The sequence below is a fragment of the Anopheles moucheti genome, chromosome 2 (assembly GCF_943734755.1).
Source record: "Anopheles moucheti chromosome 2, idAnoMoucSN_F20_07, whole genome shotgun sequence".
In the NCBI taxonomy this organism is placed as follows: domain Eukaryota; kingdom Metazoa; phylum Arthropoda; class Insecta; order Diptera; family Culicidae; genus Anopheles; species Anopheles moucheti.
In genome coordinates, this window is record NC_069140.1 from 14,473,317 (window position 1) to 14,761,674 (window position 288,358).

The following is a 288,358-nucleotide window of genomic DNA, read 5'->3' on the forward strand; positions in this document are numbered from 1 at the left end:
ATGAAATTATTGTTAAATGGAAATCATTGCTAATTGAAAACATGCTATTTGACTTCTCACTAACGGAACTGATACCGAGTTTGATAGGAATTGACTTCAACTTCATCGTCGTTTAGAGTTTATCAATTGTCAGGAATTGTATTGGGACCTGGTCATTTTTTTAAGTTTATCAATTGTTAGGAATTTTATATTGCACGAGGAAGTTGAAAAGAATTTCACGTGTTGTTGATACGTAGCTTTTTAGTTGAGTGGGTGTTTTTTTAATACCACCTCGATAATACGATTCGTTTTGTTAGCGAGTGCATCATGTGAAAAGTATCAAGTCTTCTTTTTTAACAGTACGAGTTCTTCTACAGGGACAGTATATTTGCGGTACTTTTGCCGATAGCTGTTAACTAGCCGATGGCTGTTATTAACGAGTTTAATAATACTCGAGAGTAGCAGTTACTAGAAACTGAGCATTTTGTCAGTCAATGGCCTCCTTAATACGCATGACTGCAATATTGAATAGCCTATTCCAAGGGGCGCAATTTTGCTGACGCTGCAGATGCTAATAGGAAACATAAACTTTAAACCGACATAAAACCGGATTTGTTTCCCATAAGACTGTGATTAGATTCGATTGCTATTTTTTCGACATGTTTCCATTTATTTGCTTAAAGCTCAAGTACACTTATGTTCATTAGAAAGTGCAACGTTTCATTAATTTATTTTATAAAAATAGTAAAAATCGAAAAAATGTTATGTAAACATGTGTTTACCGGGATAGCCTATTATCACCTTTAGTACTATTTCACTCGTTGGCTCAAAGTAGCTAAGAAGCAGGGATCTAATCGGATACGATATACGGAACGTCTCAGAGCATCCACTCGGTTTCCCAACGGCTTACGAAACTTCGTTACACCATTTACACCTGAATGAAGTCGAATTAGATATGCACTTCAAAGTAGCTAACTTGCCGCGTTCCCGTCATGATGATGGTGCATTTCTTGTCCGTCACGTGGTTTGCAGCGGCACATTAAACCCGACTTTTAAAGCAGGGCCTGAATGTGTTGTATGTGGAGGATAAATGTACTTTTCGGTTCTGGCTAAATATTGGATGCGATTAACAACATTAACGTTCGATTATATTTAGCTTAGTATTTAGTCACTTAAAAACAGAAGTGAATTAACCAACTGTTAGATGTAATTTATTTAAAACATACCAATTATTCAACCACATGTTAGCGTGATTTTATGGTCCTGTTGACTAATATTTTTCTTTTTATTTCTTTGCAGGAACAATAGATGGTAAGTTATAAAACTTCAAATAAGAACTTCAGCAGAATGTTAATATTTCATGTAATCTCGGTAGACATTTCCTTTCGGAACATATGATACAGCACAATAATCGATTTTGCAATAATCGATTTCGTATTTTAGCAATCTTCTCCGTTCACAACTTCAAAGTCTACGTCGTTTGGCAACAATAAGATACCGCCGCAAAGATATGGAGAAAGTCGTTAAATTAAACGATGATCATTTGAAGGGTATATGCTTCAGGGTTCGCCTCCAGGGGATAGAAATCAATCAAGAGTGAAATAGACTGATCGCGGCAACTATAAGCATTCTTTGTTTATTTATTCGTTTTGATGCCATATAAACAACGTTGCCAAAGCATAAAGGCATATCTTGCGATATCTAAACTTTCTGCTAAACCAACCGACAGTCAGTTTGCCTTTCTTTCATCATCCATTTATTTGGCCCGGCGAATCTATCATCTCAACGGTAGCCTAATTTTACGGAAGCCTTTTACTGCTGCCCCGAACCGAACGAAGACCTCCTGCGTTGAGTTGGTTGGTTCGATTGGAATCCTTTTTTGATGGTGGTTGCTTTCATTAATTTTGCGCGGCCAAAGCTCACCGCTCCGATTCGTAACCCTTCTCACGGGCATGAGAAAGCTTTTGGTGGTGCACGCCGTGTTCACAAAGAGCCGCTCGATAAATTGCTTTGAACGAAGCGATTATGCGTCTCGGGGAGATTTTAACGCGTTGACGCTTCCGTCTTATTTTGCCCTGCGTTACGTGATATCCTCTCGTAGTGGAACTCGGTGTGGATTTTGTGCGAACATATACACGTACGAGGTGTAGGGCATCTGGTACTTTGCATCTTTTCGGTCGGATATATACATACGGTTGAAATTATCGCAGATCTCCGGCATCCGGAGGACCGTCGTTCGTGCAAATGCTCCGTACAGATAAAAGTGCGACCCTGTAATGGGAACGGAAATCAAATTTTAAGCTTGCCTGAGAAGGCAAGTTACCATGAAGCAACTGGTATCCCGCTCACGTACCAATCATAACCATCATGCGCTCGAACCTTCCGCGTGTATGGAGGAATGAAGTAAGGAGAGTTTCTTGCCACTACAAGTGTCATTTCTAATGTGCATACAGTTATCCTGTTGAACACCTCCGTGTTGCTAAATAAAATAGCAATACTTTTCAAACTTAAAGTGAATTATTTTTACTATTTTACCCATTTAAAATGCGCCATCTTAATCAATGAAAAGCACCGTCTTTGCAGAGACACTGCACTTCATATTTAAAGTAGTTGTTTGGTATATGATTGAATGTATGCTTCATGAGTAATTTAATTTTTTTTGTCGTTTAAGATGCGTTAGATGGTTGCACAAAAAGAGAACATAAACTACTCACAGTATTGAAGTGTTAGCTTCAAGAACCAGGGCGTATCCTGCACGAGTAATGTTGGCACGCTCTGACAAAAAAGTGAAAAAACAGCTGTGATTAACTAGAATGTAGATTACTCTATGTGTGTGTAATCTCTCAGATGGATGCAATTAAAAGTGAGTTAATCCAAAGTTACCGCAGCGAATGCATTCCATTCCCTGTTGTGTATCGGCATCTTTATGCTGCACCTCCCCATGCAGGGCAATGATTTATGCCTCCCCCTAACGCTTAACGCCACAAAGTTCCAGAGTTTACATTTGGTTTTTGCTCCCATTGCGATTACCGCGTGCTCCATCGCCAAGTGCGCCTAGTATGCGCACAGTGCGTGCCATGCTAATAACCGTCATAATGCGCAGATCCATGTTGTTTTAGCGCCTGGGTGTATGGTTGTGATTTTGGACTAGGATTATAATTACCCAGCAGCAAGTCCGTCACCTGTTATTAGTCCGCTGTTGGAAGTTGAACCGTTTTTTAAGGCAAGAAAAAAAGGTTTATCGATGCGGGAGTTTGGTTTGTTTTGTTAGTATTTGCCAAAGAGTTGTTTATGTTTGTTTAATACAAGCACCGCATCGTATTAATTGCGTACCGCAATGGAACGTTCGACCGCATGTTCAATTTATTTTCAGCAATTTTTGATTGTGGTTATAAAATATTTAATCATTGTGTATTTGTCAGCATAACTCTCCTTTTCGTCCTGTCCAATCCGCTTTTTTGATGGATTTTTATTCGGTTTTAATTGCTAAGACTTCCTCGTTGAATGTTGAATGACAACAAGGGGCGCTTTTTGTTTTTGCGTTATCTTTAGTCCGATAGCATCACAAAGTTTGGTTTCATTGAATTTTATCTGATCACCTTCTTCTGATCATCCGATGGGGTGTAAATTTGCGAAACGCATAAAAATCTCCGCTGGTGGTGTTATACGAGTAAAGTTGGCAATTGTTGTGGTTATGATTTCGCATGCCGTCGCGGGTCCAGCAGCAGCTTTCCCTTCACTGGCTATTGCCATTACACCTCGAAATCGAAGGACATTGCTATTCCGCAGCCGAATCAGTTCGAATTGTGTAACACCAAAAACGGCAAACGCGAGAGAAAACGTTCGATAACAAAGACGGATATGTGGGTCGATTGTTCCTCCTATTGGCCGCGGGTGATTATTGAAATTGTACAAAATTGTAACTTTTGTAGGTTAAACGTTTAAGATCTGCATGCGACGCACAGTATTTGTGGCTGCGCGTAATGCATAGTAGCTTCAGCACCGTCAACATGGCATGCAAATCGGAAAGCAATTTTCTCCAGAGACGAAGGAACATTATTTCCACATCTTCTTCGGTGCGGCAAGGGATCGTCGGATGTCGGATGATACACCAAAACACCGCTGGAGTATGATGCAATGCAGGCAGAGTTGAGGGAAAATTAAACGGATTCACACAAAACTGTTGGAAGGCGCTACTCCTTGCTGGTCGTGGAGTTTTATAAGGAATGTATATTTTTCTCTTCGATAATGTTTATCGTCCACGCGACCGATAATTATACCGAATTGCAGTAATTGGCGCAGGTGTGGGGAATATATTTGTATCCGTTTCATCTCCACAGTTTGTCGTAACAATGGGGTGATAATGATTTCATGTATTATGCGTGGAAATTTGGCCTGCAGATTGCTGTTTTTATTATGCATATCTCTTGTTGAACTCATCCGACAGAGGCGTGTTTGTTACATTTGTGGGCAAATATTAATCGCCAAGTCCTTCTCCGATGTGGTGCGATGGGATGGTGAACTCTGGTGCACCATAAAGATTTCTAGTGTGCCTTTGGGGTATGTTGCCCGTTCGTTAATAGCGGGGTTGTCCAACGTCCAGTTTCCGCTCCAACATCATCAGCTTGTCTCGCATATTTGCACGTAGTAGTAGACCCGGATGTTTAATTTTGACAGTAGTAATTCGGTGTATTAAAAATTAATAAACGAATTTTTACAGTGAGCTTATTAAAATGAAAACAATCAAGCGCCAACCTTTGCTAATTTTGCTTTTGTGTCAATGATAATCTTTCATTGAGGATGGTTTGATCGACGGTGCGATTATTGTGCCGTCGGCTATTTGCTCGCTGAACAAACTTTCTTTTATGTCATGTGCTAAAGCACTTTTTTTTGTTTTACTCTTACGCCTTTTTTTGCTTTAGCACCACAGCCAAATATTATTGAATGGCCTGAATAATGAGCGCCACCGTTGTATTTTGGACGTATTATTTATATGCTTGTCACTTTGATGTAGATTACAACCGCCCCATCAACGTATTACACAAACATGGACGATTGGCTCAATGTATGGACGGATTGTTTTTGTGTCAGCAAAATAAATTACATAATTTCACTTGATGATCTTTGCGGCGTTTAAAAAAAAGCGTAAGTGTGTCTAGTTTGTCATCCCATTCGTGGCTTTTTTTTCGCGTGCTTTTTGCCAATTAGTTCGAGACATTGCAATGTAGGCGTCTCTCCCCGTAGTGTTGAGTTTCCTTCCTCAAACAGTGCCGGCAGTTTACGGCACTCTCCGTTGTCCGTTGTCGTGTAAAGTGTTTTAGAGCGAACGGTTTGCTAGCTAAGTAAGCCATTTGCTGTCATTGCGCGACACTTTTACAGCGGTGCCGGGTGGTAGTAGTCGCTAATCTGCGCCGCTATTTGTTTGCGCGACAGCTTTTAGTGTGCCATTTGCGGTTCTTCGGTCTCATTAATGCATCGATTTGTGCGGTGCAGGTGCAGGTGGATCATCGTCTATTGTGTGAGTGAGTGTTTTGTGTTGTACTGCAAGGAAGAGGAGTTGAAATTAAATCGTTCACCGTCACATTTATTCATCCATTCCGTTTGATTGGTGGTTGGTGTTTTGCAATGCACTGTACACTCATAAGGACAAGCAGCCGTCCCAACAAACCAAATACTATCGTAAGCGATTCACCATATTTTTTGTTCTACGCTTATTTTTCGCAGCGATCGTACGATGCGTTGTGTGTGTTGTGGTGCATTTTTGTCAATATTACCGAACAACAATCGATCGCAGCGCAGCAGTGGGGGTCAGGTGAAGCACGCTGTTCGATGCATTTGTCTCGATGCGAGAGGGCATTCGGGGTGGGAAATGCATTTCAGCATTGCAGCGTGTGCCGCCACCGCTGTCATGTGACGAGGAAGACATGACACTTGCTTTATGTGCACCTTTGCTTTGTGTTTTTGGCCACGGTTCGATGCGCTTGGTGGTTGTTGTGGGTTTTTTTTCCGATGCACGTACATTTTTCGTCAATTGATTACACAACATGGCGCGTGGATTGTGTTTTCCGAATAGTAAGGCGAAACGATACCAAGCTGGTTTGATAAGAATTTGCGCTTGTGTGAGCAAATATTTGTAGGATTTTGGACAGCGAAAGTGATAAAATATGCTAAAATCAGTCCATGAATGATTCTTTTTATTTACAATTTCTTAGACATGATATTTCAGATGCATGATTTAAATGCTTTATCGATAACAGTAGTAACATTATAAGCTTCATATGAATATCCAATAAAACATTCAACGATCACGATCATCATTTAAACACATCCTCCGAGGCCCCTCCAATTTTTTTTGGAATTATTTGTTTTTGGAAATATTTTAACCGATATCCTGCATAAAAATTTGTGGAATCTGAGCTGAGGAAGGTCATTACTACGAACCAGTGCTTGTCGGTAATTCTTCAGAGGTTGTTAAGGTTAGCTTTCAGTAATACAAACCCCAAAGAAAGGTTACCTTTTTATATCCTTTAAAGTGTATTCGAACTTATTGAACACCCATGTAATTACTGTTGATTTTGGGTTTCTTTTGTAGTATCTTTGATCGTCTTTGATCATCTTTGAACCTCGACAGTTTTGCACGAATTCAGCTTGGAACAACAGATCAGATGGGGGAGAGTTGCACCAAGCTAATAGAATAAAGATGAAGCTGCATCCCAAGCTACGTTCTTATTATGCATTCAATCCAATTATTATTAATCGTCAAATTGCTCTTTACATCGAAGCTAGTTAATAGAAAAGATGTAAAACAAAGGTTACCGAAATCACGAAATCGAAAAGGTTTGATGTTATGTGGCATAATGTTATAATCATCTTACGATGAATGAAGGCCAAGGTTGTTGTGGAAAAGAATAAACGATATAACTTGGCTGTTTGTGAAGTGTTCAAACAGTTTGTTTCTTTTTTGTCATACATTCTATTTAAGTGAAGATTTCGGTTCTTGTTATGATCCACACACAGCAAAAAAAAAGAGATTCAAACACCTAAATGTACAATTGCATAAGCTTGCCCACTGCCCGGATGCTTAACGTCTATTTTGTATTTGAACGCAAGAACACGGTGCTGTACGGTGTGGGAGCAGCCAAAAGATTACGACCATTTGTGTACGACATAATTGTCAGCATAAAATTGGCAATTCAAGGTGCTATTAGGCAGAGTGTGTCTTAGATAACACTCCTCCGTAGCGATTCGTCTGAAGCTAATCCAACCCGGGCGCGATGTGGCCGGGCACATCGTTTGTCAATTCCGGGCGGTTTTGTCGAATGCTGCGGCATGGATGCATAAAACTTTACTCCTATGTTGCGCCGGTACTGGGGCACCGCGCTCGGGCGCACATTATTAGCACATCGTCCCGTCCGGAGGGTCCAATCCATCGGCAGTGGCGAGCAAATTGTCGAGTATAAATAATTCGTCGCAATTATGAATCCATTTTTTTGTTGTTGCTGTTGTGTGTGCTGTCTTGTGTAAAGAAAGGAGGCAGCGTTCGGTTTCCTTTGGGGCCGGATCGGCTCATTGCCATTCTCGGGTGTACGTGTGTTTTGCCAGTGGTGCTATGTAACGTTTGTTGTTGTGCACTGCTGGGATTGAATATTTCTTTACGCCGCCGACCGACAAGACTGTAGTGGGCAAGGTGCGTGGTTCGATCTAATACTGTAGTGTTGTGTTACTTGCACAGGGCATCCCTGTTGCCCCTCCTCGCAAGGAGCGCGTTGCATTCCAGCACTGGCAGGATAATGTGTGGACCGTTAGCATAATGATCGCAACATAAAATCACGTTCGCAAACGCGCTCGATGTGTGCATGAGGCCATGGTTGCCGCCACCGCCAGTACTCGCTGTAGACTTTGTCTCTGGCCGAGTTTGCCTTTTTGTTGCGAACTCTCGATCTTATGCTGGCTAATTTGTCATGTTTGTGTCTCGCGAGACGGCAACGGAAGACGTGCACTCTATCAATCTGGGATCAATCCGGGCGAAACAGCATGTGGAGGATGAAGTGGTTAAATAAGCTCATTGCAGGAATTACTCAACACAAATGAGAGCAGCATAGTGGCATTTAGTCGTGGGCTTGATTGAGTTTGTGCAATAAGAATACGAGTTGCGAAAAACGGTTGTTCGTCCAGATTTTTTGTTGTAACTTTGTGTGACATACACATATTTTTTAAAGCTTTTGTAAAAAAAAATTGTTCACCTGTGAAAGATTTATTAAATACTTTAATTTAGTTAATAAATTAATTATTTAATAAAAATAAATGAGTGAAGCAGTTGAAATTCGTCAACAACTGTTCAGCATCTTTGCCTCGCTGCATCGATCGTGTCGCCCGATATGGCGAAACAGGGTACACAACAATTACTGTTCGCTCGTACCCAGCCATAAGGTCGTCGCTTCATTACTGGTATTTTGCAGGAATATAGTAGAGATGCAGTGTGTTGATGGGCTGTTGGATTTTAAACCACACGATCACGATAATACCCACGAGCGCTCCTGGTGACGTAGTGTAATTATTACATTTTTTTTTCTTCCACATTCTTTACAAGTGGAGTCATTGGGTGTACTCTCTGGATGTATCGTTTTTTTTTTGCTTTGCTACTGTATTAGGATTTCGATCAAGGAAATATAATAATACACCTCTGGAAAGCCATGTTTTAAATTGTGAAATCGTTATTCTAGGCTAAACTTTAGGATGTCTCCGAAAATCTTATTAGACGTTAATACTTCGAATAACCATATAACCGAATAACCGAATAACCCACGTCACATCCCTTTTAATTCTCGTTAGCTTCGATACATATGTCCATATACATAATTGATATGATAGCTAAGTAAATGATGAATATAAACAAGAAATAAATTATAAATGATTAAATAAGTGCACCTACCGTTCACTTAATATGATTGGTAATATCGATTTAACTCTTACTATTCGACTACTAATCGACTACCGGTCGACTACCCAGGCACACGAGAAGCTTATTGCGACAGGGATGGACCAAGTATTGTTGTCACTGAAGAAAGGAAGAAAATGATGACAAAAAGTCATGTAACGAGTATGTATGCATGTTGGCAGCTAGGGGCGTATTATAACAGTAATCTCGTATGAGCTCAAGCGGTAGCAAAACGTCGGTGATGTCATCCTCTTCGAGTGTGAATGCAATTCATTAATTCTCAGTAGAATGCAAAAAAGAAATGTGTAATTCACGACGTTTGTATCAAGAATGGTGCTGAATGACGGCGAAAGTTGTGGAAGTGTACCGTTTTTTCCCCCTTAAAGGCAAGTAATAAATTTATCAACTTTAGTATGAACTCACTCCCAAACCCTCCCCTGTTTAGTTGCGCTAGGAACTCTCCAAGAGTGGAGCTTTCGTGAGTGGATGCTTTATCGCCGGCTCGTTGTAGCCACACAGGGTGTCTCAGGGTGGTTGCAACCCTACCGGGAGAGCACAAATGAAAGTATATTTGCGAATGCTCATCGCTCTTGTTTTGCTGAGCCATCCATGAATGCGCTCCAATTTACGCTCTCTCTCTCTCTTCTCTCGTTCTCATTCGTCGTCTTTCAACGGGGCGGGGGTTGCGTTTCATATTTGGAGCTTCTTCAGCAGAAGCTTTCCCTTTAGGGGGTTGATACGCTCATCACTCGATGTTAACAAAGCCTACTCCGTTGCGTCTCTTTAAACTATCGCGTTTGTGGAGCTTTCAAGTTTCTCCCCCAGAATACGCTCTCGCTCGGCACTCACACTCACCCTCTCCGGCTGAGGAACTTTGCCGTGCGTTGAACTGAGGCGTCTCCATCATTAGTGTTGTGGCCACCAGCTGACGTTGAATACAGCGAGAGAGTAGCGTTGTGTGCCGCCCAGCTGTCAGCTTCGTCACTCGATCGATCGTGCACGTTCGATCGGTTGTCGATCGATGGGATGCGGCGCATCTTGGCAAACACTGGTCGTACGTACACCCCTTCTCTCGGTGCGCAGGTTTCTGGCGCTGTTCAGTGACGACGACGACGCGGCTCGTGAAACTTTCCGTGGTTAGTTGTCGCTCTGCAGCATTGATAAGCGTACGCGCGGTGTAGTTTGCTCGTGGTTGGTCATGTTGGTAGCTCACGTACGGTCACGTTTGTGCTTATCCTGTTTCGGTGTCGGTTACGTTACGCGACATATCATCAACCTGTTGTTAATTCTGTTTCAATACGATTCGGTTCCACCAAGGCCGTGTGGGTGTTTTAATTGAAAAGATTGCGTGAATTGACATTAATTATACTGCCGCAGGGGGGGTGGTAGTGGTGTATAACAGTTTCGCCTGCTGATCGTTAAAAGTGCAGCGTAATACATTTTATTCAATAGTCTCCTTTGCGGAGCATGCTTCCCCATATAAGTGTTCGTCAACCAAATGGTTATGGCGTGACTCAGTAATTTAAATTACTAACGCATTCCAATGTGTAAATCCCCATTGGGTGTGAACGTCGTTGAATTTGATGAAGTAATTTAGTAACGGTGACTGTGTTTCGCGGACGTTATTATTACGAAGAGTTTACCTATTTGTGATAAGTGTTTTAAGGATGCGTCCTGTGCATAATGTGGAGCGCTTCCACACATCGAGTTTACACGTTTTCGGTTACGCATCAGCGCAGATGCATTTCTCGTTAAGTGCAAAATGGATTCAACTTACTTAAGTCGCACCAACAATCGAACACAGTGTCCTGGTGCGTGTTGCACGTACGGACTTTGCGTGATAAAATTTGATTGAAAAACACACAAAGATTACACTTGCACACACCGGCACAGCCATTCACCCTGCAGTGATGCGTTTTCGCTTCGTACGGTGTGGCGCTCGTTATCATACCGGGAGAGCTGTTTTTCCCTAGGATTGCGTTGGGCATGTCTCTAACCAGTGTATGCACACAGTGTGTTGGGGGTTGGTAAAAAATGTGTACAATATATTGCCCACAAACACACAAAGGAGGGGGTTTTGCGGGGGTACTGCCAGCCGGGCAGTAGAAATCGTTTCGGAATTGAAGTGCAAAACGTGAACATACCGTACTGCGTGTGTGTGTGTGTGTTTGTTGAGTGAAAATTACTGCCGTACACAGAGAATCGGGCCAGTTGGAGGAGTAACTGATGAAGAAGCTTCCACACGTGTCGAAGAAGTTGCTAATGTTGCAGCAATTGCAACGAGTTGCTCTCTTTCGGAGCACATTGTTGATATCTAAACTGGTGTGTGGCTGTGTGTGTGTGAGTGTGTCAGTGTGTGTGTGCGGTGTTAATTGATGTTTTTGGGATCATCTGCTCTGTGCCCCTGTGCCAATGGAGTCAAGCGATGGATTTTCTCCACCATTCCATAAATGTGAAAAATACACGTGTGTGTTTCCTCGACACAAACCATTCAGGGAACGTTGGAGCTTTCTGTTGTCTGCAGTATCAGAGAAAAAAAAACGATAAACGTTTTAACGTACCACTTCATAAGTTTCGTCGTTGTGGTTGTGGGTTTAAGTGTTGGGTTAATTAGATTTTTTCTTCCGTATCAGCTTGCGGGGCCGGTGGGGGATATTCGTCAATGACATCTGTGAACAGCGATAAGAGTGAAATATTGATGCACAGTGAAACCAATCTTTTGCATGGTTTTGCCAAAACATATCAGAAGTTATTGCACTGCCTGTTGATGACCGTGATGGCTGGGGTGGAATTTTCTTATCGAGGGGTGAAATGATGGATTCGTTCGTTAGGGGCATTCGATTCGAGCAGAACTGTACGTAGCCAGAAAAATGATAACGGAGCATGCAATATATTTCGTTTCCACTTGCTGGTTTTTGCTATGCAAATGTTTACCTTTCGCACTGTTTAAAGCGATAGGTTTATTAGGCGTATTGTGTGCACTTTGGTTGGGACTCACGTACCCAGGAACTTTTGGTAGAAATCAATCTAAAAAGTAAATAAATTGATAATATGCTCTACCTTGCAATCATGTTCTTGAATCTTATTTATTATTTTGTTGCTTAATGTATCTTTCAAAAAGCCAAGCTTCGGTACACTTTCGCGGCAACCCGTGGTAACCCACACGAATTACCATTTTCGGGAAGGGTCTCTGCTCTGTTCTGACACGCTAAACCGTTTCTCCGGGCACTGCAAACACCGTTGGTGATGACAGGTTGCTGTATGATCGCTGAGTGCGATCTTTGAATCGAGTCTCGAAAAATACGAGCTCCAGTATAAATCACAAAGGTGGCAGAAGAAATTAACATTAGATGTTCTACGTGAGCGCATACATTTGATAAAATTACGTGGAAGGTTTGCCAAGTTTTGCACAATATGGTGGAATAATGTTTGACAAACTGGAAGACAGAGCAGTTTGAGTTGAAAACTTTTGTAGTAATAATGGGTGAACTGGATGACGTAATGATGTTTGTGTGACGCTCTTGTAGACGAAGAGTAGTATTGCATTCTTGGTAAATAAAAATAATTTGTATAATTTAGAATTTTCTTTGGGCTTCTTCAACTTCAACACCGTATGGAATTATTATTCTGTTTTTTTTTTTTTGTAAAAAGAATAATAACATTTTATTAACAAAATGTTCAGCAAATAATTCTTTCAAGGACTTTTGCTGCAGAAGAAGTTGAAACTTAATATGTGTGTATAAAATTTATACAAAATTTACAATTCGCAAACACCAAAAAGGCACACCACACCAAATGGTCCAATTTTGCTGGCCGAGTGGGCCGGAAATAAAAGTGACTCTCCGCTGATTCGGGAGTGGCGCATTTTTGATTAAAATTTATTCCAAAGTGTGGCTGGCTCGGTAAATCTCTCGAAGCCACATGGAAGAGGCAACCACCACTCGCATAAGTTAAATTACAATTAGTACTCGCTAGTAGACCCCCGGAAGAAAACGTTAAAAACGCATGGTTTTGTTCGAGGCCGCGCCAGCAAAGCAAATCGCAAACGGGGTGGAACTAGGAACTATCTTTTCGGGCCGGGGGGTTTTTTCGAGAGAATGGAATAAGGAAGACACACCGGTCGGTGTGGGTTGTTTTTTTTCTCTCTGCTTGAGTAGTTCTAGCACTGGTCGGTTTCACCTCTTACTGTTGGTGGTGTTTACGGTTGGTTGCCCATGGATCGCAGAATCACTTTATTAGTAAGTTCGTTTTGTACGTCTTATGATTTCATGTGAAGTGGTTGTCGCACAACAATTCATTGCGTATGTTAGGCAATGTGTTGTGAAGTCAAAAAAAAAAACAAACGCCGTCAACTGTGCACCGTGTCGCCTGTGTCACTAGTGAAACAATAATTCGCAGTGTCAATTAAATTTACCAACTCGCTCGCGCTCGTTCGTGATGATGACAGCGGGGCTTATTGTTCTTTTGCAATCGGTTTTGTCCGAAACGCACGCTACCATCAACACAGCTGTGCGTCACTCTCATTGTCATATTTGTAAGCTTTGTGTCAAAATCGACGTGCCTGGAGGCGGCTGGAAAATTATAAAATGCGACGCAAAAAACTAACCAAACCGGCACGTGCTAGTTAGTGCACGGTCTCCTGTTTCACTAACAATGCCACTAGTCGGTACACACGGGTGTTGGGTATGTGCCACCTTTAACTGTCCAAAGGTGAACTTTTAATATAAATTATTTAGAAGTAGTTAGTAGAAGAGTGTTTCAACAATAAAAAGCAGTCCCAAAAATCCCGATTGTTTCAACAGTTTTCACGTGTTGGACATTCGCTTTGGTGTGTTGCCAAATTACCATTTGACGTTGGCACACAGCGCCCAGTGGTAGATCCTGCCCAGTTACTGGTGGAATGTATTATAAACTAAGCAATAAAACATAAGTTCGATGGCACAGTTTTGAGCCTTTACGCGTCACTACATATGTGTCCTGCTCAATAAATATGAGCCACAATTTTTTTGGGACGATTGTGAAGATGGCGCATTTATTGTCCTATGGTCATTCATCGGATCATTGAGGTCAATGCTTGTGTGTTTTTTTTCTTCTTTTCGTTTGTACCGGTGTGAGACTGGCCCGCGGAGGTTGTGTTTTTGAAACTGTTTTTCAAGAAGGTGCTGCAAATGTCGATCCGGTATATTGCTATCCGTTGCCTTTAGGAGATGAGCAGCAACCCAAAGAAAACAGCAACGAAGAGATGTTCCCAAGGTGTGACTGAATTGTATGGTGTACTGTGCGCTATTAATTGAATTTTTTACAATCTCAACACTTTCGAAAAAATTTACGAAACACACGGGGGGCCTTCCACGGCCACTGTGTGGCGAGGTTTGTTGGTGCCAGCAAGGGTGGAGAGAGAGAGATACAATTCAATTGGGCACTGGATGCAGAGCAGTGGTTTCAGTTAGTCAACGACGAGAAAATGATGTTTAACGATTCTTGCCCCTGAATGGTGTTTCTCATCATCGACTAAGCCGCTCAAGCGAAACACAAATACCCCGGCATTGCTCACGAACTGAACTCGCGATCAAATGCCAAGGTCAGATAGGAGGCCACAGGAGTCTGGAATTGTTCCTGAGAAGCGATTCCATCAGGAGCAGGTTTTGGGCACGTTTGAGAGAGTGTTGCTAATTACAGCGATCGTTGACGATCGTTCTTTCGCATCGTTAGGATGCGCTCAGTAACCGCCCAAGGTTATTCAATTCTAGCAGTTTGATGTCGTTACTGTGATTGGTACATGCGATTAAAGCAGCTTGACATTGTCCAAATTGAAGGTGACGGCAGCAAATAGTTTAATAGGAGTTTATGGTTGATGAATTGTGTGTTTTAATGGTTGTGGACCTGTCTTTTGACTGTTTGCTATGTTTGTGAGGCCATTTGTGGATCGTTAAAGCCGAAGCGTCGCGATCGTGGGATGACAATGGCAAGAGGCGGCAAGTGGTATCAATGTTTTTAAGGAGGTGCTTTGAAACCGATCCGTTGATTTCATTTCATGGCGAGTTCGCATCGAATTTTCAAACCCACCCCGGGCGTTTATTATTGGGCGCTCAATTATGAAAGCTAGCAGTTATTACATTTATTTTTCTCCCGGCTACCCTTAACTTAACTTAATCCAATAAAAGTTCCATCGTGCCGTTTTTTTTTTGGTTAGTGGAGGACACACCAAAAACAAAAAAAAAAAACAGTGCGGCAAATTGGACGATAAACGTTTGTGTAGAAAGTTGTGGAAAGTTGGCAAACACTTTGCGACGTCTTGCTAAAGGAGGATGGTTATAGGCAAACCCGGTTTTGATGGTGAGATAAAGATGGGGGGTGACTCTTTTTTTTGGGTGAATTGACTGAATGTCGCCCCAAAAAAAGTAAAGTACTGTAGGACGGTATATCTTTGAAGTGAAAGGTAGTCGAATATTCTGAATCACTTGCAAATATTTGTCTGCCTCAGTGATGAGCTAATAAAATTCTATTGTTTTCGTTCGTTTTAACTAGACGCTACTTCGGATAAATTAGGTTTTTATCATCGCTGACGTGTATTAAGTAGATCAATGTGAATTCCTTCCAATTAGCTCCACCAAAAAGCTCCAACACTGTGCGCCCACATAGCTTCCCTAGCGTAGGTACAACACTTTCAAAAATCTGTCCTAACTATCCTTTCACGCCAACACCAATCGCAGGCCCGGCTAATTGCAGGAAGGAAGACAGTCAGGTACTGTAACACGCGTGCGTCTAATGACCAAGAAATAATTAGCCCGGTTGCGTGAGCAATGATGCCTGAAGGAGGCCACCGTTCGCCCGAAGGGTTTGGTACTTCGCCCAAAAGCTCCTTCCTTCGTGTTTATTTTTCATTTAACTCACCCGTTTTCGTGTCCACCATGTGATAGCACACGAGAAGTAGCGCAACGATATGTTTGTGTGTCGTTTCGTTTTGAGGTGACTGAAGATTGAAATTTTATGTCTGATATAAACAATTCAGGTTAAGCAATACCGGGGTTTGGTCGTTCTTGACGAACCAAAAAAAAAAAAGAAGCAATTCAGGTTAATCACAATTTCGATTTACAGCAGTCTAGCATGGATGCAATCAACCTGTTCTGCTTTCTAGACGGTTCAGTAATGTCACCGGCACACAACACACAGGTTCACGGGTGGTGCTGCTATATGACCCAGAAGGAATGAAAGTAAAATTTAGTCCAAGGCTTTCTGTAATGTCAACAATATCCTGACAGTGTCACGAATATTATCATTGGAATTAGAGATGTGCGGTTGAAACCTTCGCGAGAGTGAATGAATATAAATCAGCACGAAGAGTTTTTATGACTGCTTCCACCAATCTTTTGCGTTAATACTCACTCTCACTCTCTGTGCGGACTAGAAACTCACTCAGGAGTGAGTCAAACTGTTTTATCATCCTTTAGATTAAAATCACTCTGTAAGAGTGAGTAAAAGAGTATTATCACTCTTTTGAGATTGTAAACACTGGTGATGAGTGAGCAAACGTGTTTTGTCACTCACTGCGGATTTTACTGCCTGCCAGAGGATTTCGGGTTAGTAAGAGTGAGTGAGTGAGTTTCTCTTGTTGGATTGTATATATTGAGTAAAACAGGAAGATCGTAAAAGAGAGTGGCAGTGTGTTATAATTCGTTTTCGATTGAAATCGATGATTTGGAGTGAGACAAAATGATTTATCACTCCTTTTGGATTCAAATAATTCTGTAGGTGTGATTATATGGAGAAAATTTATTATGAACAATTATTCACACGTACAGAATTATTTCAATCCAAAACGAGTAATAAAACACTTACTACTAAGTGAGTTTCCAGTCGGCACAGAGAGTGAGGGTGAGTATAAACGCAAAAGAGTGGCAAAAACATTAATGAAGTGTAATACTTTTTAATGAATCTCAAAAGAGTGAGTATAGGTTTCAAATCTTTAAACCCACTCTTTGACTCTGATTCAAATCATTGAAAAGAGTGATTATTCTCATCTCTAATTGGAATGATTGGAGAACATCTAGAGTAGTAGTATGTGGGTGAGCCTTGATTCCATCCCGTGAGTCTACAAAAAGGCGTCATGGAAAAGCTTTGATGATGTGAACATTTATTTTAGATTGATCTTGGCTAGATTTTTTTTTTTGGCGTTTGTTGCGTAACGTCCGGCGTAACGTCCTTTTGAGTGCATTACCATGGCAAGGTGACACGCCCGGTGATAATCGCTCGGAAACGGAAGCTTTCTTTGGAGGTCCGCATAAAAAACCTAATATATTGACCCGTACACCGTTTGATCTCCAGCGTTTGCGCTTAGTTTTGGATAGGAAAGGTGTTTTTCTTTCCATCGTTTATGGTAACTTGCAATCGATTACTCACAATGGGTGTTTTTTTCTCCTGCGAGCAAAATTGTGTCCACAACGGACTCTAGCCAACTAGCGACCAAAAAAAAAAACAGGGTGAACAAACGTGGGCGATGGCCACATCACACAATTGAAGAAATTAAGCCGAATAATCAAATCGGTTACGATCGATTCTTCATTCACCCGGGGGGTGAGGGGGGCGCACGTAGACTTCCGACAGACTGGTAGAGAGACCATTAAATGTTAATGGCTGTCGTCGAGTCGCGCCCTGTTGGAATTTCCTTCGTTTTTTGGGGTCTAACAGTGGTCACTCACTGTATTCTCTCCCGCCCCCCATCGCGCATTAAAAACACTTTTTTGACTGCTTTGCTGGTGCTTGTGCGGCACCACCGGTCGTCGGTCGATAAATCGTGTATCGTTCAGCGCAAACGTGCGTGTCGCCAAGCACACGGTTAGCTTTCTTTCGGGCCAAACCGCATGATATATTCCGTACCGGGGGGTTGGGAAAAAAAAGTACGCCGCTCGTAGAGGGTGTATAGAAAGTAGTAGGTCATTCGCATACCGACCCTCTCGAAGCCGTTTTGGGGCGGACGGTGTGACCTCCTATCCGTAAGCGCCCGGCGTGTATGCAAATGATTGACCGATAGCTTCTTGCGTGGCGTCGACTGACGACAGGTTGCTGCACGAAGTAGGCAAAGTGTACCATGCCGTCTGCCGTCGTCTGTTTTTCCTTTCTTTCGAGCCGAATAGCAAGCTAGTAGAGTCGGGGTTCGATCGAGATGACCCCAAATTTTGACCGATTTTTTTTTTGTAATGGTTTTTATGAAGTGTTTCAGTGGCAAAGTTAAGATCTACAGGCTGGCTGTTGGTGTTATAAAACTACTCAAGAAATATTTCAATGACATGACAAGGTATTGCAGAGCAGCGGTTAGAGAAAAAGACGTGCTGAAATGTAAGAAGTGTTAGATTAAGTAAGTGTTACGCTGCGTATTTTTAATTCTTATGGGGTTTATGATTTAAATGCTTAGAACGCAAAGACATTGGGAAATCATGGAAGACTGGAAATAATTTATTTACACCACAATGGGTTCGTGTTTTTTCGGATTGTTTTCGAGGACATTGACCTTTTCTATGGTATTACGTGTATGTTGTATGTAGTAAACCTTAAAATCCATTAGTTTATTGATATACAATTGATGAATTTGAATTATTTCGATGGTTTTCTAACAAGCAAATGTGACGTAAAATGTTATAACTTGGAACAAATTTTGTCTATAGATCATTCTAGAAGTCTTTGGTTCTGTAATTCCGTGATTAAAACTGACATCTTTCACGCATCTCCACGAATCGGGAGAAGGTTTCCTTTTTGCTTTTGCTTCGGGTGTAGCGAAAATAGACCACCCAACCGATACGCAGTCATACTTTAGCACCAACCAAAAGAAGTGGTTTGGGAAGGTGGTTTTTTTTGTCATTGTTGACCAGATAGCAAATGATATGTGTAATTATCCATAATTAGTCTTTTCCGGTCTACCCTCTCCGGATCGGACCGAAGAGGGATAGGACAAGTTCGAAACGGGGACACATTTGTCAGATATGGTTTGCGTTAGTTTTTTCTTCTTCTTCGTCTAGCTTTTCGTTATTATCCGCAATTTGTTAGCTCGGAACAGTGAGTTTTTGGGAAGATAAAACCTCACCGCACACGGTATCATTAGGTATTGAAGGGGGGGTTAGAGAATGAAAAAAATAACAAATAGGGTGTCATTAGGCCGCGAAAGTTTTGGATCATAATTGAAAATTGAATGCAAACGATGGGAGGGAAACGATTTGTAGTCCTTATAAATAGCTCTTTTTTAGTTGGTTTCGTATTTTGTTTCACGTACATTTATGTCACTGGTATCTACCAATTGGGGGTATTTTTTTTTGTTTTGTTTGTTCGCAACTATTATGATCTGTTGGAGAGAAGACAAAAATTCGTTTGGCTCTTGTAAGCGTAGGCATTCGTAGTAAAGAAAGGCACAAGAAGTGCAGTGGTGCCATGTCTGAAGGCCGATTTTGTGGAGCTTCATTGAAAGAAAGGCAACCTCCGGTGAAGTGGCCATACCGTATCGTTTCCATGCCAGCTCAAGGTTATGTGGTTGAGGATAATGTTTCGCTGTGTTGGATTAAATTAAACAAAACACACCAAGTCGGTGGGCAACATACTTGCCGTGACACTGCGAGGAGAACAGATCAATGGCCACCATGTACCCTGAAAAGAGAATGGTTTACGAATACGATCTGCGAAGAATTGTTTTTTATTGGAATCTATGTGGGTAATGAGTAAGAAGCGGTCACTATTTCTGCAGTTGGCATTATTTATTACCGTCAATACTGAACTACGGTACACGTTTGTTTGGCACTGTCGGACATTCGGGCTCCTGCAGAATTAAGCGAAGTTTCCAATTGATTAAATTATATTAAAAATTCTAGCAAGTTCTTTAAACTTAACAATTTTTAACGTCAAAAATCCAAAATACACTTAAGGTAGATTAATTTCACCATATTATTATTATCAAATGTAATGAAAAGATCGTTTCGGTTACGGAATGCTCGATTTAAAGATCAACCAATTCGGTTTATGCAACAGCTCGGTACTCGGTTGATTGCACTTTGCTTCGTGTTCAATGGTTATTGTAATCGAAATTAATCATCTGGTATTGCAGAAAATTGGATTTGTTGATTGCATTCTGATTGGGTTTGCCTTTGTGTGGTGAACGTTGTCTCTGGGGCTAATCGAGGCGTGAGGCGTGCGATGAGCTTTTGTGTTACCACCTCTCGCAGTACAAACTTGCCATTTGCTGGATGGATCGGATACTGAAACTAATGACAGTTTGGCAAATGAAAGGTACGAGGGACTGTAAAGTCCGATAGGGACAAATAGAATATTAGGTAACGATCAAGAGTTACTTTTTCTTTCTTGATCACTTCCCACTGCTGCCGTTCTGTTGCAGCGCATGACCTAGAGCACCTAATCTTCAACACCTTTTGGTTCTTTTGTCGCTAGAAGCAAACTCGCCCCCTCTAAGGCTCTCGACAATGTCCTGGAATGTCTTGGAAGAAACCATTCTGCTGTGACATAAGTTTGAAGCTCCGGGGTTCGAAGGGTATGCTTCTGTGTGAGGTCATCCAGGCACAAAAATGATCCATTCGGATTATGTAAAGATTATCAGCTTTGGCTCGCGACACATGACGACGGGAAATGCGACGAGCCATAGGTTACCGCCGACGACGGTGTGCTAACGTCTCTGGAGGATTTGCCAATTCGTGGTCCAACGAATGCTCCGGTGTACCCGGCACATTAGTACATTACGGACACATACCCGGTATGGGTATTTTCGGGATACCCTAATTGGATAACGTCCAGCTCTGTTTAGGGGAGGGGGTGGACTCCCCGGTGTGTTTTTCATGGCAGATAAATAGAACTCTAACCTGCTCGAAGCTATCAATTGACAATTAACCGTATGCTAGAAAGATTACAGTAAAAGTAGAGTCGTCTGGGTGGAATCGGGTCACTGCACTAATTGACAAAATTGAAAATCGATTCGTGAGTCGGTTGCCGTAGATCGAACTAAATGGTTTGAACTGTCAAGCTGCAAACCGTCAAAGGCAGAGGTTCCTTGGGACATTAATTTATTTTGATTGTTGCGAGCGGATTGCAGAGATTCGTAGCTATCTATCTGAAACTGGAAGCAGTATGAGTACTTGAAGGAGAGCTATAGCGGGGAAGATGTCATTGGACTTGGGTGGAAGCATTTATGCTGGTCGAGATACAGGTCGTCGCGACCGGGAATTGATTTGTTCCCTTCATCTGGAGCATGATGCGGGCGTCGGCGCTGTTAGTGATCTTGTGCGATTCGTTCAAATCGCGCGCGAGTTAAAATGCCATCAGCTTTTTTTTTTTTTAATGGGTCATTAATGAAATGAACAGTATGACGCGCTTCGTCTACAGTGAAACTCCGCACTGTGTACTGTGTGGAAAGGAAAGATCCCACCGAAGCGTCTCACGCATTGAATTATCGAACCGGCAAAATCCACCAGACACGAGAGATTCGATCGGGTTTTGTGAAGATGGGTGTGGTGGTACTGCAAAACGCACCGAGGACACCAACAAAGCAAACTAAAAGACGTCAGTAAAGACGGTGCGATGGTGGTGGCGCGGGGGCCCGCAGATGATGATGACCACATCTAATTGTGACTGACTTGCTCTAGTTAAACCGTTTTACATTATCGCAAGATCGGATCGCGCTTCCCATCGCGGTGTGTTGGTGTGTTGTTGTTCGGTTGTTTGTTTATACGAGGGGCTGACGGACGGAACAAGCCACAAAACCCACACTCGCAAACGGGAAAACGGGAACGGCGGAACATCTTCCTCTTGCGCAGCTCGTGAAAACAAAACGACGCTTTATTGCGTTTCGGATCGTAGCCGAAACGCCCGGTGTGTTGCGGAAAGGCATGGGTTTTTGGAAATGCAGTATAAAAATATTTCCCAATAATCGAATGCGTGTGCTTCGCGAGAGAGAGAGACGCGTGTGGATAGCTTTAATGTACATTTTCATGCTTTACTCAATTGGTTTTGCACCGCTGGGCACTGAGGTTTGTGTGGCCATTGTGAGCCATTTTGGAAAATACTTTACCGAGACGTAGGAATGGAAAGTGAAAATTGTGTTTGGAAAATTGTGGAATTGTGTTGTTGTGATTAAACCGGCGGAGAAGGAAAACATGTGTTAGAACTTGAGTAGATAAGATGTTGTTTTTGTTTTGCTGATGTGTTTAATCGCCATTAAGATAAGCGACGTTCGTGAGCGATAAAGGGGGATACGAACGAAGGAGATATTCGTTCGCACGTTAGTTCAGCAAAGTAATCGAAAACAGTTTCTTTATTGCGCGTTGGGAGGCATTAACAAACGAATACCTTATGCTTAAGCTTCTTTTCCGACAATCCGAAGCAGGATAGAGTTGAATCACGAAGAAAGGAAAATAGCCACCGTCGCTATTGAAAATTGGTTCGGAATAACCAATAAATTATCAAATCGTGAGAATAGTATTACCGCGGCTTTCCTGCTGTTGTTGGTTGCACCGGAGCGACATGATTTTGAGTCCAGCCGGGGAGAGTGTAAATTGGCGTTGGTGTAATCGTTTATCACCCAAAGTGCAAACACACAAAGTAGGGCTTGTGTAAAGACTACATTTCCCATTGTTGCCGCGACTGCCACGAAATTATCTTGCCCCAGCTGCTTCTTGTCGATAGTTTTTTGGTGTGTTGGCGGCGATGCTGAATGATTTGGAGCAAAATTGCTGATGGTAAAGTCGAAAATTCGAACCTCAAGCGCAGAGGGTGCTAAGTAGTTCAAATACAGTGTTTGTTAGGCAGAGGTAGGCCGAGGCGTGAAATTGTTTATACGCGAGCGGCAAATGGGGAAGATCTGGTTGAGATCATGCAGAACACCAACAATTGCGCTTAGGTTAGTTTTGTTGGTTGGATTAGGCTGCAAAACTGATATGGAACTTGCAGGATGGAAACTAATCCGAGTTGTGCAGCGAGAGTGCTCGTGTGTGCACAATTGCAATGTTGGACTACTAGATTCATTGGTAGGCAACCAACTCGTTTTTTTGTCCTAAATGGATGGATTCCAAAGCAGGAAGGAGAAGATCGAACTGTGCGAGTCTCGCCTAGAAAAAGTGAAAGTGCATCGAACTTCTCCGTATGCATATCGATACACATCGATCAAAAGTGAAACATACAAATGATACGCAAAACAGAAGTAACAGCCGATAGCTCAAGACTCACAGTAGCCTGCCAAGGCAGACCTGAGATGAGGCCAATCCATTTTGTGGTTATGCAGTGTATGCAGATCAATCAGGCAGTGATCTTGCCCGATCTTGCCTGCAGGAGATGTGATCTGCTCTGCAAGTGTTTTGTGGCGAAAGTTCTGTGTCGCTTTGTTCTGTGGAATTTTTTTCTGTCTGTGATCGTTCATTTACTACAGCAAAGATGTATATATTCATTACAAAAAAAAATCCCCGTTGCAATAGACGGTAATTACCAGCTTTTAGGTTTGCACGGGTGCAAAACAGATCTGCTATCTGTTTGAAGAAGTCTTTGCCGTCTAGGTGGGGATGTTGTGTGCACTGCAGGAGTTCTCCTCCTGTGGACCACATGACGGCAGTGTGCTCACGTTGTGCCTTAGGGTGTGCAGCCGCACTCCATTCACTTAATATTTATTATGAGCTTAAATCACTTTCAACGTCTCTATCGTTTTTTTTTTCTTCTCCTACGGTAGTTGGTGTTCGTTAGCCTCCAGCCTTCGAGTTTTTCTTGTTCAGCTTCACACAAGTTCATTTTTCTGACTCATGATCCAATGGTTTTCCGATCTTATGGTATGATGTTCTGTAATGCGCAATTCCGTTGAAGTTCGACTACAATTGTCATCGATCGCGAAGAGGAATGAATCGATTCAACATGAGCTTTACATGAAGGATTATTATTTTTTTTTGGAAAGTCACTCATTCTTCACTTGGACCTCTACTCTACGACAAATGCTGCAGGTGTCGAGAAAAAGCACATGTCCATGTCCATTGGGTAAAAGCGCTATTAGGCCCGAGTATGATGTAGATTAACACCGTGGCAGCTACTGTCTTCGCTCGACCAGTGCAATCGTGCGCAAACATGATCGTATCAGGACAAAGGCAAAAAAGCTCTCACAGTACCTAAGGGGTGTCATTGGGGTGCAAGTGCATGATCGCTGCATATCGTTGAAAGTGGAATAAAATCGTTGTTCAGCACCACAAAAGCCACCCGTTGTAAGGTTCCATCCATCACAATGAGCAACGTTTTTTTTGTTTGCGCGTGTGGAGAACGGGAAAACTAATTTTCCACAGTTTCACCAAGTCACTTGGGGCCCTCGGTGACCCTCGGTGTAGAGTATGACTTGTGTGGTCAGAGCATAGTATTGCGGTTTTGCCACCGTAAAATAGCACCCTGCTACAAATAAAAAAAACACACCACCCCCCCCTTTAGTGACCCGTGAAAATGATCGACAACCTTACAACGATCGGGTGCGGTCTAGGAGGTGTACGCTTTCGCCTAAGTTCACCTAGAAAGTGGTAACGTTTCCATGTGTCTTTGTGTTTATGCTCAGCATTTGCTGCGGGGGGAAAACATGGAAGTCAAGTGTCGGATCGGGAAATTGATTACCTTTTTGTGTTGATTGTTTATTTCTTTTTCTGCACGATTGAAAGTGAAAGTGTGATGAAAATGGTCGCGCGAAATGCGTTCTGAGTTGCAGCTAAACTGCGCACAAACCGATGCGAAGATCGGAGATCGGTAAACGTGCTGGAGCGATTTTGAAAATAGTACGTATGATAAAAAAATCGTAGTTGCGATGTTTATGAGGGTTTTAGTTGGACGATTGCTGCTAAATTTAAAATCCGTTTTTGATGAAATTAAAGCGGCGAAGCGGTGCTCTACTTATTCCAGTAGTTTGTTGTTTGAAGCATCGATAGACAGCTCCAACAGATGGTCAGTGCTGTAAGAATATTAAACGGAACAGCCAACTCTGTTCAAATATTGATTATCTTCAACTGTTGCCATGTTCGCTTTCGCGATATACTTTCGCGAACGTAAAATATTTACTAAAATAGTTTAAAGTGTACTGTTTTGTGCGTATTTTGAACCATTCTGGGGCGCTCCGTTTTCAAAACGGTACCTCCACGATCTATATCGCTTGCTTGAAAGGGCACTCCGTTATAAGTGGTGCGATGGTGCTAGCCGGTAGAATCGGGAAAATAGATCGATATTGGGGCATCGGGTTATGTTTTGGCTGTTGCTTAGTACAGTATTTTCCATTTGGAAATTTCCGAAGACACGCGTAGATTCTCATGCCTTTGTTTTGCTTTAATCTGTTTGCCACGCACGCGTATAATTATGTTTTCCCTGTCGTTGATACCTCATTGATCTGCTTTCTTAATGATTTTGATTGAGCGCCACTCTCACTCTCCGAGATGATGGGATTGCGGCTGAGTTTTGTGTTTGCAATCACGGCTTGCCAATCGACAGATCGCCCGAAAGATTGACCGCTCGCTGTTGGTGTGAACCGTTCCATTGAGCGGTCATCGCTCCGGCCGAGATGCGATGTTTATGCGTTTTTGACGTCAAGGAGTGTGTTGTTGAAGTTGTGAAATCATGCGCCACGTGCCGGCGTGTGGCTGTATCTTCATTTCGCTCTCATTTGTGTCAAACGTGTAAACCGGGAAAACTGAAATTGAGTAAACATTGGTACACAATATTATTATGGGTGACCGCCGTGGAATCACTGATGATCATTTGATCGAAGATCTCGTGACGTTTGACAGAGGTTACATTAATATCTACAGTTTTGATCAATACTACAATAAAGTTCAAGAGACATGTTTAATTAAGGTATCATATTTGCTATAAAGTTTTGCGTAAATAAATACAGGCAATCTCCGAGATACGCTATTATAGCGGACCGCTATAACTCGGGAAAAATCCGCGTAAGTCACATCCTGATGCAAATTCGTTTATACTTCAAAGTCGCAGAGTCGACTTTCTTCTCTGCACTTAATTTGTTCAACGAATAAGGCTTTGTTTAGAAAGACTACATTAAAATAAGTTAAAAACAAAAGTTTTATAAGACAAAAAAGATCATTTCTACCAAATTTTCAAATTTCTGCTTAGGTATTGTGCTATAAACTTGCTCAGTTGTCAAATTTTCGTGTATCTCGGGGACTGTCTGTTTTCTGATCAGAATTTCTTTTCGCTTTATAGCATCTTGAGCATCTCTATGCACACTAAAAAGTTTGAATTATGATCGGAAATCGATCTAGCGATCATACTTAATAACCCATGTTTTCTAGCCATGTTTTGGGTTGAGTTCTTTTTCGGGGTGGCGATGCCGCCGTGGTAAATCTGACACCGACAGAATGTGCGTGGAATTATTGGGGAGACCTGCCAGTATTCATTAGTCATAAATTATACTGTACCAGCCAAGTTGTTCGTGTCGAATGGCGTGGCTTTGACCACCCCAAAACATCTGGCACGCAACATGCGACAGAGTATCGTGTTCGATTTGGAATTTCGGAATAGTTTTGTGTATGTGTGTGTTATTGTGGGTGCGTGTGTTCATTTGCCGAAGGTGTAATTATAACTGTCAAATAAAATTAGTAACAGAGGTTGGATACTTCAAAGCGGTTTCAGTAATTATTTCCTGAATTACGATGGTTTATGTTGTTAGTTGTAAAGTTGTTTGAAGCGTGTGTAAATTAGAGGACTTTTTGTAAATACTTTAGGACAATTGCGTGATGAAGGACACTTCGATATCCACCACTGTGTGCTACTGCATGAACTCGTAAAGTGTTCTATTTTTTAAAATCTTTTTTATGCTCGTTTTATTGTGCAACAGAAGAAAATGATCGATAGTTGAAGAATCTAAGCAGAGTGATCCGGTAACTGCTTGCCTTACGATGAATCGTACCGTGTAGCTGATAGTTTAATGTCTGTGATAAGGAAAACGTTTGAGATTTCAGCTGTGCAAACAGACCTTCCTGCTTCTGTGATGGTTTTATAGTGATATATCGGTGTGCTTGTGCTTGTGACAACGGATAACAGGAGAGATTCCTCAACGTCCTTGCCTCGTGGACGACTGCTCAACGTATGGTACGTCCGTAAAGGAAAAGGCAGTGAGAACCCCGGTGCGGATTGGTTAGTTGTGACGTGTTTGATTGGTCATCGATAAGATAAAAGGAATCGTGGCACCGCCCCCCGGGACTGCCAGAGCTATGATATCAGTGAAACGTCCGAGTGTTTCAAGCCACCCAAGTGCCCATCATCACCATCACCATCATCAACCGCATCACCACCAGCACCACAAACAGCACCATCAGCTGCACAGTCTCCAGAACGGTGCATCCAGTGCCAGTTCGGTTACCTCGGCACCCTTGGTAACCACGACTTCGGCCAACAACAACCGTATCATTCGAAGCCGAAACCAACTATCCACTGGTGGCGAGCAGCACCAAGAGGGCAAACATTTGCACCCTGGCCATTGGAATCCTCACAGCGGAGGCTTCGTGTCCAATGGCGGCCCAGGGGTAGGATCGTTCGGTGGTGTTGGTGGTGTTGGTGGTGGACAGGTGAATCGACCCACCGGATCCGCCTCGTGGACCGGAACGGGCAGTGGTTGTTCGATCATAACGAACGGCGGAAGTCTCTACTATAGCAATAGCAACGGGGGCTACGGTGTAAGCACAGCTAGCGTAAATCCCAAGATACGAGACATTTACGAGTTCGACAGCTTGTTCTTGCTGCCAGCCTGTGCCTTAACGTCGGACAAGGCGTCCAATCTTCGTAAGGATCTGGCCGCGTACGATTTCGACATTAAAATCCTGGAGGACAGTCCACGAGGATCTCATAACGTTTGGCAATGTAAGTGTAGGAGTGTGTGTGTTTGGAGGAAATTTTCATTTTTCTTAGTTTGTTTTCATGACTTTCGAACCTTTTATTCAAAACGGGCGATTTCTCGAATGTTGTGAAACATGGATTTTACTAAACAATCGACTTACTTTACAACCATGATGCTGGGCCATAGAATGTTTGTAGTGGTCGTATAAACAATGTTTAGATGGCCGGTGGCCGACCTTCTTCAGACAAAAATATTTTGAAAACAAAAATAAACATTTTTTTTCATGTGCTTCATGCTTACTGTTGTTTAATCTTACGAAAATCTTTACGACTTTCCTGGCGGCTGATCTTACAAAAAAATGTACAAAAATAGGTCTCCAGATGAAATATAGTAACCGCTAAGCGATTTCGATCATATCTCTTCTGCCAATCGAACCATTATCGTATATGAAGTTGGTTTGATATATTTTAAATGCTTGATGATAAATGATTTAATTTTAAATGCACAGAAAAATCTGCATGCATTTAAATTATGCAAAACATTCCGGAAGAAAGCTGGCAAATTGTTCGCCTCGCAAGCATCTGACTAGCGATGGATTCATTAGGAACGGATTGTGTATCAACTTAAGTTTGATTATGTTTATCAATTGCTACCACTACAATTACCTGCTCCAAGCGCACCCAGTGTTGTCTATTACAATTTGTGATATTCATTTTATGGCTCCATTTGTGTGCTGCCTGCTCCATGTACAGTATAAGATGTGCTCGGAATTCGTTTCCGGATGTTTAAGATGACTGGTTCACTGTTCACTTCAATCGAAATGGAACACGAGCAGAGCATCGATAAAAAGCAGATGCTCCACTACCTTTAAAGTCGCGCATCACATCTGATCGATTTCTTAACGGGGGGGAAAATGTATAGCTGACGTCTGCGGCGTTCGGTATCAGGTGTCCGGTAAGGTGCGTTGTCCGGGGGGAGCGGGTTGGGCAAAGTTTCTTTTTTCTGCCGTGCATCATTGGGCGCACATGTCTCTTTCGCAGTGCTGCAAGTTAAATGTTTGTTTCCGGTTAGGATTTGACGATATCGGAGCGACTGGGTTGGACAACTCCCCCCAGGTCCCGGTCTCGCTGTTGGCAGAAGGTGCATTTTTGTTTGGCAACTCCTCCTATCTGCTTGTGCCGCGAGGCGTTTATGGAGCGTTCAATTGACTGGTTTTGTCGCTTTTAAAATTACAACGAGTTCTGTCATTTGGACGTGCGCGTAGCAATGATGTCGATGTCTTCTTCGTCTGGACATCAGCCCGCATCACTTTCACGCCTTTCGGGCATCGTTAATGTTGGCTTTCGCTGTTTTGCCATTTTCGTGCCTGATGGGGTAGAGAAAATCGCCCGTGAAAATGCCGCGTGATGAGTGAATCGTCGTATGCGCGTATGTATTGTGTTTGCTTCTTCGACATCGTGTTGCGCACAATTAAGATGGGCTCACAGTCTTGTTTTTTTCTTCGATAAATGATCGCAAATTTGAACATTTCAATAACTTTAAATTTCAAGGGCATGCTGCAAATTGCCAAAAAATGATCTAATGTAATTTAATCACTTAGGTACTTTCAAGGCCCTTAGGTTTTGAGGTATGAGTTGATGTATTGATGATGTATTAATTATTGTTTCTTTCTCTATTTCCAGGTAAGTTTTGATCGGAAGGTGATTCAGAAGACAAAAGAAAAAAAAATACTCGGTGAAGGTAATTTAAAAATTAAAAATAAATAAATTATTCTGTGAGCAATAATAATGCAATCAGAAAAAAGGTAAAAAGAGTTACGTATAGACTATCAGATTAAAAAAAATATATTATTGAATATGTGAAAAAAAACATATAAAACACAACTTACGCTTTCTGCCGCTGATAAACTTTGCAAAATCGACGAAATTGGGCATAAAAAATATGGCCTAATCTCTTCTTAGCGCAGAAAGACTTAACCGTGACGTATTAACGTGATAAATTGCATTGATCGTGTTTTTTAAACGTCCGTTTGGTTCATTAGATTTGGTGTATGATTGATTGAAATTCCCCATCGATACCATAAAACGAGCGGTGGTCCATCACGCCGGGAAATGGGAAAGATATAGCATTTTTTTGTTGTTGTTGCATTTTTTGCGCGCTTCACATGATCTCTCTGATTTGGACCATTTTTCATGTGTTTTGCCAACAACAACAAAAAAATAGGCCTCACCTCTTGTCGAAAATGGCTTGAAGCGTAAATGATGTTTTAATTATGACAAACGACCTATTTTTGAAAGACGCCGTTGCAAAGAATGTTGCTCTAATTTTGACTCCGCTTCAGTATGTGGAGGAAGAAATGTGTACGTTGAACTCTTCTCTCCTCTACGCACCGTTTGCGATATTGGGTTTGTTTACCGTGGTTGTAATTATTGCATATTGCATATATCGGTGTCACAGTTCTTTCCCATAATAGTCAAGTACGTTACGTGAACCAAAGCCGTTACAAAAGTATGCTTGGAGCTGATATGTACAAGTATTTCTATTTATATTTACGATATATTATCAGGTTGATAGAAAAAAAAATGTAATGGAAAATGTTATTAGAATCCAATACCGAGAATAAAATGTTCTCATATTGAAAGCATTAATTGTTTCTTGGAATTAAAAAAGAAGCAATTTTTTGTCTCGCTGCTAAGCAACGTAAAACCAATCAATAACATAAATGAAAACAAAACCAACATCACAAACAGACAAACAAACAAGACGGATAGTTTTGATACGTTGTGATGAACATGATCGTTCGATCGTGGAAAAGAGGTTACTGTCTACACAACGGTGCACATTTATGGTAAGATCTGCGCAGGTTTTCCTGAAGGGGCGAGATACTCACAGCCATGTATCCCATGAGCTTTCCAAATGATATATTTATGCTGGTTTTCCGGTACATTCCGGCATGATAGAAAACTAGGTGGCAGTGGAGAGAGAGAGAGAGAGAACGAGAGATAGGGAGTGTAAAAGAAAGAGAAAGAATAGGCGGCTGGCGCATACAGCATAAGAACAACAATTAACGTCATTTAAAAGACGATTGTTAAAGGGTTGTTACATTGTTTTTTGTTTGCCTCTCCACTATTTGCTTGGTTGCGCCACAGACGAAGGGTTTTATGACGGTGTCTTGAGGTATCGTTTATCGTGGAAAGGAAAATGAAAACAGTGTTTGATTTTTTTTCCCTAGATTCGACGTTGTTTTTTTATGATCGGTTGGACATTTGTGAGAATGTTTGACTGTCGAACGTTGATCTGGATTAATAGCATTACAATAAATGTTGCTACTCGAACATTAAATTGGTATTCTTGCTGTGGTATGGGCGGCCTCGGTTTGAATGCATCGATTATCTTATTTATGTAGCTACAAAGCTGTTGCACACTGAGCATCGGCGTAATTGTAATCGGCATGGGAAAATCGTACGAGCATATTACGAGCGTCGGTCTAATGGCGCTAAACGCGAAACAAAATGAAAGACTTTGCGATCATGTACCGGCAGAGCGATCTGGGAATTTTGCATCCCGCTAGATGAGAGCACCACAAAGCAAAAAGCGCTTAGTTTCGCACTCGTTCTCGGTGGTGTGTATATAAATAATGAAGATAAACTCCAATGCTGGGGTATTTCATTAAATCGGTCCATATATTGCGGGTTGGAAGGTTTAAAGCTTTTTCCGTTTCTCTTAGGCACTGGGCTTTTTTTACCATTCGCCCATGGTAATTCGGCGAAGGTATTTCGACCGATAATAAAAAATCCTCCAAATCATGGGAATATCACATGAGCACCAGCGTTTCGTGTTTGTTGCTTTTCAACCAAAACAAATACCCGTACTGCGTAACCGTTACGGAAAGGCTGTGTGTGTTCTTTTCCTCACAGCCGTTTGCCTTTACGTGCGAACGTTTGAATTTGGGGAATAAAAATTGAACCGTTTGTTAACGCTCGAAAGCGGTGCCGACGATGCCCATCTTTTGCCTTTTGTTTTTGCGCAGCTTATTTCCCTAAATGTTTGATGGGGTTAGTGTTTGATTGTGCTAAGGTTAGAAACGCAGAACACAAGCTGCAGCCTAGCGCGGGACCCATCGGGTAATGGGAAATCAATTCAAGATGGACAGGAACAGCAGGAACAGAAAGGCAACGAATTGGTGATACTCCATTCCATACACCCCATTTAGCTCGCCCGTTTCTGGTGGTTTTGCTCTAACCCAAAACACCCCTCTTTTCTAGACGCGATTCCTCATCGAGGGTTAGTTTCCACTGCTGTGCTTCTACAACGAGAGCCCCGCACAATCGGTTGAAGGAAAAAACCTTGCCCTGATTTCGTCTTGAACAGCATAACTGTTTTTACTTTCAAGGTGTTTTTTTTTCTATGTAGTGTTGTGAAGTTTAAAAGGGTAGAAAATCAATGCTTTTTTGGATTTGAAGAAGATAGGACCCGAACTACGGTAAACTGAATCAGACGGGAGTTTCTTGTTTGAAATAAATAAAAAAGAGGATATGCAAACTTTTTATGACCATGGTAACAATGTGATCCTCCCTTGTTCTAGGCAGAACTTTCATGCTGATCATCACTCGAAAAAAAAACTGATTGCAAATTTTAAAATGACTTTAAAGGCTTCAATGCTTAAAGGATTAATCAAACTTTTATTTTCTTTGCATTTTTGTAATAACGCGAGGTTCAAATTCTTGAATATCTCTTGTTGTTTATTTAAAATTCTTGAGATAATGATTAATTGAAAAATGAGATATTTCTGCAAAAAAACATATTCTATTGCAGCTTAAACATTACAGATAATAATGTGCTGGAAACAAAATCTGTGCAGTATTGAAAAGTGGATGAATGTAAAATTATTCTTTTCAATGCACACACTTTGTGGATCACACTGGAATAAGTATTAGGCTCGCAATACAAATCAAGAAGAAATGAACATCATCTCATCTTAAAGTATCTCCGCAGAGCGATCCCTGATCGCCCAAAGAAGCAACTCGGTGGTAGATAATAAAGTTGGCAATACAATACAGAAAAAAAGGCAGTAAACCCCTTCATGACCTAAAATAGGAAAACCTATTTTAACGGGAACTAAGCGCGTGGTTTCGGTAGTGCTACATCCGTAATGGAATATTGAGGTACACCCGATGGGTACCCGATGGAAAAGGTGCGTTCGGAAACGTTCCGCGCTGGTGTGGGAAGCCAGTTGAAGCCCTGTGCAATCTCGCAAAGAAGGTTTTTGAGAAAAATAGCTACAAAAAAAAGCCCTACAGTCGATCTTACTCTACGCGATCAGTTGCACACGATCATATTCATTCCCTCAACCGAATGCGGATTAAAAGTGCGAGGACACTCCTTTTTCTGAGTGCAACACAGTAAGTGTAATGTTTTGCGAAATTCCGCACACTTTTCTGTATTTGTCAAAAATATCAAAAAATAGGCGTACGATCAGTTATCAGTTATGTTTGATTTTGCCTCGAGTGGCTTCCTAACAAGCTCTCCCATGCCGGAGTTTCCACATGCTATTTCCACTGTTCGTCAAATTTGTGGTTTTTGCTTTCCACGCCCCCAAGTGTGTTTGCCCCTTCTGGCCATGGCAGAGATGGAAAAGATTGGATTAGCTGCGAAAGGGGGACTAGTGGCTGAACATCGTTAGTACCTTAACTTGTGCACCCGGTCTAGATGATACGCGATGAAGAGTACGTGTAGGAGTAACTGAACCGTCCTGAAAGCAGCTCCCATCTATTCTTGGGCACGTTTCCGCGTCTGCAAATTACGTCGCACCACCACGTCGCCTGCCGAAGACGGGTGTGTGTAATTGTGCGCAGACTGAGTGACTTTCCGGGCCAACTAACGGTAGTTCCGGTGAGGTCAGAATGAAAGTGAAGTTTTTTGTACGACGACGCGCGTGCTTGGAGGCGGTAGGGCAGAGATGAGAAATGGCTGTGGCCCACGTGGAACTTTTGATGAGTCAAATGCAGCACATACGTACAGTGATTCATCTGGGATGTTTGATGTGAATTGGAGCAGATAATTTGCTTGCTTAGGAGGACTTCCTTACTTATCAATCGTGCTGAATGACATCATGGAATGTACCAATGTAGTTATTGCCATTTTTGATGAAGGAACTATTGAACTTCATGTCATTTGATTACATGTGGCTTTGAGTGGTTTGTGTCATTTCTTGTTGAGTAAAATAAAGTTGTGTCTTTCGTTTCGATAAACTTCCTTATTCTTATTGTGTGGACAGTGTGTTTGTTTGAGCTACTCTTATTTAAATTTTTTATAAAAACAACTCTTTATTTCTTGAGTTCCTGAAGAATTTCATCAGATGTTTAGCATTTAAAGCGTGAGCCTTGTGTTTATAAGGATGCAGAGTCAGCAGAGTTCATTCTGCTACCCATATCCATTTGGTGTCACGTGATGGGGTAATGTTGTTGATTTACTCCTCTGCAGCGCGCAATTGGGGGTGGAGCTCAGACGTCGCCGTCTGGACTGGTGGAATCGTTGACGGTGGTCTAACGCAAACATGGCAGACAGAGGAACGTAACTGTCGCTGCAGCCTCAGACGCTGTTCGGAAGCAACGGTTTTCTCATTGTTGTCTGACTCAACCTTCTTCTGGCCTTCGGGTTTGTTCATCTCTCATCGAGGAAGTGCAATGGATGGACAAGGTTAAACAGATTCCCGATTAACGACTTCCTGCATTTACAAGCGATGTTGATACAAATCTCTTGACCAGTCTCAATTCGAGTCTCTTCGATGTTCATGAGTGTCTAAATAAAATAACAATTATAAATCGTGTGTGGAAAAATCTTCCCGAATTCCGCTGATCGACCTTCCCACGTGGGAACGGGTGGACCAAATGCAAATGTGTGATTAAATTTACTTAAACGGCACACAGATTGACACTTTCCCACCAGAGGGCGCTGGTTAGTTACTGACATTATTTGCGATTCTCCACTGCCTTCTCACTAAACGGTTGTTTGTCACTTTCTTTACGGCCGCCGGGGCGCTGTTTGTTTGAGTTTCTGATTGATGGTAAACCATCAGTTCCGGGGGTTTTGAACGAACATGGTTCCGTTGCGTTCCGAGTTACACGCGAGGTTTTCGGGCGCATCGTAGGAGAAAGTGTGTGCTGGAGAGATTGCGACCCCAAACGGAAGGAAGGATATGTCAACGGGAGATATATGTCTTACCGCGGTAAGACTGCTAACTATCGTCGTGAGCAATGCAACGTGCACTGACGTTTCCCGTCGAAAGACGATCTCGCATAAATCACACACTGGGGGAACTGGCGGAACTGTGGTACTACAGCTTAATTAATTATCCACTTATTCAAACAGCGGCTTTTAGAGGGTTGGACACTTAGGTTTGGTGTCGTTTGGAGTACTTTGAGGGAACGCCAACTATTGACTAACGCGCATTCGAGCAGTTACATGACGAAATTCCTCTTCTTCCACCACAGCAAACAAGTTGCAGTGCGCGAGTGATATGCAAACACACTAAATATTGTTTATCACCAGTACTTTCCTTCGCGATTACGCTGTTACTTGCGTGCGTGCGTGTGCTCGGGAAAGCGCAATCACCAGCAGAAAAATGATGCGCGAAAATGAGGCAAATCCCGCGTGCTGCCGTTTTTTCAGTCCGCAAGGTCCGCGAGGAAAATCTTCCTCGTCGCTGCTTCATTAAAAGTTCATTTCGATAAATTTGCAACGCTTTTACGTTTTTCACTCCTTCACTTTCATATCAACCCCTGGCCGCCGACGCTGTGGCGCCGCATCACGATCGCCGTCCGCGTAACTGCGTCCCTTTTTGGCGTTACCATACAATTCGTGATAGTAAGGAATAAAATTGAAAAGCAAAGCATAAAAATAAAATGATGTTACGTTGTGGAGATGATGCGCTGGATGCCGTTCGTCCGCTGGCTGTTGCATGGGATGAGTCTGAAATCGGCAAAACCCTCCGCTGGTGGGTTGATTGTGCCTCTTCACTGACGTACGTCTGGGGGCCATCGCATGCATAACTCATCGCGTGCAGATGTCATCACGGATGTGCGCTTTTGTGCCCTCTTCCAGGTGGTGGGCTGTGGCTGCTGGCCTGTTGCAAAAAGGGAGTCATAATTAACCCTTCTCTGCCTGCTTCGTATCCTTCCGATAATTTCCAGCTATTCACGGGTTTCTGAGAGGTGTGTAGGCGGTCAGTGGTGCAAATTTTCTCCTACACGTCCCCCGTTTATCTTACACATCCCCAAGAGGAAGTAATGGGTGTGGAAGAGCTTTCTTTTGTGTTCAAAAAATATATATACTGTAGTGTCCCGTTGGCACACGTTAGTAATGCTCCCCATGCTCCCCAAAACAAAACCTACGCAGATGATGCTTGTGCAAACGCCTCCAACGTCAGAAAAAGTGTGACTCAAAAGCGAAATACGAGAAGATCCTCAATGACGCAAAGCTTTTGGCTGTGGTACGATTCGTTTTGTTTGAAAAAATCATCTTCAAGTTCATCAACGAATTTGAAGGGATGGTGTAACGAAACAGCGACAAATGATTTAAATATATTATTGTGTGAGATGTTCGAAAAAGGCAATGGTACGATTGACTCGTCGTAAACCGTTTATAGCGCCTACCGACAGCGACGTATGAAATCGAGCATTAGCAATTATGAAGCGCTGTATATACTCTATTAAAGCGTTGCGCTTAAACGGTATTGCCTTTTAGGCCCGTGTTCGGGGGGGAAAAAATTCGTAGCGCTTTCCATTTCGAATGACGTGACCTGCAGCGGAAGGTTTATCTAAATACCATCACCAACGTCCGGTGCTGTCTGTTTGGGTGGCTTCCTACGTTACGGTGGGCTTCTGGTTTCTCATGCTTTTAACGCTTATGGATGCTCCGAACGGCGGCTAGGTCTAGACGGCCACCAGGAAATCCACCCCGAAGGCAGGCGCCTGAAAACGATGGAACTATCTACCATTTTGCATCGGCACGTTCTGATGCGGACGCGGGTGCCGGGCGCATAAGATTAGTTTCTCCCGCCTGATGGACATCGGAACAAGTGTTGAAATTACAGGGATTTCAACACCATCGCCGTACCATTGCTGCTTGCCGAGAGTTCCCAGTGAATGAATGTGAGTTTAAAAGTAATACCGGTGTTAAATAATATGGAGCCAAACGATTATTTTACGTCTGCCTGGAGGCTGTGCTTCCGTTCATCTGCTCCTTAGCAGAAGTGTAGTGCATGTGCAGAAATGTATCGTGGATTAAATTAAGTTTCATGTATCAGATTGGAAAGATTGCTGGAATAATAGGGAACTCAGGTTCTTTGCCACTACCGAAGGGCCTATTTTGATTGAACAGTACGATAGAGATATCCATGGATTTAACAGGGAGTAAGACATATTTAATTCATATTTAATAGCTTAAATAATATTGTAATAATTACTTATTACAGTGTATTTCAATGTTCTTCGTGTTGATTGAAATTATTATACGCAACCATCATCCCACTCAGATAAGCTGCATTTATGCAACCATTTGAGTTTAACTTGGACAACACTCGCTGGTTTGAGTGTAAATTAAAACTTTATCTCAAAGTTAACCGTACGCTAGGGAGAACCGTTCCGCCTTCCATGTCGATCATCAGTGACAAGAAGCGTTAAAGCAGCTGCTCAAAATAACACCTCTAACTTGGCTGTAGTTGGTTTATTATCATGCAGGAAAATCCGGTTCTTCAGCACCGTGCCTGTGTGAAATGGGGTAAGAGACTTTTAATGGTTTCAGTATGCCAATGGGTATGCAATTTTCCAATCACACGATTGATCTCGAAAAGCGGGATCATAATTAATTAAGCATCGATTCCTTAATTATTGCCCTCCCGCCTAGAAAGAGAGAGTGAGGTGTCTTTTGAGGCCAAACAGAAAAGGTTCACCCGGCAGGTGTACTCTGTGGTGAGCAAGAAGGATACGCGAACCTGCTTATTACGGTTGGGAATAGGTTTAGCAAAGGGTGGTATGGTTAAAACCCCGAGACAAAATTGAAACTTTTCTCCCCGGTGTGAAGAAAGTGGGTGGTGACAGACAGACAGGGTCTCTAATCACGTCGGGAGACACACAGGTGTCGAAAGCCAAAGGCATAACCTTTTCGATAGCATTTTTGTGTAACTCTCGTTATGAAACGTATTTAGAAATTGAGAAAAATTAAAAAAAGGTACAGAGGGTTGAAGGAAGTTAGGCCTTCTAAAGCCTTTTCCTAATGAAATGGCAACCAATCTCATGATCATCATCGGCTTACCGGGCATGGTTAATAGAAAGTTGCGGTTACGATTTACCGAGGGCAGGTCCTGTGTTATGATGCATATTCCTCCGACCTATTCTGCGGGTGAGGACATGTAGCAAAACACCAAACGGGACTGAAACTGTTAAATTCCCAGCCTCAATTCGGAGAGGTATGTTATTTTGAGCTGATTGTTTCCCCGCGCTGGAATTGCTTTGGTCAGTTTCTTTAGCATATACACGGAGCATAAATGGAACCGATTTCTCCCGAGCGTTATGAAACATGATATAGTGTAGTGTTGGATGCTTGGTTGCTTGCAGTTGAGTTTGGTAGGGTTAATATGGAAATAATTCAAAACTGAGAATTGAATAAAAAAAAGAGACTTCCGCCAAGTGCATGGTGAAACCTATTAATTTTAAGGGTTAATTGTTGTTGTCCACGAGGAAAAACGACACAGGATATATTGCACCCGGATGACTCCCGGTGGCTTGACGAGGAGCCGGTACGTTTTGTATTTTGGTGAAGGAAAGTGAAACTTTTTTGTGAAAACGGTACACGGCGGCCTTGCAATGTTTGCGAATGACCACCGCAAGCAGAAAAGGTGCCGTGACGTACAAGAAGGGTCACACGAGGCCTGCGGTTTATGTGCCTGCGGGAGTTTTATGTTACTTCGTCAGTACAATAAATTGCATCTTTTCTCTGTATTCCCCCGTGTGACCATGGTGGCTGATGATTATCAACATATGCTTTCGAGTGTACATTTTCAAACACTGGGCAGTGGAACGATGACAAATGAACTACCCTTTTTCGACGTCGGTATGTTGTATTTTGATGTAACATCATCGTTTCATAGATAATATTCATCGTATCTTCTCATTCTCACTGGTGCATTCCCGTAAGCCTTTCGCTTGTGACCAACGATTGGCTAATAGTTTTTCCCCACGATCGAGCGCGCAGGTGTCGAGAGGTCGAAAGATAAAGGTTCACGCGTTACTTGCATCGAGTTGTCCAAAGAAGATTTATTCGAAACGGAGTGTAAATTGAAAGAAATTGGCTACCAGCCCCGCAGCTGCAGGAATGAAGCAATTGATTATGTAATATCTTTATGATTTGATTATACGATCATTACCGATTGTAAAGCGTCATATCCGCCTTCAAGCGAAAGTCTGTCTCCCGGTAGGAAAGGACGACATGATCGTGGTTTGCAGAAGGGTTTACCTTTACAGTCGTTGCGGACGATCGTCGCTGATTCGAGATACGGAACGTAGTGAACGATCGTTTCGGTGGTTGTTTCAGCGCATGCAATGAAGCTGCTTACGGTTTATGGATGGGTCACTGTGTGAAAGTGAAAGCAACTAAGAACTGAGAATAGTGGGAGTCAGTAAGAGATCCTAAGTTATGTTGATCTATGCAAGTGAGGATATGGTACTTACGTTTTGGACTTATTTAATCTTAATATAAAAGATAATAATTGATTCATTAAATACATTTAGTCGAAGATTTTCTCAAAAAACTCTGTCCTCAAAGATGGCACTTTCATCAACAGCCCTTTTTCACATGGGCACCCTTGACAATCCCTTGACAAAGATCGTGATCCTTGGTGGGCTTTGGAAAAGCGAATTAAAAACCAACATCGATAACAGCCAACCATCCGACATGAAGTGTACCCCCTGACTCTGTTTTGAGTGCCCTATAACGGTAAGGTTCAAGTGGTTGATAGATACTGCCCGGTTTGGGACCATCGCTGCCACGGGTCAAAACCTCGACCAGCGCCGTACCATCTCACGTCCATTGGGGCTGCGTGAGTTTTGGTTTGCGTCCCCGGGGCAAGACGCTACAGAGACAACATGCTGCAGCCATGTCTCGTGTTAATCGGTTAAGGTGGGCTGGAATTCCTCTCGGCCATTCGTTGGCGTTTCGATGCCGTGGAACTTGTCATTAGCTTGTCACGTCACGAAAATGGAACCCATCAGCCCATTGTGGCAACGATACGATTTCGATCATCTCTGACACACGACCGACCGCTGGTGGATTGTGGTGTACATTTTTTGCGGTAGGTGGCACCCGATGACTTTTGGGAAGTTCGTAACGATCAGGAAGAAGAGGTTTTTCTTTCTGCGAGGAGATGGGCGGGAGTGTGGCAAATTGTACTCTGTAGTGGCACTGCCGGCAAAGATTGATGATGACTTCATCGTTTGAGATCGTTAGCAAGCGCTTTGATGCAAGTCGAAGTCACCGATGGAAGGAAGTTCCGTCGTAGAATCTCTATCGACCTCTGCGACTAACGAAAAGCGTTGTTTCTTAACCATCGACTTGTTATACTGGCTCTTTTGGGTTGGATTTGGAAACGATTTGGCTTGTAGTGTTTTCTTTAAGCAAATCAACACAATGTATAGGTCAAGATGTGGGCTTGAGGCTAGTCTTTTCGAATGAAACGAAGAAGTTAATTCATTTTTAGTTGCTATTTTCTCCGGCTTTCCTATCAGCGGATGGAATGGATGGGGAAAATGAGGAAGATACTGCTGATGGATCAAAGCCATCAACAACTGATCAGCTTAGCAAGCGATTTGTAGCTGCCATCTCTTTGTGGACTGTGAGGCGCATAGCCTACCTTTAGGCGTTTATTGTACGCTGTACAGCAGGGGTAGTAATTCAGTCAACACACATCAACGCCGACTATGTTTTTAATTATTACGTTATTGGTGAACTGTGAATTATCTTCTGGAGAGCTGTAAAGTAAATGAAATCGTGAAAAGATTATTTTAATTGTTGGATGTTTTCGAAATTGTACTATTCAATTATAGTGAATGTTTAATCAGCTTTATTTTCTGCCCGAATTTATTCGATTTTGTGCATGGATAAGGTTTGAGTGTGTGTATTTTATGATCTTCTTGACGAAAAAAGCTATCTCTTGCCGTAGGAAGTATACCCTTGACTCTAGAACTCTCATTGAAGTAGCAATCTAATAGTGCACTATGAAAGCCTCAAGCCATTCCAGCAAACCATATCTAATTTTGTACTCTGGATGCATATTTGCTGTTGTTGATTGGTTAATTTTTGTGTAATTCCTGGACTAGCACCAAGCTGAAGAGAGATTTAATGTACCGCGAAGAAATTAATGAAGACAAAATGCTATAAATAATGTATTTCGGTCTAGTTCGTTCATTGATCAAAGGTTAGACTAGGGGTAGTGGGAAAAATCAATGATCATTCCAAAGTTGATGTATCCATAGCTCAGATACGCTTTTTAAAATGTTTAATTTTCCCTTCGGAAGTTTCGAAATCTATTCCTCATCCCAACTGCATTTCATTCACAATTCGGTGTGCTGTTGAATGATTTTATGCTCGGGGCAATCGGGTATGTTGTGTTATGTGCAACGCACTGTAATGTTCTACTCGCTCTCCTCTCGCTCTCTGCTGGCCAGCGATGCAAAGATTCTCTCGTGCTCACTGTTGTGTTGCGTGCATTTAAAAGCAGCGGGCGGCTTGTGTCATCTTGCGCCGTTCGCGAGAGCCTCTAAAACTAAAACGGGCTTACGGCGGTCGTAAAGTCATCGTGTGGTGCGATAGTAGTTGTGTGCGGTGAAATAATGGCTTAAGTCGCGACCGCGGCGCGAAATCAGTCACCGTGGTCGTCGTGGTGATCGTACCAGCCTGCCGCGACTCTGGACTGGCCGTCGTGGTACGGTCGCTGCCATTCGCCATCTTCCAGCGCTCCCGGTACGACGGGCACGTAGTGCGTTTCACATTCGCGGTCGCTCCTTTGTGGTGCTACAAGAAGTACGAAGGTTGGCCGCGATAGATCGCGCGCGCGCCCGTGTTTCTTTTTCATTGAAGGGAAAGATCGTGGTTCCGTGTAAGAACAGGCACGCTGAAAGATTGCTGCTGCGATGTGTTCGGTTTAACGTGTGGGTTGGGTTCGTGGAGCTGGGGCAAGGTTGGGCCGATTTGGGCCCATTAGTGTGTGTGTGCGTGCGAAAGAGCGGGTGAGGGAGGGTTCGTGTTATGTTTACTTTTGTGATATTGTTGTGTTGCTTCGTCAGCACAGCTAAATGAGTGAATGTGGAGAACAAAAAAATGAAGAAATAGAATCGATTGCTCAAAATAATCGTGACGCAGTGCTGCGGGACACGGCGGGACATGGGGTATGATTTTTCTAAGTGAGTTCGTGTTTGACAAGTTTACAATTGTCGAGAATTGTGCAGCTGAGTGTGAGTGTGTCCCTTGCATACTGATGATCGGCCCGATGACGATGTGACTGTTGCTGGCAGCTTGTTGTTTTTTTTTGTTATGTTATGTTGGTCGATGAGTTAATAAAGGCGACGTGCACTCAGCTAGCCCCCCAGCACAATGCATGCGTTCGTGGCGAATTCCATTCACGCGATAAGATAGAGGAAATGGGTTCTTGGCCCGCTGGTTGCCAGATTGTGTTTAAAAGTTTCTGTTTGTGTTGGTGTGCGTACGTGTGGACTTTTTGGGGTGGAGAGAATACAGATGAGTGATTTGCCGGTTCCCAAACCTTCCCTTCTCGAAGACCTCAGAGGAAAACATTCAATTTCATCAATTTCAAGTAGCAAACCTTGGCAGAATAGTACGGAAAATATCTTTTAAAGAAGTTCTTGTCCTCCTCTAAAGTAATGTTTCCGCCAAACCACTCCTGTGACACTCTATCGGAATCATTTATCAAATCAAATAGATTGTAAGCTTATATCAATACCAAACAGCAGATCCTCACTCGCACATACTCACTACTAGACGACAGTTTTGCACGACGGTAACACAAAATTTATGTGCGCCATTAAAAAACCCTTGAAAATTATTTTCCCATAAACTGTTTTACCTGTGGTGGTGCGCTGAGCTGATTTCTATCGATCTCGCTCTCCAATATTTCCCCCCCCCCCCCCCTTCCCCGCCACCAGCACCAACATCGTCTTGTAAAAATCTTCTCTCTATTGGTTCGTTAGCGGGCTAACCTTGTTAGCTCCATTCATGGTTTTGCCAATGCCCTACAGCGAGCATAGTTTTGTTCAAACCGCGCCACGGTATCGGATCGTGGCGCGACCTCAATGTAAACCTGTCCCCCGAGAGAGAGATATGGTTGAACGATCAACCAGCGGGGCTAAGAATCGGACGAACGATTATCGATTGCGAACTAATAATTTCGTCCGCCGGAGTCGATCGTTCACAGCGGCGATCGATACGGTTTTGGGTGGAAATGGTTAGTATTTCCATTGGGATTGTATACGTCAAGTAACTTCGAACTCTGTAAATGTGTCTGCGTGGATTAAGGGTTCCAATGATAAAAGGGCAAAGGTATCTTTATCTTGCTATAAGGCCAGGGTCGAGCAAATATGTGAGTAACAGCTAATGTTTACTTGTTTAACGTTAAAATTTTTCTCCCTTTGGTAAACCTTCTGATTCATCCCCCACGCAACCTCAATTGCAGCAACTTTACCAGCACCGAAAGAAGACAATGCCTTAACATGTAACAAAAAGGTACCGAAGACAAAGTGAAAAGGAAGTTGAGGGAACACTTTCGGCACACTTTCCACTCGACTTGATGTGTCATGTTGGTTTTGGGGGGGCGGGCGTTACTAGTGGGTGTGTTTTTTTCGCTTGATCTTTTGCGTGAATAACATTACATCGGAGTTGTCGCATCCGAGGTTTACAGTGTACCGGTAGGTGTCAATTGCATCACGTTCACGCACCATCGCGCCCTGATCATGCGCAAGTTGTGATCTGTGAAGCATCGGACAAGTGGTTCGACTAAGTGACGGAACAAGAAATGGAAATGCTAAGTCAGCTGGATCGCTTCATCGCTCCGCGGTTCTTTGCGCTGGTACGACCTTGGCGGAGGTGATCACATTCTTGAGGACGTTAAACGTTTATGACGAAGCAAGTTTGCGTACGGGTACGCGCGCTCGCGCGCGTGTGTGGGCAGTGGTTTGGGTGTGATGCAAATGAAGCTCGCCTCCAGTTGTGGCATGAACGTTGCGTGATAATGGAAGTGTTGGAACCTGTTCGACGGGGAAGACTTTTGCCACCAGGTCCTGAAGCGTCCTGTTTCGAATTTGCCATCCGAATTCCTAACGAGATGTCCAAACTTTCTACGATCGGCAAATGTTCTTTGTGAACCGATGCATTCTTGTCCATATAAAAATGCATCTGCTTGTAGGGATCACCACGAACGTTAGTCGGATAATCGGTTCGATCGTAAACCCCGCAGCGAGTGTTTGTCCTACCGTATACGGAGCAAAGCCCCTTGTGTGTCACGGGTATCCCTTCCTGTTGGTTGCTATTGGTGTTGGTAGAACCACTTGTTTCCGAATACGCTAATTGCAACATTTAATGCAGCACACGTAGTATTTCACCCACGTGCGAACACGTCGAATGCTAAACGAACGCTCAAAGCTGTGTGTTGCACCTTAGTTCGTGTGAGAGTCGCTTATTGTAAGCAGTTGCACCAACTGCTACGCGACTCTTCTTTAGTTACATTCGCACGTCATAAGCGTCTCTTATTTGTTTGCTGGTTGCATTTCGTCCAACGAATGGTGGGTACGAGAACGGGAATTGAACAGTGCTTTCGAATTATATTAACCCGTCGTTCAGTCGTTGGCAGAAATTGCTGGCACCATTACAATCATCATTAAAATCTAACCCTTACCCAACGGAAAACCCCATACTGCGCTTCCAGACAAGTAGCAGCTCACTAGTGAGCATGACCTATGCTCGCCGATGCTCGCCGATTACGTCAGTTTCTTCAGTGAACTCCACGCTAATCATGGGAGCATTAAAATAAAACCACAAAAAAGTGTTGCAATTCTACAGCTCCATCACGCAAACACACACTCGCTCTCGCTTTCGCTGGCGATCTTTTATGTTGTCTGCTCCAGATGATCGCCAAAGTGAAGGCGAAACAGCATGAGAGTTGTCTGCATCGGTCATTATGTGGTGTCTTTGTTGATGAAACTCCAGCATCCAGCTATCAGGTGGTAGCGGAGGTATGACTATTATTTGACATCCGCTTCATTTGTGGCGTGTAGGTTGAGTTGAAACATATTTAGCAATAATGTACATTCAACTCCAAGAAGTACACTATAACATATATCTCAGTGATGCAGTAAGGTTATGGGTCATTGCGAACCAAAGAGAGATCTCAGTTACATTCCTACCCCTCCTGAATCTCGATTTCTCTATATATGGAGTGGACGGATGTGCAAATGATTGAACAAATATGCAATGATCCATACCAAATCGGGTGGTGGATCAACATTCGCAAAGGTGATCTAATGTTTGTGTATTTTGTTTGATAGTAAGAACTCATCCTGTTTGTTCGCTTCATTGCTGACGGTGGTTCACGGAAGATGTGTGTCGTGTAATCCAGTGCAGTGTGAAAGGTGAATCAGTCTGAAACAAACAGGGCTGAGTAGAAGCTCTCCGCTTCACTGCTTCACGTAGACAAGGGCAGTAGTGAGTGCTTTGCGCCTTATCAAATTACGGTGTAGATTATTTACTGACGCACTTGATTTACTTTGAGCGAAATCAATTCAGTTGAGAAAGATCAGATACTGATCAGTTTTAACTTCAGTCAATAGTTTTTAATTTCCTAATCCTCAAAACTTATCAGTTTTTTTTTTTCAATTTTGAAAACTTTTGTCGTGTAAGAAGGAATACTTTGATATGAATAGAAATGACATTGCCAAACGCAAGCTATCACAATCCACTTAAACCTTTGAATGGTCATAAACAACTCTCAATGTCAACGTCTCGAAATGATCATGACTCAATGGGTGTTAGTGTCGACCGGTGAGTAGAGAAGAACAGGTTGTTTAACATACGATGGGCATCCAACTGCTCCTCCCGATATGCAACGGACGGAAAGAACTGTGAATGTGTTCGTTTGTAGCTAAAGTCTCGCGAATTGAACAAGTAGCTATCTCCTATCTGTTAACATCACGTTTTGATAACTTGAGAAATGTCTGTCTCAGTATGTCGCTGTTCAGTGGTTGCTAGATTACTATACAGCTGTTGTGTGGCGTGGTATGAGATGTATTCTTTGAAGAGCTGAGTGTTATGAGATCATTTTGCCATTTTTTTTTGTTTGGTGTCCGGTTTAGTTAGCAACTTCGGTGGAATTCACACGAACTCACACGAAAGGGTACGGAAATCATTGTGGTACTCTGTAGGAAAAGTGGTAATACTTGAATGCGTGCGCCTGACCGTGCCAGTGATGGTTTTGATCGATGATGACAGTTTCAATGAATCAATGCCCTCAAGCGCCAGCATGCTGACGGATGAAAGTGATCGTATCCCGAGCACGACGCTCGCAGTCCTTCGCGGCATATTAGTGAAATCGTTGTCTCGCGAGAATCTCAGCCTGACCGATCAGCAACAGCTGCTGGGAGAGCGGAAGGCACGCCATGTTCAATTTAGTTTCGGTAAGAATGTTTGAAGCCAGGAAAAAGAGCAGTGTTAATGTGGAAATGCTTAATATTACCAAAATCGCGGCCAAAATATATAAGGAATGTATATATTTTTATTTGATGTATGCATTATGTATTGAAAATACGGCACTGCCGTCATACTATAAATTAAATAAAATAAAATAAATGCATTATGTATCGCACCGTTTGATTAGATTTATCCTCTTCTTAACAACTTCCTAAAAACACGCGATTGATAATGTTCGATTAATGTAATCACAGCCATCGCCCTAAAAGATCATTGTTTTGACTGTTCTTTCTTTCCTTCTTTTTCTTTTATGTCATGCTCAGCTGGAAACAGAGATGCAACCGTACAAAAACAATCAAGGCCGGCTTCAGCCAATAGAGGTAAGTGGCCAAATATGGTCAACATCAAAACATTAAACCGTCAACAGTGGTTTGCCTGGTAAATGATGTCTAGACGTGGGGCCAGAAGCAGAAAATCTATTTCAATACACTTCGGAATGAAGTTACTCGGGAAGCTGGGAAGCTGTTGAAGCTCTTCTGCATATTAAGGCTTTCCGTGCATCCAATTATCAATAACATGTTCGATGCGATGCGAATCATGTTCTATCATGGGGGCCCTTTTGTCCTGCTAATGATAGTGTTTCCTGTTCTTTATATTTTCATTTCTCTCCAACAACATCTCACTTGATCCGCGTAATGAACCGGATTGTTCAGACCGTCTGCATGAACAATCTGTTGCGCACACCCTTCACTGGTTTGCTTGCGTCGGTGATGATAGTGTCGATAACGGTAGAAACCCAGAAGGTATACTATGAGCCGAACTCGATCGCCGCGTACGTTAGTAGCAGCGTAGTCCCGGGGTGTAAATGATTACCATGTACTTGGTATGCCTGGGGCACCCGGGAGACCACGGTGCTACAACGGCAATGCGATTTTGTTGATGTTGTGGCGTGTGCTTGACCACGTGTGCATAATAATAGCATGGTCGGTTTTTTTTTTGCCGTCGATCAGCGGTGCATCCGTTGCTCAATCAGCAGTCCTCCTTCCTTCTGATTTAATTGTAATCGCACGTACATATCAACTAAATCCCTTGTGCTGTAGATGTCTTTAACTAACACTACGAACCATAGATTAAGTAAAGTTTTTTTTTAAAGAGTGCATATAAAAAATTAACTTCAAGTTATAAGGTTGTGATCAAATATGCATGACAAATGTGAAAGCCAAGGGCATTAGAAAGACTAAAATAAACCAAATAGTTTTACGAAGTGATTAGTAAAATGTTAACATTTTTGCTTAGGTAAAAAAATAGTACTCCAATTTTTAATCTGTCATAACCCTCTTCCAAATATCGCCCTGTGTCACAATGCCCGCTGCTCAACTAACACCTAACTCTTTCCATTCTACTATCCATCGCTGCTCTGTAGAATTACAAAAAGAACGCGAGGAACGAATAAAACAGATGAAGGAACGACAGAACGAGGAACGCCAAAAGAAGCTCGAGGAGCTGAAGGCACAAGCGTTAGCGGCACAAAAGTTCCGTGAGCAAAAGGAGGAAGAACGGCGCCGCCGGATGGATGACCTGCGGAGGCGGGAAAGCGACCGAAGGTCACAGGTCGAGGAGCGTCGCCGCGCCATAATCGAGGCCGATAACGAGCGGCGGGAGTACATTCTGCGCAAGAATCAGGAACGCGAACAGCGCATGGAGACGAAACGGCGAAATGATCGAGGTTCGATCCAGTTCGCCTTTGGATCGTCGACGCCACGCATGATCGATACCAGTGACAGTGGCATGTGCAGCTCGTTCTGGGCTCATAGGAGGTATGGCAACTTCGTGATACACTTGGCTAGAGGGTTTTGACGATCATTTTCTAACTGCTGTTCTTACCATTTTAGAGCCACATCCATTACGAACGTAGCGTATACAGGGGCGGCATTAACGAGGCGTAGTTCCGAGCGTGAACTAACCGACAGTGCGTCGAAGAAACGAGCTACCTCCGCCAGTGGTCTCGACCGATCGACCGACGGTACGTATTCTGGATTTGAGATGCCGCACGCATCTGAATGCCGATTTTTTTTTTGGCATATCCCAGCGGAATCTGAAGTCGTAGATGTTCCGCAGTTAGCGTACAACATACCATATACAACGTTGACACCCATTGCAACAGTGAACATTCTCATTAAGCATTACCATCATTCCGAGCGGATGTGGTTAGAGTCCTCATTTACTCGTCATATAAACACCTGAACCGTGAAGAAGAGTTATCGTGTAGAGCTCGTTCTAGAACATTATTATGTTGTTTAGTATGTTAAGCTTTTATAGAAAGATGTTTAGAAAAACGGAAGGCGAACTGTTTTTGGAAACAAATTGACACTATTTGTTACAGTTATTCTTTTCTATAGCATCATCAGTTTCAGCCGTATAGTTTCATCAAATAGGTCTTGATGTCGAGCTACGTTAGCAGATGTTATCCTTGATAGTGTTTCACTGTTTGTTCGAACGCACGCAAAGAGTTTTTCGTCCTCTCTGTGCCCAAAATCGGTAGTCGGTCATCCGTATGAAGTATATCTTATTACGAGCTTTGCCTTATGGTTTTTAGTTTAAACTGCTGCTGGTCGTGGTTTGCTTAAAAGGGCTTTTTATTTAGAAGGGATTTCTGCATTTCATTACTGCAACGTAAGGATACAATTGTTTACGTGAATATTTTTTCGATTCCTAACTAATTGCCCTAGCTAGTTTATGGATCATTCTCCTCTTCGCATTAAACTGTTTGGGTTTTTTCCTTTTCTTTTGTGGACGGTTCTATCTTTTGCTTGATAGCGTTCAATATTGATTAGTTTTCCGGTACATGATACATGATTGTTTATTTGTACTACCATGATCAGATACATATACTTCACGTTTGATTTATTTCTGTTCATCTCTACTTATTACTCATGTTACGCTACGAACTTTTGCTATTCGCCGCTATCTTTCTTTGTTCACAGTGTTAATCTATCTTTCAATTCTGTTCTCTTTCGTACATGTTGTTTACACTATTCACGTCAATGCCATACTTGAACCAAATGGATTTATTTCTTCAAAATTACAACATACCTTCGTGTTTGATGACGTTTATGAAAATGAACTCACAACTCTGTAACTCAAACGGATACTCTGGATGCCTGTACCTTTTTCGTGAATGAATACTCAATTTGTTTTTGTCTTGCTCCGGTTACACGATTGTGATACGAATCTTAAACGTTTCTCATGTACTCACTACTACTACTTGTCGACTACTTCTAAATATTGGTTCCTGCTGGTTGCATCACTAAACATTCCTGTGCCATGTTGAACAATAAAATAACACACCCCCGACGACCCATGTTTGTTCGTGCCCACCAACAGACCAACGGCGAATGTCCAGCTCGATGTACGAGGTGTTCAACTGGACGAGTACCAGCGAGTGTCCGAGAAAGCTAACGTTTTCGCTGGCTGGTTCCGGCATCAACATCGACGATCCTCCAACGGCCGCCGAATATCAGCCGGCAGCTCCGCGTAATTATGCTAGCGGAAAGGGTAAAGCCATCCTTTCGGGTGTTTTTCAAGCCAACCGAAAAACATTACGCCTTCTTTATTCCCTTCGCCTTCTTTTGCATCCTTGTTTAAAAAGTTTCGTTCTGGTGTGCACATTTTGTTTGATTTCATTTTAATCAGTTTCCGCTTCGTTCCTCTTTGTGTACATTGCTCTGGTTTCAACTCCTACTCATTTGTTCTCTTTTGTTTCTTTCGTTGACTATGGAAATGTAACTTTCTGCACTGTTGTATAAATTCGCAATGACTACTGACTCTTTCGATCTCTTCCCACCTTGTTATTTTAGTTACACCATCTGTACGTTTATTTATTTATTTTTTCGTCCAAATTGAAGGTGCTTTATTCTTTCCCTTTTCGCTATTATGTTGAACCAAGTCTTATATTGTGGTTTTATTCGCGTTGTTGTGGTTCCTTGTTGCCGTTGAATGTTAATGTCTTTTTAGCATATTGGCGCCTGGCTTTAGTTCTTCGGTGAAGTGAATGTATTCTAGTGTTTAGTTAGTTTTATTACGATGTCGTTTTGTTGAACGACGTTTTGCTCTCAGACCTTGTTTGGGTGTGGCTGATGTTGACGACTAAATCATCGAATCGTTCCTTTAATTTGAGTTTAATTTAATTTGAAGAGCGTTTATTCCTTTTTTTATGATGTGTTTTCCGCGCCTTTATGCACACTCTTCACCATTTCAATCTTGCACACTTATTTTTCATTTTGCCTCATGTTCCAGCATGTTTGTAAAGAATGATAAATCTACATGTTGTTATGGATATTTTTAACATAATTAATGTTGTTTTGTTCGTTTACATTGAACTACTTTACTTCCTCTAATGATTGATTGTTTGTGTGGGTCGTATGCCCTGTTTAAAGCATGGTGTGTTTAGCATACATGTCTTCAAAAAAAATCCACTGCTATGCTGAATTATTTGATTCAATACTTTGTGCTGTGTTTAACAATTTAAAATTATAGTCGACTAAAACTCTTTGTGTATAAAACACTGTTAATAACAAAATTTCTTTCGTGACTAACGGAAAAATATCGTACAACATTTGTTGCCGTATAACTAAATTCATTTTTGTCTCTTTCTGTCTTTTTCTTTTTCTTTCCATATTTATTTCTGTGTTATTTCTTCATTTCCTCGATTACCGTCTGTCACTCAATCTGTGTCTGACATTTCGACTATCTCTTCTATTTCTCCTCACATCACGTCCAAATTCAACGTTTTGGATAACACACCTATTACCGGGTGGGTGGTTAACGATAAACATTTACATCCTGGACGTTCTTGTCATGTGTAACTCACATTTTCCTTTCCTTTCTTTTCTTTTCTATGTCCTTGTTTTACTAATTTTCTTTTCACGGGTTTTCATGCGGCCACACACTGATTGTTGTCCATCGAAACGATTTCTTCTGGGTGACATTTTTGGTTCCAACATGGTCTCCATCATCCCGATCTCGATCCTCGATCCCACAATGCTCTTTTCTTTCTTCTGTCTCTTTTCCCATCTTTCTATCACTTTCTCTCTGTTTCTCCTGCAGACGATACAGCAGAAATGAACTATCAGCGCACTGTCAATCGTCGAAAGACTGACTTAATGCCTACCATTCCTAGTCCTCGTGATAGCTCTAGATCGTCTCTCGGTACACACACTCCCAGAACACCAGGTAGTATTTTATTGCTTTGGCGTACGCGTCTACTATTTTCTTTAGCAAATTGTTTAGTTGGTTTTGCGTTCAACTTTCGTTTTTCGTACGTTTCGTTTTGATCTGTTGTCTGTTACGTTTGTTTTTGTCTATGCCTGAAACGCTCCATTTCGTATGCAATTTGTTTGATGCAAAATGCTCTTCCGTTTATATTTTACATATGAATTGGCTCATTCTCATTGATATTTGTATATTGGCATTATTATTATGTTTAAATTTAAAAACACATTTTCGCATGAGGACTCACACAATCTCTGCTGCCCTTTTCGATCCTACCCTGCGGATTGTCAAAATGTCGTTTTGCTCTGCACTATTGCGTACGGATAAATATCATCATCGTTGTACCACTACATGCCTACATGCCGCTTATGTTTTGCTTTTGCTTTACTATTTTACTCTTCATGAACTTGTTTGCTTCTGTGCGACGTACTGATCGATTGCCATAGAGGAAATTCATATCGAATGCGTTTTGTTTTGTTCGAATCGTCAATCAACCTGGTTTATAGTGTGCATGCTTGTGATATTTTGCATGTATGAATGGGTTACGCAGTGAATTTATTAAGCTATATAGTAGAACAGTCAAGTATTTGTGGTCCAACTTAAATATATTCCTACCAGTTGCTTAGATATTTCATCTCCATGATCATTCGCGCTCATTGTTCGTTGCATCTCGTGATACGATAGCGCCACCGGCGCAAGACGGACAACATGTTACTGTGAAATGAACGAAATCATTAGAACAAATCATTTACCTTCGTGTAAATCAATGATTTACTTTATTGATTGGAGTTTTCTATGCTTTTCTTTTTTATTCCTTTTATTTGCCTCAAAACAATATATATATAATTCAATTCATCATTATACATTGCTCGTCTTCTGCATGATGATGGCTATCACACAATACACGAAACACAATTACACCGATTATTAACATTCAAACTCATAACCCCACATGGACAACTTCACACACATGCCCGATTACTTGTTACACGTTGCTACGGTACCAATATTGCTACGGATATTGGGATGTTGCCAAATGTCGTACCCTCTGCCTCATCTTCGTCATACATCTTGGACATATTAAACTGCACAACCCAAAAAAAGGCCGAGCATTTTCGATGACGCGTTTGGATCAGTTGGCGCGACCAAGACGGCGCAATGGTGAGCACATCAGCGCGATTCTGGAGCGCGAACGCCGTCAAGCCCTGGAGTTGGAGAACCTGACCCGTCTGTCGCTCTCCTCATCCCGGTCATCTCCAACCGGCAGTGGTGGCAACAGTAAGCGAATGTCGCGCAGCATGTCCCAGCTGGCCGGCAGCGGGGCTAAGTACCGCAACCAATCGCAGGACTCTAATTCTGGCCGTAGTCCCGGTTTTGGCGGTGGACGCAAATCATCTTTCCACTCGTCGTCGATGAACAGTGGCAGCACTTCGCCCATGCGTCGCAACGATACCTCCAAGAGTATGTCCCAGCTGAACACGGTTGGCAGCACACCTCGTATTACCAAAACCGAACGTCTACGGCAGCAGTATCACCATCAGCAACAGCAGCAGCTTCAGAATCAGCTTCTGGTGACGAACGGTGGGTCTCTAGCGTCCTCTGTCTCGGTAGCTTCGAACGAATCGTTGCGATTTGTGAGGTCGCAGATGCGTGTGTGGGATTGGGATCGCATTCTAATTGGGTCACTGCAGCTCTGTCCATTAGAGGATCTTCCAAACATTCTTCTATTAATATACGCGAAGGCATCACCAACGACATTGATGGGTGTTTAGGTTGGCACAGTAATGCACTAACCACAGTTCTCCAGCAAGGAAGCAAACTTCTGTTGCTTATCATTTCGTACGATTAACCCTGCTGCACCTGCTAATAGTTGGTGGTTGTAACTGATCATGTTTCCTTCTTTGTAATGGGAATATTTGAATGATTTCAATGTCCTTTCTGTACGCGTTTGGGGGATTTATTTTTCTTGATGGGCAAGAAGTTCAGATAGTCTTTCGATAAGCGCTGATGGGCTTCTGACTATGGTGTGTTGACAAAACAGTAACTTCACCCACACACATATTCACCTATATACCACGTAACATTATAATGCTAGTAATCAACCTACTAATTTCAAATACTAATAATACTCCAAATACTCCAATTCAAAGTACTAAACTTGTTACATATGCTCTTAAGTAAGTCTGATACCACTAAACTAAACGATTCCAACCAAACAACCATACTATATACTTCATGACACTCACATCTGCTTGGTAGTGTAATGAAAGCTCATCTCACGCCATCTCATTATTATTCTATCATGCCTGGTAGGTGTTTGTGCGTCATAAATATTAACTTGTTTTTCGCATACAATGTGAAATGGCTGTTCTATCGTTAATGCTACAACTGTACATATTACATACATCAACCGCTGCTGGAATGTGCAGTAGAAATACATACGTTTACAGTTATGGTTTTGTGTTACAACATTACAATTACTCGCTAATACAACACTATATGGCTAGACGCATACTGTATACACATCATTACCGTCATCTGATTATTCGATGTTCTCTTCTTTTTCTTTTCATCCCGTCCTATTTAAACTAAAACCCGAAATATCCTTTTTCGATTCGTTTGTTGTCGATAAATACCGTCCATTCCTTGACCCAAATCTGGCGGTTCCTGAACGTGACACATTTACCAAACGCTCTAATAAACAAACGCACAACGCAACAATGTCGCTAATGGTGTCAACGTGTGTCGTTACGTGTGGTTACGCTTAAATCTCAATTGTCCTTGCTTCCGGCCGTTGTATTTGTTCGTGTGCGATGGATTTCTGTGCTTGTTCGCGGCGATCCTCCGGTCCGGATCGATACGCAAACCACTACTCCGATGCGGAATCACTTTCTATGGACGAAATGATAATGATGAACTCTGCGGCTTGGCTGGTGCGGATGGTTTTGGTGTGACTGACGGCGTTGCGCAAACACAGGTCTCCGTTCCGGTGAAATGACTCCTACCAGTCTGAACACTTCGCGGCCCGGCAGTGCAATGTCCAGCTCGACGACCGCGTCCGGTATCGTGTATCGACGAACCCTGCCAGCACAACGTAAACCACGACCGGCTAGTATCGCCGTTACGGGCGTAACTGCCTCTGGTTTGAAGGAAGGTTTGTGTGTTTTTCTGTTACATTTTTAGTATACACATTTTGTCGACGTTAGTGCGCTCGCACCTTAACACGTTCCCATGCGCCAAGCGTCGTAGGATATTTTTTTTTACGGCAAACTCGTCCGGATCCTTACTCGTCCCGTAGGGTAAATTTTACTTTAAATGTAAAAATGTATAAACTTAAATGTCACTAGTTGTGTTTATTGCTACAAACCAGCAAACCGTGTAAAATATCATTAACTGCTGGAATATTGCTTAATTAACTAAACAAACTTATATGATTTTAATAATTTTGCTACGCGTCGTCACACGTTTTACATTTCATGTCTACGTAGTTACGAGAGTGGTACCATTTCTTCGAAACCCCATAAAATATCACCATTAATTGTGTACTATTGCTAATTCACCAATATCTATCCCATCCACACTTCAACTGTTACACACCAAATGGTATCTAAAAATGGGAAGTCAGTTTATTGACAATAATTTGTTTTGAAGTATGTTTTATACAGTTTTTCGGACCCACAACCATGTTAAAGTATATAAAAGTGCTAATTATGAAGACGACTTGTAGACATGAGCTTTTAAAAACTTTTGTTATTTGCTTATGCAGTTTAAACATTATTAACAAATTAACAAAAGAACCTGGAATAATGGACATGGTTTCTACCGAGATTCATATCTCGCAAAATGCATTTCCAATGCGGTAGGAAAATGCTTTTTAACACACATTGCCCATCAATGAAGCTAATTTGAAGTGTTTGTGATTAACCGTTGCAGATAAACCTCCACTCCCAAAGACAGGATCCGGTGCTTCGACCGGAAGCGGCGTAACAAGCGCGAGCAGCAAACATCGATTGTCGAGTGCTGGATCTGGTAGCATTCACACGACCCCTGCAAAATCATCTTCTGGCATGGATACGCCAACGAAAAAACCGCTAACGCTACACTCGGCGGAAAAACGGTCCACGGGTGTCAGGGGCTCCACACCGAAAGCTTCTTCTACGCCCTTACAATCCCCGGGCCCGGAAAAGGCATCCCGCAGCTTGCAAGATTCGCTGAAGAAAGCGGCTGACGTCGTCAGTAAGAAGGTTCCAGCTACCAATGAAAAAACCACGGCGAAGGCCCCGGTTCCAAAGGACGATGCAGTTGTGGTGGAAGCAAAGCAGGAAGCGCCAATTGTTGCCCCCATGCAGGAAGAACAAAGTGTCGAGCCTGAAAAGGTTGCTCCACAAGCTGAAAATACACCACAAACATCACTGATAGAGGTGGAACAATCATTCGGACAAGAAGAACAACCTCAGCAACAGCAGGAGGAAGTAGTGGTACCGGTGCAACAAGAGTCCCCGACACTCGTACAGACAGAGAGCGTTGACCAGCCGCAGCAAGCAGATGCTTTCCCCGTCGAGATAGAACCAGCGCCAGTAGTGGAGCAGTCAGAAAAGGAACAACCAGAAATCAGTGTTCTAAAACCGGAAACCACAATGATGCCGGTGGAAGAAACGACCGAAATCATCAATGGCAGTTTGACTATTGATGCGTCCGGAAACGCTGCTGACGCAATGACTGCTTCTATGATCGCAAAACGTATCACTACCGAGGAAGAAGCAAAGGCTGCCCTTGCTGAGCGTCGCCGTTTGGCACGTGAAGAAGCCGAACGATTGGCGGAACTGGAACGCAAACGTATCGAGGCCGAAGAACAGGCCGAGCGTCAGCGTATCCTGGAAGAGGAGGAACGCTTGCGCAAGCTGGAGGAGGAAACGATCCGGCTAGCGGAAGAGCAACGCCGCATGGAGGAGGAGCGGCTCCAGCAGGCTATCGAGGAAGCGCGCCGACGAGATGAGGAGGAACGCAAACGGCGCGAAGACGAAGCTCGACAAAAGGTTGAGCGCGAGGAAGCCGAACGAAAGGCGCGCGAGGAAGCCGAACGGCAGCGCGTCGAGATGGCTGAGCGGTTGAAAAAGGAGGAAAAGGAACGGGAGGAACGCCGAAAGCGCGTTGAAGCAATCATGTCCCGCACCAGAGCGAAGGGAGCGGCTAACAGTACGCCGACAAAGGTATTTGCCGGGAAGGAGAGGAAATGCTAAAACGGTTTGCAAAATTAATATTAAAATGTTAATTTTTTGTATCTTTTAGAATAACGAAGACGACAAGGAAAATGCCATGTCCAAGAGCCAGATTGTACTTTCGTCCACACCGGCTGCCCTCCCTACCGGTACTGCCATGTCCGCATCTACCATATCGATGACCGATTCGTTCATTGCTTCCGAACTTCGACAAGAGCAGCAACAACAGGCCCAGCAGCACCAGTCGCTCGAACAGGCAATGGAGACGCTGTCTCTGAGCAACAACAATAACAACAATGGCAACAGCAGTAATAGCAGTAGTAGCAGTGAAACATTAGCCCATAGTAGCGCCATTAACAGCATCAACAACAATAACAACAGTAGCAATGGCGATAACGTTCAGTTTGAAAAGTCCGTAACGGAGAAGGAGAACTTGCTGCTCACCAGCAGTACCGGTGCTACCGTGGTGGCGAACAACAATCTCAACAACGGTAGTACCAGCAATGGTACCGTCGTCGAATCGACCACTAACGCGGAAGGTACGAATAATGGTACGAAGGGTGAATCGATCGTACTAACGACGAACGGCAAAACGGAACAACAGTCGTCGGCGATGATGGCGAGCAGCAATGGCAGTAATGCCACAGCCAACAGCACCTCGGATCTAATCATCGAGGATGCGCTGATGGGCCAAACTAACGGACACAAGAACGGCACCATGGACAATGTGTTGTAAGTATATGGTTTTTCGTCTATCGAAGCTAGAACAAACGGAGCGTAAGGAGAGTGTCGTCGTCGTCTGTTGTTTAAAAATAGGGTCGCATCAATGGGGTACTGTATGTGAAGCTTTGCTTTAGACCTATTGTTTAATGGTTATATTTTCTGGAGAAGAAGGTGAAGCAAATTTAAAATGCTTCTTTTCTCGGAGATTTTCAAATTTACGCCCAACAATTGGAAGATGCATTTGTGCGGTGCTTAAGGGAAACGGTTCGGTTCGGTTGTGCCGTGTTGTGTGGAGGAATGGTTGATGCGTGAATACATATTCACTTAGCTGTCCGCTTGTTAAGCAATGATTTATGGTTGATAGCGACCTTTACAGTTTGTGCACTTTTTAACTGTCTGTAACTTCTCCTCTTTTAGATTTCCTCGCGTTTCCGACATCTGATTGTAAGGTTGCGGAAATCCTCCCCCGTACAGTTGCTGAGATGATTATAGCCACAGATCCTTCCCCTTAACTAGCCTATCGTCTACTACATCTTTATGTGTCCTCCCAGAATGGGTTGTTACCTTTTACTGCATACTGTTTTCCAACCATCTGGAATGTAAAGATAAAATTACTTCCAATGAATGGAATCGAACGATGAGAAGGAGGTACTAACGTGAACTAGTTCAGCATTGATTGTTTCCAGTGTTAGATGCAAGCTTCCTGTTTACCGTTTTAAATGATTGATTAGCAAATGTGTTGACTTGCCTTTTTACTCTGTTTTGATCGTTCATCGTTAATTCTTGCCGGTGCCGGAACGAGAAAAACCATACATAAAATTTGAATGAAGGTCCTAAGATCGAACCAGTCGTTGCAACACTAAACATACACATCCAAATTGAAAACCAAAAACGTTTACATATTTAAAAGAAAATAGTTACTTTAACTAGTTGTTTGATGGTTCTCGTTAGGATTGATTTGTTTTGGTTATAACTGCATGTAATGTATGTTTTATGTTAATTTAAATAATTTTCCAACTTCATTACCTGTTGACGATAATAGCGTTAACCTGGGTTTTATTTGCACCTTTGTTTATGCTGCAATTTGCCACGTGTTTTCGTTGATAATAACATACTCCTCAGATATTAACCGATCCCGCGCGTACCGTAACGACACAACGTCACCCCATTAATTACACCGATTTTGTTTATTTTCTCACCAAATTTCTGACCCTGCCTCTCCCCTGCCTGTCCAGTGCTGTGAATGATTTAATGAAGGTGGATAATGTTCCGATGGAATTGAACGATTTCATCAGCCCGAAAAATGGTGATCATCACCTGAACGGTGATGAAAGCTATCCTTCCATAGTCGACCGGAACGCTACCGAAGGTGACAAGCAGCATTCTTCGATCGATTCTTCTGGCACTGCGTCAACTGTGACGACAGAAAGTACCATCGTTACAGCGGGTGGTGCGAGCACCACTGCAGATCCGTTGATTGATTTCGCTAGCTTTTCCATCAGTGACGATCCGGATCAATCAATTATCCGCGAAGGAAGCGTCAGCGATGCCAACTTCAATCCGCTCACCCCGTTTGATACTGCCGACAGCGTGAATGTGACGGTAGTGCAGCATAATGCTACCCTTGATGTGCATAATGCGTCCAACAACAATAGTATTAACCCGTTCTTCTCGAGCAATGAGCCCGTCACCTATCCCGTGCATGATGGAATCGATCGTGAGCGTAGCGACAACCACGCGACGGAAGCCGTACTATTTGATCTAGCCCTTGATAACAATACCAGCACTACCACTAGCAGTTCCTTTTTTAACAACAATAACAATACACCATCCAACAACACTCCGTGGCTAGTCTCAGCGACATCCGACGGTCAAGACAATCGAGGTAAATAGGCAGATCGGGCGGGCTGCAGCCACCATATACACAGGGCAGAGAGCCTATGTTTTCTCTCTTCCACATCGATTACTGCACTGGTCTTTTGATTTGTGTTGATTTGTACTCTCTTTGCCGCTTTGCACTGTATGGCCGGATGTTCTATGCCAGTGGCCATTACATTATTCACCTGTGTGTGTTTTTTTTTCTGTATGTTTTGTCAGTCGCACATTCGCACCAGTGTGTTTCTTTGTGGAGTATTAATTTTTGATTGGCCTACTGTTGATCTTTTTCGATTTCGTAGCTTGAAATGTGTATTTCTTTGTCGCTGTTGTTGTTTTTAGTACATTTTGGCTTGCTTTGTTTGTAGTTTTGTTTTAATAGGATAACAGTTTAATTGCATTCTAACGTAGAGTATATCCAAATTGCCTCAACTTTGTGCAAATACTTTTGATTTTGTCCCTTATGTTCATACACACGATACGATTCTCTCTAATTGGCTCAAAATAACACCTCGTCCTCCGGAACATTCGTCCTAGGTCGTGGCAGTCGTGGCTCTTCACGTTTACGTTATCTGTGTTAGTCACACATTTTGGATATTATTTGTGGTTGGATTGCCCTCAAGACGCAACCCCCGATGATAGCTCCCGAACCTCCCCGTCTGGTTGTATCATCGATTAATTAAGCAGATCTGGTCAGTAGATACAGTGTACTATTTTAGAACGTATCTAACGAATCCCATTCGTTATGAAGGGTTTATGAACATGCCTTCGAGCACACACATGTTTGATAACGCATTTAGAAATAATGTGTGCCTAATGATATCATGTATTCATGTGTTCTAAACCTGTATCGTGTGATATATGCGATCGGAAGATTGTACCTAACGTCGTCGAGATATGGTTGATGAGCCTAATGGATGTCGTTTTTTCGTAAAGCATTTGCTATTTGTATTTCTCCTTTCCTTTTTTTTCTTCGTCGATTGCACGCGTTTAATTAGCTCTTACAAATATTCTTCGTGTGTTTAGTGCAAAGGTGTAAAGAACAAAATATTAATGTGTGTTTTTCTTTATTCTTCTTTCCTCTTACCTCCGCTGATGAAACTCCAAACTTACAGACTTGTCGCTCTTGTGAACGAGTAAGGTGTAAGGCAAAAAGGGCGCACTGGTGTGGTACAGCTAATCAATTCCGATGGGCTTTAAATGACTGTAAATCCGTGGCACCAGCACTAAGGTCAGCAGTCGTACGTGACAATTCTACACGGTATGAGTGCGGCACGAGTGATCGTCCAGCTAACGCGCAGTGGCAGCAGCTATGAGGAAGGGAATGCGCGTCGCTCTCGGTCCAATGTGCAAATATTGTTCCGTTATTGCGCTGCAATGATAATGTGTTTTTACCGATAGTCAAACATAGCTAATATACGAGAAAGCAGAAGGAAAGCAAACGCGCCCCCCCTTAGCTTACTAAGAGGAACGAGCAACACTGGCGTGTGTACGAGCCGGCACTGATGGATATGGTTCGCCACTAGGTTTCTGTTACTCGCTGTAGGATAGGTAACGAAAACAAAAAATCAAAACGCAAACGTTAATGGTAGGAAGGAACAATGCTAAATTAGGTAGTAGCGAGTGTAATGCGTGTGCACATACAACACTGCAAAGAGGGTGGAACCGATGGGACAGACAGAATCGAAACTGGATGAAATCAAAACAGATATATCCTCTAGCGAACCTTTTGTCAAAGGGAAGACCATGAATGGATCAGGATAATTCCAGTCAGTAAAAGGGACGCATTGGAAATCGAAGGAAAAACAAAAACATAAAAAAACCCTTACACATACGGAAGCACTCCTCCTACTCCCGTGCACTACAAAAAAAAAAAACATCCAGTGGAATGTTTTTTTTTTGTTTTTGGTAAGCGTTCCAGCAACCATACTACAGAGAGAGAATAGTTTAGATGAGTAAGAACAAAGAAATAGCTTGCAATTTGTTCGTTGATGGACCTCTGATCCTTTAAACGTAAAGGTGTGTGGTGCAATTTGTTTATGTTTCCTTTCGTGCATAACTTATTCGTAACATTGTAAATCACCTGATTTTGTAATTCCGTTGTGAAACTCTCCGTTTTTCGCTCCACCCCCATTTACATGTATGTAGCGCTTTGTGGCACGTTTGAATATGATGGAGTACATGTTTCTCGTACTAGCATCGCGATGAGCGGAAGCCTTCAGTAAAAAGGCATGCTCATCGGTAGCCTTTGTTTTAAAACGTTCAACAACTTACATGTTTCCGGGTTTGTGTACCATTTCTGTTGAAATGTTTCAGTGTAGTCCAAACAATTGTATTATAATTTATTGTGCATCGCGCAGATTAGCGAATGTTAGAGACCGTGTTTAGCTACCTTTTGTGTTTTTGGTGTTCAAGCGCACTCGCGGCAACGGTTCTGTAATTGTATGTAACCACGTGGATTAGTAGACCCCGCTGTTTTTTTTTGTTTTTTGCTAAGTTAACCGTGATCATAAGCCTTCAATAATCATTTTTATCAAACAAGTGCTACAGTGTAATAGCTCAATCGAATGTGAATCGATTGGAGCGTTGGTGTTCGTATCGGCAATAGCGATAGCTAGCACGCCGTTACGGGTGGTGATTGTGCAGTGTTTAGACAGTAAATTTCAAACCCAAATGTGTAAAGGAACTTAATAAAAAATCGAAATCAACAAATTGATTGATACAATTAAAGTGCATAACATTCTCGAAGAATTAAAACACACCCAAGAGACAAGAGGACATCAAATGTGCTTTCACTGCGGACTGGGAGTAAAGTAATCGTAACTATCGAGCTAATAAAATCACAAGCGTTACGCGCGCAAACGTTTGGCAATCTTGCTATCACGGTGCGCCAGCATGAGACTTATCTGCGTGCGAACGTATTTCCCCGAAGAGCAGTGTGGTTTTGGAAAAAACGAGGAAGGAAGGAAGTAGGAAGAAATGTAGGGTGCGTTCTAAACAACTATCTAAACCGTTTGATTAATTATTGATTAACAGCTGATTAAATCTATCAAATCACACCCATACCGGGGGACGGAAGAACTTCTTTTTCCGATCCCTTCTTACTGCAAAGATCAAAAAGCCCACATCCCTGTTGTGTCGTGATGTTTGTCGGGGAAGAAACAGCAAAACCCTTCTAAAGGTGGTGCAATACCAGGACATTGTAGTAATGGCGGTAGTTATACTATTACACCCCGCTTTGTTCTTGCTTGCATAGAACTATTGTACGTATAAACACGTAACAAGGCACGGATGCTGATTGAGGACATGGACATGGAAGGTACAGGAAGGGCAAGTGCTAACGCATGAATGCAGCTGTGGCAGTAAATGGCGGAAATGTAAGCGAACCGGAGATAATCCTAGTATTCTAATCTGTTAAATTATGATGTATAAAAACCAAACAAATTGTGAATGGGTGAGTGTCCTTTGTAAACACACACACAACATAACACAACGCATACAAACACACACACACTGCTACATTCACAAGCTTACTAAAGCAAGGGAAAAGTGAAATGGAGGAATTACCAATCCCAAATTAACGTTACTACACACAACGTACGTACATTAGCATTGGACACCATTGGTTTACACTCAAAAATACACAACCACACGCATACAGTCTAGTTTAAAACTAATCCTACGAATAAATGTGTTAACTTATATACCACAAGGATTTACTACTCTTTGCCTTGAAACTTGGCCAATCGGAGTGGTGCCGTAGAAGAGCAGTGGTTTGGTTTTGTTTCTTTCTTTTAACAGCGGTAAGAAAAAAGTCAGTAACAATTGTGTGCAGCGGGCGTGGTACAGTGAAAGTTATAGCACGGAATAGTCAAAGTGTGAAAAATGTTAAATAGGATGTAACACTGCTGCTGCGCCCGACTTATAATACCGATGATGATTGTGGGGCGTACAGCAGCAGCAAGAGCACGTAGGGCAGAGAACCGCGAACACCGGTTCACGAATGAGTAAAGTTAAATTATTCACCTGTATGTTTTCCAATGATAATGTTCTTTTCCTGCCCCTCTTCTTTACCTTATTCTTTTTGCAATAAAACCAGAAGAATAGTAACAGTTTTTGTTTGTTTTCCTTTTGTTGTGTGTGTTTTTTTAGTTTCCCTTTTAGTGAGTTTTAGGTCCGTGCCGCCAACATTTGTTACATTCACACAATGCTGGAGTTGTACAATCACAGGGGAACAGTTACCATAGTGAAGTGAGTGAATTAAGCCAATGGCAACAGCAATACTGCAAGAGAAAGCTTCTGTTTTACGCGTGGAAAACCCCATATTCCGAACTAGAAATCTCAGCAACACGCGAAAAATACTGTTGTTGAAGGATTGTCCATTACTGTTCAAACATTTCCTGGAGTGTTGAACCTGCTTAATGTGAAACCCGTTATCTCAAAATCAATAATCGATCAAAACCAAACTATTCGAGCTATCTCTAGCGGCATACTACTCAACAGAGATTATTCTTATTATATGGCATCTGGCGCAAGGGGATGTGAATATAGCGATTGGGTGGAGAGAAAGGGAGAAAGAGGGAGGGCGAAGGGGTAGGAAATTGAAGTTAAGAAAACGGAAGTTATTTCCGATGCTGTGAAAAACCCACAATGAACAATGAGGGACGTTGCGGGACGAGAAAATCAAAGCGGTAAGAAACACTAGGAACCATATAATTGCTTGTAATAAATGCTTTACATCAACCTGAAAGTATATCGAGAAATATATAAAAATCCTATTTAACATACAGCAGTACTGGTGGTTAGTTTATGTTGTTCCATCATGCAAAAGGGTAACCCCCTTCTCCCCTTGTCGAAGGTAACCAACCTATCAAGACGTAACGGGTGACGATCAGCGATCATATTACGATCAAACGCAAAACAATGACCGATAATTTAAGTCTACCTTAGGTTGGTTACAAACAATTCAATTTAATTAAATTTTCTTCGCTTATAAACTGGCCTCGTTTCACCGTAAACGATAGTGGATTAATTCTTCCGACACAAGGGTTAACGAATCCGACAGACATCACTCCTACAGCGTTCGCCCCCGGAAGGTATGCAATCATCCACGTTATTTACATCCGATCCGCTGATCCGCTCTACGAAATTCCTTCCATGCAAGAACGAATCGTTTTCAGATTTCTGCTACTAAGAGAGCATCCAAACCAGGAGGTAACATCAATTCCCCCCCAGCGAGCGCACAGCTGAGCGTGATAGCAAAGCTTCTCATACATTCGATATCACAATCGCATACCATCAAACTCCCGTGAGAACGATCACAGGCGCGAGTGAGATAGATGAAATAGAACGGATCCTTCATCTCGCGCTCGCAAACTTTTCGCTGACAAAAATAAAATTCCATGCAAGCGATCCGTTTTCAAATTTGCGCTACTAAGAGAGCATCCAAACCAGGAGGTAACATTCATTCCCCCCCAGCGAGCGCACAGCTGAGCGTAATAGCAAAGCTTCTCATACATTCGATATCACAATCGCATACTATCAAGCTCCCGTGAGAACGATCGCTAGCGCGAGTGAGATAGACGAAATAGAACGGATCCTTCATCTCGCGCTCACAAACTTTTCGCTGACAAAAATGAAAGTCCATGCAAGCGATCCGTTTTCAATTTTGCGCTACTAAGAGAGCATCCAAACCAGAAGGTAACATTCATTCCCCCCCAGCGTGCGCACAGCTGATCCGCTCTCGCGTGTTATCATTGAGCGTGATAGAAGTTCTTCTCATACATTGGCTATCACGATCGCATACTTTCAAACTCCCCTGAGAACGATCGCTAGTGCGAGTGAGTCAGATGAAATCTTTCTCTCTCAAACTCCCCGTCGACGGATAAGAAATTCCATACAAACAAGCCGCTCCCTCCAGCGTGCACACAGCTGTTCCGCCCTCGCATGCCGCATGCACAAACGCTCCAGGCTTTGTTTTGGTAAATAGAGTTTTCATTTTCGGATATTTCTCAGGTAAACAAGTGAGTAAATTTCTTAATGTTCTGATTTATTAGACAATAACTTATCCTTTTACAAATTACATTTAACAAAACATATATATTTATGTATACTGTCAATAATTTACGATTTTTCCCTCTTGCGTGGTAAATGATCTCGGAAACAAATACAAACAGCAAACAAAAAAAAAGCAATAATGCATCAATGCTCGGCACAAAGAGTAAAAAAAAACACGAGCACAAAAAAAAGGGTTTTTTTTGTCTTCTAAGTTTTAGTGGCACATGCGATAAAGCACGATTTTAATCATTCGCCGAAACGGTTTTGTCGCAAAACATACGGTTACGTGTATTTTTTTTTCGTTCCCAACGGAAGTCACCCCTGTCCGCAGGTATGGTGGAGAGTAGGAAGGTTTCCTCGGTTCGGTTCGGGTCGGTTATTGCAATGCACTTTAGAGCGTCTCCTACTCTGCTGCATTCTTCTCTACCATTAATGTGCAGCACCAAAACGAACGATGCGCATCTTTCGGTCTTACCGAAATTAGCTGCTTGATCAGTGACCAGACAAAGCAGAATGCGATTCTGGTTTTGCTTTACCAAATGACAACCTGCGGGAGAGGGAGGTTTTACCGATAACAGTGTATACTTATTTGCCCTAATGGATTGCAGGCCACCCGTCTAGCCGGGATGGTTACGGGGCCGGGGCCTGTCATTCATCCCCGGAAGGCTTAAGGCTAATTGGCTATCCTGTGGCGTGGGATCAACTTGTCAACTCACTACGGAATGTATAAACAGTGGGTATGTGTGTGTGTTTGTGAAATATCCGTATTCTTTGTATGAGCGCTCTACACGCGCTACTCCTGGCGGTTTGGAATGCAAACGATTGACTATGATTTGATTTGAAAAATACCTATACCCGGAGAGGTAAAAATATACCCCCGGAGTGTGCACGGTTGGGTAAATACGCTACACACCGTGTGCTCCAGGAAAACTCGCTATATCTCTACATACAGATGAGTGAAAGTCTCTCATTGCTAAGGCGCTATCGTGTTTTTCGATTTTAAAAAGGTACATTGGTTCAAAATTGTGTCCTTTTTCTAGGGTTCCTACTATAACAAAATGCACTTTCTGGATCCGGAATGTTGCAGCTGGATTCCGATCGTTGTATGCTGAATAATTTCGTTTCGCCCATGATCCTGTCTGTCACTTTAGCACTTCCCTCTTCTGTGTCGCTCCTATGCACCCGGATTGTTAGTGTTGGCGGTTTACATATGCTACCCCTCTTCTTAATGAGTTCTTAGAAAGCTAGGAAACACGCGTGTGGAGCCCGTGGAAGGGAAGGATTCGATCCCCTCAGCACAGCGCTTACATATGTCTGGTGTTGCCGAAGTTGATGCCGCTCTGGGTAGCGCCCTTGTTCGAACCGTACTGCAGCGAGATGACGGTCTGACCGGCCCGCAACTGTTCGTCGCTGAACTGGCGCTCGTTTTTGTCCGCCTCCTTCGGACCGATCGACGGTTTGCCGTATTTGCCCGCCTTGCGGCCGAGCGACTGGATGCAGATGACGACCGAGTTGAGATTCTGGCGCTCCCACAGATCCACACTCTGGAAGGTTTCCTGTGGCGGTACGCCGAACTTTTTGGCCGCTTCCAGAAACGCGGAGATGTTCTCCATGCACTTGAACGCCATCTTGCTGCTGTTGACCTTCTTCACCGTGCCGGTTTCGATCGCGTTCGCCAGCGTGCACAGCACGGTACCGTCCTTCAGCACCTCGAAGAAGTTGTCCATGTCGCCGGACGTGTTGATCGGTTCGCCGGTTACCTCCTTGATCCATTCCAAACATTCGGCGGCCAGTTCCTCGCTGTACTTGGAGTTGATCTGTAACGGAAGTAAAAGCGGAAGTTAGTGTGTTGTTTCTTCGTTTGAACAAAAACCCCCATCTAGCGGAACCGAACCCGGACGCTCACACCCGTGATGACATCGCTCGAAGGTGCGTCCCGCACTGCACCATGAACCTCACACCTCAATGGCAGGTGGGCATATAAAACATCCATTCGCTGAGCGCAACGCATCGGTTCAAGGTACTTGTGCTCGTGACGATCGGATGGATCGACGCATTGTGACCAAGGCTGGGTGCACTGGGCGCTGCACCACGAAAGGCAATAAGGGCCTCTTTTTGCCCGCAAATCATAATCACAGAGCCTCCGGTGCTACAAATGTAAAACAGTGATTGACAAAGGGCACACGTTACTTGTTTGCCCATTATGAGCACCACACTGTATTGAATCATGTTAATTGAGAGACCATTTTGAAGGTCCGATGTCATTTTCGATCACGTGTGGTATCTATTAGGGTTTTAATTTGTTTAACAAAACTTTAACTTTAGCAATACGGCCTGGCCGTCTATGAATAAATAAAATAAAAAAAAAAAACTTTAACTTTAGCACGCAAAATCCTCAAAGCTTCCGTGTGCCATTCTCCAAAAGCAAAAAAAGAATACAAAACACTCAACTCTCGATAGTGAGATGCAATTTAAAATCGTAGATGATAGAGAGATGATAACACATTCAAATGGGCCTTTGTGATACCAATTACAAATGCAAAAATAAAAGATGTTATCTTGTACAGCTTGAAAGCGAAAGCAATCAACAAATGCATGACATTTACATGACAATTAGGTTAACTTCCACAGCCAGGGGGACGATGCGTCACACCCGACATACGATCACGCGCGATAATTCGGTTCGACGATCGGTTGCACACGCTTGCATGAAAGCACCAAACCACCCCGAATGCAGTTCGTTTGATTCTTTGATTTCCCTTCCCATGCTGGGTGGTGCGGGATCGACAGATTTGCGACCCGGGTGCTAATTAATTCCCGCAATTAGCAGTGCACAATAATCATGTCCCACTGTGCCGTTTGATTGCCCGATCGACGAGAGGGTTGTTTGATTTCGTTTTTCAAAATTTCCATAAACCATACGCTCGTCCAAGTGTGCCATGGAAAAGCAGTTTATCACTCTTCGCACCGAAAAGACGGTGGGGCAAGGTTTAGCATTTCCCGGTTCCCGGCAGAACAACACGTTACCCTCCCGCGAGGTGATCAATCGTGAGCGTCTCCAGTGGCCGGAGGAACCGCCGGGGGTACATGGTTGTTTCGCCTTTTATGTCGTGCGAGCTTTTTATGCATTGGTTCAGCTTTCCTCTCGACGATCGCAACTAAAACAATATAAACGAACTGTGTCCCGTGTACGTACCCATTTTTGGTCAACGTTTAGACGGATTTGAGCCGGGGACACCACCACCCGCTCAGCAACCTTTCCTCACACCGAAAAAGGTGACAAGCTTAACGAGATTGGAATGTCTTGAGAGACACGAGGCGCGTTCGAGTAGTGGTACTTTCATTGCTATTTTTTTTTGTTCGCCCAGAGTGCGACGTGTCGCTGCGGAGACTTGCAGGAATTGATCAAAACCGCGATCATCGCTGTATGTAAATTGTAGTGCTAATAAAGTGTCCGATGCGCACACGCACACCGAGACTGCTGTTGTGTTTGTTTGACGTAAGCGTTTGCGAGAGACGTGCGATGAATATCATCATTGAAGTGATCGATTTTGTCTATGCATCGCGATCAGGGGGGGCGCTACATTGGATGAGGTCTTTAATCAAACGTTCTATTATGTACAAAGCAATCGCATCGCCAATCGCCAGGAGAAAGCTTGAAACAGACAAAACCACGGGCAAAACCAAAGCCGTACAACACCCCAGCCCGGTAACCTTCGTATTTCAATGCTCCACCGATCCGGCGGCAGGCGCAACATTGACAACAGCGCGCCGTTTAAAGATTCTTCCATATTTGGATTTAAAAAAGTGCGACCAATGGCGCTGCCGAGAGATACAGAACCACTTCCAACAACTTGTTTCCACCGAGGTCTCGCCGGTTGTCCCTGGAGTTGCGTGTGCTTGTGTGTGTGTGTGTGTGCTACGATTGCTCAGACCTCCCGAAGGTGTGTGTGTGTACGTGTGGACGACTGTGTTGCACCGTGTGCCTGGCTGGGGCGAAAACCTGTTCCACATCATCGTAATAATACCGGCAAAGAAGATAAAACCGAAAGTACACACACACACACCCCACAAGCATACGAAACGAACCGGAATCTTCCAGAAATTGGAAGTCTTGCTGGTGGCGGATTAAACACTGCCCTCACCGTCTGGATCTTGTCAAGCGCGGCAACCTTTTCTCCGTGACTCATACCGCGATCTCGGTATGACAGAACGATCGATACGTTCGTCTAGGAGTTGTGGCATTGTGTCGCTTTCCTTGCCCTGTCTAAATATGGCCATGTGAGAATCGCACGATCGGTCTATACTAAGCACGAGGGATCGCCGCCCGCTTGTGATCGAACGCCGCAATCCTATGCCGGCTAATCGAACGCATCGAAGCCAAGGCTTCCGCGGAGCCAAAAATGGCATTTTTGACAGATCGGTGAAGGACGCACCGGACCTGCGAAGGAGGTGGGGGTTGAGAACATAGCAACCGAGGGTTATACAAATATTTCGCCAATGACTTCATTTGGCCGCATCTTCTGGTTGCTATGCCTACGCGTGTCTCTCATTGTACAAACACACAGGATGATCTCCACGCACTCTGGAGCATTCAATCATCAACGTGAGTGAGTAATAACTCACAAATTCTCAAGTGACGGACGGGCCTTACCCCAAATTGTGACACACTGGTGCCGCTTGATACGTCACCGTTTGGTGGAAGTGTGACTAAACACATTTGGCAATCGGATAAGCAAACGATTATCGTTTACTCATCGACTACTTCTGCGTCGGCTGGTGCGCAATCTTGCGATCGAGAACTTTGGACATACGCGCGTGCGTTTTGGGTATGTGACCTGCTTTCCGATAAAGATGTCTACGAGGCATTCACTCCTCAGCTAATCTTTGTTTGGGGTTTTCACCGCTAAACATTATGAGCTGCTACTAATGGCCGCGATAATCACTAGCAGCTGTGATGGTGCATCCAATAAGAATGTATCCCTAGCTCGGGTGTCAATCATTGGAGCGCTGAAAAACCGCTTGCGTTAATGAGTAACGCGTTCGCTAGTATCGGACGGGCCAAAAAAAAAAAAGCACAGATGGTGCGCTTATTGCTCCGAAAATGGACTGGTAGGCCTCATAGGCGGGTTGTCGACGTTTTTATGCTCCTTCCGCCACGGGAACAGTGTTGAAAACTTTGCATTCAAATATGGAAGCACCTCTCGCACAAATATGCCACAGCACGGCTCTCTTGCCGCCCCTCCTCTTCAATACATATGCTTGTATGTTTGCTGCCAGTTTCAGTTTGACCGAGTTTTTGAGAACCACGATCCAGGTCAGCCCAATCCAGGCACACAAGCAGCACACGGGACACAACCTTTTGGGTTGTGTGGCTTTCAGTTTTCGGTGTACCACAGTATGGCGCGCCTCGTCTAGTCAGCAATTCCGATGGGGGGAACCTGGATCGCCCCGATCGTCAGAGAGTTCTCGGAGTTGGAAGGTTATTGTACCCGGCCGGGTGTTCGGTGGTTTTGCAAATTCGAGTGCATCATCATATATGGACATTATGTTTTGCTGCCATACAATGCCACCAACCACCCCGTGGGGGGGACATTAAGCATACGCACACACGCAGTGGCCACAGGTGCACAGGTGTTACAGACCCGGTTCTAATGCAAATAGCTCGGTGCGCTGGTGTAAAAAGATACACCCAAACCCGATACGGTAGTCAATGCACAAACCAGTAAAACCACACCAAAGCATCAGTAGAAAAGTTGCCACAAATTGTAGGCAACTCTCTCAACACAACGGCTGAAAAAAACGCCGCAAAAGATCATCTTTCAATGGACCCTCCTCAAAAGGTTGATGCTCATCATGGATCGTGTATGATTGCGAGTTAATTAAAAAAGGAAATCTTTCCTTGTGATCTTGTGATCTTGCGAGCTGCATGTGCATCTGAATTTGATAAACAGGATTGTCCACAGATGCATATGGCCATTTCTCTTAATGGCTAGAAAGTTTGCACATTTACAGGTTTTGTTTTATTATTATAACTCGAATACCTCAAGCGCGCCCAAGACAATTCCGAAGCATTATCAGCCACGGGACTCTCTGGGGGACTTAAATGATCACTTCCATAAATCGTTACGAGCCTTACGTAATTGATGTGCTATCGCCCGAATCACCCATCTTATTCTACTCGACGGGACCATAAAATCGTACCTTATTTGCAGGTGTAATTGTTGAAACAAATTGACAGACTGTACGTACGCGTAATCTGTGTCGGTTCTCGGACCTGTACATTATCTGTGAAGTATCGGCCTAAACTTCCAACCCCGCTGGATGCGTGATAAGAGAAGTTTATTGATTGCTGTTTATTACCGCTCCATTACACCGCTTTATAGGTGCGATCATGTGATGATCGTTCGTTCGAGAGTGCATCGTTCAAGTGCTATAATCATCACACTCCCCCTTACGCTTCTTTGCAGGGCTGATTTGCACACGCCGATGGAAACAAATGACAATCGTTTTCAATTCTCTTCGATTGTCATCACAATCGCAATTGAACGGCGCTCGATGGACCACTTGCTGTCGTGCTGATGAAGAGATGGAAGTACAGGGACCGTTGCAGATGCATATCGCTCCACGCACCAAAAACGGGAGGCCGCGCGTATGGTTCGAAGAATCTCGATCAAATGATTTATTTTCGCATTCGGGTACAAAAAAGAAGAGCACTGCACATTACACAGCATGCAGATTGCTATCGAGCGTATTGTTGGAGAAGCTTGAAAGTCATTTTTTGTTCCTGACCGGAAACGTTCAATCTTCGGCCGTCAGTATATCTTGCCGATTCCTGCTGCAAGTGTGATAATGGGGAAAATCTTCCAAAAAAGATCTTCTACTAGTCACACAACGAAACGACCCACTTTTGGTCACATAACCGGTTCCAGCGGGGTCTAAGTTTGCTTACAGTTTTAAAATATTATTCCACCTCCCTTGGAGTGATCCTCTCAGGAGTAGAAAATCACGACTTTTCCGTGCACATTTCTGAATCGATTTGTACACGTCATTGACCGGGTGGTACCGCGCGCGACCGGGTAATGATAATGATGATCGACGGAAAAGGTTGCCCAAAAGCGAGGGGAAAGCAGAACAAAGACAACCCTCGGGCACGGTAAGATCACCATCGTCACCGAGCGCGAGATCTTGTCGTGGAAAAAAAAGGCAACCGTGCACGGGAAGAGTTCCTTCAATAAGGGATAGCCGGCACACGCTGTGCTGTGTTACTGCTTCAACGCCGAAAAATCACCTCAAAATGGGTCAGATAACTTGTTTTACTTTCAAATTCGGTGCGTTCCTGGACCTTCTCCAACTTATTCGCGTATATTTGCGATGTCGATGTTGTCGGGGTGCGGAGTGAATGATCGAAATTAAACATCGTTCATTGAACGGGATTCTCTCCGGTGGCGAAATGGTTAAATCATGTCTGTTAATGTTAAATGCCTTTTACACCGCATTGTACCGTTTCGATGTGCTTCACTATCTCTCATCGGTTGATGATAATCTTTGGGACTCGCACTACGGTCTGAAGACGATATCAAACGCTTATCATTTGACAGGAGGGCATAGTTTCTAGTTTGGAGATACCATTATCAGATGGTTCGGAGCTGTAACAAGGGTTGCTTTATGGTTTTTTTTTACCCCAAATTTAACACATTTCCAAGACATCAGCTCGCTTCAAGAACCGTAACCACGCGCGCGAGATCTCAACACCTATCTGTGTGTGCTGTCTGTCAGAGGCAACTGACAACAATTATCAAACCACCAATTCCGGCGTGCTCCCCAAACAACGATTGATGATTGAAGTAGGCTTAGAATGAAGAGAACTTCAACTGGAAACTGGAAACTGGAATCTTACGGGCCGCAAAATTTTACCTTCAACAGACAGCCACGCTCCAAAGTCTCCAAAGTATCTTCGGGGCGTTGCGAATCGACTTCATCCCGCGAGACCGTCGTAGTGCCGTAGAGCGCAAGACTGCCAAATCATGGCATTTGATTTGATTTGGGCGATTTTTTCCCTTGCGACCTTTGCGTTCGTGTACGTCCGAAACACCGAACGAAACGTTCGCTTCAATTAATCTTAAGATTTTTCAACGGACACAGGGTCAACCGTAGCTTAGGATCAAGGCAGCAACAAAATAGCCGATCTACCATCGGAGTTGGTGCCCGAAGAATGTCTGAAGATCTCTATTGGTGAGCCGATCACCTCGTACTGCTCGATAAACAATAATCGGGCACCGTGGTTAGCATACATCTTTTCTTCAGGCATCCAAGGAGTCTATGGAGAGATGATTCACTGGAGAGTGATCGGTTGTTCTGTCTTTTTTGCAACCTGCACACTGTAAAATATCGAATCGGAGTGATGCTTTTTATCATTGAAGCAAAAGGGACTTTAAATCGTGATGCAACTGTTTACTCGCAGTAAACATGTTTGCACCCTTATCACTTAAGGGGGTAGTGTCACCATTCAGTGTGACAAGTTGTAGTTGTGCGGTGGATCAACACCACTCACAGCACTATGAATAAGTGTAAAATAATGTGTTTAAAAACGATTTACTCCAATATCGTGTCTGTGAGAAGATGACATGGCTTTACACTGCGCTAGTGTCCGTGACGTGCTTTGCGGTATTGTGTGAGCACGTCAAGCCATGTTCGCCCATTGGAAGTGCGGCACCAGCGAACTGATAGGGGACGGATGACTTCATCGCTCGAAATATTGTACACAGGCCCACCACTGGACATGATTGAACCTTCGATCGTTTGACGAGTATTGCAGGGCACGTATTCCGTGGCACAACTGCAACAACAAACTCACTAACCGTCCACAACGGTTTAATAGAGGGGAGATGTCACCAGCTTATCTGTACGGCGGGGGGGGAAGGTTGCAACTGGGAGCACTTGGAACCCTTCGACGCCTTCATAAAACGCTTCTCGTTCTCGGCGGGCTCGAAAGCTTATCTACTACGCACGGTGTGTTTTGTTCCCGGCCGTTCTTCGATGGTTCATTTAGCGGGCTAATGAAATCCATAACGCACCGCGCACACCGGTGACCCTCCGCCGCGTATATGTTGACAAAAGCGCCAATCCAAGCAACCCGGGAAACCTTGCAACGGATTTACACAATTTACCACCGTCCGTGTACACACCCTTTCGCTGGGCGTACTGTGTGAGTGAGCACACGAGTTAACGACAATCCTAACACTAATCGTGCGCTAATGGAGAGTGTCTCACACGGTTGTTCCAATTGGACGCCATGATGCCATCGAACGGCACGTTGCCCATTAGGGCGAAAAAAAAAACAAAATTCCATTTGATTGATTGACCCACATCCACACCGCATGACTTAATGCATGCAGTGATCTCATAAAACACAAACAAAACAAAGATGAGGATCACGGTTTTGATCGGTAGAGTTTACCTAAACTAAACCTTCCAACCTGCTTATCTGCAAATTTTAATGTTAACCGGTGCAACAAATACAATGGACTAGAATTAGCTACCGCAGTGCGCAAACACGAAATCTTTCAATAAAAAATGGGACAACCGTGTCAGTAACCCGTGCCGGTACACTAGGGACCTCGCGATCGCGGAGTCGCGGAAGGAAGTCTCTGTTTAACGAACTCCGTTGATTGATGCGACATCGAAATGGGTGCGTTCCACCAGCAGATGTGTACGTCCCCGTGTCCGAGGTGGCAAATACTGCTGTGTATTTTTTTTTGTTGATCACTCACACACACACAGGCAGGAAATACGTCATCATGACCTGACAATTGCAGGCAGGCGGTGCAAGCGTTATCTCACGGCGTCGGTGGAAAGAAGTACATGGACGGCGAACGTGAGTAAGTGTGGGGCCAGGTTCCAGTCGAAGTGAACACCTTGAACGCTACACCACGACGTTGTTTACGTGCTGTTTGGGTCAATCGATAGATAGCCGCTATCAGCACCACACACCGAATTCCATTAGACGGATGGACAGTATTGGAGCAAGAACCGTCAAATGTGAAGGGGGACAACCTGCGCCCCTTAGAGAAGGCGAGGACGTAAGGATAGCGGGGAAGGGATTTTGATACTTCCTCCAGACAGGAAAAAGTGATCGGATTAAGGTATTAATGGTGGATCCATATAGGAGAGAGACTAAGGGAACGACTATTGACTATTGGATTTCATAGTGCCACATCGGTACGGGGCCAGGCCAGTAAGTAACCGCGTCTGTTGATGCTCGATGTTTCCCGGCAAAAAAAGGGTAAGCTTATCTCCAAACCGTGCACAATTTATAGGAAAGAAGGAAAGCAGCACACAGACGAATGATCTCAAATACAAATGAAATGCCACAGCAGCACCCTTTCCCTGTGTGGCAGTGTGGTAATCTTCACGGCGAATAGAAAGCAATTAATCATATCCTATCCAACGGTACTCAAAACGTACCTGTTTGATTTTTTTTGGCTTTTCACGCGCGAATTCGTCCACAGTTTCGCACAAGAGCGTCGATCGGTGTTTCTTTGGGATGCCGAATGTTTGCCGTTTTACATTTGTGGCAATTCAACAGTTCCGCTGTGGTCTTGTTGTGGGGTAAAGGGTGCGCAGTAATTAGATACTGTGCTAATGGGCTGTTGGGGGATGGAAAAGGGAACTGCTCTGATGATGGACTGCCTTACCTAGGTAGGCTAGCTACCCGTCGTAACTGGAGATTTTGGAGCGATAGGACGCAAATTGAAGAGAAGGGGCAGTTGCATCTCTACAGACCTCAAAGGTTGGATAGCCAATTTATGTATAAATGACCTGCTTTCTTAAGCCGTGATAGCTATCTCAGATAGGATATGCGATAAAACTCAATAACACGTCGAACTCAACTTTGGATTGTGATTTTCATCTCCAACAATAAATTACTTCGATGCATCCAGACAGATGGTTGAAAGGAATGCATCCACGTGTACGCATTGTTCTGTACTATACGTTGAAAAGTGGCCTCAGATGTAAGGGTGTGATAATGGCTGATAACAACGACAGCTCACCTTGCTTATGAAAACAATAAATAAGGCTTTATCCAACAATCTCGCATACCGAAGGTCTCGGTAACGGGACCGACAACAGATCCCACTTTAAAATGATCGTGCACGTGCTAAAGAACACTTTCAACGATAAAAATATCACCATCAACCCTCGAACCGAGAAACTGGAATGGAGGGAAGCGTTTGTCTAAAATACAAAAACCTGGCTACGCCAAGATTGTAGGTGGAGGTTTAGATTCCAGATCAGTTCTTCAGCGCTTAACGGCACCGACGCGTCACGCATGGATTCATTGTTTTCGTGCTAGCAGAGCACTGCCGTGCAGGCCGGCTTAATCTGGCATCGAAATTTAATGCATCCACAAGACGATGACTTGACTGTTGATGTAGAACGTTTCCGGTGCTGTTTGGAGGTGCGGTGCCGAAACGCACAGCCAGAAAGTGGGAAGACACACTATCTCTGAGTGCAATGGTTTGAGAGCCGCATTTTGATAGGCTGCACTTATGACTGTTACACTCTTTCATTATTGAATTACTTTATCAAACTCGTAGGTTCGTGTCGCTCTGTCGTGACGCTTTTACGATCAAGTTCACCACAGAAACCTTCTCCTCGTTCTTTTTAATCGCGTGCCGCGATTTCGTTTGGCAGCTGAATGGGCTTTTCGGGAATGTGCTTGAGAGAGCATGGTGTGTGTGTTTTGTACCGTGAAAAACAAACAAACTTCCCCTAGGGAGAGTGTATTAAGGCGGTGTGCTAGCTAGCTAAGCGTACACTTTACAAAAATGTTTTCTTTTCTATTTTTGCACCCTCCCCTATGTTAGTAACCTTCCGTAACTTCCTTTCGCAACAATGAAGGGCGATCTTTGACCACGATGCGTAACACCACTGCTGCGTTAGAGTCGTGCTGGCGGTCATCTTCACGGCAAGCCACAGTTAGGTGCTTATGTCAGGGCTACGTAAAGCCCATCCGTGGCTATTCAAACCAAGCCAAGGTTTCGCTATTTACAGCAAGAAGTAATACGGTCAGGTTCTCGTTCGCTGGAAGTCATCAGAAATTCTATCTGGAAACACCATTACTTTCTTCCATCCAGTTCCGCCCGCCCAACCGACCGACGTCCGACGTATGAATGGTGCCTGTCCTTGAACGCGACACTTGAGATATTATCCCACGCTCCTCAGAATAATCATAACGCAGGAAGGGGAGGTATGACGTTTTTCTTCACCCTATTGCCTCATCAAATTTTAATCGCCATCAGCTACATTGCACGAGTGGTGGTGGTAGCAGTTCCCGAATGTGGCATGTGCCAAAAGTTGGTGGGATGGTGGGAAGTACACGCGCTTAAAGAGTCTTTTCGATCTTCACAACGAAAAATGGTGAGATGAGATTATGCAAACCGCAGTAGGCGATCGAGAATCATTTACCTACCGTTGGCGACCGTACATTTGGGTTTTGAATTCAAACTTCAACGACTGACGTTTCGTGCGACTATGGCGACCATGGCAACTAACGTTCGGAAGGCTGACGCTTTGGGGTTCGAGGAGCTCGTTTTCAAATATCAACCCAGAAGACATTAGGCTGAGTTTAGTTTGTTTGAAACTGTTGTATTATATCATCCTTTTGAGGTAACATTTACATGTAGCACATGTCCGGCAGCGGCACAGACACACGCACACCTGGCAACATGGAGTAGATGTCTGCTCTGGTGGGGAGGTTTTTAAGGAATCTTCTTTGTTCGTGATTTTTACTACTCATGCTATTTTTTATACTGCCTTTTCGAATGATACCGTGAGCGGGACACCAGGAAGAAGGACGCCAAACATCCGTGTTTACAGACGCTTGGATGAATGGTTCGTAATATGAGGCAGCTCGAATATATCTGCCACGGAAACGGACGTGACGGGGAAGAACCGCTCAGGCAACACGCAAAGTATGATCAAGTGATGAGGATGACATCATTCTGCCAGTTATTGGATGTTTTTTTTTTTGCCTCCTCCTTCTGGTAAATATGATGCCTTCTTTTTGCATTCAGCTGTAACGACGGGTCGGGTCTTGTGGCCGGTAAAGGCGCGCCCAAAGCGATAATATGAATCCGCGACACACCTCACACAGTTTGTAGCGCTTGTTCCGATTTATTTCCGCCACTAAAATAGGGATCCCATGGTTAACCTTTTCTCGAGTCCTTATCCTTGACTCGGTAGCGATATGTGCATGGGGTGTCGTCGTCGAGCATAATGTGAAGGCCACACAAAAAAAAAAGCGAACCAGTCGGAAGTAACGGAAATACGATGGTATGTCCGACTGCCGGTTAAAGGAAACGACACATTCATTCGCGCCAGGCAAGGGAATTGAAATAAAGTCAAGTTGAAGTTAAGGGAGCTTCCCTTTAGCCATTCCATCCCGACACAGATGGAGCCGGATGGTAAGGAGAAGATGATTTTTTATTTTATTTCTGGCGGGGAAACAGATAATTTTGTGAGAGTATGTGTATAGCTGCGGGCTAAATTTGCAGCAGATGCTTTTGGCTAATTGAGAATTAATTGCATTTGCAACGCGAAATGCGGGCAAACGCTGGGCAAAGCTGCTAATCAGCATAATGGAAAACACATTAGTTGGAGTCCAGACCCCCCAAAACAAAAAAAAAACGAAAGCAACGGTTTTCGTTGAAATAGAAATTAAGCGACTGTGTTGTAGTGAACTACACAAACAAAGAGTTTTCGGTCAATCTGTATGTATCAGATGATCTTCACTAAGGGACGTATATTATGGTGGCATGATTGTGTACACACATTCAGAAGGAGCATAAACGGGTTTATGGTTAAACGTGTTGTGTTGCTGGAAATTTTGAAGGTGGTTTATAATACATCCATACAAGAGGACAACCTGGTCATGATAGTAATCGAAATTGTTTCCCACTTTTATGGCGAAGGCGTGGTACGAACTCGGCGTCTTCTGGAGAGGTTTTGATTGATTGCTTCGCATGAGCACGCATTTTTCAAAACCTTCACAGTGCGTGACATCTGCTTGGAACGTACCGATTTTTACTTTGCGCAAATATCTTCACCAATGGGACACTAAACGGAAATTAGCATTGCTTTATGTTGTCTCAATCATTTCCAAACTCTGCAAACGAACAGAATGCATATAATTTTGTGTTCTCGTTCCCGTGCCAGTTAGAAACCCCCTCTTTAAGCTCATTCGACCAGGCCCGTGTGTAAAAGCCTGCTGAAAGCGGATTTAATTCTTCCATGCCGAAACAACTTGCCATCACACCGCACCGGGATCACAAGCAGCCAAAGTGCACGCAGCCACAGACATGTCGCGTTCGGTCGTGGTACAACAAACCGGGTCAAGTAAGGCAGCTAAAAGCATAACCAACAGAAGAAAAGAAACACCCAGCAGAGGCTCCTCGAGGCGAACGGGTTGGCTGAAGCGGTTGGTGATCCAACGCGGCGCGGGAAGGATGGAGTACCCAGGATGGAAGGGTTCACAAAAGGAAGCATTCCATTCCCGTATCCCGATGTCTATCCCACTCTTTTGCTGGACCGCTCGACACAATAAACCGCGGACAGAATGGGACGGTATTATCGCGTGAAATCTCAATCGGTCCGTTTTTTTTTTGGCTTGATTCGAGTGGGACGAAGGTTCTCTGCCGCTGCGGAGAAATGCAGATTGACCAAAACGGAATTCCTGCAAACGTTTGTCTTGGCATGGGAGAAAGCATTGAGATGCAACGGCTCCCACGCGCAACACGAGCGTCCCAAAGCGGAGGGTTCGGTGCGACGCATAGTCACGGGAGATCCCGTGGGGACGAACCACCCAATTGACGACCACACTGTTACTTACCTTTCGCTGAGCTTCGGCGGCGAATCCGGATTTCGGTGCACGATGCGTCGACATGGTTCCGATGGAATTGCACTATCTGCACACACGACGAGGTAGGCTTTTTATTAATCCGAACCGGGTTGTTTGCCGTTTAGCAAAGGCTGTGGAACGTCGTCGGAAACCGGCAGGGAACGGGGCACACGCGGAATAATTTGGACAGCTGGAATAGCAGCGGGGTCGATGACAAAAGCGCAAACACCACGAGCGATACGTCCGGACGCGAACACGGCACTTGAAGAATTGAAACGCGCAACACGCACTCTACCACACGGAGACCTGTATATGCGGAGACCTATATTGGCCTAACCCTCATGGTGCTAAGATCGCTGAAAGTACTCTTATTTTTAATTTAATTTCGGGTTTTTCCTATCACTTTTCGAAAATTTACGCAATGTTTTGTGCTGTAATTTGGCATTGTTTTGAACATTAACATTTAAAAACATTATCTTTACCATTGGCACCTGTTCGCAAGGGTTCATTATCAAAGGCAAAACACAAACATTGACCAACCCTCGTCGATCTTCTATTTGAAACTGGCCGGTTTACAGCACGTACTTCAATGTTCAAGTTAGGATTGGATGCGAGATGAAACTCTACGCATTGCGTCGTGTTTTTTTTTACAAATTCCTGAAATATTTACGTGTAGTAATTTTAAAATTGTTCTGAGTTGTTTTTATCTTTCTTAACATTCCTAGTTCGTTCTCTTGTATGTTCACCATTTACCATGAATCAAAAGTATCGTAAAAATTTACGGCACGTCCTGTTATGTTTTAACATAATGAGTACTCCAAATTAAGCACTTAAGCACTTAACCTTAAGCACTTTAACATTCTTATGTCAGATTATACCCCCTGTTGCTTACTACATATAATGTATAATGTATAATGTACTTACGATATAATGAGTAATATATAGATATAATCCAATATTTATCCAATATGTGAATTCCGTAAACTAGCATTTTAAAAATCAACCGACACACGTAGTTTCAATAGTTATTAATAACATACGTATCATCGTAGTTTAACGTTTATTTCGCGTTCGATTGCACCATAACAACATGATCACGCTTTTGCTCCGTACCTGTATTGTTCAATATTTATGTTGTAATTACTCGTTCAGTTATCTGTTGGGCACGCCGAATTCTGTTACATCGAGTTAGTGTGCATGTTTGCCGTGGTTGTTCGTACGATGTTGGGTGTGGATCACATAAAAGCTGCTAACATTTATAATATCATCCTCGATCATGATCGTCGATCAGTGAACAGTGGAGTGCAAGTGGGATAGTGCTGCGTTACATACAATGGACGTGCAGATAAAGTACATTGGTGCATATGAGTGTTACTTTCGGTGGCATAACATCTAGAACTTTTCTGTATTTGGATCCTCTTCGGCAAGGAGAATCTAACGATCTGGTTGAATGGTTATTAAAAAAGAAAAGCAAACAATACCTGAACAGCTATCGAACCAAACGTGCCATTACGCATTCATTTAATTTGGATTTAAATAAATTAATGTGTCTCGTATTTTCGCTATTAGCAGCACTTTTCTCTGATGGTGGTAACTTTTGAGTACCGTGAACGACACCACTATAACGGAACATCATTGGAACGGGCGGTGGTTCTGAGATGGAAAATAACTGTATTATCGAAAGGATTGGCTTCGTTAAATTACTATCTATTCATACTTTGCGCTTGTGGTATCCTTCTCGCGCAGTACTTTAGTGATTATGATTAACCGTGCCGGGAGCTGGTGACATATGCGTGGGTTTTGTGTGTCTAAACCAGCTCCAATCTCTTCATCTCTTTGATTAATTCCTTGCCCATCTGCGCCGGGCTTCTCGTAACGATCACACCAGCTTTCTCCAGAGCGTTGATCTTATCCTGAGCACCTCCCTTTCCTCCGGAGATAATGGCACCAGCGTGGCCCATACGACGGCCTGGTGGAGCCGAAAGACCAGCAATGAACGATACTACAGGTTTCGCTTTGATGCCCTACGAAAGAAGGAATATCACATGTTAGTCAAACGGGGTATAGAACCAACCTCTAAGACTAAGAAACGAACCTGGTTGAACTGCATAAGGTAATCGGCAGCCTTTTCTTCGGCTACACCACCGATTTCACCGATCAAGATGATACCCTTGGTGTCGGGATCCTTCAGGAAGACCTCCAGGCAGTCAATGAAATCGGTTCCGTTGAACGGATCACCGCCGATACCGACGCATAGCGTCTGACCAAGGCCGACCTCGGTTGTCTGATGAACGGCTTCGTAGGTCAGGGTACCAGAACGGGACACGACACCGATCTTGCCGCGTTTGTGAATATGTCCCGGCATAATACCGATTTTGCACTGCAAATATTCGAGAGATAACAATCGAACATTTCATTCATTTATACGTAATCACGAGACAGCATCATCTGCTGCCGCCTTGGTTAGTGCCAACGCTTCACACATTGTTCTATTTTTATCCACGACAGTTTGCTTAATTTGTTCACCGGTTCCATATGGCATTGAAACTCGGTACAAACCGCAACATATGCTACTAGCGATGTAATACCGTGTGTTTATGTGTGCGAGAGCGAGAGTAACTGCCGTGATCCTTTGCGAGAACCCTCAAGTTTATCAGTGGATTTTGTTTACATGCTCCAATGTAGGTCTCGCGTCCAGCATCAGCAGCTTGTTACATTTCTTATCGCTCCTCCGGCAAGAGGTCATTTCTTCGTTGTGTATTGAACTTTGTCTCATTGAAGATAATGCATCCAAGGGACGGCAATCGGTAATCACTCACAAAAACAACGCCACACGCATCCCGATCGGGCGCGAACTCATTTGCTACACAATGCCTACTCGATATACTTACTTGCTCGGGGGCAATAATTCCGGGGCAGTTGGGGCCGACAAGGCGCGACTTATCCTGTGCCAGCAGGGCGTGCTTCACCTTCACCATGTCGTGCTGCGGCACACCCTCAGTAATGCAGACAATCAATGGCATTTCCGCTTCGATTGCCTCCATGATGGCCTTTGCGGCACCGGGCGGTGGCACGTAGATCACGGTAGCTTCCGCTCCCGTGGCTTTCTTGGCTTCAGCCACTGTGTTAAACACTGGCCGGTCCAGATGCGTGCGACCTCCCTTGCCGGGGGACACTCCGCCGACCAGTTTCGTGCCATACTCGATGGCTTGCTGCGAGTGGAAGGTACCCTGCTTGCCGGTGAAACCCTGACAGATCACTTTCGAGTTTGAGTTGAGCTTCAGGTTCTTTCGGGTAGCTTCGTAGCTCGCGAAACGGACGCTGGTGGTGAAGCCATCTACAATAGAAAAACGAAAAAGCAAAATGTGAATGTCCAGCTTACTGATTGGCAATACGTCATTGCAGGTTAACTAGCCCTATGCAAACAGCGGTACCACACAGCTCAGCTGCTGCTGCGGGGGTAAAGTACAAGCGCGAGTCATAAACAAACCGCCTTTCGATGACAAGATTTAATCACGCAAAACGAGTTGGTCAACTTTGATAATAGATGCAGCACGACTAGATTACGAATCACACACGCAGCGCAATGCCAGCGGTGTGACCGCAGGACCTTTCCATTATTTGGGATTATGTAATTTTGCCAACTGTTTTCCCGATTAGACCGCTCCGAATGGTTTTGCTCTGTACCGGTACTGTTCCAACACTTACCTTTTACCCGCGAGAAAAGCCTTGCACTTGCGGCAGCCATCGTTCGTAGCAGAAAATGCGGAATTTAGCTGTAAAATCCGAGGCCGTAAGGTGCAAAGTCGCGTTTTAATCGGAACCGTCGGAATTATTCGATCACCAATTGGTCGACTCAACTTGACAGCTCGCGAGCAAATCTGTCAGTGCTGCCAGTTGCTAGAAGTGTTGCCAATAACGAGTTGCTTTCGTTGGAAATAAAGTTTTGCGTTGAAAAAATATTTTCGGATACAAATTAAACTTCCTTTTGTAATTTTACAGGATTTTATTGAATGGACTAAATTTTAACAAATAATTCACTTCTCTCCGCTTTCTGCAATAAAAAGAAAATAGAAAGGTTAGCACATTGTATTCACGTGGGATTTGCACGAGTTAATTCACCTTTCTCGGGAAGTTGCTGACTGATCATGGCAAGGGCCTCAAACGTTCTTGGTTCCCAAATAGCTAAATCCGCTAATACTTTTCGGTTTAGCAAGATATCGTTTTGGTACAGACCGTGCTGGAAGTCGGCAAATTGCATACCATGCTGTTCGCAGCCCGCATTAACTCGCTGTGCCCATAGTTCTCGCATGTCCTGCTTTTTGAGCTCACGCCCTTTGGTGGCGTACGCCAGAGCTCTGTTTACATTACGAATTGCAATGGAATAGCAGTTGCGGCGACGTCCAATAAAGTGCTACGATTGATAAAACGAAAGAAACCATGAGTGGGATCAGTTCTCTGCGAGAGGTGCTTTCCAAGCGGTTGGTTTACTCACTGCAGCTAGTTTGAAAATTCTACGCTTTCGCCAAAACTCATCCGGCCCTCGAGAACGCACCAAGTTAACGACAGAGGTAAAAACCATGTTAAAATTACCAAAACTTGGCTAATTTGCCCGGTGATGCTGCAGCGACCCAAAACAAAACAAACATGTGCAATTTTACGTAATGTCAGGTGCTTGTCAAAGCGCTCATAAAAAAATTGTTGTCTATTGTAGGTTCGTATCTTTTCCGCAAGAGAGCGCTAGTGGTATCAAAACAAACACCACAGAAAACCGGAAAAATCTAATCGTAAATTGAGGTGGTGTTGCACAAAGAATCACACAGGAAGGAGCGGTATAACGTAGTGAAAACTTCATTTAAGCTCAATATGCACACACATTAGGTAGAACGTGCGAGGTTTAACTATTAACGAAACAAAAGAACCATTTCGTAAGGCTGGAAAGAGCTGTAGAACGCAAAAGCGATGGCTACGGTGCTATGTTACGAAGGGAGGCTGAGTCTTTACTGCTTTCTCGGTGGAATGGCCAGTTTGCTGGTTTTCTACGGTGCGGCAGCATTCTTGCACGAAGAAAGCATTTGGACCAAAGTTGCCCTTTCGGTGGGTTATTACATTTCGCTAAACATTATCATTAGGATAAGGTACAATCCGCGTGACTATCAGGTGAGTAAGCTGCAAGCGACAAGCGGTCTTATCGATGTGTTTTAGATAAACCTTTAGCTGCAATGTTGCTGTATGTAATGCACCCATGAATAATTGTAAGAACATAAACTTATTTTTCACAGATTGCCGTCAGAGCTGCTTTCCTCGGGACGGTTTTATCGGCTGGCGTTGTTGTTTTCCTCTACACCCAGGATCAGTACAAATCGTTTGGGATTTATGCTACCCTTATGGCACTATTTCACTACACAGAATATCTGGGCATAGCCATATGTAATCCCAAAACGCTGTCTCCAGACTCGTTTATTTTGAACCATTCGGTTCACTACGCACTGGCAGCCGCGGCAAGTTGGGTTGAATATTTCGTTGAGACCCACTATTTCCCTGGTAAGTTGTGTGAGCATAACGTGGGTGTCTGGTGAGCTCATTCCTCCCACTTATGGTGTGTTTTTGATTTCAGAAATAAAAACATACAAACTGGTGTGGGTCGCAGGAGTATTGCTATGTCTGGCGGGAGAATCACTCCGGAAGGTGGCAATGATAACGGCCAGCAAAAACTTTAGCCACATCGTAAGAGCGCCCGTAGAAGATGCTTTCAAATGTGTGCAATGATAAATAATGATTGATTTTCGCTTTAGGTTCAATTCGAACGGCACAATGAACATGAACTGGTGACACATGGCGTTTACGGATGGATGAGACATCCGTCCTACGTGGGATGGTTTTACTGGTCGATAGGAACGCAGGTAGATAAATAGTATAAAAGGAAAATCGTTCGATCCTTTACAAAACGTTCCTTGCATTTCACCCAACAGATAACGCTAGCAAACCCAGTGTGCTTCGTAATTTACGCGATCGCTAGCTGGAAGTTCTTCCACGATCGGATACTGATGGAGGAAATTACTCTGCTTAACTTTTTCGGCGAAGAGTACATCGAGTATCAGGAGCGAGTTTCCTCCGGTTTGCCATTCATTCGAGGGTTTCGCGTGGAACCATGATATTTCGAGCACGATCCCGCTCGCGAGGATCAAACCAGTTTCCACACGGACATACGCAATGAGACTGACGAGCGCGAAGGATCCGGAACGGTCCGGCGATGCGCCGAGGACAATAACGAAAGAATGGTGATGGAAATTGCAAAACTTGATGTGGAGCGTAGACGTAGTATCGGTGGCGGTAGCTCGGACCATAGTCGCAACCGGAGGTACTCGGGAACGTATGATAATTGTGATGATCAGGACGCATCATCGTTGGTGTAGAACCGGCACGGTTCATTCTCCTTTCCGTGGAGTTTATATTGCTGCATCTTTTTTTCTTTTTGATACAGAAAACCGTACATATTTTAGCTACTTAGTTAGAGTACAGATATTCACTAGACGAAAGCACATACGACAGTCGAAGGAACGACAAAAAGTCTCCCTTAGAAAAACAAAAATCCTCAGGCAGTCAGTGAACTCTACAGCACACTAATCAACACAGAAGATAGTACTAACGAAACGGTGTATATTTATATTTTCTACTGTAAAACATAGCTTAAGTGTGGTTGCACTAATTTATGTGTATACCAATGCGTCTGTTTTCCGTTTTCCTACCAAAAGCTAACCATTCACAAAACTTGGTGCCACAAAACTTGGTTGGAGCAAAGTGGAAATGAATACAAAACTGTTCGTAACAAAAAGGCACGTGCGTTCCCCTCTCTTAGTTCCTTTCGATGCGCACCTTCGCCGATTCCTTCACGTTAAAGTTCGGTACGCGATCCTTCTTGCCAAGGATCTTTGTCGTTGGTTCGATGTAGGTCACGTTGCTAATGATGCTCAGCACACGTCGCTCGATGATGCCCAGGAACAGTTTGGCATTGTTCAGTGTAACCCGCCGTTCGTTGTTGAGCAGATTCAAGATAGGAGCTTCGTCGCACATGAGCAGTCTGTAAAAGTGATCGGAAGGACAATCAGACACGTTGCTGAGTGGTAAGTATGTACGACCGTCGTTCTTACTTGTATATTCTTTCAGCCATCCGCAAGAGCTCGTCCAGCTTAACGTCCAACTTGAGCTTTACTTCCTGAGCCGTATCCGCCGCCTCACGGCACTGCTGTTCGGCCAAGCGTAGTGCGTCGATGTTGTCATCTTGCGAGTGTTCCTTCGACTCGTTGATTGCTATCTGTTCCGCTGTGGAAATGCATAACGGTAAGCACACGTGTTAATTAAGCCAGCAAACCGGTACAGCCCCACCCATGACATCTTACCGATGTTGTCCTGCAACATTTGAACACTTTCGGTAAGCGTTTCCACCTCGTGGCTCAGCTCGTTGACGTAGTTGAAGAGGGCGAAGTTTTCCTCCTCCTTCTTGATGAACTTTGCCACCAGCCGGTCGATGTCGTCCTCGCCCGAGAAGTTCATGATGCGCGTCATGATCTGTTCGTACTCTTGGTACTGCTTCTCAAGATTTTCCAGCATCTTCTTACGCTTCTGCGCCTCCCGCTCTTCCAGCTCCGCATTCGCCCGCCGTTGTCCCTTGATGCCGAGGAACTCCTGCAGCTTGGCGTCATGATCGAGCTTGCGTTGCAACTCGCGCATCTCCTGAATGTGGGCCAGTTTGTCGCTCTGGCCTTTATCCTTCAGGATCTGCAGCTTGGTACACAGTTCCTCGCGCGTGTCGTACGCAGAAGTGGCCTGCTCGATCAGATCGATCATGTAGCGCTTGCCTTCGTTCAGCTTACTGACCAGCTTCTCCCACATGATGTTGAAAGTGGCCCGTTCCGTCAGCATGTGGTCGATGGTTTGGCGCAATTGCGCATTCTCAGCCATCACCGCACCGGCACGCTTGTTGACCACGTCCAGCCGGTTCTCCAGCTTCTTGACGGACTGCTGCGCCTTGGCAATGGTTTCGTTGTACAGATTGTCCGTCACTTCATTGTTCCGTATCTCGGCAATCTCACGGTGGATCTTCTTGATGTGGCCCTCCAACTCCCACAGGCTGTCCTTTTTCGCCTTTAAAGCCTGCTGGGCCTTGTCCTGCTGATCGTAGGCGAGCTCCAGTACCGCTTCCAGCTCCTGTTCGCGCTTGGAATGCGTTCCATTCTCCTCGCAGTTGAGCTGTAGCTGCAGCTGCTGCTTTTCCTTCTCGAGCACGCGAATGTTTTGCTCAAACTTGCGCAATGCTTTCGATTTCGTGTCCAGAAACGAGGCACGCTCGTTTTGTAGCGTTCGGAGCAGCTTTTGCAGGCGCGATATCTCCGCCTCGGCCAGCTGATCCATCTCGTACTGCTCGGCAGCCCCTATCTCCGACGCCATCTTCGGTTGGCTGGACATTGTGAATTTCAGCAGTGTCCGGGGTGAAGAACGATCGGTCGGAGGGTGGGTGGTCTACGGGTTTTTTTTTGTCTCTGCACACTGCAACTTCCCCTGAAAGTAAGCACAAGATGCAACCCCTAATGAGGAAAACAAACAGTTGCGTACATGCCGGAACCACCGTTGGAAAACTGGAGGATACGGAGGTGTAACTGGTGAAACAACGGTGCAAAACTGGTGCAAACAATTAGCATAAGTAAATCTTTTGACTGAAGATGAGCATGCACCACACACACACACACGAGCAAGAGGAAGGAAGCGCAATCGTTGCGGTTGCGGTTGCTTGTTTGCGGGAAAGTTAGCCGTAAAGCGTGATCGGTGCATACAGCTGCAAGCGGAAGTAAAATACACCGACAGATTCCGAAAGTGGCAGAGAAGAAAAAATACTCCCCCTCCCTTCTTTGATCGCATCCGTCCCACCCACCCACTTGTTTGCGGGTGTGAAACAATGGTGCGAATATTGTTTGCGATCTTCAATTCTATAACAACAAAAAAACACTTTCTATCTCTGGCCACGCACGCACACAAACAAAAAAAAAAGTTGGGGAAAAACGAGGACAGCAGACACCGAAAAAAAAATGCGCTTGAAGCGTGAAGACAAATGGGACACTTTAAAGAAAAGCGAGATTGAATGGAAATTCTATTTATGTGCGTCAGCTGCACACGACATAATAATTGATTTCTATTTCACATTTACCTTTTGTTTCAGAATTGTTTCACTTTCATCGGAATGGGAATGGAGGCTGGGAAAACCGGAACTAGACTGACGCTTCTTTTTTTTTTTCAAACGGCACAAAAAATCAAACCAGCCCAAGAATGGCGGACGTTGGAAAACAACTGACACCGTGCATTGCCGACTTTCTGTCGGAATTAGAAGGAAGTTAGCGAGTAGGGAGCGAAATACCATCGAGCTGGTTCGTTTGATCGATTGCGCATTTGCCCGTTGCCATGGATATCTCGATGTGCGGAATCCGATACTGTCAGGGCGATTCCGACCTTTTTATTGGTCATAGTTGGCTTCATTCATCCCATTCGCGTTGCATTAATGTCGCATCATTCATCCAATTGATGAATGTTCGTCTAAGTAACTGCGCACAAGATGAATAAGTGAGAGGCTTTCGATCGGCACACGATTTAATGATTTCCTTTAAAAATTCCAAACCGATAGCCTTTTTTGTGTCAATAAAATGGGGATGGGTAAGACAAAGAAAAAGTGGGACCTAATAATGTGGAGCTCATTCCTGAAAGACGCGGCATTCACTTCCGGAAGAATGGTGGAAAGTCATAAAGCAAGTGCCGGCCAACACCCTGTTGGAACTCGACATCAGCTGACCTTTTTTAGTGAGAAAAGTGGTCACCATACTCGGTGTTAATGTGTCTCAGTTCCGGTGTGTTGAGTTTTGTAATGAGGCTTTCGGATTTGGTTCTGTATATAGTTCCCTTTGTATGATTTCAGCAATTAGTTGCGTAACATTTCCTTTATTACTCAAAGGTAGCATTATTTGTTTTGGTAAAAATTGCTTAATACAAATCATAACTCGCAACGTTTTTAGTCAAAAAAAAAAACACCCAAAATTAGACCAATTTAACCACTAAATAGGTACAGTTTTGAGACTTCTTGGCAGGTGAGACGCGAACATCCGTACACATTAGCCCGCACCGTTGGCCCTTTTTTGGAGGGCCTTCGTCAAAGCACCGACCACCGGACCGCCACAGTGTGTCACGCTGACGCAATCCCTGTCACAATGCCTGTGTTCGGGCGCCTCCGAAAACACACACATGGCAATCCAAACGGGGGGAGGACCGCCTTATTATAGCATCATCTGTGTTCCAAGTTTACCCCATTGCTCGAGGCCATACGTGGCTGCATTTTTACGGTGCATTTTCACTCGAGTGCATCCAAAGCAACGGGGAGGGTTAGTGGGGCTGGTGGGTTGCGAAAATTGTATGTTTTGTGAAGTTGCAACCGTCCGCAACGATGAAGAACACAATTATTTACAACTGGCTACGCTCGCATCAAGCACCACGATCTTCTTGCCGCCACACCGGTAGAGGTCGTTGCGTTGTGTGATGTTAAAAAGGAGCACGGCCCCGTACGGTTCGGGAGTCTCGTCCGATTGGAGGATAACGCGACCGGGCGCGTTGTGGGGTGGGTTTTGTTACGCCTGTTCTACAGTGACGACCATGCGGACAGAATATGGGAAACAAGTCGCCGGGCATTGTTAGTTTGTGCGCTATGAATTATGCTCGGTTTGTGCCCTGTTGTATGCTTATGACAATTTACATAAGTCGCCATGAGTGCGTAAACGCTTCAAATTTATATCACAACTAATGTGTGGTGAATCGTTTATATCACAACTAAGAAATACGCACAAGATCTGTTGCAAAGGTTAGCAATCACTTCCTCGTGATTAATCCTTGCTGTGGTCCGAAACCTTCTAATCGCCGAAACCGAATTAATCGCTCGAAGTAACGATATTGACCCTCAGACAGATGTTCCTAAGCCCATGTGCCAAACCGATAAACTCCGAATGAACATTTTACGCTTCATTTGACGTTGACGAGCAACCACACTGTGGGTGATCTTCCTTTCGAAGGTTCGAACAGCGCGGAAACAGTGCATTCCAACGTGTGAGACCTTTGCGGTGTGTTCCGAGCTTAAGCTAAGGTTATCGGCTGTAACAGTAACCGGCCCCGGTATTGACGGGTATCGAATTAATTACGTTCGTTAAAGTTTAACAAACGGAACCCAGCAGTAGCAGCCCCAATCACGGCAATAGAGTGATTTAGACACGACTGGAGAAGATTTTCCCGTGCGCTCGCGCTCGCCCGTAACCACCCCCGTTTATGCAGATGAATGATCGTGCTGATCGTCGCTCGTTTAAAACGTACCTTTTTTGTTGTTTTGTTGATGCTTTCAAACAAGAAAGACTTCCGACTGGCTGGTAGCCCAACAATCTCACCGAGAGAAAGTGATAAGCTGAGAATGGGCTGGTAGGCTTTCCTGGTGGCCATAAAACTGGGGTGGAAAATGTGTGCAGCTCGTGATGGGAAATTTTACTTTACGATCTTGCTGCTGCGCACATCCACCACATTCACCAGTGTTCCGTGTTTATGCGTCTGCGGATGGAAGTGACGCGGTTTTTCTCAGGCACCCTCAGGAAGGGCTCGCAAAGGAGACGCGCCACCCGACCCGAGGTGGCGGAAGTGAAAAGCGTTAATATCTGTCGATTTTGGTATCGCGGTCGCGTTCGGCGGGATGGCGAAACAATTGAACACAACGAACTTTGCTTAATTACCTACTTTTCGTGTCAAAAAATGCGTCCCCTCCCCCCGCGGGTTAAACACACGATCGTACACACCGTGCGCACATTAACAATCGTTGGGAAAGCCGTTGTGTGCCAATTGCCGCCCAGAAGCGCTATCTGCGCCAATGCCATCCATCCACTCATTGTCTACGGTGGGATTTCACAGGTCAAAAGTGCATCTTGGGCAAGTGCACTTCCATCCGGGGCAGCTCACGCATTAGTTTTGGGGTCAGTTTTCTGGAGTGGACCCACAAATGCCATAGAGGCACACAAGTTCATGAACGAGCCCGGGGGCTTCGGACAATAACCTTTTTAGCAGCAGACAGCAGCTCTCAGAGATTTCCAGCGTGATAGACATTTATTATTATTTATGGGTTTTGTTGGGTTTTTTTTGGGGGGGTTAAAATGTGTATCAAGTGCTGTCCCATATAATAAACTTTATTCCCCCGCCAAAGCTTGAGCCATTTTCCCGACGCTATGGGAACACTTTCAGTGACAGCCTTATTTTTTTTTTGTAGTGTAAAGAGCACAAGGGAAGTACAGGGAATTTCCCGCAGGGGAAAACCACGGAACAGGGTGTCACGCCACGCACAGTGGCGCACAGTGCGCATTGCTCAATTCCAACCAGCGGGAGGAAATTGGGCGGCTTCTTGTATGACCCAGTAAATCACATGCTCAAACGCCGGCACATGGTAATAATGCTAATAATAGCCACATGAATGCCGTCACACGGTGGCTTTTCTTTGCCACTCGAAAAAAGCAACGGCATTTGTTGGTAATGGTTGTGACGAGCGTTGGCTGGGGATGCCGTTAAGTTTACCGCGTGTCGGTACTAAATGGTTGTGTCTCAGTAACCATCATTATGGTGGTTATTACTATTTCGGTTCGATGCGTTCAAAAGTGGGCATGTGCGACGTACAGAAATTTCTGCGTCACCCAAAATATGGGCGACGCTCTTTCGTTTGCATGTTTGATACGGAATCGATAGAACGAACTCCTTTGGGGGAAATATTAGGAATGAACAAACAAAACAGTAATTTTAAACTTCTATAGATAAGTAATGTACTTCATCATAAAATAAAATTATTTGTTACGTTTTATGTAGCACGATGTTGTAGCAAACTCTCCACATTTCTGGTGGAGCTGGACAGCTCGAACACATTTCGTTTGATTTGATTATTTAACAATTTTCTCCGTTTTTTGTTACATACGTTTCGCTTGACCACCTATTCCCCCATCCCTGACCTTTGACCCCGGCCCTGTACCGATTCCGCATCTATGCCCTGTCCTAGGGTCACTCGATCAACTATTCCCCCAACCCTGACCTATTCCTGTTCTAGGATCACTCGATCACCTATTCCTCCAACCCTGACCTTTGACGCCGGCCATGTACCGATTCCGCACATACTCCCTGTCCTAGGGTCACTCGACCACCTATTCCCCCATCCCTGAGCTTTGACCCCGACCCTGTACCGATTCCGCACCTACTCCCTGGCCTAGGGTCACTTGACCACCTATTCCCCCATACCTGACCTTTGACCCCGGCCCTGTACCGATTCCGCATCTACTCCCTGTCCTAGGGTCACTTGACAATATGTGATCACCCCATCCCTGACCTTAAATTAGTATTACTAAATTAGTATCAGTATATACTAAAGTAGTATATTAGTAACCCTAGTATTAGTATATACTAAATTAGTATATACTAAATTAGTAAGTATTAGTATATACTAAATTAGTATTCCCCGTATCAGATACCCCATACTAATTTACAGATCTATCCCTCTCAGGCTTAATATACATGGTAAAATTGTGTACTACAGTATTGGTATAGTATGGTATAGGTATACTATACGCTACTATAGGGTTACGCAAACTATACTACTACGCTTGGTTCAAGTTAAATAACTATTAGTTCTTCAGGAATCCTTGAATCAGTGTTACAGTCAACGCATCGAAGCATACTAATCTGCTGTACTAGCCATATACTATCTTAGTAAGACGTTTACCAAAAACTTGCTATTTAATGTATGCTATTTTAGTATACCCGGAATATGCTTTTTAAGTATACGCTTCATTTACTATTTACGATATGCTATTTAAGTATACCTGTTTGGTATACCTAAGTACTGTTTAAAAATATAGTATAAGTAGTATATAAGTATACCCGGAAGATGCTGGTTTAGTATACGCTATACTATTCTAGTAGTCAGGAGTATACTAATTTAGTACGCGGTATACTAGAAATATACTAATTTGGTATGCGGTATGTTGACGAAATCGGATAGGGGTATAATCTGACGCAAGATTCCCAAGAACTGCTTAGGTGTAATTTGGAGTACTCATGTTAAAATGATATGTGTCATATGAGCATCACAGTCTAGGTGGGAGCTGAACGCAAACAGGACGTGTCGTATATTTTTACGATACTTTTCATTCGTGATCAACTGACCAAGGTTCGGGACTAATCAACTACAATGACCAAATATCTGTAACATGACATTAGATGTGCAGATCAGACAAATGGCTATCTCACACTAAGAGACGAAGCCGCTAAGGCTCAATGTCTGTAAAATAACAACAATAGCTCTATGTGGCTTGGAATATGCTTTGCTGAATAGTTTCTTTATTTGAGACAAGGTTACATCTAAGCTAAGGCATCTCGGGCGATGTGAAATTTGACAAATTATTAAACTAAATGAAATAAAATTAACAACGTCCACCCAATTGGGAAGAAAACCTCGTTTTAAACATCATCGAGTCTACGTACACAACGGAATTCTGTTGCATAGGCCTTGTAATCGGGCCGATTAGCTAGTTATCATCAAAAATGGGGTTTGTACTATGCACGTTCCTGTTTACCTTGACTTTCATCCAAGTAGCACATGTCGGAGGGCACCCCAGAAACGTAGCAATTCAACTACGCACGCATCAAAGCATGCCCCATGCTGGAAAACGATGCTCGCTGCGAGGCGCACGTGAACGCATTGCGCGGGGAGCTTTACCGAAAGCTCACATGTTTGGTAGATTTGTTTGCATTTCTTTTTCTCTCCGTGTGAGACCCCATTTTCTATTCGTGTACTATTTTGGCTGCCTTTGGACGCCACGCCGATGGGGTGCAGCAAAAGGAGGTGGAGTACCTTGGGGTGGACGTGGACGCCATATAAACATACGAACAGGAAGACGTATTGCAAGCAAATTGTTTCATGGCCAATGAATTTGAAAGGCACAATGGGGAAATGATGGCGAAGCACAGCCGTTGTGCAGTTAAAGTTTCCACAACGCTCCCGCCCAGTTGTTCGTTTGCAGCTTTCGTTGCATTAATCGCAGTCGCACAAAATCCATATGCCACCGACCGTTCAGCGTGGAATCGATCGAACGTGGGAGGGCTATGATTTGCCTCGACAGTGACCATTAGTTGAGATTTGAGGAAAAGAATCGCGCTTCGCAGGGCTGTGGCTGCATTTGTTTGCATTTCCTACGGCCGTACGGCTTCAATTACTAGCGGGCAACCTTGCATGATGCATTGGAGAGCGAATGAATAAAACATATTACCACAAATGCAAGACATTTCACCGGGAGGCACAATGTTGCATCGGGAAAGCATTGGAAGCTGGTGTTCGCATTTGCATAGCACACTGCTTCGCATTCGATTTCCGATCCACCCCACGGGCGGATGCGTGGAAAAAGTGCATATTGAAGTGCGACAGCCTCCTCCATTGCATCATTTTCCTGTGGCACCGCGGCAAACACGAAACGGAAATTTGCTCACCCCCGTTCGGCATGTTGGTAATGTTTGGCTGGCGTGGCGTTGCTGCCCACCGTGCACCATCATGTGTGTTTATCTCTTGCGCTTCCGTCGATTCAAACGGCAATCGAGCGTGATGCAATCTGTCAAATGGGATGCCACCGAATGGAATTGGGCCTCCGATGCAGCGATGCATCTAATTATGGTTTACGATGCACCGCACATTCACCTTGTTCCTTGTTTGGCTTGCGGCAAACACACGATATCTACACGCCACGCTTTCTAAGGCACTCGAAAAGATTGGCCTTTCGGATGAAACATTTTAGCTATATTTGTACCTTGGTGTACTGGGCCCGGGGCCACCAACTGCGGTGAATGGGAATGGGCCAATTTTCCCACCATGTGTTGCTTCTGTGAAAATCTCCTAACGATGCTGCCGCCACCTCTTATCGCGCGGTATCGTCAACATCCAACATCAACCTTTCCCAGTGGTGGCCCAGTGTCGTATCGTTAATAGTATTATTAACAAACTGCATGCTCCTTCTCGCACTTGCACAGGGCGAAAGCGTAAAAGGCGTGAAAGTCTTTTGCCAATCAATAAACAAATTATTCGTACGGTTTCGGGCCCAAACCTCCCTCCTCCAAAAAAAAAAACAAAAACAAAAAACGACCACCGGGCGCGAGTGCAGACGCGAAAGTGGCATCATCACGCGTTTCATAATGATTTGATGGAAGCTAATTGGCGTTCAAGCCGATGGTACGAAACACAACCACATCTGTCGGTCGGTCTTGTTTCGGGAAGGAAGCAAACGAAGCAAGCCATGAAGCGCTTTCGTGTGAAGCTGCGAAACACTCGAGCTGAACGGTAGCGGAAGCGACAAACCTCCCTCGAATGGGCTCAAGCGCAAAACCCGAGATGTGTGTGCGCGAATGTGGCGGCGGTTTTAAAAGATGGTGGCCAAAATGTGGGGGCTTTTTTTAGGGGAAAGAAAAACACACGGCCAAAAAGCCAAAAAAAAGGCTAATTGGAAGATTGGCACTATCAAGCCAAGCTCTGTGGTGTGGTTGGCTCGTGTCTATTTCCTGGTAATTAGGGGAAGGCGAGCATTAAAAGCACCAAAACAGCTGCCTTATCCCCCAACGCACTTAAGTGGTTTTGAGATAAGAATTATCGTTGTGGATACATTCTTGCATGGAGAACAGAACCAAAGACACAAGACGATCTTGAAGATCGTTCCAAAACGAATCTCATTAGTATTTTGGAAATGGAATGCATTTCCTCGCGCTGTAACAATGGCTTGATCTTGAGCTAGTTCTGCGGCAATTTGTGACCGTATTTAATCGATTTACTATCCAAAAGCACGCACCGATTTGTCTTCCACATAGCGTAAGAACGCTATCGTCTTCACGGATCAGATCGAATTTATTCGAATTATTTCGCCCATCGTCCAAGGGCGTGGGCCACGTGGTTGAACATTTCGTTCACTGCAGTCATTAAGTTTGGTTTGCTGCTTAACCTTGCGCGTCATATTTTAGCTTTTAAGATAGATTTGCTGGTTTCGCAGTGGAGTTTTAGCTTTTGGAGGTGAAATTTCAATCCCGCTGCCCACACATATAGCACGTATGCAAACCGAACCGAGAACTAAACCCCCGTTTTGGTCTAGGCGTGCCATTGACGGTCAGAGCGGTCAATCCCGAGGTTACGGTTGATGGAGTTGTTTGTTATTATTTCCCTTGATTTGGTTGGTGCTTGCGTTGCAACCGTTGGCATTGTGTCCGCTGTTAATGTAGATGGACGATGGTGATGATGATGATGCTGTTGTTGGATTGTCTGGGGTGTGGAGCCACCATCCCAACCCGACCCCACGATGATGCACATTTTTCAATTCCAACGCGATGACCTCTGCTGATCAAAACCACCGGACCACCCGACTGCCCAGCACCAACGGAAGCTGGACGAACGAAGAAAGGCGCTGCTTGTTGTGGTGTAAAACACTAATTTATGATTCGTTTGTGGGCGCTTTTCTGCGCAATGGAAGAGGAATTTGCGTACCGTGGCGTCTGTTGGATTATGGGGGGAAGCAGGGAAACCTGTGCCAGGGGCCAATTGCATGCAAATGAATGATGTTGTGCCTAATGCTAATTTGGCAACAGTTGCATAATGTGCCTCCCCCCGCCCCCCGCAAGATCGCAAGAGCTTTGACTTAAGATGCGTTTGTTTGGAGATGAACCACGCTGGGAGGGTTTTTCTATCGCGCGACCGAATCTCTCGATGCCTTTTGTTGCAGGCTGTGTGTCTGTGTGTGTGAATTGTGCCACCGTGACCATTACACAAACGCACCATCTCGTTGATTAAATTAATCGTAAATAATCGATTGGCAAAACCGCGACCAGAAGGCGTGCAATATCGTATCTGCTGATAAAGCACCCGAAAAGTGTTTGCTTCCTGCTTGTGTAATCGTTTGCGTTTTTGTGCTGTTGCCCTGTTCGATGCGATGCGTAATGGACGGCGGTGTTTACAGCTGTGATTATTAAGAGCAAAATGAAAAAAAAAACAGGTTGAGTGAGTATCACAAAAAACGCCATCAAAAGCTTACAGTCAACGTATATGTTGTATGATTTCGTATGGATTGTGTTTGGAAAACGGAGCTTAAATATTACGTTTAGCACGAATCCAGACGGTGAGTATTCCGGCAATTTGGGACGAACAATTAGAAACGTATTAAGAGGGCATCCACGCAACAGAACGCACAAGTCTCCCTAACAAAGATGCTCCCAAAGTTAAGTTCAACAAATGCCAGGCTCTAATGACCAGGAAATTGTGTGAAATCAAGAGTTCTCTCTAACGCTGTGGTTAAAATGTTAAAGTTAAATGTTGTCATGTTGTCAGCTTTCTTTACGTCTAAGTTCTTAAAGAGCCATGTCGTAATGCAGTGGTCGGTACACTTCTTTTTGAAGAGCAATATCATAAAAATGATGAATTTTAAGGAGCCAACATACCAACGAAAAAGGGAGCGTTATTCTGATGGAAAACAAACTGCTGATGGTTGATGGTGAGGAATCAGATTTAGATTCCAAAAGCTTTTCTAAGATGTCCATACGTGATTCCTGTCGATTTACAATATGAAAAAAATATTTAGAGAATGTTGCTACTAAACCAGTTTTTCGAGTAGTAAATTATAGAGGAGGACCTTCTGATTACTATACCGTCTTGTTCCCATCTATTCATGCTCCTTTTATTCTGCATTCTATTAAAGACTTTAGTGAGACTATTGGTTTCTGTTCCTTCAGTTATTTGTGCTTTATTTTCCGCTTTTTTATGAAAATTATTAATTCATTCACAAAACGTATGTAAAATTATTGATAATCATCCCTTGCTGCATCTTGCCACCAGATGGGTGAGAAAAGTGGGTGTGACTACCTTTTTGGGACGCACTGTAGTATGGCACAAGCATCTAGTAACCGAAACCACAGTAGGCAAGGGATGCACAAAGATGTCATGTTTTTAAGGAAATTTCAAATATTTGTAAAATTAGATAATTTTAAAATTATCATGAGAGCCAGCAATAACGTTTTAATGCAGCTTCCATTTGTGGTAAAAATTCTGAAAGTTTGGAGCAGTTTTCAGAGAGGCAGACTTTTAGACGAAGAGCCAGAATGGATGTAACCACTGGCCTAAACCATATCGACTGCTAATACCAATTATGAAATTAGAATACAACCTCACCGACAAATTCGTCTAAAAGCGTCAAAAAACATGTTGAAATGGGCAATAAATTATACCACAAAGAAGCACTTTTTGCAATCACGTCCACTTCGGCTTCGTAAGGCCGGGGGAACGATGTAACATTTTTGGGAAATTAGAATTGAAAATGTCATTTCCCCGTAACGTTTGTTTGCAGCTGGGAAAAGTGAAACATTTCAATTCCGCACAAATAAAACAGGGAAAACAATCAACTAATGCTTGTTTTTCTTTTTCGTTCTTCTGCGTACGTCGCGTGTGGCGGTGTCAACCCTAAACAATGCGTACGAATACAACACTCGGCTAAAGTTCGCGAGCGTTTGTGTGTGTGTGTACGTGTGGAAAGAATTGTGAAATGCAGATTTCACCTGTTGCTGAACGCCATACGCAAATGGGAAACAAAGCTCCACTGCGTAACTATCCGCGTGCACATCACAATGGTTGTAGATTCACCGATTAGTCGCTGGTATCTAACGGTGGTGGCCTGGTTGGATGATGATCACATGGTTGCATGGTGCTTTGGGATGGTATAAGATCGCCACGGTCGTTTGGCCCTGAATTTGGGCAAAGGGAGCACATTTACGCAAGCGACGAGAATTGGCATGTAATGGTGACAGAGGGCCACACCGAGCGCTAGAAGAAACAAACAATTATGATCGGGAGATTGATGAAGGTCTACGATCGCCGTAATGTGATCTTCCCCCCGGCGGGTTTCGAAGATAGTTGACCTACCCACAACGGAAATGCCACCAGACGGGACGTGCGTGATCCGTGAAAACCAAATGCTCACGCAAACCGTCCATCGCACCGTGGCGGGCTGTGAAAATCGTTCAATTCCGATGTCACGTCAATGGACCACAGTTTCCACGTCAAGGTGAAACAAAAAACCGCCACAGCATAAGCGTGGTTCAATCAGCAGAATGGTTTTTATTTCTTCTTCGGCAGCGTGGTTTCAGCGGTTTTTTTTTCTCATGATACAGGTGGGGGACCTGTATTTGTGGTGGATTTTGCTGCCATTTCCGTCCTTCTCATTCCGACCGGCGCTAAAGAACAATCCAGCATCATGCCGCTCGTTCGCAAAACGGGTTTTTGTTTTCGACGATCATTATGGGCACGTTCGTACGTACGGCGCCGGTAGGAGTAGCCATTTTTCAGCATCTGTTCCTGAAGGCTTCTGGTCATCGCAGAAGTATGCTTGGTCACGTAGAACCGATTCTATGAAGTTGTATGGTGATCGCTGTTTCGGGGCTGACCGCATTCACAGTGGAACACCGTGAAGTTGACGCGTGTGATGAAATTTTTGAAGCAAAACATCCACGGTTTCGGAGCGTTTTTGGTAGGGCTTAGAACTCGAAGTTATTCACCCGTGAAACGAGATTATATAGCCATTGGCATGCAATGGAGGGAAGCAACAACGACCTAAAAGAAAAATCAATATGATGGGATTTTTGAAGGTTTTGAATCGATAAAAATACAACGAGTTGGTATTTTGGGCAGGGTAATAATAAAAACTCCACCAAGTAGCAATTCAACAAAACGTTACCATAACACAATCGCGACCATAGTATAAACGGGCGGCGATACCTTGGTGCGTCGTCATAGCAACGAACGACGTGACTTCCAGCCAAAACATTAAGCTCATTCTTCCGTTCCAGTTTTGTGTGATACTCGTGTGTTCCGGGTCGGGACACGGTAAATATTGTGGCGTCCGTAGGATGTTGGCGTAGTACTAAGCTATTTCGCTAATTGGATCTCGCCAAATGCGTAAACCGGGCGAGCCCGTTCGCTCGCATGAAAACAAAGAACCTCTTTGGGTTAGTTTCCCGTTCCCGGGTGGTGTTTGTCGGACGTCAGCCATCAAAGGGGATGTTTTCAGGTGGTGAAATTCCCCTCAGGCAGTTACGTGTGACCGATCGAATGCAAAACGATCGAAAATGGTATGGTTCAGCAGCAGAAATGAATTGGCCTCGTCTCGTCTCGTGTAAAGTGGCGTTAAGCGACGAACCCGCTTTGAAAACCTTTCAAATCCACACTCGCCGAAAGATTGACATAATTTATGGAAGTCGTATCATTAGCATGGCTGTGTTAAGGTGTGTTTGATAGAACGTCCGAGAGTAACATCGAGAGAGTGCAGAATGTATGCTGAAATGCGGAACTATCCACCAACCCCTAGCTCGTTTCGTGACCGGCATCATTTCATCCGCGGTAGTGAGCTACGGTAGATTCTCACCGGAGCGAACACCCCTAGCTCGCAGGCTCTCAAACTCACGCGTTGCTGAAAAGCCGAAAACAAATGGTGAAAACCCACGTTACGCTCGATAGTCTCTCACACGTAACCTTCTGTGCCAGGGGTTGGCAAACGATTTAATCCGACCCGCGACAACGGGCATTTTTTAAATCTTGGCATAACGACATAGTCTAGGTATGGGCCTCTTATTTCTGGATTTCTTTAACTGTATTTACCCGTTACTGGGTACGGAAGATTAGTCCGGATGGGATTTTGTACCGATACTGTCTTGTGGAACCGAATCGCCTACCAAATAGACCACCGGGCACCTCCACCGCCAGGGAATAATTTATTTGATTTGATGTAATGCTGACAAAGTTGACGAAAATTGACGCTTCGACATGTGAACATCCAATTTAGTAATATATTTCTTGATATTAAAGATATTACCGGTCCTTCGATTCGAAATTTACGAAATCCATATACCGAGGTGCCTTTACATTATTGGAAAATTGCCGTATTACATTGGAAAATGTATTACCATATTATTAATATAACTGCATAACATCACCGTATTCGGGTTTTTTTTTTATATGTTTGAGCTTGTTTGGAGTATCTGGCTCACGGTTTCAATGCTTTTCGTTTATTGTCTGGCCTCGTTCGTGCACGGTTTGCCGACCCCTGACTTTTCGCTCAATCCGCTCATAAACTCACCTGGCGACCGCAAAGATTCGGGTGGGAGCACCAACCCCATTGCGTATTCGAGGGGACCTTTGCGTATTGTTGTCTATTTTCTCCACTCTCAGTATCAGAGTAGGCTTTGCAGGGAGCACGTCCGAAGAGCCTAACGTCGAGACGAGTTTGTTGTTGTTGTTGTGGTTGCTGTTGTTACTGCGCGTGGTTAGTCAGTCGGGGTGTAGTTTTTTTCTTCGCAACCCCTTTGCGGCATCCCGTACTGGTGCTCGTTTGCGCAGCGTCTCAGTGCGTGTTTTGTGTGGCGTTGTGTATCGCGCGCGTTGCCAAGGAGCGTGTTTGACTGTGAACCGCAAAAATAGTGCTGGTCCAAGTAGTGTGGTGGACCTTCGATACCGTCGCAGAAAACAGAACATTTAGAGGTGATTGTTGAAAATTTTATGATGCTTAAGCAAATAAAAAAAAAATATGCAGAGGGTGTTTTTTCTGTTGTAACAAAACATGCATTGTCTCAAGTAACGCTCATAATTTCCTGGTCATCGATTCCTTCCACATCATGCCAAACCACGCCATCACCACGCAAGTGTTTCCCCGCCATCCGTGTTTGTCGATCATTCCGATGTGCTTTTAGCTCGTTTGTGTGCATGTGTGTGTATGTGTGAGTGTGTGTGTGTACAGTACGCGCCAATAAGTATTCGTTTGTGATCGAGTTTCATTCGGTTTGCGCGACCCACTTCTTTGTGTGATAAACCGCAGGAAAAATCGCTCAAAACGTGTTCGGTTCGGTTCGATTTCAGGAGGCTGCGGTGAGGTGTTGTTTGGGCGAAGATCGAACCACAACGTCGTACCGCCCTCCATCCTCCATTCTTCCCCGTTACTGCTACTACCAATCAGCCGAAAAATGCGTTTGTCTTCTTCGATTTTTAAGCTTTTTTAAGCACAGCTTTTCGCTTTCTTTCTTTCGTTCGCCTCTCATTGGTTCGCGTGTTTTGTTTGTTCGGTGGTGTTGTTCGCACACGCAACTTTACTTCACCTTAGTGGCCTGCCAGGCCTGGAAAAGACCTGGCCCAAGTGGAAGGGCTAGCCAGTTTCTCAACCGTTCGGCGGCAAAGGGCCAATTAAATAGATTAGCAACAAATAACAGCAACGGCAGGAACATGGCAAAAGCACACACGAAAAAAAAGGAAGTGACCAACCTCCGAAACACGATGCCCTCCTTCTGCTCACTCGTACTTTGAGTTCCTTACTCGAAGCATAAAGCACCGCGTCGTTTAGTGGATGTTTTTTTGTTTTGCTGGAAAATACAGTGAACCCGAAAATCGATTGTAAAACGAGGTGCAAGCGTGTCTGTGTGTATGTATGTGTGCGTGGAAAAAAGAGGAAAATTCACTTACCGTGTGCAACAGAAGAACTGTGCAAAACGCAACAGAAGCATAGTAAGCAAAAGCGGTACGCAATAGGCCCGTAAAATGGCCAAAAAAGCAAAGCAAAATAAAGAAGAAAAATGGTCCGTGGAGAAATTAAATACCAGCAGCAACAACACGCGCACAGCGAAGGAATGAAATGCACATCCTTCGTGTACCGTACTGTCGTTTATTGGAGCACGTGAGTTTACAATGCAGTGTGTGGCGGCAGTCGTGGAGCAACCTTGCCCCGCAATGTGGGGGGGCCCCGTCGGAGCGCAACCATGCTGAAGGTGTTCGATAGGAACCCTGTGCTCGAAGAGGAAAAACATTTGATCGATAAATTCATGGCGGCCAAACGGTGTTGGGGGTGGTCTGGGGGGATTCACAAACAAACAAACAGAACCCACCGTGTGCAAACATGCAAACGCCACATTACTACCATCCGTGTCCATCACGATGAGGGAATTTCCTGCAATAAGGCGGAGGTGTCATGTTCCGCAAGCGTGGCGGGTGGCGTGTCTTGGCGCCCTTTAATGAAATGGTCAGCCCACGAAAAAGCTGCAAACGGTGTGTACACAATTAAGGGATGAATTACGATGAAGTCACCCGGTGACGCCGTTTGGCGGTGTTGTTTGGCGCTGAGTGATGCAAATCCGACGGATCTTTGATCAGTTTCGACGGGCGGTGATGTGAAACGGTGGAGTAAGTCCATCGGAATGGCAAGTGCATCTTAGCCGGTAGTTGATGTTTGATGAGCACGTTTCCACACGGGAGCTTCTTGTTTTTGGTAAATAAATCCCCATCGACGCGATGGGCTGCAGCTGGCAAGAACGTGATTGAATTGTTTGTCTGGCCGTGGCTTTGCATGTGTCTCGTCTTGTTGTGTGAATGCACACAAAGCTGCGAAGGTAATGCTTTTTTCGTGGCCAAAACGAAAGGCCCATGTGATTTCAAGGGAATGATCCACCACGGATCCTTTTGTGCCGTTTGGCAACCTCCAAATTGGAGCTCGCGAAAATGCGTTCCTACCTACCTACACCCTAGCGAATGGGCCATGGAAAATGATGAAAGCAAAGGGCAAACATGAGAGTGATTTTGTACATTTTCACCGCCCATTGCGAGGTGTGGTGTGCGTAAAATATTGGAGGTGACTTGGCGCAAGGGTGCATCACTTTCGAAGATGCGAAGAGGCGAAAGCTTCTCACCAAACGCCACCAAACGCCACCGATTCCAGCTGACGCATCTGACGGCTTGTGTGGTGTGGTGTTACGTGTGTAACGTTGAAAATTTCATGACTTGTCTTTTGGTGCGTTTGGCCGAGCATGTGTGTATCTGTGCTTATGGTCACGATATGCCACCCCGTTACGGGGGTACGTCTCGTGGCATGACGGTTTCGAGGCCATTACTGGACGACCGAGACAACTTGCGCGCGTGTGTGCCGCTTACCACGCGGATGGAAAGAGGCTTTGCTCGTGTGTCCTTGGCCTCAGCTGACCATAAGGGGGTTACAAAGTTTGGTAACTTTCCGACAGGCGACAGGAGAGGAGTAAACTTCGGGATGTCGTCAAACATTCCTACAAAAAAGGGCAAATTAATCACACCATAGCGATGTGAATTGGGGATCGGAAACGATCCACGACAAACTCATGCGACAGACGATCGTCGTTTATTTCTCTTTATTGTAGAGGTCAGTGATCGGCAAACTTTTCGGGGCAATGAGACAAATTGTCACAAAAATACACCACGAATAAGTTTTAAAAATGATTAAAATATGGAATTTAATACTTAAATTTAGATACTGCTTGGTGAATCTTCAGAGTATATCGAACATTATATGCGAAGTTGTTCAAAATTCAGTCCTACCGAGACAACCGAACGCATCGGATTTAGAAAGATCCCAAGATCTCATAGTTTTCAGGGAAATTTCAACAATGCCTCTAATTTATTCGAAGATTCTAATGAATGTAATACCCAACTATTGCTAAATAAAGTCAAAGAAATTTTAAAATGGCCGACTTAGACCTCTTGAGATTCTAATGCCACTGAAGCACAAGAAAACTTCTCAATAATTAGCAAATTTCAATGAAAGTGCCTCTCGAGTCATTCTTTGACACGACCCTTGCTTAAGTCTTTATTGGCTGTGTTATCAAATACAGATGAAGGACTTATCGATCATATTAACTAAAGCGATGTTGTGGCAAGAAAACGGCAAACATCAAAATTTTATCGAGTCAAGAGCACTTTGCTGCATTGTTTGATTGAGAGATATAGTAAATTAACACTATTATTGTGCGGAATGAGTGCTCCTTTCGGTAAGGTAAGGTTTGAGTTTGTAATGAGCAAAAGCCCAATTAATGAAAGCAAAAATAAAATACTTTCCTTCGCCATTGAAAGTGTAGCCCGTGTAATCAAACCGTGCACAAAATAATTAAACAAACGGCGCTGCTGTGTGGTGGCTCGTAACGTAGCTTTTCCGACGCGAAAATACAATCGGTTTTGCAGCTCATCGGTGTCAACCTGATCTCACGCCGCCACCATGCCTGTTTGAGGTCAACCTTTGGCTGGGGGTTGCAACCAATCGCGAACCGTCGGGCAATAGGGGGCGCTGCTGGCTGACCGCAAGCGCCACACCACGGCAAAGACAATCGAATTTTTCGAAGGTCTCTCAGTGAGGGAAATTGACTTTCCTGGCTGTTGCCTTTTGGGTGTTGTTTTGTCGACGTTTGTTTTGGTTTTCGGGCTGTGCTGTGTGCCGTTTGTATTTCAAGCTTCACCAAACCGCCAAACCTTCCAATATTCAGTTCGATCACCGTCATTATCACTTCCCTTTTTGGTGCGGGGGGTTTTTTTTTATTGTTGACATTTGAAGTTTCAATTTCATGCCTTGGGGCTTTCGGGTATGGCGAGGTATGAGTTCGCTCGTTTGGTGGAATTTTCTTCCCCTTAGTAGGCAGATTTTCCAGACCGTTCGTGCAATTTTCCTATCTGGCTATACGCGGTCGATACGGAATTAGGTCAACGTCGCCCAGTCGGTCTTTGCAACGACCGGCGATCGATTTTCGAAAGTCACTCATGCGAAAACGATACTTCATGAATTATCTTCGTAGAGGTTTTTCGGCTGTAAAAAACAAACAAACAAAAAGCACACACACATGGCGCACCATAAAGTTCACAAAAATATTAAACTCACTTGGCGTGCCAGTTGAAGACGGGTAACAAAAACCCGCACTAAATTATTCATCCAGGAAGCAATCCAGTTTGGGTTCAAAACGGAAATTATCGTTCAACAGGGGCCACCGGGTGAACGAGCCAATCATTAGAATGCATCTAACTCATCAACTTTATGCCCATGTGTCCGGTGTTCGCTTTTTATTTAAACTCTCCCTTGTGTTTTTTTTGTGTGTCCGTGTGTCCCAAACAGCTCTAAAGTTTATCGATTGTAGAGATATCCATCTTTTCCTCCTTCGTTTCTACCCTCAACACCGCGAGCGCGATCGAAGTCTGGGGGTGGACTGTGTAATCGTTACGATGCGATCTTTTCGCTTTCGTGGTCAACTCGCTCGTCCGAGAAGGTATCGTGTGGTCATCACCATCGACCGGCCGATGAGCAGACAACTCGCAAGTACATTGGCCTGTTGGTTGTCGCCATTACTTAATCATCGTGCTCCGTGTGCGGGAAGAACGGCTTCGCATGTCATATTTGGTTGACATTGAACTGCGTCGCATTTGATCGATTGCTAACGCTCAAGTGGTGCAGTGTCACCTGAAGCTGGAAGGCAGCGAGCTAATTTCATCCTGTAAAATACAATTTATTGGATGTATCAGGTTCCGCGGGGCCACACTTTCTTTATCTCGTGCCACAAAGCGTGATAAGATACGGCACGGTAAAACGGTAATGTGTACGTGTTAGCTCGCGGTTTGTTGCCTTCAAACGGGCAATGATAAGCGGCAAAATTAAATGTTTCGCCCCAGTGTCGTGAGTCAGCGTCAGGTGGTACGCGGCATCTGTGGCAGTGGTAGAACACCCCCCTGTGTGAGCCACGCATCGATCCAACACCTTCGCTTTGGGCCATTGATTTAGGGTTGTTTTTGTGCGCTTTGCCGTCAAGCACGGTAGACCGGGCGAAAGTTGCTACGGCGTGGTCGCGGAACGCCAAAGCGGAACTACTCCGATTGGTTCACCTATAAATAAAAGCTTCCACCACCAGTTGAGTCATCCGAAGACGAGTGATGCCCCGGGTGCTGTCTTCGTTCACTTTGTCTGTTTCGAGTGCGGGTGAAATCCAGCAGCAGTAGCAGCAGCAGCAGGGGTGCAACAACACAACGAACCGCTCATACACAGTTAGCTAAGGTGGCCCAGCCAAGTGTGTGCCTTACCGTGAAGTCCACGCGTTGATGAGGGCAAACGGTATTTATTTCGCGCTTAGCCGAATCGTTATTATTGTTATTGTTATTTTAACAATATTTTTGTGTTTCTTTTCACACTGGCAGGGCGGTTTTTTCCGCTTCTCTTCATACAAAAAAAAAACCAAAAAAACATCACCGTCTTCCGGTCATTTTTGGGGTGGGTGATGATTTTTCCATCATGGCAGATGGAACTATTTACACATTTAAACCATCCACATCAGAGGCTTTTATCAGGGAAAGCGTACAACAGGATACAACAGAGCTTAGCATGTTTTTTTTATACCGCGTCACCCACATTTTGGGTGACGCTGAAAGCTCCGTCACCCAAAATGTGGGTGACGCTCTTATACATTTTTGTAGCGTGATTGTTTTTGTTTGCATTTTTGATACGAAACTGATTTTGACGACTGATTTCTCACCACGATTAGATCTTTGCGCCACTCTTCCGCGCACATGCGCGAAAAAGAAATGAACCCCATTTCCTTGGTTTTCCGATGAACGTCAAGATACAGATCGACCTGCGTTTGCTAAATGAACCAGCGAAGGGGCGGGAGGCCATTACATAAAGTGATCGCGTATCGGACGGTAACGCCACGTTAAAGTATTTTCCTTGCGCGTGTGCATTTCTCATAATGATTATTTCTTTGCAAATCTACCACAATAAAGCGATTGATAAAATCTTTATGGTTCTTCGATTGTGCTCAAACGCGGTGGGTTGCGGTTAAATTATACCGTAGCGCAAAAGCAAAGCTATTTTGTTTCTAAATTACAGTTTGTTGCATTTTAATTATCCCCCTCAAGCGGTGGGCAGCTAGTTAGAAAGGTGTTAGCTTTATCTACGATCCACTTTTTTGTGTGTATGTTGAAATTTGTTTTGGAAAATTCTGTTTATTCCAGTACAGTACCGACAATACCGGCTTTTGCTTGCAATTGGGCCAATTAGCGCGCTGTGTGCGGTTTTATTTTCTCTCTTCTTTTTGGGTAAGAATTACACAACGTTTACCCACCAGTGCGTTTCGATCGGTAGAAGTGTTTTGGTAACGCTGTGCACTAAATGGTAAATTGGAGCATGGAAATTGTCGGTGATCTGCTGAAATGAAATGATCTTTCCAGTAAAGAAAACTCAGAAAAAATAAGGCAAATGTCTCGCACCGAGTCCAGCAAAAACTCTCTCGGTGGTGGATGATTCGTGGGCGCTTTTGCCTCTCCTTTCCTAGTTAGAGAGCCTTAATTTGATAACTACCATAACAGTCGCACACAGTGTGGTGGATTTACCAAAAACCGTTAGGTAAGCCGCGAGTTCAATTGAATTACTTCGGTGGATTGTTTTTTTTTTTCGTTGGTTGATCGTGTTTCACAAGACCGACTCTCCAAGCCGCAGCGTGATCCTCGATTCGAGCCTCAACCAAGCAGACCGTTAGACAATCCGTAACGACGGGTGGCCCGTGCACACCGGGTATGAACGATTTACAAACGACTTCCTTTGTGCTGACTCACTGGTGCAATACAACAATGATGATGATGTGTTGCCCACCTTCCCTCGCTCAGTGCGTCGTTCACGATCAACCGACGATCACGATCTCGACGCTCGCAGGGTGTCACAGCATCTGTTGGAGTCCGTCTGTTTTTTTTTTGCTATTGCCTCTTTCCCCGTTTTTTGACTTGTGGCGGAAAGATGTGCAGGGAAGGAAGCACTTTTACTGTTTTTTTTGCAACGGGGATTTTCTTTTCGTCCAAAAAACCGTACATCCGTGGTCACGGATTTATTCCATTATTCTTGAACGAACGCTTCCGATTTCATCGATGACGAAGACGCCGTAAGACGAAGTGCAAGGAGCGAGGTGGAGTTTAATGAAACAAAGCCATAAAAAATTTGCAGCTTTCAATTTTTTCCGTTGCCCAGCTGCCGGACACTGACACAATCGGAGGTGATGCAGGAAAAGCGAAAGAAAAAGGGGGAAACATCCAATCCTTTTCCCACACCCCCGACGCCAATTTTTGCGCACCAACATTCTCGTGCGTGAATTTGGTGTGATTTTTCTCTCTTTTTCGGAAAGTGCTTTCCTTGCCTGCAATACTTTTGAATACCTTAAGCTACCGCGTAACGCTTTTCCGATGCTTTATGTGCCGTTTCCCTTTTTTTTGTTTGTTTCTGCCCGATGCTTGTTTGCTACTGTGCCGTTACGAATAGGTCGTCGAAGAGGTGTTAGGTTTTCTCTTGGTGCGAAGGTTAAGTTCATTGGAATTGCAAAAAAAAAACCACAAGCAGCTTGACATGACATTCCAACCGGGGGGGAATGGCGAACTTTCTTTCAAAAGTGTGGTGAATGGTGTTTTACAAGTACAAGACCGATTTGTTCGGTGTGATTGATTCTAGCAATTCATTAATCATGAAGCAAAACACCTGAACATATATGAGTTTAAAAAAAAAATGGCATCGGTAATGGTTTGTGAATTTGTATGGCACGAAAGAGAAAAGATGCATTATTCATGCGCGTTCGAATTATACAAAAAAGGTAGCTTTAATTTCGACCGGATTTTTTTTTGTTGCTGCTGCTTTCATTGTCTGTAAAGTGTTTGTTGCTTCCAACTGTAAATATTTTTGCACTGAATCTCGGGCGGGTCTTATATTTATTACCTACTGACTGAGGGAGGCTTTCTGAGTGGCTTATCGAAATAAGGGTGGTTTTTTCCATATTTTTCCCCCCCCTCGAGCATCATTATCAGCATTATTTTATCATAAATTTGTGATCCAGGTATCCGGCTTGTACGATAAACGAAGAGAAGTCGTGTGGTTTGTGGGATGGATTTTTCCGCTTTCTGGTGGTGATGTGAGTTTGATTAAACGCAGTTTTTTTTTGTCGTTTTAACGAATCCCTCTCCCCCTTTGTGTCCGTTGTCAGGTAGTGTGTACAAAATTGCGTCCCCTTTCGGTGGTAGTGATCACCAACACAATTTGAGCAATTCCTTGAAACTGCCATCGTGTTTGATGCGAGTGAACCGTTATGACGCATGGATGCGATGATGCGGAGTGTGCAACCGTGCAGTGCAGTGCGAAGCCCGGTGGCAACGCGGCACCAGATGTAACGTAACAGCGTGTGCAAAACGGCCAAAGACGGACGGTTCCGAGTGTGGTGGCAAGTGTGGCAGAGTTTCGTGTTCAGTGTTGTTTACCCTTAGAAGCGATGCTTGATGCTGTCCCAAGACGATACGCTAACACAAACAGCCGCGTTCATCGATCATCATCGGCTAAGGATAATAATAGGAAAATTGTGCACAGCTAACCCGTCCGCGTGTCCATACCGCTAAACCTGTACTATTCATCATCGCCTTAAAACCTACTACGCTACTATTACCACTACTACCACTACTAGTACTAAGCTCCTTCTCTCTAACCACCATCACTATCGCTTTGTACGTTTGCTGAGCAAGTTTTGCGGAATCTTTAGTCCGCGACAGTGGCTACTGCCGCAAGTGCGCAGAACATTCTGTCGATCCCCCTGTAACAATCGACCGAAACTGTTTCCGTTTCCCACACACGCAAGAGTGGCCTCTAATCGTACGCTCAAACCGCTCGATCGTCAATTTCATATCCGCACATGGATGCGCACAGCAAATTGAAGCCCACCCTCGAGGACTACATCCTAGAGATGGAAACCCGGCCACCCGACAGTGGTCAGCTCATGGAAAAGGACGTGTGGGCGCAGCTGCACCAGAAGGAGGCCGATCTGCTGCTGGCCGCCGAACTCGGCAAGGCACTGTTGGAGAAAAATGAGGAACTGAAGAAGAACCAGGAAAAGCTGATCGACGATTACTCGGCAAAAGTGGAGGTAAGTTCATCGGCGCTCGGGGCGAAGGGATTTTGTGGGATTTTGTTGGTTTGGTTGAGAGAGCTCATTGAAGCACTTCATTTAAAGTGGTTTGCCAAAGAGTTATATAGAGCAGCGATAGCTCTTTTAAGTTTGCTTCCCGGATTGATCACTTCAGTGAAATGTATTTTGAGCTGCGACAAACTTAGCTTATGAATCATAACCTTTAATCAGTGGACTATACGTTTTATTACGTTACGCTACGTTACGCTACGTTACTATACGCCTTTATTTATTGGAAATGAGCTAACCTTCTCGTTCGGGTTATCTGTGTTCCATAGCGTCTTTTCAACATGTCTGGGAGTTCTCATGCAAACGGAGCAAATCTACAACTGGTGTAGTTTCGAAGGCCTTTTACGCGAATGTAAATCGTGAAATGTCGCTTCTTTAGTAATGGGTTTAATCAATAACCATTTCTATAAATTATGATTTCCTCTGCCCATTAACGGGTCCCCAAGCGGCTCACTCTGAGAGGAAACCCCTTTCATATCCAAATGCCAGCGTTATGTAGATCAAATCTGTCTGCGCTTCAAACCCGTCGCCCTTGAAAAGTTCCGACAGTAGACAGCTGACAGCTCTGAAGGAAGTAATGGTGGTTTACGTTTTGCAATGGCTACTTCGATGGGGCGATTTTGAAGAGAAACTCTGAGAGTAATATGAAAGATTTCGGAACCAAAGCAAGAATAACTTCGAATATTCACCCTTAGCATGGAGTATGAAGTAAGGAACTCGCTACCATTACGCTGGTATAAGGGCCGTTGCGTTCTTTCAGCAAAGTGAAAGGATCGATCGCATATCCGCAATGGAACGGCATCCCTTCTGACTGTGGTGTGGTGTGGTCAACCGATCCAGAGTGTCGGTGCTCAGTTACTTTTATCGTGGTACACGTTTGAGTGGGAGCACAAACAGCACACACATTAACCTCCTACTTGCGGTCGATTATGGTCGATCGTGAGAGCAAAAAAAACGATTGGAAACTGGTTTTTTGTGCCGAAGAATATGCAATGAACATGGTACGCGAAATGGATCTTGCCCGCGTTGGGCTGGTCTTGTTTGGTGAAGGAAATCGGTTAGAAGGCGCGCAAAGTTTAGCTATCCCCAGGTTGAACAGGGTGACCTTTTCGGTACGTTCGCGAACGTCACGACCTAAAGCTGGAAGAAAATGGGTCGTTCTAAGCGAAAGCTGACGGCGGCACCGTTGGACGCGGGTCACGTTGCAGCACTGTGGCCGCACATGTGCTATCAGCGTTTCGTGTGCCGTGTGTGGACATTCACTAATGTTGGATAATTTAATTAAAGTTCTCCCAAAACCGTTCGCTCAGTGACGGCTTTGTTGCAGTGTGACTCCATTTGGAGGGAGGCATAAGCGATTGGAAGTTTAATTACGTATGGCTACGTGTTTCGTTCGGAATGGGGGAGAACCCAGAATAAAGCGAGAATGGAGAATCGATCATTGGGACATGCTTAGCATTCGGCATGGCCGCGTACCGTCGCTCACTAATACGGGTGAGATCAGCCCTCCCTGTCGCACCGGGTCTCCCTATCACCGTGATCGTTCCGACCAATCCGACAAGGTTAGCCGCACTTATGTCGAACGGCCATGCCCCAAGGAAGCCCGAGAAGATTGTTCAAATAAATACGCTCACACGCTGGAGGGGAATTAAAGGTAATCCGCGAATTACGCCAACTCTCGCCGGCCCCAATCAAACACTGTCCTCCCCCCTCCGGGCCGGCTTCGTAAGCCGAGGCCACAAATGCAGTAAATCGATAAATTGCACCTCCGGAGCGAGAAACCAAACAACCAAATCGACTGCTGGTCATTGAACACAGCGTTTGGAACACAGCAATTTTCGAGCGTGAGGGGCCAGGTGTCCGTAAGGCGGGTGGTCAGTCAGTCGGGTGGTCAGTCGGAAAAGCAGGTGGAGTGGCAAAAGGTGACCAAAACGAGAAGACGAGGTAAGTGATTGATATTGCAAAGGTTTTGAAGGAATTGTTCGCCGTTGGATCGATGGAGGAACAAACGGAACGGATGGATGACGTTATGCGCCATTGAGTCATTAGCTAAATAATTCAGCCTCACACCTCCCGCGAAGTCGCTCCAGTTGCAGCACGGGAGACACCTCCCGGGAGAGGGAGGGTTTTCTATACGAAACGCACATAAATGTATATGAGCGACGGTTACAGACTGTATACTTAGCAAAAGCGCTCACCGAGTGCCTGTAATTAGAGTTGCGGCGTTAACGAAAGCACTCCACGGCGGCCTCACGCCCCCCCCCCCCCCCACATTACCGTTTTGCTTCCCGTCGCAAATATTACGATCGATATACTAGAAAGCCGGGAGGGATAATCGACGCGCTCGCGAGCACTGCGATGACAAAGTCGGTGCTATTTCGCATGACTTCATCTGCCACCAGTGCCCGATTGTGTTTTGCGTATTTACAGAAAAGATTATGCAAAAGCGGCGGCTGATGATGATGGGAGCACCGGATGATTATTTGCGCACCCGCAAGGCGGCATGAAAATCGGTATGACGAAAGGGATTCGCGATCGCTGAATGATCGCTTTGGGGGTTGGGATCGACAAAAGACAAAAAGTCAAATGTGCGATGATTGCTCAGAAGGGTAACGCTCAATGCCGTGTAGTCAGGATGCGAGAGGCTGACCTCATCGAGTGCAAAAGAGCGTGAGCAACGGTGAGTCATACCAGGATCGACCGACGATCGAACGAAAGACTTCAATGCTCGGCTCGGTTAGGCGACGAACGTATTTGCAAGTTAGGTTGAGCTGTATGTTAGGGATTATTAACTAACCTTGAGTCGGTAGTGAACTCACGTTTCAATAGAACGCGAACAAAAACCAACCGAAAAATGAGTTTGCATTGTTGCGAAGAGTTAAAATATTCTAGCGGGTTTTTTTTATGATCGCCTGCTGCGGAGTGATGTTCCTTGTTTTAATTGTTCTTTTTTTCTGGTGCGCATGTACGCGAAGATCGGGAATTGCTGGAAATGGTTGAGTGATTGATAGCGGTGGCATTGAATTCATAATGCGCCACAAAAGGTACGGGAAATTTCTCGCACAATTCCTTCGGTACCGATAGGACCGAAGCCTATGGTGGACCGAAGCCTAGTTGACCTTGTAGCGAAGAGTGACTCACGCACGATGCTTGGTGTTTTCCAGGTCTGGGTAACACGACTGGGAACAGCGGAACAGGGGTACGGAACCACTCGCACTGGGTTCACGGTTAGTTCACCAATTTTGTGCTACAAGGTTTCGCACCGCAAAAGAACAACCGACACACGCGCACACGGTTGAAGGGCGTTCCTTCGCATTCGTGTCATATTCTCGTTACGACCACACACACATACAAAATCGTGAGAAGGGCCGTAGGTGAAACCATTTATCTGTTTCTCGCCCTGCTAAACAGCATGTCAACGAAAATGAGCCAAGCGGCCACCCTTACCCCCTCGGATCGGTCGAAACCGGGCGCGGTTTTGGGTACTTTAGATTAATGCACTTCCAATCGAGATAAGCCCGATGATTTGTTTCTTGAATCGCGCCTCCGGTGTGAGGTCCCGCCCGGTTGGTCACTAGCGAAATCGCCCAATCTGGCAAACCGCACTCGTCGGGGCTGTGTTTTAGATAAAAGCATGCTTTTATCCCATTCACTCGCGGTGGGGATTGATTGTTTCGTTCGATTCGCATCCCATCCCCGGTCGCTCTAATGCGTGGCTGAGAACGCGCCCCAAAAGTGTGCAGACACTAGCTTGGGACGGTGTACCGGAAAGATAAATCTTCAAACTAGCACTTCATGACCATGAGTAGCACTATGGTGATGAACGGTTCTCTCAGGTGTGCGAGCTTTCCGCGTTTGGACTGGCGACAATTATTTTTAGCATGTCCAAATTGGGTTGAGTGGGATTAACAACGGAGGGATGGCTGTGTGTTGAATTTAAAAATGGTTTAGAATTTGGTGTAGCTTTTTGTTTAGAGAGATGAGGGCAAAGGAAAAAAGGGACACAAAGTCGCAATAATTTCAAACTGGAAGTGATCAAAACACTACAATGTTTTGTCTAATTAATTTTTTGGGAGGAGTCATTCAAAGGAATCTTTCGTGAAAAGGTATGAGGCATTAGTCGTCTCTCAAAATATTAATAAGTTCTCTAAGATTTATGAAGTCCACGAATATTCATTATTCCTCAATGATGACATGAATAGCTGGAGCGGCCCTGTGGCATGATGGTAGCGGCGCCGGTTTTCACAAGACAGGGATCGCACCAAAATCCCATCCGGACCAATCCCCCGTAGGCAGGACTTAATTATCCAGCTGCGGGTAAATAACGTTAAAGAAAGTCAGAAATGACAGGCCTTGACCTCTTGAGGTTATTGTTCTGATAAAGAAGAAGAAAAAGATGATGATGATGATGATGATGAAGAAGAAGAAGAAGAAGAAGAAGAAGAAGAAGAAGAAGAAGAACTGTACTACTACTGTACTGATCGCGTAGATCAGGGATCTTCAGATTATGAGCCGTGGGTTAAAAAATTGGAAGACTTCTGGCCTAAATCGATCTAACAAAATTTGTTATATTAGCAGTTCATATATTAGTTATATTAGTATATAGTTTATATTGATCCAATGTTTTTTTTCCTATTTTTAAAAGATTCTTTCATAAAGTCATGAATTTGAATCAGATTCACCCAGCACTGTAACACTATTTTCAAATCACGCAGAAGATTTCCCATAGACTTTCAGCCGAGAATACTAGTCATAGACCAAAAAAGTAGGTCATTGTAGGACGCTCATTTATCAAACGCTATGACCTTTTGTCCCTGTCGAAATGTCGAACGAAGTGCGTAGAAAGTTGAACGTTTTGTGCTTTCCCTTCCTTACGCAGGTCCTTTCGAGCCGGGACAACAACGGCGTTTAATTTGACGCTGTTTTTTCCAGTCTAATTCCTTCGTCCGTGATCCATAACGGGAGCAATTTACTATTATTCTTATAATGTGCCCTCCCCTCAAAATACACCGCACACACCTTGGTGAGCAGAAAGGTACGCCTGTTGACTGTTTTTATTTAACCGAGCAACAAAGCGATCGTCTCTGCGATCATGATCATCGTTCGTAATCATCATAACGGCAGCTTGTGATGGCACTAAACTTACTGCTGCTACACGTTGTACGCCTCGCTGTCTACAGCAGGAATAAGCGATTTAATGGCCTCGATCTGCCGTTAAACAGTGCGCGCGTTGCGTTGTGCGGATGGTGCGGTGTTACATTTCGGTGACATTTTCCACCCCAAAGCAAACGGGCAACAAGCAACGAGAAAAACGAGACGAAGAAGCCATTAGAGCTTGTTTGCCGTGTCGTCGTGGAGGAAACTTGAGAAACCACGGCCAAAATAACCTTTCCGGAATTGGAGTTGGAGTGCGCGTGGTTTTTGCTACCTGTTTTAGGGCGAAATTGAAAGTGAGAACAATTTAAAAATCTGTTCTGCATTCAGCACTAACGGCACCGCTAACGGGCGGGCGCAAACGTTAGCGATAGTCGAATGGTGGATTCTGTGCGATTGCGGCCTAAGGTAGGGAAGATAATTAAGACCCGATTTGCTAAAATTATTCACCAGCATGTCCGTAAACAGCTCAATTCAACGCCTCGAAACCTCATTTTGCTGTTTGCATCTTTTCCAACCCTCCCGACACCCGGCTGGGCCGCCGTTGCCTCGAAACGGCGTTCGGTCGATCGAGGTCGCTCGGAGGTACGTGGAGTTGCATAACACGCACGAAATAAAAGACTGCTCCTGTGCACGATTCGTGCACGCAGCTATAATTCGCACAAACAGTAAACAATTAAAAACGCCCCAATGGCACCGACTGGGCTGCACTATTCTGTTTTGCTGTACGGCGATCGAACCGATTGCGATCGGTTATCATGTTCAATGGCATCGTTATGTGTTGGTCGGTTGGGTTGGTAGAGCCGGCCACACTTACGTGATAACACACCAATGGTTCTTGGCTGGTGTTGCTGGTGGTCGTTATCGATGGTACCACAAAGCCTTCCTAACACAAAAAACCTTCCCAACTCCATGCTAGCGAATGGTGGATAAATATTTTAACAGCTGTTTATGGCGCGGTGTTTGGAGAAACGGAGACCAGGCAGCATTACCAGGCATGATTATACATGCACACTCGTCTGAGTGTGGAAAAGAGCTGTTTTACATCGCCCATCACACGCGGTGAAGGAGAGTGGCTTCAGTACAACTTTCACGTCCCACCGACGTCATGTTTTTTTGTTTTTTCGTTTACAAAATGATCTGAATATTTACTAATAATTCATGCCACACATTGAACTCCGAATCGTTTAAATACATTCGCACAAAAAGAAACAAGCTTAACGATTGGGGTGCTAAAACAGCTAAAACAAACAACCAGAACTCGAACTCGAGGATTATTATGTGTCCCACGGCCAAGTATGGATGGTCCCCAATCGAATCGGTCCGGAAGGCGAATTGAAGGTGCTCCAAGCTTCAAAACACCCACGCAAACGTGCCAATTTTAACAAACTCCGATGACGTTAACCCTCCTCCACCTGATGACGGTTGCCCGTGAGATCCGCGTACCGGACCGGACTGATGACTCAAACGCCACCAGCTAAATAGGCAACCAACACCAACACCTCGTTGGTCATTGCGGTCAGAGAAGCAGAAACCTGGTACCCCCCTGTTAACCATTTCCTCACTTCGGTTTGGTGTGTGCAAGACGATAAATAAAAAAGGCCCGCTGGAACACAGAGGCGTGGCACAGCGTCATCTGTTGATTGATATGCGATATATGTTCGGGCGTTGGAAGTTGATGAGGCTTTAAATTTCCATTTCAAATTCGATCACGCGCGCAAACGGCTATAATCCAAATCTCCTAATCTTCACGGGATCATCAGCTTTTATGATCGAAAAACATCCGATCGCATTTCGTACGATCTCATGCGTGCCGTGGTGGTGGCGTATTAAGGTTTCGACAACGCACCGTGAGGCACTGCGTGCTTTGGTGGTAGCAACCTGTTAGCTGTTGTGTATCGGTGCCGTACGGTGGCAATCTCCAGTTGCGTCCAAAGTTTTTCCAAACATCCCTACGTCCCTCAATGTACCTAAATGTTGCGTAACGATCGCACGATCGATCGATTTGTTGCAGCTTGCCGTCGATGTCAAATCTTCTGCTGTGCTGTGGCGGAGGTCGTCTAACGGATTTTAGGCACGCGTGGCCAACATTGGCGTTGCACGCTGCAAATTCATGTTCTAATTAGGGCTTAATTAAAGTTTTCCCCTTGAAACGATTCCTTTAAGCGAATCCGCAACAAATCGATGCCGGTTGTGATCGCTTCTCACAACACTCACACAGCATCGGTTGGCAATCGATGTGGCAAAGATCTAATTTGCAGCTGGCATGCCCTCGAATGGTCAATCATCTTCGTTTGTCTGTTCGGACCAATTTGGTTGCCAATTCGGACGGGGCTGGGCGTCGAGCGCCGAGGCAGACGAGAGCAGTATTTTCTGGGTTTGTGGGTGAAATTAGACAAATTGCTAGTTGGATCGGTTAGGTTTGCTGGATTCGTGTGTGTGTATTATTGTTTTTTTTTTTTGCAAAATACACCTTAACATGTTACACGCCAGCAGTGTTTTGGGGCGGAATTTCAAAAATCGGGCTCTTCGCCCGGAACTAACCCGTTAATGGAAATACGAAATTCCAGACATTCCAGCGATGGAAGATGCGCGGAGAGCAGTCGAAGAGGTATGATTTACTTCTGTCAGTCATAAATCGGGCCAGAATTTATGTCGTTCTAATTGTCTTTTTTTCTTACACTGGCCATTGTTTGCTTCGCTCAAACGTTCAAGCGACTCCACACACCCAGCGTTTGTGTTGGTCGGTTTGTGTCTAGTTAAGAACGATTTATGGTTCTTTTCGTGGCATGATGAACGTGCCTGAAAGCGGCCTGAAGTTCCGCCAAGGCTGTTGTAATAGGTAGCCCCCCACCGAACGCTTTTCGTGATTCTTACGCGCATTCCGGGCGATAATTAGTCGCCGCCATCGGTGCCGTCAGCCCGGCCCCGGAGGTTGGCTAATAATGTGTGATGAGGTTAACGTCTTAGGGCTGAAGGTGTCGTTGTAGTTAGGTTGCGAGATTTAGGTACGTTGGTCCGTTTGGTGTACTGACGATAAATTAGTGGTCGATACCGTTACCTTTGTTCGCTCACGGTTCTGAGTGGGTCAGATCTAGACAAGGTCCACCGGGTGGGCTACCGTTGGGACCGGGGAAATACTAATGACTATTTTCACCTTGGCGATGAACGCCGTGCTGACCTCGTGAATAATTTCCCCTTATTGATTTCGAACCCACTTCTTTGCAGAACTTGGAGCAGGAAAAGTACATCCTAAAGCGACAGTTGGAAATCAGCTCGAGCGAAAATGAGGCAATCATACTGGAGCTGCAGGGCGACATCAAGCAGTTCCGGCAGAAGCTGGAAGCGCAGGAGCAAATCATGCGCCAGATGGAGCGGGAGAAGAACATGCTGATCGAGGAGCTGACCGCGCAAAACACGCGGCTGTCGAACGAGCTGCAAAAGTCGAACGTAACCGAGCTGCAGCTGACGGCACAGTTGCAGGAGATCAAGGAGCAGTGCAATCGCCGCACGCTCAGCATACAGGACCACGTCAACAGTCTCGAGAGCTTGAAGAACGAGCTGCGGCTAATACTGGAGAAGAAAAATGAGCTGGAGAATCGGCTGCACATGACGGCGAACGAGCGGGAGAACCTGTCGATCGCGCTGAACGAAGCGTCGGAAAGGATACACATCCTGGAGCGGAGCACGAAGGAGCAGGACACCAAGTACCAGATGACGGTGCAGACACTCGATCGGTTGGAGCGCGAGAACGGGACGCTCAGTGAGCGTCTGGAGTCGTTCGATTCGCAACGTTCGTTGCACGGCGAACTGCAACACCATTCCTCGCTGCTGCAGGAGATGAACGGTGAGGAGGAGGGACCCGGAACGAAGGACGAAGCCAGTCATCTCGTCCTCAAGGAGGCTCAGTCGGTGTACAAACAGCTAAAGACACTATGCCAAACACTGCGCAGCACTCATCACGATGATGATTCAGGTAGGGGGAAGAACTGGCACGCACTCGTACGTGGAACTCGCGCACCCATTAACGCTCCAATCCTATTTTTGCAGGTCTTCACTCGGATATGTCCTTCTCGTCGCTGGACAACACGATGGCGTCCGTATCGATGGCGGCCCCGAACTCGGTGACGGAAGCAACCAGCGCCAGCATGACCGTGAATGATAAGTTCAGTCGCGGCATGCTGTCCGCCGTCGCGGACGAGCTCGTGCACATCATCATGAACTTGGACGCGATGCAGTTCAAGACAATGTTTGAGCAGACGCGATCGATGCTGATCGACCAGGAGGAAGAGATGAAGAAAAAGAACGATGTCATTATGCAGTTGGAAAGCAAAGTGAGTGGGGAGGTCGTTTGTATTGCCATAGTGATCTCCAGTGGGGTCTTTTGATAAAACTGCCTTCCTTACTTCCTCTTTTCTCTCTCTATCGTTTAGCTATCGGTGCGGGAGGTGGAGCTGCAGAGTACGATCGAGGAGCGCAACCAGGCCCGGGAAGATGCATCCCATTCGAGTTTGGCACAGGACGAGACGGTTGTACAGGCGCGCAAGGATCGCGACGCAGCTATCGAGCGACGTACAAAGGCCGAGGTTGAGTTGGCGAAGAACCGTGTCGAGCTCATGCAGGCCAACAGTCAGCTGCTGGAAGCGATCCAGCAGAAGGTGGAGTTGCTGCAGCAACTCGAACAGTGGCAGATCGATATGCACGAGCTAATCGAGGAGCAGATGAAAAACAAGCTGATCGAGTCTAGTACAAAACCGCAGCAACATCAGCAGCAGTCGCAGCAATCGTCCGGCGCTTCAACGGCCGGTGGTCGCAAGAGCCGCCTGCTGGATCTGTTCTACCACCGATAGAGCCTGATGGCGTTGGTTGGGGATTAAAAGAGGGCCGGGAAAGCATCCAAGCGAATGTGGAGGTTCACTGATGCATTTAACTTATGATGGTAGAGCACGAATTCCTTTGGGCGCATATCTGATTGCATTCCGATTACGAACCACCTCCGCAACCAACCGGTTTACCAAGGACGTTGTTATTCTGCGATTGAAGAGCACACTTCACGCGCTAGATGCATGAGAATGTGCGGAGTTTGTCATAACTGCCTCGCCAATACAACCTCACTCCTTCGACCAAAGGACCAGAAGAGTTCATGTTCGTGACGCGATGCTGCTGTTCGGTCGTCTTCTTTGGAACTTTTTTGATCGCCTGGACTCAATATGGACGGATTGGTCATCTTACTACCGTGCGAGTCTACCATCACCCGTGGCGTTGCGTCGAAACTAAACACAATGAACAGTTACGTTAAAGGCATGGGCAGACTTTCGAGGAACGCAAGAACCTAGGCGCCGGATTAGAGTAATATTAATTTTATTCCTTTACCTAGACGGAGCGGTATTCTTAATTTACCCCTGATTAACCTTTATGTGTCGCTAACCAAATCTTATCGTTAACGTATCATTATTCGGACGGAGGCTCCAGAGGTTTTAGTGCACGGATGCGTTGTGTGCGCGCGGAGTTTTGTTTTCTATTGCAAGGTGTATAAAAAAAAACCACACACACAAACGCACCGTTGCAAAATGTGATAAGAATTGATTAAACAAAAAAAAACAAAGCAACAGTGTACACGCGTATGAGAATTACAATCACACTAAAGCACGGAAAATTTAACGGTGGCCTTTTCGTTCGAACGCAAGTGATACATACACTGAGCTGCTTTATTATGCGATAAATAACAGTGAGAGTTACTAATACTGAACATCCTAAGTAAACTAAGTGGACGGCTGCAGAGTGAATGCAAACGTTGTTTCCATTGCAACGCCAGAGTCGGGACGAGCAATGGATGACCGTAGCGTAAAATAAATTTTCTATGAACGTTGAATGCTGCTCGCACTCGTTGGAGCCAATAGCGGTGCAGTTAACGCGCAGCAGGACAATGATTAATATTTGTATATACTCGTATTACAGCTAAATGTGAAGAATAATTTAACAATTTTAAAAATGACGACTCGCAGTGTTTTTCTTTTGTTTCATACTGTATCAAACGATAAGTCAAACTCTGACCGGAAAGAAAAGTAAAGTAGCGTATAAATATATCACCCGTTGACATGACTAGCATTTCTTGAAAATTATCTTTTTGTTATAAACTTTAAATGCTAGGATTAAAGTAACCAGACAAATGCATTTTCCACGTGGACAAAGGCGATGTGATAAGCCCAGAATTAGGTGATATCGTTGATGGGTCCTCCAGATATGCCCAGGATATGCGATTGTCTGCCGACGGATCTCAATCGGGATCGTTTTCATCGTAACATCTGATTACTTCCTAATGAAGTACACACAGTAGCTCCCAAATAGTAAATTATTTGACCTTACACAACATTATCAAAATCTATATAAATATTTTTTCAATAATGTCGAAATTGGCTGCGACCATCATTTGTAACTGCCGTTTTGAATAGTTGGCTGCGTTCGCTAGTGATTGTAAAATGACGCAGCCGAATTTCAAATTAGTTCTGACGTTTATCCCGATGTGCTGACGACTTGACGTTGCACAAAGGAAAAATTAATTGTAAACAACATAAAACAAACATCGTCATTGTCAGCTGAAAAACGGATTCGCTGAAGTTTCGTCACACTTATTTACCATCTTCTGCTCGCCTACTACATTTAGTGCAACATGGTAAGTGTGCTGCGGATTGTAAATGGTACGGGTACGTGTTCATGGACATTGGTGTAGTTTCAGTTCAACGGGTTCAACATGATGTTTCCGGACCATTCGCGCCCGTTCAATACGACGTACAAATGCTACTCAGTCTCGATGCTGCCAGGCAACGAAAGGCAGGATGTAGAGAATGGTGGCAAGATTATTATGCCACCGTCGGCCCTGGACCAGCTGACGCGGTTGAATGTGGTGTATCCGATGCTGTTTAAGATCACGAACGGCTCGATCAATCGCAGTACACACGCAGGTGTGCTGGAGTTTGTGGCGGATGAAGGCAAAATCTACATGCCCTACTGGATGATGCACAATCTGGCGCTGGAACAGGGCGACATTGTGGAGATCGAGAGCGTCTCCATACCGGTGGCAACGTATTCCAAGTTCCAGCCGCAAAGTGTAGAATTCTTGGACATTACCAACCCAAAAGCGGTGCTCGAGAATTGTCTGCGAAATTTTGCCTGTCTAACGACGGGCGATCTTATTGCGATAAATTATAACAATACCACGTACGAACTATCCGTGCTGGAGACAAAACCTGGCCCGGCCGTAACAATCATCGAATGTGATATGAATGTCGAGTTTGCACCGCCGATCGGTTACACAGAACCGGAACGAAGGGAGAAAGAGGAAGAACCCATGACGATCGACCCGACTGAGTTGATGCCCGAACCGATTGGATTCGTTGCGTTCAAAGGCGAGGGCACTAGGTTGGACGGCAAGAAGAAGAAGGACAACGGAACGAATGATGTTGCTCCGGTGCAGAGACAAGCTTATGTACGAGGCATCCCTGATTATGATCACCCGTACGGATTGCTAAGGTTCGACCGCAGTGTGCGAAAGTTGGATCAAAACGAGTCGAAATCGGAAGATAGCAAATTCCAAGAGTTCCAAGGTGAAGGCTGCAGTTTGAAGAAAAATCGGAAATAGACGTGAACGATCTCCAGTACATCAATGAACGGCTGATCCCTCGTGTGTTGTACGTTTTTTCGTGTGTTGCAAACTTTATATTTCCGTCTCTTCATAACTGATCTTATAAATTCCTGTGGTAGATAAAATCATGAACTCAATGAAATACGCGTTTACCTCCTTTAGATGATGGGACTCCTCACGATGAGTTTCCTTCTTGTTGTAATACCCTTCGATACACAGGATCCGAATGGACTAATACACGTTTCACTTATACTACGTTTCATTGCCGCCTTCTTCTAAATACGTTTGGCTAGTTTGCGGCGAAACTAAAAATGCTACAACGAGACGGAAACAATGAGTACACAATTAATATGAATCCATGTGCGCAATGTGTGACTGAGCTTTTACCTTCACTTATTTGGAACGGTAGAAGAACATTGCAAAATGGGAAACTAGGAGAGAGGACTTGTAGTTGACGAGTTGGAATGTAGCCACTGAACAGCGAAACTAAAATCGCTTCAGGAACTCCTCCGAACAGATGCGTGCCCGGGCATTGACGGCCAATTTCATCTCGCTGATCTCCTTATCGATCTCCTCCATGAAGTGGATAACAAAGTCTACCAGTTTGTGCTTGTACATCTGCTCGGTGTGAAAGTTCGTGATGAGGAAGCTGATGTCGTACCCGTCGATCGGTTTTCGCCGCAGGATGATGAAGTTTTCTGCCCGCATCATCATGAACCGGGTGAACTTGTGGCAGAGGATCTTCTCAATCTCGTCCGCCTGCTTGACGGCGATGCTGATACGCACCGAATTGACGCTCGTTTCTATCAGAACACGTTCCTTTTCGTTACGCGATATCACAACCGGGGTCAGCAAAAGTTCCTTGCTGCTGCGGACCTCCACTTCGGGTTTGTTGTGCCGTTCGACCACCTGGGAGGAAAAGTTGCTTAGGCACATTGCCGCCGTGAGGGTGTGACGAACTGCGGTCAGGTAAGGCTTTAGCGTTGCGGCCATGTTTGCTGCTTCCGTTTCTTACACGCCGTTGGGAGTTTTTCCTGCGTAACGTGTGTTTGAATGGAGGGAAAACACAAATAATGATGAATCAGAATGTTGGTGTTTATCGGGAATATTTTTCATACTTTCACACCCGCCCAGATAAAAAACACGAATGTGCGAATGTGTGCGTGTACTGTAAACTGACAGTTCGGCGTTGACAGCTTCGGTCACATCGGGAGGCGTTTATTCCGACAATGGACATTTTGCGTTTTTATTAAATATGAAAATTAAGCATTATCAGCCAATTCAGGGCATTTATGAACATAATATAATAAGGAAAAATCATAACATTAATTTCTGTTTTAATTGCAACCTTTATTGTGGTTTGTTTTATGCACGGATTATATTTTTTTAAATTTAAAATAACGTGCCAGTTCCACCACACCAACACGTGCACAGGAAAGGAGTAGTTCCGGTGTCATGCAAAGTTTGCAGTAAACAAAAGCGTCTTACAAATTGTGAGAAATGCGCGTCGGTAGTGAATTTCTTTGTGTAAAACCTGTGCAAAACAGATAACGTAACGAAAGTGATCTCTCGATTAGTGCTTTAGTGTTTACAGTTTATGTAGTATGAATTGATGTGGTAAACAGGGTCCTCGTGCATCCTATCTAGTATGCATCGAATCGGAAAAGCTTTGATACAGTGCGTAGTGCGACACTAAACCCCTGGGAATAAGTGAAAACCAGTGTACTGAAGTGCGTTTTTTCTTATCCAACTTCAACCTCCAATCAAAGTGTGCATTAGAATGTGCAGGGGTAAGTAAGCAAAACTTTTCACTTTACTTGCCCGGCATCTGCAGTACCCGTACCACGCGTCTAGTGGACAATCAAATTACATTTTTCTTGGTGGCTTTAAGCGGAAGGTTAGTAGTGCTGTCTCGAGATCGGACGGATGGAGTACCACACAACTCTATCGGCCGTAAAAAGGCCTTTGGAACGATGCAACCTACGACGGTGCGGAAGAGTGCAAAAAAGTACCCGGTAAACTCGCGTAACTTTTTCTTCACTCGGAACCTCCGGATTTGGAAAGACGCAAGAAAAGCGTGAAGCGGTTGTCGTTTCCCCTGCTGGGAACGGGCAGAGTTGTAGTAATAGTAATGCTGTAGCAACGTTCCCAACCATAAATTCCCGTTTTTACGAGCTGAGGGGATGTGAAATGAAAAGAGAAAGTGCCTTTCCGCGTAGTTTTTCGCGCGTGAATGGTGGCACGGACGGGCGGTGCTGGAATTTGATACGAACGGAAGTCCGTAGCAAAGAGTACCGTAGGACTAGGATGTAGTTTAAAAACTGCAAGACACAGGTACCTTTGCAGCGGAACGCTCGACTTTCTGCTTCTGTTGTTTGTGTAGTCTGTGTGGAACGAGTGCGAGCAACCCCGTAGATTGGTATGACCATTAGCCGCGGGAGGTAAGTTAGTTTGGACAAACAGAAAAGTAAACACGGTCCCACATACAAACACTCACACTGATACGGTTTTCCATGAATCTGCAACCTTACAGAAGCGATGGGCAGCGGCATGAAAACAAGGCCACTTTAAATACTCCGGAAGAACGGATTGCGGGTCACGATTCCCTTCCACCTCGGTCAACAACGCTGACGAAGGACGAACCATACCACCTGTCCGGCGGATGAACGTTCACCACCGCCGTCAGGTTCTGGGTCGGGCGGTCTGCAGCCCACCCGGACGCACCAAAATGCGAACCGAGCAGGGTTCTTATCCGGATTTTGACACGCCATTTCATTTAAATATTTTGCCGGACGCAACTCAGCTGGCGCTTCGGCTTTGCTCACGCTGCTCATTCCATTTCCGTTCCTTCCTGTCAACCGATGCGCCCGGAGGGGGGTTGGAAAAAAGCTCCAAATTTATGATTATTATTCCATCTTTTCCGCTCTCTTAGGTTCCGCGCTAGTAGTAGACGTCCGTTGCGAACGTTTGCAAAGCAAGGAGCAGGAAAGTCAAGTAACACAATCGACCGTGGGAGAATGCTTAATTTGAATATTAATAGCCAAAATTCCGGCCAGAACCAGGCCGGGTTAGTTCATTGGGTTGAAAAGTTCGTATACCGTTGGACGGCTGGTACGAGAATTCCACGCCACGCAGGAGAAAAGTGCGATCTCGCCATGCTATTGTTAGAAGCTGATGCAAGTGCTACAAATGTTTCTGATTATATCCATTCACGGCAGTGTGTCCTTTTTACCGTGTCTTTACAGTCCCGTTCGACTGATTAACTTAAAACAGTAGAGCGTGCAGATGAGGGTAGGAGTTCTCGAGAAAACGTCGGTAATTTCACAAGTAATCTTAGCGAAGAAGACTCAAGAAGACAGAGAAGAATATTACCTCCTTAGTGCCAAATCCCAACTGGTACAATCGTTGGTTCCAGCGTTCAATTGTTGGTCAGTTCTACTCGAGCGAGCTGTGGATGGTTCGGTACGGTGCAGGAATGTATTACTTACCAAGAAACAAACGCCTGAAAACACCAAATCATGCCCGAAGCAGAGAAAAAACACGTACCGATCCCGCGCCGTGTTCCGTTTCCGGTAGAGCAACGCTTGATGGCCGTTTTGGCGTTGGCGCCCGATTTTAAATGGATTATGGGAGCTGAAGATTTCCATTTGCTTTCGCGCACCGCGTGCCAGACTTCTTCAAGCAAACACACGCAGTACCGCAACCGGACACGCTCTTGGCGTTTCTGGTGCCGCTTTCGAGTCGATTTCGAGTCTACATTTACAGACTTCTCGGTTCACGGTGGGAACACTTAGGCGAATAGCATTTGCTTATCTTTCCCTCCCATTTACATAACTAATGAAACAATGCGATAAGAGCATGGGGCTGAGGATTTGCTTGATAATTTCCGTCTGTAGATTGTGTTTCTCCAACCTGTTGGGAGGAATCCGAAGCCTATCGCAGCATTTTCCTGTGCTGTTCGTTGTGCTTTTATCCCGTGTCAAGTGTTGCTACTGAAACAGCGTTTTATATTCGCCTTCGAGAAAGATTTGTACTCTCTTGGTACGTCTTGGTTTTTAATAAGGGACCGACAAAAACAGACGGACTCCTCGGTCGATAATGAGTCGGTAATTGTGACGCTTACGTTGTTGCCATGGTATGTACAATGCCTAAGTGTTTATTAATTGTCAATGGTCTGAGGGTTTGCCATGCTTTGTGACCTTTTCCCCATGTCTAAAAGTCGTAAGTTCAGAGCCCGAAATCCCATTAAATTATGCCTCCCTTTAATGTGTGTAACCGAAGATACACCTTGTTACAACTCTTTTGTGGGGAAAGTTTTCTTTTCCCCGGGAAGGTTTCTGCCGAGGTTCCCTCCCCTAAACGTACCGGGATGACTTCTGTAATTTGGCCTCCATTATTCATCCTACTCGCTAATCTAGCCAATAGGCGAACTTACCTAATTGCTTCTATTATTTACGGTAAATTGTGGGCGATGAATTATTGACCCGACAGGAGAGGGGGCGATGAGCGCCATTTCGCCTATGTCCTGTGCCCATAAGCACCAAATGAGGCGCAAGCAAACTCGCCCGAGGGAAAGGAATGTCTGCCGCAATTCCGGGTTGTGGAACGAATGCTGTGTGTGGAAACTTTCCCCGCCCTGTAAGCCAAGGGTTAGAGTCGGATTTCTGCGGATTGTTCGTAGAATCGCTTGCGGTCCTGCTGACAGAATATTAAATATGGCCCTGGTGCGACCCGGAACCGGAGATGTTACGCCTTATAGGTGCAATAAAACACTGCAACACAAGGAGAAAACACCCTGACTGAAACTCGGGCTTCAAATAGGAATGAATTTTTCATGGTCACCGGCACTTCCGACGTAGCGCGCGCCATTGGCATGGAGTCGATCACGGGGACGACTTGAAGATGTAGGAAGCTTAACGTTAACATGCCTTAGGACAAACCACACACGAAGGAATCATGCAACGGGACGTGCAAGAACCGGGTATCCGATCGAAGGGATTTCGATATGATTTTGCCGGAGCTTTGAGGTTTTGTGAACGCAGATTGAACGCAATCGTGTCAACACGGATCGAGAGACCGAAGACTTGATGAATAATCAATCGAAGTACTGAAAGCAGCTGCATTGTCAGTAGCGTCAAGCCATCCACATTTTGTGACACTGTCCGCCACATTGGGCCGGCCGTGAAGCACATTACGCAGGTGGGAACCCTTGGACTACTGGAGAGTAATGTTTGCTTTCGAAAATCAATTGGTTCAACGAAGTTATCAATGGCGCAGTACCCCGTGTCCTGGTTGTTCGTTGTTATTTTTGTATATTTTATACACACCGTCACCGTCTACGGTGGGTTTCTTTGCGTGTGGCTCTTCGCCTTGACAGACGACGATCAAAATCCAATCACGGCAGTCCACGGCGTGGCTTTGTTTTCCCGGCTGCCCCCCGATTGGCTCTCTGACATTGTTCGTGCAGTGCGGGCTCTACTCCGATCGGACCACATCGGCGTGGACACATCGTGCGAGTTGCGTGGAAACCCGGGAGCAGCGACCACGACAGGCCAATAAAACGATTGATTGAAAACGCTTTTTATCCCGCAGCTTCGGGTGGGCGAGGTGGGCCTGAGCGTGGCCGGAAAACAAACAGGCCACGGTGTGGTGCCCGTGATGCGATGGTGACGGGATGCTTATAGGCCCTGTGCGTTGAGGGAAATGGTTCATTTAGCCTGCTTTCCGTTATTGGATTCCGTGGTGCTCTCGCTGTCTGTGCCTGCTCGCACCGGCTGGCTGATGTTCACTTCACCGTTTTGCCCCCGTCCACACCGTAGTAGATCACACAGTTCGGGGCTCATCGCAAAGCCGATGAAGGCCGGCTGGTGGCTTTTAGTGAATGGATGGAGGGTTTGCGGCCAACGAGGCCGCGTCGGTAGCGTCACTAGCGAAACAGTGGGATATGGTAGAGAGAATAAATATTTCACCTCACCGACACTTCCAGAGTTAGTACTCATTCAATCTCACTCACTTATCGCCAATCAACCGTACCCTGCGGGAGTCCGTGCGGCGGCCGTTGCCGTTGGGGCGAAACCGGCAGGCAGACAGTCAATTTTCGCAATGGAACGAATCAATCGAAAAGTTTTGGAATTCCGCACCGAGCAGCTACTACTACTGCGGTGAATTCCTTTCTTCCGCATTTACAGCGTGAGGTTGGGGGAAAGGTGGCACAGAGATGGTTGCTTCGATTGCTTTGATTAATGCCATCAAGTTGTCAGTTATGTTTGTTAAAACCTTTGCTGGACGCGAAGACTTCCGAAGTGTTGCGAATGTTGATTGAATTATAACGAGTCTGGGGCCAGGGTCGAAATTCTTCTCTTGCGGCGGGTCTTCTTAAGCAGATTATGGCAAGCGTTTGTTACGCAGCGCATCAAAACAGTCTACCGTACTACCTCCATTGGTTCGATGTCACGTCATGTTCGTTTCATGGTGTATTACCATAGCTTATGTCCGTACGTGATGAGATGGTTTAGCATTGCAGTTGGACGATCCTCCCCCGTCTTCACACAACAAACTCCACCCGCTCTGATGGTGTGTTATCATATCCGTTCCGACCACCGACACCCAACAGAATCGTGATTTATTGCTAACCCTTTCCGTTTCTTATCTTCCCAGGCAGGCAGGCAGGCAGTTGGTGGTTCTCCCGTTGCTACCCACATACGGCGCCCAGGCGCAAAAGGGCTCTTCTCTCGAAAGGGCAGAGGCACAAAACTTTATTCATATTTAATTTAGCAAAAAAGTTTCACTACAATTTTAAGCACACTTTTCAATATATCCGATAACACGCGCCCCCCACTCCATCTCCAAGCTGATGGCGGCGGGAACGAGGGTGGGTTCTCGTTTGAGGTTATGTGGTTTTACCAACGCCCCGAGCGGGCGGACCGGACGAACGGATGAATTTCATGTGCAGCTCATGTTCTATTAGCCGAATGTTGGTTTTTATTATTAATGCTTTCCTTTGCTGCAAGCCACGTCAGACCACATCGATACCGCTTCCGCTCCGTTTGGGGCACGTACTGACCTTCGACCCGTTGTGCGCCATCGCCGTACCCGGTACCGGGGCCGTTCGCTTCAAATTAAGGTTCTTGAGCGTTTCGTTTCCGTGGGAGCAGTTTTTCACCACTTCTTTCCGTTGGAATGCTGCCTCAAGTGGTTGGCCAAGGTTCTGGCACACACGAGCCGCATGTTCCGCTTCGCTGCTTTCCTTTCTTTTTAAGGGGTAAACAAGTGCACGAATGTGTCCGTCCGGTGCTTCAGCATTGGAGGGGGGAAAAACTTTTCATTTGTAGATCTAAAATAAAATCAAAATGCATGCAAGGCAACGGGACAAAAAACAAAACTCGCCTCGGAAAGAGTTCTGGTGGAGCGCTGGAAACAGCAGATATTTTTATACGAACCAATCTCTTTGCGAATGCTGAAACTGTAAGGGTCCTTCCATCCGGTTCTGGTCAGTCCGGTCTCATATGAGGGGGTAGGGGGGGAGGATGTTCATCCCACTTAATACACACACACTTCGCACAGAAAAGTCCGAAAATCGGCCAAACAAAGTTGCGCTGCTACAAGTGCAGGGTGTTTTTTTGTTTTGTTTTGGAGGGAGAGCGCCATTTGGCCGGGAAGTGGCTTGATTGTTTCGTCCCTGGCGTGGTGCACTGGCTAGAAGGGATTAAATACAAAAAAAAATAACATCGTTATCCTGGCACGGAACACACAAAGCGGACAAACGTTTGGGGGAAAGGAGAGTGGCCAAAGCTAAAGGCGCGCGGGCCCCTCCACGACGGGGTACGGAAAACTCGAGATTGCGCGAAAACTTTTTCCGCACAGTGGCCATTTCGGGCCTTGCGTTGTTCTTGACCCTTTTTTTTCTGAGGATGAGAGGCGGTTTGATATATAATAATTACTGCATGTTGCTGTGTGTTGTGCAGTTTGTGCAGGAAGCAGGTGGAGTGAGTTTTCCAATTCATATTCCGATTTAAACCGATGCTTCCGGTAAGTAAGCTTGTGGTTATACATTTCAACTCTGGCACCGTAACGGCCAGACTCTGTTTTGCAAACTGTAACTCTAGCTGACCTTTTTTTAAAATGTTTTTCCCTCCTTTCACTTCCAGTAATGCGAATTCGGAAAATTGGTGTCTGTTTATCAGTTTGCAGCAAGATGGCGTAAAAAGGTGATTCATGGGGAAAATGATGCGCTTGTCGAACGACTTGCACCCAACCATTCCCGACCGGGAGAACTATCTGATTACAACTAGTGGGGAGGCATAAAGCATGATCAAAAGAATGCGCTGACCCGGGAGCTGCTCGGGGGGGTGGATGGGTAAAAGAAGGATGCCATTCTGATTAGCTTTGCATCCCGCAGCTAATGAGCGCAATTTTACGTTCCGAACGTTCCGCTTTCGTATCGTTGGCAATTTTGCTGGAGCAACATGCTGCATCGCGTAGAACGGTCAGAAACCCCTAATTCAAATTGCATCCTCAGAATGTGCAAAATGATCCCGCTCGGTTGCAGCGCGCCAAAATGGGACAACAAACAAAAAAAAAAAGGAAGGAAGGGAAAAGAAAACCATCAAACGCTTCCAATTTTACATGCCATGCCCGTCGCCTCATTATCATTTGCAACAATCTTCCCTTTTTCGACCGAATGAACCACACCCGGGACCACCCCGAGCTTTGTCCCCGCCCGTTCCTCGACCGGATGAGGTTGCTGGTCTGGTCGCTGTGCTGTGTATCACTGCATTGGTAAACATTTAATACACACACGGTGCCGGTACCGCGGTAGCAGAAGAGGCTACGAACCAAGGACCGTGGGGAAAGTGATGAGAAATGAATATGGTATGACAATGGTGACAAGAGAATGTGGCCACCGTTGGGTGCGCCGCACGGAATGCGCTGTGACGAACGTACCAACGTAGTGCGCTTTTCGCTGCCGTAGCGGTTCTGGAACCGAGAGCTGCCTTGTGTGTATGGGGGACAATGAAATTCAAGCACTTTTTTCGCTGTTGCATTGGGTCCATTTCCTCCGCACGGGAAGGAAACTATATTTTTCCAAGTACCAAGGTTCAGACGTTGCTGTAATGCAACGTTCCATGCGTTACCCCGGGACACGGAACAGTTGCAATGGATGGCTTCTGTTGCAGTTGGCATGCAGCTGCCAGTAAAAACAAAGCATTGGAATTACTTTGTTTGATGAAGGTTTTTTTTTAATACATCGTACGAGAACAAAGTACAAAATGGAGCGTAAAATACGAAAGTTCTGCAAAGTTGCTCAACTGTATAAAGTACACTTATTTTAAAGTTGTTAGTACTGTTTTTTAATGATTTTTATAATAATCTTTTATTTTCATCTTTCAAGGTTATATTGGAGAAAAATTAATCCTGATGCTCCTCCACCAAACCTCGAGCCGATAAACACGGAAATGCACTACTGAAAGACCTTGGCGAGGGAAAAAGTATAGCAAATGAACACCATCGTGTTGTGCCGTAAACGGCCGAACGTTAAGCGAACAAAGCCGGAACCGGAGTGTACCGGAGCTAAATAAAAGCTCTAATTTCATAAACAAACAGAGTGTAAGTGATACATCTTCTTCCTTTTCTCCTTTTGTGTGCGATTCCAGGGCGTCAGCACATTGCCGGGGCAATAGAGAATAGACGGTTTGCTGGGCAGGGCAGAAGACGCCTTACTCCCCCTTCCCTTCCGGGGTGCAATGGGAAGCGCGATGAAGCGAACGGAAACATAGCCGAGTGAAAAATCTCATTGGAATTCCATGCTCATCTATTTAAAATGATACAGGGAGCATCGTTAGTCCTGGGCGCATCCTCCCGTCCCGATCACCACACCCTACCTGCAAGTCCCTCTGTCCCGCAGTCGAGTGGTTCCATCGAGCGCGCGCTTTGCCTCTGTTTGTGTCATCTTTCCTCCTGGGAAAAGAAAGGAACCCCACGAATGGATACTTCTCCTTCCCCCCCCTCTCGCTTTCAACCTCTTCCCTCTCATTTCCTTAAGCAAAATGTGAGCTGTGGAAAGGGGGGGAGGGGGGGTTCCGTTCGGATTCGTTTGTTTCGTTCACATTTTCGTTTGAAAATGAATGAGCCCCGGTCGGTCTGCGGTTGGGAAAGCGATTCTTCTTTCACCTCGAAGTGGTTTTATGGGTTTCGAAGTCGTCATCCGACCGCGCTGTGCCGGTATTGTGGAAAGCGAAAAACATCTTCCGGTTGACAAGGCAGGCAGGTGATGATGGTTTGGGGAAGGCAGGCGGCGTCCACGTTCGTTTCGCTTCTGGCATGGGAGGTTTGTATTACTGGAGACTAGTTACTGCTCTCTCGATACTGCAGCATGATTGACGGTGTGCCAGTCCATGGGAGTGGTCCTGGTTGCAGGGCATTCAACAGGGGGAACGACCCCAAACAGCGAGTGTCGCCGGGTGGACGGCATGGTGTCGGATGTGAAGAGTCAAAGTCTGACGATTCAAATTTCCTTTCAGCTTCCCCAGGAATTGTCGTATTCAATTAACTCATTTTACGATACTGTTTCGATACCGAGCAGCTCAGTGTGAACGAGCTTAGATTTTGCCGTTGGTGTTGTTGTTTAAAGCTCATTTAGAGTCCATCAAAGCAGATCGGTGCCCTTTTTGCGTGTTTGCGAGAATTCGTTGTATTATGGTTATTTAAATGATGCAACACGGGCGATTCGCGTGTTCTGAATTAGTAATTATTAAACAGCAACAAAGAAATGGAAAACGGGGGTTCCCGTTTTGTTGCTCAATAATGAAACAAAAACCACGGGGTAAAATACGGTTGTTTCCACCCTTTTTCCAAGCTCAAGCAGGCAAGGTTACCGAATCTTTACTTGCGCTTCGTGCAATTATTAGTGTGGCCCATTGCGATGATGAGATTTTCCCACGCGGGGACAGAAAGAGTGCGCGATTGCCGTTTATCTTTACGATACCTCCAACATCATTGTTCGTCCCACTCCGGAGGGACTTCATTTCGAGGTCCCGTATGCAATCGTGCGAGCGGGAATGCGGGAGGAGAAGAGCTCGGGGTGAGTTAGACCCAAACAATTCCGCAAACACCACCACCACCACCATTCACATATTCAAATGGGCTAATATGATAAATAGATGAAATCAACCAGGACCGAACGGCCCCGTGCCCAAGAGCTATTGGGCGATTACCGATGCCCCGTGTCAGAGTAGAGACGAGCAAAGGGGGAATATATATGTACCAAAAGGAAAGGAAAACGGATGCGAAATTCACCACACACAATTACCGAACCGAGCCAAAATTGAGGAGAGTCCAAAAGCCGTATAAAATATTTAAAACGAATCCTTTTCTACCTTTTTAGGGCGCGCTTGTGGTACGGAAGTGGGTGAAACGAGACGTCTTAGTCTGCCCATCCCATGGGGGGTTCTGCACGCCACCCAGCGCCCGGTGTGTGTCAGCTAGCGAAACAGGCACACATACTTTCACTGCACACGTACAACAACACGTCCTCTGTCTCAATAACACGCAGGAGTCACTGTGGGGCGGCAGAAACGCTACCGGTGAAGATCATACCATGCGGCACACAATGTTTTGCTTCGCGGGTCGGCATCCAAGACGTAACGGCTAGGACGCATGTTTTCCTCCCTCCCCCTCGGTCCAAGGGAACAGTGTAGCTAAACTTTTGCAAAAGAAATCGTCGTTTTCGTGGGTTCCCTCCTGTTTTTTTCATTCATCTTACCGCACTCCCCCGGCACAGTTCAACCCCCCAAAAAAGGAACGGGTTGGACCACGTGGCGCAGCCTTTTTGTTGGCTGGGCTTCAAGGGGAGAAAAAAGGAGAGCAAAAATTGCGCACTGTTGAATAAAATATAGGGACGAGGGTCCAGGTCCGGAAAATAGGAAAAACCGAGCATGAAAAGTCTACGGAAAATCATCTGGAAATCGCTGTGTTAAGAATATCTTTCGCACAGTTTTGTGATTTTTTCCTCGGCTCGTCTTTTTTTTTTGTTCTTCTTTGTTTTGATTCCGGGGTTAGAACGAGCCTCGCACATAACGTGAGGTTTAGATGGTGGAATGTGGAAATATAGGCAAAAATATATTTCTTTTTCACCCCATCCATTCGTGTGATGTGCTTCATCTCGGCCACACATTACCTAGCGAAGTTTGCCGTAGCTCTAAGTGGCAAGGATTTTGGAATGCTTGCTCTGCTGCCGTGTCTTTTTTTTGTGCTCCGTTTGGAGAGGAGCAAGGTTCGAACAAAGGCAGGAACCGCATGGCACTAGTCAGTGTGTGCCCGTTCGGCAGCAAAACTTCTTCCAAATATATGTTTTTTTTTGTGTGTTCGGGCCCTTCTCCCCCCCTCCCACTATGATGGGGGTGAAAGAATTGAATCAAAGCGCAGAAATGGGAAGTGTATTGGTTACGGTCAACATGGGTGGAAAGTAGATAATCGAATGCGCATATGATCAATGATTGAGTACCGGTGCACCGGGGACCGGGAACGTCGAGTGAACCTTCGAGTCTAGTTCGGAAGATTCGGGTCCGGGGGTCGCAATATAACGAACCAAAAATAGGGTATCCCTATCCTTCTTTTTTTTGTTGCAGAAGGAACACAACCGCACCGGTGTGGCAAACCGAAGAATACGTAAAAGTGAGCAAAAATATCACCCGCACCCGCAGATATTTGTGGAGCATGTGGGTCCTATGAATGTGGACGATCAAAACGCCTTGCCTTGCGCATAGAAAAAAAGGGGAGGAAAATCAAGAGAGGCCACAAATGAAAGGACGCTGGACGTTGCCATGTAAAGGAACACACTGCCACCGAAGGGTCCGGACCATGCAGGGAGCTGGAATCCGGAAAATTGGAAACAGTAGTCGAAGGAAGTTTACCAAAAAAAAGCAGAAAAACCCTAGCCGAACTAAAGGAAAGTCCAATAGAGTTGGCAAACAATGGGCAAATACACCAAAACCCAAGACGCAGAACAATAGAAATGGAAAATCTTACATTAGCAACAACAGGGTAATGGAACGGGAAAGATGTGCCAGGTACCAGGAAGCTAGACAATACACGCAAGTTGATCTCTCTGCGATGGGTGAAAAAGGTGGTGGGTGGCTTTAAAAATTGAACCCCTGTTTACTATAATTCTTTATCAAAACGACTTTGAAACAAAAAAAAAACAGCACACACTTCCCGGCCATTAAAGTTGGAGCGGAATTAAACACAAAAAGTAATGCAATATTCACGGATTTAGGCGGGTGTGGCCGGGTTGCTTTGTTCTACCTTTTTTTGAAAGCGTTTTTGAAGGTGCAATTGCACTTAGTGCTTTGCGCTCATTGTTCCCCAAATTGAACGCAGCATTTCATTCACCCATTGTTTAAGCATTCTGGTTGTAACTTTCTGCAACTATCTGCTGCGCTGCGAGCACATAAATAATTGAAACTATTTTATCCCATCCGTTATGCTTTACCGGTTATCCTTTCCCAGCTTCCAACTGTCCGGTAGCGTGTGTGTATGTGTGTTTTTCAAAGGTGTCCATGTGTGCCGAAACGCTCATCCAATGGTCATGAAGTGGCACACCGGTGTTCGGTTAGATTGCAATAAAAATTGCACGAATCGGAGATTACAATTCATGTGCCGACAAGGACGCAAAGAACGTTTGCTGAGGACGACCACCACCACCTAAAGGGATCATTGAGCGTTTGCAACGACAACACGATGAAACAAAAAAAAGAAAAAGGAAAAACAATGAAAAGAACATTCACCGATGCTTTGTGTGAAAGCGGGGGGCTTCTAGGGCCAAATGGAATCGATAGGAATTTTATTGTTCACTGCAAACAATAACCTTGTTGCGGCCGGTAGATGGCAAAAGAAAAAAAACAACAAAAACCTCCTCGACCACTTTTTCTGCCCATGGCCAAACGTGCTTGAGATTGGGCAAATCACATTCAAAACTCCTTTCCGGTTCCGGGTCAGGAACAACGCAGCGAAGGTACGATACGATCGAAGAATTAAGGGACGAATTGGGCACCACACCGGAAGGGCGAACCGATTCCGTCCCACAGCACCAACGGGACCCGGGACCGAGATTCCGAATGGATTCCGATTGGACGACGTCGTAATCGAATCGATCTCGCGCTGTTGTTCCTTCGTCGTATGTGTGTGATCGGGTTTTGTTTAGATTTTTTTGGCCATCGGTGGGAAATTTCAAAATTTTGGTGGCATTACCCGTACCTTAATCTCGGCAAAGACAACCGAACCGATTAGACCACAAACGGAACGCGGAACGTACGGGAATGCCTCACACAAACTAATCCCATGTGTCAGTGTTTACCCGTTTGGGTGGCCACTTTGCGTGGCGATAATGGTGGACAGCATTTGAGGTACGAAATTCGGGCCTGCACCATTGATCCATGGAATCGTTCGACTAGGTCCCTCCCGCCCGGCCCACGTCACGTACAAGCGGAAAGGATACGCTAGCGACGTGGTGAGACGTGGATGCAATTTCGTCCATTGTTCTGCTACCGTTTGCTCAGCGTGCGGGCAGAGTGTTTGGCATCAGCAATTTGTATCCAATCGTCAGCAAGTTGTCCTGGCCAGCGTCGCCTGTCGTCAGTCACACACGGGGCAGTCGTCGAAAGGATTCACTCCGATTACGTCGTCTCCGATTAGTGCAAGCTCCAGCGTTTGTTCCGTGCCGTGGAGTACGTATGTACCCACCCTCTTTTTTGTTGCTGTCCCCTTCTGGCCGTGACAGACGAAAAGGACAGCGCAAGGATTGTGCATCCGTTGTGTTTCTGGAATCCTTTACCGGGCTTGAAGTGCACTTGATAGAATGTAAACCACGAGTCGTTGCAGCGTCCCATCGTCACGGCCATCGTCACTTCGGCGAAGCGAGCCCAAGCGGAAGGATGGTTCCGCTTTCATTTCAGATTCCGTGCCGAGTTAGCTGCATTTTCCCTGCCTGCGCCACTTGTTTTGCTTTTGCGGGAGAAAATATATTGTTTTCGAGTGTTTTCGAAACCGTTTGCGCGCTTTGCTGCTGCTGTTGCTTGGCTTGGTGCAGTGGCGCAGCAATTGCAACTGCTGCCCCGAGGTCCCTCTTGAATCCCGGGTTGGGGTGCTAGTGACGGTCGGTGGTCAGAATCGGAAGGAAGTGGGGAAGTTGGGGACGGGTACAAAAAAAAAACAATAGAAGAGAAACAAAATTGGCAAAGAGCTTAATTCATCTCCGAACATGAAGCTTTTATAGCGGCGCAGCACTAAATCCAGCGAGCGTACTATCTCGCCGTGAAGTGCACGGGACATAAGATGGTGCAAATGGGCTGCTGCTGTTTAGTAGGGGCCGCGATTGGGAGGGGAAGCGAGGTATGTGCCGGTTTGCAGGCATAGCCTGCGGTTGAACAGAAGCCTTTATATTTACTCTCTTGTGCCACGCCATGGCAAAAGTGGCTACTTGCGGTGGTAATTTGTAGGTTATCCTGAAAAGGACTGTTAGTCACATCAGTGCTTCCTGTCCCAGCCGCTTCGTGCCGGTGGTGGTGGTGGCAAAAGCGACACACTTCTTACACATTTAACACATCTTAGCAAAACGTGATAACGACTGCTAATTTACCGGACCTTCAAAAAACCGCACCACGTGGGAGGAGGCAACCGAACGCCGCTTTTGAAGGTCTTTTATGATGAAATTTAGATTAGGTTGGAGGAAAAGTTATCCATTATTTTTGAGTGCAAGAAATGATTTTATTTGGAGTTGTTCGAATCGTCTGATTTGGGTCAAACATGTTGCATAATTTGTTGCCATTTTTAAGGTAACTTCCAGAAGTCTCTCTCAGACTTGATCTGTTGGCGGAAAACTAAAGTAATCGATTATTACTTGATCTTGATCTTGATATTTCTTATCGCAAACAGGATGTTTTGCAATGCGCGAAAAATGTCCCAGGTCTGGAATATATTTTGAATGGATTAAAATAGCCCAACAAAGTTCTCTAAATTTCTGACAAGCTTCCTCTTTTATGGATAACAATTCCTCTTTTGTTGAACAGTTCTGGACCTTTCTGAATAATCGCTAGCTGCGAACGCTTCAATTGTTGATATTAGAGATCTGAATTTATTGTATGACCATTCGGGAGCTATCTGTAAGAAAATATTCCCTGCCAGCCCCTCGAAATTACACAGTAGAAGCTATTTTTAGCTGTTAGTCCTGGTTTGTCCACTTTTCCACGAATTGTTTGGCCTTTGATCACGATCGTTTTTGCACAATATTACCGTATTTGAGCCATTTCCCATTCCGAATCAAATTTCCTTTCGGAAATGGGTGGATTTCATTCGATTTATTCAAGACCTTGCAGATGGAAATTTGAGGTTTTAACTCCTTGAAACTTACAATTGAACTTTGAAATAATAAATGGGGATTCTTTTACTCCAACCTAATATTATACGTCGAGCCAAAGAACTGCTTGGCGCGTTAGATGGCTATTGAGGATTTATCTTACGTCGGAATACGTACCTTCCTGCTGCTTAACTGGGTAAAGTGTTTGTAAACATAATAGCCATCCGAAAATCGGTTTATTTCCACCAAACAGTACGACTGGTCCCGCCCTGTATATGAATTACGATCGTGCGAGGCAGATTTTATTTTAACAAAAGCTTTCACTGTACACTTGTCCTCGCCTAAGCGCTGCGGTAATGAATGTGCATTCAACCACACACACGCTAAATATATTGACAAGAGCCAGGCCAATTTGCGCGTTACCATGTGTTGCTTTCGACAGCTGGAACATTATTCTATTGAAGCACACACCCGCGGGGTACTATTTTCCACACGTTTCCCACCGAATGCTTACTGTGAAAACATTTGTTCCGGATCGAACAAGCAAATGCTACAACGCTCCCATTGGAAGCTTATGCTTTGCTTTAGCGTTGAATGCACGGCGCTCGCACATTACAATTGCGCTTATTATTCCGGTCAAACTGAACCGCACCGTGTGAAGCGGAATGGTTTAGCTTCGCCGATATTTCCCAAGCATTTCCTCCACCGCTCTCTCGCAACGCTCTCGGGGTACGATCGTTACATCGGACGGTCCAATCACTTTGATGCATTGGGGATGGATTGTTCGTTACCATCAATTCCCCAACTGCGTCGGCGGCTATCGATGCTGTCCGTTAACAGATGCAACGATTCCGATCGATTTCTGTCCGTCCCCCTGCCAGCACACGTCTAGTGCAAAGAAAAACTAAACCACCCATCCCCATTGGCGTGTGGGACCGTTTCGATTTTCTCACGCGTTCAATTTGTTCGGTTTTTAGCTTTTCCACCAGAGGATAATGTTTTCGTTGGTGGAAGCAGAGGAATTGTTGCCTGACTGCACCTGAAAGACAGCGGTGGACTCCAGGATGGGTGATTTTCGTGCTTTAGAGATCGACAAAGAATGGTATTTCTAGCATTCTAACACAAGCAGAGTTGCAACCCGCCGGATGAGGCAATTCCCCTTCAAACGTCCATCATCGCCGCACGCTTACAACCGGTGCGCTTTCAATACACTTTATAACGATCAATATCAAACGCTGTCGACCAGAAATCGAGAAACCATCCCCGGAATGTCACCACGGCAATGCAACCGATACCGTTCATTGTTGCTCTGTCATCATTCTCCCTTTTTGAGTGAAGCATCCGGGAACCACATGCCGCAGGTGGACGGTGGAACTGCTTCTGTCCCACATTTACAATTCAATTTGTTCCATTCGCTTTCCAACTCGTGTTTCTTGGAAGGAAGAGTTGAGCGTTTCGGTGAGGCAAAGGATGGAAAGCTGCAACGGATGTTCTTAACATAGGGCAAATGACGAGTGAGTACTCTTTTAGCAGAAAACTCCCGACGCAAACCTACTTTTACCTCTAACTAGTTCCGTTGCAATACGTTGCATGGTGGTGGTGGTGGCCTGAGACGCAAAGGCTTGGCCGGATTGGGTACTTCATTAGAGAGATGGATGGCACTCCCAGTGAATGGATGCATTTTTCCGCTGCTAGCAGACAATCTCTCAAACGTATATCGATACGAGCAAAGCTGTCAGAAGGCAGACTCTGAAAGCGCCCTATCGCGATTTAAAGAATGCGAAAAGGGACTGACTAGATGAAAGAACTAAATAACTCATTAGAAAATTAATGTCCCAGGTGTCCCATTTTAAAGCCAGATTCTTCGGTCGTGTGGAAGTGTGTGAAAGAGATGTTGTATATAAGATTAACTACTTCTAACCAAAGGAATTTAAAGCTCTCGCTTAGTCGTTTAAAACATCAGATCCACATGCCACTGCGCATAGAGTAACTATTTTTGCATTCCAACATCATTATTGCTCTTATTTCTACAGCGAAATGAACGATATGAATCTGTGTGTGAGTGGAATAAAATGAAGATAAAAACATTTTATCATTGTTTTTTGCGGGTCAGTAGAGGAAGTCCCCGAGATGCACGAAGATTTGGAGATACACCTTTTTAAGGAACAACTAAGCTAGTTTATAGCACAGTAGTTAAGTGACTTTGATTAAGGTTAAAAAAATATATTTAGTTTCGTAAATGTTGTCTAAAAATACGTGAAGATTAATATACAGGCAGTCCCCGAGATACGCGGATCTTCTTATACGCGGATTTGGAGATACGCGGTTTTTGGAAATTTGACAGCTGAGCTAGTTTATAGCACAAAAATTTAAGCATAATGGTGAAAAATTGGTCGAAAGTATCTTTTATGTCACATAAAACATTTGTTTTTAGCTTATTTTAATGGAACCTTTCTAAAAATCGCCTGATCCGTTGCATAAATCAAATGCAGAGAGGGAAGTCGACTCTGTGACTTTGAGGTATAAACGAAATTGCACCAGGATTCGACTTACGCGGATTTTTCCCGGGTTATAGCGGTCCGCTATAATAGCGTATCTCGGGGACTGCCTGTATTACTATCAAAGAAGGAAGTCCTTTATATTACAGTGGAACACCGATTATCCGTGCTAATCAGGAATCGATGATTGCCGGATAATCGGATAACACGGATAATAGGTTCATATTCTGTATATGATATAATTACCGTATATTGTGTCATAGGTAAGGCTTCTTTTAGCGTATAATTTATTTTTTCCGTGTGTTTTATTATTGCAAAATAAATTGTAGTTTACTTTAAGAATTTGAGCTCATTTGATCATATGCAATTGGGTCTTTCAATACTACCGTCAACGGTGTTGCGGGAATATGTCAAACTTCCTTTCGAACTGTCATTACCGAGTTGCACGGATAATCAGACACCCGGATAATCGGGGCTCTAATGATCTCTCGTGGATTATAGCGTTCCTCTTCAATAATGTATGTCGGGGACTGCCTGTATGTGGTAAATTTAAATCATTTTCTTAGCAAATACACCGTAAGCTTCTCCCAACACTCCCAGCCCATACACGTATAGAACGGGGTGGGAGCAGATTGGATTTGGCTTAAAACTTATCGAACATTTCGAAACGAACCGGCCATGCGCTCGTATCGCTAAAATGAGTTCGGTGTTTGCTAATGACGAAAAGCAGCTACCCAAAGAAGAAAAAAAAACCCCATCACACACCAATAATGAAAGCTGCACAAAAAGTAAGCGAAAATGGTACGAATTGAATGCACAAACTTAACGAAGGATAATGGGAATGTATTGGGCAGAAGCAAAACAAAAAATGGATTTAGCTTCCCTTTTTTTTTGGTTTTCCGTCGTCGTTGTTGTCATTATCCTGGCAAGCTTTAAGCCTTGAACGGCTAGCTTGACGGGGACAGGTTGACAATCGAACCGTCTCGTAGCCTTTGGGGAGCCAGCGCTGCATGGTTTAGTAGTGTTGCGAGAAGAAAAAATTTAGCTCCTGTCGAGGGGACGGCAGGGACGCAGGCGGAGAGAAATTAAATGAAAGCAGAAAACGTCTTAGGGAATTGGTATTTCTGGCTTTTTTGTTTCTTCTGTTTTTAATTTTTTATCAACCAAAGGCTCCTCTGCAACAGCTCAAGCCCGAAAACTATAAGTTTGTCGGAAAGTTATACATTTTTTTTGGGGTTGGTCTCCTCCATCGGCCAGCACAACAGGTAGCGGAGCGTACCCGCGAATGAGAGTGGTACGAGTTTGGTACGAGGTGCAAAGAAGCCGCAGAACTTTAAGCGGAAAGTTAAACTCCATTTGTGAAGGAATGTGGTAGTTTACGTTGAATAATGAAACAGATTCATACTTTCTAGTGCGGCCGACTCGCGGGAGCACGGGAAAGGCCTTTGACTGGCAAGGCGCAACCCTGGGTTTTGCACGAGTTTGCCTACCTTGTCACTTACTGTGTCCCCGAGGAGAAAGTGAGCGAACGAGAATGAAAGGACTGAAAGGACGCCCGTGTCCTAGGCGACGCTTCTTGGTGTGTCTTCGATGCAAGAAAAATTTACCGTCACGATCAACCACCCAGCACCACGACAAAGGGTGAGTAAGAAAGTGACACTGCTGCGTCCTGCCATTGCACCAAAGCGTCCGAGGCGTAGCGACCAGAAGCGCGAAAAACGGAAAAGAAAAGTATTAAAAGTTTAATTAAATGAGGTTATTGTGTGTAACGGTTGGGAAAGTGGGGTGATTGAGAGTGGCAGGAATGACGGTGTGCAAAGATTTGCCATGTCCAAAAGTAACTCAAAGCCGACGGGACAGATAGAAGAAGCGGACGGTGTCGGACAACAACAGGGGGGGAGGCAGGTTGTACGTACAGCTTTGTAATAGTGTAATTATGCTGCTGGAAATTGGATTTTAGAGCTTCGAATCCCTTCGGTGCAGTTCATTTTCATACCGTTTTCCGCCGCCGGGCGGGAGAACCGCGTTGTGGCCGCGTGTGGTGGTTCGGTGGCAATTTATACACCTTTTTTTTTTGTTCTTGCCGTAACCAGAAATGGCCACTTTGGTGTGAAAAGGTATGGAAAGCGCTTGATCGTAGCCTATTGTAAGGAGGTGTCTGTTTTTCTTTTTTTGGACACAAATGGCATTCAGTTGTAGAAGGATCATTTGATCATTTGATCGTAGATGGGTTGGTTGAAGTGTGGAAGCTTTTCCTTTTTTGTCCACAGAAAATTCGAACGTTTCTCCACTTCTTTGATCTACGGAACGTGACTGCCAGTTAACGAGATGGGTACGATGTGGATGGTAGATCTCCATCTAGAACGCTTGACGTCGCACTGCAGTGGGTGAGATTCGAATTATGCACTCACTTGTGATGCACTTTTCGTGTATTGAAGTTAAGCGTTGAAGCGGAAACGAATGGACGGATTGTATTTCGTCTCGTTTTTTTTGCTCACAAAGCGACACCAGCGACAACTGATACGCCGGCAAAAAGTTCCTTCTTATTGCAGAAATATGTTAGCGTCTTATCGCCACTAAGCGCCTTCTTGCCATCTTGCAATCAAAGGATTTAACTGCATCATAACTTAAAATGATTGAACGTGCTTTCGCCTTTTTCCCCCGCGCCATGCGTGTACGGTCGGCCCCAATATACATATCCCCCGCCCCCGAATGTAAATGTGTTGACTTTCATTAAGGCGCTTTCTGCTGAACGGTTTTGATTCGGCCAAACCACCGACCGGAAACGCAATCCGAACTCAATCACCATTAAGAACGGAACGGAACGGAATTAAGATAACAAATTTCTTCAATAAATATTTTCCATTCTTTGCCGCCGCCCCGTTCAAACTTTCACACGGCCTACATGTGGATGAAGATATCTTGGCGCATTTTTTTTTTCTGTTTCCTATTTGAGAGGCAACTCCACATTAGACACGGCACCGAACAAGCGCCCCGAGTATCCCTCGCAGAGGCAATGGCAATGGAGAAGCAGTGGCAGCAAAATGTAACATGGGTATAAAACTGTCTGGTTCGTTTGCGAAAGGCAAACATATTCGTCTTGCCTACGAGTTGTTGAACCTTTCGGAACTGCTTCGCCTGTCTTGTGTGCCTTGTGTGTGTGTGTGTGTGTGTGCGACACAAGGCTGCCCATTCGGTGTGCCCGTTTTACCGTGTGGACGAACTATTCGCTTGCGAACGTTGTTGGACCACGCGATTCCCTTTTTCGCTCTTCCGAAAAGCGGATAAAAATGCAAACGATCGTACAAGTAAGTAGGCTGAAGATGGGTTTTGCTGATCCATTCCCGAGGAACTGAGGAAGGAATGCGTGCTTGTAAGGGGGGCGAGGGAAGCAGAAGTGATTGCTAGCGAAGTAAGGGATAGGAAAAGCATTTTCAAAGGAATAAATTTCCACCAGTTCTTCAACGGCGCTGAATCGCATAAAAATGCTATTTGCTTATTTTTAGCATATTTCCTTGCCGTGTTTTTTTTCTTTTCGTGGCCAACTTCATCGCACATTCACACCCTTTGCACGTGAGCCGAACACTTTAGCAAACGCAGTGAGGGGAAGCTTACGGGAAGCTCTCTGGAATGGAAGCGAGACAGCGTAGAGAAAATGGGAAAAGCTGGAAACGGAAGGGGCAAATATTTTTCCCATCGATTTATCGCTCAAGTGCTCAGGTGTGTCTGCTTAGATGACTGGGTGGTTCGGTCAACATCTATCCGGGGGGATTGGGATGATGAAAGGGATATCACGCTTACACAGCCCGATGAGCAATGAGTTGGCAATGCGTTGGGATTTGGTGGATTGTGCGAAGATAAGAAGGATTTCGGGAGATGCTTTTTGCACCCAGGCAAACAGCCATTGAACATCCATCTTCGGGCACCCGTTGGCATCGGTAGGTTCACGTTAGTCAAGGGCCTCGAACATGGGTGAAACATGTGACCGAAAGTTCAGCCACGGTCGCCATCGTCACAACATCCGTTGTCTGGCACTCTGGGATGGAATCAGATTAAAACTTTCAATCATCATAAAATTGACACAAATGAAAGAGAAGGGAACGGGGGTCACGGGATGTAACGCGGGAACGGGTGGGAGTGTTCCGAAAAACTCAAGTTTGGAAGTTGGCAGCGCTGGGAGAACACATTTCTGCAACAAATTGAGTTGTTCAGTTGATTGCACAAACGTGTGGCTCTAACTTAGTTCCTTTGGTGGGGGAGAGCTCCCGGGTGATTGAGAGGCCGCAGGAAAAAAGGGACGAGTGGTGTAGAATGTGGGCACGCCCAAAACTCACATGCTGCTGGCAGTCGGCACAGCCGGCACCGTTGGCTGAAAAGGAATACATTGAATCTCCGCCACGGAAGATACACTTTTCACAAGGATCAAGGAACCCGGCGAGCGAAGGGCGGAAGCGGCGGGACGGGAAATACCGGAAGCAGGTCCGGATTCGCAGACAGAACAGTTGGATCCGCTTGCGCGGGGCGAATGATGTGGAGAAAATGTGTTGTAGATTTATGCAAAACAGCTCTCACCCGCCGCGCCCCGTATGAAGAAGTGCGCTATCGAGAAATGAGCTGACGGGACAATTTATACCCTTGCTACTGGCTACTGCTGCTTGCTGCTGTTGCATCCATTTATTCGCTCCTTCTGACGAAAACGTGCTCCGAGTGGTTGAAATGTGTATTATTTGGCGTTTTGTGTGTGTTTCGCGAATGGAGTTGAGAAGGGGATGATACTGGAGAAAGAAGAGAGTAGGAGGGAAGCATGTTGAATGTCTCGGCATGCGGAACTTGCGGTATTCATATTAGCAGCTTACCAGACACAACGCTGCGATAGAGTCGCTTGTTAGCACGGCAATCCGGCAATGCTTCACGGGAGTACCGTGCCATCATTCTGTGGGCTCGTTTTGTGTACGATCTACTACTACATCCCGTACAAGGCAACACAATCGGTACGATACAGCCGTAATTCACACTAATAAGTACACACGGACCAGTAGCGGGTAGCACCTGTAGTTTAATTACATTGTCATCGGTCACAGCTCGGTGTGTGTGTGGCCGTGGAAACAAGTTATGAGCGTAATCTTGAGTTTGGAATGTAATAAAGAAAGACAATTAGACGTTAGACGTTAGCGAGACGTTAGTCGTTGCCCGCTCAATGCAGACGTTTGAATCGTCTGACGGACGGGGGTTGACGTATGGCTTGCAGGCTATCGTCTGATTACATCACTCGAAAATCCGTCCCGATTTTATTCGATAATCCATCGTTCGGATAAAAGTGCTTTCAGCTTGCCCCGGTGTCCCATTCCAACGAATCGCGAACAAACTACTCAACCTTAACGCTCGTGCGCTACACTTCGTTGACGTTGCTGGTCCATCGTGAAACGTTCCCGAACGTCCGCTGCCCTTTTCGATCATTACGCACCCTGCCCCACAATGTGTGTGTCCCTTTTATTGCCTTTGATGAGTTGCTGACGCTCTTCTCGGCAACTAGCCTCCTCTGCTAACGGCTTGTTTTGGTAACCCACTTATCGATGAAGCAAAGTTTCCGCCACTGTGGTGCTGCACTTTGACAAAGTCGTTAAAGACGTTCATTTGAAAAGTTTTGTGTTGGTGGAAGTTTAGTCTCTTGCGCAGTTTAGTAGTAGTGGCAAGATTCGAACAAAAAAACAAAAATCGCTGGAACTCATAAAACGAACGAAGTTCAGATTTTTTTTCTCTCTGTGAGTCTGTGACAATCCCCACCGACAAAGTTATGAAAATTGGTCACAAACTTTACGCTCGTTCCGTTTGATTTCTGACGAATGTGTGCCTGGGCTACTGCTGCAACGGTTGCAACGCCGTGGGTTGATGTGTGGGTGCTTTCCGAAAGTGCTTGTCGATCGAATTCCATCTCCCGGGGCACAAACTCGTCGGCATAATCGTCATAATCAAATAAATCATCATGCAGAGCCAGAGAGCCTTCGGCAATGGACGGAGCGCCATGCGATTTGATTTGATTGGCTTTGCACACAGTCGCGTCGTCCACTGAACACAAGGGGAAAATCGTTACACACGCACGCCGCCTAGGTTATCGATTGTGTGTCTGTGTGTGTGTGTGTGTTCCCTTTTTCCCTTCCGTTAAATCGCGATATCCTCGCGAAGAATTGCACATTGTGGCGCAATGCGTTCGACCAGGAAGGGGGGGACGGTGGGTGGTGATGGGACACGTTTATTATGCGAACTATTATGAGGTGCGTTTGAGCTGTCGGACCATGTGGAGGAAGATTTATGATGTTCTTTTGTCAGCGTATTATCTCCTTTCCAGTGCACTTGAATTGTTGATCTCTCCGCCTGATGGTAAGCTCAATCTGCTTCATCATCAGCACCATCATCATCGTCGGCAGCATCAGCGCCTGCATACGCGCGCAGACACAATGGATGTTCGAGAACATACGGGAGAACCAGGTCTATCGATCCTCTGGAGCATCGATGCATGTTGGCCGGTTTGCTCATCGAACGTGCCTAAGGCTGTGGATTTTCGAGTTCGACACTTGATTCGATGGATTAAATGTAAATGAGAATTTTCCAATCGAAATTTTCCTTCGGAGAAGGATGTCTACGTGGTGGTGGTGTTTCTCATCTGCTGTTGCTGTGTGGTCGCTCCATCTGCTCGTAAACTGCTTGTGTGTTCCATGTTGACAACAGATGGTTTTGCGATGAGGAGCAGTGGTTTGAGCTGTCATGCATGCACTCGCCGGTAAAAGCGCTTCCGTCAGTTATACAACCGTTGTGCCTCGGTAATGTTTGCTGAAGCGTGCTCATCGTCGGTGTACCGCTTCACCCTTGAGCGAGCATATTTTTGACAGTCTTTATTGATTACTACAAGCTGGAGGGGAGGAGTGCTTCGGTTTCTTAAAATAAACCATCCAAACACATCACCGTCATCATACATCGCATAGGAATGCACGTGAGCTTTTCTACCGTCGCCTACTAGGGATGCGGGATTGCGGAAAGTTGAATTTCTTTGAAGATGCTCCAACCCCCCCCACCCTAAACTTTCCTTTGCTGCATGACAGCTTCTGACATGTATTGATCTTGGGCGGGCAATCAATTGGGGCTGTGGTGGCACAAATTAAAATGCTCCCTCCCTCTTTTCTGTGCGTTTGTGTGTGTGTGTGTGTCTGCTGGCGTGCTTAATTTCCTTTTAGCCCATTGAAAAGTTTTCGACAACATTCAGTAGAAGTAATAGAATTTACTTGGAAGCCGAACATCCGAAACCGATAGATACGGCGAAACCTTATCAAAGGACATCTCGTCTCTCGACAGCGCATCGGGCGAACAATTTAATGCCGTGGTGTCTTTGCCGTGGCAGCGGGAAGAGCGGAGACCCTAAATTGCAAACAGTGGAGAACAAATTATCGGCTAATTGAGTTATGTGCGACATTTTGGTGTGTTCGCGTGTGTGTGTGTGTGTACTTTTGATCTCAGTGGCGGCCATTTGGCAGTGGCGGCCCCACTCCGATTTCACTTTCAGCGTGTCTCCGTCGGTCCGGACAGGGTTTGGTACTTGCGATGCGAATTTTGGTGAAAGATTTTGTGGCCACGGAATGGGAATGGGTATAATGTTTAAGCGTGCGCTACACGCCACGAAACCACAGAAGAAGGACGCTACTCTCGCCCTTAAATGTTGCAGCAACAGCTGCGCGTTGAACGGGAAAAATGGAGTCGGGTACGGGGCCCCCCCACGGGTAGCATCATGAAACGTCATTAGCCGTTGCGAGAGCTTTTAGAAGTAACTGAAGTGAAACTTCATTAAGCATTCCGTAACGGAAGGAACGAACAGAAAAAAATACCGCCCTAAGGGTGGTTTTTTCGTGTGCCGAGATCGATTATTTCCGTAGGTTTTGCTTCACTTCGGAACATCTGTCGCATCCGAAGCCGTTGCAATCAACCGTTCAAGGATTTCATGATACTTGGTTTTTAGCTTGATTGCTACACCAATTTGTAACATTATCTGTGTCCCAATGTCTTCCCCAAAGGCCCATAACGTAGGCAATTATAACTGATGCTGCTACTATTACCCTATTACTCCCGGAGCGCAGGGTTAGGGTGTGGTCATAAATGAGCAAATAGTCGCAGGAAGTGCAACTGCAATTAAGAGTTACGTTTCAACTACTCGACTCGACTTGCAAGAGTTGCGAAGAGTTGTCACTGGTGCTCAGCTCTCGGGTACGTATCCTTCGTGTGTACGGTACGGCTCGTTGATGCACTGGATGACACCGAAGACATCGTTATCGTTGCGAAGTCAACAAAATGCGTCCCAGGTACCGCTAGGCAAATGTCAATCAAGAAATTACTGTTTGCCCACACCGAAGCGTACTGGGCTCATGAAAGTGTCATCCGTCAACAAGTTCTTCTGCCAATAGATTTCGATGCAGCTAGTGCCATTTGGCCAGAAGGTGAAGATGAAGACGTTACACAGCCACGCGGTCTTGGGCACAGGTGATGTACATGACACTAACTTCTCAGCTGTCGTAGTTGCCATGGTTACGTTAAAGCGATCATTTGCCCAATTTAAACTTTTCTCCCCTGTCCTCTGTTTTGCGCTAGATATGAAGGATCAGCTGCCATGGAATGGGCGATAAAACGTTGTCACCGTTGCAGTTGTAACCCAGACACAGGACCACCAGGAGGTTGGAAACCCTCCACCGGGGAGCACTAACGCGCTCTACTGCGCGAGTGTCACCGACCCACGCTTCCACGCTGATATTCGCAGGAAAAACTGATGGTACCAGAGCGCTACACATCCGCGTGTAGAAGGTAAACTTTTAATCAGCTTTATGCGTCAGAACTGCCACGACCTGACGAACCAACCCGGGTGAAGAGCTGTGCGCGTGAAGATGACACAAAGTCAGTAAGCTTGCCGCGACCGAACGACTCGTTTGTCAACTTGTGTGTCCGGCAACAGCTACCCCGGCATGGATAGTGAGGCGCGATGCAAAAACGGCATGCAACTCAAACACGAGTTCCTTTTGTTATGTGCAGCAGTGGTTTTAAAAGTATAATAAACACCTAAAACCACCCGCGGTAAAGGTGCCAGTCACTAGCGCGGCCAAACACTACGAGCGCAAAACCGTTCGACAGCTTGGCGTGGACCGAAATTTAAACAACTTCACCCAAAATCGGAACATCCCGGAAAACCGAATACCGGCGGATGCACGACGGAGCACGGCTCTAATTTGACACCGAAAATTGTTAGTTAGTTTGTCGTATTCTTCACCGTTTTATGTGAAACCCACGGCCCTCCCCGGTAGACGTTGAGATTTTCTTGCGCTCAGCGGCAGCGCTTGATCACAACGACAACAAGCACGGTTGATGTTGCGGTTCTCGCTTTCATCAGGCTTTGCTTATGCAAATTAGTCAAACATTAGCCACACTTCGGTGATGCGCACAACACACACACACCCACCCACACAAATACGCACCTTCGCCCCCCACCGTCGCACGGTCGTCCAAGTTTTTGGGGGAAGTTTCAGCGCAGTTCGCATTTCTCGTCCGACGCGAAGAAAGTTGTCCCCCAACACACACACACACACTGTGTCATGCGATGAATTAGTACATTAAACCGAGCTTCGCCGGCGATGCTTCGCTTGGCCCTTTTATTTGCGCCCGGCGTTGTATCGGCAAAGGAAGATGAAGGTTTCGCACGTGCGAGTGGTTTGTGGACGGGAGAGCGCTTTTTGCTCGTACGAAATGGAAAGCCTTTTCCTTCTGCTCTGGTGTGCTTTTTTTTGATGTTGTTGCTCTAGCGTGCTTGTTTGGCGAGAGGCACTTGTTCGATACTGCACGGATCTTGGCAGGGATTTGATGATCAAACAATGTTCAATACCCAAACCGTACAGGCGTTTCGGTGTAGGAACGGTTTATTTATACATTCCAACTGCTGGGACGACTGGGGAACGGAAGGAATTGGGTAAGGGGGTGGGGGGGGGGGGAGAAGGGGAGGGGATAAAATTTCTTACTCCATGGCACGACGCAATATTGATTTAAGTCACGGGCCATCATCGAGCACGAATGTTTCGGGTACTTCGGGTGGATTAAGGCAGCGATGTATTCCGCGGATTCGATGCGCGCAAGGGCTTTCGCTTGTTTTTGTCTTTTTATCTACCCGTAACTGTCGAGTGCACCTTCCGCATATCCACACACACACACACACGGGGAGAAGTTACAAAATTCGCTACAAATCCGACGACCCTGAATGGCGCACGGATGTGCAAACGAACGGAAGCAATCGATTTACCATCATTACTCAACCGTACTAAGAGGCTGTCGTTGTGCGCGTTAGGCGGCCTCCCCCTTGGGTGACAGTTCTTAGAGGGAATTCTCTTATCCTTCCACTTGTGCCCGGGAGCTATCACGTTTATTTTGTGCGTACTTTTTTGCGTTGTTACCACTGCTCGGAATTCTTCAAGCATTGATGTCTATTTTGTTGCCGTTTGTTTCACACCACCGCTGTGCTTTTGTTCAGCATGATGATCCCGCTACTTCCTTAGGGAAGGCTTTTGGGAGGCTTTTGTCACCCGCTCGCACTTGGGGAAGGTGGGCAGGTGGACGGGGAGGGAGTATAGTTGGGTGGCAGGTTCTATGTCTAGCGAATTGCTTGTCTAAGCGAACATGTACTTGTGGAGCGAAGCAGAGGACAGCGAGTGAAAAGAGAAAAACAAACCAAGTAGGAGTGAATCTGCATGGAAATAAACAACGACTTAGAAAATCCATGGTGTCTAGAAAAGGTACAGAGAACAAAAAAAAACACATTCCAATCGGCCAGTAATGCTGGTCGGACCGGGGCACGGAAAGGAACTGTAATAAATTGTTTTTCGTTCAAATTGATCCGGGCTGGAATAGGTAAATGTACACCCCCGTAACTCCCACGGCTTCCATGGCAACGCAGCGGCATCGTTGCTAAGGCACCGCTGGAAAAAAAATCACGCGGATCGCGGGATAAATTTTTTGCGCTTTTCCGCAAGTATTATCCGCGATCTATGGAAATTAATGAAACCGCATCCCACATCGCGCCAAAGCATCAAACGCGGAATGTTTTGTGGCGAAGGTTAAGGTTACGGCTCGAATGGCAGCTTAAGATAAAGCGCATTGAAATTGAACCACATTTCAAGTCGTTTACCTTTGAGATAGCCCGCAGCTTATGGTGCTGCTTTATTGATTGTGTGTTTTATTGGAGTGTTCTTTAATAGTTGTTTTTGAGGTTCGGTTTGCTTTACGAAATGTTTTACTTCAAACTGAATAAAGTAGCCGATGTCACGAGTTGAGAATTGTTCTACCTTTGAACTTATCTGGCGCTACAACTGCTTCGCTAGCTGGCCCTCATTCAGGAGTCTTCTAAGTGGACGCATCAACGGCCTTTCAAGACTCATCTGTCCATGTGAGCGACCTTAAAGTACTTTTCGGGCTGGGTCGTCCGGTGTCATTCTAATGACATGATCAGCGCACCGGAATCTGCCTACTCTTCCTTACCGACCCAACAAGCAAGTGAATGTACGGATCACTTGACAATCGTTCAAAATCAATAAGTGCAGGGCCACGAGAGCTGTCAAAATGCTTACAAATTTGTCAAAACGGAGCTTTTGTCAAACTCCATTTTGTAGAAAATCCACGACAAAAAGTCGACGAAATCCTGACAAAATGCTGACAAAATTTTGCACCGCTTACGAATTAAGGCATTACGTTAATATTATTTTTTTATCGGAAAATTATATTTTATTTTGTATTTAAAGTACAAAAGCTTTATTTTTTAATGAAATATGATTTATATTTTATCATTATTCCTCAAATCTCTTGTTATTTACATAAAAAAATAAAATTATGAAATCATTTATTGTTTTGGTAACAACTGTCGAAGGCTGCTTCGATCTTGTGGATAGTCTTGTCAATTTACTTTGTCAAAGAGTACAGTTGTGTGCGCGGCAACGGTATAGTGGTTTTTCGCTCAGTTGACAAGCTGATTTTGTCACTTGACAAATTTGTCAGCATTTTGTCAACTCTCGTGGCCCTGCACCTAATCATTTTAAACAGAATGTTGCAAATACATTTGCAACTCATGTTTATTTAATTGACAATAATTACATCATTATGCAACTGCATCACGACACGTGAAAACAAAACAAAAAATCCATCAATATTCAGTTATTTGTTACGTTATTAACTTTACTCTCGTTTTGCACAATGTACCAGCAGGGAGATTCTGCTGCTATCAGTAATTATTGACTGTATACATGGGGAAATGTATGAGCACCTACAAAAAACCGAAAAAAAACGAAATCCCATCCCATGACTCCCTCACCGCCCATTTCCAAAAACACAAATATGAGTATAAGTGTGCATGAGTATAAGTACTTGTAGCGGGGCCGACCCGACGGTGAAGGATATTCCTTTTCGGTGTATGCAAATGTGCATTGCCTGAGCACACGACGTTCCGATATTCCCGTGTCGGATGTCTGAAGCGAAGCGCAAGGAAGAACAAATGCCGAGTTATGCAAATGTATTCCGTACCGAGCGGAGCAAACGACATCCGACAGCAGCGTCCCTTCAGCTGACAGCAATGCAGCTGCAATGTGGTAACGTTTCGTGGCACATTCCCCGGGACACTTCGGTTACTCGTGCCAACATTCCTGGACCACCGCCAGCATTTTGTTTTTTTTTTTTGGTTTCGTTACGGGGTTGGCGATCCGTTTCTTTCGCTTCTGCCATCTCGACAAGGGACGGGGTTTCGTGCCGATCATAACCCTAATCGACCACAGAATTCTCCATATTTTTCGGTGATAGCTCCGGCGACTGCAGCTGGCGAACAGCGTTATGCAAATCGTATGTAAAGGCATCGTAAAATTAATTAGTTTCCATCCAATAGCGACCGAATGCGGGGGACGCTGGTCCAAGTATCGGTGGAAGGTGGAAGCTGACGAGATTGATGAAGGATTACGAACAATATTCAGAGCAAGCGCTCGGTTGGAAGTCGTCGGTGATGTTTCTTTAAGACCGTGGGGTCTGGCGCTTGGTAAATTACACCGAGGTTTAATGATGATGATACATTGCCTTTCACCTGCCAATCCAGCCTGCATTCAGGTCGTTTACGTCGAAAGGATGTCTGCACAAAGGTGGAAAAAATCGGCTTGAATGTCTGGTACCTGTGTGTAAGCTTTTTCTCCTAATTTAAGCTCATATATCATCGCCTCGAGGTTCTTCAAATTTGTCCCTATCACACGAATCCATTCTTCTGTGTTGTGATTATTTGTTACATTACCTATATTTTAATAATCAAGTGTGGTGGAGCAATGGTGCACAATTTGAATAACTCCACCTTTCCGAAGATACTCAACGTATAAAAATCTATTGTTTAAACCCACGAAGGATCCGTTGTTTTCATACAAACAACTGTTTTCCTTCCATTAATGTTGCACCATTGACTATTTTTGTATACGCAAATTGTGAAAATACCCACTCCTTTCATTTCCCTATGACTGACGGCATGCTTGAAGGGGGAGTGGGATTGTTTGCGTACTTAAAGCAAAATCGCGAACACGAAAAAGACTAACCTATGCGCGCCATATGCATTTTTCACATCTACCCACATTTTACCGGTGAGTTCCTTGAATTCTTCACCACCCATCATCAGTTAGAAGAACGCTGGTGAAGCGTTGAGTGAGTGGTAGTTGTTTTACTTTTATCGAGTAAGTAATGGGAGGGGGCCTAGGGATAAAAAGTACATGTCTTTTCTTTCTTGCGGTTGTCTTCCTACGTCGCAGAAGGTTCTGAGACCATTCACGGTATAAAATGTTAATTTCTTCTCGGGCAAAACGTGGTAGTACCACACTACCACGTACAGTCGCATGTCGCTTACTTGTTTATCCGTTCGTGTTGTTCCTTACCGATCATCCACGGCACGGCCACCGCACGTCGACGCTTCTCGCCACGTTTTGTGACGCTTTGCCAAGAAACACATGTTACGGTTTTGATAGAAAATATTGTTTTATTATAATCAAACCCCCCCTTTCCCACTGCCTTCTATTCTCACTTTCACTACGCACTACACCTTTTTGTTTGGAGTTTCCTTCGTTTTGTTGCCGACATTTTTGAATGCTGGAATGCATAACCCGACCTGGTGGTTGCAGGTCGTGCCAGGTGTGTACATGTTTTATTCCTCCCTCCTTCGGCTTCATTCGGAACCAAAAGAACGAAACGCTGCTGGAAAACTGCTCCGTAACATTGTTTTTTGGTCCCGCCGCACCTAGCCGTGCCACGTTTGACGCAATGCTGCTGGAAAACAAATGTTCCAACAAGATCGGAACGCCTCACCGTACATCGCCCTGTACCGAGAAACAACGTAAATCGGGGGCCATACTTACAATGGATGGAGATTACGAAGGATGAGTTTTTGTGTGATAAAACTTTCCACTGTCTTTATTGAAAAGTAGGTTGAACTGGTTGACGGTTTTTTTTTGTTTTTCGTTTCCTATACTTGAGTTTTTCCTATTTAACATGGCAATAGGGGGGTGGTGAGTTTTGGGAACTTTTGACGCCCTCATGTTGCAAAGGTGAAGTTTGCACTTTTGCACTGGCCGGGTTACAGCATATTTACAGCTTACAGCCGGTACAGATCATCCGTGCAGTGTTCAATCACTACCGTTTATCTGGTACCGAACAATGGAAAGTTTTGTCTGTAGTTGGTGTTTTTTTTTTAAATGTGTCAAGATGTATGTTGCTTGTTTGGTCATAACAAATGACAGCTTTATTTTCATGCAAGGAGTAGAAGGATTGTGACATGTATGAAGCGAATGAATCACCCTGTGCTTGGTGACAGTTGAGGTGATAGCTGGCAACACTGGCTGGCTGTTTCGGGAACAGGGCGATGTTGGTTGCAAATAGATAATAAAGGAACTTGCATTTTTTATTCCGATCCTACATGTAATGTACATTAATGACAAACGACCCCCGTTGCTTACTTTAGCTTCAGATTTCTTGAATTTCTAGTATCAGTTTCCAATAAAAAAGCACACTTCACCACACACACAACAAAAGATCGTTGTGGTTGCTATTGTCTTTCTCCACAGACGTACACACATATCGTACCAAGGATTCTTGAGACTCCTCTGCAGAAGAAGATCCTTCTGGAAGCGGCAAACGTAATTATAGAGCTCGTCTCGCTGGCAGAAATCTTCATTGTTATTGGTACAGTACAGAACAGAACAGAATGCATATGGATGATGTACACAAGATGCGCTTCTCATAAGAACACCACCAAGGAGATGCACCACTAGCTGATGATGGTGCACCCGAGAATAGATTAAAAAGTTCATTCATTACTTTCGCGTGGAAAAATTAACCGTATCAAGCTATTGTGCGGAGTCATAGGGAGAACTTTTTCATTTTGTTTTGCCCCGCTATACAAAGCCCCCAACCCAGTGGATGGTTTCACAATAACTCCGACTGTGACTTCTAGACAGTAGCTTGGCGATGTATGTAAAAAAGACAAGTGATGGCAAGTAGAATAATAAGTCATACCCCTTTCATCAACACGGTGCAAAGACAGCCACAGCACAGCATTGATGCAAATAACGAAAGAATGGAAAGATCTTCCGACGGCAAGTTTCATCAATCAATAATAACGAAGAGATCTTCTTACCGGGAAGCGTTGACTTTGCACAACAAAACCACCATGGTTGGTGTATTATTATACCAGGCAAAGACAGTCGAGCACACGCAAAATCGCAATCACGGCCAAACGTACCAGCATCCTCCCCCCTCCAGTTCTGGCGATGGATATTGGCGGAATGAAATAAATACACGCTGCTTTATTTGACAAGCTTGTGCATCATAATGAAGATTGCTCTCTACTTCCTTCTTGCTTTTGGCCCTGGAACGGCGCCCTCTCACACCAGGCGGTGGCCGGTACACTAGCCAAGTCCGTCCGTCATGCCATTCAAGATGAACATAATTTAAACCATCAGTGTTGTACTGTCGACTTCCTTTCGGCCGTGTTCGACTTCTTCCAAACACCGGCCAGACCGGGTGGGCCGACCATGGCCGAAGGACACCGAGCATAATAACCGTAATCAAAAGAAACATAACCGTTTATTTCCGGCCGCCGGATATCTGAGTGGGGGTGGGGTTGGGAGGAAAGGAGGAAACTCAAGGACCGTGTCCTAAAGTAGCTGAAACTCCACTTCATGCCACGGCTGGCACGAAACTACCAATCGGTGTTGCCCATTCCCGGCATCAGCGCCTTTTTGCGGCCATTGCGCCCCGAAGCAGAAAAGCCCGGTTCGCCGTGCTGGACATGGAATTAAACTAAACTGTGCCACTGTGTGCTGGCATGCTGGCTGGCTGGCTGGCTGGTGATTTTCGGCTTCCTAATGAACCTCCCAAAATTACCATCAGATTTATGTACGCTGCCGGTCGGCGAGTCATGGCGTATCGAAACATGACCGCCACAGAGCCGAGCTTCTGCCGGGGTCCGGGAATAAATTTTTATTCTGTTTATTTTGAGGAAGTTATTCTTCTGCCTTATCCTTTGCGGAGCTGGAATAGTGGTAGAAAGATTGATTCATCATCATGCACCACTACCGGTACAGTGCTAACCACCTTTAGACCTTCCATGCCGTTCCTTCAGATTGTGTGCTGTTGTTGTGTCTCGTTAGCAAACATCCACTAGCGGGCTCACGTTAATATTCGTATCTGTTTTCATGCTTGGCTCCCTCACGGACAATAGGTTCAAAGTCGTGCCATTATCCTCGTTTATTGTGCCTTATGCTAAACCTTCCATAGTGTGGTGACCACCGGGTACATGCAAGCGGATGCAGGGCACGCAATGACAAGCAGCAAATCATATCTTTCTCTCCTAATCATTCATCTATTTGCGCATTCGTGTTCGTGTCTTATGCCGTCCCGATGAAAGAATACGATGCGCGGGAGAGAGAAAGAAAGAGAGAGAGAGAGAGAGAGAGAGAAAGGGAAAGGAAATATTAATTCGGTTTTGTGCCATTTTCATGTTATGATTTCCGTTCAATTGTTTCCACCTTCAATCACAGAGTAAATGTTGACCTTCCGCAAACAGACACTAATGAAGGGAAGAATTTGATCACGGAACCGTGGCAGGTGAGCCGAAGAACACGGTTCCAACCAGCGAGCAGAAAGAAACAACATCAAAGTATTATTAATTTCATGCTCATCCCGCCAGCCAAGTGTCTTCCAGCTTGCTGTATTGTTGACATACCGCGGCTTTTGACAGCACGACATGCTTTCTTCGGTGAGCATATGCTACTACGATCCCATGTTACCCGATTTCGTCAATTGTCACGTCGGTTCATGACGGTAATTAATGGAACACCGTGCCAAGGTATGCCCGGTTCGGTTGTTCGGTTTGAAACCCCGAAAAAAAATACATAATGCTAGCTCAATCGTCCCGCGGCCTTGCGCGGTTAACGCGTCCAAAATTGTGCCAAATAAGTGAACAAAGAAAACCGCCCGCGCTAGAACCACCCCCGTGTAATGCTCTAATTTTTATGAATGATTCATTATCCCCAACGAAATCCAGTATTATTCATAGCAGATTTCAACCCCGTCGCCTTCTGTTCTGTTCATTCTGCCCCACGCCCCCCAGGTTCTAGCGGGCTGTGCCATTTTATGAACCAACCACCCAACGCCCCCGCCCCCAACACCGGTATATGAGGTGATGTTCTTTCGGTTGCTGTTACTCGCGCTCGGGTTGGCTGGCACACGCTATCCGTCTTCGTAATCATTCTTCATCGCCACGACCACGCTGCTGCCACACCGTCGTCACGTGACAAACGTCACCGGAATGTCATCGTGCGCCGTTTTTTGGCATTTGTGTTAGTGTGCTTTTTTTTTTGTTCCAACTTCCTCCGCTTGTTGAGCAGCGAAACATGATCCTCGTTATCCACGTCTTTCTCATTGTGCCGTGCCGTTCCAAAATCTTATTCAGCGCCAATAAATAAAATGACGATCATAACCCTTGGGGTAAGATCCTTAACAATGGCAGACGGGCGATAAGGCCTTTTTGGGCAAAAATTTGTGCCACTGCTCGATTGTCAAATGTGTGTGACCTCTTTAGAGTGGGAGTGTGCATATGTCGGACGGGTATTGTAAGCCCAGCTGCTTCGAGGCTCATGCTTGAAGCGTTCATCATTACACCGGTTCGCTTAAAGAAAGCAGCGTCCCGTCTTCACGAGGAAATAAAGCAACGCCTACATAGATTAGGAAAGAAAAACCCAACCTCACCCACAACGTTCGCGAATTTTTCATCCACGTAGTCTGTGCCCCGGGAGGGAAGAAAAGGTACCAGCAAAAGATGCCAGCATCCACGAAGCAATGCTGGCACCACTCTTGTACTCGTTTGTCGTTTCCACTTATTATTTACATCATAAACATATGAATTGTTCGCCGATGCTGGCGAGAGCTTTATCGACATTGTCATCGCGTCCTCACTTTCGAACGTATCGGTGGATCCCAATCTCGCTGGGTCCACCTAGCTCACCCCATCTCTTGCTCCTAGCTTTGGCTATGAAATGAGAAAAGGGGGAAAAAAACACGCCCCTCCCCCCTCACCAATTGGGGTGGGGTGTGAGAATGCGCAAAAGGATATTATGCTGATTGAATTACGTTGTATCCACCGTTGTTGGCTCACTGTTTCGCCGGAGGATACTTTTTGGGCAGGGCGAAGGGCCGGGTGCCTTTGATACACGCACAATTTCCTGGTACTGCCTGGGATGCCTTTGGACGATTGCTCGCTCCTCCGCCGCAGCATGGCTTCGCGATGCGGCACAGCGATAAAGCAGTTACAAATGCTAACACACCCGCATAAAGCGCACAAAGCAGCAGCAGCAGCAGAAGCAACGCGCGTGTAGAGAATGAAGTTTTCTTTTCATGTCGCATGCTCTCGCTGGGATGCTGTTGTGGTGGGCGACCGCCGGTTGCCGGTTGTGCTGTGTGGGACGCACCATTCCCGCGGGGACTCCTCAGCAGCATCCGTGCAGTCGAGATGGACACGTGGGAGATAAATTTTGTGAGCAAAATATTAATATTCAATGCGGCCCAAAAGAGATGGTTACGAGGGGCGGGGGAGGATAGGAAATCGTAACATACCAATATACCTCTGTCCGCATGGTCGGAAGGGAAACGAACTTCGATCCGAACAGGATTCGGAAAATCGGAAGGGCGAACTTTTTTTGCTTCTGATTCGGATTTAGCATGGGGTTTTGCTTTATTGTGAAAAGCCCTCCGCACACAAACCCAACACCACGCGACCGCAGGTGTGTGTTGGTCTCCGGGAGTCTGTTTGAAAAAAAAAAACGGGCTTGATGTTGGAGATTGATGCGAAAAATGCGTGAGAGGCCAAGCGCACGAATCGGCTTTGGTTGCTTCCAGTACCGGCCCCGCTTGTGAGCGTTTTGTTGCGAAGATATCAATAGGTGTGTGTAGCACAGAAAAAGCGTACCTTTTTGATCCTTTAACCCGTGTAACACCCGGCCACGCATGGCGAGGAACCCAAAACAAAACAAAAATCAAACAAACAAACGTGCAATAAGTAAGATATCAAACGGACCAGACCGATTTACCGTGCAAGCGAGCAAAAGAGTGGAGGAAAAAAAAGAGCATGCAAACACACAGCTCGATATTACGAACGAGCCGAGTAACAAAATGATTTACTGTCATCACGACATTTGGCAATTTCAAGGTGGTAAAGATCCGGTGGCATCCCATCCGGTTCGTAACCTGCCTTCTGCCCAAGCAAACACAAAAAAAACAAGCAACCGAACCAGAGGAAGATGTAATGGACGAAGGGAAGCAAGTATTCTTTGTATCCAACACGAAGGTGAAGTTCCCCTCTCACTGTCGCTACTGTTTTACACAATCATCTTCGGAAGTCTGCCCGTGTAGCGTCGCGCCCGCGGCACCAGAGTGGCATAACCGGCGGGGTTTGCTGCGTGGGTAAAGCAATAACTCATTCCCGCGGCGAAGATGCCGTACGACAGTGATTTATCGCTCCGACACAGAGGTAACCGCTAATAAAGTTTCCATCCGCATCGGGTACGGATGAAACGAAATCCAGTTCAATACCCGTTTCGGATGAGGTTCGCTGCCGCGGGGTTGTTCCGGTTCCCAAACGCGGACGCGGACGGCGGAAAGATATGGACAAAACCGGCGAGCGCGCGTACCGGTTGAAGCATCCATTCCAATTATGTACTTTAAATGGTGCGCTGCGAAGTTTAACGGATGGAAACCCTGGAATGCCAGCTGGATGGTGCCGAGGTGTGGAAGATTAGTTAAGAATTCGCGACGGATGTGGATGTAATCGTACCCGTTCGATTCGCCTCTCCGTCAAACGTGTTCCATTTGCAACGGCGCGGTCCGTAAATAGTCCGTAAAGTCACAGCGAAAAAGCGATCCTCACGGTGCCGGAAAACGGATACCGAACGTTCCTAAATTGCACCAAACTTGCAATCAGAACGGAATAAATCAAACAGCTCCCCTAAATGAAGAAAGCTAACAATCCTAATTAAAATTTCTCGTCGTGCCGAGCCCCCGGAACGCACTAACTGGATTTTATTTCACTCGGTGGGGAAAGCTACCACCTGGGCTCTGGGGCGCTGCAAAAGGAATCGCACGGATTGGACATTGCGGGAGCGAAATACTTCTCGAACATTTAAGTTTGCTGCTGCGCGCGATTCGTGTGACCGGGCGGACAATTACACGGTTGGACAGATTTCGTGCAACTGGGAAAACCTGTTTCCTTTCGGTGCAGCTGATTGCTGGCTGGAGATAAACTCCCCGCAAAAAAAATGTGTGTTAAAAATGAAGGTACTGCCATTGCGCTACGGGAGTTTGATGTGGCAATAAATTTAAAGTGGAGCAAATTAAATTCATTGCAAATGTGTAACATCCTACCGAACACGCTACGCTACCGAAATCGCTATGGAAAAGCATTGCTGTTCATTGCTTCCAGTTGATAAGTAAAAAGTACAATCACGTTTGCACCATCTGCTATCCGCTGTTGTAACTTTCTTGACAAGCCTGCGTTACATTTGATGGGAAGTATCAAATACTGTAACATCCATTTTAGTTGCCAGTAAACGGGCATGCTCTAGAGCACAGCAAACAAAGCAATGTAATACTATCCCTCTATTGATGGGTTTAAAGTGCTCGCCGTGAAGCTTTTACGAGTAAACATCGTTTAACATACGCGCGCCGACCATTGTAAATACATCAGTGTAATGCATTTTCCCACCTGCTTTCTAGCTCGCTACCGCTAACCGATGCGACGCGCGCGATTCCGAATGACCACAAAAATCTACCATGAAGGTAATCCGATTGCAAAATGCACCATGCGTCTCCATCGTATGAAGCACCAGGCGTCTCCATCGTATGAAGCACCAGGCGTCTCCACCATTAGGCAAAACTTGTTGAAATAATTTGTTTGCCTTCCGCCGTTGCGCATGCAGCGGGTTTAACGCCATCGGAGACTAATTTCCCCAGTTCCGTTTGTACTTGCGATTTCATTGGCTCACGACAGTGGGCAAAATTATTTCTTCCCAACGCGCTCTGGCATCGATAATGGCTTTGGCTATTAATCATTTTAATTCGCGTGCCCCTTCGAGAGCTTCCGCGTTCCGTCCGAGAACATATCGGGGCTCGGAATTTCCGATCGGATTTCTAGCGTTCAGCTCGTAGCACAACCCGTGCTGCTCTTCGCATTTCCCACCGGGAGTACCAGAAATTGAGTGTGTGTCTAGCCGGGGTTGAAAGAACGACAAACCGACAGCGGGTCCGGGCACTAAGAACAGGCTAGCCGGGTATAACTCGGGCGCTCGGGTGCTCGGATCTTTCACCGTGGGGCATGTGAAGAAAGAAAGAACTAATTTGAATAGATTTTATCGCCTTCCAATAATAATAATTTATCACTTGTGCACAGTACTCGCTACCGTCGTCGCTGTCGACGGCGAGTGGTTTTGGCATGGGACACCCAGGTCTGCCCGAAGGTACTACGTCGGTTCTTCGATTTTGGCAAGCTGCTTGCAAAATATAAGCTACCAAATCCTTTAATCTACCTACGCCATCTTCCATTCTTTTCATCTGCGGATCGCCGGAAGTGTGTGTGTGCATGGGTCAGATGTATGTGTGACTGGTCTGGGTGGAGGTGTAAATTTATGCTGAAAAATCGATGGTCATTGATCGTGAAGATTATGCCCGAGAGGTATCGTATCGCAATGCGAAAGGCGGTTCTGCTGTATTATATTCTTTTTTTGTTCTCTATTCGCTCGTCGCGAGAAATTCAATATTGCTTTGTGTGTCGTGTTGGGCGTGAGGGAAATGATTATCGCTTTACTTCCATCGAATCTTTTCGTTATTTCGACATTTTTTGTTGTGTGTATTGATGGTGGTGGTGGTGGTGAACGCATAAGGTATCGGAAACGGTCGTTTCATTGGTCCGAGGGAGGATTACCGAAGGAAACAAATTGTACTGTTCCCGGTAATGGAACGAGAATGGGCATTAAAAATGAATTTGTATTCATAATCTGGTGTCATTTATTTCTGTATTTTTTTTCCACTTCGCGGTATAGTAATTGAGAAACTGTCATCTATTTAAACCGGAATTGAAGCTATACAATGCTGTAAAGCGCAAAAACAGTGCAAAAACGTGTGTTCCTTCCTTTTTTTCGATAAATCAATCAAACCGACTACAGGAAGCGATCACCTTCTCAGAATGGTTGGGTGTTTCGGAGATTCAATCTCTTAATTAAATTCAAAGAAAAACAGACAAAACACAATGTCAGAAATTTCGAACAACAAATACGATGTTTCCTGGTAAAAGTACGGTATAAATTGAAGAAAGCCGGAAATGTGATATCGCTTTAAGCCAACGCGTGTCGCTGTGCGAGATTTTATGCTTTTTCCTCTCATGTGAACAGCATTAATTTCCGCCATTTTTGTTGTTGTTCTATGCGCTCTTTTCTACACCGCAATGTTTATGTATCTTAATCTTTATTTTCTTCCTGCGGTTAAGGTGATTTGTTTTTCCTATCTTCCTAAACTAACAAACCTCACATAAGGGGCTGGCAAGCGATGAAAAGTTATAGTGAATAGACACGGATACGGTAAGGGAGAAAGGCGAGAAAGTCGGAATGAAGAAAGAATCTTTCTAATGGAAATAATGTGAGTAAAATAATAATTTTATTTAGTTCCTCTTGCTGTACTATCTGTTTCGCGGCGTTAAAGTTTGTTTTCGAAAGCTTCCGGATTGTGTGAGTTCGGCACATAGAGATACAAGCAAATGCATTCCTGGGAAAGTTTCGTCCTTCTTTTCCTGCCGTTTGTTTCTTTCCTTCGAACCATACGAAGCACATTGCCAATCGAGAGTGGAAAAACCAACAATAACAACAACCTCAAGCAAAACGTTTGCTGCAAGATCTTCGAAACCGTCGTCTTAAAAGCCGAACGAGATCCGACTCAACGAACGTACCGCCCCAACCCTAAACAAACACAACGAAATGAAACAAACTAACGGAGGCAGTACAACAAAAAAAAGCGAACCTTCAAGCAAATGGTAACAAATATCGTACTGTTTAAGGTTCTGCGTGTGTGTGTGTATGATATTGAAACAGTTTGCCACTATCGTTTCGATTTCCCGGCAGGGCGGGAAAAAAAAGGAGCAACGATAAGGAAAGATAGACGGTGCCTTATGTGATTACCCTTAGACACAACTCAACGCTGAGAACGCTGCTACACCGCCACACTGGCCCGCCGCAAGCACCATTCTTCCTAAGACGCTTTCTGGTTCGGTTTTCTTCGAAGCGACTTTGCAAAATATTGGTTGTAACGATGGGCCATCATTGAATCCTGCAATGGCAATGTATATTTCCGGTTTTCCTTGCCCGTCTCATCCAGTCCCACCCGGTCGGTTCGGTTCGGTGAGATTGCTCGATTCGACCGACGTGCCCTCTCCGTCCGCTAGCCAAGCCTGATGGCGATACATTAGATGGAAATAGCAGAAATTCGTTCCCGAATCTCGTCGTGCGTCCGTATGCGTCGTCTCGGACAGCCCGTGAGTGGTGAGGGCAGCAACCACAACATGGACGACACCGGCACACCGGAGATGGACTCGGACGAGAAGGGTCAACGAAATTGTTAGCCCGATTTTATGAGAGCGATAATCGAATTAAGCGACGATGATCCAACATTCGCCCGAGGGCTGTCTCTCTGTGTGTGTATACGTGTGGCGTGATCAAATGTGGACCTCGAAAAAAAAAACCGCATGAAGGCTGGCTTCGGGTTTGTGGGGGAAACTCCGAAATAAATTATGATCTATAAAGTTTCCTTCCACCGTTGACGGTTATCACTTTTTTCGGTCGCTCACATTTACTCTTGCTCACCGTACGTGTGTGTATGTGTGTCCGTTCTATCGGTGCCGTCGTAAAATCTGACGGAATTTTCTTTCCTTTCTTGCAAAAGTTAGAGGACAAAAGGGTGCCTTCTACCATACGAGCGCATCCAAGGATGAAGAAGACCCGTATTCTTTTAATAGCTCTCGATTTGTTGCAGCTCGAAAGAAGAAAGTCCGGCGGGGTCTGCCTTAAGAAATGGCTTTATTTTTGTCCGTTTCACCTTCTTCGTCGTACACTTCGTCTATTTTTGAGCCTTTTCTTTGGGTTAATAGGACAGATCCGGCAGGGGCGACAAGTCCGCTAGCGACGAACGGTGGAAGTGGACTGTCAACGGGTTAATGGATCGATAAGATCCCACCAAAATAGAAGACCACAAACCTGAAAGCTCCCAGGAAAGATCGATCGACGTGCTCGACCAAAAGCGAGACACATCCGCTGGATCGTTCGATTGTAGCGAAAATCTAAAAGTTCCCACCGTACTGTATCGAACCGACCGACAGGGTAGCTATTGTTTCTAGCTACCTACCCCCGATTGGTGGACGTGCGGGTTGGTGCCAAAAGTTTGGTGGAAAATTGTGTGAAAATTACATCTAATCCGAACCGAACGATGCTACAAAAAACACATCCCTTCTCTGCGTGTGTGTGTGTGTGTTTGAATGGGAGTGGGAGGTAACTTTCTAAGCCAATTCCGGTCGCTGCTAAATGCATGTGCTAGCAGCATTGGGCAGCATTGTGTGAAACCAGCAGGAAAACTTCAAAACACCGAACGTGACCGGGATGCCAACAGGAAATTCGATCGCTCTAGCGATGGTGAAGGAGAAGCCACTGCGCTGGGGTTATACTCCGGATCAGGAGCTCAGACAGAAGCGAACAAACAGTTAGCGGGCGCATTTCCATGCAAAAGCTTTCGCGCGAAGGGGAAGCAAAGAAAGCTTGCAGGCACACCTACTTAAGGCTACAAGAGTTTCGTGGTATGAAAACTTCGTTGGGCAAAAGTTTTTTCAAAGCTCGACCAACTTTTTTTTTCCCTCTGTGCGGTCGGTCACAGGGCACTGATCAATTTCAGGATCACGCGACGCAAAGGGCTATCGACGTTAGCGCAGAAAGGGAAACAACAAGGACGGGGGGGGGGGGGAATTGCCATTCATTCCCCATTCATTGGCCGTGCCGTGGTTGAGTTAAATACAAATATTCCAGCAAAATAACCAAACCGGAACTTCAAACAGACAACCAATTTTTTCCGGGGAAAAAGTGTGTGTTAATGTTTTCCTTTTGGTTTATTTGGTGCATTTTACAGTTCTCCAAGCAAAAAGGGGGGATATGCGAATGGATGATGAAAAATGTGCAACACACAAAGAGAATCAGTGCCGAAATGGCTGAAGGAAGACGGGGCAGCGAGCTTTACCAATCAATAAACAGCTGAAGATCAAACACAATATGATGCGGCATCAAGCATACATCATCCGGTCCGATGGGAACTAATATCTACATGCATATTAAGGCCTTGCGCTGTAAAAGCGGGAACTGCGATGGCCGAAAGCCAACCAAACTACAAGCAGGAACTTCAATTGTTCCGTCGCTGGCAGTGTTTGAAGTTGTTTTTGTCCCCGCGCGTACGGGTACGAGATAAATGAAATGTAAAACGACAATATTACAGAACGCTTCAAACAAAATCCCCCGTCCTTTTTCTCGTCGGGTGAAATGACATTCACCGAAAATGAAGCCTACACGGAGCAGGGAAAAGGCAGGATGATTCAATCCAGAATGACTTTTAGATTTAGGATAAAAACCTCAGTCAATGACCCACGAATCGATTGTGTATTGCAATTGTGAATAGAAGGATCAAACGTTTAGTAGAAGGTGAAAGCATATTTACCTTCGTTCCAGGTTTTTAATCCCGCTTTTCAGCATCCATTAGGATGGGTTTGAAAAATGCGTATTGCGAATGGTGAGTGTCCAGGGAAATATGTTTGCAAAACCCACACGGGCACAGGATCCCGCTTGGTCATAAATCGTTGCCAGATTTTTAATTAAAAATCGTACCATCACTGTCACACACACACACACACACACACACACACACACACACACACACACACACACACACACACACACAAACACACACACGTCTTCTGTCCCATGATCACCTTTTATTCCCCCTTTTTTTTACTCTTCCCTTTCTCGTTTTCTCACCAAACAGTTTTCTCTCGCTTTCGCTTTCCGCTCTTTTTGTTACTGCTTGCTACGATGACGTTTATCATTCTGCGTGCTGGGGCCGTGTTGTGTGCTGCTTCGATTTGAAATTTGTGTTTATGCACTTTTTATTATTTCTTTGTTTTTTTTTTGGTAACAAAAATCATCATGAGCTGATGTGCATGGGGAAAAAGGGCCTTTACGAGCGGTCCTTTTTTTTTTTTGGTTGACAACAATTCTCAGGATTCGTGTTTATTTTTCTTCCAGTTGACGGTTGCATGGTCGTTCGGTGGCTGCTGCTTGCAGCCCAACAAAACAAAACCAGCCATAAAATGGAATAAATCTTTTCAATTAAAAAGCAAATGGTGGAACCGGTTGCGCCTTTGTTTAATATTCGGGTATTTATCTTGTTTGCTTTCTTTTTTTTCCCTGTTTCGCTTTTGTGTTGTCCCCATTTTTGCTTGTTATTAGGTCCGCGAGCATGAGAACAGCGTGCAGAAAAATTTTGCATCCAAGCTTGGTGCTACATATTTCGCAGCACACACACACACACACACAACCACCGGAGGTGGAGGCCACCTTTGTCTGTGGCCCGTGTTTGTCTGACATTCAAATTCATGCAAACGCAACAAAGACCTTTGGTGGGTCAATTCCTCCCGATGTCGTCCCCTCCCCCATTAACCTTGATAATGTTGTTTTTGCAGATGGACATTGAAACTTCAACCCGGCAACAATGGGTTTGCCCCGCTCCCTATGCTGAAGTGAATGGATAAAATTAATTAGTACACCACATGCTGAACAATAATGCTTTTTAACATGGCGCTAAACGGCTTTCTGTCTCGTTACAGTTTTTTTTTGTTTCTGGCGCGTTTTGGTGATGGTCATGACAAACGCGTGACTCCAGTGCGATTTACTCATCACCACTGCGTACAACTCCATTCGCTTTTAAAGGTCCCGGTTTCGGGACACTCGGAACCATGTTTTTTTTTTGGCCGTAAACATAAACTCCCCTTAACCTTCGCACCGACGAGGTCGGATAGTGTTCGGGTGTTTTATTGTTGTTGTGGTAGAGCAGCACACGCACGGTGATGCTCGAAATGAACGCTTCGAGCAGCATCGCATGTTCATGCCGACTCCATCCCGATGAACGTGTCCAAAGTCCTTCACGTCAAGACGAAGAAAACCACCCCCCCCCCCCCCACCCCACACCCCCAAGAAGCGGCGAAGAAACGCTAAACGATGCCTGGCATCGGACACATCGGGGGATGCAATAAATCATTGGAATGTAACGAAAAATGTGACAACGTGAAGGAATGTGTCCGTTGCCACACCGGCAGTAGTGCCTCACTACGGTTAACGTTCCCGTTCCAATGATCATCGCATCGCATCGCGTTTCCTGGCTGTGGAAAGCTCCACTTGAAAGCAATACATTCTCGCAGCTGTCCGCTCATGTCGACTTACGTTGACACCACGCGTGATCAAAGAGGTATCAAGATGTTTGCGAACTGTCAAACGTGTTGGCCAAAGACGTGGTTTGGGGTCTTCATCAAAAATGTGTTGAAAAGATAAAGTGTTCTCCACGTGGTAGGAAGATGTCACATTTATCAACCGTCTCCAGCACCGTCACCCGGCCCCCGGTCCTTTAATTATCCCTTTGCTGGATCATCCTAGTGCGGGCGTGGAATGTTCATCAAACGAATTCCCACTGATTCGATGCGCTAATGTGCGCCCATCACACACTCGCCATTGAGATCGATATGCATCCCGTTCGGCCATCCTTCCGGTCAAGTGGTTGTGGTGCGAGGGATTTAACGATTGCATTTCGACGCAGCAGCACCGAGTTGACGCCGGGTTTCCTTTTTCCACTCATGATGCACGATTGATTTGTTTTAAATTATTCATCGAAGCGCTTGCCATGTGCACGGTGGCTGACTTCAATCGAAACACGCGCGCCCTCCAATCGAATGCGCCTTAATGCTAATGCTGCCGCCGCGACCTTAATGCACCACCGGGCATTCCCGTGTGTGTTGGACTGGGGGGGGGGGGGGGGGGGTTCCCGGTGGTGTGCAGCACGTCCAGCGTTTGGCAAAGATTTCTCCTGAGAGTCATTTATTGCAACTCAGTGAAGTTACCAACCGAAGGGTTTCGCCAACCGAAACCGGATGCAGCCATCGGTGTGCCGCCTGACGGAGTTCCGGAGTGGCGTTCGGATCGGTCGCACTTCGGTTGACGGCTGCGCAGAACGTGAGTCCAGCTCGGTGAGTTCACTCGCGACAGACTGCTGGGCGCCCGGATGGTAGGTTGGCGTAATCTCGTCTTCAGCCTGCCAGTATCACACGATCACTGGCCGGTGTCGAACGTTACGCGAGTGTGTGGTGTGGCCTGACCGTACCGGAACTCCGTGTTGTTGAATAAATCATTGACGAACTTATTCACAGTTGACGTTTCGTTGTTGTTGAGTGAGTGGTTTGCGGGGTTCGCGTGGTTGGACACTGTGTTGGCGGTGAAGGAGTCCACGGTTTCTTCTCTCGCAAGATGTTAATTACATTGTGCATCCAATAGAGCACGAATTGTTGCATTTGAAAACGTTAATGTTGATTGTGAAAGCAATAAAAACGGTCAAATCCAGTTAATAGCACGCTGCTGTACGAGCGTTATCATACCGAGTGTTGTTAATATTTTTTGCACATTTCTTCCAACTTCCTGGCGGTGGCGTGGTCGTCAGTTCCTTCATCTCGCCAACGTGCACGGAAGTAAATCCTCCTGGGAAGGTGTTCGCTAACTCTCGTCGGGTTTAGTAGCTAATGGAAGTTTGGCGAGTGCAAAAGTTACGTTATCGACCTATCGGTCGACTCGTTGCCTAAATCCTAGCGTCACCTCCCAGCAGTGACGGTGCGGTTACTATGGCAACGACGCGGGCATCATCGATGCTGCCGTGCAGCAAAGCATCGCCCCTGAAGCACCATATAGCGGCGCGTGGATTAAACTGCTAAGGTTTCATACGTGGAATGCGCGGGAATACGTAATACAGGTACGTACGGCATGATCTACGGCCAAAACCGCACCATTCGCGGGGTCGATTGGATATGTTTGCGCGTGAGAGATCCCTTCCGTCCCGCATCCCTTGTCAATGATCGCTCCAGAAAAAAAAACCACTCGTGGTGCGTGAGCCAAAATGAAGTTGAAGTTCGCTTTCCGCCCACCGAACCAAAAGCAAGTAAAGTGTGGTCGCGTGATAACGACGAAAGTAAGTTAATCCCACATTTAGCATCGCCACAGATCAAAACACATTGCGCGAGAAGGTGGGTAATGGGTAATGGGTAATCGAGGGGGGGCAGGTTGGACAACTTCCACTCGTGACTATCTCGCGTGGCGTGGCTGAAGCAAAAGAAAAAACACCACACGCGAACTGTATTAAATATGATTATATGCATTATTAACGCTTTTACGATACCGAAAAAGGTAATTTTGCGCCAACTTTCGCCAAACGCAGCAGGGATGCCGTTGCGTTTTCTTCATCAGCGCTAAGTGTTTTGGTGTCATGTTTTGCCCCGTTCCTGCTTCAACCGCCCCTAAGCGTGGTCTTCTTTTGTGTGCACCAACCGAGCATGGGCGAATGGCAAGCCAAATAAATGATATTCCCCTATCGGGAGTTGGTTTTTATCGCACGTGTTTAGAGAAGCGGTTTGATATTTGTTGCCCAACTTGCCTTGTTCCTTTCGGAACGCTTCGCACACAGAACCAGTTAATGGGTTGGAAGAGACAAAAAAAAAATAGAGGGCGGTGGTGTGGTGGAAGTCCCACTGGAAAATTGCTCGATTGCCTCGTTATCGTGCCGTTACATAAATGGAAGAAATTCCCACGAGTTGGCCACGTGTCTCACCACCAGCGTCGCCGTACCTTGGCGGAATGGGCTCTTATTATAACCTACTGTGGCACCAAACGGGATCCAAACCCACCCCGATTCGTCGTACACAATCACCTCCGCTCGGTGGGAGTTCATTTATGTTAGTTCAACTTTAAATTGTTGTTTTTTTTTTGGTCAAACTATTTAAAACTATTTAGTGAAGCTTCGCAAAACAAAATGCCATTAGAGATACTGTCACAAAAATGGTGGTCCACTGCCTTTCCCTTTCCTCGGATACGGTGAGAGAACCCTCCCCCGCGTAAGCAATCCTAGTGCCAAGCTAGCCAGTTGTTGTCGGAAATTTTCTCATTAAACTCCGGAAAGATTCGCCCAGATATGGGGAAATTGACTACTGGCAGCTGTCTGTTACCGCAAATGACGGGTTTGGGATTTATAATTATAAGTTACTCCCTGCCGGAATGGCATTCCAAATTTGTGGACCGCACTACTACCGTGCCGCATCGAAACCCCCGGGGTCCGCAACCCTTTCACCACGTTGCTAATGAAGGATTGCAAAATTTCCACGCATCCGATTACGCTTTGCGTGCGACAGATCGGACGAAGCGGCTTTCGGTGAAATGGAATGGAATTGCTGTGCTCCATTGATGTATGACTTTTCTTGCTACCGACTTTCGGTGTCCTGCTTAACATTCTTTCCAGCTTCCATTTTCCAACACACACACACACGCACCATTCGATTGATTGTCATTAAGCTGCGAACGAAAGGAAACGATAGAAGGTGGAAAATGGTTCCGTCATCAAGCTTTACCCCTTTTTTTCTGTCAGTTTTTTCTTTTCCGCTTCATGTTGTTGTGTCCTACAGTCATGGACAGTCGCACCTCCCAGGCAACATTCTTCGCAACCATGAAGGAAACAAAATTGAAACAAGCCAAGCGAACGCACCGGGCTCGGAACGATAATGAAATTCCTGCCATTTTTGACTTTGTGTCGCTGTTTTTATTTTCTCTCTCTTACTGTGCTTGTCACGCTGTGATGTTCGCTTTCCAGACCCACTAAACGGGGGACACATCCGGTCACAAAGGGTGGAAAAGAAAATGTAAACTTTCCACACCTTCCCGACCCACCCCCCCACCGGGCACGAGATGTGCCCTGTGTGGGACGGAAATGGACGCGTGAAACTTTCCTGCCACGTTCCAATTCATCTGCAAGCGACGATCGTGCGAGAATGGACAACGCGGGGTGTGTTTGTGTGCTTACTTTGTGGCGAGTTTGGCCACGGCGGGTGGTTGAACATTGATTGAGGGCCAGTCGATCCGGCCGGCCGGTCGATGGAAATCGCGCCGCAATTTAATTTAAATCACCCTTGCGAGCGAAAGTCATAAAACTTTCACCTCGCTCGCGCGCAGCTTTGTTGGGATTGTGCGCCGTTTGTTCGGTACGCTGAACATCATTTCCCCGGATGTGTTCCGTTGGCGAAGCAGATCCTTTTTTTTTTTTGTTTTGCTTAACGATCTCGCAAACGAAATGTGACACAAATGTTAAAGGGAATATGCTAAACAGCTTGCTAGCGTTAGAAAGTCTTTAAAGAAAGCTCACGCACTTAAACGATCACCACTTCCGCAGATCAAAGCGTGTACCTAGCGTGTGGACGAAAATAAGGTAAAATTCTGCATTAATAGCTTTTTTCGAGCGAAATCCGACCCTACAGCTACCTTTTTATGAGGAAGCGACCGACCAGCGAGAAGCTGCCTTTTTTAACATTCCGGTAAGCGCACGCTCGCAGGCAATGTTGAAATGAATGCAAAATTGAAAGCCAAAATTGTCTTAGATTATTTAATTTACCACCGGAACCATCAACTCCCGACAGCTCTGCGGGCGGTAGTTTTTTGTTTGCTGCTTCTGTTCCGTTCCGTCCACCTGAATCAGAAGGAAAAGAAATCAAAATCAACCGAGGAAACCATCCATCTAATGGAGGACAAATGCGCAGCGTTGCGTTGTTGATGCTGATTTTGGTTTTTTTGGGGCGTACCATTTTCTTGGAAACCGTTTTCTTTCTCTTCTGCTGATCTGATTCTTCTCCACAGTACCTTGTCCCCAAAACACACCACAATGACGAATTTGGGAGAACGATGGGAACATTGCGCCGTACACCCACCGCCAACCGAGCCACGAGCCAATTTAGGTATTCATCTTCGCAATTCTACCGCCTGATCATGAGAGCTTGTTTTTTGCGGGGCTTTATTGTCCTGTTTGGTTTTTCGCCCCCAAGTCATTTGCTCTTAACAATGAGACGGCTCCAAAATAATATGCTTCTGTTTTGGCATGAGCATCCCATCAGTAAGGCACGTGTTCAATACGTGCTTCAGCGCGACTCCACACTGAAGCACCGTCCTCTTATGTGAAGCAGATGGAAAAGTTTTTATTGAAATATTGTTTGAATTAAACTTTACTACCTTTTGCTTGGTTGTTGCCCCTGCTCATCAACTCACGATTTGTGCGATACGGCTAACGATCGGCCGTTACCCGGGTGCGGTACGGCCCGGCTTCACCATCGACCATCGACCGAAAAACGTAGCGATTAGCTGATGGAATTAATATACATTTTGTGTGCATCGGAATGTGTACCATGCGGTACCGCATTTCACGTACCCACTTCGTCAGCGTTTTATGTCTTTCATCAAATGACTTAAACTCCCGCCCCGCTTCTTGAGGTTAAAATTTAACGACATCGCACCCAGCTCTACTGGCTCGACTTTTCTCCTTCGGGGTACGAAACTTTTGTGCCGAACCATGTGAACAACCAAATGGTGTTGAGTTTCTTCCACCCCTTCCGTGGAGCTTTTAAAAGCCTCCTAAAGACAATCCCCCCCATCGGAGTGCAAAACGTGATGGGTACGGAGGACATAAATCTTCAACTGCTTTGTTAATGGGCGATAAATGTAAAGCACGAAAGGGGGAGGAAAGTGGAGCGGCGAAGGACAAGGACAAAGTTGCACCATCCCAAACTCACTGGCAAATGAAGAAGCCGATGGCTTGTCTTGTCGGGGTTATTCTTGGAAGGTGTTTAAAACGTGACCCAAGAAAGTAGCCTTCACCAGTTGGACAGTTAAGATCTTGACCATCCCCGACGTGGTGCTGGTTGGAGGGTGCAAAATAAAGTCTATGTTTTCTTGACCTCTCGGCTCCCGTCTCGAAGGAATTTAAAGCCCACGATGATGCTGCATTTCGGAAGGCCGCAAGAAGCCCGTACCATTAGAAGGAATGTTAATGGAATGTTAATATCATCACCCGTTATGGCTGTTGGGAGTTTAGTTTGAGGGGGTCGAAGCAAAAAAAAAACACGCTGATGTTATGAATTTCTAATTACATTCCCCGGCGAGAAGCGTTTATGTTTGCAGCTTCATTGACGATAGCTGCAGCTGCTTCGACAAATGTACAGAGACGAGACGCTTCGCTTGATGTATGAACCGACTGTGATATCTGCTGTTGCATGTTTCATTTGCTGCCATATTTGCAGACGTCTATGCTTACGGACGGAACTCCCGGAACAAAAAAAGAAAACATACCCACCGAAGGCAAAAGTTTTCCAATTTCCCAAATGGACTTGTTTTGCGTTTGATATCAGCTTCAAATCAGCAGATCGACACCGCTCATAAACATCTTGTTTTGGGTGCGGAAGCCAACACAAACAGAAGTACTTGCTTGCTTGTGCCTCCATCGGCCATGGTAAGATGGAATGTTTTAATGAAATTTCTCACCATGTATTTGTTGCAAAAATGTTTCCTTTACACACGACCAAGCGGTGGAAATTAACATTTTGAGGGGCGCGAAATGAAGTCTCGGAGAAATTAATCTCCGTGCGAGCGCTCCAACCACCGTCCAACACTGTCGGTAAATAAACAGGATTAATCGCCCAATAAAAATGCGTAAACGTTCGTTTGCTGTCAAAACAGTCTCGCACGTCGATTGTCAAAATGGCAAATGGTGGACGCAAAGGGCAAACAAACCGGAAAAATCAATCCCCAACCCCCCGAAATGGATATCATTTTCCAATATCGCATTACGCAATGTACAATATTTGCCGAAGGGATCGCATCGGACAGGCAGAGGGTATCAATAATTTACTTAAATCGATGTAAAACGCTATCCGCTAAGAGTATCCTTATCTTTCTGACCTTTTCTCTGCTTTCAGAACCAGCGCTGCGCTCGCGCTGTATACAAACAGCCACCGGAAACCGAAGCACCCGGCCACATCCGATAGTGAAATCCAAGTAACCACCGCTTGCGTATGTGTGTGTGTGCGTGAAACCGTAGCAGGCCGTAAAAAGTTATCGCAAAAAGCAAAAAGGGTGATTTTATTAGAATACTGACAACATCTGACGGACTGCGTTGCTGTGCGATGGCGACCTAAGTAAATAAAAGCGGCCTATTTACACTTCTTTCCCCGTGGATGAAAGTGAAGTGGAACCGTGGGCCGGAAAAACCACCACCCCGAAGGAGTGCGAAACGGGTTCCCGGTACGTGTGTGTGTGTGTATAAGCGTGTGTCGGAAACTTGCCAGCATTGGATTGGTCCGTAATTTTGCGCTGAACTCTGTAGCAGTGGCTTTGTGAGGTGGTAAACGGTGCTCCCCACCACTTGTGTCGGTGTTGTCAACGGCCGAATGATTATTACGATTATTACTGAGCACACACACACGCAGAAACGCTGTTCCGGTGCACGTTGCGAGTGAAGAAGAGCCGCCCCGGTGCCCTAAGGGGCGAATGTGCGAATTTGACAACCCGTGTCGCACGTCACAGGATGTGCGAATATGATGGCCAATAAAGGCAAAGGACAACAGTGCGTTCGCCGATGGTTGCCGAAAGGGTTAACGACGGAACACAAGTGCTTATGCGTATCGAATCGTAGATATCGGCCAGATTGAGCCCTCGGGGCCAACCGTCGCACTGCGAAACGTACGGGAGCGGGAGTATTCGGCAAGAAGGCGCACGGTGGAGGTCAAAATGACGGTCGACGACTTGTCATAAAACGATTTTCCTCAATAGCACCAGCCAGCAGCGGCCGGTTGTTTTAGGATATCGCAAAACGAAATCGAAATTTCGCAGCAACACAGTCGGGCGGTGGCGGACAAGTGAGAAGTTGTGGAAGAAGTGGTGGATTTTACAAAATTTATGAAACGACGCCCGGACCATCCCGGAACAGTGTTACGGCAAAGCGGTTTTTTTGCAAATCCGTATAGTGCTGCTCCATCTGGTTCCTTCATATTTTGCGCTTCTTTCCATACTCGAAAACATTCCGTCGAACGCACGCAAACGGTACGACATTCGTGCGAACGACCGTGCCGGGACGTGCACTCGGGTTCCCCTAGTTATCGGAAGTTCCCGGTACAGCTATCGAAAGTTCGAACATTGGGAAGTCGCCGCTGCCAGAAGCCGTAAGGGAAGAAGTTTCCCCTTGCGCAGAACGAAGTGTTCTTCGGCCTTCTCAGCGCGTCTCGTTTCGCTGTACGTGATCGGTATAAAAGAAGCAGAAATTATGTACGACGGCCCGTATCGACCTTCCGGACGGCACCGGACGGAGGGTGTGATGCCCTGCCTCACCGGTACGCGCCGAACCGGAGCTCGGCATCGAACAGCTCCAACCGGTGGATTATTGCTGTGGCTGGGATTGCTGACGATGTTTGTCAAGGGTAAGTGTTCGGACAGATGAACAGATGAAAGAAATCCGGAAGAAACCTCAAGCAAGCGGCAAAGAAAAAAAAACGAGCAAGGGTTCAGAGATTTGCCCCCTAACAGTCGGCCTCGTTCGGTGTGTTTGGTTTCGGAAATGGTCACGTAGCACGTGTTTGCAAATCCGTTGGAATTTCCAACTAGTTTACCACTCCGAGGCGCATTCTACGGGATGCTGCCACTCTGTGCCCGGCTTCATTCTACTTTAATTTTCAAACAGGGAATGAAACCGGGAACGATGGTCCCCAGCATATCCTTGAGGGCGAGACGGGCTGTGGTTCAAGCGCACGTTATTATTCCACACACATGCTTGCATCGATCGAGCTCTGATGATCAATCAAGATATTATGAGATTGTGATGACTTTCAACATCTTGCCACATGACGGTGGGTGAATATGCGAGAGCTTTCGAATGGGATTTTCCCGGAAGTGAAGATGCTTTATATGAGGGTGCTCGTATGAGAGAAACCCACCGGAACGTCACCACCACGTTGGAGCAAATTCAAGTTGTTGGGTGATGAACGAAATGGAGCCTAAAGCAATCATGAAAGTAAAGAGCATCAAAACGGTTTATTTCTTTCGTGACGGCAAATGTGAAAACGATTAGATAATCGCTTCATACTGTTGTGCCTGTTGATATATCATCAAACATTTCCAAGGTAATTGAAGCACCGCATTGCATGGGAAATGGCCCCAAAGCCCAAATTCCATTGAAGATAACTGAGTATTATAAAGTTCCATGGAAGCGTTACGTTTAATAAGCCTTCAGGAAAGATGTTCAACACAAAAACCTTTGTTAGAAACCTTTTAGCTTTTACGTGGTCCTGGGTATTAACTTTCACTTCGTGTTGGTATCAGAGTTATCTCCAAGAACTATGATGCTATGATTGTGATATGTTTGTACTTCCGTGTGCTATTAGTGGGGTTGATGGTTTTTGGTAAAATGTTTTAATTAACTATTCGGAATATATGTTTTTTTACAAGTCGCTCCTTCTGGGTAATTGTCTGCTGGTCAAATGCGACTGTTCGTGGTAAATAGTTGGACGAGCACCCGAATAAATATGATCTTGTGTTACATACAGGTACTTCTAGTACTTTTTCCATTAAAGTAGATACTCATATATTACGAAAGCTTAAAATTAGGTCTTAAACTCCGATCAATTTGATAAATGGCAGAACCATCTTTGAGTGATTATATTTCCTTAAGTACAGTTGCACAGAGACAGAGATTTCAATGATCGGCACTGTTTTGGAAAGGTTATTTAATACTCTTTAAAAACAGGTCCATTTTGAAAATTTATAAAATGTTGAAAAACATACAACTATATCTCGTAAGTAATGAGGAAATGCCCAAAGTCATGGAATTTCGACAAAATATGTCGATCATACTGCCCTTGGCCATCATAATGGAAAAAAAATAAAAAAAAAATATATCCCGTAAGCTGGATAGTAAGTCCTGCGTATGGAGGACGGTTCCGGATGGGATTTTGGACTGGTCCTACTGTGTAAAGACCGACGCCTCTGGTTTTTATGCAACCTCAATGTTGCATACAAAAATCTACATTGTCCAATCTTGTAATACAAGCTGTAGAATTATTAACTATGAAACTTGTGTCCAAAATTCAAGTTGCACTTATTACTACTTTAAAAGATAACTATAAAAGTTACAGCATTTTATTGTAGATAATATTTTCCAAATTCTATTGTAGGTGGCTATTTTAAAGTTAATTTTTGGTTGTGCATAATAGAATGGATACGAAATAGGAAAAGTTCCGTCTTTTCCTTTAGGTGACAGGAATCTCGTTTTTAAATTCGCTGAAATTTGTCCATTTTGCTTAATGTAATGCAAACGCCACTGGATCGCCCACTGGTTGGGTGTCACAAATTAAATAATTTTCCATGTAAGCTAATGCTTGTGAATTTAAAATTGTTTAATGGCATGATGGCCATCACATTAATTCTCCTTATTTTGGTATTAATTTTCGACGAAACACACCCATTCTGGCATGTAACGCCCCGGGTGCGAGCTGCGGGTGCATGACACACAAAAAATGCATCCTTTGTTTACTGGCATACTGGCTGTACACGCGCCATTCTTTTTTTTGCGCCATGGTGTCCGCTTCCGGTCGTCCATTTTGCCGTGGAAGATTTATTTACCACCATCAAAAGGCTTCGGCAGGGCTTAATATCACACACGCCGGGTCTGGGCGGTTCACGGGTTTTGGAGGTTGATGCGTAAATTATACCACCGACAAACTTACCCTTCCCCTTAGACGGCATGGCGACGGATCGATAGCCCCTAGTGCACGCCGTTGGCCGACTGCGCAAACTGGCCGAAGCTCTGCTAAAGGATATTCAGTTTCAATCGTTTGCGGTAGCCGCGCTGGTCAGAGTGTTTCGGCCCGAAAACCGTTCATAATTTACGGTTGACCTCAAGTGTTGATTAAGTACGCTTCCGATAGGTTGATTAATTATTGCCAAGCATCGAAACCTATAGGTCAATCAAGCACCACCATCCGGCCCCCCCCGGGGCTGGGTGAGGTGAGTTCGGCGGTGCGAAAGGGGGGGGGGGGGGGTAGGGGCTCAAAATAAAACGAGGCAAGGCGGGGGAGAATCGTCCACCTACAGCAGCAGCACCGCCGGGCGGAGATGATGACTTCTATCGGGCGCACCATCAATCATGTGTCGGAATGCGAGCAAAAGCTTGTCAAATGCAAACACGCGCTTAGATGCCGAAGCACAGGACAACACCACCAATGTGCTAAAATTGAATGAGTATCTCACAGCCCTCATCCCCCCCCCCCCCATTGAGTGCCCTTCAGAGAGAAAACCGCTCGAGAGTACTACTGCATATGGTGGTGTGTGTGTGTGGTTTAGTTAGTTTTGCACATACGAACAATGTTGTTCGGCAATGGTGTTCCCAAAGCGAAAACAAACCCCTGCACCCGGGAATGGTCTCCCAAAACAACAAAGTGAAATAGTGAGGGAGAGAGGGAAGGTAAACAACCATACACACAAACACACATACAGGGTTGTTTATATGTCCCTACCCCCCGAAAAAAAACACGATCATTGTGCAAGTGCAATGATAGAAAATGACAATCCATCAATCATGTTTTTCTGGGCTCTGATCAATTTTAGTTATTTCATTTCGTTTCCTTTTTTTGCCTTTTCCCGGATTTGTCTGCTTCCATGCGAGTGTCATATTGAATGTTTTTTTTTTATTTGTTTCCTTTCGTTCGTCCGCCCCTAGACCGAGGAGACCCTTTTTTCTCGTCCGACCAAACCGATATTATCCAGTTCCAGATTTTTGGACTTCTGGCGTACTAAATAGAAGAACCCACCCACCACCATAACGGAAAAATCCTTTCACTTCCCCTCCCTTTGCAGGGCAGCAGGTTTGGGGTCGAAGATTTTCCAACATACCGATAGGGGGAGGGAGAGAGAGAGAGGGAGAAAACGGTCCCGTGGGGTGGGGAAAAATACACATGACCGTGACCGAGGCTCTTGTGCGCCCCGTGTGCGGATCCGTGACCGCAAGTGGGCCGAAAAGATGTCCTTGCGGAAGCAGCCGGAATAGAAGGAAAAACATTCGCTCTCGATGATGTCGGGCCAGTGCTAGTTGCGATTCCTTCGAGTATCCGCTACATCGGTTCGGTCCTTAAACCGGGGATCAATAGCGATTCGGAGAGATTTGCCGAACAAAAGCCAATAATGCCTGAACACACACACGCACACGACAGTGAACGTGACGGTAAAGGGAAAATAAAAAACCGGAACTCAACCGTACCAAGGTTTGTCCCGGTAGGAAAATCCTCTTGAGCATCCCTTGCTCACGCACCGAAAGCACACATTCGGGAATGTTTTCCGCTAATGCTTGAACAACATTATTTGAAGAGAGGGAGAGGGGGGAGGGGAGGGACAGAAGGAGTGGACACACACACACACACACACGAACACAAAAGTGGCCAACGTTTGGTGATGCTGCTGCTCCCACCCCGTCCCCTGTAATCATTGAAGCGCAAAGCAATAGAGCAAAACTTTATCGCCAAGCGGTGCGAAGCAAACCAGCTTTCGCTGAACCATTCCCTATTTTGGGGATTTTTTTGTCCGGGCGCAGGTCCTTTCCGCTATGCCGAATTGTGCCACGGAAGCGGCACACGGATGTGGAAAGTTTGGCATTTGTTTTCTCGATCCTCCCGCGTCCCTCATCCCCACGCGGCCACCATTTTCGGGATGATGATGATGATGATGGCGATGGTTTGTGTGCATTATTGATACAACCCAATAAAGGCCATTTTAAAGCGAAGGTAAGCCGTAGCTAATGCCCGGTTTTTTGTCCCGGTGTGTGTGTGTGCGCAAAGCAAGCAAAGCTTACAATGCTTTCGGTTCGTGTTTTTCGTGCTTTTGGTGTGGAATTTTTGAGAAATAATTTGTGAGGACAAAAGTTTCCCACAATGGTCGCGTCTGCTGAAAGTTTCCCGGAAAATCGGTGCTAAGTGGGGGGGTAAAGTCACAATACAACCTTCCCCAAAATCACATAAGCGATTATGGTGCATAAGTTATTGCGAAGCGCTTCGAGCTTCGACCACCGTCAGTGACTACTTGATCCTTGTTAGCAAAATGGAGGAGCATTTACGAAATCACCTTGTTGTACTGACCGAACAATTAAAGTTCCTCGTTCCTCGAATGAAGTAGTTCAATAGCCGGACCCATTCAAATCTCAGAATGACCCTTTGCAAAAATAATGCCCCTGACAACAACTTGCCACGCCGCAGGACAGCTAGAAGTGGGTGGCTAGTTTTAGGCACTCGGGGGAGGTGAAGTCATCTTTCCCCAATAAATCCAACGGCAACGAGCTACGGCGGTGCGGTCGCCACAGTCACTAATGTTTGCTCATTAGCATAAGTGGTACAGTAAGTCGTTGTGCCTTTTAAACTCAGTGTCAGCACCTCCATTAACTGCGTCAGTTGCGTCTCTCTCTCGTGGTGGCCTCCTAGTGGCCGTGGTGGTAAAAGAAGCTTAAACCTTGTTGGTTGGCACCCTTTTTTCTGTCTTGCTCAACCATCTTTCAGCCCGGTAGGTAAGTAGATTATGAGCGCTCTACTACGATGAGCGACGATGTTGGCAAGTCATTTTAAAAGGATCTGCCACAACGCTTCTCCTTCACTCCCCTCTGGTGGGAACTGAGGCCTTTTTCTCACTTCTGAGACGGGGCGGCATGGCAATCTCGCTGTGTGGGCGCGCTAATTTAGAGGGTGTTTTATTTGAATTATGTTGCAACTTTCTGTTCCGGCTAGCCGAACTTAACACTGCGCTCGGGCGGGCCACAAAACGCGCTCCGGTGGTGTGGCTTTGTCTGAGTTTGTGTCGCGACCCGCAAGCCTTTTATGCTCTGCCGTTTGCTGTCTCTGGCGTGGGGCTCAATAATAATTATGTAAATTCAAATAAAAACTCATTCAACCGTTGCACACCCACCGACCGGGACGGGGGGAGCGTTTTTGTGGAGCTGAAAATCTCGCCATCTTCCACCGGAGTATCATCGGATCATCGTTCCAGCATGTTTTGCCAGCATTCTCAGCTCGCTTTCTAATACTTCCACGGTCTCGGCCTCCGTGGAAAAAGGATTTTTATCGCTTTTATTTTCATGCCCCCGAGGGGGAAGCTCGGCTATCGCACGGTTTCATTTCATTCTTCGTTTAAGCCGCTAGTCACAACGCTTCTACCTCTAAGCCACAAGCGACACACTCCCGAACCCACAGTCTTGGGTGGGAATTACCCGAAATAAAGCAAACCCAACTCTCGAGTGTTTTTGGCCGCACCCGCCAGGAGAGTTTTGCTGGAAAGTTGCTTTGCGCGCGAGCTGAGCTTGAAAGGGCCGAAAGCTCATCGCCATCGATAAGATTTACACCGATTTGTTTTTTGTTGTGCTCTCTATTAAGGAATGTTTTATTTTTGCGCCCTCCCCTTTTTTTCACGAATCCAGCTTGATTGTGCAAGCTCGTGGCTCGCGGGGCCTTCACGATAAAAAGCTTCCTCTCGGTGAACGAAGATTAATTCACCCTCTGCTCGCTTTTATAAACGTTTTCAAATGATTGATCGCTGCTTTGCTCCATCACCTTCACCTTTCACGCATCAGGACAGATCCCCCGAAGGAAGCAGACGAGACCTGTAAGGCAAAATCGGGAGGAAAGTATCTGAAACTCATTACGTTTACCGATCCCCATCGGTATTTAGCGAACGAAGTAATTCATTTTCCACCGATCAAAGCCACCCGTCCCCCAGCACGGTTTCTGCACAGCGCCAATACACACCGGCACGAGTGTATTGTATTTAATGAGCTTGGAGAATTGTGGCCATTGCTTTGTGGCCGCCACAAACCGACACTGAGCACAGGAGGACGTTTCTGTGCTGCTGTGTTTTGGTTGCGGGCCCAGAACCAGCGTGGTTTCTTGTTCCATTTTTCTTCACTACCGGTTCCTTTGGCGAAGGTGGCGGAAGTCACTTTCCGGCTAGCGTTGAAAGTGCGGTTGCGATGCTGCGTGGCGCGATTGCGTTTAAATTTACTGGATGATGGATTTTGTAAATGGAGAATACTGCCTTTTTTTCAGCGGTTAGGATAGGACCGATTGTGTAGTAAAAAAGACGATGAATGGTTGAATAAAAATCATTCTTTAACAGGGGCACGCCTAAAAGGTACACCGTACAGCCAATTTTGATGTAGAGGAAGTTGGGGCCGAGTGAGCCACCTTAGGCAATTCATTATCTAACTTACTAAAACCTGTTGGACAACAGCCGAATATGTTTTTATTACAAGGTTTACACTTATTTCTTCACCAATCAATGAGATCCAGAAAGTGATCGTTTGAAAAATGGTTAAAAATGACGTGCTATTACTGTGGGACAAGACGGCCACCTGGATAAAATATAAAACAAATTATATAAACGTCGTAAAATATTATTAAATATATTGCAGGTGTTATTAAGTAGAACATTTCACAACATTGTTAAGTTTATCATCATTGGGGGTACTTATATTTAAACAATGTCGAGTTTTGTGCCAGAATCTGCCCATTTGCGGGATGTTTGATCATCTTACTTTTTCAGTTGTAGAAAAACACTACTTTTAAAAGCTTACTTTAACAAATTACAATGCCAATTACAAATTTATGCATATAATATTATGTTTTTTGAATTAAAATTGCAACGCTACCGTGTACAAGAGCCGCCCACGAGAGAAGTCGTTCAATTGGGATTCATCACCGTTTACTCATCAGACTAGACATTTTAAGAATATCATTTATCGATTGGCCTTGAAATTGCCTGCTACATGTGCTTAAATTCCTACAAAGACGTTAAAAATGGCTCAATGAGTGGTTTGTGACCATAGGCGATTTTTTTGTGGCACAACCTATTTATAGATTGCCAGCATGATGGCCAGAACGTGTGTGCCAATTACTTGGAATAATAAATGTTTATTACAATTTACGAGGAACACGTTTATGAAATCTAAAACAAAACAATGGTTTTATATTTGTAAACCTGGCATTTATTTCGCCATTTAGTTAAATATTTACTGTTAAAATGCCTCAAATTCCGATTGAGTTGAAACAATTAATAATCGTTGCCAACAAACATTTACTCAACAGTAGCGAACGTAACGATTATTAATTGTATCAACTCAATGTGACCGTTAGTTAGTAGTAATGGTAACCTTTTTATCGAAACCTATCGAAAACAATCAATTTGCTGTGGAATGTTTTATTTCGCACCAACGTCCGTAGAACGCACCCATGCGAACGATGTACTTAGGATGAAGAAGTGGCGCTTCGGAACGGAATAAAAACATATTCCGTTACAAATTGAGTTGAGGCTGCCCTGGTGGGAACTGGAACGTACCTTTACCATTTGAATAATGATTGAGCACAGGCAGCATGGTATCGGTGTGCTTGCCAGGTGCATCGGAAACCTATCGAACTACCCGGGTGTGTACGTCCAGGACCAAGTGTGAAGATGAACCGTTCCATCGGCAGATCGGTGTTTTGTCGAAACCCCGGGCCCGGTTTCGACACTCGATTCGTGTTTGGTTGAACGCTTCGATTACTTTGCGAACGGTAGTAGCAGCAGCTGCAGCCTGTGTGTCCCTGTGAGTATAGTGAGTAAAGTGAGTGAGTAAAGAAGGCAGTCCTTTGTATCGGTTCGGGATGGGAACGGAACCTTCTCAATGTTTTGAGGTTGTCGCAAATATCGAACGTGTGCGGAGGGCTATCGGTAGCATCTGGCCAGGCCGAATTATGGAACATAACATTTTGGCCGCCCCCGAAAAACCCGGCCACGAACACCCCTAGGGGACAGTTCATTTTCCTGCAGCTGGAAATGCAACTCCCCGCAAAACCGATTCCGGATTGCCGGATTTCAGATTTCCAAAACCAACCCCCCATTATTCGAAGGGTGGTGACACAGATTTTTGACACAATTGTGTGTGTTTTTTTGGAGTGGGGACGAACTTTCGACGAAGAATTTGCAAACTGCATCCTGCAACTGGGTTTGGGGCGCGTTCGAGTGTGCACACAGCGGTCCGTTTTACTTCTTCCGGTCGTTCATACTGCATCATGCTTGATGCGTTTCGGTCGATTGATGCGACCGGCTTCAATTTTCATTTCCTGTGCCTGTGAAACACAGTGCTTGTAGCGAGTGTTTTTTTAGCTGCAAACAGGAAATAAGTCCCATTTTTGCCCAACATGCTCCTTTTGATGCCGGACCGGGAAGAAACGCAAGGTAAACGCATCGTATGAATATCGGTCACATCGTTCAAATCGTCACCTTGATATCGAACGTTGAGATGTACACACGGAGGGTTTTTGTACTTTCCATGTTTGCTTTTTTGTTTCTGTTTTTTGTACAACGGGGAATGTCTTTTGGCAAACACGTAGTAGGTGTTTTTTTTTGTTTCTATAGGACAGAATGCGTATTATTGGGACGTGCGCTCTTCGCAACAAGACACTGACCAAACTGGCAGAGTAATGGATTTTGTGCCGTTGTTGTTGTCTACAGCCTGCTGGCTCTGTTTGGGCTTACGAAGGCAGGACCACCTCCCCCCCCAATACTCAGCAATAGCATCACAAGTCGCCAGTAAAAGTAAATTTCCGCTTATATTTCAACTGCGGTTGTGGTCAGCTGTGGTGCAACGGCCCCAACAGAGAAGAAACCTTTTTGGGGTTTCCGGGCCTGTGGCGCCCCGGAACACGATGATTGACCGGAAAGAAGAAAAATGAGTTAAAGAACCCGGTCGGTTTTGTGGTTTTGTGGAAGACAGAATGCCAATGGAAATGAACTGTAGATATTCGGGGGAAAAGCAGTAATAAAAAGGAGGGATACGCCTCCTACGTTCTCTCTCTCTCGCTCTCGGATGCTGCGTGACGAGAAACATTAACAATAGTCAGCGGAAAATGAAGGAAATTGGTCATTATTGAATGGACCGGGTTAATGGTAGGCCATGGGTTTCCTACGAATGTTGCCGCACCGCAAAAAACAACCCCCATCGGAACACCCGGGAGGCGACCGGAATGGGATTAGAGTGTAAATCGTTGATTGAAAAATTCCATCCCTCGCACAGGAGGTGGATCGCTTACAGCGAACTTCCTACCGATGACAACACCGATGACGGCCACAATAACTATCAAGGAAGCGTGTGTGTGATCCTCACACACTGTTCCCGGGGAAAGGAATAAACCAGTGGCAGTAGCGAAACCAATAAATTTCCCAAGCCCCGAAGGCAGTGCGCTAGAGCGTCGCCCGTACACACAACACTGATTTATCTTTGCCAGCCGCGCTTTGCCCCGCTTTGTCACGCTGAGTCAGCATTTTCCCGCTTCCCGGGGCTCGGCAGATCAAATTTGTATCCGTCTGTAGACGAGCAGCTTCATTTTCGTGCCCTCCAAAGGCTCTCGGACCAATCGATCGTTATTAGACTGATGGAGGGCAATTTACGCGCGCTGCAATGGGATTTTGGGCGGCGCACAATTTATGGCAAGCTGGCTCAGTTGGGTTTGATGAGACACGGGGTTTGTTTCGTTTGTGTTTTTGTTTTTGTTTTTTGCTTATTTTGCCCCTATCTGACACAAAGATCGGAAGAAAGCGGCTGTGTTCCGTTAAGACGTTTAGATACGTTTCGTTTTGTCAACGGGATAAGCCGCGCTCGAAATGGGGATTGAATTTTAAGCATGATTAATGTATTCCGAGAGCAGAACGCAGAGCAAACGCAGATTTCAAGGGTTGTGTCCGTTGTGCAATTGGAGAAGTGTCGGGAAGTGCTAATCCAGCGCAAAGGATCACCAAAACTCCTGACTCTACTAAATAGCTCTATTGATTAGCGGTAGTATATGTTTTTGTACGATACTTGATACCGAAATTACATTCTCTCACCTAGCATGGAAGCGGACAAAAAAAAAACGGGATCATTTTCTTCTCACGTACTGATTGCAAGCTAATAACCATTTGCGAACCGAAGGACGAATCGATTAGCAATTCCGGTGTCAGAATAGGTAGGAAAAACTGCATTTACAGCAGATTTTTGTACGTACCTGTAGCCAGAGTTGCAATCTAGGGGGTTTTTTTCACACTTCCGTTCGCTCCCTTCGTACGTTTCGTTCTGCCCCGCTGGCGCCACGTAATGAATCACGATCATACATTTAGCAAATCGATTAACGCTAACTTATAACAATGGAGCGCCACTATGGTCCGGAAATGGGACATTGAGCGGGAAGTATATTTCGAAAGTAGAATAGTTAACTAACAAATATTCAAAATATGGCTCCATTTATTTCATATATTTGAAAGATATCACGATCGAAAATGAAAATTAGTTTAAAATTGACGAAACGGTTGATTTATTTTTAATGCTTTTGTCATTATGTTACAAATGGGATGAATTTTATAGTCTTCTTTCTAAAACTTGACCAGAATAAACACTCTTATCGATAATTGTTCCAAGAAGTCCAGCAATTATTATGTGTTTCGAGTTTGGATTTCTTCCTTGAAGATTTAAGCTCCTTCGGTTTGCCATTGAAACATGTTTGAATCCCTTTTGTATCTTAAGATCAGTAAGTCCTTATGGCGTATTGGCGCATGCGGACATCCAACGAACAAGGGAAAAAGTTTTATTTTATTATTTAATATTTAGTCCAGACCAAAAGTAAATTCTACCTCCATAATTGAAAGAAAAATTGAATAATATTTTCGTTGACCGCCCGTTAGCCCGAGCTGCACCACTGTGAAGCGGAAGGAACAGAAATGGAATCTCATCAGAATGTAGCAAAGTGCAATAATTTGTAATTTACGGCTCATCTCACCAGAAAGCAGAAAGGTGAGCCTTTTTTTCCCCCGCTGTGTAGGGGAAAACGTTAGCTGAATTCATTGAGCAATTCGATTCGGTAAAATAAAGGGGATGAAATTACGTTCTTCAACGCAAAAGTGCATTCCGAAGGTGCATCTCGACCGGGGGGTCGGGGGTTGGTTTTCAATTTATTCGCTTGCAGTAAAACACATTTCTCAAAACCTTAGCTCGCTTAGGTGCAATGAAACAGGAAAAAAAAATCACCCCAGATAGAGGTAAGGTTGAGAATTTATTTTACGTGTCTTATGCTCCCTTTGCGTTCCGACAATAATGTACCGTTCGTGCATGGCTTGGTATGCGGTCGAATCGTTCCGAAAAGTGTGCCTGAAAACAATGATAATTTACGCGATACTGTTGAATTTATTGCCTACACATATAAATATTCGATTTCGATGCGATGATTTATTTTGCGAACATTATTCCACCCCTCGTCCTGGGGGGGACCGATTGCATTCCCCATATATGAGATGAGCATTGAGGGCTATTGACTCGTTGAATTGCATTAAAGCCAATGCCATCGATTCCCACCCACTGGTGGTGTGTATGGGGGATGTGAATGAACGATGGTGAAAATTTTGCAACAATCAACAATCGAATCAACTCAGCGCACACAAACAAGCCCGAAGGTAAACACGGTTCTGCCTCCCACAGGGGACCGACCCAACGGCGATAGTTATCGCTCTCCTTCACGAACGGCTTGGCGTTAATTTTCGTATCGAAAAATTTGTAAATGATACGCAATTAAAATGACAGTTGAAAATAACAAAAAACAGCGGACAAGTGGGGCAAGCAATTTGAATGCGAGAAGAAATTAAAACCCATCCTCATTTGATTGCCTTTTAAACCCTCCCGAGCATTATATTCACTGTTCCTTTCCCCCGTCTTTTTCCCGTATTTAGCGCTGCTTGTTGCCGTGTTCTAGTGGGCTCTTTCTTTCATTAAGCTGTGAAAATTAACAACCGAAAAACATAAAACAAATAACACACACACGAAAAAGCAAAAAAAAAATGGCAACAAAACGACGGGTCATTCCATCAAAGGTTAAACAACATAAAAGTAATGCCCCTTGTAGCCGCCGTGTAACTTCAAGCGGGGCACATTTTCGGGCAATTTACTTCGAGAATTTGCCAGGATTCAAACGTCCGCTGGTCCGGGGGTTTCGCTGATGCGCGACACGATTTGACGCGAAAGTAAAATAAAAAAACCAAACCGGAGTGGCGTAAAATAAAAGGACACGCTTTTTCAAATGCAACTGAAAAAAAAACCGCGTCCTCCAGAAGGCAACCTTTCCCAGAAGACCGGTGGGTGGACTGAAAACAGTAAAATAGGCAAACGGAAGGCAAAAAGAAGAAAAAGAGGAAAATGCGAACCAAAAGGGTTGGGGTTTTGGGCAGGATTTTCCAGTGAATTCTGTTGTGTTTCTTTTATTCTCAAACAAACCTAGCGGGATCCGGTGGTGCGCCCGTAGGATACAAAACCAGAACTCGGTTACAAACCGAACAACCGAACAACCCAAACCCAAAACAGCAACAACGTGAACATGGAACCTGCTGCTGCTGCCACCGGTTCGGTACATATACAACAATTAAACTGTAATTTTCCGCCATTTGCATTTTGCTGCCCGATTTTCCCGGCCCAGTCTGAGGTCGTCTCCTGAGCGCTTTCGGCCCGGGCCTTTACCGACTTGCCGACGGACCGTGCTTTTATGTTTGTCTATACGTACGTGTACCTGTGCGAGCATGTGTGTGTGTGTGTGTGTGTTTGGTGTGCTATGGTCATGTTGGTCGCTTCCCGAAATGCACCCCCCAAAAGCACACAAAAATAGTCGACCCTAGGGGTGATGCTGGTCGTCGCCCTTGCGGTGGTCACAAAGCGATGGGTGGGTGGTGGTGGGTTAGCGTTCGGAAAAATCAACACCCAACCAAACGCGGGGGTAAAAACCTCAAAACTCCAAACGCTGCCACTTTCAACACGCGCGCCATGTTTGCGCCCCATTCCGGAAGGCTGTGACGGTGGCCGAGAGGGGTGAGTCCCGTAACAATATCGGCCCGCGCTCTCCATTGCTCTCGCCACTCGGCTTTGTAAACTGTCACCAACAACCGATGCGCGGGACAGCAAAACAACGCACACACAAAAAAGGCAATGAACCACCACTCTCGAACATATTGGCCCCCACGCTTCTTCGGTGGTGGTTTTTTTTGGCATTTTCGTTTGTTAAAAGTTCGCGACAACAGCCCCCACGGTACCTCCGGTGAGCAGATTTGCTGAGTTTGACGACTGTGACCACGAATCCGGGTCGTTTTTTTTTTTGGCGTACTTTTGAATCGTGCATCGGTTTACAAACTTTCCAATCAGTTTTGCGCGGATTGCTTTTTGCTCGCGCAAAACGCGCAAATCGCAGCTACTTGTGCTGTGTGGAAACCTTTTTCGCCCACCATTTTCCGGGTATGGAAACAAAATCGCCTAAAATTGAAATGGAAAAATCCAATTGCTTCACCGTGCCGGAATCGCAGTACCCATCAATAGCGTGAAAATATCGCTTCCTTGTGCGTAATTTCGGGCTTTTTACTACGTGGACGCTTCGCGTACATTTTTGCCCCCCATTGAATGATGGGAATGAAAAATTAGCCATTCGCGTTACAGAACGACCATACGCTCTGGGTGAAACTAAAAGTGCGTATTTTTGTTTATGTACGTTAGGAAAATAAGTGCCTGTTAGCGACACCGTGTGTTGCACTAGCTGGTGATTGTTTCATTAGTGCCCTGGCGCGCACCGATGGACGGTAAAGGTCTTTGTTTGGTCTAGTTTTAAAAAAAACACACACAATTTTTGCACGCCCTTTAGGACACATTTTTCAACCCTGCTTCGTTTGTTTTTTTTCCCTCCGCAGGATCGCCCGAAACACGCAGTAACGAGCAGGAACTGAAGCCGAGCTTCGCCAGCCCGATCGAGAACGTGACAGTTCCTATAGGTAGAGAGGCGACACTCAGTTGCATTGTACAAAATTTAGGTGCCTACAAGGTAAGGCCATCCATCCATTGTGCACTGGTGTAGCCCTGGTTTGCTGACAACAACCGCTTTGGTCTCGTTTGGATGCCTCATTTTTGCCCACAGGTCGGCTGGATGCGAGCCTCCGATCAGACAGTCCTGGCGCTCCAGGGACGGGTTGTGACGCACAATTCACGCTACAGCGTGACGCAGGAGGAGCGTGACGTCTGGCGGCTAAAGATACGCAACGTGCGCGAATCCGACCGGGGTTGCTACATGTGTCAAATAAACGTCACACCGCTCCAGAAACAAGTAGGCTGTGTGGATGTGCAGCGTAAGTAAAGCATGAGGGTGCTTACACCAAAACGCGCTGTTCGTGCTCTTATGTACCTTTCCGTTTGCTTTTTTTTTGCAGTACCACCCGATATATCGGACGAACAATCATCCTCAGATATGACAGTGCGTGAGGGTGGTAACGCAACGTTCTACTGTCGCGCAACCGGACATCCGGCACCGAAAGTCACCTGGCGAAGGGACGATGGCAACCCGCTCTATCAGCTCCGAAACGGAACGGACCAGCGCAAGGGTAAGCACACTCGCAGGATTGATTTTAAAGGTTTTTTTTTGCGGCTCTACCGCCGTTACATCATCCCAAAACACATGCTTTCCACACAACAAAGAAAAACCCTTTTACCAAGGCAATTGTTTTAAACAATCGGCACATGTTTCAACACATCAAAGTTGGCAGGAAATTACATGCAAGTACAGAGTGCCAAACGACATCCTTCTGCGAACTCGTTAGCTCGTTCGACCGAAAACCCCAGCAGCATTAAACGGGCTTTCTCCCCTGCTTTTCCCATGAAATTTACGATCCATCAACGGGACAACCGCCCCCCTCTGTGCCCATCAGTTCGTACGGCACCACGGAACGATCAAGACATCAGTAATGTCCCGTCGTCTTCGGCAGAACTGAGCCTTTCTGATTTATGATCAATCCTTCGTAATACTGCCACTGCTTTAACCTCAAATTGGGGCCAATAATATTCACCATAAATTTTTACCTCATTGCACACACACACATACCCCTTGTCACGCGAGCCGCACCCGCTTGGACAGACAGAGTTTTGTGCCGGTGTGCTTTATCAGCTATCTTTATCGTTTTATTTTTATTATTTACTTTTCCCTCCAACTCCGCAAGACCCACCACAACCATTCTCCCTAGCTGAGAGCAATCAAATTGTAACTGAAATTTGTTTTGCACCCGACACATAACAACAAAAAAATTGCCCAAGTAGCGAGACCCTTTTATGGGGCGACGGAACGCACAAACTTACGCAACAAGTTGATTTGGGTTGCATGGGAAATTTATTTATTGCCAAAGTCGCTTCTATTTGCTGTACCGTTTCGAAAGCAATAAGCAGAACCGACCGTTTCCGTTCCCTCGCTCCGTTTGCGTTCGTTTGAATCGTTCAATCAAAACCATTTTCTATGGGTTGCATCCTTTCCGCAGTCGATCAACATGTTGGCATCTTCCTGAACCTGACCCACGTCAGTCGGAAACAGATGGGTGCATACTTGTGTATCGCTTCCAACGAAGTCCCACCAGCCGTTAGCAAGCGCGTCTATCTCAACGTTCACTGTAAGTAGTTCGAGGCCTGCGTGTGGGAGTGGTTCTGTGTTCAACGTTTAAACGCTACATCTTGCTCTAATTTTTAAAGTTCCACCAAACGTGACGACGGCGAAAACGCTTCTCGGGGCGTACGAGGAATCGGACGTGGAGTTGGAGTGCGAGGTGGAATCATTTCCACGCTCGGTCAACTACTGGACGAAGGTGGCGAAGGGAGGGCGCAACCCCAGCGGCAGCCCGGGCTCGTCCAGCGCGGAAAGCTTCAACCATCACCAGCAGGAGGTGATGCTGAACGGTGATCGGTACGAAATTCGGGAGCAATATTTCGGCAGCCTGTACTCGGCGAAGATGACGCTCCGGATTCGCAGCTTCTCCATGGCCGACGCTGGCAGCTACATGTGCATATCATCGAACGCCTTCGGCAAGACCAACCGAACGATTCGGCTGTACGGTAGGTTGCGGAACGATTCCAAGTCTCACCACTGACATGCACAAGTTGCACGTTGCCTTCACGAGCTAGCAGCTAGCCAGTCGTTGTTTGATCGATTGTTCTTTCCCACCTTTTGGGTTCAATTTGCAGAGATTAAAAGACCGACGACCACCACCACCACCACGACGACAACGACCACCACGTCTACGACGACTACGACGACTACCACGACGACACCTGCACCGCCACCTGCTACGCCACCGCGTCGAAGAACTACACTAATGGGCCCAAGTAAGTACTTCCGAAGTTTCGCAACATCGAAGCCATGCCCTTACAGCGTCCCGGTTACACCTGTGTTCACTAGAAATGATGGATGTACCACTAGAAACACACCAACACTCGAGAACAAGTTTCAACAAGTCCACTTTATCATTACGTGCTTTTTTGTTCCTATTTCGGGTTTTGTTTTCGAAGTGTATGTACAACGCTTTAAATTCATTGAATTTCCCCACCAGCTGGAGTTATGTTGTATCGTTTCGTTAAAATGCTTTATGTTTGCCCTCATCGCTTCTCTTGTGTTGTACACTGCTGTGTGTGTGTGTGTGTGTGTGTGTGTGTGTGTGTGTGTGTGTACCGACGGTAAAGTTACGGTCCGATCAATACACATCCCGGTTCACACCCCGGGGATACGGTTCCATGCACTCCAAAATGACAAGAACACCTTCGCCGTGTAATGATGCCATTTTGTTTTCTCTTTCTCTGCTCTCTCTCTCTCTCTCTCTCCTCCCGCACCCGATTGTGGGTGTAACGATCCATTCTGTAGGGCCACCGTACGACACTACGCCCTATCCTCCGACAGGATTCATCATCGAGTACATCACCTACTCGCCGGGGTACGTCGAGTACGGGGCGAACGGTGAGACCTACATCAACTATCCGCATCTGACGGCCTACTCGAAATCGTCCTCCTCGTCCTCCTCTTCCTCCTCAGCGAACCCGCACGGATCGGCGGCGGCTTCTTCAGCGGCATCGGCACCCTCCACGGTCACGCTGCTCGGTGGCCGTTGGACCGCCGGCACGCTAGGCGGAACGCTCCGTCCCCTGTCCGGGCTGGAGGATAGATTTATGAGCATTTTGATCGTGACAGCCCTGTCCTGTGTGTCCTTTTTTCGCTACTTTCAAATCTATCTGCCCTGGATTACACTTTTTCTGCTGCTCGTACTGATCGGTCGCAAGCCGAAAGAGAAAATCTCGCCCGATCTCGTCTTCCACCATGCGCCGTGCGCGCTGTGAGGTTACGGCACCGGGTGCCATCTGTCACCGGGCACGGCTACACCGCCACCAACGATGGCGACGGGGTCGAGAACGACCCTGCTGCAAGACAGCAACCTGACGACACCGATGGGCGTTCGTTGCGAAAGAGGTAACGAAGGTAATGTTGTTTTCTAATTTGCTAGGATTAATCAGGAAGCAACGACCTTCCCCCCCTCCCCACGGTTCCGCCCGTGCGGCCATGCAATGCGACCCCCGGAAGGTTCTTGTTACCGTATAGAATAGATCAAATAAGCGCCCCCCGCCCGAGTGAAGGATGCGTTGCAAATGAAGCACACACAAAACAAGGGATCGAAAAGGACACTCGAAATGGGTTCCCCGGGGCAGATGACAAAAAGAAGAAGAAAAAGGTAGGCAAAGAGTGAATAAATAGCGTCGAGAGAGTCTCGTTCCCGGCCCACCCCAACAACAACAAAAAAAATGGTGGGAGCCCGGCCATGTTACGATGTACATATTAAGCAAATACTTCCGGTAATAAATTGCAATAGCCAACAAGAACAGTATCACACCCTAGTTGACAGATGTCAGGCAATGTGCGCTGGCGAGCGAGTTTAGGAAAATAACAACAGCAAAAACAAAAATAGCGCTCGCAAAGAGTGCGCACATTCAGAGTACTAATCAATAAAAGAAGAACACTGAAACTGAAACAACCAAATTCGCATACAAAACAACAACGTTGTAAACAGCACTCGCTGACATACTATGCTTGTCAAAGTTGAGAAAACCAAGTGATCGAAAGTGTGTTCCGCAGTAACGATAGCAACGTACGAGTAAGTTTTCCTTTCGCTCTTTCTGTCTCTCTCTTTCTCGCTCGCTCCTTCTCGAAATCCTTCTCGTTCACGGTTTGGTAGCCATTTTTCTCGCACTGATGAACGACAAACTTGCCAGGGCAATAAATTAATCTTTGGCCGGAAGTGTACGTTGCCTGTGCACGGTTGGTGCAGATGCATAGCTTCTCCAGTCGGCAGTTGCACAAGTGTTTTGGGGGGGCAGAAGCTCCCTGTGTGTGGCTGCGTATGTGCACACCACACATGAAAATCAATAGCAATCGATACAACCATAAACGCGCCGCACAATACTCGCCCGTTGGTGCAAGGCAGCCTGCCGTCCGTTACAAACCAGCGCGCAAGGTAGGTGTGGATAAAACTTTCACGTCGGCAACAGTCGCCAAATGGCCGTAGTTTCCCTGCACGGTCAAAGATGCCGACGAATTCGGCTCGCCTGCTATTTGGAAAGTTTTTTAATTTCAAAAGTATTAAAGTGAGATAAATGCTTCGGCTCGTAAGTGTTTGCAGATGAATCGAGCCACATTCATCTAAATCAATTGCATCCGCTTTGCAATCGATGGCCCCATGCATGTGTGTTGTGTGCTCTGTTGCACGAAACAATCTTGCCGGGGTAGGGGGTTTTGCAAACGAGAAAGTTTACGATATACACTTCATGGGTAGCGCTGATGGCAATCCAGTTCGATTGACCATCAAACTTCGATGTGCATCGCCTGCATCGAGCGAAGGAAGTTTATAAATCGGAAATCCTGAAGGAATTATTATCCTCAAATGGGGAGGAAAACAGTTCCATCCAGTTGGAACGCATGGAATGAGGCCAGAATTTTTGTATTACTTGGGGCAGGCTTCTCAGTAGCAATGCACCACAAATCACCCTTAGACGCGTAGTCTGCGGATGACGGGCAATGATGATTAGCGTCTGTCTGCCAACGAGTACATCAAAGATCCCAAAGACCAACCTTCCGCTTCCGCTTCAATCGATAGCAATACTTTCGCGGTACACTGCAGCAAACCGAATCATGTCATCATGCAATTAAATATTCACAATCTGCTGATCAAATTTAGCATATTGAATGCGCTTCAACACCGAAAAGCGACCTCGCCCCGCTAAGACGCAGGGTGAACCGCCGGAATGTCGCGAGCAGAAACACCATTTCAATGCGGGAACTAATCACGCTTCACTGTGTTTGTGATTGAATTTCCACCCACCGGTCCCCGGCGTGCTGCTGGACGGGGAGCGGGAAGTCGACGTAAGTCTTATTAATTCATTCTCTCGCCTTCGACAGATCGATCAAACTCGCCCGATCGCATTTGCGGTGCGACCCACAAATATCAGTCCACCGTCGCCGGTGCTGGGGCTCGGTACACGGGCTTCGTTTGGATTAACAATTGCGATGCTCATTCTGGCCCGGTTGATTGATTACCCAATCAATGATTGTCACCATGGTCGTGGGACAACTGGGGGGGAAGTTTTCTTTCCCACGAACAAACGCGCTCCGCTTCCGGTCGAAGCGCCACTCATCTTGGCCCCATCGCACTGCTAATCCTACTAGGCGATTAATCAATCAGCACAACACCAGGCCAAACTGAGGCTAACCCAACATTGGCCGAGACGGCAAAAGGTTTTACCCTGGCGCGATGGTCCTGTATCGCCTTGACGAAGCTTCAGTGTAGCTAATTCATGGCCATTTGCCACGTTCCTTTGGCGCTTCCTTCTGTCCAATTCACGTTGAGTCCTTGCAGATGGTAACGATTGTTCTTCCCACGTTCCAACGTGCTCACACATAGACGCTCACTTCTCGTCCAAGTGGCCTCCTTCAAAACGCTCGGACAAGAAGGCAGAAGGATGCTGTTTTCCACTCAACCGAAGGATCCGCTTTTTTTTCTATACCCACTTCATTTCGAATATGTCCTTTCTCGAAGGTAGTGTTGTAGAAAGGGCTTGGCCATTTTTTCCGTTCTCTCACTCTCTCTCTCTCTCTCTCTCTCTCTCTCTCTCTCGCTTCCTTTTGATCAGGTTCCTCGCACGTCGCACGCGGCACACAAAGACTGACTGGGGCGTCTATGTCACGGTTAATAGCATGCAAATTGAGAGCGCTACGCTAATGAATATCAAGAGTCGTCGAATCATAGTTACCGACCATCGACAGCGTCCAGTCACCATGACGACCTTCCGGACCGGGCTGCTACTTGGCACCGTTTGGCGAAGCGCGCGAAAAGACGTTTGACAGAAAATTATGCCATAAACATACCACTTTTTCCACCCACCCACCCACCCCATTCGCCCTTTAAGGGATTGGGTGTTGAAACATCTTTTCATGAATAAATTGCTCAGCATTACTGAATTAGTTTGTCTAACGGTTACTGTTACTTCCTTCCATTCCCTTTTCTTTGGTCGGTGGATGCCGACGGTGGTGCACCATCAAGAAGGTTTGGCCATAAAATGGCCATCGTTTCGTTTTATTTCGTTTACGCGCAGGCAGCCAGGGTAGGACGCTGCCTAAGTACTTCCGGTGGGAAGAAAGAGGACCGACGTGTGTCGTTATTTATAAGCTATGCATTTTTGCTTCGCTTGACATTTACATTTCTTCGAAGAAAAGGTTAGCAAAAAAAAAAGGCTGAGTGGGGTGGGTGTGCGGTTGGGTGGTGCGAGTACCGCGCCACTATGTCCCTCCAAGGGCTAGTGCCGGATGGAAGAAATTCCGACTTACCGAGGCAAACCCGAACCGGTTCAGGCTATCGATGGCGCTGGAATGCAAAACGCTTATCGAAGAAAGTGCTCGCAGCGAGAATGTCACGCCTGCTGTGTCCATGCCGTCATCGCGTTATGGCAGAAGTGCTGCCAGAACACTGGGCGAGGCAAATACTGTGGTCGGAAAATGTAGTGTAAATTGAGTGCGGAAATTCCAAAGACATTCCACCCGGACACAAACTCGGGGAATGTAATTAACGTACATCGAATGTTATCCTTGCGCAACCGAACGTCTTACGCGTGGTACAGCATGGTGCGAGCACAAAACTGTTCGCCCGGTCCCTTATTGCCACTGTCACCAAATTGTACGTCAGCGTGCGAAAATCCTTTGATCTAGTTGCCAGCGAAACGTTGCATCAATTTGCATTTTGACGTGGATGTTGCGTCCTAATTTGTATGCTAAATAGAGAGCGAGAGAGAGAGAGAGAGCTTGCTGTTGGGCAAATCTGCAACATAATTAGCAAATAGTTGGAGAAATTACACAATGTTCCATGAAGTGTACGCTGTAATGCCCTCGCTCGTGGGTAGTCAACAGAAATTTCCGTTCAGTTTGTCGACAAATATTGTAGTATCTGGAAATTAAATCGCATGATCGATCGAGAGGAATTCGATGGAACAGTAAACATTCCGACTAATATTATTGATAAATTGAAGGGTAACTAAAACCACGAACACATTGCCGAAAAGTATTTTCAACTCTGTCTGTTATTTGTCTTCATTACAGATCTGATTCGAACAACAATTATCCGGCGGTGGATGTTCATTTTAAGCTCAATTTATTAATTTAATACAAACTGCATTAATTAAATAATTTCTAACCTAACCGGACTTGTGAACTTGTGCAATCGCTGAATGTAAATGTAATATGGAATTGACAACCAACAGTACACAATTTTCTATCCTGATCTTTAATGATTTGTTGAAGAAGGTATAGAAAACATTCTGACGGAATCTGGCTGCCAGTGTGCGAATTCGGGACGGGAATTCTAATAAACTCCTTCTGTAGATTCTTCCTTGAAGTTAGATACTTTGATTCGATACGATACTTCCGTCAGAAATCATGGTTCGATCCATCCACTTGAATGATTTTGTCTCCGCGCAGGGGGGGATTTCAACGAATTGACTCTCCAGCTCTACCCTTCATTATCGATAACATTAAAATGGAAGTAAAACTTAAAGATTGTGGCATTTTGTCTGATTGTCAGCACTACTTATGCTGACATGCGTACAATGCTCGAAAGACATTTTCGTGCTTGTATCATGACATTTACTAAGCATTCCCGATTGATGATACCTTTTATTACGCGTGTTACGCAAAATATATAGCTTGACTGCTCGTCCTGAAATAAACCACTCAGCCTTGACACAGCTCTAGAGTACTACTTGCCACATCCAACCGCCCCGTATCAAAACCACATCCTCCTGTTGTGGTGGATGTTTGCTGCACAAGTGTCCAATGCGTCTAACCTTATTTTAAAACCCTCGTTCTTCATTTAGTCTTCCGGCAAAGGACACACAAAAGGTCTGCTTTCTCGGCAGACAACGGAACCGCAAGCTTCACGAGGGCGCTATTAGGTCGGGGAAAAGAATGAAGAATCGTGATGATGGAGGGAGTGTGAGGTTGATGAGGTGGATCAAAACTTCTTCCCGGAAGTATTCGCCAGTGGCATGAACCACCGGCACACCGACCCGGTCGGATGTTGACTTCCTTCGAGCGATCGAACTACGCTCGGTGTCCCGGAAACGCCACGAACGCGCGGTACCAAAGCGAACTTCTCGCCTGTCAGATGGTAAGAGAATAAATTTTCATTATATATTATCGCATTAGATACGTGTCAGGCCGGCCCCGAAGCTTACATCAGTGTTTGTCTACACGTCCCTCGGTTTGCTGGTGGAAATGGAGGCGCTAGAACGACTGGACACACGGTGATTGGATGAGCAACGGAGACGAGAACGGGTACCATCCTGCTGTAACAGCACGTCGTATAGACGCGTTCCAAAAATAAGGATTCAAACCGTACAAGATATGTGTCACCGCCAAACAGAGGCACCCTCGCGAACGGTCCACAACTGCACAGGCAGGACTGAAAATTCGACAAAATGCGAATGTAAACCTCGGGTCCGAAAACCCGACTGACATTTAAATTATAACACGAGCGCAGCGGTTTTTGGAAACCACCGCCCTGGAAGCATGCGAACAGGCCGTACCCTCAGAACATTCCTTTCGGAGCGGCGCACGCCAATCCATAAACCGATACGGTGCTGAAAACACCGGTTTCGTCCTGTGTGTGATTACACGCGTGAACATCGGTTTCCGGTACACAAGGCCGGGTGTGAACGCTATTCCACCACACATCTGTCTCGCTCAAGTGGAACCGCAATGCTGGAAAAAGGGACACAAAATCCTGTCGTGTAATGGGCGAATTAGGGGACAGTGCTCATCTGCTCGCAAGGCACTCGCCGGTGATCCCCCAATGCGTGGCCCAACGGTGGTCATACGGTCGTAAATGGAAAATAATTAAGTAAGCGGCAAACCTCCGTGCACGCGCCCGGTTTCCGTCGACCCAACTACCATAAAAACCTCCAATGCAATTAGTTGCAAATAATTACTTTATCTTATTTACTCTAGTGTTTATTTCGTTGTGTTTTTTTTCCCTTCTCTTGCTAGTGCGGGAGTATCCTATCTGTTGTCGACATATTGGGAAGGATGGAAGTTAGTTGGAGTTCGAGTAGTTTTTGCCGAAAAAAAGGGCACCAACAGACACACTTTACCGCCATACATTGGAAGATTTCTGACCGAGCGAGCAAACAAAAAAAAACAAAAACAAAAAGGTGGGAACTCACCCCACCTCACCGTCCCGTGAAGTAGTAGTAAAACCATTTGTTCGTGGAAAATCGTCCAACATGTCGGTTTGTGGCAACGGTACGGTTGCGATAAGCGCATCATAAGCAGGAGCGAAACATCCCCAAATTGGAAGATGCGAGCCAAATTAGTTCCATTAGGCTTTTGGGGGCCACTCGTGCACACACACGCTCGGTGTCCGTCTTCTTTAGGGTGTTTTTTCCCTTTTTCCTCGCGCGCCGATAATGTTCTTGCCTTTGGGGGAGTTTTTCAAAGCCTTTCGGGACAAATTAAGGGGTCATGAAAACAGTATCTCGTTGTGCTAGCCGATGAGGGCACGGCATCTTAGCGTGCCAGCGGCTCGGTGCTGATGTGCTGATTTAAAAGCTCGTTTTGATGTGAGAGAGTAAATTAATGACGTTTTTACGACTGAATTACGTGGTTGTGGATATTTGAGGTGTTTTTTTTTCCCTTCTCTAAGCTGCTTTCTGTCATAAAGAAAATGATTAGTAACCAATTTAATGCTCCGCTGATGTAGGTTTAAATAGCTTAACTATTAGGGTAAGTGTACCAACAGTGGCCGTAGTGGGATATTCAACTTTTTCCTATAGGTAGCCATATTATGCCGAATTTGTTAAGATATCACAAGAAAAGTCTTCTTCGTCTTTTTCGAAAAGTTAAGATATCACAACAAATTTCCTTTTGCACGATTTTCAAACCTATTCATTGTTGAGACAATTTTCAAAACAGTGATAAATCTTAAAAATTAAATAAAACCACACGAATAGTACCACAGACATTATCAGCAGTCATTAATCAATTTACTGGCAGCTAATAACAACCGCATGATAGTTTACAAACATGCAACAAATAATACCATTAGTTTTACTCAATTTCGCTAAATTTCCACTTAAAATCCCCACAAAATTATAATGCTAAATTTGAGAACTAGATAGCACTCATAAACCTAGTGCCATGATCATCACAAGTTTGAGCACTAGATGGCTCTCATGATCATCACAAATTTGAGCACTAGATGGCGCTCATGATCATCACGAGTTTGAGCACTAGATAGCGCTCACGATCACCACAAATTTGAGCACTAGATGGCGCTCATGATCATCACAAGTTTGAGCACTAGATAGCTCTCATGATCATCCCGAATTTGAGAACTAGCACTAGATGGCGCTCATGATCATCACAAGTTTGAGCACTAGATGGCTCTCATGATCAACACAAATTTGAGCACTAGATGGCGCTCATGATCATCACGAGTTTGAGCACTAGATGGTGCTCATAAATCTAGTGCCATGATCGTCACGAATTTGAAAACTAGATGGCGCTCATAAATAAATCGTTTGGCAAAAGAGTAGTATAGGCCAGGGAGCTTTTCTTGCGCACAAGTTGTTTGCAAGAGAGCAAAATGTACGGCCCAGCCATCCGCCATGTTGGCTAGCGAGCTTTGTGTAATGCGCATTGCGGACACACAGGCGCAAAACGCTTAGGTAATGCAACGCTTGAAATTTTAAATTATCCAGTGATAAGACGGTTTGAACCGTTTATTAATTTCTGTTTGTTTTTCTAATTTTGCGAATATGGCAATATTTTTGCAATCGTGTTGTATTCCTAAAAAAGTGTGGAGAGTTTATTGAAAGGTGGATTTCATTTATATTGAAAATAATGTTAGCGTGAGGAATATATTGCGATAGTTGATTTATCGTATTTGTTCCAAGCTTACGTTAAATTTATGAGATTATGTGATGATTTTGATTATCTGGTTGTTGATTTATCATTATTGAAATAAGATCAATGCCCCGAAATAAATGAGTGACAACTTTAGAAGCGAACGCTAAACAAATTTACACAACGGACAAAGAGTTAACACAGCGCTTACTGAACTCAGGTCCTTGATTATTCGTTCAGGATCGAAGGATTGTTTAAATAACCTTTAAACAGTGCACCGCTATGACAAACTAATTGGTAGTAGTTTTCTATATATTTAATTAAGTTAGTGAACATATACTACTACACAGTTTTAATTTTTTTACTGCGTAAGTTTTAATGCAGTTCTGGCTTGATATTTTGCATAATACCCAAATAGCCGAGTACACCCGGAATAAGTGTTTTCACTGTTTGAAGAAATACATGTCTTCAAACGAACGTGAATGGTATACTAGATTAAGTTACCTTTAGTTTTAAACAATACGGCATGGCCATTCCACTTTAATAAAAAAAATCCCAAATGTGCAATACAAGAAGCGTTACAATGTTTTAATTATATATCAAGCTGAAGCTTTCCAAATGTATAGAGGATCCGTATTTATTCTTCCTGCTGTTGAAATGTATAGACGATCCGATAAGGAATGTTAAATTTTACGTTACTTTAAATCAGTTCTGATGCAGCTGATTCCATTCTGAAAAATATGCTTGTATATTTTGTACATGAAAACTAGTGTATCCGCGATCACATTTTCCATATGTGGTAAGTCGGATACGTTACGGCCAGTAATCGTTTTCATTGTGGTGCAACATGATCGTCCACGCAATTATTGCAATTTTGGAAGAGATTCCCCTTTGGAATTTTGAAAGAGGGGACATTAAATGGTTTTGAAATAATACGATTGGTTCGAATAGATACCTCTAATAGCGACGTCTGATCAATAATGACCTCTGTTCTCGCGTGGAGTTAGTTGGCTTTATTTATACTAGTTTTGATTGTTACTTTTGAACAATTACTTTACCTAACTTGCAATAAATTTGTTCAACTGTTGGTTGTATTAAGTTGTTAAGATGTTAAGATTAAATTAGTTGTGTCATAATGTTGTACAATTAGTTATTGGTTCTTTTGTATGTTGATACCGTTCGATCGTTAGGTTTATATTACATTAATTATCTCAACGTTGGTCTCCACTTATCATGGCCTTAAAACATAAATGTGACGCCTCAATTTACAGTGTTGAATGGTCTTTAAATTGCTTAAATTGTCGGCACAGGTTTGCAGGACAGTGTTGAACAGCATTAAAATGCAATAAGATAAGGGCAATTTTATTAACTTTACAGTTGTTTATTCAACTCAAAGTAGAGATAAAAAGCTACAATCGTTGTAAATGAACTCTTCGTTCTAACACAAATTCCGAAAGACTTGTAAAAACGCTCTCCTGTAACATATTTCTAAAGCACTCTGCTAAAGTAAAGTTAGTAAATTAATTGTGTGCCTGTCACACAAGAAGAGATGTTTCGATTGTAAAAAAAATTGACACACATAAACAGGAAATGCAGTACTTTTAGTAAAAAGAAAAACTCTCGCATCACAAGCAACACAGTTATAACTTACAACTACTGGTTCGTGTGTTTTATCGCTTTTACGTTGTTATCGTGAATACCTAATTACGGTTGATCATCACTCTATTTGGCAACAGTTAAGTAACAACCAACGACAGGTTGACGCAACATGTGAAGACACGCGTATCGACAGGCCTTAGCTTAATCACATTGGGGCACGCATCAACATCGAAAAAACCAATCACTTCCAATCTGTTACAATGCACCTGCTGATTCAACTAAGCGATCACAAATAGAATGATAGGTCCTGAGAATAAAATTTTAGATACTTAGATTCGGTTGTCTATTCAGTGTGTACCGTCTACCCCACGGTACGGTTAGCATTAAAAGAGAATAAACATAAAACAGAGTTTTCCAGCTGTTTGAGCCCAGCGCATTCGAGCTAAAAAAAGGGTATAAAAATAACAAAATGGTCAAGACATAGAGAGAAGACGTTGTGATAGGTACAAATACGATAATAAAAAAAGTCAACCACACAGTGTAAAGTTTTTACGAGTCCCAATGGATCTGGACTGGACTGGATCTAATAAGTGAAAATTATCTTTTTATGAACACCCAACGTATGCTAATTGTCTCATGCGTTAGTTGTTTCTGATGTGACGCCTGCAATTCGTACAGATCTACGAGAGCAACTACCCAATTCTTTTCGTCATGGCTGTTACAAATTAACTGACAACGTTATGAAATTCTATCTGTTTGCACGCAGATGCGTTTGTCTGCATATTTACAAAAGACGGCTAATGCTTGCATATTGAAAAATGCCCATGTCCATACATTATTAAATGCATTAAGAACATTCCAGTTTGAAATTAACAAGTTCACAAAAAATACCTGTAATTTCAGTTGATGCAGTATTAAAGATAATTTATTTCATTTTTTTGCGTTTAGTACGCTCGAAAACAGCAACAACATCCATCTAAACAATCAACATCGCAACAAACAACATCTCAAAGTCGATCACGTGCGTATTTATAGCGATCGAAGAATGATGTGTGTATCGGTAGTAACATTACAAAGGATGATGATTACACTCTTTTACTAACTACAAAACCGAAAACGTTTTGGTTCTTCTAAATATGTGTTGTACTGATTTTGGATTGTATTACGTTTGAAACCGTAAGTACCAAGCAATGTGTGGGAATAGAATACAGCCTACGAACGGACACTGCTGTGAAACACGTAAAGCAAAACGACACAGCTGCCACAAAATAATAAAAAAATAAAAGTGAATGCAGCTTTCAAATGTTTGGGTTCATCTCACCCTGTTACATACATTGTGACACGCGATAGCGGCATTTGACCACGCGCGTACACAACAAACACAATATCACATTTTCGGCGCAACCTTAGCCTAGTAACTAGCCAGTACATACACCATTGGTAACAACAGAACGGAAAATCTTTAAACTAGCATTCGAATGAGCACTCCATTGGCAGCTTTGGCTAACAAAATTTAAATCATTTTGCCATATGAACCAACTGCGTAATCCCAACGCGAAGCTTACTACAACTTTGTTGGATTGGATTTAATTGAATTTAATTTGTTGGCCTTGGTTGGTTGGTAAACTGCTTCATTAATATGCATGGTCACATGTTTGATCTAAGTTTCCCTAAAAGCGCCGCATCAAATTCATGTTCATCCATATTTCTAGTTCTGCACTTGTTGTATACGAAAAAATTTTAAAAGGCCGATTGATTAACGCTAAGATACAAAGGTACAAAAAGGAACGATCGCTCGCGTGGCTCGGCGCAATCCGGTAATCCAACGTTTCACTGGTGCTCGCCAACATTTGTAGGACTACGATCAATAAAGTTTACAATCATTTGCTCAGTAGAACACATATATGTATGCCGCTGTACATCGAATCTACCGAGTTCTCACAAAGGTTCTAGGTCCGCGAAGACCACTGGACTACGACACGGAAACTAAAAATATTCAACGTAATATATGCTGGCCAAAGCCGTCTAGGTACTTTTACAATGGCAAACTTATATCCTCACCCACAATATCGCTATATAAAATACGATACGTGGAAGTAGATTAATCTCACACACACGCGCCTTGCACACCCTAATTCACATCAGCCTTCACTATACAATACGACCTCCTGTTTTGGAGACCGCACTTTACCTGCCACAGATGCGTAATGCACGATGTATTTTAGTTGCAGAACTGCTAAACGGTACGACCGATTCTTCACCATGTTTGTTGTTCCGCGTCAACATTAAGGCACGGTTTGGTTCGCTAATGCTCAGGAACAATCTGCAAATCGGCGCGGATCAATCGGTTGAGGCTCCTGCCGTGAACGATGATACTGTGTGCTCGAACGACTTAGTGATGATGTCGATGTGGCGCCACGGGGTCCGTTGTCAATCGATGATGGAAGGAATGGGTTTTAATGTTTCTTCCCGACCAAAGTCTACCGGCTGATGGTTTGTGTTCCTGGTATTGTCGGTGGCATGTACCAGGCCTTAGTTCCAGCGATTCGTCTTCATTTCCGTGCAATGGAGCCGCCTGCAAACAGAAGTCGAATGGATAAGTTTGCACGACATATATACAGGTATGTATTGTAGGTACCTACCATGGTGTGTTCCCGGTAAAAGCTCATCTGGTAGCTGCTATCAATCCTGTTCAGCTTCTGTGTAGGGCGCACCACTACTGTGTTATGGCTGATGGTTAGAGTATCTGAAACGTTAAATAAAAAGCATAACATCCCCCGCCCCAGTTGGTATACAACTGTTGTCAATTGCTGGCAACAGTAATACTCCAGCCAGCACCACGTGGAGGTTGGGGTCGGAGTTCTGAAATAGTGTTTTATATTTCAGCATTTGCTAGCCGCCTAGAATGAAAAAGAGTTATTAAATTGTTCGCCACAATCGAAAAATGCTCCAACCCTGTCGGGTGTGTTGCATCCCAATCCCCATCCCAATCCCATCCATCCCATCCCATCCCAATCCCATCCATCCATCCCGTCCCATCCCATCCCATCCCATCCCATCCCATCCCACCCATCCTAATTACCTACACCTGTCCCTATGCTGGTCCTAAGCTGGGCCTACTCAGCTTTCAAGGCGTTCAGAATGGAAGCAAAAACATTCTGATTACGCCGTTTGAACTCGTACTCCCTGACGTACGAGACCAAACTGCCTTTGTTTGTTCCCTTCCTTCTCAAGAACGGCTTTAGCTTACCCCATAAATTTTCGATGGTTTGAGTGTGAATTTCCCTATCTCCTGGCACTACAAAATTTTGCGAATGATTTACCGTTCTATGCTCATAGCCATAAGCCTCGAGCCCGTTATACGCCCTCCAACAATCGGTCAGGACGATCGTATCAGGCGCAACATTCTCGAGGATTAAGTCATGGAGCGTAGACCTATTTCTATTTTCCACTATCTCAAGAAACATTGCTTTTGTCTCACGACAAATCCCCCCCACTATCCATACTTGATTATTTTGAGATGTTCGGCCTCTATTATACTTACGTTTGGTGAGGACGGACTCGTCTACCTCCACCGTATATCCAGGTCCCCCGATGATTTCCCTATGCTGCTCTAAATGCTCTGAACACTTTTCCCTAAGTAGCCTAAACCAGTTGTTAACTGTTTTCCTGCTGCAATCTGCCTCGGCCCTAGTGCTGCTAACGTGCGAGTCGCGGGACCACTCGAAGGTTAAGCGGAGGAGTTGCGCAAGCGACAGTTTCGAGTTTTGGAACACACTTCCCTTCCGGATAGTGCATTCCGACCCTACACAACTGTCGTTTGCGCAAACCCATTTGTACGCATTGCGTCTTTCAATTATACGCAAAACCATCGAGTGGTGGCACTCCTCGCACACCTGCTGTCCCTTCAACAAACCTGCCTCCTGCATTAATAAAACTAACTGGCGCCCATCCTGCGTTAAAGCTACTAACTCTGCAATTGACCTAACCTGGCTAAGGGCGCTCATTTTCCCTATTCTTCTAAAATTATTTCCTCTCTGATGCACTTTGCAAAAACACTTTCACTGTCGCGCTTTTCCTCACAATCAATTGCTGGACGGTCGGAATTTTCGTCTGCTGCTTCTTACGGTCACTTCGCAATCGGTGGCAATCGCTGTTATTAATCAGCCTAATACCGTTAGTTATTTACATTTCGAAATCGCAGTACCTGTCAATCAGTGCGGTCGTAAAGGGTTGAATACGAACTAACTATATACCGGCTAGTTATAAACCGATAAGATAATTTTATGCACAACTGATAATGCACATGTATTACCATTGTTTGCATTGAGATTCAGTTGAACAGCGTTTATAGTGCCATTTTTCAAACTATAATAAACTATAATTTTGGCGAAATATAATTGGAAAGAAAATTGCTCCCTTTTTTAAATAATGGGGTTTTTTTAAATTTTTTTTATTTTATGGTTTGTTTAAAACATGCGGTAATAATTTTGAAGAGAACGTCTCCAGTGTAAAACAGCCCAGTTGAATAAAACGATTCTTTCAATAGTATGACTAACCGATAGTTTATCTGGTCCAATATTTGCAATGCGAACCGTATAGCTCCTTATTCGTAATACGCGTTTTTTTCCGACACACGCAAATTCGTTGTACGCATTTTTCCAATTTTAGCAGCAACATGAAAATTATGTGCTGTGTGCAAAGTGTATAGTCACATGTTGCCGAGATCAACTGTACATTTAAGCTCTGTCCGTCAAGGAGCGCAGTCCTATATAGACAGGCTCTCGTGCTGAATCATGCTTTCTCGCTTTGACAGCTATGGTTGACAGTTAGACGGAGCACGAAAGCATGATTCAGCACGAGAGCCTGTCTATATAGGACTGCGCTCCTTGACGGACAGAGCTTAAATGTACAGTTGATCTCGGCAACATGTGACTATACACTTTGCACACAGCACATAATTTTCATGTTGCTGCTAAAATTGGAAAAATGCGTACAACGAATTTGCGTGTGTCGGAAAAAAACGCGTATTACGAATAAGGAGCTATACGGTTCGCATTGCAAATATTGGACCAGATAAACTATCGGTTAGTCATACTATTGAAAGAATCGTTTTATTCAACTGGGCTGTTTTACACTGGAGACGTTCTCTTCAAAATTATTACCGCATGTTTTAAACAAACCATAAAATAAAAAAAATTTAAAAAAACCCCATTATTTAAAAAAGGGAGCAATTTTCTTTCCAATTATATTTCGCCAAAATTATAGTTTATTATAGTTTGAAAAATGGCACTATAAACGCTGTTCAACTGAATCTCAATGCAAACAATGGTAATACATGTGCATTATCAGTTGTGCATAAAATTATCTTATCGGTTTATAACTAGCCGGTATATAGTTAGTTCGTATTCAACCCTTTACGACCGCACTGATTGACAGGTACTGCGATTTCGAAATGTAAATAACTAACGGTATTAGGCTGATTAATAACAGCGATTGCCACCGATTGCGAAGTGACCGTAAGAAGCAGCAGACGAAAATTCCGACCGTCCAGCAATTGATTGTGAGGAAAAGCGCGACAGTGAAAGTGTTTTTGCAAAGTGCATCAGAGAGGAAATAATTTTAGAAGAATAGGGAAAATGAGCGCCCTTAGCCAGGTTAGGTCAATTGCAGAGTTAGTAGCTTTAACGCAGGATGGGCGCCAGTTAGTTTTATTAATGCAGGAGGCAGGTTTGTTGAAGGGACAGCAGGTGTGCGAGGAGTGCCACCACTCGATGGTTTTGCGTATAATTGAAAGACGCAATGCGTACAAATGGGTTTGCGCAAACGACAGTTGTGTAGGGTCGGAATGCACTATCCGGAAGGGAAGTGTGTTCCAAAACTCGAAACTGTCGCTTGCGCAACTCCTCCGCTTAACCTTCGAGTGGTCCCGCGACTCGCACGTTAGCAGCACTAGGGCCGAGGCAGATTGCAGCAGGAAAACAGTTAACAACTGGTTTAGGCTACTTAGGGAAAAGTGTTCAGAGCATTTAGAGCAGCATAGGGAAATCATCGGGGGACCTGGATATACGGTGGAGGTAGACGAGTCCGTCCTCACCAAACGTAAGTATAATAGAGGCCGAACATCTCAAAATAATCAAGTATGGATAGTGGGGGGGATTTGTCGTGAGACAAAAGCAATATTTCTTGAGATAGTGGAAAATAGAAATAGGTCTACGCTCCATGACTTAATCCTCGAGAATGTTGCGCCTGATACGATCGTCCTGACCGATTGTTGGAGGGCGTATAACGGGCTCGAGGCTTATGGCTATGAGCATAGAACGGTAAATCATTCGCAAAATTTTGTAGTGCCAGGAGATAGGGAAATTCACACTCAAACCATCGAAAATTTATGGGGTAAGCTAAAGCCGTTCTTGAGAAGGAAGGGAACAAACAAAGGCAGTTTGGTCTCGTACGTCAGGGAGTACGAGTTCAAACGGCGTAATCAGAATGTTTTTGCTTCCATTCTGAACGCCTTGAAAGCTGAGTAGGCCCAGCTTAGGACCAGCATAGGGACAGGTGTAGGTAATTAGGATGGGTGGGATGGGATGGGATGGGATGGGATGGGACGGGATGGATGGATGGGATTGGGATGGGATGGGATGGATGGGATTGGGATGGGGATTGGGATGCAACACACCCGACAGGGTTGGAGCATTTTTCGATTGTGGCGAACAATTTAATAACTCTTTTTCATTCTAGGCGGCTAGCAAATGCTGAAATATAAAACACTATTTCAGAACTCCGACCCCAACCTCCACGTGGTGCTGGCTGGAGTATTACTGTTGCCAGCAATTGACAACAGTTGTATACCAACTGGGGCGGGGGATGTTATGCTTTTTATTTAACGTTTCAGATACTCTAACCATCAGCCATAACACAGTAGTGGTGCGCCCTACACAGAAGCTGAACAGGATTGATAGCAGCTACCAGATGAGCTTTTACCGGGAACACACCATGGTAGGTACCTACAATACATACCTGTATATATGTCGTGCAAACTTATCCATTCGACTTCTGTTTGCAGGCGGCTCCATTGCACGGAAATGAAGACGAATCGCTGGAACTAAGGCCTGGTACATGCCACCGACAATACCAGGAACACAAACCATCAGCCGGTAGACTTTGGTCGGGAAGAAACATTAAAACCCATTCCTTCCATCATCGATTGACAACGGACCCCGTGGCGCCACATCGACATCATCACTAAGTCGTTCGAGCACACAGTATCATCGTTCACGGCAGGAGCCTCAACCGATTGATCCGCGCCGATTTGCAGATTGTTCCTGAGCATTAGCGAACCAAACCGTGCCTTAATGTTGACGCGGAACAACAAACATGGTGAAGAATCGGTCGTACCGTTTAGCAGTTCTGCAACTAAAATACATCGTGCATTACGCATCTGTGGCAGGTAAAGTGCGGTCTCCAAAACAGGAGGTCGTATTGTATAGTGAAGGCTGATGTGAATTAGGGTGTGCAAGGCGCGTGTGTGTGAGATTAATCTACTTCCACGTATCGTATTTTATATAGCGATATTGTGGGTGAGGATATAAGTTTGCCATTGTAAAAGTACCTAGACGGCTTTGGCCAGCATATATTACGTTGAATATTTTTAGTTTCCGTGTCGTAGTCCAGTGGTCTTCGCGGACCTAGAACCTTTGTGAGAACTCGGTAGATTCGATGTACAGCGGCATACATATATGTGTTCTACTGAGCAAATGATTGTAAACTTTATTGATCGTAGTCCTACAAATGTTGGCGAGCACCAGTGAAACGTTGGATTACCGGATTGCGCCGAGCCACGCGAGCGATCGTTCCTTTTTGTACCTTTGTATCTTAGCGTTAATCAATCGGCCTTTTAAAATTTTTTCGTATACAACAAGTGCAGAACTAGAAATATGGATGAACATGAATTTGATGCGGCGCTTTTAGGGAAACTTAGATCAAACATGTGACCATGCATATTAATGAAGCAGTTTACCAACCAACCAAGGCCAACAAATTAAATTCAATTAAATCCAATCCAACAAAGTTGTAGTAAGCTTCGCGTTGGGATTACGCAGTTGGTTCATATGGCAAAATGATTTAAATTTTGTTAGCCAAAGCTGCCAATGGAGTGCTCATTCGAATGCTAGTTTAAAGATTTTCCGTTCTGTTGTTACCAATGGTGTATGTACTGGCTAGTTACTAGGCTAAGGTTGCGCCGAAAATGTGATATTGTGTTTGTTGTGTACGCGCGTGGTCAAATGCCGCTATCGCGTGTCACAATGTATGTAACAGGGTGAGATGAACCCAAACATTTGAAAGCTGCATTCACTTTTATTTTGTTGCCGCTGTGTCATTCTACTAAATTTAGTAAGCCAAAAATGGCAGGCATGACCTAGTAAGTCGTTACGCCAAGAAGAGAGATAGTGAAATGCTAACTGCGACCAAATGCAATGGAATAAGTGCGCAAGATAGCTAGTTACACAGTAATTTATTTTGACTAGGGACAAACCAATGATTAACCCATAATTGAAATATAAACCTATAAATCGGATGATACCAACACACACAACACCGGAAAATAAATTGTAACCATGTTGACTGTGACACAACGAGCGAACAAACTTTCGTAAATAGACATATTATACAAAAAGTTATACAAAAGTACCCATCAGAAATGGTATAAATAATGCAGTGTAACCGACACACGGAAGAGATTCGGACGTTCATTCGATCGTGTGTCGGGAGTAGAGTATATCTATCATAACTATTCGCCTAGTTTCATTTCAAGGGCATACCCCTACCCAAGGAAAGGCAAGAATGTCTCCAACGTTCCAATAAGGGGGAACATCGCACATCGCTTCACAAGTATAACCGTGGTTGAATAAAAATTATATCATCTTTAAATAAAGCCATAGACCTAACAACTTGATCTGCGTACTGGATGCATATGTAATATTATCGCTAGCATGGTTCTTTTCGTAGTGCAAAACACTTGCACTCGCGATGACACGTTCCGGGTGTGGTAGGTCGGATACGTTACCGTTAGCATTAATCTTCGATTGTGCAACATGATCATCGAGGTGATCGTTGGGCGTTTTGGAAGTAATTACCCCTTTTTAGCTATTGACAGTTACAGTAGCTGACGATGTGACTGCGATGTAGATGCGCTAACAGGTCAGCTCCGAGTGAAAGAATATGCCTTCCTAACAGCTAAGGTATGAACATATTTCATAGCGACAATGGTGTCTACAATGTTATCCTCGAACAATCATAAATTAAGGAAGGATGGAGGTTTTGTGTAGATCTGTTCATCTGTATGCTATGTATGCCATTATGTTTAAAAACATAAACATAAAAACATAAAAATCAAAAACAGAGTAAAACCTTACAGGTTTTGAAACTTTTTTAAGCTTATCTTGTTCGTATTTGTACTATGTGATGTGAATTATGGTATGGTTTTGCTTAAAATCGTTTCTTTTCGTTCGTCTCTATTTTGCTATTATATAACCGATCAGCTGATCGGGCTTCGTACGACCCTGACCTTCACAGCTTTCATTGTCTCTTTTCTGCTCAAATGCTCAGCATATATGTTGTCTTGTTCTTGTCGCTTTCTCCAAAAGAGAGTCTAACGCCATCTACAGCATGGTAGAACAATTACGAAACGATCGAACGCTCTGTATGTAACTGTTGTTTTACCAGATATTCGCAAATTTTCAACGGCTTCTAAGGTATTTGTCCGGGGATTATTCGCGGTTTATCCTTTACTTATTGATTCATCCCAAGATTTAGTTTTGGTTCCCCTGTGACAGGTTTAACGGTAAGCGGAGTAAGTAGCCGCGAGGGATAGTTAACAAGTTTAAAAAATAACTTTTTTCATTCTAAGCATTCCTTAGATCTGCAAGATTATATCTATTACTGGACTTCCCATACATGATGCAATGCATCCCATAACTACTTGACATTTTATCATATGATCGAATACTACTAATAAAACTATTTCATGCCGGTCCGACACAAAAGAACCATGCCATGATCCTATCTGTTGCGTTTTGGAATTTTTGAATCGAAATAACCATACGAAAATGTAATATTGTAAACCCCATGAAAAATAGTTTAAGGAAGCTATGATTTTTTTTAAATAGCTATATTAGCGGGAGCAATTGTTAAATAAAATTGCTTTTGTAAATCGGTTGAAGTAGAAACAGCTAAAAGTGAAGGTTTCTTTTATCAGAGCTCTGGTTTTCGACACCTTACCCCCTTCTCTCTGAATAGGCTCCCCAAGCATTGGATAAGGAGCAACTAGCGCGAAGGTCTGGTAAGCGGGGCGAATCACCACCTCTGCTTCACCGGGAAAACTCTGTTACCGTCGCACAGAGGCTTCAGGATCAGTCCTTCGCGTGGTCTGCCGAAGAAGCTCGGCGTGTAACACAATCCGTGCGGTAAAATTAAGTCTAAACGGCCTGGCCATTCTTACACCAAAATAAAATAAACAAACAAACAAAAAACAAAGAGCACAAGTACAGAAAGCTCACACTGCAAGATTGTAAAATAATAATTTGGATGAGAGAAAATCGTTAGAAATGTCCGGAATGATAATAATTTATCAGTAAACTCCCACACTCTAATTAAAAGCTTCCTATTTCATAACTCAACACCTACTCCCTGGATGGTCGACGCTACGAAGAAGTTACGAGTGTTTTTTTTTATATCCAGTTTGATTAACGAGTTATATTTCATTCAAATCATGGCAAGTTCCATTAAAATAAGGCAAATCACATTACACGATTTCAACAGCTTTGCTGTCTTGCTGTCTTCCTAGCCAAAGTTTCTGAGTAAGAGAAATCGAACGCGCAGTCCGATGGTGTATTGGCAGCGGCGCGGGCTTCACACGCAGAACCGCCATCTAAATTTCATACGGATCAAACTACCGTATTATCCGACTACGAGGTAGTATGAGTCGATACCTGTCGATCCTGTCCGTTCTATCTCGGCCTATACCACTTGCAACGTATATCACGTACGTGATGGCACGTTACGTGATACTAGCTGATCCCGGTAAACTTAGGCTTACCAAAATCATATAAATCCTCCATACCCCATAACTAGTTTTTTCATTAAGTAGTTTTTTTCTGAAATATAACAAAGTGCTTTTTGTATAAGAGTGATCATTTATAGAAATAGCAATGGTTGTGATCGACAAGTGCGTACAAATTTTTGTGTTTAAAAATTGTTTATTAAAACCGAGACGGTCGGCAGTCGAGAGCGAGCCGGTGATCTGGTTTCTCCGGTCGTGACTCCCATGACCCTTTATCGAAACGAATGACATCACACTTTGTAACAGGTGCGGCCTCGGGATATGGTTGCCAAGAGTGGTGCCATCATCATCATCATACAAAAATTATTTCTGGTCGAGTAAATGACAATGTACTAGATTTATGTTGACAGAACTATTTCTCTGTTCGTGAAGCTCGATTATTTCGCATGCGTGTTGCAATTATTTTTCTGCGGCTTAAATACTACGTGGTGTATATGGCATCGTGCATTGTAACACATACACATACATACAAACACATGCATCATGGGATGTTGGTTGATTACCTTTTGATTGTAATAAATAACGAATTTCAATGCACTATTTTTTAATTAAACACTATAAAATTGCATGGTTTCACGGTTGCAGTGAGAGCCATCTGCGACTTGGAAGTCAATCCAGATCCTAACACACTCTCTGACGATATAAACATCATTGGTTTATGGTGCTCCTACGTAGCAAATGCTTACTAAAGGATTGAGCAAGCGTCGGAAATCCTCCGGTCTTATATTAACGAGGCAAAATCCAAGTTGAAGTGACACCACCAACGGCCCTGCTAACAAATCCTAATTTTTGCAGAGGTGACGTACAAATAAGTGATCACAGTTTAAACGGTTTAGAGGAGGAGGCCAAAAACGCGAATTGCTCGGTTGAATGTCCAATTTGTACAATAACAGATCAAATCATTCGAGATATATTCATCGATTTATTCATTCATAGTAATTATTCAGTAGCTTAGCAAAACCTCATATGTTTATTATTATTTTTTTTTTCATTTCTATGGTACATCTCAACGAGCCAAGCTGATTAGAGCGAATAACTTTGGACGCAGGTCGACTAGTAGAATGAAAACTTCCCAAAAAAAACTTCTGGCATACCAACCGAATGTCCACCGAAGGACAAATCGGTGCAGTCGTTTCAAAGGAGTTCGGCGAAAAACACCACGAGACGATATTGCGTTATCGTGTTGAATTTAACAATCCACGTTGCGTGTTGTTTATGAATTGTTTGGAAGTTTACCTAAAAACTACTTTTTTCTGGATTTGGATACCTCCAGCTAGAGTCCAGATTACTGAAACGTATAACATAGTCTCGAACTTAAATCATGCACAAACGATTAGATTAGATCAGCACTTATTAGATTTGTAAAAAATAATTCGTATGCTGTAGTCAGTACAAAAAGGGGTTATAATTGCACAATTATGCCTTTCTTTTATTTCACGTTATCATCGGTTCGTACTCATCCCGAGTTATAAATTGAAATTATACAGCTGCACTCTCTATTTCTCTCGCTGTCCTGAAAGAGCCGCACTAACTGCTTCTTTCTTTATGAGATAATCGTTATGTAGCGTCAACCAACTAACCACCAAGTAAGCGACTTGTGATCACGTGGTAATAAGATTTGGTTATTGCTTAACATTTTGTTGTGCGATTCTTATTTGTGAAATTACATTGGAAGAAGCTAAACTGTACCCAGGTCTGTCAATATTTAAAACAAACACAACTTCTTCTTTATCGTCACAACAACCTCAAGAGGTCTGGTCTTGTCATTGTTGGGCCGTGTTTGTCTCCAAAATCAGTCTGTGATCGAAGGTAGGATACACTCACAATGTATCTTAGCGAGAGATTTACTCAACGATCCATAAAACATAGTGCAAACTGTTAGAATACCAGTTGAATGCATTCATGAGTTCCGAACACTATGCACAATCCTAAGTTGCATAGCTTTAAAAGGACCGAATAACTTGTTTTGTTTAAATTCAAAACATTTTCTTCCTCGGCTCAACAACATCAGAAAGTCTAGCTCTACCATTTCTGGCTTACTGTGAATTTATTTTTACCCGTAACCGATTAGTCAATTTTGCGTAAAGAGGATTGATTCGGATGGGATATACGGTCTTATGAAGACCGTCACCTAAACCAATACACCATCGGCCCGCCCCTATAGAAACAATATACAAAACAAATACAAAACATTTTAAAATAAAAAGAATTAAAATAAAAAAGGAATATGGCCTGGTCTTTCCTCACGAATAAAAAAATATAATAAAAGTAAGGAACCTTCATACTCAAAAGAAGCTATATGTACAAAAAGCTATTATTGAAATAGGTATTACAGTTAATCATAAGTAATATTTTACTTAAAAATATAAATATTTCGTTCTCATTTATATCAACCGATATCAGCTGTTGGTCTTATTTTTCATATAAGATTTACATGTTTCATATTAAAATTGGTCCTTTTACTTACAACTCATTATTAATACTTCACCTTATTTATTCTGTCAAATTATTTATTTGGTAGAAAAAACATAGAATGAATTTATAAAACGGAACAACCCGCGGTAAAATTATGAGTAAAATTAATTTCAAGCGTTACGCTATAACGCGTGAACCATTTCTCACCGCTTCCGTTATACGCCTGTATCTATGCAATGCGCATCATGAATTATTTCAAATTCAATATGGCCGAATACTTGTCCAACCTGGAAACCACGAACCAACTTGTAGGCCTATACTACTCTTTTGCCAATCGTTTCATCAAATTGAACATCGGGTGGCTCTCATAAATCTGTTATCATCCTCTTCTGCGCATGCTCTTCTGTTACTTCGGATCACAAAATAGATCGATTTGAGCAGTGTCATCGGAACTAATCCTGCCTAAGGACCTAACATTTGGCGATTGAATAAATGATTACACATTCAATAACCATATTAAGTACTAACTTTATATGGTAACAGTTCCTAGCAACCATTTTTGTCTTCGTGTTCCCACAACCATCAACCGATGCACGGGGCTTGATAAATCCAGAAGGAACAGCGCTCTAAGGACTCCTCGTGAGCTTCACTTGCCACTCGCGCCTTCTTTTGCCCGCAAGACACACAACCAATTGCACCGATTGCAGTACAGCACAAAAGGTAAACTGCACCTCGAAAAGCGACGCTATCACACCGTTACTACGACCGTTACCTTCAGGGAGCGCGAATTGTAATCTCATAAATTGTTCATAAATTCGCTACATTCGCAACGGCGCACGGGAAGTGCATGAACAGAAAAGGGAGTTTATTTTACAATTCCAAAGCCAACGGAACAATAGACCGTTACCGAAACGAACGAATCGTGGCTCTAAAGTGGCAATAACCGAAACAGCAACAAACAGCGCGACTAGCAGCTGCTCCACCAACGGCCAACGTTGTGTTCTTTGGCCACTTGCCCAGATCGGGTGTGGCGGGGGTTTGGTTTATACACTAACGGCACAAGCACAGGCGAAAAGGGGAATGGGTTACCGTCTTGGCGTGTTCGCGTCGACTCCCGACTGCCCCGAAGGACACTTGATCGTGTTGCCGTCGTCCGACGCTAGCCGGCAATGATTTCATTCCGTTTGTTGTCACGGGCTACGGGTGGTGCAATTCGCAACGCTGTTTCGCATCCGAAAGCACATAAATAAGGACAATCAACAATGCACACTCATGCTACACCATCGGCGGGATGGTGCATTCGTACCTGGGGTCCGTTTGCTGGCAGCCCGGCTAGAGTTTGTCTTCGGGAAGGGATTAATAATTCAACGAGACTTTACACCTTTTCTTTGGCCGTGAAGAGTCGCTCTTTTATGTTCCGTTCGCTTTTTCACTAACACCCCTCCGGGGATGGGTTGGGGTGTCCTTTAGTTTGCCGATTTGCACCGGGACAGGAATGGCCACCTGTTTTCACAGCAATAAGCTACTTCCGATCTGATCATGAAGAAGAAATTCCTTCCTTCTTCCAATGCCGCACCAGATAGCCAGAATGTACGTATCACACATACACCCGGTTGGCTCGCCCGGTCCTTTCTTGCGCTTAAGAACGCAATTTATGAAGTGTTATGACCGAGGAGTTGAAAAATATGTATAAGCCCATAAACGAATGCCATTTTTCACCGATGCTCCGATGGTCCGCCGCGCTGCAGGTGGTGTGTGCAAGTGCATTGCACTGTGTCCATGCTTAAAGTTTGAAATGACGAATATTTCATTAAACGATAACAATCACTCCCGGCAAGGTGCTGGCCATTGTTCATCATTGTTTCCAGCAGTTTGCAGTCGGTCGGACGGTGCTGCACCGTCTACTCGAGCAGTCGCTACAGTCGCCTTTGTTATTCAAGTAAATTGGAAAAGCTTCTTCGCCGTTTTCCATACACCAAGTGCCGTTTTCCGGGTGCGCATTCAACCCCGAGCTGGAGAGTTTTCATCTTACCCGGACCGTGTTCGGAAGTAATTTATTAGCCGAGTCACACGACTCGAACAGCAGTAACAGCGTGCGAGCGGTAGACGCCAACACGCAAACGAGTGTAATTGTTTCCGAACAAGGAAAATATTTTCCTAGCACTCGAAAAACGGAATCGCAAGCATCATTGTCGGGATATGCATGGAACCGCGCAAAACTAATCCCTTTTGCCGCGATGGCCTTCCCATCTCCGACCACCGGTGGCGAATATTTCCATCTTTGTATGCTTTCTTTGGCCGCATCCTTTGCCCACATTTTTAAACATGTGCCGGAATCGTGAGTATTCGCGAGAAGCTTTCTGTTTACTTGATAGGATTTTACACCTTCACCGCCTTTGCCTTCCTGCAGAAGGTTCGCTCATTTGGCAGAAAACTTTGCATCGCTTCGGAAAGAATAATTTAACTTTGTCAAAACGGGGTTTTTACATGTCGACCGGTGTGTTCTTGGTGCTTCAACCAATGGTAAGGAAATGGTTCGCGAAATTCGCTCCTTTCTTTTCTTGTTGCTTTGTAGCTGTACTCCCCATCAACCCCTCGGGTCGCAGAGTGAGCGAAGCACACTCTTCAGGAGCGTCATGTAATGGCGCTAGTTTAAACCTACACGGTCGGTTGTTTTCACCACCTTGGCGTTGATGACACGGAAGGCGAAAAAGAAGGCAAATGTGTCTAATAATGCTCACACACATGCCCTCGTACTTCGCCATGTGTCCCTGGGGGAGTACTTGGTAACAGTGCTTGACAGACACCTTACGAATTGAAGAAGGGTTGATTGATAAGTGTGTGGAAATCGGGAAATTCCGAAACACATTGAGGTTTCATCATTACTCATTATTACAGAGATTGTTGAATATTAAGACCAGGTTGATTCACCGGACAACTTTTATTTTATTTCGCATTTAGCACATCTGAATTGAATACCTTTAGCAATGTGTCGGCATGGTACGATATCGTGTTACAGTAACACAGTGCACGTGCGATTTTTCTTTTGGTACTATTAAACGAAAGAGGGTTGATGACCGAAGTATGCCGAACCAATCGCGAACGAGACACGAGCGTTACGCGTTATGGTGTTTCTTACGAAAATTTGTATATGGAGAAATTTGTATAGCGATAGAGCAGTGGAGGATCAATCCCCTTGGAGGCCCAGGGTGGAATTATAGTTGGGGCCTCTAACTTTAAAAACGATGCAGAAGGGAAGGGGGACATTGAGGGAACTTGAAATGAGACAAGGCGAAAAGCGCATTAAGAAGGGGCCTACTTCTTCGATCTTAACTTAACTTAACAAAACACTTAAGCACCAGCATTTGGTGGTGAACCTTATCGATATTGTCTATCCTGCATCCTGGGTATTTATCACACGCAATCTTCTAACACGGATGTTCAGTCAAACGAGCACGGGGACAAACACAGATAGTGATGACGTCATCAATGAGAATGATCCCCAGATGGAGCCGAATGCAGAGGAAAATTCATCCAATCAAATTACTCCACGTAAATATGCCGCGTATATATTGCATATCCTGGCGGGAGATCGCTTATCCTCTGATGCATTGTAAGGGGTAATCACCTGTCATACATTTTGCAATACAGAATGAGCGAGTTACTAAGTTGTGAATTTCGATATTTTTGTTTATTTATTATTTAGTGGATTGTTTAACATTGTGTATCCCATTAAACAAACAACGCAAATTTTATATAATAATAATAATTTGTGTTATGCACAGTCGGTTAGATTTGCATAGCTTTTAGCATTTGAAAACTAAAATGCTAGGTCAAGTTTTTTGTGTTGAAAGACTACCTCCATGATCATTCGCTCACGTCGATGTTTTAGGTGATGAACAAAAATTAACGGTTGATTTCTGTGGTGAGCTTCAACTTACTAAACTATTTCAACAATTGATTATGTTTTATAGCATTCTTTGATCCATTAGGTGCAGAGCCACGAGAGTTGCTCTCGAAATGCTGACAAATTTGTCCAATGACCAAATCAACTGGTCAACTGTGAAAACCACTATACCATAGCCGCGCACACAATTGTTTTCAGATTTCCGATATCAGGAGAGCATGTTTTTCAAGAGGTGACTCCTGGTACCAGCCGAGCAAGATGGCGGTAGATGGCGCGCAACTTCTTATGCAATTCCATGCCAATACCATGCCTTTAAGCTATCGATTAGCCGTCGACTAGCCGTCTATTAGCCGTCGATTAGCCGTCATCTCCCCCCTCGTGTCATCTCCCCCTCGTGTCACCTCCCCCACGTGTCACCTCCCCCTCGTGTCAACTCCCCCTCGTGTCACCACCCCCCACGTGTCACCTCCCACCACCCACGTGTCACCACTTACTTCCACGGGACAACACTTACCTCCCACGGGTCACAACCCACCTCCCACGAGCCAGCACCCCCCAATTATCCGCCATCTTGTGCGCCATCTTGTCCGCCATCTTGTGCGCCATCTTGTGCGCCATCTTGTCCGCCATCTCGGCCAACATCTTGTCCGCCATCTTGTACGCCATCTTGTCCGCCATCTTGTCCGCCATCATGCCCACCATCTTGTCCGCCATCTTGTCCACCATCTTGTCCGCTATCTTGGCCGCCATCTTGTCCGCCATCATGCCCACCATCTTGTCCGCCATCCCACGGGTCACCACCCATCTCCCACGGGTCACCACCCACCTCCCGCGGGTCACCACCCGCCTCCCACGGGTCACCACCCGCCTCCCACGGGTCACCACCCACCTCCCACGGGTCACCACCCACCTCCCGCGGGTCTACACTTACCTCCCACGAGCCACCATCCCCCAATTGTCCGCCATCTTGTGCGCCATCTTGTCCGCCATCTTGTTCGCCATCTTGTCCGCCATCTTGTCCGCCATCTTGTCCACCATCTTGGCCGCCATCTTGGCCGCCATCTTGGCCGCCATCTTGTGTCCGCCATCTTGTCCGCCATCTTGTGTCCGCCATCTTGTCCGCCATCTTGTCCGCCATCTTGTCCGCCATCTTGTCCGCCAACTTAGCCGCCATCTTGTCCGCCATCTTGGCCGCCATCTTGTGTCCGCCATCTTGTCCGCCATCTTGGCCGCCATCTTTTGTCCGCCATCTTGTCCGCCATCTTGGCCGCCATCTTGTTCGCCATCTTGGCCGCCATCTTGTCTGCCATCTTGTCCGCCATCTTGGCCGCCATCTTGTGTCCGCCATCTTGTCCGCCATCTTGTCCGCCATCCCACGGGTCACCACCCATCTCCCACGGGTCACCACCCACCTCCCGCGGGTCACCACCCACCTCCCACAGGTCACCACCCACTTCCCACGGGTCACCACCCACCTCCCACGGGTCACCACCCACCTCCCGCGGGTCTACACTTACCTCCCACGAGCCACCATCCCCCAATTGTCCGCCATCTTGTGCGCCATCTTGTCCGCCATCTTGTTCGCCATCTTGTCCGCCATCTTGTCCGCCATCTTGTCCACCATCTTGGCCGCCATCTTGGCCGCCATCTTGGCCGCCATCTTGTGTCCGCCATCTTGTCCGCCATCTTGTGTCCGCCATCTTGTCCGCCATCTTGTCCGCCATCTTGTCCGCCATCTTGTCCGCCAACTTAGCCGCCATCTTGTCCGCCATCTTGGCCGCCATCTTGTGTCCGCCATCTTGTCCGCCATCTTGGCCGCCATCTTTTGTCCGCCATCTTGTCCGCCATCTTGGTCGCCATCTTGTTCGCCATCTTGGCCGCCATCTTGTCTGCCATCTTGTCCGCCATCTTGGCCGCCATCTTGTGTCCGCCATCTTGTCCGCCATCTTGTCCGCCATCCCACGGGTCACCACCCATCTCCCACGGGTCACCACCCACCTCCCGCGGGTCACCACCCACCTCCCACAGGTCACCACCCACTTCCCACGGGTCACCACCCACCTCCCGCGGGTCTACACTTACCTCCCACGAGCCACCATCCCCCAATTGTCCGCCATCTTGTGCGCCATCTTGTCCGCCATCTTGTCCGCCATCTTGTGTCCGCCATATTGTCCGCCATCTTGTCCGCCATCTTGGCCGCCATCTTGGCCGCCATCTTGGCCGCCATCTTGTGTCCGCCATCTTGGCCGCCATCTTGTCCGCCATCTTGTCCGCCATCTTGGTCGCCATCTTGGCCGCCATCTTGTCCGCCATCTTGGCCACCATCTTGTGTCCGCCATCTTGTGTCCGCCATCTTGGCCGCCATCTTGGCCGCCATCTTGTCCGCCATCTTGTCCGCCATCTTGTCCGCCATCTTGTGTCCGCCATCTTGTCCGCCATCTTGTCCGCCATCTTGGCCACCATCTTGGCCGGCATCTGGTGTCCGCCATCTTGTCCGCCATCTTGTGTCCGCCATCTTGGCCATCATCTTGGCCGCCATCTTGGCCGCCATCTTGGCCGCCATCTTGTGTCCGCCATCTTGTCCGCCATCTTGTGTCCGCCATCTTGTCCGCCATCTTGTCCGCCATCTTGGCCACCATCTTGGCCGCCATCTTGGCCGCCATCTTGTGTCCGCCATCTTGGCCGCCATCTTGTCCGCCATCTTGTCCGCCATCTTGGCCGCCATCTTGGCCGCCATCTTGGCCGCCATCTTGTCCGCCATCTTGGCCGCCATCTTGCCCGCCATCTTGTGTCCGCCATCTTGTCCGCCATCTTGTCCGCCATCTTGTGTCCGCCATCTTGTCCGCCAACTTAGCCGCCATCTTGTCCGCCATCTTGTGCCCGCCATCTTGGCCGCCATCTTGTCCGCCATCTTGGCCGCCATCTTGGCCGCCATCTTGTCCGCCATCTTGTCCGCCATCTTGTCCGCCATCTTGGCCGCCATCTTGGCCGCCATCTTGTCCGCCATCTTGTCCGCCATCTTGTCCGCCATCTTGGCCGCCATCTTGTCCGCCATCATGCTGACCATCTTGTCCGCCATATTGTCCGCCATCTTGGCCGCCATCTTGTGTCCGCCATCTTGTCCGCCATCTTGGCCGCCATCTTGGCCGCCATCTTGGCCGCCATCTTGTCCGCCATCTTGTCCGCCATCTTGGCCGCCATCTTGTCCGCCATCTTGTGTCCGCCATCTTGTCCGCCATCTTGTGTCCGCCATCTTGTCCGCCATCTTGTGTCCGCCATCTTGGCCGCCATCTTCTCCGCCATCTTGGCCGCCATCTTGTGTCCGCCATCTTGTCCGCCATCTTGGCCGCCATCTTGTCCGCCATCTTGTCCGCCATCTTGTCCGCCATCTTGTCCGCCATCTTGTCCGCCATCTTGTCCGCCATCTTGGCCGCCATCTTGTCCGCCATCTTGTCCGCCATCTTGTCCGCCATCTTGTCCGCCATCTTGGCCGCCATCTTGTCCGCCATCTTGTCCGCCATCTTGGCCGCCATCTTGTCCGCCATCATGCTGACCATCTTGTCCGCCATATTGTCCGCCATCTTGGCCGCCATCTTGTGTCCGCCATCTTGTCCGCCATCTTGTCCGCCATCTTGGCCGCCATCTTGGCCGCCATCTTGGCCGCCATCTTGGCCGCCATCTTGGCCGCCATCTTGTCCGCCATCTTGGCCGCCATCTTGTCCGCCATCTTGTCCGCCATCTTGTGTCCGCCATCTTGTCCGCCATCTTGTGTCCGCCATCTTGTCCGCTATCTTGTGTCCGCCATCTTGGCCGCCATCTTGTGTCCGCCATCTTGGACGCCATCTTGTCCGCCATCTTGTCCGCCATCTTGTCCGCCATCTTGTCCGCCATCTTGTCCGCCATCTTGGCCGCCATCTTGTCCGCCATTTTGTCCACCATCTTGTCCGCCATCTTGTCCGCCATCCTGGCCACCATCTTGGCCGCCATCTTGGCCGCCATCTTGTCCGCCAACTAGTCCGCCATCTTGTCCGCCATCTTGGCCGCCATCTTGGCCGCCATCTTGTCCGCCATCTTGTCCGCCATCTTGTCCGCCATCTTGGCCGCCATCTTGTCCGCCATCTTGTCCGCCATCTTGGCCGCCATCTTGTCCGCCATCATGCTGACCATCTTGTCCGCCATATTGTCCGCCATCTTGGCCGCCATCTTGTGTCCGCCATCTTGTCCGCCATCTTGTCCGCCATTTTGGCCGCCATCTTGTCCGCCATCTTGTCCGCCATCTTGTCCGCCATCTTGGCCGCCATCTTGGCCGCCATCTTGTGTCCGCCATCTTGTCCGCCATCTTGGCCGCCATCTTGGCCGCCATCTTGTGTCCGCCATCTTGGACGCCATCTTGTCCGCCATCTTGTCCGCCATCTTGTCCGCCATCTTGTCCGCCATCTTGTCCGCCATCTTGGCCGCCATCTTGTGTCCGCCATCTTGTCCGCCATCTTGGCCGCCATCTTGTCCGCCATCTTGTCCGCCATCTTGTCCGCCATCTTGTCCGCCATCTTGGCCGCCATCTTGTGTCCGCCATCTTGTCCGCCATCTTGGCCGCCATCTTGTCCGCCATCTTGGCCGCCATCTTGTCCGCCATCATGCTGACCATCTTGTCCGCCATATTGTCCGCCATCTTGGCCGCCATCTTGTGTCCGCCATCTTGTCCGCCATCTTGGCCGCCATCTTGGCCGCCATCTTGTCCGCCATCTTGTCCGCCATCTTGTCCGCCATCTTGTCCGCCATCTTGGCCGCCATCTTGGCCGCCATCTTGGCCGCCATCTTGTCCGCCATCTTGTCCGCCATCTTGTCCGCCATCTTGGCCGCCATCTTGTCCGCCATCTTGTCCGCCATCTTGGCCGCCATCTTGTCCGCCATCTTGGCCGCCATCTTGGCCGCCATCTTGTCCGCCATCTTGGCCGCCATCTTGTGTCCGCCATCTTGTCCGCCATCTTGTCCGCCATCTTGGCCGCCATCTTGGCCGCCATCTTGTCCGCCATCTTGTCCGCCATTTTGGCCGCCATCTTGTCCGCCATCTTGTCCGCCATCTTGTCCGCCATCTTGGCCGCCATCTTGGCCGCCATCTTGTGTCCGCCATCTTGTCCGCCATCTTGGCCGCCATCTTGGCCGCCATCTTGTGTCCGCCATCTTGGACGCCATCTTGTCCGCCATCTTGTCCGCCATCTTGTCCGCCATCTTGTCCGCCATCTTGGCCGCCATCTTGTCCGCCATCTTGTCCGCCATCCTGGCCACCATCTTGGCCGCCATCTTGGCCGCCATCTTGTCCGCCAACTAGTCCGCCATCTTGGCCGCCATCTTGGCCGCCATCTTGTCCGCCATCTTGTCCGCCATCTTGTGTCCGCCATCTTGTCCGCCATCATGCCGACCATCTTGTCCGCCATCTTGGCCGCCATCTTGTCCGCCATCTTGTGTCCGCCATCTTGGTCCGCCATCTTGGCCGCCATCTCGTGTCCGCCATCTTGGCCGCCATCTTGTCCGCCATCTTGTGTCCGCAATCTTGTCCGTCATCCTGTCCGCCATCTTGTCCGCCATCTTGGCCGCCATCTTGTCCGCCATCTTGGCCGCCATCTTGTGTCCGCCATCTTGGCCGCCATCTTGGCCGCCATCTTGTCCGCCATCTTGGCCGGCATCTGGTGTCTGCCATCTTGGCCGGCATCTGGTGTCCGCCATCTTGTCCGCCATCTTGTGTCCGCCATCTTGGCCATCATCTTGGCCGCCATCTTGGCCGCCATCTTGGCCGCCATCTTGGCCGCCATCTTGTGTCCGCCATCTTGTCCACCATCTTGTCCGCCATCTTGTCCGCCATCTTGTCCGCCATCTTGTGGCCGCCATCTTGGCCGCCATCTTGTGTCCGCCATCTTGGCCGCCATCTTGTCCGCCATCTTGTCCGCCATCTTGTCCGCCATCTTGTCCGCCATCTTGTGCCCGCCATCTTGGCCGCCATCTTGTCCGCCATCTTGGCCGCCATCTTGTCCGCCATCTTGTCCGCCATCTTGGCCGCCATCTTGTGTCCGCCATCTTGTCCGCCATCTTGGCCGCCATCTTGTCCGCCATCTTGGCCGCCATCTTGTGTCCGCCATCTTGGCCGCCATCTTGGCCGCCATCTTGTCCGCCATCTTGTCCGCCATCTTGGCCACCATCTTGGCCGGCATCTGGTGTCCGCCATCTTGTGTCCGCCATCTTGGCCATCATCTTGGCCGCCATCTTGTGTCCGCCATCTTGGCCGCCATCTTGTGTCCGCCATCTTGTCCGCCATCTTGTGTCCGCCATCTTGTCCGCCATCTTGTCTGCCATCTTGGCCGCCATCTTGGCCGCCATCTTGTGTCCGCCATCTTGGCCGCCATCTTGTCCGCCATCTTGGCCGCCATCTTGTGTCCGCAATCTTGTCCGCCATCTTGTCCGCCATCTTGGCCGCCATCTTGGCCGCCATCTTGTGTCCGCCATCTTGGCCGCCATCTTGTCCGCCATCTTGTCCGCCATCTTGTCCGCCATCTTGGCCGCCATCTTGGCCGCCATCTTGTCCGCCATCTTGTCCGCCATCTTGCCCGCCATCTTGTGTCCGCCATCTTGTCCGCCATCTTGTCCGCCATCTTGTCCGCCATCTTGTCCGCCATCTTGTGTCCGCCATCTTGTCCGCCATCTTGTCCGCCATCTTGTCCGCCATCTTGTGCCCGCCATCTTGGCCGCCATCTTGTCCGCCATCTTGGCCGCCATCTTGTCCGCCATCTTGTCCGCCATCTTGGCCGCCATCTTGTGTCCGCCATCTTGGCCGCCATCTTGGCCGCCATCTTGTGTCCGCCATCTTGTGTCCGCCATCTTGGCCGCCATCTTGTCCGCCATTTTGTGTCCGCCATCTTGTCCGCCATCTTGTTCGCCATCTTGGCCGCCATTTTGGCCGCCATCTTGGTCGCCATCTTGTGTCCGCCATCTTGGCCGCCATCTTGGCCGCCATCTTGGCCGCCATCTTGGTCGCCATCTTGTCCGCCATCTTGTGTCCGCCATCTTGTGTCCGCCATCTTGTCCGCCATCTTGGCCGCCATCTTGTCCGCCATCTTGTCCGCCATCTTGTCCGCCATCTTGTTCGCCATCTTGTCCGCCATCTTGGCCGCCATCTTGGCCGCCATCTTGTCCGCCATCTTGGCCGCCATCTTGGCCGCCATCTTGTGTCCGCCATCTTGGCCGCCATCTTGGCCGCCATCTTGTCCGCCATCTTGTCCGCCATCTTGTCCGCCATCTTGGCCGCCATCTTGTCCGCCATCTTGTTCGCCATGTTGTCCGCCATCTTGTGTCCGCCATCTTGTCCGCCATCTTGTGTCCGCCATCTTGGCCGCCATCTTGTCCGCCATCTTGTCCGCCATCTTTTCCGCCATTTTGACCGCCATCTTGTCCGCCATCTTGTGTCCGCCATATTGTCCGCCATCTTATCCGCCATCTTGTCCGCCATCTTGTCCGCCATTTTGTGTCCGCCATCTTGTCTGCCATCTTGGCCGCCATCTTGTCCGCCATCTTGTCCGCCATCTTGGCCGCCATCTTGTCCGCCATCTTGTCCGCCATCTTGGCCGCCATCTTGTCCGCCATCATGCTGACCATCTTGTCCGGCATCTGGTGTCCGCCATCTTGGCCGCCATCTTGTCCGCCATCTTGTCCGCCATCTTGTCCGCCATCTTGGCCGCCATCTTGGCCGCCATCTTGTCCGCCATCTTGTCCGCCATCTTGGCCGCCATCTTGTCCGCCATCTTGTGTCCGCCATCTTGTCCGCCATCTTGTGTCCGCCATCTTGTCCGCCATCTTGTGTCCGCCATCTTGGCCGCCATCTTGTCCGCCATCTTGGCCGCCATCTTGTCCGCCATCTTGTCCGCCATCTTGTCCGCCATTTTGGCCGCCATCTTGTCCGCCATCTTGTCCGCCATCTTGTCCGCCATCTTGGCCGCCATCTTGTCCGCCATCTTGTCCGCCATCTTGGCCGCCATCTTGGCCGCCATCTTGTGTCCGCCATCTTGGCCGCCATCTTGTCCGCCATCTTGTCCGCCATCTTGTCCGCCATCTTGTCCGCCATCTTGGCCGCCATCTTGTCCGCCATCTTGTCCACCATCTTGTCCGCCATCTTGTCCGCCATCCTGGCCACCATCTTGGCCGCCATCTTGGCCGCCATCTTGTCCGCCAACTAGTCCGCCATCTTGACCGCCATCTTGGCCGCCATCTTGTCCGCCATCTTGTCCGCCATCTTGTGTCCGCCATCTTGTCCGCCATCATGCCGACCATCTTGTCCGCCATCTTGGCCGCCATCTTGTCCGCCATCTTGTGTCCGCCATCTTGGTCCGCCATCTTGGCCGCCATCTCGTGTCCGCCATCTTGGCCGCCATCTTGTCCGCCATCTTGTCCGCCATCTTGTCCGCCATCTTGTGTCCGCAATATAGTCCGTCATCCTGTCCGCCATCTTGTCCGCCATCTTGGCCGCCATCTTGTCCGCCATCTTGGCCGCCATCTTGTGTCCGCCATCTTGGCCGCCATCTTGGCCGCCATCTTGTCCGCCATCTTGGCCACCATCTTGGCCGGCATCTGGTGTCCGCCATCTTGTCCGCCATCTTGTGTCCGCCATCTTGGCCGCCATCTTGGCCGCCATCTTGTGTCCGCCATCTTGTCCGCCATCTTGTGTCCGCCATCTTGTCCGCCATCTTGTCCGCCATCTTGGCCGCCATCTTGGCCGCCATCTTGGCCGCCATCTTGTCCGCCATTTTGGCCGCCATCTTGTCCGCCATCTTGTCCGCCATCTTGGCCGCCATCTTGTCCGCCATCTTGGCCGCCATCTTGTCCGCCATCTTGGCCGCCATCTTGTGTCCGCCATCTTGGCCGCCATCTCGTGTCCGCCATCTTGGCCGCCATCTTGTCCGCCATCTTGTCCGCCATCTTGTCCGCCATCTTGTGTCCGCAATCTTGTCCGTCATCCTGTCCGCCATCTTGGCCGCCATCTTGGCCGCCATCTTGTGTCCGCCATCTTGTCCGGCATCTTGTGTCCGCCATCTTGTCCGCCATCTTGTCCGCCATCTTGGCCGCCATCTTGGCCGCCATCTTGGCCGCCATCTTGGCCGCCATCTTGTGTCCGCCATCTTGGCCGCCATCTTGTCCGCCATCTTGTCCGCCATCTTGTCCGCCATCTTGGCCGCCATCTTGGCCGCCATCTTGGCTGCCATCTTGTCCGCCATCTTGGCCGCCATCTTGCCCGCCATCTTGTGTCCGCCATCTTGTCCGCCATCTTGTCCGCCATCTTGTCCGCCATCTTGTCCGCCATCTTGTGTCCGCCATCTTGTCCGCCATCTTGTCCGCCATCTTGTCCGCCATCTTGTCCGCCATCTTGTGCCCGCCATCTTGGCCGCCATCTTGTCCGCCATCTTGGCCGCCATCTTGTCCGCCATCTTGTCCGCCATCTTGGCCGCCATCTTGTGTCCGCCATCTTGTCCGCCATCTTGGCCGCCATCTTGTCCGCCATCTTGGCCGCCATCTTGTGTCCCCCATCTTGGCCGCCATCTTGGCCGCCATCTTGTCCGCCATCTTGGCCACCATCTTGGCCGGCATCTGGTGTCCGCCATCTTGTCCGCCATCTTGTGTCCGCCATCTTGGCCATCATCTGGGCCGCCATCTTGGCCGCCATCTTGGCCGCCATCTTGTGTCCGCCATCTTGTCCGCCATCTTGTGTCCGCCATCTTGTCCGCCATCTTGTCTGCCATCTTGGCCGCCATCTTGGCCGCCATCTTGGCCGCCATCTTGTCCGCCATCTTGGCCGCCATCTTGTGTCCGCCATCTTGTCCGCCATCTTGTCCGCCATCTTGGCCGCCATCTTGGCCGCCATCTTGGCCGCCATCTTGTGTCCGCCATCTTGGCCGCCATCTTGTCCGCCATCTTGTCCGCCATCTTGTCCGCCATCTTGGCCGCCATCTTGGCCGCCATCTTGTCCGCCATCTTGTCCGCCATCTTGGCCGCCATCTTGCCCGCCATCTTGTGTCCGCCATCTTGTCCGCCATCTTGTCCGCCATCTTGTTCGCCATCTTGTCCGCCATCTTGTGTCCGCCATCTTGTCCGCCATCTTGTCCGCCATCTTGTCCGCCATCTTGTCCGCCATCTTGTCCGCCATCTTGTGCCCGCCATCTTGGCCGCCATCTTGTCCGCCATCTTGGCCGCCATCTTGTCCGCCATCTTGGCCGCCATCTTGTGTCCGCCATCTTGGCCGCCATCTTGGCCGCCATCTTGTGTCCGCCATCTTGTGTTCGCCATCTTGGCCGCCATCTTGTCCGCCATTTTGTGTCCGCCATCTTGTCCGCCATCTTGTTCGCCATCTTGGCCGCCATTTTGGCCGCCATCTTGGTCGCCATCTTGTGTCCGCCATCTTGGCCGCCATCTTGGCCGCCATCTTGGCCGCCATCTTGTCCGCCATCTTGTCCGCCATCTTGGCCGCCATCTTGGCCGCCATCTTGGCCGCCATCTTGTCCGCCATCTTGTGTCCGCCATCTTGTGTCCGCCATCTTGTCCGCCATCTTGGCCGCCATCTTGTCCGCCATCTTGTCCGCCATCTTGTTCGCCATCTCGTCCGCCATCTTGGCCGCCATCTTGGCCGCCATCTTGTCCGCCATCTTGGCCGCCATCTTGGCCGCCATCTTGTGTCCGCCATCTTGGCCGCCATCTTGGCCGCCATCTTGTCCGCCATCTTGTCCGCCATCTTGTCCGCCATCTTGGCCGCCATCTTGGCCGCCATCTTGTCCGCCATCTTGTTCGCCATGTTGTCCGCCATCTTGTGTCCGCCATCTTGTCCGCCATCTTGTGTCCGCCATCTTGGCCGCCATCTTGGCCGCCATCTTGTCCGCCATCTTGTCCGCCATTTTGACCGCCATCTTGTCCGCCATCTTGTGTCCGCCATCTTGTCCGCCATCTTATCCGCCATCTTGTCCGCCATCTTGTCCGCCATCTTGTCCGCCATTTTGTGTCCGCCATCTTGTCTGCCATCTTGGCCGCCATCTTGGCCGCCATCTTGTCCGCCATCTTGGCCGCCATCTTGGCCGCCATCTTGGCCGCCATCTTGGCCGCCATTTTGGCCGCCATCTTGTCCGCCATTTTGGCCACCATCTTGTCCGCCATCTTGTGTCCGCCATCTTGGCCGCCATCTTGTCCGCCATCTTGTCCGCCATCTTGTCCGCCATCTTGGCCGCCATCTTGTCCGCCATCTTGTGTCCGCCATCTTGTCCGCCATCTTGTCCGCCATCTTGTCCGCCATCTTGGCCGCCATCTTGTCCGCCATCTTGTTCGCCATCTTGTCCGCCATCTTGTGTCCGCCATCTTGTCCGCCATCTTGTCCGCCATCTTGTGTCCGCCATCTTGGCCGCCATCTTGTCCGCCATCTTGTCCGCCATTTTGACCGCCATCTTGTCCGCCATCTTGTGTCCGCCATCTTGTCCGCCATCTTGTCCGCCATCTTATCCGCCATCTTGTCCGCCATCTTGTCCGCCATCTTGTCCGCCATTTTGTGTCCGCCATCTTGTCCGCCATCTTGTTCGCCATCTTGGCCGCCATTTTGGCCGCCATCTTGGTCGCCATCTTGTGTCCGCCATCTTGGCCGCCATCTTGTCCGCCATCTTGTCCGCCATCTTGGCCGCCATCTTGTCCGCCATCTTGTTCGCCATCTTGTCCGCCATCTTGTCCGCCATCTTGTCCGCCATTTTGTGTCCGCCATCTTGTCTGCCATCTTGGCCGCCATCTTGGCCGCCATCTTGTCCGCCATCTTGGCCGCCATCTTGGCCGCCATCTTGGCCGCCATTTTGGCCGCCATCTTGTCCGCCATTTTGGCCACCATCTTGTCCGCCATCTTGTGTCCGCCATCTTGGCCGCCATCTTGTCCGCCATCTTGTCCGCCATCTTGTCCGCCATCTTGGCCGCCATCTTGTCCGCCATCTTGTGTCCGCCATCTTGTCCGCCATCTTGTCCGCCATCTTGTCCGCCATCTTGGCCGCCATCTTGTCCGCCATCTTGTTCGCCATCTTGTCCGCCATCTTGTGTCCGCCATCTTGTCCGCCATCTTGTCCGCCATCTTGTGTCCGCCATCTTGGCCGCCATCTTGTCCGCCATCTTGTCCGCCATTTTGACCGCCATCTTGTCCGCCATCTTGTGTCCGCCATCTTGTCCGCCATCTTGTCCGCCATCTTATCCGCCATCTTGTCCGCCATCTTGTCCGCCATCTTGTCCGCCATTTTGTGTCCGCCATCTTGTCCGCCATCTTGTTCGCCATCTTGGCCGCCATTTTGGCCGCCATCTTGGTCGCCATCTTGTGTCCGCCATCTTGGCCGCCATCTTGTCCGCCATCTTGTCCGCCATCTTGGCCGCCATCTTGTCCGCCATCTTGTCCGCCATCTTGTGTCCGCCATCTTGTTCGCCATCTTGTCCGCCATCTTGTCCGCCATCTTGTCCGCCATTTTGTGTCCGCCATCTTGTGCCCGCCATCTTGGCCGCCATCTTGTCCGCCATCTTGTCCGCCATCTTGTGTCCGCCATCTTGTCCGCCATCTTGGCCGCCATCTTGTGTCCGCCATTTTGGCCGCCATCTTGGCCGCCATATTGTGTCCGCCATCTTGTGTCCGCCATCTTGTCCGCCATCTTGGCCGCCATCTTGTCCGGCATCTTGTGTCCGCCATCTTGTCCGCCATCTTGGCCGCCATCTTGTGTCCGCCATCTTGTCCGCCATCTTGTGTCCGCCATCTTGTCCGCCATCTTGTCCGCCATCTTGTTCGCCATCTTGGCCGCCATTTTGGCCGCCATCTTGGTCGCCATCTTGTGTCCGCCATCTTGGCCGCCATCTTGGCCGCCATCTTGGCCGCCATCTTGTGTCCGCCATCTTGGCCGCCATCTTGTCCGCCATTTTGGCCGCCATCTTGTCCGCCATCTTGTGTCCTCCATCTTGTCCGCCATCTTGTCCGCCATCTTGTCCGCCATCTTGGCCGCCATCTTGTCCGCCATTTTGTCCACCATCTTGTCCGCCATCTTGTCCGCCATCCTGGCCACCATCTTGGCCGCCATCTTGTCCGCCATCTTGTGTCCGCCATCTTGTCCGCCATCTTGTCCGCCATCTTGTCCGCCATCTTGTTCGCCATCTTGGCCGCCATTTTGGCCGCCATCTTGGTCGCCATCTTGTCCGCCATCTTGGCCGCCATCTTGGCCGCCATCTTGGCCGCCATCTTGTGTCCGCCATCTTGGCCGCCATCTTGTCCGCCATCTTGTCCGCCATCTTGTCCGCCATCTTGTTCGCCATCTTGGCCGCCATTTTGGCCGCCATCTTGGTCGCCATCTTGTGTCCGCCATCTTGGCCGCCATCTTGGCCGCCATCTTGTGTCCGCCATCTTGGCCGCCATCTTGTCCGCCATCTTGGCCGCCATCTTGGCCGCCATCTTGGTCGCCATCTTGTCCGCCATCTTGGCCGCCATCTTGTCCGCCATCTTGTCCGCCATCTTGTCCGCCATCTTGTGTCCGCCATCTTGGCCGCCATCTTATGTCCGCCATCTTGTCCGCCATTTTGTCCGCCATCTTGTGTCCGCCATCTTATCCGCCATCTTGTCCGCCATCTTGTTCGCCATCTTGTTCGCCATCTTGTCCGCCATCTTGTCCGCCATCTTGTCCGCCATCTTGTGTCCGCCATCTTGGCCGCCATCTTGTCCGCCATCTTGGCCGCCATCTTGTCCGCCATCTTGTGTCCGCCATCTTGTCCGCCATCTTGGCCGCCATCTTGTGTCCGCCATCTTGTCCGCCATCTTGGCCGCCATCTTGTCCGCCATCATGCTGACCATCTTGTCCGCCATATTGTCCGCCATCTTGGCCGCCATCTTGTGTCCGCCATCTTGTCCGCCATCTTGGCCGCCATCTTGGCCGCCATCTTGGCCGCCATCTTGTCCGCCATCTTGTCCGCCATCTTGGCCGCCATCTTGGCCACCATCTTGGCCGCCATCTTGGCCGCCATCTTGTGTCCGCCATCTTGGCCGCCATCTTGTCCGCCATCTTGTCCGCCATCTTGGCCGCCATCTTGGCCGCCATCTTGGCCGCCATCTTGTCCGCCATCTTGTCCGCCATCTTGTCCGCCATCTTGTGTCCGCCATCTTGTCCGCCATCTTGTCCGCCATCTTGGCCACCATCTTGGCCGGCATCTGGTGTCCGCCATCTTGTCCGCCATCTTGTGTCCGCCATCTTGGCCATCATCTTGGCCGCCATCTTGGCCGCCATCTTGGCCGCCATCTTGTGTCCGCCATCTTGTCCGCCATCTTGTGTCCGCCATCTTGTCCGCCATCTTGTCCGCCATCTTGGCCACCATCTTGGCCGCCATCTTGGCCGCCATCTTGTGTCCGCCATCTTGGCCGCCATCTTGTCCGCCATCTTGTCCGCCATCTTGGCCGCCATCTTGGCCGCCATCTTGGCCGCCATCTTGTCCGCCATCTTGGCCGCCATCTTGCCCGCCATCTTGTGTCCGCCATCTTGTCCGCCATCTTGTCCGCCATCTTGTGTCCGCCATCTTGTCCGCCAACTTAGCCGCCATCTTGTCCGCCATCTTGTGCCCGCCATCTTGGCCGCCATCTTGTCCGCCATCTTGGCCGCCATCTTGGCCGCCATCTTGTCCGCCATCTTGTCCGCCATCTTGTCCGCCATCTTGGCCGCCATCTTGGCCGCCATCTTGTCCGCCATCTTGTCCGCCATCTTGTCCGCCATCTTGGCCGCCATCTTGTCCGCCATCATGCTGACCATCTTGTCCGCCATATTGTCCGCCATCTTGGCCGCCATCTTGTGTCCGCCATCTTGTCCGCCATCTTGGCCGCCATCTTGGCCGCCATCTTGGCCGCCATCTTGTCCGCCATCTTGTCCGCCATCTTGGCCGCCATCTTGTCCGCCATCTTGTGTCCGCCATCTTGTCCGCCATCTTGTGTCCGCCATCTTGTCCGCCATCTTGTGTCCGCCATCTTGGCCGCCATCTTCTCCGCCATCTTGGCCGCCATCTTGTGTCCGCCATCTTGTCCGCCATCTTGGCCGCCATCTTGTCCGCCATCTTGTCCGCCATCTTGTCCGCCATCTTGTCCGCCATCTTGTCCGCCATCTTGTCCGCCATCTTGGCCGCCATCTTGTCCGCCATCTTGTCCGCCATCTTGTCCGCCATCTTGTCCGCCATCTTGGCCGCCATCTTGTCCGCCATCTTGTCCGCCATCTTGGCCGCCATCTTGTCCGCCATCATGCTGACCATCTTGTCCGCCATATTGTCCGCCATCTTGGCCGCCATCTTGTGTCCGCCATCTTGTCCGCCATCTTGTCCGCCATCTTGGCCGCCATCTTGGCCGCCATCTTGGCCGCCATCTTGGCCGCCATCTTGGCCGCCATCTTGTCCGCCATCTTGGCCGCCATCTTGTCCGCCATCTTGTCCGCCATCTTGTGTCCGCCATCTTGTCCGCCATCTTGGCCGCCATCTTGTCCGCCATCTTGTGTCCGCCATCTTGGCCGCCATCTTGTGTCCGCCATCTTGGACGCCATCTTGTCCGCCATCTTGTCCGCCATCTTGTCCGCCATCTTGTCCGCCATCTTGTCCGCCATCTTGGCCGCCATCTTGTCCGCCATTTTGTCCACCATCTTGTCCGCCATCTTGTCCGCCATCCTGGCCACCATCTTGGCCGCCATCTTGGCCGCCATCTTGTCCGCCAACTAGTCCGCCATCTTGTCCGCCATCTTGGCCGCCATCTTGGCCGCCATCTTGTCCGCCATCTTGTCCGCCATCTTGTCCGCCATCTTGGCCGCCATCTTGTCCGCCATCTTGTCCGCCATCTTGGCCGCCATCTTGTCCGCCATCATGCTGACCATCTTGTCCGCCATATTGTCCGCCATCTTGGCCGCCATCTTGTGTCCGCCATCTTGTCCGCCATCTTGTCCGCCATTTTGGCCGCCATCTTGTCCGCCATCTTGTCCGCCATCTTGTCCGCCATCTTGGCCGCCATCTTGGCCGCCATCTTGTGTCCGCCATCTTGTCCGCCATCTTGGCCGCCATCTTGGCCGCCATCTTGTGTCCGCCATCTTGGACGCCATCTTGTCCGCCATCTTGTCCGCCATCTTGTCCGCCATCTTGTCCGCCATCTTGGCCGCCATCTTGTGTCCGCCATCTTGTCCGCCATCTTGGCCGCCATCTTGTCCGCCATCTTGTCCGCCATCTTGTCCGCCATCTTGTCCGCCATCTTGGCCGCCATTTTGGGTCCGCCATCTTGTCCGCCATCTTGGCCGCCATCTTGTCCGCCATCTTGGCCGCCATCTTGTCCGCCATCTTGGCCGCCATCTTGTCCGCCATCATGCTGACCATCTTGTCCGCCATATTGTCCGCCATCTTGGCCGCCATCTTGTGTCCGCCATCTTGTCCGCCATCTTGGCCGCCATCTTGTCCGCCATCTTGTCCGCCATCTTGTCCGCCATCTTGTCCGCCATCTTGTCCGCCATCTTGGCCGCCATCTTGGCCGCCATCTTGGCCGCCATCTTGTCCGCCATCTTGTCCGCCATCTTGTCCGCCATCTTGGCCGCCATCTTGTCCGCCATCTTGTCCGCCATCTTGGCCGCCATTTTGTCCGCCATCTTGGCCGCCATCTTGGCCGCCATCTTGTCCGCCATCTTGGCCGCCATCTTGTGTCCGCCATCTTGTCCGCCATCTTGTCCGCCATCTTGGCCGCCATCTTGGCCGCCATCTTGTCCGCCATCTTGTTCGCCATTTTGGCCGCCATCTTGTCCGCCATCTTGTCCGCCATCTTGTCCGCCATCTTGGCCGCCATCTTGGCCGCCATCTTGTGTCCGCCATCTTGTCCGCCATCTTGGCCGCCATCTTGGCCGCCATCTTGTGTCCGCCATCTTGGACGCCATCTTGTCCGCCATCTTGTCCGCCATCTTGTCCGCCATCTTGTCCGCCATCTTGGCCGCCATCTTGTCCGCCATCTTGTCCGCCATCCTGGCCACCATCTTGGCCGCCATCTTGGCCGCCATCTTGTCCGCCAACTAGTCCGCCATCTTGGCCGCCATTTTGGCCGCCATCTTGTCCGCCATCTTGTCCGCCATCTTGTGTCCGCCATCTTGTCCGCCATCATGCCGACCATCTTGTCCGCCATCTTGGCCGCCATCTTGTCCGCCATCTTGTGTCCGCCATCTTGGTCCGCCATCTTGGCCGCCATCTCGTGTCCGCCATCTTGGCCGCCATCTTGTCCGCCATCTTGTGTCCGCAATCTTGTCCGTCATCCTGTCCGCCATCTTGTCCGCCATCTTGGCCGCCATCTTGTCCGCCATCTTGGCCGCCATCTTGTGTCCGCCATCTTGGCCGCCATCTTGGCCGCCATCTTGTCCGCCATCTTGGCCGGCATCTGGTGTCTGCCATCTTGGCCGGCATCTGGTGTCCGCCATCTTGTCCGCCATCTTGTGTCCGCCATCTTGGCCATCATCTTGGCCGCCATCTTGGCCGCCATCTTGGCCGCCATCTTGGCCGCCATCTTGTGTCCGCCATCTTGTCCACCATCTTGTCCGCCATCTTGTCCGCCATCTTGTCCGCCATCTTGTGGCCGCCATCTTGGCCGCCATCTTGTGTCCGCCATCTTGGCCGCCATCTTGTCCGCCATCTTGTCCGCCATCTTGTCCGCCATCTTGTCCGCCATCTTGGCCGCCATCTTGGCCGCCATCTTGTCCGCCATCTTGGCCGCCATCTTGTCCGCCATCTTGTGTCCGCCATCTTGTCCGCCATCTTGTCCGCCATCTTGTCCGCCATCTTGTGTCCGCCATCTTGTCCGCCATCTTGTCCGCCATCTTGTCCGCCATCTTGTCCGCCATCTTGTGCCCGCCATCTTGGCCGCCATCTTGTCCGCCATCTTGGCCGCCATCTTGTCCGCCATCTTGTCCGCCATCTTGGCCGCCATCTTGTGTCCGCCATCTTGTCCGCCATCTTGGCCGCCATCTTGTCCGCCATCTTGGCCGCCATCTTGTGTCCGCCATCTTGGCCGCCATCTTGGCCGCCATCTTGTCCGCCATCTTGTCCGCCATCTTGGCCACCATCTTGGCCGGCATCTGGTGTCCGCCATCTTGTGTCCGCCATCTTGGCCATCATCTTGGCCGCCATCTTGTGTCCGCCATCTTGGCCGCCATCTTGTGTCCGCCATCTTGTCCGCCATCTTGTGTCCGCCATCTTGTCCGCCATCTTGTCTGCCATCTTGGCCGCCATCTTGGCCGCCATCTTGTGTCCGCCATCTTGGCCGCCATCTTGTCCGCCATCTTGTGTCCGCAATCTTGTCCGCCATCTTGGCCGCCATCTTGGCCGCCATCTTGTGTCCGCCATCTTGGCCGCCATCTTGTCCGCCATCTTGTCCGCCATCTTGTCCGCCATCTTGGCCGCCATCTTGTCCGCCATCTTGTCCGCCATCTTGTCCGCCATTTTGGCCGCCATCTTGTCCGCCATCTTGTCCGCCATCTTGTCCGCCATCTTGGCCGCCATCTTGTCCGCCATCTTGTCCGCCATCTTGGCCGCCATCTTGGCCGCCATCTTGTGTCCGCCATCTTGGCCGCCATCTTGTCCGCCATCTTGTCCGCCATCTTGTCCGCCATCTTGTCCGCCATCTTGTCCGCCATTTTGGCCGCCATCTTGTGTCCGCCATCTTGTCCGCCATCTTGTGTCCGCCATCTTGGCCGCCATCTTGTCCGCCATCTTGGCCGCCATCTTGTCCGCCATCTTGTCCGCCATCTTGTCCGCCATTTTGGCCGCCATCTTGTCCGCCATCTTGTCCGCCATCTTGTCCGCCATCTTGGCCGCCATCTTGTCCGCCATCTTGTCCGCCATCTTGGCCGCCATCTTGGCCGCCATCTTGTGTCCGCCATCTTGGCCGCCATCTTGTCCGCCATCTTGTCCGCCATCTTGTCCGCCATCTTGTCCGCCATCTTGGCCGCCATCTTGTCCGCCATCTTGTCCACCATCTTGTCCGCCATCTTGTCCGCCATCCTGGCCACCATCTTGGCCGCCATCTTGGCCGCCATCTTGTCCGCCAACTAGTCCGCCATCTTGACCGCCATCTTGGCCGCCATCTTGTCCGCCATCTTGTCCGCCATCTTGTGTCCGCCATCTTGTCCGCCATCATGCCGACCATCTTGTCCGCCATCTTGGCCGCCATCTTGTCCGCCATCTTGTGTCCGCCATCTTGGCCGCCATCTTGTCCGCCATCTTGTCCGCCATCTTGTCCGCCATCTTGTGTCCGCAATCTTGTCCGTCATCCTGTCCGCCATCTTGTCCGCCATCTTGGCCGCCATCTTGTCCGCCATCTTGGCCGCCATCTTGTGTCCGCCATCTTGGCCGCCATCTTGGCCGCCATCTTGTCCGCCATCTTGGCCACCATCTTGGCCGGCATCTGGTGTCCGCCATCTTGTCCGCCATCTTGTGTCCGCCATCTTGGCCGCCATCTTGGCCGCCATCTTGTGTCCGCCATCTTGTCCGCCATCTTGTGTCCGCCATCTTGTCCGCCATCTTGTCCGCCATCTTGGCCGCCATCTTGGCCGCCATCTTGGCCGCCATCTTGTCCGCCATTTTGGCCGCCATCTTGTCCGCCATCTTGTCCGCCATCTTGTCCGCCATCTTGTCCGCCATCTTGGCCGCCATCTTGTCCGCCATCTTGGCCGCCATCTTGTGTCCGCCATCTTGGCCGCCATCTCGTGTCCGCCATCTTGGCCGCCATCTTGTCCGCCATCTTGTCCGCCATCTTGTCCGCCATCTTGGCCGCCATCTTGGCCGCCATCTTGTGTCCGCCATCTTGTCCGCCATCTTGTGTCCGCCATCTTGTCCGCCATCTTGTCCGCCATCTTGGCCGCCATCTTGGCCGCCATCTTGGCCGCCATCTTGGCCGCCATCTTGTGTCCGCCATCTTGGCCGCCATCTTGTCCGCCATCTTGTCCGCCATCTTGTCCGCCATCTTGGCCGCCATCTTGGCCGCCATCTTGGCCGCCATCTTGTCCGCCATCTTGGCCGCCATCTTGCCCGCCATCTTGTGTCCGCCATCTTGTCCGCCATCTTGTCCGCCATCTTGTCCGCCATCTTGTCCGCCATCTTGTGTCCGCCATCTTGTCCGCCATCTTGTCCGCCATCTTGTCCGCCATCTTGTCCGCCATCTTGTGCCCGCCATCTTGGCCGCCATCTTGTCCGCCATCTTGGCCGCCATCTTGTCCGCCATCTTGTCCGCCATCTTGGCCGCCATCTTGTGTCCGCCATCTTGTCCGCCATCTTGGCCGCCATCTTGTCCGCCATCTTGGCCGCCATCTTGTGTCCCCCATCTTGGCCGCCATCTTGGCCGCCATCTTGTCCGCCATCTTGGCCACCATCTTGGCCGGCATCTGGTGTCCGCCATCTTGTCCGCCATCTTGTGTCCGCCATCTTGGCCATCATCTGGGCCGCCATCTTGGCCGCCATCTTGGCCGCCATCTTGTGTCCGCCATCTTGTCCGCCATCTTGTGTCCGCCATCTTGTCCGCCATCTTGTCTGCCATCTTGGCCGCCATCTTGGCCGCCATCTTGGCCGCCATCTTGTCCGCCATCTTGGCCGCCATCTTGTGTCCGCCATCTTGTCCGCCATCTTGTCCGCCATCTTGGCCGCCATCTTGGCCGCCATCTTGGCCGCCATCTTGTGTCCGCCATCTTGGCCGCCATCTTGTCCGCCATCTTGTCCGCCATCTTGTCCGCCATCTTGGCCGCCATCTTGGCCGCCATCTTGTCCGCCATCTTGTCCGCCATCTTGGCCGCCATCTTGCCCGCCATCTTGTGTCCGCCATCTTGTCCGCCATCTTGTCCGCCATCTTGTTCGCCATCTTGTCCGCCATCTTGTGTCCGCCATCTTGTCCGCCATCTTGTCCGCCATCTTGTCCGCCATCTTGTCCGCCATCTTGTCCGCCATCTTGTGCCCGCCATCTTGGCCGCCATCTTGTCCGCCATCTTGGCCGCCATCTTGTCCGCCATCTTGGCCGCCATCTTGTGTCCGCCATCTTGGCCGCCATCTTGGCCGCCATCTTGTGTCCGCCATCTTGTGTCCGCCATCTTGGCCGCCATCTTGTCCGCCATTTTGTGTCCGCCATCTTGTCCGCCATCTTGTTCGCCATCTTGGCCGCCATTTTGGCCGCCATCTTGGTCGCCATCTTGTGTCCGCCATCTTGGCCGCCATCTTGGCCGCCATCTTGGCCGCCATCTTGTCCGCCATCTTGTCCGCCATCTTGGCCGCCATCTTGGCCGCCATCTTGGCCGCCATCTTGTCCGCCATCTTGTGTCCGCCATCTTGTGTCCGCCATCTTGTCCGCCATCTTGGCCGCCATCTTGTCCGCCATCTTGTCCGCCATCTTGTTCGCCATCTCGTCCGCCATCTTGGCCGCCATCTTGGCCGCCATCTTGTCCGCCATCTTGGCCGCCATCTTGGCCGCCATCTTGTGTCCGCCATCTTGGCCGCCATCTTGGCCGCCATCTTGTCCGCCATCTTGTCCGCCATCTTGTCCGCCATCTTGGCCGCCATCTTGGCCGCCATCTTGTCCGCCATCTTGTTCGCCATGTTGTCCGCCATCTTGTGTCCGCCATCTTGTCCGCCATCTTGTGTCCGCCATCTTGGCCGCCATCTTGGCCGCCATCTTGTCCGCCATCTTGTCCGCCATTTTGACCGCCATCTTGTCCGCCATCTTGTGTCCGCCATCTTGTCCGCCATCTTATCCGCCATCTTGTCCGCCATCTTGTCCGCCATCTTGTCCGCCATTTTGTGTCCGCCATCTTGTCTGCCATCTTGGCCGCCATCTTGGCCGCCATCTTGTCCGCCATCTTGGCCGCCATCTTGGCCGCCATCTTGGCCGCCATCTTGGCCGCCATTTTGGCCGCCATCTTGTCCGCCATTTTGGCCACCATCTTGTCCGCCATCTTGTGTCCGCCATCTTGGCCGCCATCTTGTCCGCCATCTTGTCCGCCATCTTGTCCGCCATCTTGGCCGCCATCTTGTCCGCCATCTTGTGTCCGCCATCTTGTCCGCCATCTTGTCCGCCATCTTGTCCGCCATCTTGGCCGCCATCTTGTCCGCCATCTTGTTCGCCATCTTGTCCGCCATCTTGTGTCCGCCATCTTGTCCGCCATCTTGTCCGCCATCTTGTGTCCGCCATCTTGGCCGCCATCTTGTCCGCCATCTTGTCCGCCATTTTGACCGCCATCTTGTCCGCCATCTTGTGTCCGCCATCTTGTCCGCCATCTTGTCCGCCATCTTATCCGCCATCTTGTCCGCCATCTTGTCCGCCATCTTGTCCGCCATTTTGTGTCCGCCATCTTGTCCGCCATCTTGTTCGCCATCTTGGCCGCCATTTTGGCCGCCATCTTGGTCGCCATCTTGTGTCCGCCATCTTGGCCGCCATCTTGTCCGCCATCTTGTCCGCCATCTTGGCCGCCATCTTGTCCGCCATCTTGTTCGCCATCTTGTCCGCCATCTTGTCCGCCATCTTGTCCGCCATTTTGTGTCCGCCATCTTGTCTGCCATCTTGGCCGCCATCTTGGCCGCCATCTTGTCCGCCATCTTGGCCGCCATCTTGGCCGCCATCTTGGCCGCCATCTTGGCCGCCATTTTGGCCGCCATCTTGTCCGCCATTTTGGCCACCATCTTGTCCGCCATCTTGTGTCCGCCATCTTGGCCGCCATCTTGTCCGCCATCTTGTCCGCCATCTTGTCCGCCATCTTGGCCGCCATCTTGTCCGCCATCTTGTGTCCGCCATCTTGTCCGCCATCTTGTCCGCCATCTTGTCCGCCATCTTGGCCGCCATCTTGTCCGCCATCTTGTTCGCCATCTTGTCCGCCATCTTGTGTCCGCCATCTTGTCCGCCATCTTGTCCGCCATCTTGTGTCCGCCATCTTGGCCGCCATCTTGTCCGTCATCTTGTCCGCCATTTTGACCGCCATCTTGTCCGCCATCTTGTGTCCGCCATCTTGTCCGCCATCTTGTCCGCCATCTTATCCGCCATCTTGTCCGCCATCTTGTCCGCCATCTTGTCCGCCATTTTGTGTCCGCCATCTTGTCCGCCATCTTGTTCGCCATCTTGGCCGCCATTTTGGCCGCCATCTTGGTCGCCATCTTGTGTCCGCCATCTTGGCCGCCATCTTGTCCGCCATCTTGTCCGCCATCTTGGCCGCCATCTTGTCCGCCATCTTGTCCGCCATCTTGTGTCCGCCATCTTGTTCGCCATCTTGTCCGCCATCTTGTCCGCCATCTTGTCCGCCATTTTGTGTCCGCCATCTTGTGCCCGCCATCTTGGCCGCCATCTTGTCCGCCATCTTGTCCGCCATCTTGTGTCCGCCATCTTGTCCGCCATCTTGGCCGCCATCTTGTGTCCGCCATTTTGGCCGCCATCTTGGCCGCCATATTGTGTCCGCCATCTTGTGTCCGCCATCTTGTCCGCCATCTTGGCCGCCATCTTGTCCGGCATCTTGTGTCCGCCATCTTGTCCGCCATCTTGGCCGCCATCTTGTGTCCGCCATCTTGTCCGCCATCTTGTGTCCGCCATCTTGTCCGCCATCTTGTCCGCCATCTTGTTCGCCATCTTGGCCGCCATTTTGGCCGCCATCTTGGTCGCCATCTTGTGTCCGCCATCTTGGCCGCCATCTTGGCCGCCATCTTGGCCGCCATCTTGTGTCCGCCATCTTGGCCGCCATCTTGTCCGCCATTTTGGCCGCCATCTTGTCCGCCATCTTGTGTCCTCCATCTTGTCCGCCATCTTGTCCGCCATCTTGTCCGCCATCTTGGCCGCCATCTTGTCCGCCATTTTGTCCACCATCTTGTCCGCCATCTTGTCCGCCATCCTGGCCACCATCTTGGCCGCCATCTTGTCCGCCATCTTGTGTCCGCCATCTTGTCCGCCATCTTGTCCGCCATCTTGTCCGCCATCTTGTTCGCCATCTTGGCCGCCATTTTGGCCGCCATCTTGGTCGCCATCTTGTCCGCCATCTTGGCCGCCATCTTGGCCGCCATCTTGGCCGCCATCTTGTGTCCGCCATCTTGGCCGCCATCTTGTCCGCCATCTTGTCCGCCATCTTGTCCGCCATCTTGTTCGCCATCTTGGCCGCCATTTTGGCCGCCATCTTGGTCGCCATCTTGTGTCCGCCATCTTGGCCGCCATCTTGGCCGCCATCTTGTGTCCGCCATCTTGGCCGCCATCTTGTCCGCCATCTTGGCCGCCATCTTGGCCGCCATCTTGGTCGCCATCTTGTCCGCCATCTTGGCCGCCATCTTGTCCGCTATCTTGTCCGCCATCTTGTCCGCCATCTTGTGTCCGCCATCTTGGCCGCCATCTTATGTCCGCCATCTTGTCCGCCATTTTGTCCGCCATCTTGTGTCCGCCATCTTATCCGCCATCTTGTCCGCCATCTTGTTCGCCATCTTGTTCGCCATCTTGTCCGCCATCTTGTCCGCCATCTTGTCCGCCATCTTGTGTCCGCCATCTTGGCCGCCATCTTGTCCGCCATCTTGGCCGCCATCTTGTCCGCCATCTTGTGTCCGCCATCTTGTCCGCCATCTTGGCCACCATCTTGGCCGCCATCTTGTCCGCCATCTTGGCCGCCATCTTGTACGCTATTTTTGTGGGAAGGGGGGGAGGGGGATGGAAGATGTTACCTCTTGAACAACATGCTCTCCTGGTATCGGAAATCTGAAAACAGCTGGTTTGTATGAAAAGTTAGTGTATAAACATTGCATACCTTACGGCGGAAAATTGGTTTCAAAGTTAGTGTATAAACATTGCATACCTTACGGCGGAAAATTGGTTGCAAACTTAGTGTATACACATTGCATACCTTCCGGCGCAGTACCAGGAGCTACCTCTTCCGTGGATGCTCTCCTGGTACTAAACATTCAAAAACTGGTAGTTTTCGAAGAAATTTTTCACGACCAACGGGAAAGTTAGTGTTTAAACATTGCATACCTTTCGGCGTTTTTCGAAGAAATTTTTCACGACCAACGGGAAAGTTAGTGTTTAAACATTGCATACCTTTCGGCGGTTTTCGGCCAAAATTGCTGTACAAAAATTTCATTCATAAAAATTTAATTCATTTAAATTTCATTCATAAAAATTTCATTCATAAAAATTTCATTCATAAAAATTTCATTCATAAAAATTTCATTCATAAAAATTTCATTCATGAAAATTTCATTCATAAAAATTTCATTCATAAAAATTTCATTCATAAAAATTTCATTCATTAAAATTTCATTCATAAAAATTTCATTCATTAAAATTTCATTCATAAAAATTTCATTCATAAAAATTTCATTCATAAAAAATTCATTCATGAAAATTTCATTCATAAAAATTTCATTCATAAAAAATTCATTCATAAAAATTTCATTCATAAAAATTTCGTTCATAAAAATTTCATTCATGTAAATTTCATTCATAAAAATTTCATTCATAAAAATTTCATTCATAAAAATTTCATTCATAAAAATTTCATTCATAAAAATTTCATTCATAAAAATTTCATTCATACAAATTTCATTCATAAAAATTTCATTCATTAAAATTTCATTCATAAAAATTTCATTCATATAAATTTCATTCATAAAAATTTCATTCATAAAAATTTCATTCATAAAAATTTCATTCATAAAAATTTCATTCATAAAAATTTCATTCATATAAATTTCATTCATAAAAATTTCATTCATAAAAATTTCATTCATAAAAAATTTCATTCATAAAAATTTCATTCATAAAAATTTCATTCATATAAATTTCATTCATAAAAATTTCATTCATAAAAATTTCATTCATAAAAATTTCATTCATAAAAATTTCATTCATAAAAATTTCATTCATAAAAATTTCATTCATAAAAATTTCATTCATAAAAATTTCATTCATAAAAATTTCATTCATAAAAATTTCATTCATTAAAATTTCATTCATAAAAATTTCATTCATAAAAATTTCATTCATAAAAATTTCATTCATGAAAATTTCATTCATAAAAATTTCATTCATAAATATTTCATTCATAAAAATTTCATTCATAAAAATTTCATTCATAAAAATTTCGTTCATAAAAATTTCATTCATAAAAATTTCATTCATAAAAAATTTCATTCATAAAAATTCCATTCATATAAATTTCATTCATAAAAATTTCGTTCATAAAAATTTCATTCATAAAAATTTCATTCATAAAAATTTCATTCATAAAAATTTCATTCATTAAAATTTCGTTCATAAAAACTTCATTCATGAAAATTTCATTCATGAAATGTTTCATGAAATATTTCATGAAAAATTTCATGAAATTTTCATGAAATTTTCATGAAATGTTTCATGAAATATTTCATGAAATATTTCATGAAATATTTCATGAAATAATGTCATGAAACTTTTCATGAATTGTTGGGCGCCATCTTTGTCTGCTGGTACCAGGTGTTACCTCTTGAAAAACATGCTCTCCTGGTATCGGAAATCTGAAAACAGCTGGTTTGTATGGAAAGTTAATGTTTAAACATTGCATACCTTTAGGCGGGCAAAATTACCAGGTGCTACCTCTTCCGTGCATGCTCTCCTGGTACTATACATTCGAAAACTGGTAGTTTTCGAAGAAATTTTTCACGACCAATGGGACAGTTAGTGTTTAAACATTGCATAACTTTCGGCGGTTTTTGAGCTAAATTGCTGCAAAATTTTACTCGATCAACGGGAAGGTTAGTGTTTAAATATTGCATACCTTTCGGCGGTTTTCGACCAAAATTGCTGTACAAGGTGCTACCTTTTCCGTGGATGCTTTCCTGGTATCGGAAATCGGAAAACAGCTGGTTTAGTATGGAATTTCGTACAAGCCGACGGAAAGTTTGAGTGAGATGAAGGATGCTTTCCTTTTTAGGATGCGATCGTTCTCACGTGTTTGATAGTATGCAATAGCAATTGTGATGGGCAAATTTGTCCCAAGCTACAGATGTCACCTCTGGCAAAACATGCTCTCCTGGCATCGGAAATCTGAAAACAATTGTGTGCGCGGCAACGCTATAGTGGTTTTCACAGTTGACCAGTTGATTTGGTAATTGGACAAATGTGTCAAATCTCGTGGCCCTGCACATATTAATGTGAATTTCGATCGTTCGATTAAATTTCGCTTATTAAATTTGATACTCCAATTTTAGGTCGGTTGTCCGTGCGTCAAGAAATCCAAGAATTTCTGGGCCGATCTCTTCGGTCATTGTGAAGACACTTGCGATCATTTCGTAACATTTACACTTGCACATTTACATCAGTGTGAAACACACTATGTGCTCCTCAGGCACAATTTGATAGTCAGTAGCAAAATATAGGGATACAAGACCACAAAGCACTCACTAATTTTTCTCAAACAAACTGAGTTTTCAATGCAAAAAACGAGAACGCTTTCAGCACGCACGACAATGTTTTAGCAAGACTATTATGATAGGTTCTTCACTGAATACATCGTTTTTATATCAATGCATACTTGATTTCTTCAAGTATCTTTTTTCGTGTTCTTTTTGTAATTTAGATCAACGATTTCGCGGTGATGATCTTAAACCGTATGGATTTAGAATTGGAAATTTTAGAACAATTTCAGTCTAACAACGATGCAAATGTTACCGAGATTACAACAATGTAGTTTGAACAGTATTCTACACGGGGATATGATGAAGTGTTTGGAAAGTGGGTGGACATAAGCTGAACCTACAATCCACCTTCGAATAAGTAATAATCAAGAAAGACAGAAATTTTATTCCAGACAGACAGAAATAGTAGTTGCAAAATCAAACGAAAAGGATAGTTCTAATAATTGCAATATGATTTTATTCATAATCTATGACAATGCTAGCTAGTTCGTAGTACACTGACAGATTGTGTCGGTTATAACATCATTACCGGCTTGCAAACTTGCAGAAATTGTGACAATCGAAATACTAAACACAATACTCCACCACAATACTGTTTCGAAACACGTAGGCTGGACATTTTCACGGTTCAATCGGGGAGAGAAAACAATACCACACCACGAGTATCGCAATGGCAATAGGTTGCGAATATTGCGGAAGTGAAAACAAGTATGGTTTCTATTCTAGCATCTAACGGTAGGATCATTTACGAACAGATGAAAAAATCCCGTTCAAGAAATAGAATACATGAATAGGTTGAAGTAAAAGGGCATATAAGGGTTCACGGGGCGGCCAGATGGTGTATTGGTAGCGCAGTCGGTCTGTACAAGACAGGAGCACCGGAAAATTTCATTTGGGCCACCAAACCTCCGTACGCAGCACTGACTATCCTATAAATAAACCACCTAATAAAGTACAAATAAAAATAGACTATCCACCAAATAAAGTACAAATAAAAATAGAAATGGTAGGCATAAACATCCTGAAGATGTCGTGCCGATAAAGAAGAAGGAGTTTGAATACACTGCATACTTCTCTTGCGTAGCTAGAGGATTGATTTGGATATGGCTAATCAAATAAAAAATAAAATTATCTAACCAACGAAATATAAAATCTAAGGATATTTTCGATCAATTTTCTACCTTTTTAATTAGATTTTGTGCTACAAATTAACTCTGCTGCTAAATTTCCAAATATCGCACAACCGGCACAAGTTGTTTGGGGCCCCCAACACGGCGAGGCCCTAGGCGACCGCCTACACCGCCCACCGTTTGATCCGCCGCTGAGATAGAGACTAGCTTACTAGGCCCGTTTACAGGGCTACGCAGCAGAACTCTGAGGTATATGCAAGGGAGCTTTCTTTCCGAGACTTTGCTGGTGTTGCCCCGTAGAACACCGAGGCTTTGAGGCTACTCTTACTCCTTGTCTTAATTCATCGACCTCCATCTTACTTCATGGCACAAAACACCGCAAAACCTATTCGACTTTGGCATCCCTGTATGCCAATTCAGTTCTATCTTCGAGAACTTCTTTGATTAAACTACAATCTTTAAGTATTTTGAGATAAAACATAATAAACTATAATTACAATTATAAATGAACTGGTTTTAAGATAACCTACTCTTACAGGGACGTCAACGAATGGAAAGAGAATGAAGAATCCTTATCGCTTCATCTGTTACTCACACTGTCGATGTTTCGGCTGTGTTTGATCCGTTTAAGGTGGTTTCTTAATTTGCTGAAAGAGACATTCGAAGATTAAGGAACACAATTTTAATCTATTCTATTCTATGGATTGTAAGTATCCTTTATTCATTTTATTCTCCAACTGTACGACACACTTTCGTGCAAAGTTGCAGTAACCGTTTCACCTTTTCGTGTTGTACGCATCATACAAAGCTCTACCGCACCTTAACCTATCATTGCGCACACACAGTGTGTGGCTGGTCTTAAAATATTTCGTTTGCAAACTTTAAACTACTCCCGACACTCCCCTGGTTCTTCTAACCCCAAATCCCATCAACGTTGCAATCACCAACGCCAACGGTCGTTCGGTTTATCACACGCAGATAACAGCTCGCAGATTTACCTCGCCCGGCAAGCGGCCCTTAGCCGGCATACGTCTGCACGAGCTTGTTCCATTCCGCGGGGAAATTTCGCTGCAAATGTGCTAACGTTTTTTTGATCTGGTTCATCTCGACCGGCGTACACTGGTGGCAGGCACCGCGCAGGACGAACGGTGCTAAACCTGCAAGAAAGTATACCGCGCAAAGAAACGCTCAGTTAATGACCATTAGGTTGAAGACGGTGGGCGCGCCCAGAACTGAGCGCCCCCCACCACCAGAGGGCGAGTAGAATAAATCAGTAAATCTATTAACGTTTTGAAAAGATCCCATCGGGAGCCCGGACGTTTGCCCGCTGCTACAATATCGAACGGTGTTGTGGCCATTGATTGCATAAATAATGGTCCTGCCGTTCCCGTTGACTGTTGTCAGATGCAAACACGGACACGGGGTTGAAAATCGCTTCAAACCGCTTAGTAATACCACCACCACCATCACCATCGGTCCCATTTACAACTCCGGACCAGGAAAACACAATCTGTGGAATCAATTAGATTTTAATTGAAGATTTAATTACACATTAATGGCGTACAGTTTCTCCGAGTGAAAAATCATTACCACCTCCCTCCAACCCCCCACGTTCGGTACTGGGGGCTTGGGGGGGGTGGACGCTCAGTTAGAGCTTTTGCGCCGGAATCACTGCGCCCAGTGTGATGATCGTTCACATCGTCGGCCCAGTGTTGGAACGTTGAACGATTGTGAAACAAAAAAACACACCGACCCACGACGATCACTGTTTAATGGAAGTAAATCGATCGATAGTGAAACATCTGCCACACGCAAACAGTGTGCACCCCGCAATGCGCTATTATGTTCGCATTCGCTAACAAAAAAGCCCGCTCGAAACGAATCTTCCTGTTCTGTTCTGTGTGCCTTTAAAACCAAAACGACGTAAACGCAGCTCGCGCAAGCTTCCTTTCTTAAGCACGAACATGAATAATTTAATAAACACGGTGGCATCGAACGAATGGCGCGTCCCCCCCCGTGTGTGCACTTCCCCCAACCCAACCGATCTATCAAACCATAAATTATGGTTTCGGAGGTCCCTAATGCGAACAATTTAATTAACAGCAACATTAGCTCAGTCGCTCAGTTTGGCTTGCACTCGTCCCACGTGTCCGGTGCGGGGGGGGGGGGGGGGGGGGGGGTGAGTCCGGTGCGAGTTGCAACAAATTGTTTGGGGCAGCATTCATACATCCTCACATCAAACCGTGCATGTGTTCCGGAGAGGCGGAATGGATGGCCAAAACCATGAAATGCGATGCGATGAATTATGTATAACCGCTGCCATCGTCACGACCCGCTGTCGCCGTTGTCGGGAGTCGGACCCACACGGGCAGAATATTTATTCCATGCTCGTCCTCCGATAGTCTCCGGCAATCAGCCGGCCGGGGCCTGATATTCACGCACCAAACGGCACGCACACGTTCGACCCTGACACAGGCAGGCTCCCCCGGACCAGTACGTGAATGAGTCGTACCAGCCCGAGGGGGGGGGTGTTGTCCAGACCGCCAAGGCAACGCATATTGTGCACATTGCATGCAAGCGACACCTCCAACACGTTCCAGTCTCCTGGCCAACACGTCTCCTACGCGAACCAAATCACAGCCCCTTTGGAGCTTCCTGAAGGGAACTAGGACTAAACAATAGCCACAGCAAAAAAAAACACCCCCTCTAACCTATGACGTTCGACCATGGCCTCGCGGGAACAATTCCCCGATATACCATTGCATATACTCCCGCTTATCAGTGTGTCATCGGCCATACAACCGAGCGCTTTCCCTGTCCTTCGCGATGTTATCAGCGTTCGATTTAATTAAGTGTTAAAAGAGAGCGGTGGCGTGATCCGAAACAAAAAAAAGAAAATGCCATAAATGTGACACAAAATATGTGGGGACGTGTCGTGTTGAAACAATACCTGCCCCCGGAGTATGTTCCGAACGTGGTGCGCCCAGGGGGGGGTGCCCAATCACTCCGCCTCATTGCCCTGCCAGGGGCCATAAATCATTGACTTTGGGATAGAATTAATGCATTTTTGCATCTCATTATCAACAGGCACCGAACACACCCTGGTGGTGGTGGTGGTGTGCCTGACGGTGGAAGAAGGTGTTAATTTGCGCTAAAGTGCAGTCTTAAATTAAATATTGTCATAAATGGTGCTAACAAACGACCGATACGTCCCGCGTCCCCCGTCCCCCACCGGTGGTCATTTGTCATTGCTTTAGCATGGCAGAAAAAAAGGTTATTCAAAATGATCTCATTATTAATACTGCCGTGCCAATGGGGTTGTTGTGGGGTGGCGGTGGCGCATTGTACTATGCAATTAAACAAATGTTGATTTACACAAAGCGGGCGTAAAAGCTCCGTTACGCGAGCGAATGTTGTTGTTTAACGTTCACCTACCCATTTTGGCATCTAGCAAGCGGCGCTTATTCTTGAATTTTCACGATTCGCGAGCAAACACTTATTACACCATTTTTTTCCCTTTCCCAAAAGAGCTGCGCGACAACAACACTTTGTTTGGTGGAGATATAAATCGCGTTTTATGAACGCTTATTGCATCGTTCGTTTCGTTTTCGAGTGCTAAATCGTTTCACTGCTTTCAGAATTTACGAGCAATAAAATGTTTCAACACACACACCAACTGGCTGCTACCTTAAACAGCTCTCACAACAGGGATCGAGCAACCGCATACATACCGGCGCTGGTTTCTTGGATTGGAAATGGAAGGGCAGCTAGCAGCTAGTGTGCAATTGATTGTGTTAAAGAGTTTCAGTGATTTCGAGGTATGATTCAACTAAAGGAAAAAAAAATTCACCCCCCACCCCTCCCTTAAAAGCTTCCCAAGTTTGGGATGGAAAATCAATCCAACGGAGTCATCTTCTTTTCCACCATCCCTTTCTCTCTCTGTCTCACTCGCTCTATCTCACCGCTTCAGGCGAGCAATAAAGTCATTAGGAACCGGCCCAAAACTAAAACCACTAAAACATCTCTGTTTTTGTAGACCACATGTACAAACAAACAAACCAAAAAAAAAATGCCAACGAGCAATTAGTACACTCACTAGTACATTTGCTATTTGAACAACGGTTTTCCCTTTGTTTTCCTTCTTGTCTTTCGCTTCCTCCCAAAAGCAACCATTTCACTTTCAGTCAACGCCTGCTATGCCCCCCCCCCTAACCAAATGCTTTTGCGGGTTCTGTACGGCGGTTTTAAGCTAACCACTTTGCCAACTTTCCAACAGTCGCCCGGGCAACTTTCCGAAGACAAATATCTTTTATAGTGTGAAGAATAATCATAAAAATAGCACGAAAGACGCGTCGGCAAAACCGCAACAAAACTCCATAAATCGGTCGTTTCGAGTTTCGTGCAGCATCCCTTGACCGAGAAAACCACCGTCCAGGGAACATTCCACCAATAAATGGACCTTTCGCTCAATAAAGATAGTTTTTCCTTAACTCTCCTCCCCTCCCCCAAAAAAAAGACACACACAAAAACAAAAACTTCCCTTCAAAACCACAAACCTTTCGAACTTCTCGTTTCTTCACTAACGCCCGTCTTGGGGTGGGAGTTCTCGGTTTTTCCTTTCTTTTTCTCGACAGACACATACTTTGGAACCACTTTATCTCACAACAAATGAACCACCAAATCCTTGTTCTAGTGCCCCTTCTCCCACCCCCTCTCGCCTCCCCACCAAGGGGGATGAACGTAATTATCATTTTAATTTTAATTAAGATCGCTTTTGTTTTGTATGTTTTTTGCTTCGGTTGTCGAAAACAAACAAAGAAATTGGAGAAAACATTGCACTCGTGTGCAGAGAGAAATGGCGCACAGCAGCACATAATGGGGTCGGTCGGTCGGTCGGCCGGCCGAAACTTTGCCCTCTTCCGTTCGATTTAGACTTGCCAAGCGCGTGTGCAAAAGCTACATAACTTCTTCTTCCGTTGATGATGATGATGATCATCACCTTACGGTATCACCCACGGTCAGTGCAAAGTCAGAAGGAGGATTACTCTTCGTAGCCTCTGCATCTCCGCTGGCGGAAAAGCGGTGTTTAATTAACGAACACCAAAACGGACATGCTGCAAAATGTGCGATTTCGAGCGGCGCCAGCTTCAAATGCTTTCGCATTAACCGCCTCATTCGTCGTTTTTTCGTTTTTTTTTTTTGCTTTTGTTGGCTGGACTACGGAACAACTTTCGATGGCGTTGGTGGCCCTATTTTGCCTCCCCCGCCACAATCATTCACTCGCTTTGTGAGCAAAGCGAAAAACTTTAAACTTTTAACCCTGCCGTAGTGTCCCGTAGAAGTGCTTTAGAAAAAAAAACAGTTTCTGTGCAGTTGACCCGTTTCGTGTGGAATACTTACTCTTGAGGCGCTTGCCGACCGGATCGCACGCCACCTCACCGAGCGCACACTTGAGCTGGCGCATCAGGTACCGCTTGTCGCTGAGGGCTTTCTCGAGCGCTTCGTCCGAAACCTGCGTCCGGGCGGTGGTCGCTTCGGCGCGGGTAACGCTGATCAGCTGGACCATCAGCACCACCAGCAGGCCGAAACCGACGACGAGCCAGCACAGGCTGCTGCTGCGGCTGCTGACCTGGATTTTGTTTGTTTTTTGTTGTTAATATTTGCCCCAAAAACCGGACAAATGTGACCGCAAAAATAAAATGGCACAAGAAGAAAGAGAAAGAAAGAGAGGGGGAGAGAGAGAGAGAAAGAGAATCAGCAAACATAAATACCGAAGCGAACCGGCACAGAAAAGCGGTTTGTGTGTGTGTGTGTGTGCAGCATAATCGCAAACGAAAGGCGAGAAAAGTAAAAGGCAATCATAAAAACAATTCAACCCGAACAAAAGCGCACCACCGCGAAAAGGTGGAAAAAGGGAATGGTTCCCTCGAACCGGGCGGTAATGATGGGTAAAGTGGGCGATAATCACAAACACACATAAACACAATCCATCCCGCGTGTTCCCGTGCCATTCCGCCCGATCAAACACACACCGGCCCTTCTTCCTGGCATATATAGAGGGATCCCCCCCCTCCCCATATAGGGGATGGTTGGCCATTCATCTTTCGCTGTTTCGCGGTTTGTGCGTTTTTCTTTTCTTTTTTGTTGTTGCGGGCACTGGCAGCAGCACACCGTTTGTTTTGTGCTGCTTTTAGTGTCTTTATCATTTCGCTGCAATCACGCACGCCATCACGCCCTGTACACACCAGTTTTTCGATTATGTAACGGATATTACTCACCTTTTGCATCTTGGCGGTGGCGCGCGTTGCCTTGTTGTCGTTTGGGGCTTGGGGAGATTGCGAAAGGAGAAGACGGCGCACACAGAGAGAGAGAGAGAACCTCCGCGGTCAGAAAGTCTCGTGCGTTGTCAAGTTGTGCTGAGCTTCACGTTGCTGCTGCTACCCTGGTCGATCGATCGTGGAATGAGAACAGTTGGGACGAATATAAAAAACACCGCGCTGGAAGTGTGGATGGGTGTGACACTACTGGTAAGGTTTCCGTGGCCGAGGTCCCGCCGGTGTGAGATAATAATCCGGACCGTTACTATGGGTTGGGGGGGGGGGGGGGGGGGGAGATGCTATTGTGTAACGCAGCGAAGTTGACTTTCTCCTTTTGATGGACACCTTTCGATTTCGTTCGTGGTCCCTGTCTGGGAATTTCCAGAGCCTTGCGATGGTGTCTTCGAACCTGTCCTCGCCACGAACGTAACTTCGTCCAAGAACTCGAGTGCCCTTTTCGGCTTGATGCACTTATGTTGTGAACTTTCAATGGCACATCATAACTTTCACTCACTCTGGGCACTCGGGATGCTGGTTCTAGACAACTGCCTTGCACTATCCAGAGACCGAAATCGAATGTTGAGACTGCGAACTTCAATGATCGAACGACCGTAACGACACCGTTCGATTGAAAACTTCAAATGACGACGGCCTGTCCGTCGAGGCCCGTTCAAACCGCAAACACCGGACCCCGGGGAGTGGGCGAAACAAAGCACAAAACAAGGGGTGGGAGATTGACTACCCGGGCGTGTGAGAAATGGTAGCTACACCTCTTGCCGCCAGTCGACTGGTCGCCGTCTCGCCCGGGGAGTTGGCCCGGGTGATCTTACCGTTGCCTGTGTGAGATGACGTAGTAGACACACCGGGCCGCGTAGTGCCGCTGGGAACGGGTGTCGTCTAATAACGGGTGCCGGTCTCGCAGTGGGAAAGAGACAGCAGGAGGAAAGCAAAATTGCGGGGCTCATGATTTTCTCACTTTTGCTTTCCACCATTTACTTTCGCCCTGCACCGAGTACCGATGCCCGTCCGATCGACTTTCCGGTGCATTGCCAGTCCAGGCTGCTGGCCACTTAGAAGGTGTGGGTAGAAAAAATCACAAACCTACGGGGTTGGCCAGTGTGACCACGGGCAAGTTTACAGAAACGCACATTGCCACAAAGGTTGCGACACCGGCGCCTCGGGGTTTTTTTTTTTGTTATTACCCCAACGCTGTCATGAAGGTGTCATGGCCTTATTGAAGGATGCTTCGGGCCGGTGGTGGATTTTAAAGTGACTCGTGGGGAAAACCCGGCCTGACATTTGGTAACTCTGACTGCGTTACTGTCAACAGGTACTCTGTACCGCGGTAATTGAGCAGCTGGCAGCTTTAATGTGGCACGTGGTTAAAGCCCTCCATTCTGGCAGGGGTGTTCTACCGTCTAATGTCTAATTAAATCAATCCTGTGAATTAATTTCTCCTCAAGATCACGCATTAAATATAATCCCACACAAATCAGGTCTACCGTACACCACTTCGTCATGAATGCCCGTCGACTTATCCGTGTTTCTTTCTTCCTTGCGCCGCCTACCCTCTTTTGCCAAAGACAACTTTTATGCTTCACTTTCTGCACACCGCTGCCAGACAGGCCACATTACATGGCAGGCTTGTTTTCATCGAGTCTCTCCGCTCGGGGGTAACAGCACCATCACCAGCGGAATGAGAATGCCAAGCGGCAAGAACTCACCCCGGGACGTCTCGAGGGCAAACAAACAACACATAAGAAACCGTTTAAGAGGATTAACCGAAAAGAAATCCCCCCCGAGACCACTTAATAGAGGATTACAACAGACTGGCACCCGAGAAATTATGGTTACCTCTCACTACCCACAGCACCCACCCACCCCCCAGACCACCAGGGTACACGGTGGGCGGATAGATGGCAGCATTAAAAACGCAACAACAGAAAAAAAACTTCTGGGAGGTTCTGGTAGGTGCCAGCACAGGTCCCGAGGCACAACAAATCCTTGCTGCCGGAGATGGACATGTCACGTGGAGGCGAGAGCGAGAGAAAACCCTGGGAACGAGAAACCCCGGGGTACAAAATGCGAGGTACTACCAACGCGGCCAGAGTGAGTGAGCTTTGCTGGTGGGATAAACAAAATTATGGCGCCAAAAGTGAACAGTCCCACAACAACAACAACGAGGGGGAAGAAACTGACCCGGGACACCGGGACGCAGCTAATGGGATTTTTATAACATAATTTATTTTACCATCCGATGCACATACCTTCTCCGTTTGGCAAACAAATGGGCTTCCTCGCCGAAAGAAGGGACGACAAAAAAAAAACACCAACACACACAGCCACTTGGGAGTTCCGAGGTCCTAGAAAGAAAGCTCCGTTTACGACACCACCACCGTTAAGGATCCGCTTTTAGTGGCAAGCAAATTTAATTGTCATGTTTATGAAAAACCTTCTTCCTGGACCGATGGGTTTCCCCGGGCCGGTAGCATGGTAGCAGACGATGAGATTTGTGCCCATATTCCCCGTTGCCGGAGGCCATGGTGTTGCCGTCATGTTTCGTGCATTTCGTCATTGAATAAATCGGATTTGACGTGCGACCGACCTGGGCTTCCGTTGAAACCGACGCGATTTTACCGCGGCTTGGACAACAATTTATCCCGGTACCCGGTGTGGTTTACTGCAGCTCGTAATTATGCTAAGACGTGAATTTATCCACACAAAAAAACAAAAAACACATACAGCGAACATTTATGCAACGCACCCGTGGTGCTCGGAATCCTTTTTTGGCGCACAGAAACACAGAAACTGTCAGAGGAAATCCTTTGATAATATTAAGTTGCGAGCGATGATTTAATATCGATGATTTATGAAATTGATTATTACAATCCCTTTTTTAATACGTTTTTGTGTTTGCTGTGACACCACAACATACAGAGCCCGTTTTAATTAAGCTTACAATTTATCACTATGTTATGTTCACTACATAAAAACTCGCTCATTAGACGAAGTGAATGCCGTTGCTCTCCTGTTTTTACCCCCGTTGCGCGCGTGTCATATTTTGCAATGAAATAATAATACAAAGCCAAATCCGTGTGCAATTCGTTTACAAGCACATTAATGGCCAATGGCGGCACACGGTTGCAGGGAGTTCGGATTGTCCGATTCAACAATATCCCGCTCGATCAGTTAATCATGGTGACGCTTCGGTTTTTTTTTTTGGTGTTGGTGTTGGTACGCACCCCCCCTGGAATCCGTGATCGTAATCACCAGTGTTTCGTTTATGCGTTCGAGGTTATGTCATGTGGCCGAAACCACTGGCCAGTGCCGCCCTGAAGCTGATGCTGTTAAATTGTTCGAATAGCAGTGCGAGTTTTTTTTTTCCTGTTTGCCTGCTTCCGATCCACAGAATATGGCGGGTAAGGATAAAATTTTAATCAGTGCTCAGTGAATCGATTCCGAAAAGGCCGCACGGCAAACGGATGCGAATGGTACCGGAGCCGGAACCATGAATTAACGACAGATAAATGTACACGTTTTTTTTTTTTGTTCCCGCGTTTGTGTTTTTTTTTTCTGCGGGTATGAATTTTAATAAATATTAAACGTATCTTAATCGAGGATTAATCGACCGTAAGCCCACTCCGCGGGAACAGACCATTTGCCGTGGTGGGGTTCCACCTACGGTATTTATGACCGACGAGGTGAATCTCCGTGGGAACGGATGCACATGCAAAACCCCCGCTGCAACAGCTGCACTTTTGCAGTGTGTTCTGGTTTTGGCGCGCGCTTTGAGATACCACAGCCGGCGGTATCCATCGGCACGCAAACCGTGCTGCAGCAAAGTCGCGAATCGTCGCCGGGTTTTTGGGCAGATGGCGCACGATTTTAATGATTATTATCATCGCATCCCGTCCGTGCAAGTTGGTTCGCTTTGGACCGACTTTGGACGATTACACAATTATACACTGCACGTGGGAGCCGAAGCTATCGGAATGGCGGTTCGCGGAGCGGAGCGCGAACACTTTAAGATAACACACGCACACACACACTTTTCCGCCACGTGATAATAAATATTGTCATCCATTCCATTGCAACACCCCCCCCCCCCCCGCCACCCCGCAAGGTGGCCGTTTTTAATTCCCCCCCCCCCTTCCCCTTGGTGCGGCACCGGAACGCTGGATCGTCAACCACCGACACATTCCAGGGCATTCCGCAAATCCATAAATTAATTTCTCAATGGGCCATTAGGTTTCAATTTGGCGGATTTATGCATCCATATTTAATTACGTGTTAGTATAATTGAGCAGAACCTTTTCAACACAATCGAATCGTTCGAAGCGCGCCGGTTCTAAATCGTTTCCCCGTTCCCTCGATTTGCGCTTTCTCCTGACGCGGTTTGCTGTTTTATGTTGCTGAAGCTATGGCCAGCTCTTTGCACGAGCACATCAGTTTACCCCGCATCCCAGCAACGCTATGCCAGCTCAACAGTTTGTTCGAAATCTATTCCACTATCCACTGGGGTGGGGGAAAAGCTTGCTTCGATCGATGTGGGAAGCTTTTTTTTTATTTCAACTTCAATTACACACGCCATGCATGTGATGTAAATGGCGAACAAAAAACGATGCTCTGCATTACTGCTGTAAAGTTATCGCTAGTGATGAGAGTTTGGTTCCGAGCCTACTAAGTTCGTTCTGTTCCTTCTGTGGTGTAATCGAACCAAGGTCTGTGTAGGATAGAGGTCGAGTAATAGCCGAGTAATAGATAGATGTTCGCCATTTTGGATTTCATTTGACGTTTGGTTACCCGTGTAAGATGCATATAATATGATCACTCACACTCTCTTATCGCGGTATTAGCGACACTTTTTCCTTGCGCCTAGCCTACTTGTTTACTATATCGCAAAGTTTTACAATTAGCTTGGTCGTTAAAGTTTCCCTTCGTTTTGAATGCCTTTAGTTTAAACAACAAACTGTAGATGGTTTTCTAAAGTGGTGTGTGGTCATCACCTATTAGTGTTCTGAACCAAGGGTCGATCACACGGTACCGGACTTTCACGTCGTACTGTGTGAACCGGGAGATATCATGAGCCTCATCCTCTTCCCCATATGTGAAGAGCCTCACCTACTCGTTGCCAAATGATCGCTTGACAAAACCCGATTCTCTGCCTTCTCACCTGCCTTGAACACCAATCATACCTAACACCAATCGCCAATAAGATCTGCAGATCTTATTCCGGACTAAAATCGAAAAACAGCGTCACAAATTTCCAACCAAATCTAAAACAATAAAAATCTTGTTGCTATGACCGGCCCGTTTAATCAACACAACTACACACAAAACATTTGAATGGAAAAGGGCGTCCAAACGTCAAATCACGTGTAACGAACTTTTGGCTACTTGTCAAATTGCTCTATATTACTGGACCTCTATCCTGCACAGACCTTGAATCGAACCTTGTCTTCTCCTTTAATGGGTATTTTCTGGCTGTACAACTCAACACTGTAGCCATGAATCTCAACCGCATCTTTTTCAATGTTAACTTTGATGGATACTTACTCACACATGAATCCCGTTTTTCAACAACGTATTGTGATAAAAAATTATTTCGTATTTCAGTAATGCAAACTGCCAAGCTGGCCCATAATCTCTCGCTGGCTCTCTCTTTTTATGAAAAGAACCTACGTTCCGTTCCGTGATAAAAATGAAACTTTCCCATCACTAGAGTCACTATGGCAATGACGTCATGTTGTGGTAGATGGACCGAAATATTAATTGCTTTCAACCCTTGACCGTCAGGTTTGTGTTTTATTGTGTGTCCAAGAAATGAAAAACCGTTTACGAGCACGTGTCTCTGTCTTAGGTCGGCATATCAGCTTTACAAAAAAAAAGACCCCGACACACATTAGCATTAGGTGTGGTATGAGCTATTACGTTCTCCTAAATCTCTACTGATTAGTGCGGTTTGCTGTTTGAAATTGCTTTGACCTTTGCTGCAGTGTATTTAAACTTTATTTTCAGACGATAAAGAGAGCTTAAGGAATTTAATCACCTGTAACAATTTTATGGCTTTTAAATCAGCTTTCGGTGATCGCACTCAGTAAACTATTTTCAAAGAATTAATCAGAAAAATTGCCTTGCACTAAACTCGCTATGCTAAATTGCTGCGAGGGCCGAGATGCGTTTTCGAACTACAGCTTCACAATCAAACGATACGTAGAAAGTTTAGTAATCAAGGAAATGAATGTCTACCACACCACATCAGCACCTACGCTGGCGTTTGTTATATTTATTTCTATTCTACATCCCATTACTGCTGGCCCAGCTCCCAGTTGTTCGAATTTCCGGAAATGATGTGGCAATGCACCGTTCATGCCACAGCCACATTTCGATTGCAACCGAGCTGATGGTGACATTCTTCCAACCGACGGCAACATGTGACTGCAGTTTAATAGGAGCGCCCGGGTCCATCCATCCACCAGCCCGGCAGCACAGTGGCCGTACCGTGGCCGGATAATAAACAATACGCGCGCGCTACAAACAAATGAGCACCGTGCGTTCGGGCTACGGTTTGCGCGACATTGACACCCGGAACCCCACAGAAAGGTTTGGCCATTAAATTCACGTAAAGCAACCCCGGAACAGACGGCGTTACGGCTGACAGTGCACAGACAGGCACGGAAGTGTTAGCTGGCAACATTACTTCGGTTTTGCGAACCATCCCTCAATGGATCGAAATAGATACGGTCCCGTGCACCGGTGTACTGGTCAGTGCGGGAATTGGTGGACCACCAGTTTCGGCTGGTCACCATTTTGAATTTATCTCGCCCCTGTAACGATGGCCGGCGATGAGTGTGGGGGTGGAACTAAAAATAAATGAAATTTTCCACCCCATTATCAAAACAGTGCCAGTCAAAGCCAGTTCCACCGTTGCTGGACCAAATCGTAGGCCCTGGCTGGATGGATGGCGCCTGCAACAACCAAAAAAAACCGTTCCACCCAACGCCATAACGTCTGTTGGTGGACGCATGCTCCGACCACAGGGAAAGGATTGGAATTTTGTAATCAAAATAAAGGTTTTATTTAATTACATACACACCCACCCTGCACAATCACACACACACACACATGCACACGAACAGAATTTGGATTAAAGCATGAGGATTAAGGGAAATTCCGATTCCGACAGTGCTGCGTGGAAATCAAACCCTTCACAAAGCAACAATGTGTGTTTTGCTGCGTTTGAGCCCGGCTTACGCCCAAACCAATTACGTTATCAAACCCCCCCACACACACACTCACGCTTATTTCGAGGATGCAGCGAAAAAACAAACAAGAGAGAGAGAGAGAGAGAGAGAGAGAGAGAGAGAGAGGAAGATTAAAAAAACAACTGTTAAAATATGTAAAACTTTCTGACGTAGATTAATTTCTCGCCACCTTCATTGGAACATGTTTGACAGGATTAATTGGTTCGGAAGGCACGGGGAAAAGCATAATTTTTCACACGTTTTGCACCGCATAGCCCACCCACAGCTGCACATATTAGATGCTACTTCCGCCTTTAAACGTAATAAACTCTGGCGCCCCCATTTGGCTTGGCACGCGGCACCCGTGAAGATCCGAGACGAGAGTCTGCTTGATTGATAATGGTTGCGCCAAGACTGCTCCAGCGCCGCAGCATAGCCTTCGCACATTTGAATAATGTTCCGCAGACAAACGCACACAAATACAACCACACACACACATTCTTGGTTCGCAGGACTTTGTTGCTCTGTCGGTTCAAACACATTACTCACTTTCCACCTTTTACAATGAGCTTTATCAAACATACACTCACACACACACACACACACACGCGTCACCCCACCCAACCCCACTAACACACCCTATTTATGCAAAAGCTACCCTTCAACCGAAACCGAACGATCGTTTTAAACACACATGACGGAGCGAAGCGTTTTTGTTTCCCCGAGCGGCGCGTGTTCTAGGCCACCGATCGTGATCATTACGTTGATCGGCAGCACGGGAAGAAGGATTTAGAGCAAGTACAACAAGCAAACAAACAAACAAACAAAAAAAAGGTTCACAAAACAAGGGCCGTGTAAGAAGAAACACAACCGTGCGCAGTGGTGACGTACTAATGATGGTTGTGTTATTTTCTGATGTGACTAATGGCGTTACTTGAGCCACAGCGCTCGGCGAACGCCGTTGTGCTGGCTGGGTTGCCGCTGGCGGGCACACTATTAATGGTATTGCCCGTGCAACAAATGTTCTCTTCTGGTCCGCATCCGTGGAACTGGAACCGGGACACCGGGAGTTTCGCTTCTGCTCGAATCCTCTTGTGTTGCTTCTTTTTTTTTTTGGGCGCTTTAGCCGCTTTGAAGAATTTAATTGAAACAGTAGCATTATGGTAAAATTGATGAACATCAGCAGATATTTGCTTTTATCTCTTTCGGAGCTCGTTCTCGTGAAGACCGAGGCCGTCGCTAAAAAAATGGTTACTGTGCATGTTGGATGTATGGAAAAAGTCAAAATTGGGCAGCAAAGACGAGAACCATAACTCCACTACTTGGATCACATTTTCTACGATTTACGTACATTTACGATTCCTGATTGGTCCAACGCCTTCTACGATGTTTTGCCCAAGGTACAAATTTCAATCGGTTTACCTTGTGAGTATCAATCAGCGAAATTTCTTAAAAACCGGTTTGGTCATATTGATGTTTTAGGCGATGAACAAAAAAAAACGGTTGATATTGTCTATGGTGAGCTTTTACTTACTGAACTTTTTCTACAATTGACCATGTTTTATAGCATCCATTAGGTGCAGGGCCACGAGAGTTGACAAAATCAGCTTGTCAACTGCAAAAAACCACTATATCGTTGCCGTGCACACAATTGTTTTCAGATTTCCGATACCAGGAGAGCATGTTTTTCAAAAGGTGACAGAGGAGAGCATGTTTTCCAAGAGGTGGTACTTTCGGAACAGTATGGTTCCGAAACATGCAGGCAGGACATTTTGGAATCGGTGTGAGAAAACAATACCGAACGACGAGTATCTCAATGGAAGTATCTTTGTTGGAAATACCATAGTTTTTTATTTAAAGCAGAGGTTTTGTGAAGAATTCGATCCATGTATGGAAACAGGAAAAGGAAAATTTTAGGACAAATAAGATTTTAATCGAGTAACCTATCGATAGAGCAAAGGAAGAGAAGGAAAAGAAATCAGTTAGTAACCACATCTAGAGAGGATCACACCTATAACAGATTGAAGTTTTAAGATATTAGGTAAAAATAAAAGCAGAACCAAAAATCAAGGGAAGGAGTTTGGATTTATTACAAGAAAAAAGAACACAACGTAGGGTAACACACGCCAACAATCTTCAATTAATATAACAGCTAAGGCACTTGAAATAATCTAGCACGGAGAGAGATTTGTGAGAAAGTTTACATCTTCTTCCATACATTCAGCTTTAAATTTAATGCCAAACATGTTACCGTTGGCGAATTTTAATTTGCATTAAAATCAAGTATAATCCGTTCCACTGCCCACCATTTTCATGCCAAATTTCGGACTCAATTGAATCACGGTCTTCTGCTCTCGCCCCGGTGACTTCCGCACGGAAACCACCGTACACCCGTTATACACCGCTTTTGATGTTAAGTTCGACCAGGTGGAATTCGAAAGCGTTACACTAAATTGCATTAAGCGTGCACGGGGCGTTTTTCACCACGCTCACCGTCACCGTTTAGTGTGTAAGTACACGGTTGACGAACGGAACCGCCACCGCCCGTCCGGAACGCAACCGAAACCGATCTCCCGATGGCAATCAAATTTGAAGTGTATTTACCAAGAAAATGGTTAGTCGGATCACTTCTTCAGCACCGGATGGGGAAAAAGCAAAAACCGTTCAAGCTCTCCGGCTTCCACTTTTTGCACTCGACTCGATGGAAGAACTAGGTTCGGAGCAGTTGAAAGCAGCTCCCGACGAGTTTGTGGTTAAATGGTTTAAGCAAAAACCTGCTTCATTCATTTCGAGATGTAAATCAATTTCTTACCGACAATGTACAAAGGAGTCTTTTGGGCGCAATTGCATTTCGGTGTGATCGTACGAGCGTACGGATGGTTAAAAAGGAATTTATCACGTCTAGACAGAACGGATGAGTATGTAGACTCAATACGGAGTTGTTTAAACAAAAAACCTCCCGGTGAGAACAAATCATTGTGACACCGTGAATGACGTACCAAGAATTGATTACTATTTGTCGAGTGCTTTTATGCTATAAAACAGGGAATTAGGGGGCGTTTTCTTCAAACGACACATCCGTTTCGTTGGGTTTATACTCCTCGGTTGTCAGCTCGACTGATGATAGCCATCCACATATCCACAACCGTTGCAAGGTGTGTACATGTGTCGCGTTTTCTCGAGCTCCGCAGTTAATTTTATTGATCAATTAATTACTTACCACTAGCCGTCTTCCATCGAATGCTCATTATGCTACGTTACACCGTTGCTCTGCCCTGACCGCTACAATGTACACCCTTACCCCGGCAAGCCCGTCCCCGTCAAGATTGACGTTTTGTAATCGAAAATTAATTTTACATAATCACACCATTAATGACTGTCACGGAGTGTTGCGCTGCTTGTCTTAGGGGCTGGGGGAGCATAAGAGCATGGGATGCAATTCCGCAATTGCGAGTCTCGTCCCACCAATCCCACCGCCCCGAACGCCCGACCACTGCGTGAAAGTGGACATGTAATTGTTACTGTTAACAATCGAATCAACAGCACCAAACAAATATCTTCCAATTCCTTGAACAAAGCACCTCGGTCAGCACGGTACCGCTCCACGCTACGGGGAACGTGTCCGTCGCAACACGATAAGACGTATGATCATGTTTACCGAAGAGTTAATCTACACCATATTGCCGTTGTCTCTCGTCCGTGCGATAAAACACTACACTTCCGGCCGTTGGGCGACGAAGGATTGGGCGTGTGTGTGTGTGTATTATGTGTTTCCGATGCCGGTTTGCCGGCTGTGAAGCAGTTTTGCGCCCGAACTACACTTTCTTCCTAAGCCGGAATAACACACACGAACACAAATGTTGACTTATGCTAAAATCCAAACGCTTTCCGGCAGGGAAAACAATATGTGCCATACACTTCATCACCTTTCGCACTTCCGTCCGTCCGGCATTGGTGTACCCCGCCATTCAAAACCCTCCCACCCGGTCGCACTCGTGTTTGTGGTTCGGTAACGCAAACAGGGTCCATAACGGGTATTCGAACGAACGTACGAGTGCTTTTTCGTTAGCACAGAAACCACAAGGAAACATCTTCTTGGATCTTGATGCACGGAAGCACTGTCTTATCCCTTGTACGGGAGGCTGTCCTTTCGCGTGCCTGCCTCTCGCTTGCCTGCCCGTGTGCTGGTGGAATCAAGTTTAAGGCAGCAGAATAATAATGTCTACGAAAGAAAATCTTCCAATTCCAGGACACCCTTCAACACATCCGGTTGCTGGTTTTTGCATGTCCGTGCAAATCATACTTCCATACGAACCTATAAATCGCATCTCGGCTGCTAATCCCCTTGGCTCAACTCATTGTTTGTGGGGCCACATCACTCCGTCGGGTGAAAAATATGAACCATCTCATAATTCTCTGCTAATTGGAAAGCAGTGGGACGTTGCTTTGGGGCAGAAAACCCGAGTGATTAAGATGCTTTCGAACGATGCCGATCCCCCGATCCCACCCGATTGGAACGGTAATTGTTGGATCAAATTCACCGAAACAAACTCGTTCATACGACCAGTAACAGTGGTTTAGTCAGGAGAGATGATAATTTAAAATTAAATCATGTTTACTAACTCGCCTAACTGATAGCAATATCAGTGCAGTGGTCAGTGGTCCGTCTTCCACCTTCACCCAGCAGTGCACACTCGGAACTGACCGGAACACCGGATGCAGGCAGGCAAAAATGCTAATATCCTTCCGTAAGCTATTGCATCGGAACGAACGAAATGCTTGCATCGTGTCCCGGAAGAAAAGTGTCAATTTTTTCCACAAAAAACACACACACGCCACCCACAAGCACTTCCTCCCCGGTGGATTCGCACGCCAAGAAGTGTGAAACTTTGTGTCAAAGTGAGTGTAATAGAATTTTCGAGCAGCCGGCAGCGTTCCCAGTAAACAACAGCGAAACTCACCCAACTGCCGTGTGCCGCCGTGGTGGGACCGGTAAGGGATTGTGTACGGGTCTGCAAAATGTCAGATTTATACTCCCCGCTTTGGATGCCCCTGGAGCAAGTGGAGTCCTACGGCAAAAGGGATGGCGTGCAGTTCTTCTGTGCAGTTAATAAGATTGCACGGAAAGTTTGTACTTCAACCACCGGGTGAAGGAGCTAAATGTGCACCCACAACAATGGAAGCGTTTAAGCGTGGACTTTACCACCAGAGAGGGTCCACCAGCAGAGAGGGACTTGAAAAACTTGTTCTCCAGTAACCGCCAGGAAGGAAAACGACCCGGCCCGTGAGTAAGTCGCCACACACAAAAAAAAACCCCTGATAAATAATAGACAACTTTTGTGACGATTAGTAAACGTTTTCCTCGAGGCAACGAGGCACGGTGACAGAACTGGTTGCACTATCGAACCAGCTGCATTGGTTCGATGTGTTGGGTAACGAATTTATTTAAACACTTTTTAAACTTCGTTATCACCTCACGCTGCATCGCCGACAGAGCTCCGTGAGCAAACTAGTGCTTTCAGCTTACAAAAATACTAATTCGCACACTCAACTCAATTATGCGCACAAATTGAAGAACACTTCGCTCCTCGAACCCACCTAGTACTTCCTTGAGGAGCGTCCTTCAAGGCAAGCACTGTAATGACAAGCGAAATGAGAGTAAAAGTGTAAACTAACACTCGTGAGAATAATGTGACGCCACGAGCTAACACACATAATTAAAAGGACATTTCCATTTGCATTGCTAACGTTCTCGGGGACACTTTGTCACGATGTCTTTAAAAAACGGAAAAAAAAAACAAAACCACCATTGCAACCGGGGCACATTCTACAAAGTGGGCACATTCTACAAATAGAAATCTTTACTGTCGTACAATGTCTAATGCACTTCACTGTTCGCTCCGCCACATCAGCGCTTGCTAGATTAGAAGAAACAGAGCCGCCTGTGTCTGGACTGTAACAGAAATTCTTCATCCCCCACAATGACACTACAAATGTGTAATGAAAAGTCATATAAAGTGGGTAACCTCTTTTTTTGTTGTTGTGTGTTTTTCCTTGCTGTTTTTTTTTTGTGTTCTGTCCTTCACGTTATTCCACAACGTTCCCGCACGAACGTTCCCGTGGAAAACTGTGTCGGCCCTGTCGGCTACAGAAGGGGGGAAAGACAATGACCAGTGCGGGAGTGCCAAAGTATGCATGTGATGCCATTTTGCCGCCTTCAGTGATGAATACTCCCACAAGACATGACGCCAGCGAAATGTCGGTGTGTGTGTGTTTATGATGCTCACTTCTGCCCCAAACCGGGCAGAAAACCCTGCGGTCACTTTTCGAGCTTTCCTTGCGTCACGTGGCCCCAGCGATGGTAGTGCAGCGAAGCAGCGCGTATGTAATATAGAGGCGAACAAAAAAAAATACTAAAACGAATTTTCCAAAGGCATCCCAACGGCGCTAGCGAGACTCGCTAGGTCCACACGCATGCACACGTACGCCCCTCGGCTGAAAGTGCATATTTGGATTTATCTGCCCCATTTATGAGCTGGCAGCGCATGAAAGTTTCATCTTTTCATTTCCAACCCCAAACCGGCGACACGTTTTACGGGTCCGGTTTTGTTTTACGGACCTACCCTCCCCCCACGAAAACACTAGAAACTTAGGCGTGTGTGTGTCTCTCTTTTTGGTTGGAGCCCATCTTTCAAAACGAAATCTAAATAAAACTGACCCAAAGCCGTACCGCCAGTGTACCGAATGTCGAATCCAACCATCGGGTCGAAATGGGTTGTAAAACTTTCTTACAGAATGTGTAGCGAGCTTTTTTTATGGCTTACAAGCTTGCAATCCCAATGGCGGCGATGGATGGTGTCTGATGTGTGGAAACTATTCTTTTGCCTATTTTCTAATGTACTGGGGACGATTGCGTGACGCTTTGCACGATTGCGATGGACAGTAACGAGTTTCCTTTTTGGAGTTTATGAACTTCTTACGGATCAAATTACGAGATAAGTACAAACATAAACGCCAACTACTGTGCTAGAGCGTGCTAGTGCCTCCTGTTTTTTTGGCAGGGCGGTAAGAAGAGCAAAAAAAATACGGGAAGGAAGAAATTCATTAGCGCTAGTTAAACTAACCGTTGTGCTGACGTAAAGACTCAGCTAGACAACCTCTTTTGCATAGCGCAAAACAACAGAGTAAATATTAGCTCACCCATACACACACACACATGCGCTACCACCTGCTGGTGCGTGCACGAGCAGTAAAGAAAATTGTTAGTGTGCACAAACGCAAAGCAGTAAGAGAAAAAAATAAAATAAATTCTACCCCGAGAGTTTTTCCTCCATACGAGAATTGATACGAAAAACCACCGTACTATGTAAATTCCGTGCCCTTGCTCATCCTGTGTGAACTCTACCACATGAGCTCTAGATTACACCGATACGGTCGGGAACACACATACACGTGTGTTGGTGTGTGTGTGTACAGGACGAGACAACAAGCGAAACCGAGTATTCCAACAAATATCTGTAATCGTACACCAACGCCACACGCCCTGTCTGTCCTGTCTGCCTTTAAAGCTTTACGTCCTGGGTAAAAACTTTCAGCGCTGGTGCGGTGTAATGACAAAAAAAAGTAAACTACATTCCCTTGTCTCCCATCAACCCCCCCCCCCCCCCCTCCCTCTCCCCTCTATAACCAGGGTGGTCCTGTCCCACAGCGAGCGAGAGGAACTCGTCACACGGAAGGAAGGAAATGAACAAAGATGTCAACAAAGTGATTGTGCTTTTCCTGGCATTTCATCTTTTCACATCCGCTTCCGGTTGCTGCGGGTTGCTTTATCTAATCGTACCCCGGCTGTGTCGCGGGGATGGCAACATGTCCGGATGATAGTTCATCCCGTTTTCCCGACTCGCCCTCCGGATCCCGTGCGATGATACTTGATGCGTTTGAGAAGTTGCCTAATTTCCGTCGCTAAATGTTTTTGGTCCCATTGCTGCTGCCGTTCCTGCCTGCCAGTGAGCCAACGCAGTGAGACCGACCCAATGTATGAAGAGTGATGAGGCCGGGATGTTTTGCACCAGTTGTTTAGCTACAACCGGCAGGACGGGCTAATAAACAGGGGAGATACAAGCGGATGGCATAGCGAGTTCGTATGTTACACTCATTTTCGCTTCAACACATTTAATTGCGAGCTTAACTTGATTGGTAGCTTGTTTTGTCGGTCGTACTATCGCACATTACGCAGTAAATGGAAAGTTTAATCCGTGTGGCCATGTGTTTCACTTCATTAGGAAAACTAACACTGCACAAAGCGCCTTTCAAATTGTGCTGTAGCGAGGAGTTGTCCCTCGCCATGGTTGTCAGCTTATTGGAGGGCACTTGAGTGAGAAGGAGACCACCGCAAGCTAAAATAACCTTTAAAAGCGCATCTCGAGTTCTTAAAGATGCATCGAGATACACAGTTTTAATTCTAACATACAATAACTTTTTGTGGAGAAAAGGCTCATTCTATCAAGTTTGCACTTCCCTCGTCTACCCAGCTACCGAATTTTGTCACCAAAATCTTCAATTGTTGGAAGGAGAAGATAATCCAAACTGCACGATTGCCGGATATTTCAAGAGGAAGTTGTGAAATTAAAGAACATTTAGGCGATTTTCTTTACACCAACCACAAAAGACAGTTACTTGTTGAAGGTTTCCTCAATAAACTTCCAGACGGCAACTTCAATCCGGAATTGCCAGTGCCTCGTAGTTTTACTACATCGAGAGCAGGATTGTGGTTGGTTGCATTAGCGATTATTGGAAAATTAACTAGCTCGATATATTTGGACCGTGTTCTACACATGGCCTCAACTTAGCAGGATGTGATAGAACAGCTTCCTTTGATCATCTACGATGATGACATCTGATCATCTACAGCGAGGTAACTAGGCGATCCAAAAAACGGTCATCCAAGGAGCACCTCTTTAAGCGCTCTCAGCTAGACAACCGTTTGAACCTGTTCTTTGCTGGACAAGATGTTCAATAGAGATCAATTCGATAAGAAAACAGTCTTCGGAGCAACGAGCCTCATGAAGCGAACTAACCGATGCACCAAACAATGTTAATTTTGCTAAATATTCGCTAAAATTAGTAAATAATTAACATCTATAAATACAGCAATCTGCCAGTGGTGATCTAGCGTTTTTATTTATCTACAGAATATATCTTACATTAACGAATGCAAAATAATTTGTTACCGATTTTATTTTAAACATTTAAAACATTAAATCGTCATCCCTGAACAGGAAGTATTTCAATATCGAATTCTATAACTTTTGTGCGACTTATAGATCTGTATTGTTATATAATGTATATAATTACAATTTTTTGTTACGTAAAATTGAGCTCTAAATTAGGTAAATAGTGGAATAGGTACGTTCACACGATACAAATCAAGGTCTGTGTAGGATAGAGGTCGAGTAATATAGTGCAATTTGACAAGTAGCCAAAAGTTCGTTACACGTGATTTGACGTTTGGACGCCCTTTTCCGTTCAAATGTTTTGTGTGGAGTTGTGTTGATTAATCGGGATATAGTAAACAAGTAGGCTAGACGTAAGGAATCTTACACGGGCGACGAAATGTCAAATGAAACTAAAAATGGCGAACCTCTATCTTGGCTATTACTCGACCTCTATCCTACACAGACCTTGGATACAAATCTTTTATGGACGTGTACTCCTTTTTCTGGCTACTTAGATCAGACATCGTTCCTTCAGTACAGCTGAATTTCTAAACGGTTGTCAAAAGATTCCAAGCAAAAGATTTGTGTTGTCTACCAAAGTTGGCCAATCTCTTCTGCTCAAAAAGATTTTCCATCTCTGCTCGAATACACCAACACATGCAAAGCAAGATGTGCAGAGGGCCAAAAATCGAGCAGCAATTGTGTCGTGTGAACGTACCTGATGAAAGTCCAAATCTTTCAAAAGAATTCATTGGCAGATTGAGTGGTGAAGGTGGTGGATTTCGGTCATGTTTTGCAAAAACCACACTCCAATAGAAGAGCAAAACCATTAACACTAACACCATTTAAAGGAAACACGAAATCCTCCATCCTCTCAGAACGGGGAAATAATCAACATCCATTATTATTCAAATCCACCCACTGCCAACTGCTGCTGTCAGTGTCGACAGCGAACCCGACGAGTGTTTTGCACACATTGTATCATCTTCAATATTTTGACAATAATGCCCTTCAATGTTGTGTTTGATGTGAAACGTGCCACCGATGCCATTCACCAATGTTTCACCACACCGTCGTTTCACACACTCACACACGACGACGTGCGACGAGTGTGTTCATCTAATCCGTTCTGTGTCTTTTACATTTCCTTTCTTTTGACACTCGGAAAAAACTGAGAAGACAGAAACTCCATTTTCCAGAAGCCGACAGCCCTTTTGTCCTTTTGTTCGGGCTTTTTGCCCCGGACCCCCCCCTCCACCGCAGCCATCAGGCATCGGTGGATCGAACTTTACCGGTACCGGGGTATCCATTGTGCGGGGGGAGAAGGGGTTTGGTATGAAAATGCATGTAAATTGACTAGCAGGGCGGGACTGGCGTGTGCTTTGCACGCCAGCGCATGGAATCGGAACCATGTGTCGACATTTTTCGTAAACTCCCTCCCCCCCCCAAACCCGCTTACGATTCGCTTTTGGAAATTGGGGGTTTGAGAAAAAAAAGCTGTGAATCAGCTTTAATTCCATCCTGCCAAGCTCCACTGTGTGACAGTGTGGCAGAAGAAGCAGAGCAGCGCAAGCCGAACATGAAGCAGCTAGATAAGGGACCAATAATCGAATCTCAAGCGCCACACGCCATTCCAACACGAAACCGAATCGAAATGGACGCCAATTGTTAAGCATCGGAAATGGAAAAAAACCCCGTTCAGACCGACAACAACAAAAAAACGACACTCCGACATTGGAAGGATTTTTAAGCGCCGCGCTATAGCTGTGTCTGGTACTGCTTGGGAGAAAACTCCCATTCCTTATCACACGCCTGCTAGGTTGAAGGTCGTGAAAATGGCCACCGGGAAAAGGGCTCGTAAGCCTGCTTTTTCCCTTCCGCACTCTCCTCCTCGAGGCTGTAACGAGAGTTCCTGTGAGTGGCTGCAATCGGTGCGAGATCATAAGATTCCGATGAATATAAATGTGTATTGGGGGGGGTCGTGTGTCTGCTATCCGGTTTTGGCCGTCGTCTGCTTTGCGTTCGCTTTCCCCCCCAACCCAAAAAAAGAAACCCCTCACACAGTAATATCTACCAGCAAAACGGTAACGAGCGAACTTTGCCGTTTTGTGGATTATCCGTACCCATTTTGCCACTCACCTCATTCTTCCCTCTTTGTCACGGAAGCTCGAGGCCCCCAGCAAACAACGGAAACGGAACTCGAGTGTACACTGTTACATGGCCCCGGATCGGAAGGGTGGTGCGGATTTTGTGAAAGTATTGAATATGTATTATCATCCTTATTCCTGTTTATTCGGTCCAATTACTGTGACAATTCGGTCGGGATTTTGTCTGCCCAAACACACACACCGCACACGCTCCCCCCTCCAGCGACGATCCGTGAAGAGATCCGCTCGAACCAAGTAGCAAATGTGGATGCAAATGTTGCACTACTCACACGATTGTCTTAGCAAATGGAACCGAACCAAACCGTACCGATCGTAAGTGGCAGGATAAGCTGAGCATCATTTTTCATCACTGCTTGCATAACCTGCCAATGTAATTTTGATGTGGCGGCACTCCTGCCGGGTTCTTGTCCTGGTTCATCAAATATGCAACAGGACGCAAGGAAGAATCGCATTCCGGTACGTTCATAGTTTTCATGTCGTGTAAGCTATGGCAGTGTTTTGGTATCGTTGAAATGCCAGCATCGTTTACTCAGTAAATACCGCATCAGCAATACAAATCGACCGTTGCACAATCTTCAATGCATCTTCACCTTCCGGACCTATGCTGTTCAATCAATATTTATCATCGATACTGGAAGGTGCCCTTTTTATCTTTCCCTCTCTGCTGCTGAAAACAGACGAACGAACCACAAATCAATCGTTGGAAGCAAAACATCTCAACCAGAACAACTTCTCGCAGGAATGGATTGAAGATGTGCAGAAAATCCTACAGTTTCCGTTTGTTTGCACCACCTTGTGCTGTGTCCTTTTTTTACCCCGGGAAATGGGTGATGCGTATGAACTGTCCTTTCGGTGTGCAAAACAGTGGGCCTCGGGTGGAAAAACAACTAAAAATCCTACTGTGAATTATACGAATCAATGATACTCTGTGGTGTCACCCAGAAAAACGAAAAACAACTCCAAATCAAACGCACTAGGAGTCGCTACCTAGCCACCGGACACTGGACACCCAAAACAACACAGGATTCCCAGGTGTGAGATGAGAAATAGGCCAAACAAAATCAACCGATGTCGATGTCCGAAAAACACACTGATGTCGGAAGAAAAGGCCCCAGTTTAGACAACCGGCGAAAAGTTGATACGATGTGTGTCATCTTGTGTGGGACACTTCTAAACAACACACATACAGCGAGAAGCCTGGATTGCGGGCCCACCGAAAATGTCCACCTATGATGCGACTGCTTTTGCGCTACATATTTATCAACACTTTATCTGTGCTGTTTGTTCACCAGAATTTATGTGCACGGATGCACCAGAAGCAGAAACAAAACAGGGGCGGAAAAGGGCCTCCAGATGCAGGGCCACGTGTTTGAACTTGGATCAGCTTTCCAAGGATCGAGTCGGTATCGATCACTTTTTAAATCAATATTGTTTTTAACTGCTGCTTGACCACAGCCGGGATTGTTCGAGACGATGAAAACGTAGCCTGTTCTCCCTCTCCCTCTGTCTCTCTATCTATCTCTCAAGGGCTCTCATTCAACGTACGCAAGGAATGAATTTTCCCGTTTGCGTTTGTCTTTCTGGAGGCCAAATCTGGAAGGGCAGGGGGGACGTGATTGACAGCGTCCTAATAGGAACAGTGCAGAAAGAACAGTGCTTTGTGTCGAGTGCTGTTTTTGGGGGTGTCTGCTGTCATCGTCTGGCGGTCTGTCTCCGAAGCTGAGATCAAACAGCCCAACAGAATGTGTGTGTGTGTGTGTGTTTGTGTATGTTTTTTTTATTTCATTTTACTTCGAAACGATTCATTTGCGTTAGCCGACCGCTTACTCAGTGCGTTATTGCTAGCCCAGGGAATGCAATTAGTTCCGATAGGCAAACATAAACAAGCGTTCCGAGTTGCTGCTGGAAGTAGAAAGTCACAAAGTAGTACCACATTTCTTCCCTTAAAATTTTCATGCTGGTGTACACCAAGCCAGAGGGCAAAAGATATAAAGTCCTTCCAACGACGTCACTTTATTGTTTTGCCTTGCCGACTCATTTCGGGGTATTGCCGCCTCTGTTGAGTGTATTTTTAATGCAAGTTCAGCTTCGAATCGCTCGAACTGTTGTTCAATGGAAATCAATTTCCATCGTGCATAAAGAAACGCTCACACGCACACACAAACGAATAATCGCTCTAAGCATTATTTGAAGCCGATGTACAGCATCTAATTAACATTTCCCGACTTTACTGCCATCGGCGATCGTGATCGTTTGTGTTTCCTGCAGCATGAAAACTATTCATAGACAACCATCACATCGAAACAGTGGTCCGGGTATATTTGTAAAGATTTATAACCAATAATTGCATTCCCATCATAAAGAAACTACTCCGCCTTGTAACGTGCATTATTGATTGCGCGTGTAATTAACAGTTTTCCATGTTTCGTTGTTTCGCGTACTCCAACCGAATTATAATAGGGACGAAGACCGAACAAGCACAAGTTGGCTCATTCGATTGGGTGCATATATCATTCTGCACTCGAAAGCTTTGTTACGAAACTGTGGTTAATTCTCAATAATCGTATAACAATTGCTAATGCGTCTACCTACAGGAATTCTAAATTCTTCGCATGGGAAAGGTTTCGCATAGTAGGCGTGGATTCTTTCAAAAGATGTTTATTTTTCGATAATACATACGTCACCGTCCAAATAGACATGCAGAGATTTTTCTCAGTGCGACATTTCACAATGCTATTCGATGAAATGCGATGATAAGTTCATATACAAAAAAAAGGGCTTGTCGTTTTCATCGCGTGTATGAAATTGCTCAATTTTGGCTGTCATTGATTACAAACACAAATTAAAAATCGGTGTAGGTTGTGTTTAAAATTCTATTTTTTGTAAGTAGTTGGTTATAAACGAATTTATTCAGCAATGAGAAGAATGAGTACACGCCTTTGGGCAAGACAGAGCCGACTGATGCGTTTGATTTTGCATGAGAATCTGGATAACGAGCCGGCTTGTAAAACAATGTAATGATTTGACAGCCTCAGTAAACGCTAAATTGTCGCGAAATGAGATGTGGTTTTTTTTTTTGCAAGATTGAGCTCCTTTGCGAAATTTCGCACTGAGCAAAATCGCTGCATGTCTCTTTGCACGGCTAGATAAATTAAATGCAGAAAAGAATATCGACTCTGTGACTTGAAAGTATACACGAAATTGCGCCAGGATTTCCCAATGTATAGTACCAGGAGAGCATCCACGGAAGAGGTAGCGCCTAGTACAGCAATTTTGGTCGAAAACCGCCGAAAGGTATGCAATATTTCAACACCAACTTTGCATACAAACCAGCTGTTTTCAGATTTCCGATACCAGGAGAGCATGTTTTTCAAGAGGTACCAGCCGAGTACCAGGATGTTGCACAACACATGTTGCACAACATATGTTGCGCAACATATGTTGCACAACATCTGGCTTGCAATATATGTCGCGCAACATATGTTGCGCAACATCTGGCATGCAACATCTTACATGCAACAACTTGGGATTGCAACTACCGGAAAGCGCGTGATTTGTGCTTGCTCGGCTGGTACCAGGTGTTACCTCTTGAAAAACATGCTCTCCTGGTATCGGAAATCTGAAAACAGCTGGTTTGTATGGAAAGTTAGTGTTTAAACATTGCATACCTTTAGGCGGGCAAATTTACCAGGTGCTACCTCTTCCGTGGATGCTCTCCTGGTACTATATATTCAGAAACTGGTAGTTTTCGAAGATTTTTTTCTAGATCAACGCGAAAGTTTGTGTTTAAACATTGCATACTTTTCGGCGGTTTTCCGTGATCTTTTGACGGTCGATATTTTATTACTCTTATCACCTTTAAGGGTGTATTATCATTTCGCTTATTGTGTGATATAATTAAAGTTATGCCATAAAATCCCAATTTACCCCTGTCAAATGGAGAGCTTAAAGGGCCCAAAGTCGCTTAAAGATGTATCTCTCTCTCTCTCTCTCTCTCTCTCTCTCTCTCTCTCTCTCTTTCTCTCTCTCTCTCTCGCTGTCAAACATCATTATACCTTTGTGGAGTGGGTAGGAGGGATAAAGATAGTAAAAACTCACCATACGCGCTTCTAATTCTGACATGTTTATTAAAACTACCTTCCTGGTGGGGCTTTTTCACAATTACCCAACCAACCCAAAGCTCTTTATGGGTGCGTGTGTGCGTACGCTGATGACCACAAAAACAAACAACACCCGCAAAGCACCATACTCTCCCTTTCGTCAATGGTGATAAAAAAAAAACCACAAAACATACACCATAAAACATGGTACAGCACGCCCAGCAGCCCTCTTATGCGCCCATTGCACCTATGTTCGCGGATGGCTTCCGGATTAACGATTCGATTTCATTACCGGAAGGTAAAGCGAGAAGCCCTCACTCGACCACGACCCAACTCCCGGGCCAAACGGGTGCGTCCGATGATTAAATCGTGAAAACGGATCGTATGGAATAAATCACCGTGTCTGGTGTGTTACTGTCCCGGTGGGGAAACCCATGTTAAGGAAGGGGGGGTCCCATCGAATCGGGCATCCGGAATACGTAGTGGCAGTTACGTGCCTGCGAACGTACGGAACCCGGGTCTCCCGATCGCCCCGGACAACGGTTGTCGCACAAGTGTTGCCAGGAAGCCGCCGGTACAAACCAACACCAGGATGGAACACACACAGGGCGACGAATACGCATCCAACGCACAAGAACAACAAAAAAACGGAAGTAAACGAATCACTGCCAGAACTTTAGCAGCCAGCAAGCAACCACTTCACAGTGCTCGGACACGTGCTCGGTAGACTTTTCTCGCTGCAGAAGCTGAAAAATAGTATCGGCAATATAAAAGTTATTAGCGTTATTAAATTTTACGATTCAAACGTCTGTTGCGTTCTATTTTATTCCCTCTACACCGTGCCCCGTTCGGCTCGGCAGTCAGGCCGGCCGGCATCGCATGCTGTCTCTTGGCAACGACCGGTGTATTTTGTGTTGCGAATTAGTGCCCCGGTTCTCCCGGGCCTTCCCTTTCCCCCGGGTAGGCGGGTTCCGGTGCTGTAGATTGTTTTCATTGGCAGAAACATTTAATGATGATGACTATTCGATTTGTTTCGCATGCAGTTCCACAGTCGCTGCGGACAAACGACAGGAATCACTTGCATTGTTGGCATAGCTTTGCTTTAACACGCCCCATCCTTGCTGGTGAGTTCCAACCTTTCCAATATTGAGGTGGTACAGTTGAGTGGAATGGACACACACACACACACCAAAAAAAGAATTTTTAACGTACACAATTTCGACACTTCCGTGACACTTAGAGCGACGAGCACATGAGCTTGAACTTCCGTTTTTACTACCCCAAACTCTTATGGAACGTGAGCACAAGTTCCATTTATATTTGGTCTTAATAGCATTTGTTTTCACAAAACACACACACAGAAAGACAAAACAAAAACACTCACACCATGCGATCGAATTTTCGTTGTTTGAATTCGCTGGAGTATGTGTGGAGCTGAGTGGAAGTTCCCATTTTCCCGCCACCATCCCCCTGGTTGCCATGGGTGATAATCATCTTAACGGCGCTTTTCCGCTCGTTTGAACATCGAACGTCGAGGCGAATGCGAACAAAACGCGCCGGGACGTACAGATTATCGAAGCCATTTAATGCCGATGATGATTCGATTGTGGATTTGTATTTTTATCGTAACGTTCCGACCCGTGTGCCACTCGTTTTGTTCATTTGTACGGTTTTGTCTTCGATTGTCGCCCGATGCGGGGCCACATTCGTTGTTCATATTTGTTACCGTACCGTGTTTGACCAATCGCTATCATCACTAATTGAGTGTTTAGTGTGACAATTTGGCATTTGGGATAATTTACATGCAGTGGGATAAAATAAAGCGAAGTGCCATCGGTACGGGTTTTACTCGCTATCGGTTGCGTTTTGTAGATAATAAAGTAATCTCGTGGAGAGGGGAAAAACATTTCCTTCCCCTTGCAACTACTTTCCCACCAACAACACCCGTTTGTTGCGCTTCGCGAAAAGAAACATATTTTGCGGCAAAAAAGCAAAACAAAAACCCGCCTACACAACTAAAAATGTGCAAACCAAAGCAACCGCTATTTGAAAAGCTGTCTCGTTGTCTCCTGCACAGGGAACGAAGTATAAATATTTGAAATTATTAACAAAAACGGAAGCATTCACACACTCGCGCACGCACTCGCTGCAAAAGAGCATAAATTCATCCGATGGCAAATATGCAATATGCTGCTGGTTTGGGCCAGCTCGGGCTGTTTCACTTCCGGAATTGCTACCCCCGCGAACCCTCCCTCCCCTACCCTTCTGCCCTTTTACCTCGTTCCCTTCCTAAGAAGTGGAAGAGTCCAGACAGAACCAAACGAAAAAAAAGGACCCACGGCTCTGTTTCTATCTGAAAATAAAAATTGCATCCCATCCATAATTCTCCTCAATATATACATATATCCTTTTGAACACAACGGGACCGACCCGGGTCGCCAACCGGGTGGGAGACGTTTTTCCCTTTGATTTACGTGTACGTGTGCAGTGCATGCTTTCGCTTGCGCGTTCTGCCACTGCCATCTCCCTTCCGGTTCTTCCGGTTCGGTTAAATATAATTCAATTATTTCATTGCTGAACTTCAGCCCGCTGTCTGCATAAAAATCCACTCACGCGCCACCACCAAACGGGCGCAGATAAAAAACGCGCGCGCGGGGCGTGTGCATTTGTATTTGATCGTGTGCTGGAATCCGGAGAAAGGAGGTTGAGTTCGGAGTTCGGTTGTGAAGCAACAAAACCCCAACAACCAAACAACCAACACACACACAAGGGGGAAAAAAAACAGAGGAATGCAGCTGCACCGAGAACGGTCGCGGCTTGCTTGGTTTGTTTGAGTTTCTCAATATATGTGAATTTTTATCTTCCCGTTCTCACATTCCCAACGCTTCCCGATGTCCTTTGATCAATGTTTTTTTTTCGCCTTGCACCGATAGCACCGGGATGAGATTATTGGCCGCCGCCGCGGGAACCGATTATGATACAACAACATGATGATAATGACGATCTGATGATCAGCCACGATGAACGATCACGATGCTGATGAGACTGATGAAGATAGCAGTTGCGCGACCATCCGTCCGGCCATTTCATTATTTCGGCACTGGTTTACGGGGCGGAAATGAAAGGAACGAAAAGGGCACGTTCAAAAATTAAAAAAAAGGGAAACCGTTGATTTTCATCCGTACCCATTCAACCGCGAAGACCTCGCGTTGTATAATTTTTGGGTGAAAAATGAATGCCAGTGTGGTTATCGCTGTAGTACACGGATAGATTGGACATTTTCGCCACCCAACCGAATTCGCGGACGCGGGGCCTTCGCATTACACAGTTCGACTTTTGTGTTGACATTGATTGAGACCCGATAGGGGCGCCGCCCAACAATGACAAGCACACGGTTGCATCGCACAAAAAACGACTTACCGATGGGTGTAAAATTAATCGAACGAAAACACTGTACAATATGAAAAGCGATGAAAGGAACACACAGTGCCCTTACACCCAAACCCCCGTGGTCCAGCTGTGCTGCTTGTTGCAAACCACAATGCAAAAAATGGGGGTGAACGGTTGGCCGCAGCAATGCAACAACAATGCCATATTTAACAAACGGATATTACGAAACCGGGAGTTGTCGGAGCTGTCGGAGGGTGTGTGTGGACCCAAACCCCCAACGCTGGACACGCGGAGCGTGGAAATGGGGATGATATTTTTACAGCTGCAACTATCGCGATTGATTTATTTTCTCACACATTCCGCTCCTTTTTGTTTTCGGTGAGCAAAATTCGCAAAACCATCTACCACTGGCACCGGTCATTACTGGTGAGACAGGGGAAAAAAGGATAAACAATAAGCTCTTCGAGTAAACAAAAAAGGACAAGGTAAAACACGGGTATAAATCAGGAACAATATCCTTTTGCACCGCAGCGGGAGTTTGAATTGTGTTTGGTTTAAGAGGAACATTTAGGTGGCACTAGGTTGCGGGTTGGAGTTGGGACGAAATACACACTCACACACACACAGGTGTAAATGGCAGGTAATATGGAGGCGCCCTTATTGATGAATGCCGCTGCAAAGCTATTGTCCTGCGACGCCATTGTGGCAACAGTTGGTTGTGAGATGCAAAAATAGGCAAAAATGTGCCTTTCACTTACGCGTGCCAGAACACAGTAACGAAAAGAATGGATGGCGTAAAAGAAACCGAAAGGTAGTGGCAAAGAATGTTCCCCGCCACCCCGAACGTCACAGAAGCAGAAGACGAAATGCAATTTTATGCATCCCCATGCTTTAGTGCAAGTGTTGCATAATAATTCCGACCCACCGACCACCGACCGGTGCGGATGCAGATGCTGATCCACGGAAAAGTGGGTGTGAAAAATGGAGCATAATTTTTAAAACCCATCAAAACTTTCATAACCCATTTCAGTCGCCCATTTTGACCCATTTTATTAGCACCTTTGCGCGTTAGTTTGTATCCCCGACCCTGCGCCCCGAAACGGGTCGGGCTTTCCGCTTGCAAAAGCGGTGCAGGCTCATCCTGTAAACTTTCTTAAATTGCTCTTATAGCTCCACTCCGCTGCGGGAGAGCTGGAGAGCGCTTGAGCGCTGGCAGAGATGTTCCGGAGGCACTATGTGTAGTGTAAAATCGTATAAAGCACGGGGAAATAATGATCTCAAGCTGTACATCGCGTCTGATGGAAGCACGGCCAAAGTTTGCCCCTTTTGTAAACATGCTTGGGAAAACAGTTTTACAACACCCCGAGCTGCTTGTTGTGCCAGCGTTAGTAGGATTAATTATCTTGGCTTCTTTTCCGATTTATGTTGTAAGATGTTTTAATAAAGTAAACCGCAACATCGCTGCTAAATGAAGCTGTTTTACCTCCATAGAACAATAACTTCAAAGCTCGCACTTTATCGCACCCGGTACGGCCATTCTTTCCGAACGGCCAATTTTTGCATTCTATCTTGGCCGTACATCATTTCCGCGCGGTAGATAGCTACTTCGGATGACAGTTTAAGAATAATCCCCTTCAATAATCCGCAATTCTAGCGATGGATCAAAAGGACCTGGGCTACGTTTTGGGGGAATTATTTTTTCCACGCCCTCCAAGTTGCCTTCCGGTTTTCCCAGATTTTCGTCCACTGCTATCTAAAAGGACGGCTTGAAAGACGACAGTACGATGATTGTCCTAATTCATTGCTCCAGAAGATTAAAAAAAAAAACAACCAGCAAGTTATCACCGACCTGCCCTAAGAAGCCAGCTGAAGTCAACGATGTAAAGATTCCTCGCACTTCATAAGCACGGCAATATGATTAAAACCTAACCTGCCGGCGATGGTTCCCTTTCGGTTCGAGGGGCATTCTTCTGCCGGAATGCCCGGAAAAGCTAAATCGGTTCGGTGCGGTGGCCTACAAAATCCTACACCCGCTGATTAATAACAAGATACCGAAAAGGGA

The 288,358-nt window shown here is 46.0% G+C and overlaps 11 protein-coding genes across 16 annotated transcripts; 5 read left to right on the plus strand and 6 right to left on the minus strand.

The window, feature by feature from the left end:
• The first annotated feature begins 27,138 nt into the window (after nt 1–27,138).
• Nucleotides 27,139–63,706, plus strand: LOC128298678 (uncharacterized). Its single transcript, XM_053034450.1, has 13 exons — nt 27,139–27,784; nt 46,832–46,888; nt 47,222–47,311; nt 47,932–48,325; nt 48,401–48,531; nt 49,893–50,063; nt 51,615–51,740; nt 52,884–53,360; nt 54,757–54,933; nt 55,713–56,989; nt 57,069–57,730; nt 58,957–59,606; nt 60,712–63,706. Exons 1-13 carry the CDS (start codon nt 27,139–27,141, stop codon nt 60,726–60,728), a joined length of 4,875 nt encoding a protein of 1,624 aa, XP_052890410.1. The 3' UTR covers nt 60,729–63,706.
• Nucleotides 63,707–65,624: 1,918 nt separating this feature from the next.
• LOC128301884 (myophilin) lies at nt 65,625–80,805 on the minus strand. The gene is made up of 2 exons (XM_053038552.1): nt 80,547–80,805; nt 65,625–67,470 (listed from the first exon to the last, which is right to left on the minus strand). Exons 1-2 carry the CDS (start codon nt 80,598–80,600, stop codon nt 66,958–66,960), a joined length of 567 nt encoding a protein of 188 aa, XP_052894512.1. The 5' UTR covers nt 80,601–80,805; the 3' UTR covers nt 65,625–66,957.
• Nucleotides 80,806–82,045: 1,240 nt separating this feature from the next.
• LOC128309211 (succinate--CoA ligase [ADP/GDP-forming] subunit alpha, mitochondrial) lies at nt 82,046–84,422 on the minus strand. 2 transcript variants are annotated; one of them, XR_008288841.1, is made up of 5 exons: nt 84,264–84,422; nt 83,447–83,892; nt 82,651–82,935; nt 82,273–82,579; nt 82,046–82,208 (listed from the first exon to the last, which is right to left on the minus strand). XR_008288841.1 is itself a non-coding variant. In XM_053045596.1 (4 exons), exons 1-4 carry the CDS (start codon nt 84,301–84,303, stop codon nt 82,364–82,366), a joined length of 987 nt encoding a protein of 328 aa, XP_052901556.1. In that variant the 5' UTR covers nt 84,304–84,422; the 3' UTR covers nt 82,046–82,363. The 2 variants fall into 2 exon arrangements, 1 of the variants encoding a protein (XP_052901556.1); XM_053045596.1 differs by having other exon boundaries at nt 82,046–82,579.
• A 124-nt stretch (nt 84,423–84,546) lies between these two features.
• On the minus strand, nt 84,547–85,191 carry LOC128309982 (39S ribosomal protein L20, mitochondrial). Its single transcript, XM_053046504.1, has 3 exons — nt 85,051–85,191; nt 84,678–84,969; nt 84,547–84,609 (listed from the first exon to the last, which is right to left on the minus strand). The coding sequence occupies exons 1-3, from the start codon at nt 85,135–85,137 to the stop codon at nt 84,593–84,595; spliced, it is 396 nt and encodes a 131-aa protein (XP_052902464.1). The 5' UTR covers nt 85,138–85,191; the 3' UTR covers nt 84,547–84,592.
• A 211-nt stretch (nt 85,192–85,402) lies between these two features.
• Nucleotides 85,403–87,385, plus strand: LOC128309981 (protein-S-isoprenylcysteine O-methyltransferase). The gene is made up of 5 exons (XM_053046503.1): nt 85,403–85,715; nt 85,838–86,099; nt 86,173–86,282; nt 86,351–86,458; nt 86,528–87,385. The coding sequence occupies exons 1-5, from the start codon at nt 85,518–85,520 to the stop codon at nt 86,708–86,710; spliced, it is 861 nt and encodes a 286-aa protein (XP_052902463.1). The 5' UTR covers nt 85,403–85,517; the 3' UTR covers nt 86,711–87,385.
• Nucleotides 87,289–89,021, minus strand: LOC128309980 (coiled-coil domain-containing protein 63). Its single transcript, XM_053046502.1, has 3 exons — nt 87,956–89,021; nt 87,707–87,878; nt 87,289–87,636 (listed from the first exon to the last, which is right to left on the minus strand). The coding sequence occupies exons 1-3, from the start codon at nt 89,019–89,021 to the stop codon at nt 87,411–87,413; spliced, it is 1,464 nt and encodes a 487-aa protein (XP_052902462.1). The 3' UTR covers nt 87,289–87,410.
• Nucleotides 89,022–103,014: 13,993 nt separating this feature from the next.
• Nucleotides 103,015–123,580, plus strand: LOC128309890 (bicaudal D-related protein homolog). Of its 2 annotated transcripts, XM_053046386.1 has the most exons (5): nt 103,015–103,200; nt 112,205–112,421; nt 120,855–121,602; nt 121,677–121,960; nt 122,060–123,580. In XM_053046386.1, the coding sequence occupies exons 2-5, from the start codon at nt 112,242–112,244 to the stop codon at nt 122,474–122,476; spliced, it is 1,629 nt and encodes a 542-aa protein (XP_052902346.1). In that variant the 5' UTR covers nt 103,015–103,200; nt 112,205–112,241; the 3' UTR covers nt 122,477–123,580. The 2 variants fall into 2 exon arrangements, with proteins under 2 accessions (XP_052902346.1, XP_052902345.1); XM_053046385.1 differs by lacking the exon at nt 103,015–103,200 and having other exon boundaries at nt 112,065–112,421.
• Nucleotides 123,581–124,181: 601 nt separating this feature from the next.
• On the plus strand, nt 124,182–125,433 carry LOC128302146 (ubiquitin fusion degradation protein 1 homolog). 2 transcript variants are annotated; one of them, XM_053038897.1, is made up of 2 exons: nt 124,182–124,299; nt 124,357–125,431. In XM_053038897.1, exons 1-2 carry the CDS (start codon nt 124,297–124,299, stop codon nt 125,263–125,265), a joined length of 912 nt encoding a protein of 303 aa, XP_052894857.1. In that variant the 5' UTR covers nt 124,182–124,296; the 3' UTR covers nt 125,266–125,431. The 2 variants fall into 2 exon arrangements, with proteins under 2 accessions (XP_052894857.1, XP_052894864.1); XM_053038904.1 differs by having other exon boundaries at nt 124,224–124,299; nt 124,363–125,433.
• Nucleotides 125,434–125,441: 8 nt separating this feature from the next.
• On the minus strand, nt 125,442–126,422 carry LOC128302162 (actin-related protein 2/3 complex subunit 4). The gene is made up of 3 exons (XM_053038917.1): nt 126,387–126,422; nt 125,656–126,302; nt 125,442–125,582 (listed from the first exon to the last, which is right to left on the minus strand). Exon 2 carries the CDS (start codon nt 126,259–126,261, stop codon nt 125,755–125,757), a length of 507 nt encoding a protein of 168 aa, XP_052894877.1. The 5' UTR covers nt 126,262–126,302; nt 126,387–126,422; the 3' UTR covers nt 125,442–125,582; nt 125,656–125,754.
• Nucleotides 126,423–179,869: 53,447 nt separating this feature from the next.
• LOC128310777 (lachesin-like) lies at nt 179,870–198,799 on the plus strand. 3 transcript variants are annotated; one of them, XM_053047494.1, is made up of 9 exons: nt 179,870–180,358; nt 194,685–194,815; nt 194,909–195,116; nt 195,198–195,368; nt 196,293–196,421; nt 196,501–196,860; nt 196,990–197,130; nt 197,663–197,755; nt 197,831–198,799. In XM_053047494.1, the coding sequence occupies exons 1-9, from the start codon at nt 180,205–180,207 to the stop codon at nt 198,130–198,132; spliced, it is 1,689 nt and encodes a 562-aa protein (XP_052903454.1). In that variant the 5' UTR covers nt 179,870–180,204; the 3' UTR covers nt 198,133–198,799. The 3 variants fall into 3 exon arrangements, with proteins under 3 accessions (XP_052903454.1, XP_052903453.1, XP_052903455.1); XM_053047493.1 differs by having other exon boundaries at nt 197,663–198,799; XM_053047495.1 differs by lacking the exons at nt 194,685–194,815; nt 194,909–195,116 and having other exon boundaries at nt 197,663–198,799.
• A 55,787-nt stretch (nt 198,800–254,586) lies between these two features.
• LOC128299368 (ejaculatory bulb-specific protein 3-like) lies at nt 254,587–260,149 on the minus strand. Its single transcript, XM_053035313.1, has 3 exons — nt 260,141–260,149; nt 259,263–259,491; nt 254,587–255,019 (listed from the first exon to the last, which is right to left on the minus strand). The coding sequence occupies exons 1-3, from the start codon at nt 260,147–260,149 to the stop codon at nt 254,880–254,882; spliced, it is 378 nt and encodes a 125-aa protein (XP_052891273.1). The 3' UTR covers nt 254,587–254,879.
• Between the last annotated feature and the right edge of the window lie 28,209 nt (nt 260,150–288,358).

What these genes read in the sequence shown, in the direction of transcription:
- LOC128298678 (XM_053034450.1), top strand. Translation starts at nt 27,139, where the DNA reads ATGATATCAGTGAAACGTCCGAGTGTTTCAAGCCACCCAAGTGCCCAT. An exon ending in TCTCGACCGATCGACCGACG is followed by an intron (nt 48,532 to 49,892) that starts GTACGTATTCTG and finishes GCCCACCAACAG; the next exon opens with ACCAACGGCGAATGTCCAGC. An exon ending in TAATTATGCTAGCGGAAAGG is followed by an intron (nt 50,064 to 51,614) that starts GTAAAGCCATCC and finishes TTTCTCCTGCAG; the next exon opens with ACGATACAGCAGAAATGAAC.
- LOC128301884 (XM_053038552.1), bottom strand. Translation starts at nt 80,600, where the DNA reads ATGTCGACGCATCGTGCACCGAAATCCGGATTCGCCGCCGAAGCTCAG. An exon ending in CCGCCGAAGCTCAGCGAAAG is followed by an intron (nt 67,471 to 80,546) that starts GTAAGTAACAGT and finishes CTTCCGTTACAG; the next exon opens with ATCAACTCCAAGTACAGCGA.
- LOC128309211 (XM_053045596.1), bottom strand. Translation starts at nt 84,303, where the DNA reads ATGGCTGCCGCAAGTGCAAGGCTTTTCTCGCGGGTAAAAG. An exon ending in GCTTTTCTCGCGGGTAAAAG is followed by an intron (nt 83,893 to 84,263) that starts GTAAGTGTTGGA and finishes TTTCTATTGTAG; the next exon opens with ATGGCTTCACCACCAGCGTC. An exon ending in ACCTTATGCAGTTCAACCAG is followed by an intron (nt 82,580 to 82,650) that starts GTTCGTTTCTTA and finishes CTTCTTTCGTAG; the next exon opens with GGCATCAAAGCGAAACCTGT.
- LOC128309982 (XM_053046504.1), bottom strand. Translation starts at nt 85,137, where the DNA reads ATGGTTTTTACCTCTGTCGTTAACTTGGTGCGTTCTCGAGGGCCGGAT. An exon ending in GAATTTTCAAACTAGCTGCA is followed by an intron (nt 84,970 to 85,050) that starts GTGAGTAAACCA and finishes TATCAATCGTAG; the next exon opens with CACTTTATTGGACGTCGCCG.
- LOC128309981 (XM_053046503.1), top strand. Translation starts at nt 85,518, where the DNA reads ATGGCTACGGTGCTATGTTACGAAGGGAGGCTGAGTCTTTACTGCTTT. An exon ending in TGAGACCCACTATTTCCCTG is followed by an intron (nt 86,100 to 86,172) that starts GTAAGTTGTGTG and finishes TTTTGATTTCAG; the next exon opens with AAATAAAAACATACAAACTG. An exon ending in ACTGGTCGATAGGAACGCAG is followed by an intron (nt 86,459 to 86,527) that starts GTAGATAAATAG and finishes TTCACCCAACAG; the next exon opens with ATAACGCTAGCAAACCCAGT.
- LOC128309980 (XM_053046502.1), bottom strand. Translation starts at nt 89,021, where the DNA reads ATGTCCAGCCAACCGAAGATGGCGTCGGAGATAGGGGCTGCCGAGCAG. An exon ending in AATGTTGCAGGACAACATCG is followed by an intron (nt 87,879 to 87,955) that starts GTAAGATGTCAT and finishes GCATTTCCACAG; the next exon opens with CGGAACAGATAGCAATCAAC. An exon ending in ATGGCTGAAAGAATATACAA is followed by an intron (nt 87,637 to 87,706) that starts GTAAGAACGACG and finishes TCACTTTTACAG; the next exon opens with ACTGCTCATGTGCGACGAAG.
- LOC128309890 (XM_053046385.1), top strand. Translation starts at nt 112,191, where the DNA reads ATGGATGCGCACAGCAAATTGAAGCCCACCCTCGAGGACTACATCCTA. An exon ending in ATTACTCGGCAAAAGTGGAG is followed by an intron (nt 112,422 to 120,854) that starts GTAAGTTCATCG and finishes ACTTCTTTGCAG; the next exon opens with AACTTGGAGCAGGAAAAGTA. An exon ending in TTATGCAGTTGGAAAGCAAA is followed by an intron (nt 121,961 to 122,059) that starts GTGAGTGGGGAG and finishes TCTATCGTTTAG; the next exon opens with CTATCGGTGCGGGAGGTGGA.
- LOC128302162 (XM_053038917.1), bottom strand. Translation starts at nt 126,261, where the DNA reads ATGGCCGCAACGCTAAAGCCTTACCTGACCGCAGTTCGTCACACCCTC.
- LOC128310777 (XM_053047493.1), top strand. Translation starts at nt 180,205, where the DNA reads ATGTACGACGGCCCGTATCGACCTTCCGGACGGCACCGGACGGAGGGT. An exon ending in CGGAACGGACCAGCGCAAGG is followed by an intron (nt 195,369 to 196,292) that starts GTAAGCACACTC and finishes TCCTTTCCGCAG; the next exon opens with TCGATCAACATGTTGGCATC. An exon ending in AACTACACTAATGGGCCCAA is followed by an intron (nt 197,131 to 197,662) that starts GTAAGTACTTCC and finishes TCCATTCTGTAG; the next exon opens with GGCCACCGTACGACACTACG.
- LOC128299368 (XM_053035313.1), bottom strand. An exon ending in GGTCGGCAAGCGCCTCAAGA is followed by an intron (nt 255,020 to 259,262) that starts GTAAGTATTCCA and finishes ACTTTCTTGCAG; the next exon opens with GTTTAGCACCGTTCGTCCTG.